The 288,358-nt window shown below is 43.3% G+C and overlaps 15 protein-coding genes and 1 long non-coding RNA gene across 16 annotated transcripts; 9 read left to right on the top strand and 7 right to left on the bottom strand.

Annotated features, from left to right (window-relative positions):
• Positions 1-41,663: 41,663 nt before the first annotated feature.
• Positions 41,664-50,446, bottom strand: bcat1 (branched chain amino-acid transaminase 1, cytosolic; the record flags this gene model as incomplete). Its single annotated transcript, XM_079235912.1, has 10 exons — positions 41,664-41,702; positions 45,462-45,536; positions 46,250-46,390; positions 46,480-46,565; positions 46,811-46,953; positions 47,121-47,281; positions 47,394-47,513; positions 47,595-47,705; positions 48,504-48,698; positions 50,417-50,446. The coding sequence occupies 10 exons, from the start codon at positions 50,444-50,446 to the stop codon at positions 41,664-41,666; spliced, it is 1,101 nt and encodes a 366-aa protein (XP_079092038.1).
• Positions 50,447-53,373: 2,927 nt separating this feature from the next.
• On the top strand, positions 53,374-82,124 carry lrmp (lymphoid-restricted membrane protein; the record flags this gene model as incomplete). Its single annotated transcript, XM_079236065.1, has 39 exons — positions 53,374-54,031; positions 54,863-54,973; positions 55,984-56,164; positions 57,541-57,599; positions 57,703-57,778; positions 58,575-58,733; positions 58,824-58,941; positions 59,327-59,377; positions 59,558-59,635; positions 60,237-60,293; positions 60,520-60,579; positions 60,973-61,037; positions 61,681-61,774; positions 62,205-62,351; positions 62,779-62,880; positions 63,475-63,626; positions 65,144-65,255; positions 66,038-66,272; positions 67,628-67,680; positions 70,365-70,464; positions 70,987-71,146; positions 71,740-71,824; positions 73,984-74,030; positions 74,261-74,349; positions 74,470-74,645; positions 75,495-75,570; positions 75,688-75,742; positions 75,855-75,882; positions 76,252-76,392; positions 76,722-76,856; positions 76,947-77,094; positions 77,326-77,366; positions 77,455-77,523; positions 77,979-78,037; positions 78,309-78,407; positions 79,346-79,474; positions 80,308-80,334; positions 80,836-80,984; positions 81,284-82,124. The coding sequence occupies 39 exons, from the start codon at positions 53,374-53,376 to the stop codon at positions 81,424-81,426; spliced, it is 4,524 nt and encodes a 1,507-aa protein (XP_079092191.1). The 3' UTR covers positions 81,427-82,124.
• A 197-nt stretch (positions 82,125-82,321) lies between these two features.
• On the bottom strand, positions 82,322-89,744 carry dnai7 (dynein axonemal intermediate chain 7; the record flags this gene model as incomplete). The annotated part of the gene is made up of 16 exons (XM_079236062.1): positions 82,322-82,597; positions 82,691-82,804; positions 83,260-83,418; positions 83,514-83,728; positions 83,815-83,974; positions 84,062-84,231; positions 84,445-84,529; positions 84,606-84,745; positions 86,821-86,990; positions 87,140-87,243; positions 87,360-87,494; positions 87,594-87,731; positions 87,945-88,049; positions 88,140-88,228; positions 88,729-88,807; positions 89,727-89,744. 16 exons carry the CDS (start codon positions 89,742-89,744, stop codon positions 82,322-82,324), a joined length of 2,157 nt encoding a protein of 718 aa, XP_079092188.1.
• Positions 89,363-91,335, top strand: lyrm5a (LYR motif containing 5a). Its single transcript, XM_079236477.1, has 3 exons — positions 89,363-89,486; positions 89,758-89,830; positions 90,339-91,335. The coding sequence occupies exons 2-3, from the start codon at positions 89,786-89,788 to the stop codon at positions 90,549-90,551; spliced, it is 258 nt and encodes an 85-aa protein (XP_079092603.1). The 5' UTR covers positions 89,363-89,486; positions 89,758-89,785; the 3' UTR covers positions 90,552-91,335.
• Positions 91,336-93,190: 1,855 nt separating this feature from the next.
• slc5a8 (solute carrier family 5 member 8) lies at positions 93,191-97,937 on the bottom strand (the record flags this gene model as incomplete). The annotated part of the gene is made up of 17 exons (XM_079236061.1): positions 93,191-93,310; positions 93,401-93,489; positions 93,574-93,677; positions 93,823-94,046; positions 94,473-94,559; positions 94,656-94,723; positions 94,817-94,926; positions 95,123-95,211; positions 95,445-95,574; positions 95,709-95,849; positions 96,012-96,127; positions 96,436-96,474; positions 96,593-96,660; positions 96,775-96,826; positions 96,921-96,986; positions 97,324-97,443; positions 97,704-97,937. The coding sequence occupies 17 exons, from the start codon at positions 97,935-97,937 to the stop codon at positions 93,191-93,193; spliced, it is 1,857 nt and encodes a 618-aa protein (XP_079092187.1).
• A 1,473-nt stretch (positions 97,938-99,410) lies between these two features.
• On the top strand, positions 99,411-118,749 carry utp20 (UTP20 small subunit processome component; the record flags this gene model as incomplete). Its single annotated transcript, XM_079235837.1, has 61 exons — positions 99,411-99,461; positions 99,758-99,838; positions 99,947-100,013; positions 100,098-100,230; positions 100,322-100,510; positions 100,622-100,703; positions 100,787-100,924; positions 101,058-101,213; positions 101,326-101,478; positions 101,594-101,728; positions 101,851-101,928; positions 102,028-102,206; positions 102,284-102,451; positions 102,652-102,740; positions 103,032-103,137; positions 103,324-103,474; positions 103,592-103,654; positions 103,745-103,912; positions 104,025-104,101; positions 104,328-104,407; positions 104,561-104,831; positions 104,945-105,139; positions 105,331-105,421; positions 105,587-105,672; positions 106,390-106,512; positions 107,262-107,428; positions 108,034-108,242; positions 108,429-108,572; positions 108,661-108,740; positions 108,860-109,095; positions 109,209-109,353; positions 109,472-109,559; positions 109,877-110,020; positions 110,114-110,167; positions 110,242-110,394; positions 110,484-110,639; positions 110,729-110,869; positions 110,959-111,096; positions 111,182-111,321; positions 111,462-111,544; positions 111,640-111,998; positions 112,090-112,229; positions 112,325-112,481; positions 112,573-112,671; positions 112,858-113,025; positions 113,148-113,314; positions 113,417-113,564; positions 113,661-113,777; positions 113,917-114,087; positions 114,283-114,414; positions 114,539-114,649; positions 114,756-114,905; positions 115,454-115,636; positions 115,783-115,914; positions 116,005-116,137; positions 116,373-116,554; positions 116,639-116,710; positions 116,807-117,112; positions 117,768-117,894; positions 118,014-118,159; positions 118,255-118,749. The coding sequence occupies 61 exons, from the start codon at positions 99,411-99,413 to the stop codon at positions 118,408-118,410; spliced, it is 8,544 nt and encodes a 2,847-aa protein (XP_079091963.1). The 3' UTR covers positions 118,411-118,749.
• A 1,174-nt stretch (positions 118,750-119,923) lies between these two features.
• On the bottom strand, positions 119,924-124,686 carry arl1 (ADP-ribosylation factor-like 1). The gene is made up of 6 exons (XM_079236475.1): positions 124,634-124,686; positions 123,763-123,900; positions 122,983-123,064; positions 122,631-122,742; positions 121,824-122,002; positions 119,924-121,082 (listed from the first exon to the last, which is right to left on the bottom strand). The coding sequence occupies exons 1-6, from the start codon at positions 124,635-124,637 to the stop codon at positions 121,052-121,054; spliced, it is 546 nt and encodes a 181-aa protein (XP_079092601.1). The 5' UTR covers positions 124,638-124,686; the 3' UTR covers positions 119,924-121,051.
• Positions 124,687-125,295: 609 nt separating this feature from the next.
• On the top strand, positions 125,296-132,621 carry LOC306752191 (DENN domain-containing protein 11-like; the record flags this gene model as incomplete). Its single annotated transcript, XM_079235918.1, has 9 exons — positions 125,296-125,668; positions 127,616-127,715; positions 127,970-128,128; positions 130,061-130,217; positions 130,311-130,449; positions 131,118-131,249; positions 131,335-131,485; positions 131,895-131,963; positions 132,426-132,621. The coding sequence occupies 9 exons, from the start codon at positions 125,296-125,298 to the stop codon at positions 132,619-132,621; spliced, it is 1,476 nt and encodes a 491-aa protein (XP_079092044.1).
• Positions 132,622-135,177: 2,556 nt separating this feature from the next.
• Positions 135,178-143,517, bottom strand: LOC306752311 (FYVE, RhoGEF and PH domain-containing protein 4-like; the record flags this gene model as incomplete). Its single annotated transcript, XM_079236060.1, has 16 exons — positions 135,178-135,525; positions 136,639-136,773; positions 136,852-136,995; positions 137,084-137,209; positions 137,291-137,374; positions 137,477-137,507; positions 137,755-137,927; positions 138,137-138,280; positions 138,570-138,628; positions 138,795-138,933; positions 139,012-139,168; positions 139,585-139,730; positions 139,997-140,468; positions 140,597-141,131; positions 141,223-141,363; positions 143,391-143,517. The coding sequence occupies 16 exons, from the start codon at positions 143,515-143,517 to the stop codon at positions 135,226-135,228; spliced, it is 2,913 nt and encodes a 970-aa protein (XP_079092186.1). The 3' UTR covers positions 135,178-135,225.
• A 17,351-nt stretch (positions 143,518-160,868) lies between these two features.
• Positions 160,869-172,970, top strand: mapk11 (mitogen-activated protein kinase 11; the record flags this gene model as incomplete). The annotated part of the gene is made up of 12 exons (XM_079236342.1): positions 160,869-160,981; positions 165,854-165,983; positions 166,079-166,137; positions 166,344-166,455; positions 167,393-167,422; positions 168,100-168,147; positions 168,230-168,344; positions 168,438-168,509; positions 168,910-168,989; positions 169,195-169,273; positions 169,432-169,605; positions 170,364-172,970. 12 exons carry the CDS (start codon positions 160,869-160,871, stop codon positions 170,435-170,437), a joined length of 1,086 nt encoding a protein of 361 aa, XP_079092468.1. The 3' UTR covers positions 170,438-172,970.
• A 1,905-nt stretch (positions 172,971-174,875) lies between these two features.
• On the top strand, positions 174,876-179,420 carry mapk12b (mitogen-activated protein kinase 12b; the record flags this gene model as incomplete). Its single annotated transcript, XM_079236478.1, has 12 exons — positions 174,876-174,994; positions 175,840-175,969; positions 176,070-176,128; positions 176,211-176,322; positions 176,434-176,463; positions 176,848-176,895; positions 176,993-177,107; positions 177,205-177,276; positions 177,430-177,509; positions 177,732-177,810; positions 177,903-178,076; positions 179,314-179,420. The coding sequence occupies 12 exons, from the start codon at positions 174,876-174,878 to the stop codon at positions 179,376-179,378; spliced, it is 1,083 nt and encodes a 360-aa protein (XP_079092604.1). The 3' UTR covers positions 179,379-179,420.
• A 3,295-nt stretch (positions 179,421-182,715) lies between these two features.
• LOC306752258 lies at positions 182,716-183,367 on the top strand. The gene is made up of 3 exons (XR_013771218.1): positions 182,716-182,839; positions 182,918-183,009; positions 183,200-183,367. It is a non-coding gene; the product is annotated as an uncharacterized lncRNA (long non-coding RNA).
• Positions 183,368-191,603: 8,236 nt separating this feature from the next.
• Positions 191,604-196,269, bottom strand: rpap3 (RNA polymerase II associated protein 3). Its single transcript, XM_079236464.1, has 17 exons — positions 196,164-196,269; positions 195,805-195,964; positions 195,544-195,717; positions 195,356-195,466; positions 195,144-195,271; positions 194,873-194,994; positions 194,718-194,788; positions 194,495-194,629; positions 194,139-194,266; positions 193,909-194,030; positions 193,636-193,706; positions 193,398-193,496; positions 192,921-193,120; positions 192,610-192,799; positions 192,090-192,187; positions 191,903-192,003; positions 191,604-191,802 (listed from the first exon to the last, which is right to left on the bottom strand). Exons 2-17 carry the CDS (start codon positions 195,955-195,957, stop codon positions 191,717-191,719), a joined length of 1,989 nt encoding a protein of 662 aa, XP_079092590.1. The 5' UTR covers positions 195,958-195,964; positions 196,164-196,269; the 3' UTR covers positions 191,604-191,716.
• Positions 196,270-196,880: 611 nt separating this feature from the next.
• Positions 196,881-200,729, top strand: atp23 (ATP23 metallopeptidase and ATP synthase assembly factor homolog; the record flags this gene model as incomplete). The annotated part of the gene is made up of 6 exons (XM_079235782.1): positions 196,881-197,028; positions 197,255-197,300; positions 198,973-199,054; positions 199,156-199,293; positions 199,820-199,903; positions 199,997-200,729. 6 exons carry the CDS (start codon positions 196,881-196,883, stop codon positions 200,198-200,200), a joined length of 702 nt encoding a protein of 233 aa, XP_079091908.1. The 3' UTR covers positions 200,201-200,729.
• Positions 200,730-225,618: 24,889 nt separating this feature from the next.
• lrig3 (leucine-rich repeats and immunoglobulin-like domains 3) lies at positions 225,619-234,455 on the bottom strand. Its single transcript, XM_079236165.1, has 15 exons — positions 234,360-234,455; positions 233,733-233,876; positions 233,462-233,605; positions 232,528-232,671; positions 230,369-230,449; positions 230,173-230,244; positions 229,596-229,667; positions 229,065-229,228; positions 228,382-228,717; positions 227,980-228,261; positions 227,403-227,879; positions 227,132-227,290; positions 226,895-227,035; positions 226,467-226,721; positions 225,619-226,375 (listed from the first exon to the last, which is right to left on the bottom strand). Exons 1-15 carry the CDS (start codon positions 234,386-234,388, stop codon positions 226,155-226,157), a joined length of 2,721 nt encoding a protein of 906 aa, XP_079092291.1. The 5' UTR covers positions 234,389-234,455; the 3' UTR covers positions 225,619-226,154.
• Positions 234,456-268,493: 34,038 nt separating this feature from the next.
• Positions 268,494-277,877, top strand: LOC306752529 (monocarboxylate transporter 2; the record flags this gene model as incomplete). Its single annotated transcript, XM_079236295.1, has 4 exons — positions 268,494-268,713; positions 275,353-275,496; positions 276,525-277,328; positions 277,597-277,877. Exons 1-4 carry the CDS (start codon positions 268,497-268,499, stop codon positions 277,875-277,877), a joined length of 1,446 nt encoding a protein of 481 aa, XP_079092421.1. The 5' UTR covers positions 268,494-268,496.
• Positions 277,878-288,358: the final 10,481 nt, after the last annotated feature.

Raw genomic sequence — 288,358 nt, 5'->3', positions numbered from 1 at the left:
CGGCAACAAAGACACATGTTTGGCACGTTGTCGGCCCGAGGTCTTGCCGCCTCTCCAGGTTCCGACGCAGCGACCCGGCGTCTGGAGACGCTCTGCGAGGGACCGCATGCGCTCCTTTAATGTTTTAACGGGATTAAATGTTCCGAGTAAAACGAGCGACATTCGGGGGAGGAGTATAATAACGTGTGGGTCGGCGCCCCGGCCTGCCCTCTGAAGACAGACGGGCACTGTCCCGTGGTTCTGCCGGCTCCCCCCGCAAGTCAGCTCAGCTGGTTCAGCTGCTGAACATATCGCTGTGGACAATCCGAACAGAACTCACCTGACTGTCTGCCAACAAATTAGCCCAAAATGGCAACAACAACTTTGTTTTCCATGCCAAATAGAATGAAGGCCTTTAATTGTGTCATTAGTCGGGTGGGACATTCTGGAAACTGCGTGAAATTATTCGTACATGCTGGTTGTGCTACAAAGTACGGTGCAAGTGAAATGTTCACTTTGTCAACATGCCATCATGTCAGCGTTGAGTTATTAGCCATGCTAGCGGCTCTATGGACTGTAATGTGGCAGAGCAGCGCATTGAGCTAACCGCTAACATCAGCATGAAAACGTGCTCACAGTCATCTTTGTTAGCATTCTTTGTTAATTAGCGCTACTTAAAGATGGGGCTGATGGGAACGTTGTTAGTTTTGCAGTAGTTTGGTCATAAGTGTGTTATAAGTGTGCCCTAATATAACATATATTTAGTATGCTCTAATATATAGATGTAATATGCCCTAATACAGTGGTTCTCAACTTTTTTTTCAGTAATGTCTGTTTGGGGAAAAAAAGATCTTTAAAACACTTATTATTAACATTATTATTTACAATATTATTGTACCTTAATTTGATGGTTTTGGCGGAGCACTCATGTGGTATCACTGTTTTAGTAAAAAATAGGAGTTAGTCTCCAGTGAGGACCATGACAGGCGTGTTGACACAAATGGAGGACTAAGTAGTACCCCCTAACCAGCACAAAGCTTTCTTAGTTGAAAAAAAGATGTAATACACAGCGCTGGGCCATCAGTGTCTGATTTAATATAAAATAGATACAATTCAATTTATGAACTTACACTTATATTTGATTGAATATGTATTAAATAATTATTTTTAAAGGATTTTTGAATGGATTTTACTTTTACATATATATTTTTTTTAAACTTCACGTACCCCCATTTGAGAACCACTGCCCTAATAAATAGTACGTCAAATGCAGTGTGCCAAAAATACCAGGATGTCCTACTCACTGCATCCGGTCGCGTTTTGCCGTCTGCAAGCCAGCATGCTTTTCTGGCTATTCTGACCCACAATCCTCTGTGCAGTGGATATATGAGCAAGAGGGTCAAAGTTCAAGATGCAATGTTATGAGGAAGTAGTATGCCCCATTCGAGTGCATACTACATGTGACAGTATGTACTTTGTATGGTATGCTGTATGTACTTAAAAGAAAAAGAAAAAAGTAGACTGGATCACAGCTTTTGGCCTGATAATGGTGGGGATGAAGAGCTGAAATAAGTGCATCCAGTATGTTGCACTATTTCACATCAACAGCATATTTCATAATTCAAACAATTAGACATCTCACATTTCAGCTGTTTTTTCTTTTCATCAAGCTGCAGTTTGTCAGTCAGTACAGATATGCTTCAATTTGAATCAAGCCTGCAGTCGACACCGGTCAGGTTGTGCGTGGAACTGTGACCCAGAAGGTTATATTTTCTTCACTTATACAAAATGAGTCTGGAGCTGTGACAGCCTGGACCGACCCAGCAGCTGCTGAGCTGCCTTCAATACTCAGCCAAAGCAGACAATTGGTTATATTCAAAAGGGGCTTCTTCAAGGTGTAATTCATGATGCTTCACTCTAGTTTCTAAATATTTAAAAAAGGCCACGAGTGTATCACACACACTGATGTAGAAAACAGCAAATGAAGTGAATAAAGTCAAACCAAATCTGTATAAAGCCAAAAGTAATTGAGAAGAAAAAAAACAGAGCAATCTGGGCCAATCAGGTTCAGACTGAGAATCAATGCTATATGGGACAAAATGACGGATCGACATAGTTAAAATGAAACGCATCTAATTGATTCAAACATTAACAGATGTCTACAGTTTAACAGGAGAGTTATTCCTAAAGGAAACGGGCCATTCTGTTTTAATCACATGGGGAAATGTCACACAAAAATAGAATGTACTTAATTTCTAAAAGGGTAGAAATTCTTCAACGGAATATATATATATATATATATATATATATATATATATATATATATATATATATATATATATTCCGTTGAATGTGTGTGTATGTGTGTGTGTCTCTGACGCTCTCTTATACACTCATACATTTACATTACACCCAGATGTGGAACAAGAGCTTTAATTCTATCCCAGCGTGGTAACAAACACTATTCAAAAGAGATTAATTCCACAAGAGGATTATTCTCCACATAAGATATAATGGGGAAGTAGGAAGGGGGATGGTGGACAACATTTGATCTCACAAACATCTATCTAATCCCAGGTGTAACATATGTTGGTGTCAGTCTTATGCAAGTATGTGTGCATGCTTCACCGATGAGTTTATGCCTTTGTGTTCTGTGTGTGTTTCCCTACCTGCTCTACTTTAAGTGTGTGTTTACTGTGGGTGTGCGGATGCTGATACATTCCCGTAGGCCAAAACAGCAGCTGTGCCCTCTGGCCCCTTCCTTACAGTGATAACATTGATGTCAGTTTTGCTACCGTTCATCGTTGACTGACATATCCAGTTCATGAAAGAGCTTAAAGTGTGCCGTTCTGAACGTGCACTGTCAGGCTGGAGAGTCCTTATCGCTGAGACTAACACACACACACACACACACACACACACAAATAGAAACATATAAGACTTCTCATCACTTGAACAGCATTGTCGTCTCTTCAGAAGTAATCAAATCAAGGATGTCTCTCTTTTTTTTAGCACTGTGGCTCTCTCTTTGTTTCTGTTTCTATCTTTTCTTCTCCACCTCTAATGAGAAGCTAGTTGCCACACATTTTCAAAAGGTTCCCCACTCTAATGAGGGTCGGACCGCTCGAGTTTCTCCAGGTTTATGTTAACCTGCAGCAATACAACTTCCCTTTACACCCACAATAAACTGTTATGATTTGTAACTGATTTAAAACAAATGCAAAAGAGAATAATCACCATATAGACACATTACAATGGAGTGGTATTTAACCACAAATTAATCATTACAGCACAAACTGTGGAGCTTCCTGTTGCACGCATGATGTTGCTGTGTCATCGCCTTTATTTCTTCCCCCTTTGGTTGCACTGAAGAGGAGAAACTTCTTCACCCTCATTCACACCACCATCGGTGAGAAAAGCATCAGCCCATTTTGCTTTTTGTTCTTTCTTCTGCAAACTTCCACCAAAGCTACAAAAATATAATTACATCTAGAACTTACATTGCAAGCGTCACATGAGCGAAACATACTAGGAAGCCTAATATCTCACAGGCCAACTTCTGTCTTTGCACCTTCTTTCAGATCAATGAGCAATTTTTTCTCGGTATGCTAAAAAGTAAGGGAGCTCGACCTTTATCAGCCAATGTTGCTTATTAGTTTGCTAGGTGGTCTTTTTTTTCATCTCTTAACTTAAATATTTTACTTTATTATTGAAATCTACAGCTACATTTTCCTTCATTGTTGATGGGAGACCAGGAGCTAAATGTGGTGGACAGAGTTAGATATTTGGGTCACATCATCAGGAGTGGCCTAAGTGATGATGACGATGTGCAGCGGCAGTGTTGCAAACTTTATGCACAAGCTAATATGCTGGCACGTAGGTTTCATATGTGTACAGAAGATGTTCAAACTGCTCTCTTAAGAGGTACTGTACTCCTCTCTATATACAGCTCACCTGTAAGCAAAGATGAAAAAGATTCAGGTGGCATTTTGTGACGCTTTTAGGATCTTGCTCAAGCTGCAAGTGCAGTTCATGTGTTTGTGACTCGTAATGTTCCCACTTTGTTGAGGAATTTTATATACAAATTTAAATGTCGATCAAATATAATTATAAAAGCCAACACAGAGTGATACGAGGAATTCTTCTTGTTTCTGGAGCGTCTGTGTGTTTTTAACCACGAGTGACTTTTTAACTGCAATGATTATACCTGTGTCCTCGTATTGTATTGTATTGTAATTATTGTTGTTGTATTTCTGTTTGTTGCTATATGGACCCATGAGTCTGAAATAAAATAAATATATATAGTGGTCGTGTGCATAAAGACACACAATTTAAATGGTATGGACAGAATCTTTTCTTTCTTCAAATATTTGCTTTGATTCAAAAAAAACATTTGTATTACAATCTGCTTTGTACTAGCAAGTTAAACAGGTAATCATTCTCCCTCTAATATCTATTTCATATCACTGTGAAAACATCTTCTTTCCACAACTGGATTTATTCAAGTTTCTCGCCCAAAACTACATTTTACAAGATTACATTTGAACACATGATAACGGTATAACTCACGTTCGCCGAATACAAACCTTTAACCGAATAGATCTTGAAGGTGATCTGCGACTAGAAAGCATTCATGCCGATCTCCCATCGATCGGGGGAAAGCAATGAATAAATAATGCCTCACGATTAAGAGAAGGCTTCAAATAGAAGCTTACAATAAATGTAATGTAACAGGTGAACGATGAGCGGCCCCTAAAATCATGAGCCCCCTTACCAAAAAAGCATTTATTTTCTCGCATCGTTCCGTCTCCATTTTCATGTGCACACAGTAAACGCATGCGTTATTAAAGTATCATTACTTAATTATGTTTGAGTGTTAATTTGGACTCATAGGACCGATGTGGTTGTCTGTATTTAACAGTTGACTAAGTATCAACACATGTCTGAGGGATACTTTTAGTTTTAAAACGCTTGTCTTCTATTGCACAAAATAAAATATATCCAGTAGTTGCAGAAAACCAGTAAAGCAGGAACCACTTCACCTTAAAGCACAAAACAATTTTCCCACATCCACTGTTTCAGAAGGTGGTGGTTAGTACCTGAAGGCACCTTAGCTCAAACAGAGGGAAGGCATGAGGCAGATGTAAAAAAGTAATTTTAGAAGATGACATGCGAACCCGGCAGCGGGAAAAACACACACATCTTGGCGTAAACACGAGGTGGCGAGATGTTTGGACGGACCGACTGCGCCCTCCTCCCTACGCCTGCACAGAACTCGCAGCGCTGCCTAATCATCGTCATTACAGCTGTTTGAAAAACTGTTTCCAAACAGGCAATCAAAGCCTGTCTCGATAATTAGCCGAGGGAAGACGTCTTTGTGAGCGAGCGGCTCGTCTCCCTCCTCCCATTGCCACCAATCTGAGAACACAAAATCAGATCTGTCTCCTATGAGAACACAAAAAAAAACCTGCACATGTGTTTTTGCACGTGTGATTCTTACTGTGTGTGTGCGTGTGTGTGCGTGCGCGCTCACCGGTTGCACTTATTGTGCTGCCGAGACAGCTTGACTGAAAACAAACTGACAAAAAACATTTGAAGTAGAAAAAAAGAAGAAAAAAAAAGGAAACGCGCGCACACACAACAACCTGTCAAGAGCGAAATGCCTCTAATTTTTCTGTCATCTGCCAGCCGTTTAACAAGACGAGAGCGCTCTGCCCCCACACTCCTTCTTCGAGCCACGAGAGGCAGAGATGGAGGGAGAAAGAGGAAGGGAGAAGGAGAGGGGGAAAGACGAGGGAGGGAAAAGAGACAGACGGAGCATCAGATACGTCTTTTTCCTGTCTTAAAATCAGTCGACTCACTTAACCTTTTACGTTCTCTCCAGGTTGTGGTCCTTTTTCTCTTTCTCTTAATCGCCCCCCCCCCCTCTTCTCTACCTCAGACGGCGGAAGAACAAAGTGTATATTTGTAACTATCAGGGGAGGCAGGGTAATAAGCACTTAGCCATTGGCCCTGTCTCTCTCAGACCAAACCTCCAGCTCTCTGCCTAAAGCGCTCTCTCTAAGGAGGGGATGGTGTGTATAGTTAAGGTCCTGTTCACTTTAATATGGCACATTATGCTGATGCTGCTGTCAGCTTAGATGAGGGTGCAGGCGGTGTGTGTGTGTGTGTGTGTCTCTCAGCATGTCTATTTGTGTGCATGCTGTCTTGTAAATTAATTTGTGTACATGTGTGTGTGTATGCGCGTGTGTGTGTGCCAGCTTGTCTCCTCTTGCTCCTCCAGCGGAGCCGAGGATCGGTGGAGACAGGCGGATAGATGAAATATTTAACTGTCGTGTGCTTAAAAGAACAACAGATGCTTTGTTCTGCTAATTAGCACTTAGCACGGAGAGCAGCTACGGGTACAGGTGTACCCGCGGATGGGATTGTTATCCCGAACTCGGCTGGGGCTTTAGTCAGCAATCACTTGACGTGCCAAGTCCAATCCTGTTCGCTCTCCGCCAAACCCGGTGTAACGAGCAGGTATCTAGGTGGTGGAGAGCTGCAGCCAAAGACCTGCACGACTTAAACAACTGCAAACAGAAACCAAGTCCATTTGGATTCTATAAACACTAAAAGGTGGAGATTTTATGTGGTTTTAGTTTGTCAGTCAGTGATTCTTTCACTCTGCCCGGCAAGATTGCATTAGCTCATCAGTGGAGCTCACAAAACAGGAAGTCACATGCACTCACCGGCTAAGTTTAGCATTCACGGTGATATCACCGAAGCTGCATTGCAACATCAGTTTGAGTCAACCTGAAATCATCAGGTTGCAGGGAAGAGACACACAAAACTATGACCAAGCTAAAGGTGTCGGACGATTGTCCTCTGGAATGCAGTTTGGCTTGAAGTAAAGTGGTCAGGCAGTTGTGGAAAAGACCTGCAATCCATTAGCCTTGCACAGCTCAGCCCAGTACGATGGTTGTGCCCCTATATAGGGCAGGCTAGCGGACGGTCGTATAACACCCGAGTCAGACGGAGACACAGCAAAACATAAATTAAGACGGAGACAGCGGGGGCTGGTCCGAGAAAACACAGGACTACGACCGTCTGCTCTGATTCTGTCACACAAAACAAAAGGAGAGAAAGAGAGCATGCAGGGGGCAATGTCATACTGTACACAATGTGGGTCATTACTACAAACACACTTTCATATCCTTTTGTTGGTGCCTTTTTCAGGAGCCCAGACGTCGCCCCCTGTAACAGTGACAGGACAGGGGGTGGCTTTGCTTGCTTGTGTGTGTGTGTGTGTGTGTGTGTGTGTGTGTGACAGGTTGTTGTAGTGCCGTGCCCCCTTCTGTCCCTCTTCTGCCCAGAGATGCTCCTCTCCTCTCCTCTCATCTGACACTTAATCAATGCAGTGGAAGTAGCCTTTCACACACAATCTAATTATATGGAAATGAAGGGAAACCAGGGGGCTCGATGCTAAGTGCGCTAACGCACACACACGCACACACACACACACACTGGCACAACGGCAAGTACTCACTGTGACACGGAGAGACGGAGAGCTGTAGGAAAGGAAAGAGAGGGAAGGTTACAGGCAATTGGGGTCTACGTTAAGTGCTACTCATATCAACAATACGACCGGAACTGTAGTAGGCAAAGAGACAGCGCAGCTAACTCGCACACACACACACACACACACACACAAAGATATGTCTCTAACGTAAGCCTACATATAATCTGTATTGTCGTGTTATTGGTCCCTATTGGGCTTTGTTTCTGTCCATTTATAAGGCTATGACACGTGCGTGGCGTTATAATCTTGTGCATGAACGCGTGTGTGTGTGTGTGTGTGTGTGTGTGTGTGTGTGTGTGGTGATGAAGGTGATACTGTGAGGTAGAGTAGGGTCAGGGTTAACTCGTACAATAAATCAGGCCTGTGCAGCCATTAAAGCCGGGATAACTGCTCAGGCGATCGCCCAGGGAGTCGTCCATAAAGCGCGACTGCTCAGCTCTGACCGCCGACTCACTCGCACTGCACCGTCACCACTCCTCTGCTTCTAGCTGCTGGCTTTGGGAGTCACCACACACACGGGACGCATGCTGTGATGTCACAGTGTGAAGCTCGGTAGTAACGTTAACATCCTTACAGGCTAAAATGGGCAAACATGCTGTACGTTGTTCTCAAGCAACAAACAATTGATTGATAACAATGCACTTATTGTAGTTTAATCTTAATTTAAAGCCACAAGGTGCAAATATTTATTAGTCATTTTTTTCATATCGATGGCATAAAGTTATTTTTTGTTGTTGAAAAAAAAAAACATAACTAAATAACCTGCAGCAGAGTTGGTATCACAGTGAACCCAGTTCACAACAAGCAATGATGTATAATGAACTTCTTTGTTGTTTGAGGCATATTATAATATTCCTTCTTAATCCATTATATAATGTATAATGTATGTATAATGTAATGAATGTTTTGCTAAAAGGTCTTCACATAATTGGTCACATACTGATGCTGTATCTTGGTCATTTTCGTGTGTGTGTGTGTGTGTGTGTGTGTGTGTGTCAGAATATGTAAAAGAAAGCGAGACGGAGAAGATCATGATTGAGTCAAGCAACCTGACAGCTGTCAGTTGAACCTATTTCAGCTCTCTCACACACACACACACACACACACACACAATTAGGAGCCATGTTGAGCTGAGCGGTAGTGAGCTGATTGGGTCACATGTTTACTCCCTGCAGTCACTGTCAGCAACAGACCAACAATACAGAGGACATCACCTGACACACAGACAAAGAAACACACACACATACACACAAACAGAGAAATATACACATACACAAACAATACATGCAGCATACAGTCAGGAGTGTGAGAGCATCTGGCAAAATAAACAAGGCATATATAACTACAGGTGCAAAGCCTACAAACACACACAGACAGACGGATCCAAACACGCTTGCACTCAGACATCCACCCCGTCACCCTGCAGCTCCAGCTGTGTGCCAGGCAATTGAGTGTCGGTAGCAGAAGGCAAGACAGAATTAAAAATGTAAAAAAAATGCAGGATGAAGTTTGCAAGACTTTTGAAAAGAGCATTGCTTCGATCATTAGGAGTATTTTAGGCTGCCTTTCATGTGAAATAGGAGGTGGCATTTAGGAAAAGAATATTCACGTTAACACATGATCCTCACTCGAAATGCACGTATCTTTTGACCGGCAGACCATACGGACATGGGTTAACGGTTGCTTTTTTAGCACAGGTGATATGAAGCGTCATCAAACAAACTGATTTTAAAAGTAGTGCAGCCGAAGAGGAAGACAAGAGGACACCGGTTGTGGTCCAGCAGGGAGCCATGCTGGGTTCGCGTCATTAAAACCACACAGATCAGAGACGGAGAGGACAAAAGAGAAGAAAGGAGCGACACAGGAAGAATTAAGAGGATGTGGGCGAGAGAAAGGAGAGGCCAGGCGAACAATACAAAAACAAAACAAAAAAGACCAAAAGATTTTTAAGAGAGACCAAGCGATGGACGGAGACAAAGTGATGAAGTGTGTGCGTGTATTCATTATAAAAGTGCTCTGATTGTCTTGGCGTCCTATCAGGTGGCATCAAACCCGTGTGCGATCTGGAGGGGGAACTACAAAGTGGATCCTGGGGCCCGCAGAAAGAAGTCTTTTTGATCGCGCTAATTAAAAGCCATTTTGTTTAAAACAAACAGACACAAGTCTAATTGGCTCTTTTCCATAAGAAAGGGGTGGATGTTGAAAGTGGAAGAAAACGTGTGTGTGTGTTTGTATGTGTGTACGTGAGTGTGTGTGTGAGGTGGTGTTGGATCAGACGGAAGCTGTTCTCAGACTGGCACATGCACCGCATCAGACACACACATGTAAACACACACCCATTGTATTACTGACCCACAGTGAAGGGTACCCATTAACAACGTGAGCATATAGTAAAAGAAGTCTGTTCAACTATGAGAGGAGATAACAGGTGGAAAAGACAAACGAGAAAACAACAAACACAAAAATTACAAAGAAAACTGCTGTGGTGAAGTTAAACGAACCCTATAACAGTATGTCTTTTCTTTTTTTCGACTAGACTCCGCTTGTGTTGTCTCCAGAATCTCCAGATCAAGCTGTGTGTCTTCGCGGAAATCTTTTGTTCTGCACGACCGAGCGGCAACCTCAAGTCTTTCGGCCGCTGCCGTCAAGCCATCCACTTTGCACTTCACACGTCACGGACACACACTTCGTCCGTGTCTTCACACATATTTCACAAGACTATATATTTTTGACCCCCCAAAACATTGGAAGAAATTCGAAATGAACGGTGGAAAACACATAAACCTCATTGGATACCGTTCACAAAGTCAATAAATACACAAAATAAATCAGAGCGTTTGTTAAGATTTTGCTGCGTTTATCACAGTGCATCAAATCCTTGATGAGCATTTGCACTAATACCCCCCCACCCACACACACACACACACACACACACACACACACACACACACACACGCACATGCACACCTGGGGCTGAACAGGAAACAGATTGTCTCCTTCCATCTCTGAGTCATCACATCACGGCTTGAAGCTCCTCCGGCTGAATTCACACAGTTCTGCTAAAACTGACTGAAGTAAACTGAGCCGAGCTGGACTGGACTGGGATTAACTAGCCCAGCAAAGAGATATAATCCAATCTAACCAGGGCAATTATGTTCAGAGGGCTGGCTGTGTATTTCAGTGGTGCTACAGTCAATATTAGACTTTCGGGTGTGTATGTGTGTGTGTGTGTATAAGTGGGAGCCCCGGAGGAGAGAGGATTTAAGAGTTAAGTGGTGGATTCCTGTTTCTCTCTCGCTCTCTTTCACGCACACGCATGTGCGCACCCACACACACACTACAAGTGGCACCCAAAGGCTATCTGAGCCATGAGCACAGTAAGGGATTTTCCTGCTGCCTAATCTTGCTCCATCATCGTCAAAGAAATTCTCCCGTAGACAAACACACTTTGTGCACCGAGCTCACGATGACACACGGCGCGTAAATGCGCGACTCTCGCAGAAAACGTGGAGCATGTCGTATGTCCTGTGCTACGTAAACTGCCGTCGAATGCGCTTTCCTTCGTCTCGACCTCAGAAGGCCCACTTCCCCATCACCAAACCAAGTCACAGAGAAAACAGCACAAACGCTCACTCGCCATCTTTCCCGCCCACACACACTGGATCCCAAACACACAAAAAAAAGACTCACAATGTTCAGCGGCTGCGTTTGCCTTCAATGGCGGAGGCGACAGGGGGCAATTTTCCCAACATACACAACAATACACTGCATTAGAGCCGCGCTTGCCTGTCTCGCCGCAGCTAAACATTCACTTATCTATATGATAATAAGGAGGCCGCAGAACTCAACGTGTCAACAAGAGAGCGCGCGATGAGGAGGCGCGACACAATGCCGAGTGGCGCCCGCAGACGGAGTGATCCGAGATGTAATCTCCTCCGGAGAGAACGAGAGGAAGCGGGGAAAGGAAGAGGGGCGATGCGCGTCTTTATGTGCGACACAATTTGTTTTGGAGTTGGGCGAATTGACAATGAAGCTGTCAACAACAAAACATATCTTTTAAAGGAGATATTGAATGCAGAAAAGGGCATGGCGTATGGGAAACAGTGTGATACAGGAAGTACTGAAAGACATTACAATCGCAGCTGGTGAGTGTAAGTGGAGTGTGATTATAGACTCGCCGCACTTTGGATGAATCACAGTGATTCTCTCTAATGTATAATGTATGTTTGAACAAACATGACCTACTCTATGTGGAGCAAATGCAGCAAAATGGTGTAAAAGTGGATGTTTGCACCTGCTGTTGTTGGGTTTCCGTTGGGTGCGTGAAAGCTCGGATGTGTGGGCACGACGAGCCTATTGAACTGGAAAAGGAACGCTTTGGGAAATGTGCTCATTTGCTTTCTTTTTGAGAGCGAGATGGAAAGATCAATATCAATCTTGCGTGATGAGAGACTGCCAGATTGGAACTATTTTGTGCCGAACAACAGCCAGTGACTGTAGACTGTTGGCTGGGAGACATGGCAGACAGAACGCCGGTTCCCGACCTTCTGGGGTGATGATCGGTAAGGAGTTGCAAGGGATCTGCTTTAGAGTTCCAGCTTAACTGCCCCAACAACAAATGTTTACTTGTGTCATCACTTAAGATGCTCCGATTGCAATTTCCCCGGCCTTCGCTCGGTGTCCCTGCTAGTTCCCCGCAATAGCCAGCTAGCGTTGCTGCTAGTTCTCCGCTAATTTTCGCTAGCTCTCGCTAGTTCCCCGACAACCACCGAAGGTAGCGGGACCAGCCCCGGCTCGACGGCCGACTCGGGCAGAGGGGACGCGGGCAGTAGCAGCAGCAGCGGGGAGCTAGCAGCGGCGCTAGCTTGCTACAGCGGGGACAACCACAGAAGGTAGCAGCGGCTTGTAACCCGGCTTTTACGATAATGCTGCTGACAAAAAAAACTTCTTTTCTCTTTCACTTCTGGTTTATAAAATGTCAAATTCAGGTGGCTATAAACTGCTTCTACAGTCGTAAACCCCACCGCTCGTATTTGCCATCTTCCTCGGGCACAGCTGCTCATTCCTCCAGTAGAGATTGACCTCTGATGGCGCGTGCTGGACACTGCAATACATTCATGGCGGTATTGAAATCATGCCGTCGGGATTTCTAAATATCCTGGTATACCGTAATACCGCCCCAGGCCTCATCATCCGTATTCCCCAAAATATTGACCTCTTCCTTTAACGCTAACATGCCGCCACAGAACAATAAGACAGAACAATCAGCGAAAACAAAGACAGAGAAAGAGTGAGCGAAGTGGAGGAGAAATCACAAAGGAATTGCACTTTCTCTCTCTCATATGATCTATTATTAATCCAATTTTGCACGGACCCTTACATTTTTTTTAGGGTGGGGGGGAAATCACATTGAGCAAATTAATGAGGTAAACGTAATGATCTGAGATGATCAAAGGATATCAGTGTTGGGCAAAGTATAGCCACCAATTAGTAAAACAAGCGCAGGAAAGGGACTAAAATATGCACCGATGAACCTGATGAAAAGACAGGGTCAGAGAGAATGGACTAATTTCACAAATGAAACAACGTGCACCAAGACAGGCCCACGTGTGTGTGTGTGTGTGTGTGTGTGTGTGTGTGTGTGTGCGCGCGTGTTCCAGGAACAGGGGAGGGTGTATGCGGGTCATGTTTAGATTCCCCCTGGGCCTATGAGCAGAGAGAGTCAGGGAGGTCCCATAAGAGCAGCAGGAGAGGAGCTGGCTTTACTTTGATAACAATAATAAGGTATTTCTCTCTCTCTCTCTCTCTCTCTCTCTCTTTCTCTCTCTCTCTCTCTCTCTCTCTCTCTCTGTCTCCTTTTTTTTCATCCCGCTTTGGCACAATGAGCACCGCCGCTCTCGTTTGATCCATGAAAGGAGCTTGTTATGTGTTTTTTTTTTTAAGAGTTTTTGATGCACAAAGGAACAGGAGAGAGAAAAAAAGAAGTTTGGAAATAGGCTGCATCTGTCCAACTTGGACTTTGGTTCATTAGGAAGGCCTCAAGGGGTATACTACTTTTTGTCGGTTCTTGTTTTGTTATTTTTTTTTTTTATTTTGTTTTAAGGGGTGGGCACTGCTTGACCCAATGATCAAGAACAACGTCCTAACATGTGTGAAGTTGTGGACGCGAAAAACGATCAGATTTTGGTCACATTTCCACTGGAATGTTCATTCATTGAACTTTTTAATATCCTGACTCTCGTTTCTCGTTTAGAAAGTTTCATTGGGACAAAAGCAGGTGAAAATAATGAGATCTCTGAAATGATGAGGCAGCAGTTAAACCAAAAAACTGTGACGTGTGAGATTGTGTGAAGCCAGGGTCGGTCTGAACACATCCACAGCTCCTCTAGTGTTCTGCTTTGGATTGCTACATCTGTCTGACTTTTTGCAGAAAATTGTGTTTCCACGTCCGGCTAAATGCAAACCGTGTTTATGTGAGATCAAAATATTTATTTTGTTAGTCACCTGTGAAGGAAACTTGGTAAAAAGTAATCTTAAAGGGTCTTTAAATGTGTTTAGTCTGAAACAAGATTAAATCAAAATCTCTACTTCTGTAACTGTGGGACACCACACAATAAAACACACACACACACACACACACACACACACTGTGATCTCATCCCTCCTCGTCATCGAGGCAGAAGCCCCTGGAGTCATTACAGGATATTTTGCGTGAAATCTTGACGCAAGGAGCTCCAAGCGTGGTTAACGTTGCGAAGAAGTATCAGATAGGTTTAGGATACAAAACTGTTTGGGTTATGGTTAGAAACGACATCATGGTTTGGCTTAAAAAGATATATGCTTGTAACGTAACTTGTGACTCAGTAAAGAATCAGACGACTGCTGGTCCCCTGTGTTTGTTCCACCGTCCATCATCACTTCCTACAGCCCTTAGCGGACTGTCTAGCTCCTAAAAGCACGCCTGTTGCTCTCAGCGTCTAATAATGACACGGACGGGTCTACATTGGAGTTTAGCTGATCGCCCGGAGCGTCAAGACACCGAGGGTCACTGCCCCAGCGTCGCCACTTAACGCCCCGGGAGGGAGGACCAGGCTGCACTCGTACCAGCTCGCAAAAAGCAAACCAGAGCAGAGCTCATGGTGACTTCAGCGTTATGTCACACATGACGCTGAAGTCTCCCGACTCCTCTCCCCATCGCTCCTTTCCCCGTTCAACTATTCGCCCCGATGATCAGCGTCTTCTCATCAACATGCGGCCGCGTTCTCATCCGTCTCCTGTTCCCTCTCTCTATCTTTAAGGACATTTGCCGTCTTTGAAAGTCAAATATTGTAACAGCTCACTTACTGAAAACCTCCACTGGGAATGAGGGAATGAAAGCGTGCAACACATCTATCAATTTAATAACAATGGATCACTTTGCGCTTACAAAACAGAGACGACACAGGAGGTGGTGTGGGAGAGGAGAAGAAGAGAGGGAGGGGGGAGTTAACGGTTCCTTCTGATGAATTTTAATCCTGACCTCAAAAAAAAAAAGAAGAAACAACTGAGTGGAGGGGGTTGGTATTTTGGTTTCATCCTATTTTTTTTGTTCTTGCTTTGTGTATTCTCCTAAGCCTCTGTGTCACTATGTGCTGAGGGAGACAATGTTAGGACAAGCCACTTAAGCCCATTAGTCTAATAATTCATACGTCTTGGCAGCGCACTCCTCAGCCTCGTCCAAAGTCTGCAGAGAGATGCAAGGAAGGAGAAAAAGATAGACAGATCATTAGATAGATGGATAGATGGGAAGAAAGAACAAAATGGGGGATACAGCCTACGAAGAAGGGAGCAAGACAAGGAGACTCACAAAGTGTGTGCTTAAGTAGAACAGCACGAAAGATGTGGTACAATGATGAGGTGAATCCAGGTAAAACTTTGAGTTTATGACTTAACAAATGAGAGCTGGATGAAATGAAAGGGCTGAAAGACCGAATACTCACTCTGCTCACAATGTGAAGTGTTCCCATCAAAGGGATTGTTATTCAATGTCTAAAATGTCTCGTTTAAAAAAAGTGGTGAAAAACATTCCAAACCTGCAGGTGATATTGTTAAAACTGGTATCACAAAATGTACCGATGTCACCGATAAGTATCATTAAGTGTGAAATGAGAGAATCACAGAAAAAAACATCTGGCTAATTTTGTGAGCCAAAAATGTCATTAAAAAAAATGTGTTTTGGATTTGTTGTCTATTGCATTTCTTGCACGAAAACAAACTTAATTTCAAGTGTACTAACATCTCTGAAGAACTCTTCCAATTTGCACTAATATACATTTCAATCAAGCCATAAGTCCCACAAACTACGATAGATATACTGTGATAGAAAGAGAAGAGAGGGATGTGCTCCAGCAAGCCGCCACATTTTGGGGGATTTGTTGACTTCTTCCTGTCTTGTACGAGATCAACACCCCATTAAAGCACTGACACTCCATCACACACACACACACACACACACATACGCAGCTTTCTCACCTGAGACCTCTTCTTGTGTTTGTGTGTGTGTGTGTAGGTGTGTGTGTGTGTAGGTGTGTGTGTGAGAAGAGAAAGCGAGAGGGTATCTCATCAGTCGCATTGGGAGAATTCCACTCAGAGACTGACAGATGTCTGTCTCTGTCTGACTCTTACCGGCATCTAACAATGTGCCTCGCTCTGTGGGCCTCAGGACGTGTGCGCGCACACACACACACACACACACACACACTGCAGCATCCATGACACGATAAGAGGGAAGGGAGAGAGTGTCTATGTGTGTATTTCGGTGTACAGTACATGTTTTCATCTGTCCAAAACGGAGCGGAAACCAACCCTGATGGTGCAGCCCGATAACAATATCCACCGCTGCTTGGCAACTGATACTGTAGGACTGTAAATCATTCACACACTTCACATTTAATGCAGTTACAGTGTGACTCAGCAATGGCTACAATTGGCTCTTCAAATGAATTGAGCGCGGCAATTCTAAGAAACTGAATATAGAATAGCCCGGCGATGAATGGGCCTAATGATAAAATCCATAGCCATGAGAGCAATATGTCAGAAATCAAAGTGGAGTAGCTTGATCTTTCCCCGTTTGTCATGCACTGTATAAATCAAAGTTAGATCTCTCTAATGGGCAAATCACTTCACCTCATTAATGTCCTGTAGGTCAGTTCAGCGCTGGCTAATGGTTTAAGACAACACTGCTCAATAACACAACTGGTTCAGTAGTTTGTTTCTTTAGGGAATAAAGTAGATCACACAGGAGCAGAGTTTCTGCACCAACAGAACATAGTTTTACGGTGAAGTCTCTTCAGACTCACCCTAACAGCTTTAATTTTTAGCAGCGGCGAGCCTATGAAATTCATCAAATTGTCAATGGACAGGGGAGAGCAAAGTATGTCTCTAAACTCTTAAACAAGGCACGCGGATGCTTCCGCGGCCACAAAGGCGTACATTTGCACACACGGCGCTCGAACCATCAAGGCGGAGGCGTTGGCTGGCGGGGACGCCGGGACATGTAAGGCTCTTTAGAAAGGAAACGACAGGAGAGTTTGACGCGTACACAAAGGGTGTGAACTGGATGATTGGCTCATTATGAGGTCATGTACTATTACACAGCGTTTTAGGAGGCCAGCGTGAGTCTGGCATGACTACTTGATAGCGCTTCAGTGCCTTTGGTTGTTCAATAGAAAAACAATGTTGACCATTTACCCACACTGGCTCCGCCACCTACAACAAAGCATCAGAGATCACACTAAATAACAGGCACAATTGGCACAGCGCAATTGTGAAAAAAACTGGCCTCAAAGCACAATCTCACAGCCCCGACACCAGTCATTCTGTCAGATCTGTGGATTCTGTGTATCCTATTTTGTTGCGGCTACTAACTACTGGAATCACTGATCTCCACGGTGTAGAAGAATGGAAACCCCGTGGCTCGCTAGAAGATGAGACACCTCCAACAGTAAAAGACCCACGTGCCGTTCAGTCGTTACAGATGCAAGCTGCGTGTGTGAATGAAATCGTCTTCCAATTTTAGAACTTCCTTTTAAGACACCAACGTCTCAAAAGATTAAAAATATGATAAAGTGTTGGGACCGGTAGATACAGATGTACGGCGTATGTGACACAGTCAAACACAGTTTAAACGCTACTTAATGATCTAACATCTGCAAGAAACAATATTATAATCCATAAAGTTTCTTACAAACTCGCTAGTGGATGCAAAAGAGACACAGCAAAAAACACATAGGGATGCTGCAGCAACATTAATGAATCCAAGAGATAGACCCAAAGTTCCCACACAACTATTAAAGCAACATTCATGTCATGTCTCACAGAGGAGAACTAACCATCTATCTGTCCCCTCTCTCTCTCTCTCTCCTCTACTCATCCACCAGCTCTCTCTTGCTTTTTCGAGATGCAGGGCAGTGATTGGTGGAAAAAAGCCTTCCTCAATCCAATCCCTAATCCTCAGCAGGCTTTAAAACATATGAATGAAGGAGGACCGGCGGCGGCGGCTCTCTCGCTGCGCTGTTCCGAGCGTAATTTTCTCTTTCCTGCAGCAGCGGCTGTGCCAGAGGCAGCGAAGAGAGAGAAAAAGCAGGAAAAAGGCGCAGGAAAAAGGCACTCAGCCACGACTGTCTGCCCTGCCCTGTGCGCTCTGCGCCTTTGGAGAGCCGAGTCACACTGCCAACGCGCTCCTGCTGCCATCGCTTATACAAAACTTGTGTACAGTACGGTTTGTCTCTTTTTTTTCCCTCCGACTTACCGGATGCTGCGTTGCTGAGGAGGAAACGTCTTTCCTGTGCCTCTGTCTGTAGCCGTCTCACTCTGGGAAAGGCGAAGAGGTGATGGGGGTCGGGGAAGCTGCTGCTGCTGCTGCTGCTGCTGCTGCTGCTGAGGCTGCTGGAGGTGATGGTGGTGGTTCGGGTGCTCACATTGATTTGTGTCACTTCTCCGTCTCTCTCTCTCGCCACTCCACCTCTTTTCCTGCTCTCTCTCTTCACTTCACTTCACATTACACACACATGCACACACACACACACCAAGGTTTGGGAAAATTACACAAGGGCTGTGGCACCAAGGGGAGGAGACGTCAATTTGGTTCCTCTCCAGAACAGGCGCAGCCAGAGCAGCCACCAACAACAGTGCAGCAGGCCAGCCAGCACCTCTAAACTCCCCGAAACAGCTGTCACCTTCTACCACATAACTAATAATCTAAAGGCGACACCAACATGCAGTATTTACATGCTCTAACTTGCTTTCTTTATGATACACTGAGAATTCATTAGCATCCCCAAAATTGATGATTACAGTCTTAAGTGGTCCCACGAGCTTCGTGGCTATTAGGATTACAGTTCTGCATGCAGCCATATTGGTCAGAGCTCATTTAGCCAACGGGCTTGAAAGCGTAGTGGGCGAATGTGCCCTGAAGCGAGATGCAGCAGTAGCCTGTCAAGACGAATAACTTTCTAAATTGTCGGTATCAGGAGCTGCTATATGCATGTCAGCTCCACACAAAGCTAACGGAAATTGACAACCCCGACAAAGAAATATCATTTCTGCAGGAGACCTTAACTTTCAGGAGTTGGTAGAGAAAAAAATAAAAGAGAGTAAATATTGCACTTACATATTCACCTGGAGGCCAGAAACACGACTTCAAGTTCATGCTAACGTTGCTCACACCTGCTAGTAAAAAAAAAAAAGAAGTCAGAGGTTTGCTAACCCATTTAACTTAACCTCCATAATATGTATGGGCCTATTAATGGTGTGTTTACAGCTTGTTATACTATGTGACCAAAAAAAGTAAACACTATGTCGTAATATTGCCATCTTTCATTCGACATAGCTAGCATAAATGTGTGTGCTAATTCTTTCCATGACACACACAAAAAAAATGTAAACTTCTTCTAGCTATTAGTGGCTGATGCCAATAGTCAACTTGCTTTGAAAAAGTATTATTAGTGTGAGTATTAGAACTGCACATCTATTTGATACTAAATGACTGGTGGAAAAAAACAAATCAATAGCCTGCTAAATGTGCACCGTATGTCCACTTTTCACGTTAGCTAGCCATTTTTATTTTGGGGAAGGGAGTCTATATGGTGTTTGGTATAAATGCTTCTACATCGAGTAGAATTAACTAAAAAGCCACTTTGTGGTGGACTAGTTTTCACACACACCGACCGCTATGTTAAAAGGTTTATTTTAGCTTGATGGTAGGAAACACTCACCCCTCGGTGGGCATGACTGTGAACATTTTGTCGCGCTGACATTACTCCCTTTCTCCTCCGGTCAAGCTCGCGAAGACTGACGTTTTTTCATTGGTCTGTACCGCTCTCCTCTAGCTCACTCATTGGCTAGCGTTGAGTCAAACAAATCAACAGCAAAACGGCACATGCCTGCCTTTATAGACATTTGATATGAAATTGAATACAATCTATTTAGAGAAGATAAAAGACCAGGTGGGTATAAATGGCTGAGTCTGGTATTATGTTTGTACAGGAATAAACTTGCTTTGGTCATGTGCTTGAAAATCATTCTGTAAACAGTCCTTCTTATATACAGTCTGATTGTTCCCTACAGCTGTTCCCACAACTCTTATCTTCAACATATACAAATAACTGACAAATTTAACGACTGAATAAACAAAATATACCAGACACAGCAGTTCACTCATGGGCTGAAATCTAATCCTGCAGCTTTCTCAATGAACTAGATCACATCAATTTGTTCCTCAATTGCCTCCGACATGAGTACATGAATTTGGCCTTCACAGTCACCAGATCTCAACCAGACTGAACAGCCATGGGAGATATTCTTTCAGCAAGAATGATGTCTGCATGATACAGCAGGAAACAAGCTCTACTCATTGCTCTCTCTATGAAGTCTCTTGAAGTCTTTAAGGGTACTACCAGCCAGCAGCAAAGATCCTTTCACAAAGTACTCCTTTCATTTTTGTTAAATCAATACCAACAGTCCACTGGAAAAAATAAATAAAAAACAGGGATGTATTTGGACTGCCCTCCACAGGGTGTGTTCACACACCCGAGACAGCAGTGAAGCTGTTGCAGATGCCACGACGGCCAACACCGTACACTTTTAATCATCTGCCATAATCTTATAGAGGAATAGACAGTCAACAGCATACATATATATATATATAAATAAATAAATACATCTTTAGTAGTGATTGATTAGTTGTGTTTGGTGGTGTTTGCTCACCAGCTACAGATCATTGTTTACCGAGCTCATTATTTACTGCCCCAGTCACAGTGCCTCACTCTTTCTCTCTCTCTGCTTGTATGCTTACTTGCTTCTAATGTGCGTTTTGCTGCCCACTGTACCTTGTAAATGCCACAGTATGGCTGTGCAGAGGAGAAAAGGGGCTCTGGGGCAATCAGCAAAAGCGTGGGGGCAGAGCGGATGCGCTTCAAAGGCTGTCAAAACTATATTATATGGTTGATCCCTGTCCAATTCACTTTCACAGTTCAATAGCTACTGTATGTTAAAGCTGGAGAAAACAAAGGCACGCACTGGCGTCTCCTCACTCTGAAGTTAACTCACACAAGAGGCATTGTAGTGTGTGTGTGTGTGTGTGTGTGTGTGTGTGTGTGTGTGTGTGTGTGTGTGTGTGTGTGTGCGCGCGCATGTGCGGAGGGGAGGTTGGTGGTCGAACAAGGGGACGTCTAAGTAGAGTGACCGCATAGGTCAGGTTTGACACACTTTATTATTCATTCGCTGTCTGTCCTCAGCTGGGCTCGTCCACACACACACAGACACAGACACACACAGACACACACACACACACACACAGACACACGCACAACCTCCCTAGGTGCGGCTTTAACTGCGCATATGCGCCTGGACGATGCACAAATGTCATGAGCAATAACTGGGACGTCACTCCAAATTGTCTCTCCTCTCTTCAGCGTTTAGCAGCTATGCAGCTCAGGGAACCGGCTCCCTCTTTTCATTCTCTCTCTCCCTCTTTTCATTCTCTCTCTCCCTCTTTTCATTCTCTCTCTCCTTCTACTGGTGCGTGAGTGTGTTTGTGTATGTGCCCTAAGTTCATTACAATTCAGCCACAAGAACCCAGACAATCATTTCCAAAGGTGCTCTGGAAGGAGAAAGCGGGTAAAATTGGTACAAACTGGTTGATTTAGCCCTGAACTATATAATTTCCCCCTGTAATTGTATTGTATTAGGGTGCAGTGGGATGTCAAGGGCCTCTGACATTTCAGTCAACTTGTATATTTTAATGGTTCATCAGGAAATGCTGAATTTCTATCGACCTATTTTCATCCATCTTGTGTGTTTTTTGTCATGTCATCCTTACCTTGAGGTGTGCATTCATTCATTTTGAATGCCTGAGAATTGATATCCAAGCAAAGTAAAAAAAAATCCCTTACCATTTCGATGAACCAGTTCTCAGAAGAAGAGCTGAGTAATCGGTCTCTTTGCAGGTCAACAGCTCCCTCTGACGACACTGAGGTCATGTCTGACTATTGTCTGAGTATTTTTTCGGCAATCAAACAGCACTTAAAGTATCAAGTTTGGAAATGGTGGAACAGTAAATTAAGCATTATGTCACGGGTCTGTAATTTCTTAATAAACTCCTATGTAATCTGATGCTAATCATAGGGATAATAGAGACAGTTGTCTTAGAGTGTAGTTAGCTGTGTTGAGTTTGAACGAACTTAACTCAATAAAATAAAAAAATGTATATCTGTATAGCTACATAAATTAATAAAATCTTCATGGCCTCAGTGTTTCTCTCTCTTTGTCTAATTGTACAACAAAGACCTACATTTTTTCACGCTATGACATACTAATCCTCTTTTTTTTCACCAAGCAATTTAGTTGTAAGAGGCTCTGTGTTTGGGGTTGTTTGGGAATGCTTCCAAAATCAGTGTTGGTCTTTTTACTTCAAAACTGGGCACCAGAAATGCCCTAATTTGTTTAAAGCTGCTCCAAATCAAGATCATGTGCAGCCCTCTCTCCGTCTCTCCCTTCCCTCTTATAGTGTCATGGATGTTGCAGTGTGTGCGTGTGTGCGTGTGTGTGTGTGTGTGTGTGTGTGTGTGTGTGTGTGAGAGTTGGGATGGGAATCAGGAAGCCTCAGCCATAATATGAACGTAACTTTTAGTGCTCGATCTGAGAAAAGTCTCAATTCCCCGTCTATTCCTGTCAAATCCGTCTCTGACCTCTCAGCCATTTTCACTGATTCTTTTTCTTTAATGAGGTTTTTATGATGCCACACAACTTTTACACTCCGTTCAGAAGTTCCAATCGGGGATGATATGTTTGATCACATTACAGACATCCTCTAATCATGCTCCCACGCAAAAATCTCTGAATGTTGTGGGGCTGTTTCACGATTTTTTTTCTGAGAAATATCTGGGCTCTGCAGTCTTTGATTTAATTGACAAGAACAAACGGCAACACAAGCACACGCTGAGCATCATGCATTACTTTTCGGTACTTCGTAGTACAGCTACTTTCCCAGGATTTGGCAGTCTGCGCCAGACCCACAGGGCACGGAGCTTAAGAGCCTGGCCAAAAGACACCCTGCTGGGCCGACAAGGCCGACAACCCACCTGGAGCAGAAGCCCCAATAAACCAGCACATTTTTCTTTTTTAAGACGGGGCAGCCAGGATCAAACTGACGACACTAGGTGGCACAAATCAGCCCGGTGTGTTGGCTCAAAGCTGCAGCTCCTGAAGCCAAGCAAAGTCCCATACGCCTATTAAATTTCTCCTTCAAGATTAAAATACTTTTATCAATGCTGACGTTCCACTTGTGCTGCAAATTTCTTTGTCGGTATATCAAGACATCATTAAGCAGCTCTGGTTTCAATGATGACGACAATGCAGGCAGAGATGGGCAGTATTTCTATTACTTGTATTTGAAATACGTGTTTCTATTACTTTTGTATTGAGTAACTGGGTCATGAGTATTTTGTCATTTGTATTTCATAGGGCTGATAAAGAATCTATCATAATTTGTATCAAAATACTTTAGAGTGGAGTAATTTTGTATTTAAAATACTCAAAATACTTTCTCCACGAATCAAAAAACAGTTCACTTATCAAGCTCCTGTTTGTTTGATTTAACACAACCCTCCCCTCTTCAGCTCCGGTTGAGAGACTGTTCTCGTTTGCAGGGATAATATTCCATCCGCACAGGAGGCGGTTAACACCAGAAATATTTGAAAAGTTAGTTGTTCTTAAAGTCAACTAAACTGGCTACTCAGTGGTTGGGTCTCAAGAACCAAAATGGAAGGATCATTATGCCAAAAAGATGTCAGCGTGAACCTGTATGAGACACTTAACAATGTAATATAGAACTATGTGGCCTACCATGCCACTGGCCAATGTGAGAGAAAAATAAGTAGGTCCGAAAAAAACAAACCCTCCAGGATGTATTTTCTCTTTTTAATTATGCAAATCATTGCTTTCTTTTCTACTATAAAATAGCACTAAATGTTAACAGTATATCTGCAAAGTTTGACTTTGATTAAGTGAAGTTCAATAAGTTTAGTAATTCATTTAATTAATTTAGTGCACATTTCGTGTACCGTAGGTTTAGGTCCCTGAAACTAAAAATGGCCTAACTTTCTTCCTGGACCTTGGACGCCTCTGGTTCCACAACAGCGGTGCTCTGCTCAAGCAGATGCACCAAAACATACCAAGCCAGGCCGTGTGGAATATTGTTTCATCCATAAGTAAGTCATATTTCAGTTTTTTGGCTGGAATGTGGTTGATATTGGCGGATTCCGTAGGTCGTAAGCTTCAATCATGTGTGGCATCAAACTAGGGATATAAAAATAGATATTTTCATAACTTGGGGAGCTCTCTCGAGTCACTTTCGAGTCCTCTCGAGTCATATTTATGGTTTATGACAATATTTATGGTTGAATTGTGTTATAAACATGTAAAATGGACTTGTATGCTCTTGTAAAGCCAGGCTTTGCTTTTTGTTTTTGCTTTCTCACATCTGACCCCATTTTTTAAGTTGTAAGTCCCATTAATAAAAATATATATATACATAATCAATCAAGTTGTTGTCTTTTAATAGCTTTGCTTAGTTACACTGACATTCTGTGACTGTTCTTCCTTTTTGTGGGGTTCACCAGAGCTTTGTGTACATTATAAAGCCCACACCTGAACGCTCTGCTCTACCAAATTGTGAGAAAACAGAAAATCTAGAAAAAAGTACTTCCTATATTTTATATACAAAATACATGTATTGTATTTTGTTACATTTTCTGACACCATTATTTTGTATTTTATTTTAATACACTTATTTGAGGGGTACTTTGTATCCAAATACATTTTGATGTGTTTTTGCCCATCTCTGAATGCAGGATGTCTATTAATGAACTTATTGAGATGGTTATTATTGTACGCTGTGCTTCATTTCTGCTGTTAGAGGAAGGCAGGGTTTTAAGAAGCGAGGTGGCACATGTACACACACATGAACGCAAATCACATTCATATTGTGGGATGGTTAATTGATAGTCTACAGTTTCTGGTGATTAGACTTTTAAACTTGAGTAGCATTGGAGAGAATATTGCAAACAATATAACATTGAAAATGCTGTTAAAGTGCATTTCACACAGAGGAGAGATCATTTAGTGAAAGATGTCAGTAGTCTTACCTCCTGTCATGTCCTGTATCTCCACCGACGCTGCGCGCTCACATAGCTCAGGCTTAACCACCCTCTAGTGACCGGAAACTAACATTACAATCACACCACAGCAATCTCCAGTTATTAGGAAGCAGCTTTGGCTTCAGCTCACGCTGCTATTTCTACACGTATGCGCTCTGCTAGACAAATATATCATGATATATCCATCCGCCGGGCCCGGGCTATTCCAAGCCTGAGAAATGACAGAGAAATGCAGGAAGTCGTTGGAACATAAACAAGGCGCAATGGAGGAAGCAAGGGTCAAGGCGGTGCTTCCTGTTCCAAAAACCACCTCTGTGAGCCTGAAAGCAGACAGCAGACAGTGGAACTCAACTATTCTCATTATTATCAAGCTTTTTGTTCATCCTGTTTCCATTTACACTTTCAATGTTCACTTTCTATTTCAACACTCTCAAATAAAGCTCAAGTACACAGTTGAACTACTGTTTTTGAATGAGCACATATAAGTAGTATACATAACTTTTATCCTTATTTGGATGTGTTGCTTCTATCCTGTTTTATGTTTTATATCAGATGCACAATTAATCATTGTTTTGATTACATTTAGTCTATAATATGTCACAAAATAGTGAGAAACTGCCTTCACCGGTCATGTGTCCAAAATGATGATAATGATCTAAAACAAGTAAATATTTGAAGCTGTAACTTCTGCGTTATTCACATCCTACTGTGTACTGTACTTTACTTTTAAGAGATGCATTCTCCTCTAGTGGAATAACAGTGAATGTGTGAGATGTGAAAATAAAAGCATATGAATAACCAGACTTTTGGTGGGATTTGTGTCCACCTGTAATCATTATGCTGCAGCCAGCTTTGATTTCCTGTTTATTTTAATTCTCCCAGTGTTTAATTTGTATTTTTTTGCAAATGAATGCAACCTCTAAACCTGCTCAAAGTCATTTGAGGGTTATGAAAACCTCCATTGTCAGATGTCCAGTATGGATTAGATTCATTTTTCCGGCCACACAAAACGGCAGCATCTGGACAACATTATTGCAGCATATCATAATGAATTCATAATCTGGTATTATTGAAGCATTTGGTATTATTCTCAAACCCAATCCCAGTAATAGGGGTATAATGATTTTAAAAGGTTTACATTCACAGGATGTAACCTACCTCGTTCCCGTTCTCACACACTGACAGATTACCTCCAAAGCAAGCACAAAAACAAATAAATAAATCAACTCTGTTTCTTTTGGGATTGTAACGTGCTACTCTGAATAACCTATTTCAAAATGTGCTCACTCAGTTTGTCTCTTTCACTCTGCTTTTTCTTTGCAGGCGGTCCAGCGCTGCAGCCCACACGGCGCTTTGGACCACAATGCTCGCTCGATTCCACTCAAATGTCTTATCGGCACTTCAGAGAAGACGCAGCGTATCGTGATTTAAAGGTAGACATATAGTATCCGTGAGAATTATCTCAACCAGCTGAGTGTGTACAGCAAGAGCATCTGTATCTTAATAGTCTATGAGCAGTGGTGAAGGGAGAATGTGAAAGCTCTGAGGGATTTGGGAGAAAGGATACGATTGCATTTATGTCCCATCAAGCAGCTTGCTGGATCCAGGGGAATGCCTAATATATATCTGTATTTGGTCGCCAGCTTACATCTGTCTGCTTATGGATTTATGACTTCAAAACTATTTGGAGGAAGAAAAAAAAGGCGCCTCTCGACAGAGCCAGTGACTAATAACTAAAGCCGACAGGGATGGCAGGCAAACACACACACACACACACACACACACACACGGACAGACGTAACGACAAGGCTCGGCGACAAGGAACAAAGGAGTCGAAATCTGACACATTCTCTCTGACAGTAGGATAAAACTCACTCACCCCTCGAGCCATACTCACACACACACACACACACACACACACACACACACACACACACACACACACACACACACACACACACACACACACATCACACACAAGATTTACTTCTTTATTTTTTTTTGTCACGCAGAGTTTCCCTCACAAACATCATGTTTTCACACGTGAAAAAAACAAGTCATGTCCACACACTAAAGCTTTCAAATCTTCACATTAAGTGTGTTTATTCTCGTTTTATTTAATCGCTCGGATGCGAGGAGGTTCGGATGACAAACATTTGTGGAGCCGCTGCTGGATCCAGAGACTGTGATGGATATTTGAAAGGGTGAAGACAGCGAGAGCAGTTTGGCTGTAGTTACTGAGCCCATACAAATGTAGCACTTGTTATATTTCTGTTGGGTTCTTGTTGCCGTCTACAAGTTTGTAAAATCAATTTTTTTTGGAAAGAGCTACGTAGCTAAATAACAAACATGCAATGCAGTATACAGTATTTAAAAACAACTGAATATTACTATGTATTGAGTACATAACTTTGTATTGTTGAGTTTAAGTTGCCAAATACGTATGTTGCATTTTGTTGTACTCAATACATAGTAAGCAAAAGAAGACATGGGAGGTTTCAACTATAAAGCAGCGTTAATCTTTTTTTGGCCACCTGGGGGCAGCAGAGACAGCTGCTATCTCAACATTGACATATCGCCGTATTAAGCCAACATCAAGTGGACATGGAGAATTATACAAGCATTCATTTTGAGTCCACCCGACAATGTAAACCACAATACTCAACAATACCAACTCCCGTGGGACGTATCCCTCTCTTTAGCAGCTAAATGCTAGCTAGCCGCTAACTTCACCTGTCTGCCATTTGGTGCGAGGCACGTAGTGTACAGCGGGTTTGTCAGAGCAAAGATACATCTTTCACTTGACACGTCAGTCATTTAACCCATTGTTGATAAGGACATATGGATTAGTTTTCAGTCAGCGTCACAGTCCACATGGTCCACAGTGACCCGCGTAGCAGAGTCCAGCTGGTCGGACTCGGTCTACATTCAAACGCATACCTTGTGGCCCGCATGCAGGCAGCATGGATTCCAACGTCGAGCAAATGTGGCGCTGCGCAACAATTGTGGATTCGCGACTTTGTAATGATGTAAAGATGGCGAGAGATGAGAGAGCCGGTACGATGAAATAATGAGCGACAGACAGAGAATGAGAGGGAGAAATGGAAGGAGGCGTTAAGGTGAAGAAGATGTAGATGGGTGGTGGTGGTGGGGGAGGGGGGGGCAGATTGTGTGAGAGAGAGGCGTTTAATCCCCAGAAGCATCCTGACGGCATCTGCTCTGTACAGATGGGGACGGAGGGATGCTGAAACACACACACACACACACACACACACACACACACACACGCCCACTGTGTGTCACAGTGAAAAAAAAGCACTGTCGAATGTTGGAACCCTTTTCCAACACCCTCGAGGATCATGCTAAACATAAGGTAAGGGAGCTTGGTTGAGTTCCATTATTTCCCACTTCAAGGCCACTGGAGCTGTGTCATCAGCTGATTAATGAACACAATGCGCTTTCTTTCTCTCCGTCTCTCTCTCAATATGTTATCGAGATTAAAAAAAAATATATATATATACGGTTGCTATCGATTTCATGTTGTTTGAATCCCTGGATTGTCTGGAGGAGTGTATGTGTTACGCCTGGTTCCTTCCTCCTGTGCGGCTACACGTATGCAAGCTCCATGTGAACTCACTCCATCGCGATCATATTACCTATAACTGCGGTTTCTTTCTGGGAAACACCAGCTGGTTTCAGCAACGTTCCAGTTCTTCATTGAGACACGGGCATGACTCCAAAATTTGACCCATGACCCCCATTGTTTGGCCCACGAGGCCATTTTGACTACTTTTGCTTTTTACGACACGTAACATTCTCACCTCCTTCTGTGCAGCTTGGGCTGAAATGCTGACTGAGCAAGGCATTGCACCTGCTGAGATCTTCACACAACTCACTCCCCAGCTGTGAGAGTCTTCACTCTGGAAAAACAAGCTCCATGTGCATGCTGGAGTTCCTCAACAAACAAACTTTATCCAAAACGCACACAGGAAGTCTCCCTGTGATCTATTGTCAGTGGCATAATCCAAACCAGATAACAATGTCAAAGGGACCCCAAAATCAAAAGCACATACTTTTCCTTTTACCTATGGAGCTTTTTATCGGTCAAGATTGTTCTGGTGTGAGTTGCATAGTTTTGGAGATGCCGGCAGAAGAGATGACGTCTCTCCAGTATATCGGGACTTCGTGCAAAAAAACGTCTCTTTCCAAAAATCATGACCCAGTTACTCAAGATGGTCCACAGCCCTCCCTGTGAGCACTTTCATGTTGGAGCTATTTTATGTCAACCACAACATTTGGAAATGCAAAGTGTGTGTGTTAAGATGCTCCACAAAGAATAGCCAGTGCCTCACGATCACAGCCCATTGTCACGTCAACCAGCGCCATCATGTCTGCCGGCTCAAAGTCTGTTTAAATGAATTGGTTAAGTGCACACAGTGAGAAAGACTGCGTGGGACTTTCCCCTCGTGGAGGCAGCTGGAGAAGATACCGCTAGAAGCTCCTGCTCGACACGCCAGTAGTTTGAAACATCTCAGCTCAGTGCTTGAGGGCTCCAGTGACTGCATTGTCTGTCGGCCTTGTCTGTGCAGGAGTTCGGCGCCGGGGCGTTTGAGGCTAAATTGGAAACACCTGTTTTCAAAACAAACAATTGTAACATTTTAGAAAGACAAAAAAACGTCGCAAAAATAGAATATGAGAACAACCGACCGTACAATTCATCCTGTTTGCAGCTTTGGCCTCGATCTTACGCATTTGACCATTTTTAACCCCGCTGCTGTTTTCTTTGCGCTTTTTGGCGCCGTCACCTTGTTAATCTATCATCGCTTGTTCCGTTTAAAGGTGGAGGATTTATTGTCAGCCGAGGCGCGGAGGTGAGGTCACGCCGTATCAGAGTGGAGCGGACTGCGACAATGCCCATTGTTCCTGCGACCAACAGGAAGTGTCTGCATGGGACTTCCTGCTGCCGATAATGTACCTCTGGCGGGCAGAGAGGTGTGTGTTTGTGCGTGGGCTCATGCGTGTGTCATCTGTTTCTTTGGTTGATGTCATCTCGCTTGTTTCGACTCTGACATGTCTCCTTCTGAGGCCCTTCTCTGTGAGATGGTGCATCTTCAGGTCAAAAGGTGCAGGTATGAAAACTTCCCCTTGCTTTGCACAAGAACAGCTCACATGCAGGGAAAAGGAGACGTATGACGACCGAAAAAAGTATGGACTTGTAGGTCAAAAGGTACGTTTTTAAATATGACCATGGTCTGAACAGCATTGCAAAGACTTTGTTTCAATATGAAGGAGGTCAATATGCATGTATGTAAACTCGTCTTCTGACCGAAGTGCAACATACATACACAAAAGAGGGGTTATGTGATCGTAATCAGGTCCATGAGTCTCCTTCGCCGGCTACAATTACACACACAAAAAGCGCAGAATGGCATCGCTCCGCAGTCAAAAAAAAAGAAAAGAAGAAAAAAGCCACTTAACTGCAACAATATCACAGTGTTTGATATGTGTTCCTATTTATTTTCCCAGTATCCACCCCCGTTAAATTATAGTCACGATCAATTTTGATAATGCAAGGGAGCAGCGGCATCTGGCAGAAAAATCATCCTGATTATTCCTTCTCGTTCTCCTATTCTGTACTTTCTTTGCCTTTCCAAGGTAATGGTAACAATTTTCTCCTTTCAGTCTCACTCGAGACTCTTTCTCTCACATGCCGGTGAAATGTGGCGCCGTTGTTTTCCTTTTTTTCCGCCCGTCTTTTTCTGCGACGCTGAAAGCCTTTTGACCTACAAAGTAGGGTTTTGTTGATAGATTGATGCTTTCACACAGTGACATTAGCTGAATCGCCGGTGTTCGGAGGCCCGCGGTGCCACTCTGGAACAAATGCCCTGGAATTTTCCCAAATAATCCCCCTGTGTGCCTGCCTGTGTGTGGTACAGTGTTGATCTCCGGGGGGAAATGGAAAGCATCTATCTATATATTTGTCTGTTTGTCAGTCTGTCTGCCTTTTCACTAATCGTTGTCTCTCTCAAAAGGGGAGGGATGGAGGTGCAGTAACCTTTGATGTGAAAGGAGATATAGATGAATAAAGGGTGCGGAGAGCGGCCGGGGCAGGAGACGTGGGATTTTGTGATGACAGCTATGGTATTAACACTTGGTGACACTGGTGCAACGTGGCATTATACCTTGACAGCGAAGGTGAGGGAGGCGGAGAGAGAGAGAAATGATGAAAGAAGAGAGGAGGGAACGAACATTTCCCTCTGTCTCATGAGAAGGAGATGTCGTCCATGCAATGTTTAAGCCTGCATTAGTCGAGATTGTAATGCAGAAATATAACCGTAATTGCCATGGTGGTGTCTCAGCGAAGAGGAAGGAGGGGAACATCTCACACAAACGAGATAACAGACTTAAGCACAAAGCACGGTCCCAGTGAGGAAGAGCACCACTATTGATTTAGGAGTTTGATTTCTGACACCTGGTGAACAGGGCGGTCACTTTTACACGGTAGTGGTCAGGGTCATCCTGAAGGGGATTACACTGTGTAAACCTCTGAAGGACAATAGGGAGTTAAATAGGTTTCAAAATCCAACCTACACACAAATACAAAGCGATTCAAACACATGTAAAACCGTTTAACAAATGAACACAGCAGGTTACATTTGTGTGTGGAGTTGTGTGACTTTTTCCACGGTCTCCAGCGCCACACAGATCCACGAATGCACGCTGGGACGTTTGGGCTTTCGATGAAATCATGTGCGGTTTCAAAGTGGGAAAACGTTTTTTTGACTTACATTTACCAACTATATATAGTCTATACAGTCGCCTTATATGGTAAACATGTTATGGCATGCGAGTCATGTTCTGCCTTCCTTTAAAGGGATATAACATCATTTTTATTGGCTTCTCAAGCCACGGGGAAAAACTCACAGCTGAAATTCAACAAGTCCTGAACTTTTTTTGTTCTTTTTTTTTAAAAGGGGATTCTGTGAAATGGAGGAAGAAGCAGACTGAGAGAATGTGCACGACAGCGGGGTCGACTGGAACGCACCAAAAAACTGTGAATGGACTCAAAACAGCACAGACGCACCGGACTCGCAGACGGCATCATCGATGTGTTAAAAGATGCACGGCAGTGTGAGAATAGAGATGTGTCTTTACCAGTAATGTTGTCTTTGCACACACATACAAGTCATTGTCAAGCCTCGCTTAGCAGTGGGTCACAGCTGAGGGGAGTTCAGAGGGTCCAAGACCAGGACCGCCAAGAACCCCCCTCTTTGCTCGAACACACACACACACACACACACACACACACACACACACACACACACTGCTTTGTCAAAGGACCCTTTGTGCGCCGTTGTTTTTTCAGGGGAAATACTCTCTTTATTCCTCTGTGGGGAATATAAAGCAGCGATCACCTAATCACACACACTGAGAAACACAGTCAGACCCACCATACACACACACACACACACACACACACACACACACACACACACACACATGCACGCTTTATAAAAATACATGCTCAAACACATGCAGAAACACATACACTCCGCACACACACGTTTGTATTGACACATGTAAATGACCACACGTTAACAGGCTAAAACACACACACACACACACACACACACACACACACACACACACACACACACACACACACAATGGGTCATTTATGTCCCTCTCTGCACCCCACATTCATGCTTGGCAGGCGGGTGAAGGCTATGTTGTTTCAGTGACCTGGAGGAGAAGTTATGTGCTCTTAATTTATACATCAGGAAACACACCTCTCTCTCTCTCTCTTTCTCTCTCTCTTTCATATACACACACACACACACACATAGGAATGTTCTAAGTCAGAGCTTTCTTTAATATGCAGCAAAAGTCAACAAACAGGCTTGATATTAAAATAGAAGACAAACTGATTTGTGGATAAGACGAAGGAGAATGAACCTCCCCCTCATTTGGAGGAGAGAGAGGGAGGGAGAAAAGAGAGCGAGGAGTAAAGCAAACCAGAAACCTTCAGCTGCCCCGGGGCAGAGTGTAATATTGATGATGGCTGAGAGACCTCAACTGTGGACAGCAGCATATATACGTTCAGGACAAGCCCTTCCAGAGCCAGGACAGAAGACGGGCTGCTGGAAATGAAATGCTCTCATATAAGAGCGAGTGTGTGTGTGTGTGTGTGTGTGTGTGTGTGTGTGGTACCCACCGAGCGCTGTGCTCTCCCATGGGAACGCGAGCCCAGCTGAGAGTAAATGGCAATTACTGTGTTTAACTGTTTTATCTGCGCTCAGAGGCCACCATACATCGCCGATTCCACAGAACATCATTAAAGGACCCTTAAACACACACACACACACACACACACACACACACACACACACACACACACACACACACACACACACACACACAGAGCCACGTCTGGTTGGTTATCCATGCCTGTCACATCGTCGTTTACTCAACCGCGATGGAGTGATACAAATACCGGCAGACATATTTTAATAATCTGCTGGAGCAAATTATGATATCTGATTAGCAAATGATGGAAAAGGGTGTCACACACACACAGCAGTCTCTCCAACACACACACACACACACACACACACACACACACACACACAGACAGCACAGTTCTTTGTTAATGCAAGACTTGCAGTTGACAGACAGACCCGTCAGGTAGGCGTGATGATGATGGTGATTTGTGAGGCCTGTGCAGTCAAAGAGGAAGTTTTTCGATTTTAACCAACTTCCTAAAGGACATTTGGACTCCACCCAGACATCAGGTCATGTTAAATGTCAACAAAAATCTACACTGCACAGACAAAAAGCATTTCATGAAATATGAAAATATATAGTCATGGGAGAAAACTAAACGATGGAGAGAGAAGGAGCAACAAGGGGAAATGATGTCGTCACCGATGTCAAGAGACACCTCCAGTAAAATGCATTTATAGATTTTGTAGTCAGGTCTCTCTCTATATTATGAATAACCCATATTCAGTGCATTGACAAAGCATTTTAAATAGTGCAATGCCCCTTTACAATGAGAAGAAGAATAACAGTAAACTGCTGAAAGGAATTGGACCCAAAATCAATTAAGAATCCTAAAAGCCACAACGAGGTATGTATGTTTTTAATGCATCAATACCTTGATTTAATGCCGTTTACGTTTTAAACTTGTTCAGTAGAGCAGCTTGAATTTGACTTTTGAGAAGAAACCACATATATAAAGACCGGTAGACGGAACAAACAGAGAGAAAGGTACCTTCTCTCCACCTTAATGTGAGTTGGCATTTGACAGGGATGTGTCAGACTTGTGTGAGTAATGAGAGAGAATGACTATGTGTGTGTGTGTGTGTGTGTGTGTGTGTGTGTGTGTGTTAGAGAGAGAGAGAAACAGAATGAGTGAGAGAGCCTCTCTGGCTGCTGTGGTGGTATGTGCTGTTGCTCTGCAGACAGACAGACAGTTGTTCATTGGCCAGTTGGCCGCTATGGTCGCTGGGCTGGCACATTGAGGTGGTCAGCATGAAACGAGTGGCACTGCTTGTGCGTGTTAGAGTGTGTGTGTGTGCGTGTGTGTGTGTGTGTGTGTGACTCACTCCCACCTGCAGGGAGACAGAGCATTGCCAGCCGCCAGGCCTGGAGAACATTACTCACCGTCAGGACCGACGTCTCCTTTTGATACACAAACACACACACACACACATGCACACACGCACACACACACACACTGGAATATTCAACACACCACTGAATAATAAGAAGGTGTCCTGCATTCCAAGACAAAATGTGCCCACCTGCGAATAAAGTACATGCTTCGCCCACAGGGACTGAACGCGAAAGCCCGGAGAGGTTTTTAATATTAACCGCGCTTTGTTTATCTAAAAATAAAATCATTTCCATTTCAATTTTCAGACATTGTTAGAATAATCATGAACAAACAGCTTTGGCACGAAGATTGGCAGCCTCCACTCCGCATCTTATGTTGTGAGTCATCTCGTCTAATTTTATTTGAAAAATCTGCTCGGTTGCTTTATGGCACGGAAAAACGAAGAAGGCATTAATCTTGAGCAGTAAGAGACTGTATGAAAAATGATAAGGGCTGAAAATGATGTTTCACTTTTTAAAGACCCTTTAATTTGGCTCCTTGACGAAGAGAAAGATTGCAATCGATCTCCCCACAAAGGTGCACAGAGAAAAATAGATGCTGTGCTTTAATTTAAACCTTAACATGTTAATGAGATATCATTTTCACATAGAGACCGAGAGGCACACTGAGGTGCAATTAGCAATTTCCCCAAATAATGTCAAGCATAACAAAAGAATGCCTCCTGTTTACTGAATATCTTATTCATTCTTTATTTTACTCCTCTTCCCTTCAGCAAAATTTTAATATCTCTCATTTCCTACAACCCTTTAATAATTTGCATACAGTCCCTAACATGAGCTCACTGACCTTCTAGTGTTGGAAGGGATGAAAGGTTCAGAAAATCATCCTTTAATCACAAAGGCAAAACACATCATCAATACATATATAATAAATATACATGTCACATCTCTAACTCGTTTGCTTTACTGCATTCAACCACAAAAACCTGACCATCAGAAAAATGGCGTCTAATAAAATCTGATGCAATTAGTACAGACCGAGGTGAATACCCGAGCAGCAAAATGGCAGATCTTTCTCGCCCTCGGTACAAAATGAGACTTCAAGTGCTGCGTGACAGCGGAGCGTCTCCATTACAACACTGACGAGAAATAAAACAGCTTTTACCACAAAGCAAATCAGGCTTTGGCTCTGAAGCTGTGTGAGTGACACTGATCTCTCTGTGCATGTGTGTACGCCTGATCTTCATCCATCCATCTATCCATCCATCCATCCATTTACTCTAAGCTCTTAAGCAGCGCTGCTGTTAAAAAGTCCCCTAAAACTCTAAGCCAAGAGCGATAACATGAGCGGCAGGGGGATAACGTTGATGTAGTGTCAGACGCACACAACTGACACCCAGTGTTACTCTCGTGTTAACAAAACCCATCACGGTCTGTCTGTCCGTCTGAAGGCGCGCTCGCTAATCTGCTCTTAATCACGAGCTCTTATTTGCAAAAGAAATAAATATATAAAATACATTTTTTATTAATGCAGCGGAGGGGGAGGGAGAGGATGAGGGTGATGATGGTGATGGTGGTGATGATGATTTTGTGATTAAATGATGCCACCGTTGTGTTGCTGGATTAGGACGGCCGTGGAAATAGATTAGTTCTGCAGTGGTTTTTCATCATGATTGGCAGGCCTCCAAAAACTCCCTCTCCCCTGTTTTCTCTCTTTCTATCTCCCTGCCCCCCCACCTCCACCTCCACCCTCTCCTTCCTAAAGCAGAGCTTTGTTGAGGCCTATGGTTTGTAGGCTGCTAGCACCACCTGCTGATGAAGAAAGACATAGCTCTGTGCAGTACAGGAGATGCTCAACCCCCCAAAAAAAGGGGTTCTTGTGGCAAAGTAAAGGAACGAGGAAGGAAGTGTGAGCACAGCGCGTGCAGGTGCGTCCACACAGCCTGCAGGGGAGTCCATGAATTGTGTGATGGGAATTAAAATGATGCCATCAGAACACTAAATGAGGGACTGGCTTTTGTAGGATTCCTCTAGTTGAGTTCCAGAGACTTGGAGCGGATCTGGCAAAGCTGTCTCCTGAACATTACATTAATTACAACTCATTTGCTCCCCCATTGCTCCAGTTGCTGCACGGATTACTGTATGTTCACCCGCAGATTCCTTTCCTGTTGTTGTGCCACACAGAAGTGGATGGCGGGTGTACTAAGTGCAGGACTGAGATGCTTAAGACCAGCGCGTTGTTAGATTTAGAGAACAAAAACACTTTGAGGGAAAGTGGTTTTGGTTCTTTAAAACTACAACACTATAGTGGGAATATTTGGCTTTTGTTTTGTTTTTAAGTATCATCTTAAAAATATGAATCAAGTTTGCTGCGAGTGGATATTATACTGCAACAGTGGATATGATATGGTCAATAAATGTTCAATCTTGTCAGTGAACATTTAGCAGACTATGCTTATTTAAAACCATGTCCTCGTTCATTTATAGGACACAGGGTTGGTTTTGGCGGCCCAACATGTTCCTGAGACACTTTTTCTTCTGACTCGTCACCCTCTTATGTACATGCACGCTACTGTGGTTTACTGGGTTTTCCCAGTCTTGCGGCTGCTTGTTTCTAACGAGGTCTTTCCAGACTCTGAATGACCCGCTGACTTACGCTTTCTGAGTGACAAACTTTCTGGACACGTGTTGATTTCTTGTGCATGAATGCAGGCCGCCTTTTTCCTCTGAGTGTATTCAGTAGAAGTGTGAAGTTCTGGAAAGAGAGACTGACCACTCCTCATGCCCTTCAGCATCAGCGGCCATCGCTCCCCTCTCACTTCGCTTCCTCATTAGGGATGCTGATAGAAACACGACACGTAGACACACACATATAAACGCACTCACAGAACACACAAACACAGTTTGATTCTAATTGGGTGACCCAGAGCCACTGATATCATCTGTTATGGTGTGAGACCACAATCTCACCCAGAGCGGCCTCTGCAGTCACACCGCCTCCGAAGAAGAAGAAGAAGAATCGAGGACCGAGGGAAGGGTAAAGAAAAGACAAATAGAAGACAAACTGGCCTGGGAAGGAAGGAGAAGAGGGGAGGAAGAGCACAACAACGACAAAAACACAAAGTGGCGCCGAGTTCATTAATTAGAATTTCAAATTGGACAAACTCAAGATGACAGCGTTGCGCTTGTCAAATCAGATCATGCCCCGGCGGGGTGAGAGAGAGGGAAGAGAGGGAAGGAGGCACACTGCTCTGAGCCAAACACCACTCTTAGTAGCTGAATGGGTGCCATCTCTCTCTCTCTCTCTCTCTCTTTCTCTCTCTCTCTCCATTTCCTCTGATTACAGCGACCGCCTCCCCTCTGTCCCCCGCGTGAATGTCAAGGCCGCCTTAACAAGAAGTGACAATTAAAACATCATCGGCGTCCTCCGGCTGAATGGGAGCGGCCTGCCGGGGTCCCTGCTCTCCGTGAGGGAGAGAAAGAATAAAAGAGGTGGAGGAGCTGGAGGGAAGAATACTACGAGCTGGGAGAAATGGAGGGAGAGATATACTTTGGCAATATATACTGGACTAATGGGCCAATAAAGATTAATGAATTGAACTGATATACATTTATGTATGTTTGGATGTGTGTGTATAAGAGATGGAACAAAGAAAACAATGCAGTGCACATCATGAAGGACTGTATTCTCTTGATCATTTTTTTGTTGAGTTTCCCATCCTGTAATCAGATGAAAAAGCAAGTTTTATGTTGGTACAAAGTTGGCAGTTCTCCATAGCTCTATTACAATGAGTACCAGTTTATTAGGTAAATCTGGTGAGTCGAATATAAGCCAATACCTTGTATTAAAGGGGGTGAACAACAGAGCACTTTTCTGTTACTAAGAAAAGTGACCTCCTTTTGTGGGCAGCGTGTTTCTGGAGGCAGAATAATTCCCTTAACACGTCAGCTAACGCTGGCTAGAAGGTTCTGTTGGCTTGTTGTCGAACAAAAGCTGAAGAAAATACGAGTTTCTCTGAATATGTACAGTTGCTCACGCTCTGAGTGTTACTTGAGAAAGTTAACTTTCACCAATGCAACCAAGTTTGCTGACTCAATGGCCCAGACATTTACACACCTGATAGAGAAACCAAAGAGAGAAACTGAGGGTGTTGAATCTTTGGATGCCCATAACTATAACTATAACTAAAAGTTGCTCTTCCAGCATTGGCAGCAGATACCTACACCGCAAAGTAACCCCAAAAATAAGTCAGCCCACTACTCTGAGGTGGTTTGTGTTTTCCTCCAGCCAACATTGTAATAGCCAAATCGTGATGTTGGCAGGAAAAAGGGTCTATAGCGAAGATTTCAGTACAATATGATATCACTACTGCGATGGCAAATGTGCCAAAGATAGATCAGAGTGTAACCTCTGACTGTGTTAAATCCACTCAATGCCAGAGTCTCCATTACTTCACACCATCAGAGTTACTTCAACACTTTCACATAGTTATGCATTATTGTCTCGGCACCCCATGAGCAATCAACATTTGTCCAACGTGCATATCAATAAAATAGCAACTCAAATTCGCTGTTTCGTGCTCCTGGGATGGTTTTCAGCACAACGTTCAACAAGCCCTTAAACAATCACCTCACCTGTCTCCATGTCATGTACATTAGCTGAGATGTAATTTGAACGATCCCTGTGGGCGAATGATGGAGTGAGGAGCTTGATTTATAGCTGATGATCATTAAACAAACTGATGTGGGCTTTTAATTGCAAGGAAAAGCCAAGAGTGGAAAGGAAAATAAAGGAATTTAGACACTGAGATACACGCTGTGGTAATTTCACCAGTGGCCTAGATTAAGCGGGCTAGATGGCGTTTGGCATTTTGAAGTAGGCCTATGTGTTTTTGTGTGTGTGTGTGTGTGTGTGTGTGTGTGTGTGCGTTCTACACCAGCTGTGCCACTGCACACAAGGAAAGAGCTCGTGCCAAAATGAGCTGTCTTCACAAAGAGCCAAAAATCATCCAGCACGCAACTGGGCACCCACTTGCGCGCGCGCGCGCGCGCACACACACACACACACACACACACACACACACACACACACACACACACATACACACACTCATCATACACACACACATATGGACATCCATTGCACGCATAGAGGCAGAAACACAGACAAGACCTCAGTTAATGAGGCATGAATTTCAGAGTGGACACAGCATCCTGAGTTTTCATTTTCAAACTAGTACAGTGTACCCTGAATATGTTGCATGTGTGTGTGTGTGTGTGTGTGTGTGTGTGTGTGTGTGTGTGTGTGTGTGTGTGTGTGTGTGTGTGTGTGTGTGTGTGTGTGTGTGTGCAGACCAAAACAGCCAAGGGCTCTCTGCTTTGATGGCTTTCTGTTATGACTCCATTATGCTGATGACTTTGGTTCTGTTCCAGGTTCTCCAGAGTGTGTGCATAGGGTGGCAGGAAAACACTCCTCAGCATCATTACGGATGGTGGAGGTGCTCTGCAGAGCCTGGCTCACTCCTAAAGGTCCCAAACCTTTGGAAAGTACGCCTCTCTGAGTGGGGACTTTTATTGCACCTGGAACTATCATGCAGGAACCAAACTTAGACTCTGGTTCCTCTGGTCCAAATGCCAGTTTAGTTCTTGAAACGGTGCTTGGTCCTCTGGGGAAGTTCCTGAGGTGGAAATGCCCTCTTTAACATTTTTGTTGTTGATGTCAACTGTTTTAATTTGAGAAAGTAGAACGATAGTCACCGCCATAACAAACACAAAGTTTTAGAGTGTGACAACCCCCACCAGTGCCCTGCCCTTCCTTCCCACAATACTCATACAGTGCATAGTACAAGCAGTCACAAGCTCTCTTTTTAACATAGTATTTGAACTAACAGGGAAAAATCCATTATATAATAATAATCACCATAAAGCCTTGCAGTATTCATATGGAACATCCCTTTAAAATGAGTTCACATGTGCGCTGGTCAGATCTTGTGTCATATTTACAGTAAGAGACACCACTGATCTGTAATCATCTGCATTCACACACACTTTGGGCCATTTTAAAAACTATTTCTAGAGTAGTGGTGTACTTCTGGGGTAGTGAAGAAACTACTGGATGCTACTTCCAGTTTTCTGTGACATTAGTTTGATGCTCTTGCCAAAAGGTGATGTTCGCAATGCCCCGTCTGCAGATTCTAAATATTTAAAATGTTTCTGTTTATAATACAACAGACTCAAATTCAGAAACATCAGCATGACTTCTGAAACAATATCATAGGAAACTGTCCTTTCTAAACTGAGGTTCATTGTAAAACTTTGAGGCAGCCCAATGCTTCCACTATACCCATCAGATTAGTTCATTAGTTAAACCAGTCCTTGTGTAGATGCTTTGTAACTTTGCACAAGTGATGTGAAATTCTCTGTAACTATAACATCTCACTTATGATTTCTCTTTTCATGTTTCATCCCAAACACAGCTGAATCCTGCATGCTGGTTGGAAAGCAGCGGAAAAAGCGACTGTAAGTTATTGTGCACTATTGCATGAGACATTAGCCTACTTTAGTTAATTATGTTGGACAGTTGTGTGCTTGTCATTAATTTAATCTTAAAAGGGGACAAATGTGTATGACACACTCACCGCAGAGCCAGCATGATCTATATGCAAATATTGCATAAAACCTTGTTACATATTGTTTTTTTTTATGAATGCAAAGTGTACGATAGCCTTTGGTCGTTGCATGATGGTATGACCTCCTCGTGCACACGCTGGTCCGTGTGCAGGTGGCGGTTTCAGGCCTCTTCTTCGCCGCTACACCAGGAAAGTCCAGTCGCTGGGCGTGCGTCCGTGCTGTAAGAGAACAAACAAAGGTCGTGGAAAGGTCACAAGAGATTTTCTCCGGGGGCCCCGACAGAAATCGCACGTCGCAAAGCACCAAACTTCTCTCGCCGCCTAATTGCGAGCAAAACACAAATCCAAAATGTGAAATCAAATATCCGTGAGCAAATCTGCAAACTCAGCCACCGACGGAACACAACACAACAGAGCAAAGGCACTAGAATAAAAATCAAAACAAAATGTTCCCCAATCCGTGACAGCCGCAGAGGCAAATCCAATTATTTGTGTCTCATGTTGCAAATTTGTTCTAATGGTCGAAGTGAGAAAGTAAATAAGCGCCTGCGAAGGGGAAACAAAAGAATGTGATTTCTAATTAACTTGAAAGAGGAACAGCAGGGCGACTTAGTAAACCCATCTTTCATCTGCTGCCTCAGACCACTCGTTTGTTTGTGGCACAATGTTGTCTTCGAGATGGGCGGGAGGAGGAGTGTGTGTGTCTGTGTGTGTGTGTGGGGGGGGGGATAACACTGCACCGCTTCCCTCCAAATGAAATGTCAACAGCTTTACCAGCGCTGCGGAAGGAGCGCAGCGTTTTCCAGCGTTTTGTCGATTTTATTGTTCATTAAGCTTCGCCGCCGCCGCCGCCCCCCTCCTCCTCCACAACTCTTCTTCCTCCTCCTCCTCCTCCTCTCCCACTTGTTCGAGGCTTCATTTGCAGCATCTTGGCTTTGAAGATCACAAAAGGCTGAGGCAATAATTGGGTTTGTGCAATTACAGCGAGCTTAATGAGAGAATTCAGGAGTTTGTCTTGCCCCTATCTCCAACTCTCCACACTCCACCATTAGGCCAGCAACCGTCGCTCTCTCTCTCCTCCGCTCTCCCCCTCTGTGAAGCACTGTCGACTTAGGAGAGATGTTATCGGATGTAAAGATGTGGTTAACACATTGAGAACACACATCACGAGGCCGAGGCTGATGGAGAGTGCCGATATGCTAATCTCCTGACCAGAAACACAGAACAACAAAAACACAGAAAGTAAACGGAGCAAGAGAAAGGGAGACAAAGCAAAAGTCACGAGTTGAAGAGATAAGCCACGCCAACGGATCACAGTGTTTAGAGGACATGCAGGAGATCAGGAAGATTCTCAAAATGAAACCCAGAGGACACTGTCGGCTCATGTCCTCTGGACGCCTGAGTCTGCAGGGAGACCATGCAGTCAAAGTTTATGATTCATAATCAGTTGGTCGATCGAAACAAGTAGGCAAGGGCACACTGACCTTTAGTTCTGAGATATTTAGGAAAACGTTGAGAAATCAGAAATTCCAAATCTCTTTACAGATTTAAAATCCGTTCAGTTCAGTCATGGATTCTAAGCGGCGGCTGAAGAAGCGTTCAGATCGGCAAAATACTCCATTAGAAGTAACTGTTATGCATTTAAAATCCCACTCAATTAAAAACACCAAATTATTTTCGGCTAAATGTACTTAAAGTGCTCATTCTGCAGGAAAATGACCCATGTGACTAATTATCAGTATGTGTTACATTATTATAGTTTAATAGTGATGCATCAATGTACAGGTGGCGCTTTACTGGTGAAGCTGGTCCAGGCGTAGCTAGTCTTTAGTATTTTATACAAGATATATATCAGGTGGCCATTAGATGATTAATGGAGTAGAAAAAAAGAAAAGTGTCCTGCTGCTCATATCTGTATTCATGCAAGACATTTGTCTTGTAATAAGTTCTCCTCATTGGGCCTTATTTACATGAAACCGTCTGAGAAGTTTAGAATGGAAATGTATTTCATAATGTATCATCATGCTTCTTATGTTAAAGTCTAATCTGAAAAGTAGCCACAGTTGTTAAATACATATAGTAGAGTAAAAACTACGTTATTTCCCTCTTAAATATAGGAGAGAAGAATAAAGTAGCATTATTAAAAACCTCAAGTCAAGTATAAGTACCTCAAAAGTTTATTTAAATATGCAGTAAAGGCAAGGCTTTTTGCAGTCTTTTAACCTGGAGGGAAGGTATTTAATATCACTGAACTGAGACAGTTATAGATTAGTTTAGTGGACTGGCCTTCAGGATTTTTGTGGCTTGGCCATAGTCACTATGACATCACCCTTTGGTTTGTGGAATACGGTTATGAAGCCTTGAATTCAGCATTTTGTCCGTCTCCATCTTGTTTTTTGTCCATATAATGTATATATATAATATAATCAGACATTTTTAGTCTACTAAAATGGTGAAATTAACTTTCATGAAATGGACACACTGTGAAAGGGCTTCAGTAAAATAAAAACAGGTACTGATGACCATTAGAAAGAATGCAAGTTTAAAGTACTTCAGCATTGACTTCACTTCCATGAAAGAGAATGGAAAAGGTTTTGTGTGTGGTCAGATAGGAATTTGGTTTATGTTGATATTTGTTGTGACCCCTCCCTGAAAAGGAGGAAATATTTGGTGTACGCTGTTCCGAGACCTTCTTAGTCTGATAGAGATCTCAACCATATGCGGGCCTTTCCAAGTACAAGTGAGAAAATGAGGATCACATTCAAGCTCATCACGCCCCTACTAATAATAGGCTCATTACACAGCACAATAACAGAAAGTCAGCGATACATAACACGCTCATTAACACAAATTGAGCCTTCAGCAAAGAACATTATGAATCTGTTTAAACCTGTGGCGCGCAAACCACTGTAGAGGTGCAGGGTTCTTAGGCTATGTACAATATTACTAAGTCATTACTCATTACCTAACATGATAATTCACTTATTATGTACTTGCAGGCAGTGGGTGTACAATGAGGACCAATGGGGGTTAAAAGAAATAACAACTAAATACTTTGATCTCATTGAGTTACATAATAACCACTGTGATAGCAGTCCAGTAATTAAATTATGAAGAGATAAGTTAATATTTGGAGTGAATATTTGATTTTGTTGGGTGTTGCCTTTCCTCGACCATATTTTTAATTTAATGGGGAAACGTTTCTATTTCTATGTGACAGTCATTTGCGACTAAAACTGCTGTCACTTGCGCTTCCATCTCCGAAAATCATATCACTGAACACTTCATTCAAGTTACCTATTACTGCATGGAAATAGAGTCCTGAGGGTGACAGGAGTGTACAGAACACAGATGTTCAACCAGCTGTTACTGAGAGAGGGAGAAACATCTGTGTGTGTGTGTGTGTGTGTGTGTGTGTGTGTGTGTGTGTGTGTGTGTGTGTGTGTGTGTGTGTGTCTAATAAACTCTAATGTTCAATTCATGGACAAAAGCGAAACAACATCGATGTAAAAAGTTTAAATAGTTTAATGCGATCAAAATTACATCTTGACGTTATACAAGAAGAAGCTTAGATGGATAATCATGCATGAGACTCATACAAGTCCTGTGAAAATATCAGTATAGTTTTATGTCCACAGAGATGATCCATATTATACATATATATGCATTAGTTAAAGGCAACATTTTGAATAAACATTGTGTAACAGATCATGCCACTTGTATATACTGTTTATACTTTTTGTTCACTTTTCTTTCAATATAGGTTCTTTTGCTTTGGAGAAAAATCTTTTCAGTTATATTATTGCGCATTAAGTCTGTTTGATGTCATCTTTTCTTTAGTTGTTCACCATCGTGTTCAGAAACAGATATATTGTTCAGCTGTACTGACGTCTGTCATGCAATAGTAACACATGTTTATTTAGTGTGTGTGTGTGTGTGTGTGTGTGTGTGTGTGTGTGTGTGTGTGTGCGCACCAACCTGTATATCCATGAGTTCCTTTGCTATCCGTGAAGCCAACTGTGAGTCATTGTCCTGACATGGGATGTGCAAGTTCTGAGACACACAAAAACAAAACATTTTGATCATTTAATCGGCGCTGATAATGCACTCGTTGCAAAATAAATCATGAGAACATAGAATATAAAGTAAACATATTATGGAACTAAGCAAGAAGCCACAGGGTTCTTCCAACCTTCTGAAGATGAAACTGCCCGTGTGTGCACAAGAGACTCACAGCCTCAGTCTTCAAAGCACTAAGCATCTAAAAAACTAGTCACATGCAGTAATACAGTAAAATCTATTTTTAATATGAAACATGTAATCCATAAAGATAGCATAACCTTTTTACAATTTAACTCAAATAAAAGGAGTCTGTGTACGGAAAGCAGAAGATGAGAAGGCAAAGTGGAAAGAGACTTAAAGTTTGAGACTGAGGCTTTAGCTAGCAGCAGTTTAGCTTAGCTTAGCATAAAAACTGGAAACAAGGGCAAACAGCTAGCCTGGTTCTATCCTAAGGTAATAAAGTCTGCCTACAGCACCTCTAAACTTCGCTGATTAAAACATCATATTTATTTATTCCAATTAAAAAGGAAGTGCATAAGTGTAAAGTTGCTGTTTTTAATGGTTTTATGCATTATTTTATTTATATTGAGATTAGACTACATGAAAAAGAATGAATTGCTTGAAGAAAATGTTTTACAATTCAATTAAATATGCAACGGTAAACTGGATTAAATACAAGCAATAAGTCTGCTGCGCTCTCTTACCTCTCCCTGGTAAACAATGTGTCCGATGGGACAGATCATGCAGGCAGTACCGGAGCCAAATAGGTCTTTGACCCGCAGCTGCTTCAGAGCAGAGCACAGCTGGCTCATGGTCAGGTAGCGTTCAGTCACCTTAAACTCCCCCTGGGCACAGAGGGACCGGAGGGAATGCGATGACTAATTTGTAATATTTATCCAAGCATGATGACCTTTATGGCTTTTGTCTTTCTCACCCATTTCCCAGTCAGTTCCAGGATGCTCTGTCGGGTCACACCTGGGAGTATGATGCCGTCCAGTGGTGGAGTTGCAAGTTCCTCCTCTGTAAAATAATAAAGTAATCAATAGAACAAAGAAAAACCTATACAAAACTAAAAACCTACTACTATTACTGAAGATCCAGTATGCAATTATGTTAGAGTGACATTGTTCTGTCAAGCGCATCTGTAAAACGTTTTTTTTTATGTGTATATGTTATATGTTTTGCATTTGTGGTGCATGTGGAAGTTAAACCTTTGACCCCTTCGCCTGCAGCAAAACACAACAGGTTCTGGTCAGGCAACTGACCTCCATCCTCATTGATCCAATGCAGGAAGATGTTCATGGTGCCTGCCTCGGTGATCTGGTGGTCCTCCCCGTAGAGCCACAACACCTGCTGGCACCCATGATCCTCTGCTTCATCCTGGGCGAACAAAGAACACCCGTAGTTTCTGCAGAACACCAAAACAACAGACAGTTGCAATGTTTGAATTCAGTGAAAGACTGTGCGAACACAAGAATATTTCATGTTTTTATTGGGGCAGAACTATCAAAAGCTTGGCAGTAATAGTGCAGTTCAATAAAAACTCAAACATGAATGCAGTATGCGCCTACACACCCGCCCATCTTGTAGTTTCCAGCCCCTCCTTTCCAGGCCTGTGTGTACTTTAGGTCGGCCCACAAGGACAGACCCTCGGTCTCACAGTTGAAGTAAGAGCCCACTGCACACAAGATCACATACAGCAAGGCATTGGCGGCCTTCTTTATACCCAGAGATTGCTGCGATGGACACGTAAACACACAGCAATGAAAATGAAATGTAATTTGGTTAAAAAAGAACATAACCGTCTGTGTCCACATATACATAGCAACCCGTCTCTGTCCTCCTTACCTCAGTGCCAAGGAACGTCGGTCTGATGTACAGACTGGCCGAATCCGAGTGAGGAACCCAGTCCTGGTCGATCTCTACCAGGCGCCTGATGCACTCCAGAAACTCTGACTGATCAAAGGCCTGGAGGAGGGAGGAGAAAGAGAGAGGTGAGCAGAAAGTAGGTGGATTGGGGGAGCCATTCACTCTGCACATCCATCTTACGGGGAGGCAAGCTCTCTTACCAGTGTTGGACATGCGGTTCATGTTGAGCATCGGTCTGAAGAGACGCAGTTGGTTGTCATCCCCACGAAACGCCTTCAACCCTTCAAACAGCTGGCGAGAAGAGAGGAGAAGAGAGGAGAAGAGGGTTGAGATCAGGGCCGCAGTCAAGATGTAAGATATACTGAGGTCATGAGGTCATACATCCACCCAAGGCACCAAAACGTTTTTTTTAAATCATTATGTTTTTTAGTATTTTATCTCTCAGTTACATGGCCAATTATATATGTTTTCTAATTACATGTGTGGAGAAGTTATTTTAAGGAAATTCTTCCAAAAATCTATGTTGTATGAAACTAATAAATGATTAGTAAGTTATAATAAAGCAAGGTCTGTTTCAAAACCCTATCCATGCTATCAGGAATACAATTCTGGTGTAAATACGAAATGATTTATACATTTAGTAAAAGTGTTTTTGCAAGTGTCATATAAGTAGTCAAATTCACACACTGAAAATATCCTGTATAACAATCACCATGCAACCAGGTTGCTAAAAGAGTAAAACTCCCAGATAAAATAGGACCTTGTGACCTCAGTGGCCTCAATGCTAGTTACTGCCCTGGTTGAGAATCTAACTGAGTTTGGTTTCTGTGTATTCAAACATCCGTTATGCATTTGGTGCAATGTGATGAAATGCTTTAAATACTTTAAAAAAAAATACAGATTCTGCCAGTTGTTCGTCTTCATATTTACTTCATGTGTGCTGTAACTAGTTTGATTTTTTTTATGCTTTGAAAATGCTGAAACCGTCATCCAGACTTTTCCTTTGCCTCCTGTCAGAATGCAGCAGGAGACGACATATAAAACCCTTTGGCGCTAAAAGGTATAAAGGTTAGTCTGAATGCCTCCTGTCTGTATGCCGTAGTGTAGTGACGAACAGGCCGGGTGGAGTGACAGGTTCCCAAAGGGCTTGATGAGCGGAGGCTGCCGGCCCTCACTCGCACTCCACTCTATGGTCAGCATGTGGTCAGTGAAGACGGTCCCGAAGGCTGCATCGTCCCGTTTGGTCTTTGGAGTGGAGGACAGCTCGATGACCAGGTCGGCTGCCTGGTCACAGGACAACAGCAGCAGAGGAAATAGTTAAAGGACAAGGTGGACATGCAACATTGAGGTCTCCATTCTGGAAAGACAGAAACACTACCTTTACTGTGGCAGCATCTCCACAGATGGCAAACAATACACATCTAAAATGTACCCTTTTTTTAATTACCTTTGTGTTCCTGCTATGCAAAGCATAAGGGAATTGTCATTCATCAGACTTATATACTTTTGTTGCAATCTGTGATACACCAGCAGGGGGCGCTGTGTGACTAATTAATTGACTGCCTCCAGCAACGGGAGCCACAGTCCACAGTGACCCGACTGCTGCAAAACCAGCCACCAGTCACATGAATGAGACAGAGCCAGACAGAAAGGAACTGGAATGAAAGAAGGGTGCTACATCACTTGAATCAGTAGTGAAGCTGTCATCTTTTCAACCAGCCCATTTATAGGTCAAAGGTCACGGTTAAAAACAGAAAGGAATCGCATCAAATTAGCATTGAGGGGGCTTAGATCTCAGTCCAGCCTCTGCGTCACTCACTTGTCCCCATGCTACCTTTGTGGCGCTGCAGTAGCAGCAGCAGGTTGAGAAATATTATGTGTCATATCTATCAGGAACAAGTGGTGTCCTCTCCTGCTGTTCGGCAACACCGAGTTAGCTGATCCTTCCTCTGAGGAGACACGTTTTCCTGTTCTGCCATTCAGATTTGTATCTGTTCCACTTGGCTGGGATTAGACTGGCTCTTTATCCCCTCTGTCCCGGTGCAGAATGTTGGTTGGCACCGTAATCCCAGATTACAGTAGTGGAAAGTGGAGGGCGACCACAGTACAACACAGAGGGAAAGTGGTCCGTAATGCACTTTTTTTTTCTGATGTACTTTATTTGTTCATGTTGTCTTTGATTATCTTTTCAGTGTCACATCGAACGCTCATATGCGTATCAATATACACATATGAATGTACATGTATATTAATATACTCGTTTCATTGTTCCTTTTTTTTTCATACAAGTGTGTCTTCTCTGCTAATGCTCGTCTCCATTCTCCAAACCAAAGCCAACACTCATCCCTGTGAATGTGCGTCTGAGTGTGTCTGCACACGTCCACCCTAATCTCCACCTGAGCCTGCTGTCTGCTGCATTCAGGGCCAGAAAACAAGCAAAGCTGCAGCTACTTAGCGTGAGCTGGGAAAGTGGATTCTGCTGAGCAGGCTGCTGCAGGAGGGAGAAGGAGTACAGGAGTGGACACTGGTTGTGTCCTTCCCCTTAAAAAAATGGCGACAATACAGACGGTATTCTGTTTAAAGAGGAAAGCTAAACTGACTTGCTTAGAAAAGGCTCACTCAGGGTGACAGCAAGTGGACTTCTTTTTTTTTCTTTTTCTCAAAGCGCTGGAATATCCATTGGATTAGTTTGTCATGTGTTTACTGTCACAATAAGAACACAGTTGGATGACCGTGGCTCTCGAGGCCTCGCAGTGCTGCTCCTGGCACCATGAGGGTAAGAAGCAGAGCTGGAGTATCTTCTATGTGGAGCAACCGGGAGTTTTTTTGAATGTCAGCAAGCCAAAGAATCATCAAGATGCTGCAGCTGGAGCAGCTACTGGGGGTATGTGCTCTGAACTCATGATGGCATTCAGATCTCAGGCTTAACTCCCACATATGGCAGTTTAACATACCATACATTGTGCAAACCAAACATCCATATGAATAACATATTTCAATACCTTGAAGCTTGGAACGCTGCCGTCCGCCATTGAGATGGTGGAAATGTAGCTGCTTTCCTGAAAACCAAACAAAAATGTATATAATAAACAAACAGACTCTTTTGTTGTCTTTTTTAAATTCAAACATGTACTAAGTATTTAACAAACAGAACACAACAAACAAGATTATATTGCATAAGGAAGGTGGGGACAAAAGTTGACGAACTGGGCTGTGAGTCAGTTTTTGAGCAATACACTTTAAATCCTTGTGTCACAACAACATATTGCAAACCCATTCCTTTTTTTTATATACTTTATTTTTTAAAGAGACACACATACAATAAGACAAACATACATACATGGAACAAAAAGTTGGTCCCCTATACATTTATGCTGATGGTACACTGATGGAAATACATGTCAATTCACCCAATAACAGATCAGTGATGATCCTGTGAGGTCACAAACACAATCCATTTTTCCCAAAACTTCAAAAATGTATCAAACCGTAGATTCAGCGAGAAAGTCATTGTCTCCATATTTTGAATATCAGTACTCTGTTGGAGGCTCGGCTTGCAGCCATTTTCGTGTTACAGCTTTTTTGCTGGCTGCTAGTCATATCTTTAGCAAATATGTGTCCTGCACCTTCAGGTGATCTGAATAAACTGGAAAAGGAACAGTCAAATCCAACTGCAAAAACAGTTTGTATTACTTGCATTACCACCTGCCAGTATGGCTGAATGGCTGGGCAGCTCCAGAATATATGTCAATAAATATATCAATGACATTGGCATCACATTTCTCCTTTGTTTTAATATCCTTATTAAAGTAGGTGCTGGTTTGTAAGTACCTAAAAAAATTCAGTTTTTCTAAACCATACATCTCTGAAATTTTCAGAAAACTATCCAGTTCTCCCTTGAACAAATTGAACAGTAAGAAGTGATGCCAATTCTGTGCCAATGTTCAAACCTCCCATCAATTGCAAACCCATTCCTATTAAAAACATATTTAGAACAGCTGTTGAGGCTCTGAACATTGTGCATGTTAGTATTTCTCTAAGGCGACACGACCAGCAAGTATGAACTCAAAGTAGATGTGTATTCATAATATCACTACAGCTTTGTTTCTATGATTGTGAGGGTTTTGTTTTGACAAATTTCCATCACTTTGTACAACAAGAAACACATTAAATTCTTCATCAAATATCTTTTTAAATGCAGGTGTAAAGAGAAATAGGCCTTGTGATGGAATTACTGTATATCATTGGTCTTCACAAACATATGGCAGCATTACATATGCAGTGGGAGACACTCCATGATAATCGTCCCACATTGGAAAACATCTATAACTTGGCTGTTGCAACATAAATATGAATATTATGTACCTGCAACATACCGCCAGTTTAAAGCACGACCCGCGTCACCAACATTCATCCCCAAGACTCACGCACACGCAATCTAGGAGTCAATATAGTTGCATGAATTACCTTCAGGTCGGGAGCGCCGTCGCACACGGAGGTTCCTGGTGATCGGTCCTTCACGTCCCCCGCTAAACCGCTTACAGCCTGCAGGTTGAAACCAGTCCCATTACTGTGTTGTCACGAACAACACACATGCAAATTACCCCAATTAATATTTCAACACCCCGCCTCAACTGCTACGAAGTACGTCAGAGGCTCAATATCCCTGTCTAATAGGAGTGTTTGTTGCTTTCTTTCTTTTTTCTTTTGGTCATGTTTTTATAGTTTATCACCGCAATATGGAACTTTTCTTTGTGAGTGTGGCAGGAAGTCGGCTAGTTGTTGGTTGAGACACTACACAAGCTACACTACAATGACTTATAACTAACTGGAGTATGTTATGAGAAGTTATAATATACCAAAACTGTGAAGTTGGCCCGCAGCCTGGTCCGTTGGGTGCTGTGTGCCCTTCAAGCCGCAGGGAGGAGGTGCTGCGTTATCTTTCCGTGTCGTGAACAACCTCCAGGGTTTTCTTTTTTTAACTCTTTCTGTCTCGAGCGCTGAGTTTCAAACTGCATGCGCGCGCCTTTACAGGTAGCCAAACATTTCGACGTGGATATTTGCTCCCACAAGCGTTTACTAAGGTAAAATAATAATTATATTATGCATGCTAAACGCCGTTTGGCAAAGTAACACGTCACTGTGTTTGTGTTCGACTCGCTGTTCAGGTGCATGCTGTTTGGGGATACAATTGCGCACGAGCCGCTGACCAATTAGATGAAAAATCCTTTAACGTTAGTTGTCGACGCTTTTATTGTTGACTTCTAAATCTTTTAATGTTTTTTTTTTTTATTTTGCTTATTTCCCCTTCAAAGTGTAGCTTAACGTAAAATAAATTACCATAATAAAATAAATTGTCGTTTTATTTCTAAAGCTGGGAGTTGTATTGGAAATGTAAATATGTTTTCTGAAACACGATCTGTGTTTAAAGGTTAAAAGCAAACGCTTTGAATTGATTACCTCGTTTGCGCACCTGGGGCTTGAGGCGATGTTTTGCATTTTACCACACTAATATAGTATCGACCGTTTTGCATGAACAGCAACTTCTTTGGACTCCTATCATTATTACTTTTTCTGGCTCCTTTTATTGAACGGTGTGCTGTTCAGGCGAGTTAAAATGTAATTCCCCTTTGCATTGTTCATATTGGGCTACTCCATATTGGTCTCAAGTATTTTCTGTATGCCTGACATTTATTGTGTTCCCACATTGCAGCTTTACCTGCTGATTTTATTGCCTCCAACCTTTTTTTCATTGCCTCCAACTGAATGAACGTGACAGTTAGCCAGTGCACCAGAGGTGTTGGTCACCTATCATTTTAAATGTTTGCATTTCTATATTCCTTTCTCTCAATTTAACCAACTTTGCATGCAATTTAACTAAATATGTTTCTGTTTTCTCCTCAGACTTCAGCCTCTCCTCTAGCCTGGAAGCCGGCGCTGCAGCCCTGCCGTCAGCAGCATGGACGACTGCTCGCCCCAGTCCAATCGACGCCACAACCCTGTGGACAGCATCTGCCGCAAGCTGCAGACCATTCAGTGGCGTGGTGACCGCAAGCCCAATTCCCCTTTTCAGATCCCAAAACTCTCGTCCAACAATTACGACAGCCCACAGAGTGGCCTCCGGCACAACCTGGAAACCATCCTGAAGAAGGGGACCCTCCACAGTTACGAGGGGGAGACTGGGAAGGGGAAAGGGAAGTACAGAGGGATGGGTTCTGCCGCTTCCCAGAGGAGCGGCCTGGGTCCCTCTGTCCCTCCGCTCACTCCCTCCACCCCAGCATACAACCCCTCCACGCCAACTAACATCACATACACCATCACTAGCACTCTAGGCGAGAGGAAAAGTGCTGATGGGAGTGATTTAAGACAAGTTAAGACATGGCATTGCTCGACGCCAACGGGCCCGTCCAAAGACAGCCCTTACTTTACATTCACACGAGGACCGCAGTCGGTGCAGCCTGAGAGCGAGAGGCCGGGCAGCACGACGCCTCTGAGTCGTACGATCACTCCAAACCACAGCACCTTCAACCTCTGCTCAGCGGACACGGGGAGCTCATCAGAGTGTGAGCTGTCCTACCCAGCTCTGGTGGTGAAGAGACTGTCTATGGGAGATGGAGGTAGGGAGCAGCGGCTGCAGGTTGTTGTAGCAGCGAGTAATGCAGCAGAAAACACAAAAAGATCAAATGTGAATTTCCAAGCTTTTTCTAGTAGGGCTGTATCACCAACTAGGCAACGCAAGCAACTTCCAAAGGCTCCAGGCTTTGTGCTCTTTTTATTTTTCATTCAGAGTTTAAATTTGTTTTTTTCTTTTCTTCAAGTCTTTCTGTCAATATCTAGATCAAAACCTACATTATTTCAGTTGTATGCCTACATGTTGCATAATCCTAAATGAAAACTTTTTTCTTTTTAAATGACCAATGCCAAATCTGGGATCAGATTAAGATCTTTTTAAAGTTGTTTTTTTAAATTGCTTTAAGTCATTATGTGTGAAAGAACAAGGGTTAATCAGAATCAGAAACCCTTTATTTGCCAGGAATGTTTACACAAACAAGGAATTTTTCTCGGCGGAAGGTGCATACATTAGACAAGACAAACAATCAACGACAACAACAGTGCAATGGGTATTAAATCAAGTATAAGATAAAGTGCTCAGACAAACGGATAACGTTAATGTAAGTGTATGTTAAGTGGCATCAGTGTTTAGATATGAAGTGTGCGGGGGAGTGGCCGGTAAGAAGAAAGAAAAATAAGGGGGTCCCCAGTGGCTAGCTTTCAGTTGTAGCCTTTAGCTAAGTTATTTGTGTAACATTGTAAAGGACAGTATGTGGTCATTGCACTCTTACAGTTGGTAATGAGTCTGCCTGAAAATGCATCATGTGCTTTTTTTTTTTGCTATGCAACTCAATACCCTCTTTGTTTGGTGTTCATGTTGCCATGTCCATACTCAGGATCCTCAATGGCCTCTGAAAACAGGAAGGAAAATATGGCAGAAGTCAGCCTGATATGTGAGGAGAATCTGCTCGACACCATCTTCCATGCCTGCGACACCCAGCGCCAAGGTAATCTCACACTAACGCACACGCTCACCTATGGTTGGGTCCAGCGTTTCAGTCTTCCAGCAAGCTGAACGCGGCATCCTGATTTACTCATAACAACTTGTCTTTGAGTGTACTATTGTGTGTTTTTCTGTGGAGAAGGCAGAAGTAATCCCCTCAGCTCCCAACAGTCGCACAGTATCAGCATTGTCTGCGTCTTCCTCTCGTGCCTCCTAGCATCTGCAACACAATCTCTTCCCTTTATAGGTTTTCTCATCAGTTCAGTGTTCTTTCAGTATTGTAATGCAGTGAGCCATCTTGTGCAGCAGAGGTATGGGATCGGTCAGAGGTATATCTTTATAGAAGTACCGAGGATGGGGGCATCGTTTTACAGGAAGATTACCATTGTTGAGAGTTGCAGACTCTTCTGACGTTTGTGCTGATCAGGTGATTTGTTTCTATCTACTTCAATGCAATAAAATGAGTAGTAGTAGGTTTTAAGTTAAAATGTGTTGCTGCCGTGATTAGAATGATTTAACTTTGTTAGATTTTGAATGTGTTTAATCTCTATTGCTGTGAAAGTATAGCACATTTCTGTCAAATTTAGCTTTGTGTTACAGTTTGTTGTTTATGAATTAGAACCAGTTTTGGGGAATAGTAGCATAATGTAAACCTGTGAAAAAAGTATAACATACAGTACATGGAGTATTGCCAGTGAAGGAGTTTTGGTGAGATGTCTGAGATTTCATAGATGCCAGGAGACAAAACTAGTCCGCAGTTTAGACTACTGTTTGAAAAAAGATAACGCCGTTGAAATGTGTGACACGGACTGAAATAAAAAAGTTAATCATAATTTTGACTGTCTCTATGGTTACTGGGTTTGCTGCCTTCACCTGTAGCTGAACGAAGCTAAAAAAAAAACCGGATGAGAAGTGCGTTTATAATAAATCAGCCATCACAGATCCAATGGGATGAAAGTGTGCGATGATGACAGGTGATGCTTTTCTTGAGTGTCTCCGTGTGTCATCCTTCAGGTAGAGTGTTCGTGTCCCACATTGTGGACTTCCTGCGGCACACCACCAGTCGCAGCTCAGAGGACAGCGGACTAGAGGACCTTTGCAACATGCTGGACCCAGAACACAAAGACGTCTCCATTGACCTGGACACGTACCACGCCGTCATGAAGGAGTGGATCGATGACTGCCGCAGCAACAGGTACTGAAAAGCTGACGTCAAATTAAGGGCTTTATTCCTGAGATATATGATCCTTTGTTTAGAAAGGGGAGTTTCAGTGTGGTTCATTTGGTGAGTGAACATCCGGGAACAAAGTCAAGCTTTGGTTAGAGTCCCTATTTTTAAACTGTAGGTGTGACAGTTGAAGATAACTTTATGAAAAAATGTACTTTAAAGTGTGAGAACTGGCAAAGTTTCTGCTATTTAGAGTTTATAGAAGGGGCAAAGATGAATAAACAGTTTGCACAGTTTTTGGTTTCATTTATTGTGAAAATGAATGAAGAACAAATGGTCAGATGTTGTTTTTTTTTTTGTTTTTTTTCAATAATGACCAGATTCCACTTTTATTTTTTGCATTTACATTTTTTTTTTTTTATTCTTACGATCTTTTTTGTGTTTGCGTATGTTCTAATCAAGATCTGCACTATGACTAAATTAGTCGTTTAATTTTCTCTTTTATTCTACGTATTATAGTTGCAGAGTTTCCAAACGCTTTCACATGGCCTGTAAAGGCAAAGACGCCTTGCACCATCTGTATCGGTCCTGTGATTTTCTTTTGAGCCTTTCAGGAAGGAGCGACTCATATATTCAGTTTGAGTTATGCAAGTAGATTTGTGTAGGCGGATTATGCATCATATGAGCGTTTACTGGTGAGAATGTTTCCAACATAGTTTCAGCTGTGTGCATCTCCATTTTTTTTTTCTTTTTCTCAGAGGAAATTCTGCGTCATACTCTCTGCGCTGTCAAGTGTATATCAAAAGTAGTTGCATGACTAGATTTAAAATTCAAAGTCAAAATATTTCTGTGTATATTTTTTGGTTTATCTCTCATGGAAGTGGTCACATTTTAACAAACCTGGTTGCGATGAAGCTTCTAAGCCATTGTGTTCTGGTGTTTAACAATTGGCCTGATGTGTGGGCTGAAGACTTCAGTCATTGTGGGGCTGCAGCGGCTACAATAGAAGTCACATTTTGGTGATGATTCATCTGATTACTGACAAGACCAAAGGGTCCCTGCATCAACTGTGGGTGAAGACGTGCTTAAAAATAGTAGTAGCTGACCACACACTAGTATAACTGTGAAATGAGCTCCAGCTGTGCTCCAACCATTAAGCGCTTTTTGCAGTACGCCCTGGGTCTGTTTGTCCATCACGTAGAGGAAGAGTTTCAGACGGAGCAGAGAGCTTTTTTCTTTGTCTGTTTTCTAGTTCTCAATGTGCCAGGAACCAAATCAGTTCAACAAATATTTCAAAATGTTTTTAGGAGTCTAAAATAAACAGCATAGTGCATGACTGCCAAATCCTGCAACATATTGTGTGATTCCTTGAATTTGATGTTGATGTCTTTCTTGCATCTCAGGGAAGAGATAACAGATGAAATCACTCAGGACTCGGTCAAACTCAGGGACAGCCTGTCTGGTGAGTGTGTTGTTAAACACAAATATCTTTGCTTTTCATTTCCTTGTATTGTATACACATCTGATTTAGATGAAGCCTAAAATATCCTGTGTGTGTATTTTAGCCAAGAGGTCCATGCTGCTCAATATGACCTCAGGAAGCTTGGAGGCCTTTGGAGGAGAGGCATCCAGAGCAGAATTGTAAGTGTGTGTGTGTGTGTGTGTGTGTGTCCATGTCTTTACATAAATAAGCAATACTATTCCTTTTTATTTGTATGACCCGCGCCTGCCCTTGCTCTATAAACCTTGTCCAGTTGGGTTGGCTGGGTTTTGAATGTCAGTGAATACAGGTGCCTGCCTCCCTTTTGTTCACAGCAAGAAAGAAAATATTTTTTGCAGAAGTGGAAAATTATTACTGTGAACATGGGACTGTCTCGCCGAAGGAATTTTCCCTGCGTACATACTGATGTCTCAACAGCAAGATGTGCTGTGTTGTTGTTGTTGTTTGTTGCAAATTACTTCATTTTTCCCAATTTTTAGTGCGACTATAAATACACTTTATTGTTAGGCTAGTTTTAAGTACATTGTCTTTTTAAATGACAAAGATGACCAATTTTAAAACAAATGAATTACTTGTTTGTTGTTAAATGCATTAAGGTGCAGTTTTTTCTTTTTTTTTCAGCTGAAACACTTTGGTTGCGTCTGGTATCTATGAAGCCAAATATCCCCAGACGTAACCAAAAAAAGTATTAGTTTATTTATTTCAACAGCCCTACGTGAACGTTATGAATGAAGCTTTGACCTATTCGGTGAATGAAGTTCCAGCTGCTGTGACGTGTAAACTGTGTGCCGTCACAGTTTGGAGACGCAGGCATCGATCTTGCTGCTGTATGATGCCCAGCTATTTCATAAAGTCATGTAACATTTTACATTTATTAGGAGACCGCTCTTGGTGGCCCAATCTAACCGCTGCCTGTGTGTTTCTATCTCCCCTCAGTGAGACATCAGACCTGGTGTATTGTGTTGCTGACCTTCAGATGAGCAACCAAAAGCTCCTGGAGGAGGTTCGGAAGCTGAAGCAGGCGGTGGAGGGCATGGAGGAAGGCAACCAGAAGCTTGCAGAGGAGAATGAGGCGCTACGCAGTCAGGCCAGGCTGTAAGCAGCGCTGGCATGCAAATACGCAGCACTGATTCAGTGCAGCGCTGTGTGGTGTGTTGACGTCCATCTGCTTGTCCTCGCTCACAGTAACCAGCAGCTGGCCCAGAAGGAGAAGATGCTGAAGGACGAGGTGGAGGAGATGAAGTCCACTCTGAGCTGTACGGAGGAAGACAGAGCTCGGGCCTCGGCACAGAGCAAACATGTGGTCAGTCAAACTCGGGCAGCACAAAGAAGATCTATGACATGCATTCTTCTAGCATGCTTCAGTGCATACAGAACACTTAAGTCTGTATTTGTTACAAGGGTTTCTTCTCTTTTTTTAGACGGTAAAGTAAAAGCAGCAACTGTTATTGACTACATTCGGATGAACATGCTTGTCATTCAACTTAGCCTTTCAAAGCAGGAAAATGGAGCCATGTCAGCCATGTGTATGACAGTTATTAAACCGTCTGTATACCATCCCATGGTGCAATGATGCACGCTTTGAACAAGGCCTGGAGTCGTAGGCACAGCAGAGGAATTTTGGTAGCAGAACATGTAGGATTGAGCATGCATTTCCGTAGTTGCTATTGATGACTTTTATTTTTCAGGAGAGGGAGAACCAGAGTCTTATTGCCAAGATTGCTTCTCTTCAGGAAGAGGTATTCCACTGTCCAAAGAAAACGTTTGTCAGAGGAGTTTACAGTAAAATCAATAAAGTGACTACGAAGGGCATCAGTAGTGCTACTCCATTCATAGATCGCTTGCAGAGAGTTTATTGTTACACGTTTGTACATAAAAGGATGTGACCAGTTGCCCTAACTCCTCTGATGACTCCCTAGAACTTCAAGGTCACCATGGAGACAGACGAGCTTCAGAGGAGGATAACTGAGCTGTGTGACCTTAACACTGACCTTCAGGTACTTTTACTATCTCTCCATTATAATGTTTATGCCGACAAAAGCAGAACAAGAACAACAAAGCTTAACAAAGTCAAATCAATTATCCTCGTATTCAAAATTCAAATTTTCTGTTCCTCTTGTTGTCCTCCACGCTGTATCAGTCATCTGTTCTCTATAAAGTGAGCACGTTCTCCAAGTGAACACTGCATGTTTCTCTCTGGTGTCATACATTTAGTGATAACGTCACCAAACAAGAAACTATCCTATCAAATTCTGTGAAAGTCTTCACTATATATATTTTTTTTTATTTTTTTATTTATTAATTTATTAGTAGACTCTGGACAGACATGGATGTAAACTGCAACTTGACTGGTTGGTGGAGACGTACAACCGCAAGGCCGTAATTGTAATTGGATTTTACTGTGCATTGTTACATCTCTACTCGGCCTCTTCATGCTCCTGTCGCACAGTTTCATTGTCTTATTCTTTCTTCCTCACCCGCCGGCATTTTTTTATAGTAAAAATCCTATTTCCTTGCTCCCATTGAGCTGTCTTGGCTACATTAGGATCACTGTGTTGACCACAGGGCTTTCTGTAACTTCCCTTTCCCTTCCCTCAGGAGCAAATTCACACTCTTGATGCCGTCGTTAGTCAAAAGGAAGCTGTGATACAAGAGGTCAGTGCCGTGTGTTTTAATTATGCATTTTACTGTTGCTTGTGGCAGTTTTGATCACTATAAATATATTCCTTGAATCCATTCAGCAAAACACCGGCTCAGTGTAAACGTCGGCCACCAATCATGTTGCAATTAGGTTTTTTTGTTTACTTAATTTCTGGATGACTGGAGCAGATTCTTATCCTCTTCTGTTTCTTTACAAAACTCAAACTGGTTTTGTTTACAGAAGATAAGACAAATAAAAGAGCTGAAGTCAACAGTGGAGGAATACTCCTCCATCACAGAGGTCAGTGGGTTGAACTTCACATCACATAATTATTTCAGTTTCAATGCATCAGCAGCCCCCGCTAATTCCTCGTAGATGCTCTCTACTTGTGGGTGGAACCATGGGCTCTAATTCAGCACATATCTGCTGAAATGAGTTTGCAGAAAATTGTGATTCTCTGGTTTGCTTTGTGCTGCAATGATTGAAACAATACTCACAGAACAAGGCATATAGATAGAAAAAAAATAACACTTAAATAGGATTAGAATATTGACCATGAACTTTAGGTGGGGATTTTATTTTCAATATGAATATTTGTGCAAAAATACCAGAAATGTGATATTCAAATTGAATCCAGGTACTTTTGTCATGTCATCACTTTTACCAAACGTACTTCTCTGTTGTTGATTCCAGCTTCTGAGAGCAGACAAGAGCAAGCTGGAGAACCAGATACAGATGATGCACCCATACCTGTCTGGGTGAGTGAACCAAGAATAACCTGGGAGTGAAGGGGTTGGCAATATTAAGGGCAAGTAGAGATTAGCCATCTTCAATTTTTCTATGAATTGAACTATGAATTCAGCTAGATAGTTACTTTATTTATCCCGCAAGGAGAAATTTGTTTCGCTATAGGCGCATTTATAGTTGCAGGTAAAGCAATATTAAAAAATGCACAATTTATACAAATAAAATAGAATAATATTAAATTAACGAACAAAAAAATAGTGCAACAATGTAGCCAAACAAACGGGTTGTTTATAGTTGTCTGGTTTATTGTAAAGTCTCATTGCAGTGGGCAGGAATGTTCTCCTGTATCGGTCCTTGTGACAGCAGAGCTGGAAAAAGTGCTCTGCTGTCCCTGCAGTCGGAGGTGGAGAGGGTGGTCCGGGTTATCCAATATGAACAATCATTTCTTCAGTGTCCTCCTCCACCACCGTTTAGACTGTCCAGTTATAGAAACAGAGAAACCTTCTAAGCCTCAAGCTGTATCTTTTATTTTTTTAAAGGTATTTGTTGGTTCTGGTCTGTAACGTTGTGAAACAATGGTGCATGACCACCCTTTCTAATGCATGTCTTTGTTTATAACTGTTCACACCTAACCTGTCCTCCTGTCTCTCACAGGGCTGGCCTGTCCCTGTCGGTGGCCTACAGGTTGAACCAGAGCAGCTCAGGATCCCTACAGACAGAATTGGCTCTGGCACAGTCGCCACTGGAGGTCAGCAGCACTCCCTTACTATCTTCACTTGCTCAACTTCTCATATCTCTTATAAAACAGTTCCATCTTCTTACATTTTCTCTTAATTCTGACATTTATTCTCATTCTTGACCGAGAATTCGCGGCTGCTGCTTCTGTCAACTTCCTTGTAGCAGCCAAAGTGATGCACTTTTACATTTTAATGGACCCTACATAGATGCGTTATCCACACTGACCATCCGCTTTAACAGACACAGCTTGTTTTGCAATGTTATGTAATCTCAGTATGTATTGCCTCCGCACTTCTGAGAAGTTCTTTGCCTACAGGCAAGATTTTTCGTTCACTAACTGTAGGGCTTCTCACATATTTCACACATTACAAAGCACTGTCCAAACACAAGTTGGGATGGCTTGTGTTTTAATTCCCTGTTTGTTTGTGTAAATCTTGCAGGCTTCCAATGTAGTTGATTATTTGTCTACCACTATGAGCTGTGTCTCCTCATTGGATGAGACGCTGGACAGGCAAGTGTTGCTGATGCTGCAGGGACCCAACCCTGAACGCTTGGCTCTGGAGTTCAAGAGCCTCATCAATACACTGGTTAGTGTGATTTAAGTTCGCAAGTCCTGACTTAGACTAAAATTGACCTTTGTGACTCTCAAGGACTGTTGGCATCTATAAAGAAATCCCTTTTGTTCTTGTACCATAATGTGGAACTTTTAGGACTTAACCGTAAGAATTTAATTTGAATCCCACCAAGTGAGTTGTGGGTCTTCATTTTCTAGATGAACCGTTGAAGTTCATTAAAAGGTGACGGCCATCGTGAAGTATTATTAGTATTAAATTTCTACCGGTTTAAGATTGCCTCAGCTCCCGTATGAGTTTAGAACAATTAGAAGAGTATGTCACAGGTTTATGAATGCGTGTAAACCTGTTGCCAATGTTGTGCATGAGACATTTCCGATTCTTGACTTTCCATCTTGAAGTATTTCTTTGACACAACACGATTCCTCTTTCTGTCTCTTAGAAAAAGGATTTCACAGAAGAAACAAACTCCGTCTTGTCTACAGCCAGAGGCTTGCTGGAAGACCGCGCACAGCCTGAAGGCAACACTGACAGCAGTCTCCAGGTCAGATACATGTTCACAGACTTGATGTAAGCTGCTTGCAGCTTCAGAGCACTGCAGTTGGTGCCTGTGAGCAATATTATACGTTTGCACATGCATATGGGCTGTTTTAGATATGAATCCTGAAATTATGTGATTTCTATCTCTCTACCTTTTACACTATTTTTCTTTTTCTCCATCTATCACTGCTCGTTCTCTCCTTCCCACCCACCATCTCTCTTCTCTAGAGATATCTCACTTATATAACTCTCCAACAGGCCCCGTCCAAGCAGTGTTGTTTAGTCAGTGTGTTGTACCATGAACACAACCCACTCCCCTCCTCCTCACTCACTCCAACTTTCTGTATCTCTCTTTCTCTCCCCCCTCCTCCCGCATTGTTGCCACTCTGCATTCATTAGCCACGTACTGCCATACAGCAGAAAATGAGACGGAAACCATTAGTGGAGCAAAGCTGTACCAGTCGTTCTTCTGTTTCTCGGGTGTGCCGGCTGACCTGGAAATATTTTGCTACGGTTTGGTGTCAGAACTTTTTGGAGGTGTGAAACGCACCTAGCTATTCAGGGCGTGCAGCTGACCCTCGGCCTTGTCGTCCCACAGACGGTGCAGGCCGAGCTGGACGCGAGAAGGGCCAACTGGGCCCTCAGCCTAGACCAGCTGGCCCAGTACACGGACTCACTGGAGAAGGAGCTGATCAAAATGGCCAGTAACATGAGGAGGTCCCGCACCGAGATCCTGCACCTTTCAGTCAGGTGAGAGAGGCTTTGTTGTCTGCTCTGTGTGGAAGGTAAAATGAGTGCACATTCGGAAATGTGAGCTGCTGAAGCGAGTGATTTAACAACCAAAAAAAATGTTGTTTGAACATTTAGTATGAGAGCAGAGGAATGTGAAAGGGAGCCGATCGGCAGAGACTTTTGTGTTGGCTAATTAAAGACAACTTGACTATAAGGTAGGAAACTTTCCTTGAGGAGGAGTTGTTCTTGAGCAGAAGTGATCTCATTGGTTGAATTAAACCCAAGTGGGCAGAGCTAAAGACTTTGTTTTCTGGCTAAGTAAGGCAATACTGACGCCACAAAAGAAGACTTAAGAATAAGTAAGAAAGCTGGAAGCTGATTAAATCTAGCAGTGTAATAGGTACTGAATAAAAATGCGGTCTAGGTGTAATGAGCTAATCAAGTTTAGCTGATTAGCCTAACTGATCTTCCTTGTTCAAACAAGCTAATAGCCATTTCTGTAAGCTTGTTGGTGTACTTGTAGAGCTTCGAGGATCTTAAATTGCCCTTGGTCCTGAATAAATGAATACAAACAATATTCTTGGCAGAACTAAAGAGATTTTTTTTTTTTGCAGTCGATGTTTTTTCTGCTATTAGAGTAGGTCTCCCTGTCAGAAGTCCATATATTTCAAAAATGTACTAAAACTCCACATAAATAACACACTAATTAATTTCAGACCCTTGCACATGTGGGTGTCTCTGCTCTCCGGAGCTCTGTCTCAGTTGGCCAGTCTGAGTGGGGGAAAGACCTGTCAATCATTCTGACCTCAATGACCTCAAAGGGCCGGCCTCACCAGGTCTGAGTCGGTGCCAAATCTGGACTTCACTCCGACTCTGTGATGGGTTTGCCTTGAGCCGTGTGTGTGTGTGTTTTGCATGTGTTTTCATGGAGACGGCCATCCCCTTCAGATATAAAACAGTTGGAGTTGTACAAGACGACATGAGAACTGCTCAGGCTGTCAATGTTGGATTTACAGGTGTTTAGTTACCAGGGTGAACTCGGGAACGTTCATATTGTTTGGTAAAAACAAGAGGGCTAATTGTAGGTAGAGTTCTACCTCCTGCTTTGGAGCGTTTGGGCTAATGCAGACCGTTCAGAGTAAGACTGGACTCCAAGACAGGGCTGGGATCAGGGGTTTGTTGTAGGACACATTTGAGATCAGGTGTAGTCTTGAGATTAGAGGGTCGGACTGGGACTGGATCTACAAAAGTGAAGAAAGTGAGGAAACTTGGCCAGTCGGAGAACTGGCGCTGGTCACCCTGGGCAACAGAATGGGACACTGCATGGGCCTGCGGATTGGGTACAGTATGTCCACTGTACCGTCTTCTCTAGGATCTCTGTGAATGTGCTTTTCTAGCTATCTGGAATGTGTTTTTATAGCTCTCTGGAATGTAAGGAGGGCTTTCTTCCACATTTCTCTTGAAAAAAAAAAAAAAAAAAAGATCAATCCCTCAGCTATTTTTAGTTAACATGAATTTTGTATTTGTGCACACAGGGTGCAGGAGCAGGAGAACCAGAAGCGGCAGCTGTGCGAGGAGCTGGAGCAGCTGAAGACCCCTCAGGACAGCAGAGAGGCCTCATGCCAGACACCTGCACCAGAGGAAGAGGTCAGAGCGGAGGATGGGTGGGCTATGGGGCAGAAATCTATCGACCTATATTTAATAAACTTGCTTTCACTATTCTCAGACGTAATATCTTAATCTGTTGTCGTATACATTGTACATACAGTCTGGGAGGCAAGCACGTTTACACTGTTTGAGTATTGACTGGCATGACGGGTCATATTGGGTTTGAAATTCATTCCTACCTAAACATTTACATGTGCGATTTTGTGTTTATTAACATTGGATATTGGAGTGTTTGCTTGGAGAGCAGTGACGGCTCGTACTGTATTCTAACAGATGGAGTATCTGGTAGAGGAGCGTTGAGTCCGAGTTGGCGGACATGTGTACCCACACAATCGGATGCGACCGCACGCCTACGCACTGCTCCTCGCACTAAATGCACCGACACGCTTGAACATTTCCATTACAGCACCGTTGTTTTAACTGCAAAACACAGTGTTTGGTGCTGGGGAAGAGGGATGTGCATGCAGTAACCAAGTTGGACTTTGTAAAAATAATGCAGCTCTTACTTTGAAGTAATTTACACAGTATAGCCCTGATTCAGGGAAGAACGGATTTGCTAAATAACAAAAAGATCAGTTTTAAGAAGAGAAGATAATATATGAGCTGTTTAACATTTCTTATGTTCCTTTTTTCTTAGTAGTTCTTTTCAACTGTCACTGCTGAACTTTAGCCTCATCACCTCCAGTGGAATTTGTTACAATCTGGTTTTGCCAGTTTCTTGTTGCACTTATTTATTTATTTTTTTTTCTTTTATTTATCAGCCTGGAGATGACCTGGACTGGGATGAGGAGTTTGCCCTTCAAGACTTCCTGAAAAACGAGTTAGCCGATAGGAACAGCAAAGAGCAGGGCGGGCGAACAGACAGAGGTGAAGACGAGGACGTGGAGGAGAAGTGGACGGTGGTGGACACGGCTGGAGTGAGGGGAACGTCCACTCCTCTGTCTGCCCTCTCTGTGGAGGCCCGGTCTGGACACGGTGCAACAGGAGGGTGTCGAGGTGAGTGGGAACTCGAAGGTGGACAATAATGACCACCTTCTCAACAGCTTTAACGGTTTAGCAACTATTCTCACGATTAATGAATAATATGAATTGTCTTCCAACGGATACAATCCTCAAAAAGCTGTCTCAGTCTTCATTGAGCCGTTTTTAAATCTGGTATGCACCAGAATTATCCCCGAGCTAACTGGAACCTCAGAAAGCACAAGCTAAATGAACTAAATATATTTAATGTTTTTGTAACCCCATTCTGACCCCTAAGCACCCGGTTTCTAGTTCTGGATCCAACTCGGTAGAATTAGGCCTTGAGCTATCTTAATGCAACAAGAATGTTAACTACTGCATCCTGCTTCTTCTCAGCATGATAATATTGAGACCATATTTATGTGCGAGTACTAGGTTGTATCCTCATTCCTATTGCTCTAGATTAGGTATGCCTAAATTGAACATAAACTCAAACCACAGCTAATGTTAGTCATAAATATACACATTATTGCTATTGATTACTGTAAGTGGCAATATTTTAGTAATTGAAGTCTTTCTTACTCTCTTATATCTCTATTGTGAAGCCCAAAAGCAGTTTTTAGTCTCGGACTAACTAGTTAAACATTAAGCTGTGACAAGTCCAGCTGGTGCATCAATTTTCTGGTTTCATTGTGTCTTACAAAGTGCTTCACAGGATAAACTCTACAGGTGGAAACGGCTCACAGACTCGGTTATTGTCTTTGGGTGTTGATTTGTGTGTATGTGTGAGAGAGAGTGTGTGGATTATCCCCCTGTAATCCGTGGGAGTCACAAGGCACTCAGCCACCCTTGAAGTACCAGGACAGCACACACACTGTAAGGATACACACACTCCGAGACCCTTGGCAGTAGACCCCTGCCTTCTATGGTTGTTGTGGCCCTGGTTTCATAAAGGTTGTGAGTGCGTGTGTCGACACAGTGTGTGAAATCCTCTCTTCCTCGAGGCCCTTGTATGGCCAGGTGTACGGCCGGTCTGAGGCCACGAAGTGAGCTCAGTAATCCCCCATCCCTCTGCCTGCATGAGCGGCTGGCAGGCAGAGGGAAAGAGAATGTGGATGTGGTCATTAATGCCACCGAAGCCATGCGTGATATTTTAACCTCTCTGCCGCTCCCTCAACTCAATGCCTTGCATAATAGACAGTCTGACCTTGTATGGTAGAAGGTGGGGTTGTTTTGGGTGGTTATAACCCCTGTAGATAATGTGGACAATTGTTTGGGTTTTTAATGAATAGCTTGTTTGTGTAGTTCTTTTTTTTCCAGCTCCTCTGTCGTTTTTATTTTCCTTAAATTGAATTAGTCTCTTTTTGCCTCTTTCTCTCTATCTGCTACAGACCATGCAGCCTGCACAGAGTCGGAGCCAGAGGTGAACTGTCAATATTTGCAGGTAAATTGAAATGTGACATTTTCCTGTTGGAGGATTATATGTATGTGTTGCCTAAGATGCTAATGTTTGAGATTGTGCCTAGATGTGATATGTTATTTATTTGTTTTAATTGAATTTGTATTATACTTCAACCCCTTAATAATATTAATATTTTACAAGATATTTTCTTGAAATGGCACACATTTAATGAAAATGTAAGTAGATCAGTGATTTAATTTCTGACATCTTTAACATGCATATTATTAAATGGAGTTTTCTATATCCTTTAAAACATTAACTAGAGCATGTATAGCATATCAGAGTAAATGTAAAGTCCATCAAAGGCTTTATTTCCAGTAAGATGTTGCTAACCGAAGTTATGTAACTGTTTTAAGGAAATAACTACTCGTCTTTAGCCTGGTCTCAAGATATATCACAAGATATCTTTCAATCTCTGTAAACCACATGCCCAAATTCATTTGTGATGGCTCGCATGTGATTATCAGAAGATGACACCGGTTTGACCTTGTGGAAACCCATCTGTCTGTGCCTTAGTGGAGTGACTAAGTGAATATGTAAACAATTCCCTTAAGGATTAGGATCCTTTTTTATTTCAACAAACAGTTTAGTATCACCTTGATATTATAAATGAAACCAAAGCATCAAAAGAAATTGCTGCATACATAGCAACATAATTTAGGGATTTCTAAGCTTTGTCCATTATCTTAAATGGGCGGACATATTGTCATTGACTTTGGGGAAAAACGTGGCTTGACAAGCTAATACAATACTCGGTTTGAAAAGACTGCGATTAATTATAGCTGGGCTGCGTCGTAAGAAGAGTAGAATTGCAGAGGACAAGAGACTTCTTCCAAACTGCAGCACATTTGAGGCCAAGTGATAGTTTTCTGGTTTGAACTCTCACCTGCTCATAAAATGTGGATCGTTTCTATCTCCACCCTGAAGAACTACCACCAAGTGCTCTTGAGCAAGACATTGTCTCTCAGCATGCTCACAGGCCAACAATAGATTACTGTTGTTGTAATTGGCAGCTGCCAGGTATGTAACTGTCAGCAGGAAGCAGATTTGGTACTCGGCTCACATTGGCCTAATGACTGGAAAAAGAAAAAGAGTTTCCATTGGCATGCAGAAGTTTGCCGTTTCTGGGAATATCGTGTAAATATACAGTACACTTCCTTAATACTGGTTTTGAAGGAAGTATGAAGTTTTTTAAAGTTATGATTATCAACCCCTTGCAGTAGATGGGTAATTCATCAGAGTGCACATCTAGTCTTTTCACATTTATCACACTTTTTGCCACATTGTAATGCAGTTGGGGCATTCTGTCAAATCAATCCCTTTTTGACCTCTCCTCTTTTAATTTAAACAATACACATGCTAATCTATGAGTGGTTTGATTGAGAATGACCAACCCTTGAGGAGATGGTAGTCCTCGAAGACTGATGTCGTCTTCAAAAATAGTCTTTTAATCTGAAGCGGCATCGGGTGGAAACAAAGACATCCTGATCAACTCGTGGTGGATTTGGTTGACACCGCAACATGCAGAAGAAGACGCTGTCCAAGTCCCAACGAGACGAGCAAAGCATCACCAGCTTTGACCAGTGGCTTCAAAGTAAAATGTAAAAATATCCAACCTTATACTCAGAAGTCTGCTGTTGCTCAACCGATAGCGGCCACAACTTCAGAAGTGTCTACTACGTCTATTTATTGAAATTGTGGATAACCTTGTTTGTTAGCTTTCTGATATCTGTGTCTTTCGGTAAAGTGCTGGTTCAAGTTGGGTCAACTTTAAGGGCCCCTCTCTCCTGAATGGTTGGTTCTGATTCTGGTGACTCAAACCACGTTCTACCACTTTCTCATATAGGTGACTATGTAGGGAAACAAAGTTCAAATTGAAAGAAAGTGAATGGGACTGTCCTTGAACGATCCATCAAAAAAGAGGTCACTGGCATGTGTTATAACATATAGCAACTTCAGATGTGTCTAAGAGCCGTTTTATCACATTATACATGTTATGTTCTCTTCCCCGCAATTATTTCACAATCTAATCTTCTGCACTCTCTCTTTTCCTTGTTCTGCCATTTGCCTACCAAATGGCTCTTCACGTGTCATACTTTACAGCCTCCGCTCACAGGCAGCAGTGTTCTTGCCTTTGCTGAAGCCGTCCCCTTCCTTATATAGAATGGCTGTGATGAAACGCTCGGGTCACACTGGGGTAAAAGGGAAATTACTTGCTGTTCACTAAACTGCACATTACGACGCTATGATCTCAATGTCTTTTCACACTTCATGATTTTGGATGTTATGCATTCTACTCGCTTCCGGTCTGCAATGGCAAATTAGTTTCATCCCTGCAAGGTTTTTAAAACTAATTTAAACACTCCATCGCTGCAGTCGGTAAAGTGACGTTTGCTTTTGAATTCTGATGAAGATGACGGTAATTGGGGGTCTTTCCAACAATCCACCACTGATGGAACGGATGCTTTGTGCTGTCTGTCAGCTGTTAGATTTTTTTTTCCACTCCTTATGCAGCGTCTTCTCATCTGACAAAGATTTGTTTCTATTGACTGTGTGCCGGCTGTTTGCTACATGGTTAATGTTTGTTGCTGATTTGATCTTTTCACCCCTTTCCCTCTTTGAATATTTATCTTTTTTTTTTATGTGTGTGTGCGCGTGTGTTTTAGCAGGAGGCAGCAGTGCCATTGAGCACCCACTCACAAGCTGTCAGCATTAGACACCCAGAGGCGGATGCTCTCCCTGATCTGCTCCACTCGGAGAACAACGGTAAGACCTCTGCTTCTCGCTCTCGCTCTCTCTCTCTCTCTATGCGGCTCATACATCATCTTTCGGTTTTAACTTTGTCCTCCCCCAACTGTCAGCTAGTCGCTCTGCTGCCAGTATTTACAACTTAACAAAAGAGTGAGTCATTTCCTGACTCACTTGGTACATTTGCTGTTTGTTTAGAGGAGAGAATGTATGAACATTGTTTTATTTGTTTAGTCATTTTGGTAAAATGTCTTGACTGCTTTTGTAAAGTCATGTACTTGGTGACTGCAACACACATTTTATTAACTGAATGTCAGTTTGTGATTGTTGATTTGTGTTTACTTATTACTGACTATTTTACTTTCCATATAAACTACATGGAGAAAAATGTTCTTGGATGTTTAAAAAAGGTTTTTAATTTTAATTTCCCACTACATTTAAATACAATACATCTGTCCATGCAGGTCACACTGAGCTGTAATACTGTAGTTCTTTGATCACTGTATTAATAATGCTTTGCTATGTTTTTCTCTTGTCTAGCTCTAGGGACTGCAGAGTCTCCCTCCTGTGGTCAAACCCAAAATTTGAGCAACTCGTCTGAACCGGAACAAACTGTCACACTTAGCACCACAGCAGCCCAGATGTTTCCTCCCAGCAGCACATCACCTGGACCAGATGAGACTATTACCCAGCCTGAGAGGTGAATGATTATTATGTATTTATTCAGTGTTGGATTGCCTTTCTTCCGATGAAAATCCAAATTACCATCTCTTCATCATACCTAAACAGGAACTTTATCCGCAGATGCACCTGTTCAGTTGGTGCTTTTTGGATTGGCTAATCCCACCTAAAAGGCAGAAAACTGAGGTTTCCATAGTCAGGAAATTGACATTACCACAGAGCCTCTACCCACATCCTGACTTATTTTCAAAGCTGTATGAACTATCCCTCCCTGCTAGGTTTGAAGTTGACAGGCGTTAGCCGCAATACTCACAGTTGCCTTCACCATTTTCGAGTTTCGTGCATTTCCATGCGACTTGGTCCACATTTGCTAGTCAAATGGGTATTTTCTTCGCTGTGGGAGGAGTGTGCACAGGCTAATTAGTATTTTTGCAGCGACGCTTTGCATAGACGCAGTCCTGCTACAAAGAGACGAAAGCTGTTCCTCATCTTTCTTACCGTTTCATACTTTAACAGTTGCTTCTCATTACGTAGATAGAACGTGTATCATTTATAAATCAAGAATAAGAAAATGGATGGTGCTTGACCTTTTGACCTTTCACCTGTGGGCAGCACCCAACCGACCAGTGAGCACCACACGGGAGAAGAGAAAGAAGGCCAGGCGGACTCGAGCACAGCAGCCATGATTCGTACTAAGGTTAGTAGCAGAGAAGTGTTTTAATGCATGAGGGAATACAACTTCCTCTGTCCCCTTCCTCATTTTCACCCTGCGTCTTTCTTTTCTCTCTGCCACTTTATCTGTGGTCTAGCTGAGTGACAGTAGGTGTGTTTTTTTAAGTGAGGGGGTGTTCATTAGGCAGGGCGAGGGCTGGCTTTCCCCACAGAAAGGCTGAGAGGGAGTCCTCGCTCTGGGCAAGGAAAATGTGTCAAATAAAGGGGAAAATTCAAGGTAAATCAATCACTGCTCAAGCCTATGACTCATAGATGGACCATCTGCTTCCCTGAACTCTGTTGCCAAGGTAGGCGAATACTACATGCTTACCAAGGTCTCAATGTTGAAGGGCCTTGATGAATCCTTTTTTTTAAGTTTTATTTTTTAATGAAGTTTTGTTGAATTTTTTTTTTTAATCTCTCTGTAAAAAATGTAAAGACGCTATCTGAATTTGCCAGCATGCAAATTTTAAATTTTCATTGAGTTTGATTTACACAATCATTCTGACCTGAATCCCTTTTGGTTTTTAAACAGTTCACATTTGAGAAGCTGAAACGACAAATGTTTGGCATTTTTGCTCGATAAATTACTTGCGTGACTCATTTATTATTAAAATTGCTGGCAGGTAGTTTTTGTGTCCCATCGACGAACCAAATATGATTACAACCAGTACAAAAGCAGACTAATTCGTCAAAAAAGACAACTGTGATGTTCCAAAGCTCATTAGCAAAGCGTGGACACAGTAGATCAGCCCTGTATCCTCTGTATATCTGGACCAATTAGTGTTTACAATGGGGTGCTTTGATGTGTGAGCTATACAATGCGATTGCTTCACGGTAATTATGTCCAACCTCAGACGGGCTTGCAGTGTTTTCATGTCCGAGGCTGTGTTGTGATGCCGTTTCACCAGTCTGGTTTGCATCCTGCTGAGAGATTGATCAGCTCGGTTTATTTAGTCCCCTATCTGCTGGACTGCCTCCCTGCTGAGAGAATAGTCTGAGGCAGCCAAGAAAGGCTGTGTGTGTTTGATAAGTCAATAAAATGCAGTTTCACCCTCATTGAAGCAGGGTCAAGAAAGGTTTTCTGCCAAATCAAGGTTTCTTTTTATTTAAGAATCTGGTTTTAATCCACTAAGAGACAGAGTTGAGTTTCTTAACACAATCATTTGGATATATTTAAATATTCATTACACCATTTTACTTGTAAATGGAAGATATGTTCATAGGACTCCCCATGTTTATGTTGGTGGTAGGAAGTATAAACATGGTATCATCTCTCTATTAATATTTTGAAATGATTCAACATAAGATGGCATAATTGAATAAAATTGAAAAACATGTTATGTTGTGCTGTTACTCAACAAATGTGACATTTACCATTTCTAAAATTAATTAACATTAATGTGCAAGAATGGAAATTCCCTATCACTGTATTATCTAGGAAAGAAGAACAACATTTTATGGGATTGGATGATTTCAACGTTTGGAATATAGCTATAGGAAGGACATTCAATCACATTAATAAACAATGTTTGATTTGAATCTGATACCAGTTGTGATGCTGCAAAGAGGTAACAGAGGAGCCGCCAGTGTTTTGCGTGAGTTTCTTTGGCTGTAAAATGACATTGAAGTCTACTTGGATTAGACTATTTTGAGCTGTGTCAAGCGGATATTATGCATTCTCATTACACAATATCCCATTGCATTGCTCCGAGTGCTCTCCTTGCTCCATTTTGTGTGTGTGTGTGTGTGTGTGTGTGTGTGTGTGTGTGTGTGTGTGTGTGTGTGTGTGTGTGTGTGTGTGTGTGTGTGTGTGTGTGTGTGTGTGTTCACACATTGTGTATGCCCGAGTCCACCTCTAGCCTGCACCACTTGTTGTGTGAGGACCTCTCTCACACACTCACAGAGCTGCAGGGCTCTCCATGAAGCAACACATTATATAAGCAATCGGTCCACTATTTCTGTTCGACACACTGTAGAGCTTAGATAGCATTTCACTGCCATGGGACAGGTACACTACATGGATGTATGTGAGTCTTTTAATCATTGACCATTTCTTGTTATGTGGGGCAGAAAAAATGCACTGCAAGGCCACCTGTCTTTTTCTCACCCCCTCCCTCCTTCTCTCCCTGTTGTCCATCTCAGAGCCTGAGCCGGGACCAGTCGGCGGACCGATCAGCAGCGGAGGACGGGTGAGCGACTCACTCAACTGTTGGCTCAGGAAACCTTTTGAACTCTCAGGGTTTTCACACTGTCACTCTCCAACAACGGCAATGACTCTTTAGATTTGGTTGATTTCTGCTAAGGGAGATTGGAGAACTGTTTTTTCTTTTTTTTTAGACACATTAAGGTTTAGATTAGTAGTTTTTTATTTATTTTTAGACAGTATTGTGTTTAAAGATGCATTGTATGCGTGTTCCAGCACGTGTCTGCTACCTGTGTTGGTGGAAGAGGAGGAGAGCGTGCAGGACGGTACAGCCGAGGTGCCAACAGTAGCCGCCAGCATGGAAGGTAGGAAGAAAAGCTTGAATGTGTGTGTGAAGGAGATGAGGAGAGAGCTTGACATTTCTAAGCCGCCTTCTTGCATCCACGTGTAACTTTGACCACCCACACGCTAACTCTTCCTTCCAGGGACAGACCGGCTGACCAGCAGCGCAGCGACCACCTTCTCTGACAGCAGCCCGACTCAGTCAGGACCGCCCGTCACACATGCCAACCAATCGGAGAGCGGCTTGGGCAGCGTGACCTCTGACCCCAGCCAATCGGAGGATAGTGCAGCCAAAAAGGCCAAAAATAAGAGGGAACTGGTAAGACCTGCTCTTCTCCCACTTTCTTCTCAACTGACTGACTGGATTAATACTTTCACATTAAAGTCATTTGCATGCCTGCTGTTGGAGTTGATTATTGCTCTTGCGTGAATCTGGGTCATTATACAGTAGTTTTTGCGATACAATAACTTTTTCTTTTTATATAAATAGCAGTCAAATTGTATAGCAATAATCATTCTATCTACCACCAAGGCCCTACATGGAGTTTAGAGTTTGTAGCAGGTGGTGTTTGTAATACAAACAATAAATTATAAAAGTAAAGAGCCATCCCATGTACAAGTCAGTTTTATATTTACTTCATAATGCACCATTATTATTTTTTTTATATATTTTCTTATTGTATTCTGAGTTTAGCGCAAAACAAGCTTAGAGTAGATTGAATGAAACTCCCTTGAATGAAAAAGCTTTTATTATCTAAAACTTTTATCTAAAACTTGTATTATTTATCTATGGTTTAGATTCTGTTTCCTTGTCAGTGATTAAGATTGGCAAATAGTCTCATTCAACGTGACATTTTGACCTGAAGAGAAATGCTGTCTTTCCAGCTGTGTGAGTGAGTAAGTTTATGAAAGGGAGGTAGAGAGAGGGAGGAGGGTAGAGTACATTCAATCGTTCACTTTGGCTCCTCTCGATCAGATCACTCGCAATCAATATCCAGCTACGATGCAAGCTGCTTTGAATCTTCACGTTCAGAGTAGGGCTGGAGCTAGTGAAGGGAGCAATATGGAAGTTGAGGGCAATGTGAGCATGGCGGGATTGGAGTTAAAAGGAGGTCAGAAGAGGGAGAACGAGCCGAGAAAGGAAGTAAAGTTTGTCTCGATCCTGCAGGAGCTGTCACGCAGCATCGAGGAGCCCAAGGCCCAGGAGGACCAAAGTGAGAGAAGCATGGCTACTGAGAAGGAATGTATGTGTAATATATATTTGTTTTACACAGTCATATAATATTTCATGGTATTTTATTGTGATTGCATCATTTGAGCGTCTGTTGTGCCAAACGCCTGCTTATCATTTCCATTTCTAGCTGAGACGTCAAAGATCTCGGACACCGATGACGCCTCTAAAGAGGACCGGAAGAGGTCCGAGCAAATTATCATTATAACACAACGTGACTCTTAAATCCATCACCATCCATGTGTTTATGTATTAAGACTTGTCACAGAGTCTCCATTGTCATCTCTTTATCTGCAGCCTGTTGCCTAATGACAAGGAGATCGAGGTATGTATGCCATTAGATCATGGAGCTGTGTCTATCATTAATGATGCAAGCAATTGCTGTGTAAAGGACAATTTCTTTTATCCTTTTGTACTATAAACTGGACATTTTTTGAGGGAGTATGTGTGTTTGAGATTAGATTCTAAAAGCCACATATTGAAACGTGAGGTTTTTCTAGAGGGAAGTGCAGGAGTTTCATGGTTTATCTGGTGCAACCTTTCCGCCAGAACAATGATGCTGTCTTTGATAGGGAAAAGCTCTTATCTTATTCAAACAAGGAAATGCTACTAGAAAAGTGTCTAGTACAGTATGTGTCCAGCAGTGAGTGCCAAAATTTAACCCCCCACCCCCTCCCAAAAAAAATAAATCCAGGCTGAGTTCCAGCGTCTGGCATTGGGCTTCAAGTGCGACATGTTCACCTTGGAGAAGAGACTCCGGCTGGAGGAGAGGTCACGTGACCTGGCTGAGGAAAATGTCCGCAGGGAGGTGTCCAGCTGTAAGGGCTTACTGCAGGTCAGTCTACATGTGTATCTAACTTTCAAGCTTTTTATGAATGAAGCACAATCATTTCATTTTGCCATGTGTAATTTTATTTACGTTCTCATTCTTTTCACTGATTTATATTCTGCATTTTTGGCTGTTTAGTCTTGCAGGCGTCAGCATATAGTAGAGGGAACGGATGTTATATCTTGTTCTGCATCTTTCCTGTTGTGTTGATTATACAATGTAGACAATTATCCTAAATCAATAAAAATCTTCTAAAGTTAATTCTCCTGACGGGTGCAATGGTTCTTCATTTGTGTCTCCTGGTCTTTTCTCTCTCTTCTGCTGTCTCATCCCAGGCTCTGACTCCTCTGTGTGAGGACGAAAACCAGTCCGTGGAGATCATCCAGCGGCTCCAGAAGAACCTGGACATCCTCATCCAGTCCATGGCCCGGGTGTCCAGTCGCTCCGAGATGCTCGGAGCAATTCACCAGGTGGGATAATGTGTGTTTGTGTTGTCGACAATTAGTTTGATAATGTTGGTTCTGATGCTTTTAATGGAGCCGTGTGTATGTGAATGTCAGGAGAGTCGTATTGGTAAGGCCGTGGAGGTGATGATCCAGCATGTGGAGAACCTGAGGAGGATGTACACTAAGGAGCACGCCGAGCTGCTGGAGCTGAGGGAGGCGCTCATGCAGAACGAGAGGTCGTTTGGATCCCAAACGGAAAGAGGTAGAGTGGTTACAGGTGCAGTAAATTTTAAGGCTGAAGTTTCCAGTTGCATCCCTTGTCACAAATTGAATATGCTGATTTGGATTTTTATTGTAGCTGTGAGTTTTGTTGCTCCATACAATGCTTGCTCTGTACTCTGTGTGTGTGTGTGTGTGTGTGTGTGTGTGTGTGTGTGTAATATATAATTGAGGCTTACTCGTTAATGATGACTAAACAGTTTCTTCTTTACAGATGACTTCCGTGGCAAGAAGCAGACAACGCAATACTATAAGGTCAGCTGCAGTTGGGTTACATATGATCTCAACAGTAATGTTCATGTGTGTTTATAAAGTCATTTATCTTTTTCCTTTCCTCCAACAGTCTTCGACCCGGCGCGTCAGCATAGCGGCAATCCCCCGCTCCGGTGGAGCCAACATGCACTTCGACATGGTGAGGACGGTGCTGCCATCGCTTGTCCAACGAGAGACCACACGTAGCATGACCTTCAGTTTAGCCAGCAAGTGTGCTTTTTGCACTAGTAATACAATACAGTTCATCCAAAATGCTTCACTACAAAGGAGGCATCCTGTTCGCTGGAGTGCAGATTGCTCCATAGGTTGATGAGTTAAAAAGAATTGATCCCAAAAGTGTCCAAAGAATGTTTGTATAAACGCATTGATTGCATCCTCCATAGTTAAGTTATCTTTGCGTTTTTAAGATACAATTCCCATTGCTTTTTAGAATTGCTTTCAATGTCACCCGTGTGGTGCATGAACATTGTCAGATTAGGTTTAAACATGAAATGTTAAGTGTATGGAACCAGGTTTAAATGAATGTTTTTTGTTTTGCAAAGGAGCATTTTTGTCTCGACTCCCGACTCTTACTGTTTGATCTTCCCACCACAGACCAAAACACAAGACGGCTCAGAGAATGAAACGGAGAGACTGACCAGGCGATCCCCATGGTAGGTTATTTGAAAGTGTTTTTATGTGTGGGTTAAATATGCCTGGATTCTGGATTGAGGTTAAAAACGATTTAGTCTGTATGTGAAGGGGAGTGTGCGTTTAAATAAAAAGTTTTAGGACTGTTTTAAATAACTCTACTTTTTTTAAAAAACACACCAGCATTGTTGATTTGCAGGAAGCTACTGGCGTTAGCTTTTTAAAGCCCACAAACGCTTGCTGTTCCATGACACAAGAGTTGTTGTGGCCTTATGTGATAACGATGGTTTCCAGGAATGTGGCGGGGAAGAGCGGCGCGCGCCCCCCACTAAAGCGCTTTGTTAGTTCTGCGGCCTGGCTTGACACTGAAGAGCCCTCTCTCATGATGAAGGGGTAAGACATGCCAAGAAGGAGGCCACCACCACGCTGGCTGCGGCGCACACATGTTTCACTGTGGCTCCAGATGCATAAAGATGGCCGCTTTCTAGTGGGACATCGTTAGTCAGGCCGACAGTAAAGGATTCTGAGATCTTTCAGGCGATTTTACTTTTGTTGTGGTCAAGTTTACATTTTTCCAAAACACTTTGGAGTGGATGTTGAATGGAAATAATTTTCAGAATTCTTAAAACGCTTCAGAAGGTGAAACGGGTTGTGATCAACTCTCGTCCTCCCTAGCTATCAAGGAAATGGGCACGCAACAGAGTTTCTTTTGGGAGTGTCAGACGATTGACCCGAACGCAGTGTAACGTAATGCAGACAAATGTAAGACAAACCTGAAACCTTTAGTTTGTGATGCTATCACACGGCAGCCATCTTTCATGCATCTGGTCCCTCGCATGGGAAAGTGTTTATCAGAAGCAAACAGTCTTTTTGATGTTTTCCAAATTGAGCAAATTTTTTCCTTTTATGTAAGGGAAAAACTGGAGTTTTTTGTTTTTTTGTTTTTTTCTTGGCATCATGTGGCTTTCAAATGTTTGGACGAGGTGAGAGGATTTTATTTGATATAGCTCAGTCCAAATTGATGCTTCGGAGATACAAAGCACTTTTAATGCTCGCCAAATATCTGAAAGGTTGTGAAATTGCTTTGTGGGTTTATGATATAATATTGGAGCATGTAAGTGGAATTGCTGGGCATGAGTTATTTTTATTGCAGGGATCTCTAAAGTACCCGTGTGTACAGCAAGAGTGTTAATCAGTGAACATGTTGTTGGCTGCCTGTGCATGAAGTGTGCATGTGCACATACAGAATGGGTGTGGTTATGCAGCCATGCTTGTATTGTAATGTGCAACTGAACAGTGTTTGTGAATGCCTGACGCGCGCATGCCCACAGGATGGCCTACGACAACGCCGACTGCCAGCCGGAGGACGAGCCGAAGGACGAGCCGGTGGCAGAGAAGAGGAGGTCCAGTCTCAGTGAGCTGGGCAGCAAACTCACCTCCTTCATTTTGCCCCTCAAGACGTTAGTCCGACCAAATGCCTACTGCAGCACCACTTTCTGCCAGAAAGGCTAAGAGGCTAGCTGCATAGTGGAAGAGTTCCCCATGTCGCTCTAGCGAGGTTCCAGTACCCGAGATCATCTGTGACCTATTAGATATTATTATTCTACGTGTAGCTGTATTGTTTTTCCCCTCTGACGTCACACGACACATCAACGTGTCCAGTAGTACGTCTCAGTCCCTGTAATGTTTTTTATTTTATTTTATTTACATAATCCCTGTTAGATCTGGCAGGGACTTCATCTTTAATGCATTTCGAGACACCATTATATTGAACAAATTATACATTAGTTCATATGAAATTATGATTTATTTGTTAAAAAAGAAACAAAATAAAAAAGATAAGTTGCGAGTGTATATGGAACCTCCTAAGTGATGAAACTCTTTCATTCTATGGGTCCGTGCTGGACTAGCTTCTTCTTTTCTCCAGGGGCTCAGCGGCTTTTAATCATGTTAACAGAGCGTTTTTACTTGGAGGGCCAGAAAACGACCAATTTCCTGCGGCCTTAAGATCAGTGTCTGGATTGTTGACGCTTCGTGGTTTGTGCTTCATGCATGGATCTCAAGTTCTGATTTTCAGTGTGCGGCTAACACGGCATTTAACTGACTAAGTCCTTTTCTCTGCTTCGTCTTCTGTCATTTACTAACATGACCGGCCACTAACACTTGTTTATGTGCAAACTACTACACTTGGACTGTTGCTCTATTTTTCTGGGGCAACTGAGTGTTTTGTGCAAATGAATCACGTTTTGTTCTGAACTGTCCTTTCCTCTTTTCCTCCCTCCACATTGCTCAGGAGTCAGGATGAGCTGTTTGTAATGCTGTAAGTGTGCAGGGAGGAGAGTCCAAAGTGGAAGTGCTTGTGGATTCTATCAGTCTAAAAATCCAATAAATGCATGCAATTTGTCAAATGAGTGCCAATCAAAGGCCGCTTGCAGTGACTCTCTTCATGGCTGTAAAGTGATTTGAAGCAGCACTCCTACTGTTGACAGAGCCCAGGCCAAAATTGCCAGCTGCCTTCGCCTTTACCATTCGATGCTCCAACCCACCTCCATGCCAACCGCCCTTAATTGTGCTGCTGACGGCTTTTCTAATTATGCTGATGTGGATGGTGTTGCATCTTTGACACTGTTTTGAGACCGGTGGTAAAAATGAATTTCATTAGCTTGCATTAAGCTGCAGCTAATTCACCGCCTGCCACCCATTGGCTACCACATGAGTTTTTTTGTGGCAACTTATTCTGTCTTTTGCTTTTATCTTGGACCAATTTTTTAAAGAATTCTCCCTGTCCTCACGTGCTAACATGTTATTCTTTCACCTGTAGTCCGAGCCCCTCCTCCAGCCCCACGTCCACAGATCCTGGCATGGCCCCGTCTCTGTCCCACAGCCTGACCTCTTCCCGGGCGGCTGCAGCAGTCGCCAGAGGTGGCCGGGGTGTCTGGCTTTGGTTGGCGATGGTGGTGGTGCTAGCAGGTAATCGGTTTGTTTTTAGTATTCATTTATTTATTTTATTGCTCTTTTTATATTCAACTAGAGAGGATTCCTCTATGTATGTGCATTGCTTACAATACAGGAGTTCACTATTTTTAAAGGTTTGAGTTTGCTCCTTGTTTTGGTAAACAGTTCTGTCCGTGCTCCAAACATAATGACACAGCTGGTCGTACTCGTTTTTAATGCGGGAGCAGCTGTCTGTAGACATTTTCCCAATACAGCACGAATGATGGTAGCGTCTCATTCCGTGTACGAGTAAATATTCCTGGTTCAACCTGCAGGTCTCCTGGCTCTGCTGGCCAGCCTGGTGATGCAGCCAGCGGTCGATGCGGCCCCCGTGGGGACCGGGGACTCCTGGATGACCATCCAGCAGCTGCTGTGGCCCTACACGGGGCTCCGGCACAACGGACAGCCTCCCGTCTAACCCCGAGACCCGGGGGTACATGGTGTTACTGCCCATCGGCCCTCTGCAGAAATGATCCGTGCACCGGGGTGGTGATGGTACAGCGGAGGCTGTTGGGATCTTTACCGGTGCCAGAAGATTTCCTAAAACAAGACTGGCATTGACCGCACAGGCCGGGCCTCGGGGGGGGCTAGTTAACCCTTTGGAGGATGTTATGCATCACATCACGTTTGCTAAATTAGTCTGTGTGTGTGTGTGTGTATATGAGTTTGTCTGTTTATAAGAGAAGAAGCAGTTCCGCGTGGTGGAAACCAATGTCCTTTTACAAGCTGCTCAACGTCCTCATCACATTATGACGCAGCCTTGATCATCAGAGCCGGTACAGCGCTGACCAATCATGTCACGACGTCATCAGAATGAAGGCCTCATGGACGATGGCTCTATTTGTGCCGCGTGGCTTTTTAGATGCATTTCATGCACTTGAGGAAACAGGAGGGGACTGTCAGCCTTTTTAATGGAATATTGCCGAGAATATTTTATAACTTTTAAGTCTATGAACACTGGTAATAAAACTTTCATTCTAAGTGTTTTAAAAATGTTAAAAATCTGTATTTATGAGTTTGTTAGATTTGAGTGGGGGTTTGTGAACATCTTTTTATTTTTGTTAAGTTATACTTCTGCATTGTTCCAGTCTTAACACCAAAGGTTTCTTTTTTTTTTTTTCCACTTTAAGTTCTTGCTGTGTTTGTCACCGTTTTCAACTTCATACTCTTTTGTATGTTCCAAAGAAGATGCGTGGAACTTTGCACAAATAAAGTAGCCTATTCTACAGTGTTGTGTGTGTGTGTGTTTTATGTGAATCATAATATACATTTTAAATGCAAGTGTTTACTGTAGCTTTAATTAGTCCCACCGGTTATGCATACATCAGAGGTCTGGTGGCAAAGAGCAGGCTCTGCACTGCATCCACAAACTGATAGTTGGATTCTCTGGTCCTGGCGATGCCCTCGGTGCTCATGGTGTCCTGGAGCATGTGGATGAAGGTGGAGTGAAACTCACTTCCCGGATAATGGTCTGCAGAGAAAGCCTCACTCTTCTCTGTGATCTCCAGCCTCTGACTCCTCTGAGCACCGAGCAGGTAGAGACTCCACGAGTCTTTAGGCACCGGTGCGGGGCTGTGGTGCTCACACACCTGGCAGAGGAGAGGGAAGCAATCGGGTTGTTACACGTAGGAGAGGGGTAGAAAGCTAAATGAAATGAGCTCGATTTGTGAGGGCGAGAATACCTGCATGACTAGATGCTCGGCTCCACATTTTCCATTCCACTTGCTCCATGAGAACGCGCAGGCAGAGGCGAAGAGAGCCATCTGTTCGTAGGCAGCGTGCTCTGTGAGTGGGTCCTGAGGAGAGAACCCACACAGCATATTTATAACAGTGGAAAACGGTGGACTGTAACCTCGTGATGCGCATCGAATCTTTTTAAATGTGTTCCCACCCACCACTGCTAAAGAATATAGTCTCAAAAATCTGATTTTTGGTGATATGGTGCAGACATTCACATCTTCCACAGAATTCATTAGTTTTCATTCAGTGCCTTGATCAGGCCAGAATTCTAATTTGTCCAATACTATTAACGTTCCCATCAACCTCAGTCTAGCAAATGTTGGCATGCTAACAAACTAAAATAGGATGGTAAACATTACACCCATTAGCACAGATGAGCTGTCATCGCTCACTTCCTATCCCTTTGACACCGACATGTGGAGACGTGCATGCCAGACACTGTGCTGCAACCTGGCTCAAATCCAGCCTCTTGTAGCTCTATTCTGAATGCGAACGAGTAAAACATGCTTACCTTGCCGCAGGTGCTGACGTATTTGTCGGTGTACTCGCTCACAAAGATGTTGATCCCCGCGTTGAGCATGGCGCTCTGCAGGACGGGGCCGCTCATCCACTTCCCTATGAGGTGAGAGAGACCTCCCTCTCGCTCTGACTGCAACATACACTGATTATCCTGTTATTAAAGAAAGACACGCATACATAACTGTCAAGCTACATCTCTTGATTTATTCCTCCGGCATGTACGTGCGGTGCTTTCCAGTCTCTTACCTGGATCGTGATGCTGAGGTCGATGAGGGCCCCGTTGATGGTGAAGAGAGCCGAGTCTTGGCCCAGTGGCCTGAGCTCCCAGCTCTGGAAGGGGAGGTTGGCGTAAGTGTCCTGCATCAGCACAAAGGCGTGGAAGGACTCCATACTGAAGGAGATTTTGGCCTCCGCCTCCTCGTAAGACACGTCGGTGATACCGTCCATCATCCACTGCTTCCCTGGATGGAAAGACCATTTTACGTTACTGTCTTTTGACACCGTTCTGTGCTGGAGAGAGTATCCCATGTGTCTCTGCATGTCCTACCTGCAGCATCCCAGCGAGCCACTTGGGGAGTTTCCAAGAAGATGACGGAGTCGGGCAGCGTCACAGACACACCAACAGGAGGGCAGGCGAGAGCTTCGCTTTCATCCAAGTTAGACCTCTCCGGGGGGTAAGGGAACACTTGGAGCCCTTTGTCCAACAGCTAGAAAATCACGGGTATGGAGAGTGTATTGTGAGGTCCCCATTAGCGGTCCCATTGGTATAAGAAGAACACACTGAAGCCCTTTACCTGTCTAATTTCCCAGCCATTGACCTGGTGGGCTTGTGGCGGGAGGTGAAAGGCGTCATAGTAGAAGACCCCACCTAGCGGTGTGTACTGCATTAAGTCCACCACCTGGACGCGCTCACTGCAGTCCATCGTTGTCGGCTGCAACACGGGGGAAGTCAAGTCCCTCTCGGCTGAAGAGAGGAGAGAAAAAAATAATCTATTTTTACAACAATTATTGATGGGGACGCATCTTAATCTAAATTAGAAAACATGAACAACTTAGATTTAGTTGTGTTTATGGCAGTGTATCAAAAGACCCGTCACTCAGCAGGTTTACATCCAGTGCCGCGATGCCGTCTTGTTTGCATTTGGAGTGTCATGAAGTGTGAGGCCGGGCATCTCACCGTCTAGCGCCTCCATCTGTGTCTGTATCTGGCTCCCTCGGCCTTCCGCAGCACCGTTTCTCATTGACTGTAGACTGGCTGCACTCTGTGAGAAACAAACAGAACTAGAACACAAAAAAACATCACATTGAATTTAGCAACCCAGGCCAGGAATCTCTTACCTTACTCCCATCCAACCCTTGGATGGACTGCACCTCCTCGTCCAGGTCCTGCACCTCCTCGTCCCGGTCCTGCTGCTGGGTCTCATGGTCTTCCTTCACCTCCCCTTCTGTCTCCCCCTGCTCAGGTACATCAATGTCTGCTGGAACCTCCTCGCCGCCTGCTAGAGACCTGGGAACAAACGGACGAGGAAAGACATGAACACAGAGCAAAGAGAGCATGTTAGTGTAATAACATTTCTAGTATCGTGCCACACTAATTGCAGTGTAGAGCTAAATCGTCCTCGTATTACAGGTATAAGAACAACAATATGATTAGACTCTGTATTTTCCAACAGTAAGTTTTAACTTTATTGACTAACCGAAGTGTCTCTGGGGTGGTGTTGTTTTGCTGGACTTTGTAAGTTAGCATGGCATGCTAACAGTTGAAGCCACTTCGGAGCAGAAGAAACACCATTACAGTAAATGACATTACACATTAACCCATTCCTTACACAAAGCGCAATTCCCCTGAACCCCAGCTCACACAAAGTGAAGTATTTGTTCCTGACTGGCTTAGGCAGTTTTGCCATTACTCATGACAGATAACGTGTTTACTGTTGCCTTGTGTGTTGTTGTTGCTGAGCTCACTTTAGACCACTGGTTCTCTACTGGTCTGGCTCCGGGACCCACCATCACCCTTGAATGACCCAAATCGAGGAATATTCTCAACTTCTCAAATGTACTAAATGAAAAGATGGTGCAGTTTGAACCTGAGATTGAACCAACACAAAAACAAGTTTAATGATAAACCAAAATGACCAGCTGGTGGCGATGCTAGAGAGAGAGCTATTCCCTTTTACACTCAATTAGCTGCATTTTAATTAAAAAACTAAAAGTGCATCTTCAGGACACGAGGTATTACAACATACACAACAATTCTGAATCTGAACCATTTTTAAACAGACTCAGCAGCGTTTATGCACAAACAAAAAAGTCCAACAACTAAGAAGTAGTTTCAAAAAGACTCAAATGACCTAACTTTAACTGAGAATACACTATAATATACACTACTATACTATATGACAAACACTTTACTATGGAACAAGTCACTCTCTTGAGGAGCAGCTTTTCCACAAATTCAAAATAAATTAAACAATTCAAAAGGATTCATATATACAACATGTGTGCGAGAATGTTCAGTTCACTTTGAGTATGTCCACTTGTGCTGTAAGCGTCTGGGCTAGTTCGTTCACCACAATTTTTTCCCTTTTTTTTTTTATCTATCTATTTTCATTTATGTATTTTCTTTTCTTTCAGATGTTTGGAGATTTTTTTTTCACAATGTGTTTGGAAAAGGACAATATTTCCCAGTTCGTCTCAATGATTGTCATAACAAGTGCAACATAATTCTCTTTTAACGTTTTTAAAATGTGTATTTTTTATTTAGATTAAAATTTACATTTTTCAAAAATAAATATTTAAGCGCCTAGATTACTTTAGATTTAGAGTCATAGCAGTTTGTCCTTTTAGTTTATTCTGTCTTCTTCCAATATCTATTCCAATAAAACTAAATATAAATATATACATATACATGTAAGAAGTGTAACTTCAAAACATGATAAATATATACATTTACATATACATTATGTCTATTTCGGTGGTGTGATAGATTAGGCAGGCGACTTTCACACAGTGGGCTCCTTAGGACTGAAGGAACACACCTCTGAGTATGATTCATTTCCACACAGGAACCTCCCTTCAAGGAGGAGTCTGTGTGTGACGTCCCTCTGAATAATCCAACCAACTACGTTAGATAGATTTTTAATTTTAGATCTAGATTTGAAAGCGCAGTTTGTCCTTTTAGTTTATTCCGTCTTCTTCCAATAACTATTCCAATAAAACTAAAGATAAATATACTCATGTAACAATTGCAACTTAATTCTCTATCTTTTTACGTTTTTTCAATGTTTTTTTAAAAGATAAATATATAGATAAATATTTAATTTATGTATTTTCTGCATACTTTCTGCGAGTAAACTGTGGTGGAAATGTATCAAAAGTGCTTCATTCTTAAATGTGTAGCTGAACTCTGAAAGGAGAGGGAAACAGCGACCTGTTGTTTGTTTCACTACTGTTTTCTACCTTAATCCTGCAACTTGTTTTCTTACTCCAACAGATGGAGAGCCGCATAACTACATTGTAGTAGTATTTGTGTTAGCAGTGGGAAGAGCACCACCAGAGAAGTACCTGTGTCTGGGTGTGTGTATTCTCAGGACAGCCATCCTGGCCAGCAGGGACAGGTGGTCATAGCGCGTGTGGAGGATCCGTATAGCGACATTGCTCACAGCCAGCTGTTTGGGAAGATTAAAGCTCAGGCCCGCCTCTTCAAAGTTTAAACCTTTAAACCTGAATGAACCAGTTGAAAAGAAAGAGAACGCTAGATACTTGCGCTTCATGATGAACACCAATGGCTCAAAAATAGTTTTGTGACAAACCTCACTCTTTCTGTTATAGTCACATTTAACCCAGACAGTGAATTAGTTTCCTCCACAAACCTTGGATTCTTCTTGAGGTTGGCCCAGAGACAGAGTGTAACGTTGTCATCTTTAACCACAGTTTGCATGTTGCCTGTCTCGGTGTCGATGTTCGCACTGGCCCTCTATGACCAGGGAGGCACAACACAGAAATAAAACAGGGGCTTATCCAAAAAGCCATTGCATAAAGTGTTTGCAGATCCCGACTTGGACCTCACGAAATACTGAAAAGCAATTTTACCTTGAGGATCTCCTCATTGGTGAGGAGGTGTTTGGAGTGGATCAGCTCCAGCAAATAAACGAGACCCTCCTGGTACTTCTGGCCCTCTTGTGGATCTGTAACATCTCTGAGCAGAACCTCCAGCTCCTCGATCAGCTGTAAGGAACAACATTAATGTATAATGTAACGGTAGTGGGGTTGATTGCGGTGGTCCTAGATACTGAGTGCGTGACATTTGCACAGCCACATACAGACCTGTAGAGCGAGGTTGCATTGCTTGAGCACGGGTGTGACGTTGACCTCTGGGTCATCTCTCCATAAGCTGACGTACGTGTTAATATCCTGCTGTACTGCTGGGTCTGGGATACCGCCGCAATTTGTGTATCTCTCCCACTGGACACAAACAACATCACGTGTGTTAATATCAGCCAGAATATAGTTTTCTTGAGAACATTTTTTCATTTTATTTGTGTTCAGTCTGAATAGGAACACAAATATATGTTTTTGTATCAACATTGTGTATGGATCACAACTGTATTGCTGCATTGTCTGCTCTGGAAAAAGCCCTGAGAAGCAAGAGGAAAGTGTTCATGTGGCAACACGAACCTGGGCTTTCTCCACAGCATCACTTTTCCATTTGCTTACTGCAGTATGATTATCCTCCAGCAGATGGCGCAGTTCGTTCAGCTCGTCTTCTCTGCGCTTCAGGTTCTGACAGCAAAAAACACCCATGTAAGCAAAGCATGCAGCAAAGCACGTACACACTCCTGCATTCCTATAGGCGGATAGAGGACATCTTACCTTTGACTCGAGCCTTTCTAGCTCCTCCTCTTTTCTCTCTCTCTCCAATCTATCCTGCTCATCTTTCTCAGCTTGCAGCTGTGCTTCCTCTGGAAAGCAGAAGCACCATGTGTACACATCAGAATCATTTATTGGCCAAGTACGTTGCACATAGAAGGAATTTGACACGATGAAAGATGCATAACAATAGACAGAAATATAATAAAAACAATAATGGATAAATATGGTAAACAACAAACAGATAACAGTACTTTAGAACAAGTATATATCCCCAAACGGTGCTGGCAGAAGATGGATGGATGGATGGATGTATACTTTATTGATCCCCGAGGGGAAATTCGTGTGTCACAGTAGCAAGCAACTTACATATGAGACACTAAAAATAATAAAAAATTTCACTAAAAATATAAGAAAATAAATAATGTAGTATAGTGACTAACTAGACAACAAAAGCGGTGCAAGGGCTATTGTTGATGGGACGGACGGTCTGGCCAAAACAGATGACTTTTCATTATTTTCCTGCAGAGTTAACCACCTTTTGTCCAGGTTTATATGACAAGAAAAGAAACCATAAATGAATCCGGATTACCTTCCTCTCGCAGCCTCCTCTCCGCCTCCTCCTGCTGCTGCTTCAACCTCTGAGCCTTGGTCAGTTTACGACCCTTTGACTTGAAACCAGCAACAAACCAAACACGATTACAAAACAGTGTTTAACAAGGATATGCCATTACTCTACGTGTTGGGAAAGGGTCAGTTACTGAGGAGAAAGGTGGTGTAAACACAGTGACCCAACAAGTGCTGCTGGTTATTGTAGAATAAAGCTGTACTCCGCCTGGCGGCTCTCTTCCCCTAAACTAGCTCGAGCTGGTAATCAGGATGTAATGTTATAGGATCCTAAATGTGCTGACTGACATTTGCTCATACCTTTCTTTTCTTGGTCGGCTATCGTTCACAGGAGGAAACAGAGAGAGAAAGTTACTGTACTTGAAAAGTCAAAAGGCTGTCTTCAGTCTTACTTTCGAGGTTTTGTAACAACACAATATTGTAGTTAAACCCTTCGGTTTAACCCGTTTTAATATGAGAACGTTTAATGACAAAGAGGGGTCATTTATTCGAAAAACACATAGTGAAAACTCACCATTGTGAAAATAAAAAAGCTCGAAAGCGTCCGGGTAACCATAGAAACGCCTACGCATGCGCTGTTATCTGTTTGTATTTGCGACAAGACGAAACGACTTACGACGGTACGGCCGAGCCGTCCACGATAGTCACGGGAAGGACAAAGACCTGAAGACGTCTCTTCACTGCCGCACCGGCTGAGTAAATCCGCCCAACAGAGGAACGCGGGTAAATATGAAAGCACTGTTTGATGTGGTTATTCGTACAGTAGCCTTTGATGAATGTGCCATGTGTTAAATACTAACTAACAAGCTAGTTAGTTAGTTAGCTGTTGGACTGTACGTGAGCTAGCTAGCTCCTTCCAGGGTGACGTGATTTGGTTTCGCAGCTCTTCCCTTTAGGATTCAGGAAGAGTCTGGGTCATTTTATAGTTAGTTATATGTTTCTGTCTCTGTCGTCTCAGTTCACGAACAGTTTCTCCTTCATACTGTCGTTGCAGACTTGAGGAGGGTCAACTGGTTGCTGGCATGGCCGACCCTCTCAGGGGTCAGGTTATGAGGCTTTACAAAACGGTGAGTGGTTTAGTCAGAGAGACACTCTGGCAGGGATCTTACCGTCATGGAAAACCTGGAAAAGTCATGGAATATGGTTATTTACAGTCCTGGAAAAGTCCTTGGAAAAAAAAATGAAACCCCAAAAGTTTGGGAAAAGTCATGGAAATGTGTTATATTCATGTGTTCATGTCTTTCATTCACGCTGAGTTTGGAATAATTCATATGCTTTTAAAAGAAAGATGCTCAAAATATAAGCAGGCATACATACAGGCATCTATATTAATGTGTATTCTTTTAATCAAACTATTGTCTCTCCATTCATTTGTGTCATTTAAGGTTTACTCTATACTTTGGAATCCTCATTGTTAGTTTAAAAACTACATTTCTCACTTGTTCATGTTTTTCACAAAATCTTTGGTCATGGAAATTTTGGTAAAAGACATGGGAATCCATTTATGAACCCTGCTCTGGGTGGTTGCTCCGTCCTGTTCTACGCCTGTAATCCTCTTCTCTTCCCCCATAAAAGCTGCTGTATCTCGGCCGCGAGTACCCCAAGGGAGCCGCTTATTTCAGAGAGCGGCTGAAGTCCGCCTTCATGAAGAATAAAGACGTCACCGACCCCGACAAGATCCAGAAGCTGGTGGATCGCGGAGACTTCGTCATCAAGGAGCTGGAGGCTCTGTATTTCCTCAGGAAATATCGAGCCATGAAGAAGAGGTACTACGAGCCAGAAAAATAACGGCACCACATGGAGGAAAACGTACGAGGGAAGCACAGGCAAATCAGGCAGCAGTTCAATGAAAGCAGAAACCGTTGCCCTTAAGAAGTAAACTAGGCCTGCCTCACAAAAAGGGACGATAATGTGATGATGAAGCTGTTACAGAGTGTGCTTTGTATTTTTTATACCAAACTTGTAACTTAAAGGGCAGTGTTTTAATTACTGTATATATTTATATGTTAATATCACAGCTACCCCTCCAAAACATTTCTAAATGTTGGACGCCTACGTGTCTGACGGATTGAACCTTATTGTACAATGTCTTTTCCGTGTATATATTTGTAATTATGTGTTCAGCAGTCTTGAGTGAATGTACATGACTGTCAATGCACTATTGGATGGAACACGAGCAGTATTTTAAAACAGTGATGCCTTGTCTCAAAATACAAAATACTATACCAGTTTTCTTTTGCTGTCATGTGATAGCTTTTATGAGATCAAAAAAATTGAACAATAACTAGTCACACAAATAACTTTGAACTGTTTTCAAAGGCGTAAAGGGAGGTCTGAACAGATAATGCAGAATATTCATTCATTCAATTTAATATGCAAGACATTGATTTGAACATGTTAGAAAAATGGTGATTTCTTATTTATTGCAAATGTCAAAAAGGAACAACAATCAAGACATCCGATACTAATATAACTAAATTACAGACTGCCTGGAATACTTTAATTACAGTTGAGATGAGGTACCAGCTAATCTTGAAGTACATATGAAATGTAATATTAAACTCTGGATAGAAATGACCACAATACTGGCGTTGTGTCGCAGTAATCAGCTGTTTTGCATCTTAGTTTGTATCCTTCCAAACATTGAGTCAATCATTCATCACAGACTAACACTCTCTGTGGCTGTGGCTCGGTTGAGGCGTCCTATAGTGGTTTAGTGACAGCCCTCAGTGGTCAGGCACAACAGAATGTGGACATGACAACAACATTTGTCGTATTTTTGTTTCCTAAGGAGCATTGCTCGATCCCATACTTTTTCTGGAAGTTAAAACAGTTTAGACTAGTTTTACTGTCCTTCATCCATCATTGCTCATGTCTGAGTTGTCTGATGACGTCTGCTGCTGGGTCACCTATAGACCACCTGCCAAATAACAACGATGTATTATATACATTGAAAAATAGTATAGTATTACACAGTTAATATCAATTCAGCCAAATCACACACAGTCCTAGTGAAAACAGAACTAATAGTCATAACCTGCCTCTTAGTTAGGGAAACCAAATGTAAGAAAACATACATGTTTGTGAATAAAACAGAACAAATAATCATGCTGGATGACACCCTAGAATCACACACACTGCATTTTAAGGACACACAACTGAGAACAAAACCACGCTCAGCTCTAGGAGCTGGTGACGTCCAGCCAGGAGACAACTGGGATAAAGACCTCAGACCGTTGGGTGGAAGAGACCAAACAATATGAAGTCTTACCTACACCTATAGACCGACTGTACAGACTCTATACTGCTGAACACATCCCTATACTATAGAGAGATGTGTTCAGTTCACAAATCATGAATAGTACTAAACGATTGTGGCTCAAATTTGTATTGTAACACTACTTTATGACAGAAATCCTTCAGCTTCCATTCAGACGCAGCCAAACAGCCAGTCTGGTGAAACCCTTCTCAGTGCAGGTGAAAGAAAAACATCTCACCCCACTGCTAAAGATTCTTGTTTCAAAGAGACTCGTCATTCAGCAGACGGGATCAGAGACTAAATGACTCGTCAGGAAGAGATTATGTTTGCATTTGGGCTCCTGCATAACGCCCATGTGCTGTAACTTTAGCTCGGTTGGGTTTGCCAGCGCTACAGTGTGCTGACAAGTATCCGGCTGCAAGAGACAGGGGGACGGGCGGAGCCGTCAACACTGTGGCCCCCTTCAGGAAGTAGAGCCTCCCTGGCCCCCGCCCAGCCAGGCGTAGTAGACCCCAATGCCAGCAGTCAGAACAAAACCTGAAGCAAACAAGTGCCTCCACGTCATTCTCTACTCGACAACGAAAACAGCAATAAAAATGCCTCGACACCTTTCGTTTTGTGTGTCCTTGTTTTGCGTCCACACACACACACACACACACACACACACACACACACACACAGTAGGTACTAATTATCTACAACATAACAGTATGTTAAGTCATGAGTCAAGAAATAAATAAAAATAACGCACACACTGGCAATAGAAATATTTTTTTTACATAATATCTTTAGTTTTTACTTCAAATAGACTTCAGTTTTAAATGCCAGAATGATGATTTTCATCAGGTGAGTCCATGTAGTGCTCATTTTATAACAGTGGATGACTGTTATACAATACAGTCAAAGTAGTGTATTTCAGCATTAATAAGCACAGGTTGTTGTGTATATTTGACACGAGCAGGTGGACTGGCTGTCAGCTCATCAGAGGTCCGGCACACAGACTCAGACAGACAAAGATTCACACATACAAACAATGTAGATGAACCGGATCTGCATGTCTTTGCACTGTGGGAAGACACGCAAACGTCACACGCCTTTTTCCCCTCTGTATGTCTGCTTCTTCGTTGAGAATTTCTTGTATAAGACCAGTGATCATGTCACAAACATTTCAAGTGGGAACGCTGCCTTTTGTCAAGTCCAGCTCGACATCACAGAAAGCCGGGTTCGTGCTGCCAGTTTTCTCCTCTCTGTCCCTCGTCAGGTCGAACTCTCCTGTCCGTCTCGTGGCCTCGATAAAGGGAAGAGCGCAAAGCAGAAAGTCAGCAGATAGTTCTGGTGAAGAGTGGATAGCATTGTATATTGCTTCGCTGCCACTCACTCTGTCTTTAAAATACTTGAATAGGTGATAAAGAGTTGTGTCTTCTTTCATTAACGTAAGCCTCGGCTCCACCTTCAGCTTCCAGCCTCCTGAAACGCACATAAGAACACATAAGAGCAACAGTCCTTTATTCAGAAGAATGTGAATCACGCAACAAAATATATGTTGTGTACCTGTAAGCAGGCTGACTAACAGTCCCACACTGACAGCGATGATGGTTCCAATAGGGCTGAAGTAGAGGTAGGACAGAGAGTACCAGCTGTCTGCCAGCAGAGGCCTGCAGGTGGGAGGAAGTGGCATGATTAGAAAATCAGAATTTCCTCTTACTAACTTGGTATCTAAATGTTCTTTAGCTGCCATTTTGCATCCCTATAGGCGGGAACGCCAACCTAATAATCAATCACAGCCAGTTACACACGTACCTGCCGTCCATGTGCTGTGCTGGGGTTGTGCTGATGGTGATGGAGGCCGGCTGTGTTGGCAGAGCAGTGGAGGTCCAGTTGAGGCTGTCCGTGGCGGTGAAGTTACAGCCCTCAGTGGTCAGTGGCAGAGGTCGGCTCATCTCCGGGGGGGGAGGGTATATCTGGGCCCCGATGCCCACCCACAGAGACACCACCAACCCGGACACAAGACCTGACAAAGCGCCCTGGAAGACAATTCAGTCATTGGAGATGGTCCAAAACAACAACAACAAAACGCTAAAAAAGAAAATGATATACAGAAGTTTTAAAGGGGTGGATGTGAGAAAGTGCCTTGTTGTATAATTCATGGAGCTGTGCTGCTCATCTATACAAATTAATTGAAGATATTTCAGGGAAAAACAATAGTCAAATGTTTTTGACATTTTATTAATAATGTACCCTAATTTACAGGGTATATTAATATTCCAGGAGGGAAATAAATTGATTATTTTGCATATACCATGTCTTGAATAGATGACTGAAAGTTACTACAATCCATTTTAAAATTTAACACATTCATACCCACCATAATGCCCCTATTTTATATTCGCATAGGTTACCGGAATCACAAAGTCAACAAAAATAATGCAGGGAGAGAAGAACAGGCTTACTTTGGAGTTGGCAAAGGGACAGAGGACACCCAGTGTAAACACGCCAAGTAGAGGACCTCCAATGATCCCAAATATACTGATGGCTGCCTGTATAAAAAGGCAAATATTCAGTTTGTTCCTATGAGAAATCATAAACCCCAGACGGAGTCTCCTGCTGAAGCATACAACACAGATCCACTCTACCTGCAAGATCCCTCCCATGAGTGAAGCCAGTGCAGCCATCCCAATGCACAGAACCCCGTACAGGAGACCTGCAACACGGACGACACCAGGGAAGGACTTGAGATTTCAATCCTTATTTACCGCCTAACAGACTCACATACACCTGAGAACGATCCACTCACTCAGTCCTTTTGAGATCCAGGACAGGCGTCTCTCAGACATGTTAGTGTACGGTTTGATGAGGTCCTCCACGGTCACCGCAGCCAGTGCATTGATGCTGGAAGACACTGTGCTGCAGTTGATCCAACACCAAAATCACAGAGCGGAGCCGTCATACAAATACCTCGCACATACGTGTGCCAAAATACAACTAGTTTCCCAAGTCAATGCCACTTTGTACTGAACATGAGATGATGTGCTGATCAAAGACAAACAGACACATTCTCAATGTTGGTTGAAATAACTTCAAAGTGAAGTAGTGTATTAACCTGAGAGATCCACTATATGCAGCTGCAACAAACAGTCCAGGGAGGCCAGGATAGTCTCCCAGGATGTCCATCACCAAATATGGCATCAACTGCAGAGGACAGAGGATGGAAGGAGTCTCACAATGCATAAATGCATTCATACACACATACCAACTATACTGCACATATACACTGTATATAAACTGGGCTTAAGTGTTAAAAACTAGTGAGGAACAACAAAAATGTAATCTCATCTCAGTTGGAACTTCTTGGAATCTCACACACGAACACACGGACAAGAACAAAATCCCACAATGTTTCTATTTGTCAACCTCCGTCGTACCTGGTCAGGAGCAGAGACCAGCCCGGCGGTCCACGGGTCACACTTCTTATAGACCGAGAAGAGGCACATGCCTGCAAACACCGAGCACAGCAAGATGGCACACAGGCCGAGCAGGTTGATGTACAGAGATCTGGAAAATAGGAAGAATCACACATAGAGAAGCAGCATGCACACGGACAGAAAAGACCCCAACAGACCATCAAATGAGCCAATACTGCCAAGATGTATACCCCATCATGTCTCTCCCGGTAAATCAGGACTCACAGTCTGGCGTGAGTGATGCTCTTGCAGGAGATGTATCTCTGAACCTGGGCCTGGTTGATCCCGTAGATACTGACCCAGACGAATGTCCCTCCAATGGTTATGGTCCAAAATGTGTGTCTCCTCAGAGGGTTTGTGTCAAAGCTATCGTGAAGCAGAAACAGAAAGCAGTTTGGAGTCAACCTTTCAAGCAACAAAGGCGTTGAATATTTCAGCACATTGTCTCTATAACAGCTGGAGCGATAGTACTGCGCTTCCCACCGTTCAATAGAGCCGTTAGAAGATCATATTCTGACACATACTCACTCCCAGAAGTTGAGTCTGCCTCCTTGTTGTGAATCTGAAATGACGGGGAGGACTCCGCCTTGGACGATTACGGACCTGATGATGACCGACAGGAAGCCTGCAAGCATGACACCGAGCTGGAAGGGGGACATTTGGATCCTTTAGTATTGGTCCTAATTTCACCAGTTTATTGCACTTAAGATATTGTACACGGTTAATATATTAAGTATGATGCATTCATCCAAAAACATGGGCGACAGTGTTGGTGTTTTGGATGAAATCTGGTTTGTAATTTGTCATGCTTTTTGCATTTTTCTGTATGAGTGGAGATCAGTTGCTTGCAGTGGCGGCCTACAGCCACGAGCACAACAGGTATGACACATGCACAGTAATGACGGATGACCATACCAACCACTTGTTGGTGTTTTTCCAACCAGAGGCCTACCTGAAACACGTCGGTCCACACCACCGCCCTCAGACCACCCTGTGACAACGCAGACCACAAACAGGTGTCAGACACATAAACGAATCCTTGAATGCGAAGAACAGACAAAGAACCCTCGGTGATGTCAGCGCTCGGTCGAGCAGATCGAGTCGCGTACCATCGTGCAGTAAAAGGTACAGACCACGCCTGTGGAAATAACGGCCCCCCACAGATCCATCCCAGTTACTGCAGAGAGAGGGAGGGTTTCAGACAAACTCAACTGAGCAAAACCAAGCAGCTTGAAGTGCCCTCGTGCAGGAGTGTTGAACCAAGCTGCCGGTGGAACGAAACCCAACGTACCTTGGTTTAAAGCAAGAGCTGGGGCGTAAATAACTATTCCGGTGTAGAGGATCTGTGAGAGAAAAGATACGTCCCAGGTGTCATATGTTCTGTTTTGCAATCAGAGGTCAAAGCCCACGCTTGTGATGTGTTGACTTCTTACTCACCGTCTGAACAATGAAGAGCATGGTTCCCAGCAGACGGGTGGCTCTGCTGAAGCGCAGCTCAAGATACTCGGTTGAGACATGACGCAGAAAGAAAAGAACGGCCTTTTTATATAAGGTCAGTATCGGGGAAAGACAAGCTGTACATGTTTGACATGAGATGTTATACGAGCTTATTATCACAAATTGACCAGTGAACAGGCTTTGCACACAAGAGATGATTCATATGACAGTTCATGTCTTCCCCTAGGGCCCTTCTGCATTCACTGTAACTTCCTGGCCAGAAAATTCCAATAATGTGTTAAAGAAATCAGAAAATGGACAAAGAATAAGGACATTAAACATATTTCATGACTTTGTGAAGAGAAGAGAGAACATGTTAATCTAAAAATCAAAGCACACTCACCTCATACGTGCTGGTGATAGCCAGCCTGTAAAAGACTGGGAGAAAGATCTCAGATGTGATCACCATCGTCATCACGTAGGAGAGACCATAAAATCCAATACTGGCTCCGTAGCGGTATACCTATCGGGATAACGTGCAGGAATATGTTTTCTATGATTATTGAAGGAAACTGAGAGTTTATGTCCCATTCATGTCTCGTTGTCTCTGCATTATGTCTCTTATTCACTGGAAATGACAGGGAAACTGCACTGGGAAAAAGAGATGGATCTCATCCCACTTTAAAAACTTTACTTACATAAAAAAAAAAGACATCCTGTAGACTGAACCAGACAATAAATATCTTCTCAGGAGAGATGGTTTATGAATTTGTCTCTATTTACCTCGGCCGGGTTGGACAGCACTGTGATGGCTGACATGAAGCTGGCGGTCAGGGACAGGGAGACGGGCAGGGCCGTCAGTTTTCGGCCCCCCATCAGGAAGTCCCCCAAGCTGGCCTGTCCCCGGTCCACCCAGACGTAGTAGACCCCGACGGCAGCAGACACCAGGAGCATGAGAGCGAACACGGCATAGTCTGCTGCCACGAAGGAGCCAGTGACCAGAGAGTTCTCTGACATTTTGGTGGAAGTCAGACAATAAACAATACAAAAAATAACTTTTAAGAAAGTTGTTCCAACTGTTCCATGTGTTCATGCAGTGGAAAAACAGCTCCTCATACGAATGAATGGAAGTCCTGACGCATCACCTTCTCACCCAACACTGAGCCGAGAGCAGGACCACAGACCTGAGCCTTTTGTGTGTGTGAGTGTGTGTGTGTGTGTGTGTGTGTGTGTGTGAGAGAGAGAGAGAGAGAGAGAGAGAGAGAGAGGTACATGTGGAGTCAACAGGCAAAGAGAAAGGTTCACTAGACTCAGACTCTAGACCTGCACAGACTAAATACTATCTTGTGTAAATACTGCCACTATGTTGTGTATCTACTTTACTATTTAATATGAATATTCTTTGATGTACTTCTTCATCAAGAGTCTGTAACTTTGTGTTTTCAAGTGGAGTGATTTCCAGACGATACGAGTAAAGATATTGAAAAAATATATAAATAATTAAACCAGAAACAAGTCAAAGTCAAAGTCAGTTTTATTATCAATTTTGTGCAATCTGCAAACATGCAGAAGATCAAAAGTATGTTTCTCTTCTGTCCAACATATTGTGAATTGTGCAATAGTAATAATAATAATGATAAAGTGTAAAACACTGTTTAAAGGTAAAAAAAACAACAACAACATATAACATATAGACAACATACAACATATAAACAACAAGCAAGATTCTCAATTGCCTGCACGTGTTTCTGCTAACTGACCACATTTTTGTTTATTTGCTGTTACTCTCTCTGTGAAAACTGATTGCCGTATTATAATTTTTTACTATCTTGCACAATACTCTCCTGTACATGGTCATATTCACTGCTTCTGAAATGTGAGTATGGATATTGATAAGGAACATACTTCTGAAAGAAAAACAATTGTAATGCCAAAAAACTAAATATTGTTGTTTTAGCTTGAGTTTTTTAAACTTAACTAAGAACAACTGAATGACATTAGTGGACAGAAGCTCACTTGGAGACTTCAGCTCTTTACTGGAGGCCATAACTAACCTTGACTGTATTACAAGAGTCATATTTAATGCTATTCGTAGCCAGTGAAATGCAGAAATAAAGCCTTTTTTAATAAAAAAAAAAGTAATATTATTGTTTTTCTCGCTTGTCTCCAGGCTTTTACATGGTCCGTGCTTCTTTCCAGGTAACGTTAGCAAACGTAAACGAATCCGTGTGTAGGTGGGCGCGAGCCTCAAACGAAGGCGGAAGTGACTGCGGGATTTCGCTCTCGCTTCTCCGCTTTTCTTCAGTCACCACGCGGAGTAAAGATTTCCCACAATGCCTTGTTCATCATGGCGGCGCCCTGTTGTCGGCGTGTGTGTAAACAGTTGTAGCCAAGAGTATACAGACAAGTTGTAGTTTTCATGAATCGGTTCAATCTCGCGACAACTTCTGGAATAGAAATAATCACAAATCAAGCAACGACAAGGCCAAGATGAAGATTAAATCCAAGTCTTCGTACCACAAATCTGAGAACACCTACAGGGTGAGTCCAGAAACGTAATGTAGCATGATGCTAATAGAGAAGCAGGAGAATAGTGACGATTTAAAACACTGAGTTTTAACAGTTTATTTAACTGATGTGTTGTATGCAAGTTGTAACCGAGCACGTGCAGGGATTCGTAGTTAATTTTCTCAGACAGCACAGTCAATTGTGTTATGGAAAAGATGGAATTGAACCTGAAACCCTTAACACTCTTCAACCCATTATTGAAGAGTGGTTGTATCCCATCTCCAGCAGACATTTAACCCTCCTGATGTGTTTTTCTTTTTTTTCTTCAGTTTCTTACTTTTGCTGAAAGACTTGCCAATGTCAACATTAATGTCATCCATCGTATTGACAGGACTGGAGCGTATGAAGAGGTTGGTGCAGTCAGTTTGGCAACACAATGGTTCCTCTCACTTCCAGAGGGCGCTTCTCTGTGTTTATACTATATTCTAACGATGATGACTTGTTTGCTCCTTACACAGGAAGTAGAAACATACTTCTCTGAAGGACTGACAAAATGGAGAGACCTCAACTTGACAGAGCATTTCAGTATGTATACACTATAGTACAAAACGCATTGTTTGGCATATTGTCACCTGTAGTTTTTTTTATTAATGCCTTTCCTTTTCACAGCTACTTTTTTGAAAGAGGTTTCCAACCCGAGCCAGTCGTTCAACATGCTGGTTTTCAATCAGAAGTCGATAGTGGCGAGTCTGAAAACGCACCTGGCCGTCAAGGACAGTTTGGCCTTCCAGCCGCTGTTGGAGTGAGTGGGCGTGCGTTTCCCAGAGGAAGGGGTGTTGTTGTTGTTGTTGAACTACAAGGTGACTTACTTAGCCGTGTCTCTCCTCCTCCAGCCTGGTGGTGCAGCTGGCCAGAGACCTGCAGACGGACTTCTACCCCCACTTCCCTGACTTCTTCATTCTGATCACGTCACTGCTGGAAACCAAGGACACAGAGGTCCTGGAGTGGGCCTTCACCTGTCTCTCCTACCTCTACAAGTACCTGTGGAGGGTCATGGTGAAGGACATGACCAACATCTACAGGTGGGGAAAATAAGATGAAGTCAGACTGCGTGGATGCTGTGTAGGTGGAGATGGTGGATCTCCTCCCTCCCTTTTGTAGCGCTCACCTGTTATTACCTTTCGACCCCACAGTTTAAACAGCACGTTGTTGGAGCACAAGAAAGAGCACATCCGCAATTTTGCAGCAGAGAGCTTCTCTTTTTTGATGAGAAAGGTGAGCAGATGGAAAACATGAGCTTGTACATTCCTTTCTTGTGCCATTTTGGTTTTTCACTGATGTCTCGTTGTGTCGAACAGGTTCCGGATCTCGATGCCCTGCTGAACCACGTGTTCTCAGACCTGCAGCAGCACCCCGTCAAGGCGGAGGGAGCCGGTCAGCTGCTGTTCGAAATGTGCAAGGGAGTCCGAAAAATGTTCCACTCCTGCGCTGCAAAAGTGAGTTTAATTTCCAAGAAGTGGGCGTCGTCTGGGTGGAGGCACTTAAAAGTTGTTTTCTGACTGAACAAATCTGTTTAACAATAGACGCTGAAATCCTGAGTGTTCTGTTCCTCTCCACCTATCTCGCCAGGCTCTCCCTGTAGCTTTAAGTAAGCTCGGACCCACAACCAACACAGGGGTGTCTCTGCCGTGGGACACCGTTAAGGAGGCTCTGGATCACATGGCCCAGGCTGCGGCCAATCACGTTGACCGAGAACACTTCCTGGTTCTGTGGGAGTCCTTACAGGTGGGCGAAATGTCCGATCATCGGCTGTAATCGCTCCTCTGTCCACGCTTCATGGGTTTCTTTGTTGTGTTTACCGCCTTGTGTCTGATGTTGGTGTTGTCCTTGTGTACAGGTCAGTGTGGCGGAGGTCTTGGCGGTTGTGGAGGCGAAAGGAGAAGAGGCGGAGCCGGCGACAGAGCAGCTGGAGAGGCTGCTGTTCATTCTCCACACCCTGGTGTCCCACAAGGACGGAGCCAAGGTCACCAAGTCGGAGGCTGTCTGCCAGGTAACAGGGGATTCATTTGTGAGATTTTAGTTTGAAACAAAAACTCATCAACTAGAACGAGTCATTTGTTCCCCTCAGTAATTGTCTTTTTGCTGAAATATCATCTTTCCCGCAGACGGTGTTGAGACTGATTCAGAGCTCGTCTCTGTCGGCTTCTTGTTACCGTCTAGTCCTCCAGATCACCTCCTCCCTGCTCCTCGGCGAGAACATCCACCTGTCAAAAGCACTCACCCAGGAGACGGTTCAGAAGGTGTGTGTTTGGGCTAAACGGGGGGGGAAAGATAGCATCTGTATGTCGAGGAGGAAATTAATGTACGACAGATGGAAATATGTTGGTGTGATGTGCTTCTCTGACTCTTTCTTCTTCACAAGGTGTTTGGCAGCACAATGGGGCACGATCTGATACTGGAGTTCAGCAAGGAGATGTTCACCATGAAGCAATTTGAACAGGTGAGTCGTCACTGGAGTGATGTATATCCACTATTTCCCTCTGTTTTGGGTTATTTTTTTCTCCACGACTCCCTGACACTTACCTTTCTCTCCCTCCAGCTCTTCCTCCCAAGCCTGTTGCGTTTCACAGTGGGGTTGTTTGGCAGCGGCGACCCCCTGTCTCGCCACTGTGGCCTGGACGCGCTGGTCAGTCTGATCCTCGCCAAAGCCCCGCCCCCCACAGACGGCTCCATGGCCTTTGAAATCTACCCACTGCTGTTCACCGGACAGACTACAGGGTCAGATGCTGCACTATACAGCAAAAATGTTATTTTCATTCTGTATCATTTTTCATAACCATGTTTTTCTCGTCCAGCAGAGTGTTCGGCACTAAAGACGACGGTCAGGCCAGCAGTCCAGCTTCAGAGCAGCCGGCGGTGCCAGAGCTGGTGCTGTCGCTGATCCAATTTCCTGGGGCGCAGAACCAGTCCATCACCGACCTGTCCCTGCCCTGGGCTGCCCTGATGCTCCTGCCGCACCTCAGGTAACACACACACAGACACACACACACTTTTTGATATGGAAAGCCAGAGTGAAACAAATGAATATCACAGCGTTACTGTGAGGTTACACCTGCTTCCTCACTTCCATCCTCACTCTCTTGCATGCTTGCTTTGCAGAAAGGTCTGACCGACGTATTCTATTTTCAATTCTGATATTGTATTTATGTTTTTTATTTTTCAGGCCCATCGCTCCAGCTAGTGTTGTTCCAGCTGTGACCGCTTTCTTAAACCACATCCTGTGTGAGATAGAGGCAGAGAAACTTGGAAAAGGTTTGTTTTTCTTGTTTTTCTTTTTAATTGAAAAGAGAAAATATGTCACCCTAAAACGAATCATTTGCCAATTGATTGATCTTAGTAGTATGTTGAAAGTAAGTTATTAAGTAAGAATACCGCTGGTTCCAGCTTTTCAAACTATTTGAAGGCATTTTTCAGGCATTGTTTCTCGTTGGCGTTTACCCAAACCCAAAGTGTAAATCACAGAACAAAAATGTGAATCCTGCGTAAAGTTTTGCTGTTCCTGAGACTGACTTGAAGCCTTCTGTCCCGTCACCACTTCTCCAGCTGGTCTGTTTGTAGCCGGACAGGCTCTGAGCTGCCTCCTCACGCTGGACGGCTCTGCCCAGCTTCTCTCCCTGGTCACTGTGGACAAGATCAACTCAATCCTGCAGTAAGTACCGCATGTGTGTGTGCATTAATAATGAATGTGTCAGTTCATCAACAGATTGGTAACAACGGGATGAAAAGGGTGTTTTTGTAGCTGAATGGGAAGAAGAGTCTCCGTTTATCGCATCATATAGGAAACGTCTTTCTCACTTCCACTAAAGGGTTTAACTCACAACCATTGCGGTTACAGGAAGTTCCCCACAGACCTGTCTGCCCTGCTGCTCGGAGACCTGTACTACTCTCGCCTGTCACTCAGCGGCGTTTCAGAGCACCTGTCCCACAATGCACTGCTGGAGCTCCACGAGATGCTGCACGCCAACCTCTCCTCCAACATCTCCAAGGTACGTCTGCAGTCCCAGCAGCGAGCGCTCCAAGAACTCATTTGTCGTTTAAAGCTGCATTTGTACCTGTAAACTGTCAGAGAATATCCAAAGACTAACTGAATTATTGTCTCCCAGATTCGCCTGCTGACTCTGAGGATTCTCTCTCAGTTTGAGGCGGAGCTCCCTCCACAGACCGAGGTAGGACCGTCAGTCCAGATGCGCCGTGAGATTTAGAAAACGATAAGCTCACGTACTTACCTGTGTGAGTGTCTGCCCCCTTCCGTCCAGGGCGAGGAGAACGTGGAGGTGCAGCCGGTGTTCGCGGTGTGCCTGCAGGCCGAGCTGGTGCCGGCCTCGGTGCAGGACTACAGGGACAAGCTGCTTCACCTCCGGAAGCTGAGACACGACCTGGTGCAGCGCAGTCTGCCTCAGGGGCCACCCGGCACCGTCCAGCAGGTACGGATGGCCCACTCCCGTTGGATAATAGCAACAGCGTGGTATTGGATCATTGATTCCTGTGACCGGACTTCTATATGGAAATGTGAAAAAGATGTTCTTCCTCCTTCAGGTGCCTCTGCGATACCTCATCGCAATGCTGTTCGTCAACTTCAGCCCACTGTGGGACACCGTCATTGAACTTCTCCTGTGAGTATGATAGAATCTGAAATGACACACGTATGGTGTTTAGATTAATTTAGTCAGAACTGGTCTAAACATGGATTCTCAGCGTTTTACTGCCCCCTTTGAAGACATTGATTTTTAACTGATGATTATTCTAACCTGGTACTGGTAGAACTTCTCTCATTATCATGAATATATGTGTAAATATTATAATTTATTGAGCATAAATAAGTCCCATTCCTCCTCACAGGACCCATGCCAGAGGGATGGACAACAAGGACTTCTGGAAGGTCTACCATGAACATCTGGAAATGGTGGCAGGGAAAGCTGGTAAGGCTGCCTGCCGGTTTCCTCCGTACGCTCACGAGTATAATCTTTGTTCAACGTCAGCTGTTGCATGCTGGGACACCACGGCGTCGCTGTACTGAACGGCAAGGGGAAATGAGACCAAAAAAAGTAAATCTTACACTCTGCATGTCACAGAGAAAGAATTGCGGGAGAGCGAGGAGGATGACGACGACGATGACGATGAAGAAGAGGAGTCGCGTCTCGAGGGCGAGCCGGGCTGTGATGTCATTGAAAGCGGGGACATGGGGGTGCTGTTCCTGGAGCAGCTGAAGTTGACCTCCAACCCCAACGAGAGGACGGACTTCCCCAACTTCCGCGGCCTGCTGTGGCGCTGCATGACCCAGTTCCCCGACAGAGTGGAACCGCGCAGCCGGGAACTGAGCCCGCTGCTGCTCCGCTTCATCAGGTGAGTGTTCACGCCGTTTAATAATGTGTGTTTTAGGAAAATAATTTCCCAATATTTGGTAACGGGCACATCTGTGCCTTCAGTGACCCCTGATGTTTTTGTCATGTTGTCAGGAATGAGTTTTACCGCACCGACCTGCTGGTGGCCCCCACGCAGGACTTGAGGAAGGCGAGGGACGCTGCCCTAGAGGAGTCTGGGATGACGGTGGAGGAAGACGAGGAGAGAGGGGACGACGAGGAGGAGGAGGAAGAGGCAGAGGACGGAGGCAGACGACAGAAGAAGGCTCCTCCCAAAAGAGCTGCTGCCAAGTAAGACTTCACGATCACGCTGAATGTTGACGCCAGGTTTCCTGTTTTTATTAAGATTATATTATAAGTATGTCAACAAAAAGTGAACATCATCAGGGCTTCGTTGGTAGTTTCTTCATGACCTGTACACCTGTACTGGTGTTATGTATTGTATGTTTAACTGAACCGTGTGTGGTTCTTATTTCTCCCAGACAGCTGATTGCCCATCTGAAGGTATTCGCCAAATTCACCAACCCTCGCTCTCTGTACATGGAGAGCAGCCTCAGTGAGCTGTACAACCAGGTAACCCTAGCGCTTCACACTTCTTTAAACTATCCCAGCATTAGAGCTGCTTGATACCGGGATCCTCCAGCTATGAATATGTCGTTTGGGACGTTTGACCTTTTCTGTTGTGTATTCAGGGTGAGTCTAAAGGGCATCACATATATGATATGTTTCTGTGTTCAGTTGCTCTGCCATCAGGACCAGCAGATCCAGCGAGTGGCGCTGGAATGTGTTCTCACGTACAAAGACTCCAACATAGTACCATACAGGTATGAACACTACCGCATCACCGCCTGGAGAGACGGACAGGAGAGCAAACATACAGTAATGCGGCTCTCGGAGCAACAAGCTCCCTTTCTTTCTGCCCCTCAATGAGGTCATTGTGAGCGTCTTCGATAGGAATCAGAGCCCTCGTCCTGCGCCTCCTGTGGTTACAGACGGAGGAATGTTAACTTCCAGCTCATTGCTGACTGCCGAACATCATGCTGATGTTGTCTGTTATCACGCTATCCGTTTACTGAACCTCCAGGCAGCCGACCTGCAGACGGATGTGTGTTTCTGAGGAAGTTTAGCGTTACAGAAGATTGTGTGTGGCTCGTTGTTCATGATGACAGCAGTGAACAGACCCTGTGATTCCCTTGCTATTAGTAGTCCATATCTTATTAAGTGGTTATGAAATACACATAGTATTATTATGAGGCTAAATTATGGGCTATTAGGAGTTTTTTTAATCCCAAGATCCGAGTGTCTACCTTGCAAACAAGTCTTTGTTCAAGACATTGAACCCCTACAAGCTGCAGGGGTGATGCGCTCTGACCGTGTGTGTGTGTGTGTGTGTGTGTGTGTGTGTGTGTGTGTGTGTGTGTGTGTGTGTGTGTGTGTGTGTGTGTGTGTGTGTGTGTGTGTGTGTGTGTGTGTGTGTGTGTGTGTGTGTGTGTGTGTGTGTGTGTGTGTGTGTGTGTGTGTGTGTGTGTGTGTGTGTGCAGGGAGAATCTTGAGAGGCTACTCGACGACAAACACTTCAAAGACGAGATTATCCATTTCAACATTTCTGAGACGGGAGTGATTGATGCGTCACACAGAACTAGACTCATCCCTTTGCTCATGAGGTACGTGTGTGTGTGTGTGTGTGTGTGTGTGTGTGTGTGTGTGTGTGTGTGTGTGTGTGTGTGTGTGTGTGTGTGTGTGTGTGTGTCTGTGGGGTCCTGTGTGTCCTTTTTTTTTTAAATGATCTTTCATAAATAGGAATTATTTGACATTGGGAAGATGAGAGGAATGGTGACTCATGTCTGTACATCTTATTTTATCGTAAGGACAGGAAACAGCAAGCCTGGTCCAATAGTAATAATATGAACCACTCACTGCTCAACATGGGAGTATTTTTTTATTGAACTATAAAACCACACTGCCGGGTTACATATTAATCAATAAGACAGGTCATAGTTGAGCTGCTTTTCATCTGCCAGAAAGCAAGCAGCTTTTTAAACAAGAGGAATGTGCTTTTACAGATTCTGTCCCCAGCCGGTCTGTCTCCTACATTTCCAGTGTTGACTTTTTTTAATGATATTTGTTCTGTGGTTCATTCATCCGGTAGTTTGCATGCAATCGGCTCAATCATTTCTGAAGCTTCAGGCATGGCCCGAGATGCACTATGGCAACAGCAGACATGTTCAGACATCAGTAATTGAAACGATGAACTTCTGTTTTTTTAATTTCCTTTACCCACAAAAACTATACAAGGCCATTTTCATTATTGTTGTATTTTCCTGGTAAATAACGCACCATAGCTTTGTTCAAAGTCACCAACACTGATTTGATGTCTCGGTCACCGGCCTTGTGCTTGCTGTTTATCACACAGGATCCTGTTCGGCCGTCTGCGCAGTAAAGCAGGAAGTAAGTTTCAGGGGAAGGCGAGCGCCTCCACCCGGTCCTCCATCATCCTGCGCTTTCTGGCAGGATGCCAATCTGAGGAGCTGGGAATATTCATCGACCTGCTGCTGGAGCCCGTCTGCCATCACAGTGAAGGTAGGACACGTCAATGGTGGAAAATGAAAGATTTTCTCATTCATATATATTTTTTACCACAGACAAAAACATAAAATATATAGTTTAAGTGTGCAGTCAGTGCCGTACATTTTGGGATGTGGGGGTCATTGTAACGAGCAGCAACTCCTTAAAAAATATATTGACATGGACCTGAATCATACAGTCTGCATACAAATTATTGGGCCATTTTTGCAAAACTTTGTAGAAACATGTTTTCACTTAGTTATTATGGGTTATGAGGTGTAGATTGATCCATTTTAAACACAAAGTGTACAAAAAGGGAAGTGGTCTGAATACTCTCTGAAGTACTGTATACGTCGACATGGCAGACTCGTATATATTTTACCCGAGTTGAGTTTCAACCCTAATCAACATACATTTTTGTTTTTATCGAACGAGTAAGAGCCACTTGGGGGCCTTGCTTTTAATTAGTGCTTTAATGTGTAGTTGATCCGCATAAGAAGTGAATTAGCAACAATGTTTTTCATATTTAATCATTACGGTAAGTTTTAAAGGTGTGAGATTTTGCGTGGTTATTGCGTTATCATTTTTCCGGAGTCCCTGTTCAACGTGTCTGCCCTCAGGTTCCTGCCTGGCAGCGGTGGAGAACGCGATCGCTGAGACCGACGTGGGGGCCGTCCTGCCGCTGGGCCGGCAGCACAGCCTGCTGAACATCATCAATGTGGTGCTCCAGAAGCTGGGCCACCTCATCCACAGCTACCTGCCCAAGGTGCTGCAGATCCTGCTGTGTGTCACCGCCTCCGTGTCCATCGTGCTGAACAAGAGGGAGCAGGTAACGGGAGAGGGACTGATGAGATTACTTGTTAATATCTTAAAATTCCTGAATGATTTCTTATTAAGACAACTTGCGATTATCTCAAGACTAGCAAAGTAAATGCAACACTTTTAACAGCAGTATTAAAATCCCCCGCGTTTAGAGACTCGAGTCCTTGTTTGATCTTCCCCCTTTTCTCCGCAGCTGCGTCCCGGTTGCATCGGCCCTCTGAAGAACCTGAGGCGACTCGGCATCCTGAGGATCCAAGACTTTTTTGACGGTTTCGACTCCTACAGCTTCAGTCCAGACGAGCTGGATGCCGTCTTTCAGGCTGTGGTCTGGCCTCAGGTACATTTAGCGAACAAGTTGAGTGTTTTTATGTTTTTAGTTGTTTTTTTTTGTCCATACAAACTGGTTTACATTTCTGTTTGTGCAGGTGTGTCGTCTCCCTACAGAGAGCCCTTACTCCCCAACCCCTCTGCTGAAGCTCATCCATGTTTGGTGCAAAAATGCCAGGTTAGAGTTTTCCTCTCTTCTGTGTCATCTATCGAGCACAACATCGTCTTCACTTCATACCGGTTATCATCCAGAGGGAGTTTAAGGAAGTGCACATATTTTTATTTTGTCTGTCTCAGGTACTTCCCCCTCTTGGCCAAGCAGAGGCCCAACCAGCCGGAGTGTGACGTCCTCCTTAACGTCTTCGCCCTCCTTTCAGCCAAGAAAGCTTCCCCCGTGACCATCGGAGTGGTAATGGACATCGCCGAGTCCTTAGCGACTGCTGAAGACTTTGTTGCCTCAGAGGCTGAGACGGCGCTGAGCGTCAACGGCTGCGTGTTCCCGCAGCCTAAAGAGGGCTCTCTCATCACTGCCGGTGAGCAGATTTTGCCGTATTTGGTCCCTAACATATATCTTCTAATTCCAATGTCTGGCTACTCGTCCACCGCTGGATAAAGTTAACCGTGCCTGTGTTTGTGTGTCCTCCAGACTCTCTACGTCAGGGCTCCAGTGTGCTGCTGCCTCACATATCCACCATGCTGCACTACCTCAGCGGGGTCGTGCGCAACACAGACCGACTCAAGAAGAAGAAGTACAGGAAACAGGTGGCAAAAGAGCTCAACATCCTCTCCAAGTAAGTGTTTCGTTTGGATGCGAACGTACAGTGTAGTTTTACTGCATGCAAGATGCATCTCTTTAAAATATTCTACATGCAGTCGTCTGATCAGACTCGTTATTTTTTTCTCCGTCAGGGTCAGTCGATTTGTGAGCGACAAGGAGCAGAGCTCGGTGCTCATCAGCTTGCTGCTGCCCTACCTCCAGAAAAGCTTCAACCCTCAAGTAAGACTTATTAAATAAACAGTTATTGAACAGAATGCGTAAATGAGATTGATTTAGTAAAAATCGAGAGCTTTCTGCCTCGAACGGAGCCTCTAGGTCTGCGTGTACCACCTCCAACCATCTCTACCTATTCATTGATTTAAGTTGTGAAGCGTTGAGCTCAGGCTCAGGACCACGGTCATAGATTTTGGTCTTAAATAAGTGATGGATGTGGGATGTTTTTTACGCTCCACTATGGACAAATAAATGTTGAGTGCTTTGTAATAGGTTCTACGTCTTCATGCTGCACATGAATTACCTTTTGCTGTTTGTTTCAGGAGACAGAAATCGACATCCTGGCCACGGTGCAGAACCTGCTGCGACAGTGCGTGCAGCCGGCGGCTTTCCTGCGGCCGCTCGGCAAACTCTTCGCCGTCATTCACCACAAGCTGCCCAGGCAGGCGCTCACCAATGTCTTCCAGGTACACAGCGTTCGCATTGGACGCCGCTCTTGGTCACGCGTGTTCATGAATGGTCCTCCCTCTTAATCTGCCTTTTGCTGCTCTGCTTTTCAGACTCTGTCAGATCTGGAGCCTTCCCTCGCGTACATCACCGATTTAGCATCAAAGGTAAGCTCGTTTATTACTTTCACACATTGCGACCAGTAGGAAAACACTCATCGTTTCCTCCTCGTCGTCTTCAGCTCAACGCATTCGACAGTCGCCACTTGGACGAGGTCCACTTTGACGTGCGCCTGGCGGCTTTCCAAGACGCCTCCAGGCGGGTCAAAGACATGACGACTCTGGACATGGACTACATCTACACCATCATTCACAACTGCTTTCACACCTTCGAGGTAAGCAGATGTATGGCACACAGATACTCGTCGGAATGAATCCCACTTCAATGGCGTTGATCATTTTCTCCCCTGCTTTCGTCCTCCAGATCGGTGACATGTCGCTGGGAGACAACGCCACCTTGTGTCTGTCTGCAGTGATCACCCAGCTGGCGTCGGTCGGTCCCGGAGAGCAGCTCTACAAGGACGTCGTACAACACACCATCCTGGACGCTGTACACAAGGGGCTGCGCAGCAAGACAGATGTAGGAACTCGCACCTCTCCTCACAGCTGTATCGAGAGCTGCGCTCTAAATATTAAAAATGTGGTCTCTCCTCCCCATCACTCTCCTAGAGTGTGCAGCATGAATACACCACAGTGCTGGCCTGCCTGGTGAAGACCTTTCCCACCAAGAGAGAGTTTAGAGACCTGGTACAGCTCACCAACTACAACGACCTGGAGTCTGACTTCTTTGAGCACATGAAGCACATCCAGGTAAGAGAAACCATCAATACTCCTCCCTTTCATTTTGATCTGACTGGTACGCGCAAACTGAATTGTGTGTTTTACTCGTCCTGGTTTAGATCCACCGTCGTGGGCGTGCCCTGAGGAAGCTGGCCAAGCAGCTGACCGAGGGCCAGGTGGCGTTGACGCCTCGTTCTCTCCAGAATTACATCATGCCATACGCCATGACCGCCCTGCTAGATGAGAAGATGCTGAAGGTGATTCAGGCGTACATTCGAGTGAAAAAAGGACCCATTCTGTTTTATTTGTTCGTGTGTCTGACTCTCCTCCCGCTCACTGCAGCACGAGGGCATGATCTCAGCGTCGGTGGAGATTGTGGGCGCTGTGTGCCGCAAGCTGACCTGGTCCAAGTACCTCTCCTACCTCAAACACTTCGTCCACATCCTGCAGACGGGGCAGGCCGAGCAGAAACTGGCTGTTAGGTAGATTTGTCTCCTTTTTTACTGTTCTTAAACTATAGAATTGCTTTTCAATGACCTTTTGCATTTAACATGATTTGTTGAAGCGTTTTGTTAACTGTGTACTAAGAGGCTCCTGCCTTCTTTTTCTGTTCAAACTCCAGTTTGCTGGTCACAGTCCTGGAGGCTTTCCATTTTGACCATCAGACCCTCAGCAGAGAAATGGAAGCAGCCAAGGCCAGAGAGGGTGAGAGACTATTCCCATATATAATTCTTTAAAAGAAATACACATTGTGATGTGTCCTATTGCTTAAACAAAACGTCCTGAATCAATATGCATAGCTGGGAGAGTTGCAGTCGACGCTGAGGATGAGGAGCAAGCTGCAGCTGAGGAGCAAGCTGCAGCCGAAGAATTGGCCGCGGGCGATGATGATGATGATGATGAGGAGGCAATGGAGGTAGACGGCAAGACCGCTCCAACTGACATCCCCATGGAAGCCGACACCACCGGCGGAGAAAAGCATGTTGCCGCTAAAGAAGGAGCCACCTCTGAAGCCAAGAGGCCAGCGGATCCGAAGCCCTTCGTGGTCGCCAGCGGGCTGCCGCAGAGCACAGAGGAGCTGGAGACGCTGATCCGCGGCATCCACCAGACCGTCACCAACAGCGTGCTGCCTCGCCTGCACAAGTGTCTCACTGCAAAGGTGGGATGCGCCCACACAAATGCAATCTTAGTCCGTCGTGAAAGCTCTAAACAGCAGGATAATAGTGGAAGTGTGTTCGTTTCCTTTTTAGATAAAGCGTGACGATGAGCACAAGGCAGTGAAGTCGAAGGATGTGAAGGAGGAGGAGGTGGCGAGGATACCGATCGGCTTCGCCATGGTCAAACTGATGCAGACGCTGCCGCCTCACATCATGGAGGTCAACCTGCCTGGGTATGCAGCTGTGTGTACCGCGAACTGTGTAGTGTGTGTTTTAGTGATATGCGGAATTTGACTTTTTTTGTTAAATATTTGTGTGTGCTGTCCAGGATCCTGATGAAGGTGTGTGTGGTGCTGAGGAACCGCTTCCAGGAGGTCCGCGACGTGGCGAGGGGCACTCTGGTGAAGATCATCGAGACTTTAGGCTACAAGTACCTGCAGTACCTGCTCAAGGAGATGCAGGGGCTCCTGGTCAAGGGCTACCAGGTAGGAGCGCACACGGGGACACGGCCATTAAAGCATGTCAGACGTGTCTTTGCAAGTCCTAATACATCTGTTTATGGTCCCTTCTACCCAGGTCCACGTGCTAACATTCACAGTATACCAGCTGCTGTCAGTCCTCACGCCGACCCTGAAGAGTGGTGACCTGGACCCATGCATGAACATGCTGATCGATGTAAGAACGCTTCACGCCACAAAGAATTCATTATGTCAAATAATGGAGATGGCGTCGCAGTTATTCGGTCCAAATCTTTGGTCAAAGTGATCCAGATATATTTTTTGATGTTTACTCCGCATTTGTGTTTCTGGACATGCAGTCACTGTTTACGTATCTTTCTCTGCCTTCTTCCCTGTTGGTCAGATCTTCAACAACGAGCTGTTCGGGCCCGTTGCCGAGGAGAAGGAGGTGAAGGGGATCGTCTCCAAGCTGATGGAGGCTCGGCACAGCAAGAGCATGGACTCCTACGAGCTGCTGGCCCACTTTTGCAGCAAGGAGAGCGTCACCAAGTTCCTATTGCCACTGAAGGAGGTGAGGGGGGAGGATGAATAATTTAAAAAAGACTGAATAATCAATATGTGTTTAAACTCACATGATCGAGTCTTTCTTAAAACCAAAGCGACTTGACGTAAAGCATTGCGTTTGACTTTCAGCTCCTGGAGAATTCCTCCAGTCTGAAGGTGTGTAACCGGGTGGGTGCTGTGCTGAGGCGGCTGGTCCTGGGTCTGCTCGTCAATGACGGCATGACTTCTCAAGATATCTTACTGCTGTGCCACAGCCTGGTCAGCCAAAGTCTGCCGCTGCTTACCAAGAGAGACCGGTACACACGCACACACAAGCTCACTTCAATATACAGGAAATCAGTTTAATGCTTCTGTCCACCTGCCATGTTGACACTGTATATGTATGTGTATGTGTGTAGAGAGAGAGCCTCAGTCAAGCCTCCCCCAGACCCCAGACTGCCGCCTCCCAGCTGCCTGCTCCTGCCTCCAACTCCCAAGAGAGGCGGTCAGAAAGCTCCGGTCAGCAGCCGCACCAACATGCACATCCTCGTGGACGCTGGCCTCAAGGTGCACATTGGAAAAACTCCCCAAGCGACGATAATGTAATGGATTAGTTTTGCTTCTGAATAGTTGTTCATCACGTGTGTCCGCCTGTCTTCTCAGCTGCTCCACCTGAGTCTAAAGAAATCCAAAGTGACGTCGTCCGACGCCACGGCTCTGGAGATGCTGGATCCTTTCGTACTGCTGCTGCTCGACTGCCTCAACTCCATGCACGTCAAGGTACTCGCGTTTTATGGTTACGTGGTTGCTTTTATCCCCCCTAACTTTGAGCATTGGTTCAATCGGACCCATTCCCATGTAGATTGTAACTCGTCTCCACTGTCCTCCGCCCTCTTCCTCCGCCTCTCCTCCCTCCCAGGTGATCACAGAGGCCCTGCTTGCGTTCACTTGGCTGTTGAAGTTCCCTCTGCCAGCAGTGGAGCAGAACGCCAACCAGCTGACCATGCATCTCTTTGTCCTGCTGAAGGATTACTCCAAGGCCGGAGCCGCCCGCGGGGAGAACTTCCTCCTCGTCCAGAACTGCTTCAAGGTACCAGAAATGCTAAATGCACATGCATGCACACACCTGAAGAGAGACGGGTGAGACGCCCATCAGTTTGAGGAACACTACCTTTTTAGTTTTGAAGCTGACGGCATTAAGTATTTTGGTTCCTTTTGGTGTGTGTAAATTATGAAAAGTCAAGAAGAAACTGCTTCATGTTGATTCTGTCTGTTTGTCCCTCAGGCCATCACCATACTGGTGAAGAATGTCAAACACACCCAGATTTCAGAGACACAACTACAAGTGCTGCTGGGATACGCAGAGGAAGACATCTACGACCAGTCTCGCCAGGCCACGGCCTTCGGCCTGCTGAAGGTAGCCAGTCAGATGTTGACCTGAGTGCTTGTGCAAAAAGCTTCATGCCAAATCCTTCCAGGATGAACTGCCCCAGAGCTACGGATTTATATGTATTATCTAATTTTGTCTCTGTCTCCTTCAGGCAATTCTGTCCAGGAAGCTCATCGTTCCAGAGATGGAGCAGGTGATGACTAAAGTTGCCTCGCTTTCCGTAAACGGCAGCAACGGCATGATCAGAATCCACTGCCGACAGGTACGTAAAAAAAAAAGGCCACGTTACTTTTTCTGTTTGCTGCAAACCGAATGACGAAGCGATGTTTCAAAAGATCTTTTGTTCAGCCAGTGTCTATGTTTTGCAGATCTATCTGAAATACCTGCTGGACTACCCGCTGGGGAAGAAGATGCGAGGACACCTGGACTTTGTGGTGGCCCAGCTGGACTACGAGCACGACACGGGCAGGGAGTCTGTGCTGGAGATGCTGGCCTTCATCTTCCAGACGTTCCCTAAGGTACATCATGTGGTTAATGCATTTGTATGACGGCAACATTACCCACATGTAATGACAGGGTTCTTACGGTCATGGAAAACCTGAAAACGTGGTTATTTCCAGGCCTGGAAAAGTCCTTGGAAAACAAAGAAAATCCCAAATGTTTTAAAAAGTCATGTAAATGTGTTATATTCATGTGTTCATGACGTTCATTTACGCTGAGTTTGAAATAATTAATATGCTTTTAAAAGAAAGACGCTCAAAATATAAGCAGGCATACATACAGACATCTATATAAATGTTTATTCTTTTAATCAAACTATTGTCTCATTCATTTGTCATTTAAGGTTTACTGTGTGCTTTGTATTCTCATTGTTAGTTTAAATACTACATTTTCTCACTTTTTCATGTTTACACTGATTTCACAAAATGTTTGGTCATGGAAATTTGGTTTAAAGTCATGGAAAAGTCATGGAAATCCATTAGTCAAGTTGTGTATGAACCCTGTAAGGAATAATCATCCGTCCAATCACAGTGTTGCTAACCCTAAATACTTCTTTTCCGATCAGAACATGCTGGCGAAGCGCAGCGGCTTGTTCTTCGCGCCGCTGGCCCTGGTCGTGGTCAACGATGACTCGGCCCGCTGTAAGAGAATGGCCACCATGGCCATCAAGGCCCTGCTGGCCAAGCTGGACTTGAACCACCAGAACAACCTGTTCGCCCTCGTCACCACCTGGCTGAACGCAGAAAAGGTACACGTCCACTCACAACAAGTTCACACAGAGGGAATTCAAATGTCTGCTTTCCAGTCCTCGTGGTAGTTTTGGTATGTTGGTCTTACATTACTTTGAATAAGATGTGTTTTTAAAGCGCTAACCGCCCCACCTTGCCCTCCCAGGCCAGCCTGCGGCGTCTCGGGGCTCAGATGTGTGGTCTGTTCGTGGAGCTGGAGGAGGAGAACTTTGCCCGTCGCATGGGCGACCTGCTGCCCCTGCTGGAGAAGGAGATAAACCCCGACAAATACGAAGATGTGAGGCGACGCATTTGCACAATCTTTGGCCACGGGTTTTAAAGCCCGAGGGGGAAAAGGAAGCATCTTATCCCCTTCTGTGTCTTTCAGATCGAGAAGGAGGAGGACGAGAGAGGAGCAGACAGGCTGCTGTTCAGTTTTCTGACTCTCTTCACCAAACTGAGCAAACACTGCGGCCTGCTGGAGCTCAGCAAGCCTCACGACACCCTCTGTAGTATCTGGGGTAAAGGAACGACACACACAACCACTTACACCTACATAGTCCACACACACACACACACACACTCTCTTGGTTCATTTCTTTATGCCTTTGCGTCGGCGATAACTGTTTTTGAGTTGTCCGTCCTTACGTCTCTCTGTACAACCGTCCCTCCGTACACACACGTCTAACAGACGTGGGCCGTTTGTTCGGCAGAGGCGTGCGACCACGAGTCTGTAATGGTATTGTTCTCCTGCAGGTCACATCGAAGCCCACCTGCGGTACCCTCACTGCTGGGTGTGGCTGACCGCCTCGCAGCTTTTCGGTCAGCTGTTCGCAGCCCATCCGGCCGAGCAGCTGGTCGCTGCATGGAGAGGAGAGGGAGGCGCTTCACCGGAGTCTCCAGCCACAGCCTTCATCACCAGCAACCTGGACAAGAAGGTCAGGACTCTGTTTTCTTTCTTTTTTTTTTAACTGTGATCTGATTTTTGTTCTCATTATTTAAACTCTTTTTTTTGACAACAGATAAGAGAGTTGGCGTTATCTTTCTGCCATCAACTACAGTCCAAGTTCCTAGACGTAGCGTCAGGAGAGCAGGTACCCAGACGCCACCAAAACACACCTGAAATGTGTCAAAGATAAATTTGAATCGCACGAGAGTTGTTTGACGGAAATGTTCTGCTCCGCCCACAGGTGATCAAGAACCTGCTGTTCGTCGGCAAGGTGATCGACCTCATTTCTCCTGAGTCTGACGTCACCCCCCCTCAGGAAGAACCGAAAAAGGAGGAGGAGGAGCAGATCGCCGAGGGGGAGGAAGAGGAAGAAGCAGAGGGGGAAGATGAAGATGACAAGGAGAGAGAAAAGGACGACGAGGAGGAGGAGGAAGAGGAGAAGGAAGATGACAAGGATGATCGGCTTCCTTCCCTGCTGTGGTTGATAAAGAAATTGTCGCTGATGGCCAAGAGAGAGGCAGCATTCACTCCCAAAGTTCCCCTGAGGGTACGTACTTTTACTTATGCTATATTATCTTTGCTTCCTCACTCGTGTCTCTTCCTCACCCCTTAACTCCTCCCAGCGAGGATGTAAGGGACGGATGCCAGGAAGTGACACGAGCTCGGAGGAGCCAACAAATGCCAAATGATAAATCCTTGGTTCCATTGTGTGTGTCTTAAACAACGTCAGTTTCATGGAATTGCAGCATTTATACATCGCACCGCTTGTTAAAGCCCTGCCGCTTAGGATACACCTGTGTTTCCTCACTCTAAGCTCCTCTAGAAGCCTCTTCTCTCCTCGCTCCTTGTCTCCTCAAGGTGCATTTAAGAGATTGGGAAATATGATGCTAGAGGGAAGGGAAAATGTCCGGGTCATGGGAGGAGAGAGGACGCCTAATGATGGGCACTCATAGCAGCTAATAGTTTCTCTGGTTACCTTCAGTCTCTTCCCTCTAAACGCTATAAACCAAAGAGCCGTGTTCTCCTTTAAGTCCAATATCATTGCAGGGTACCAAAATGTATATCTCAAGTCCACAATTACTGTTTTACGAAGATAAACCAGGACCGGCACTTCAATTTATTCAAATTCTAACATCGAAAACTATCTGTCCATTGACTCGGTTGTAAAATAATAAAATGTTCTTTCCCTCCTCTCTCCACAGAGAACGTGTGTGTTCAAGTTCATTGGAGCGATAGCCATGGACCTGGGGAAGGAGCGACTGGGCCCCTATCTGACCACGCTCATCACTCCTCTCTACAGGGAGCTGGACAGCACCTATGCAGACCAAGGTACCTGCTCCGCACCCTGTAGATCAAACAAAAGCCGAGAAATGTCATGCAAGTGTCATGAAAAAGGCAGAACGGTGAAATAAACCTCAGACTTCCTACAAAAATGTCTCTATGTCCAGACCCCACCCTGAAGAACCTGGCACAGGAGCTGATCGAGCTGATGAAGAGAAGCGTGGGGCTGGAGAAGTTCTCTCTGGCTTTCTCTGCGGTCCAGAAGGAGTTTTCACAGAGGAGAGCGGCACGCAAACGACACAGGGCCATGCAGGTATGACGAGCAAAAGTAAAACGCACACATACGCAAAAAGGTCCAATTCACTCCTACCAATACATTTCGTTGTCTTCTCTTTTTTTTTTCTCCAGGCGGTGGCGAACCCAGAAATCGCAGCCAAGAAGAAACTCAAGAAGCACAAGAACAAGATAGAAGCCAAGAAGAGGAAGATCGAGTTCCTCCGGCCCGGATATAAAGCCAAGAGGCAACGGGGCCACGCGCTCAAAGACCTGGCCATGGTGCAGTGAGCCAAGATGGCGGCCACTTTGGGTTTATCAAAGACGCTCGGTGGGACCGAAAGCTGGCCGGTTGACCCAGGAAAGAGACTCCTGTGGTCTCGGGGCCGTGTTGTTGTTGTTGTTGGGTTAACTGGCTGCCGACTCAGAGACAAGTCTCACTTCATGTTCTCATAAGAACTCAAAATGAGATGTCATGTGACCGCTGTTACGCGGCAGGATGTCTCTGTATTGCTAACGACATCAGAACTCAATGTTTTTTCTTTTTCTCTGCGGCGAACAAAGTTTAGAGATGTCTTCAGATTTATATCCTGTGCAGTTAAAACGTACTTTTTGTAATTAAAAGGAGACATTTTTACTGATCATTCGTGTTCTGGTTTTAAAGTTCTCAAAATCAAACCATCTTTAACACAGACTGGTACAATCTTTACTGAGCCTCATCCTGACTACATGGTACAAACAGCACAGTAAAATCGGCAACATTCAACACATCTGTTAACGGGTGTTGAGGATTTCCTAAACTTATAAACGTGTCGATACGAGCAGCTCTCTGAAACCAGACCGGTCACAAGACTTGGTACTGTTTTCTTTTAATACACTACTCTTCGACACACTGAGCTTTCTCGACATGCATTACTATGTTTTAAAAATGTTTGACATGCATCACATTCCTTTAACGACTTCGTACTAGACTATGGCATCTTATATTTTTCGGCATACTATATTATGACTTTTGGACGTACTGTATATACAATGTACTTTTTGCTATGACTTTTTTTACATGCTATGAATTGTTACAAACAATACTATGACTTTGTGGCATTTTTATGTATTATACTATGACATCCTTATAAGATAACTATTATGTGTATGACAATACTGAGTTTCTTATAATGGCCTATACTATGACTTTTTAATTTGTATGCAATTTAATGTTTTACACTTTTTGGGGGGCATTTCATGACATACTTTACTGTGACATTGTTTCGGATGTCTTCATGCATCCAGTTTGACTCTAGGATTGAACAACTTATATTTGGTGCACCAAAATCAACTTTTAAGGTCACTGACCTCACAAAACATGCTTTTGGCAATTACATGTACGTGGTAATTATGACTTTCGCACTAGTGTCTAATAGGATAAATGATTTTGGACAGACATGACTGAAAGAGGCATACATGCTAGTTTCTCCTGCAGGTCACATTGAAGCCCACCTGCAGTACTCCCATTGCTGGGTGTGGCTGACCACCTTGCAGGATTTTGGTCAGCTGTTTGCATCCGGCAGAGCAGCTGGTCGCTGACAGGTGATCAAACAACGAGGAAGTGCCAACGACGCAGTTTTTCAAATGGCCACTTGAGGCTGGCTCCAAAAGCAACAAGGCAGGATGACTCGCTAATCAGCTGAACGCTACGTTTTAGTTCCCTGCTGTAAACAAAATGTAGAATTGTCCTCAGATGTAGATGCCGTGCAGTTGAATGTACAACATTTTGTTCTCAAAAAGATGTCAGATCAACACAGAATGGTACAATCACTGGTAGCAATCTTTACTGAGAATCATTTGCACTGTACAAGCAGATATAAATATGCAACCATAAAACTTTGAGCATACAATTAGTGTTCAGTAACTAAATGACTAATATGCCAAAGATGCATTCAAGAAGTTTAATGGAAAAAGGCTTTAACTACTAAATTATTATTTAAAAAAAAAGAACACAAAGAACAGGAGGAAGAAAAAAACCATAGAAATCCATGACATTGTATCTGCCTGACCATATAGTACAAAAACAGCCCAGGCTGCAGTAACACTTGGCCAGAGGACATTTAGTGGATGCGTAGCACTTTTTAGTTTTTCACTGATGGAGGCCAAATTTCCCAAAAAATAATTCGGAACACTTTCTACAAGCCGGCCGATTGTTCACACAGAGGTATGGCTAGTCCAGCATATGATACAAAACTGCCTATTGAGTTGGCAATCAAGCAGCGGCTCTTCTTAGTGAAGATGCCTCCTCATCTCTGGACGCTCACTGGAACCTCCATGACGAATGTGCCTTTATGGGAAAGCGCTGCCTCCCGGTGGATCATCCCTGCACCTCGCCCTCATGGTGCCCATCGACTACAGACCATCTTCTGGCTGCACTACATGAGAACTACTCAGAAGATGAAGCTAACTGATGCATTGTCCAGCAAAGACACCCGATCTCAAGAACGCTACGGAGGATTAGAGTGGACGGGCTTTTTAAGGAGCCTTATTTATAGATTCCTCGTAATCCATGATGACATATTTCAGTGTTGACACTTCAAATTGTAAAATTAGCAACATTTAACACGTCTTTTCACAGGCGTTGAGGATCTTTTGCATTTCCAAAACACAACAATGTAGATACTAACTTGTCCATCACTGACATCTTACAGCTCTCTAAAAGCCTCACTCGTGCCACCAGCATTGGGAGTGTGTGCCCGGTCCAGACGTTACTGCAGCCTTCACAAGTCGCAGGCTTGAAAGGCGTTAGGAATTGGGAGGGCTTGGCCAAGGCTTCAGGTGGGGAGGAGTGCAATCAGGGGTCCAGTGGGATGAAGGGAAAGGTCAGTCACGAGGCTTCATACCGAAGGGTCAAAGGTCAGGAGTATATACAGAGAAGGGGTGGGAGTCTTTACTGCCGACTCCTCAGGGATTCCACCAGCCTGCGAGGACAGAGAGCAAATATAATTCAGTACTGAAGAGCGTGCGTAATGTAATTAACTTCTTGATGAACCGCTCCACATTGTCTTGTGGCTTTAAAATGTCTGGTATGCAGGGCTGTAGTTCAGACAGACTTAATCCAGGCCAAGTCAAGACATATTGAGTCGAGACCAATAGCAAAAAGGCAGTTGAGATGTTAAGTCAAGGCTGAGTCCTCAAGATCAAAGGCAATAGTGTCTTTCCTATGCTAATATAGTGATTCAAAGGATTGTTCGTATGTGGTACTTATCCATATTCAGTGTATTGTTTCCTACAGATGACGATCGACACGCTCCCGGTTTAGAGAAGCAGAGAGGAGTTACCGCACAGGAGCAATGCGGGTGGTTGGGACGTCAGTATAACGTATTTAAGGCCACACCCAAAAATAAAACCAGTATCAGTTTAATTACTCTATATTTAAAATGTGTTGGCCAATTTACTTTGTCATTTCTTTTTAGCTGGCGGCACAATTTGCGCTCTGGGATATCTTTACCAGCAGAACCGCTAAGACCGGACTCGAGTCCCACAGCCCTGATGACTGAGCTTTTGAATGGAGGAAAATAAACGCAACTCATTTCTCTCACCACAGCAGACATCCAATAAGATGTTGAGTTATTCCTACTTTACACCTTTTTAAAAACAATTTACTGCCATTTCTATTACTTCTCTAGTATAGTGAAACTTCTAAGTTTAGTGCAGCCTACCACTCCATTGCCTCATCAAGGCCGGTGCCCTTTGTGGCCGAGGTCTTGAAGATCTGCCATTTTCTGTCTTTGAGGGCGGGGAGCCCCAAAGAGTTGGCCACCTCAGCAGGCGTCATGGCCTGGTCCATGTCCTGTTTATTTGCAAACACCACCAGGATAGCTTTCTTCAGCTCTTCCTCCTAAAAACACAAGGTAACACAATGATGTAGAGAGAGACAGATTTGACAAACATCAGCTAAAAGTATCTGTGTAATGGAAGCAAAAAAAACAAATATGTTGTGAAAGTTAACCACCTTAAGTGACTGTATGAATGTAACTACTACTCATTGTATAGCTGATTTTACGGAGTTTTAGTTTTGCTCTTTAAAAGTGTCAAGGATGTTCAAAAAACCCGAGCAACACAAACAAAATGTTATTATATTTTTGGACTATTGGAAAATGTTATTTTGTGAATATATTCAATATTCACATTAAAATATGTTTACTTGCTTACAGTTGGAGATGAAATTACAATACACACCAATTTTTATGGACATCTAACAATTACTTTAACAATATTTTGTTTTGGTCTATTCACAAATAGTCAAATAGACAATGTGACCTCATGGTGTGAGGGTATTCTCATAATGAATATAATTGATCTTTTGTGGACATTCAATGTCATTGAAATGTATCTAATAATTGTTGAATCATTTCCATCGGGGCAAATTGTTTGACCCTACAGCTCAGTCGTCAGCATGGTGGTTGGAGCTTGTAATGAAATATTCTCAATGTGTTTAGCTTATAGTTGAGAATAAGCCCACTTACCTCCAACATGGCCACCAACTCAGACTTTGAGATGCCCATCCTGTCGCGGTCGCTGCTGTCAACGACGTAGATGACGGCATCTGTGTTTGAGTAATAACATCGCCAGTAGGGCCTGGGAAGGAGAGAGGAACAAGAAGGTTGTAGGAAGAGACAGAGCAGAATGGAGAGGAAGAAGAGAAGGTCCATCAAAGAGCGAGGGAGCGAGATGCAAGAATGAGGAAAGAAGGCAAAATGTAAAAAGTCAGGTTAAGAGGTTACAAAATCCAGATGCTATGTCCGTGGTCGACATACATAGATGTTCACACAATCACTCCTGAGAACTCCACAGCAGAACCAACATCTTACAACCTACCTGATACTTGTCTGTCCACCCAGATCCCACACCTGGAACTTCAGATTTTTGTATGTGACCGTCTCGACATTGAAGCCGATCGCTGTGCGGAGAGAAATCCAAATGGATGCAGTCAGAGCAGAGAATATGAGCCTGGTTATTACCAGCATCCTGTCTGGACTACTGCGACTATGATGCGCACTTAAACACAGTGACGTGAGCAGGACAGCAGGAGAAGAAAATATGCTGTTTTTATAGAAAGAATTGGTACGTATAGTGAATAAACCTTTAAAAGCCTTCATGATTTTGATCTGGAAAAATTAACTACTGTAAAGTAGAACAAATATGTCTGTATACTTCCATTTCCATTTTTATAAAACACAAACTGACGTTACATTGTGCAAATATTCTTTCATTATGATGGCCTTTTATTCAAACTATTTGTTTTGGTTTTGGTATTTTGTTTGGTATCCTCCCTACTGCACATAATCTATCAGGTATAATCAATTCAATTCAGTCCTGTGAAGCGTGATTGTATTATTAATTTATCTCCAGTCAAAGCTTGTGTGTCAAAGAGAAGAATGTTGACTACACTGGTTGCCTGATGTTTGCCGAGCCTCTCTATGTACACACGTTCGCCGTTCACGATCTAATTACTGTTGAAAAACAGGTTGCTCTCATAACACTACTTTAAAAAAAATCAGCCCACAAAACTGAGTGTTAAGCTGATATGAATCCAAGGAAGATGTGTAAGGAGACCACCGACTAAGCATGAAAATAAAGAAACAAACCAGTACATACTGGGGATCGTGGTGACCACTTCTCCAACCTGCAGCCGGTACAAAATAGTCGTTTTTCCCGCGCCGTCCAAACCCAGGATCAGGATCCTCATCTCTCTGGTGCCAAACAGGCCCGAGAAGAGATTGGAGAAGAAACCACCTGCATAATAGTCAACCAGAAGAAGAAATTAGTGCTGAGAAAAGCAGCTTTTGATTAGCAGAGAGATAGAAAATGTATAAATAAAACAGCAAACATTGCTTCATATTCATTAAGAAATTAATTTGGTGTATCACATCACTTTGGGCTCCATGTATTCAATCTTTTTGACTTTGCATTAACTTAATAACTAAAATAATGAACATACAATAGTTAACTGATGGTAAATCACCTGCTAAATAGTGGTTACTTTATATTCAATATTAAAAACAGAGAGAAATGCGAGTCCCAAAAGATATGAAGGTGAATGATGTAGCTTTTCTATGCAGTCATTAGCATGCACATGTCAGTGGGCTGATCACTGTCAGTACTACTTGGGTGGTTAAACAAGTTAGCTATGGCTAGCTTAGCTTCAGGAACTGACGTGAAGGCATTATATAATTAACTGAGGACTGCAAGTTGACCTGCTTTTCTCGTATGTCCTTGTATAAATGATAAAACAGCTCGGCTGAATAGCTCGCAGACTATTCAGGAGCTGTCCTCCCTTAAACACACACCTTAAACACAGAAAGCTATCTGACGTGAGCGAGCTAGCAGGCAGCAGTCGCGCTGCTCGTTAAAGGAAGCAGGCAGACACAAAACAGATAAACAGGGATGTAATTGTTACTACGCTTGTAGACTACAGGTACTCAAAGGTCAATTATATATTGTGTTGGCCAGTAGTTAAAATACTGACCCATTTCGATAAGACTACGGCCCTTCAATCAGCGATTCTGTGGCAGGCTGGATGGGCACCTTCTTCCGTGTGGTTGACGTGTCGCTGAACTATGTCACCGACTCTCGCCTCGACTTCGTTTTGCTTCGCAACATTCGACCCATTTTAAAACGGGATGGTTAACTGTAAAATGTAGCAGGGAAAATTATAGGACATGTTTAAAAATAAATGTCACGATGTAGTTTAACACACGAACCGTGTTTTAAATTTAAACACTATAAAAACATTAATATTTTCATCGAAAGTGCTGCTTGTGACAAAAGCTTCATCGCGACGTTGTGGTAAACGGTGCGTTCAAGAAGCCAAAACGGTATCGCGTTCCCTAATGTTACTCAGCTATTCTCGGTAAAGGGAACGTGACGGTAACGGGTGAATTATTTTGAATGCAACTCGCATCAGACGAAGGAGTTGCCCTCTCCCAGCAGCATCACATTTATGATCACCTCAGACAAGAAAGATTATAAAGATATATGTGAACGCTTTCTACGCGCAACATTAATTTAATGCAAAAATGCAGTGAAGAATATACTTCACAATGCGGGAATCGCTTTAAGCTACAATTATCAGCGTATGGACCTGGTGGCCTGTCGGCTGAGATCATCATTTACAATCCGTGAGACAGGATGGTGGAGCGGTCGGACCGAGCCCCGCTGCTGGATTGGGAGGAGGTTCCGTCCGCGGAGAAGCCCGGTGGACCGGCACCGGCGGGCGCGCACGCGAAGGACCGACTGGCGAGCCCCTCCAACAGCCGCTCCTCCCCGCCGGGGCTCGGGTGGAGCAGCGGTCCAGGGGGTCCCGCTCCCAGCAGGGCTGCGGACGGCCGCGGCGCCGCACCCGCGACCTCCAGCACCCAGGATGAAGCCCTGCAGTCCGACGACGAGGACCACCTCTCGGATTCAGGGTCGATGGAGCTGTCGCTGGAAGACAGGATGGTGAAATGGGAGGAAAAGGACCAGATCGTGTCGGTCTTTGTGGTCGCGTTCAATACCAGATCAGGTGGGACATCAAACATGGAGTTATCATTGCTTTATTAAACACAGTGAAGGGAAAAGCGCGTGTTTTTTAGCCAGGGAGAGATAAAACAACAGATACAGCCTGACTCGTCTAAAGCACGCAACATTGTGTCTGACGCCCAAAATGAAGAGCGCGTGTTTGTAGCAGATCTGCAGAACCTTCGCCTACAGGTGTGGCCTTTTCTGACCTGGCAACACGTTTAGAGACGTTATGTGAGGCCATCTCGAGCCTAAGCAGACAATCCAGATGTCAGGATGAGTTCTGGGATGGAGATCAATCAGCCGGCTGTTTCTGCAGAGCTCTATACATTTTTAATGAGGGGGGGTATGTTGAAGACGAGCTGAACCCTGTGAAAGAAACAGACAATCGGGTTACTTGCTTGCAGTGCTAATCAATTTAAGAATACTGAGATTAAACGGTTCGACACGATGGGGAAACGTGACGTGATTGCGACAGAGGAGAGTCCCTGCAGGGTGGAGCTGCAGGTGCTTTTGCAGCACATTGACATGAGACCAGGAGAAGAGTTACATACTGGCTTAGTGGAAGGGTCACTGATGTTAGTACTCGACAACCAGCAGGTGACACGATCCAATAGTGCTTTGACAAATATGAAGGTAGATTTACTGGTTCAATTCCTGGTCCTTAAAGTTAAACATGTTCGTGGACTAATGAGTTTAGTTGATGCCACATCTTTCTTTAAAACCAGAGCCAGGATTCACAGGGTAACACATGATGAGGTAAAAGAGGACATGTTGTTGGTCACAAATACATCGGATATTTACAGAATATACAGAAGAAAGAAATATATATAATAGGAATATATATTGATATATTGAGAGAGTTGGCTGTGGTGCATAATTAGATGTGTGCCTGTGGAGAAAAACATTATTTTATTCAGTATATTATTCAATTCTACAAGATGAAACAGTGTGTGAAAAATAGCACAGATGGTATTTCCAGTGTTTACAGCAAAATATCTAGTTTGTGTAAACTAGTAGGACAGTTGTGTCTGAGTCTTGGCAAGATAAAACCCCCAAATTGCACCATTTCTACTAACAGATAGAACGCTCCACTTCTGCTTACTTGAACAGGTGCGATCCACCCAAAACACTGACAAGTCAGGTGTGGATTTGGTGCCTACTTACCTGGTGCAGGTGGGTTTTTAAGGGTTTTATTCTGGCAGAAAAAGTGTGATTCAAATGTCATATTTCTATTAGATAATGCAGCAGAGAAGTGACAGGAAATGAGGCAAGAAAAGAGGGTTAAACGTGCAACAATGTCTTGAAGACACCCCGACGTTTAAGTGAACAAATGAGCCCTCGAGATTTCCTCGACCATTTCTGGATTAGGATTAGGATTAACTTCTAGTACTTCACCTATAATAATGTGGCATGAAGCCGGAGGATTTTCTTACACTTACAGACTTCAGTGAAGCATCGAAGCCACGCGATATATCTCACAAAGCAAAGCATTCTGATGTGCTTCTAATGGGATGTAAAAATACATGATAACAAGATGGGATGTCTCCAGGGGGCTTTTAATACTGGTCTGTCCGCACAGGAAATAGCTTTGATGGAGCACTTTGCACTGCATGACACTTAAAGCTAAAGACTTTAAGTCAATAACCGCAGTCAAAGTGGTTCCAGAGCATCGTTGGTGTTCAGCTGCAGGTGGAGGAAACAGACCTGTAGGCTCGCTCTGATGAATCAACCCACGTTTTTGGCAGAACTTCCACTGACTGTTAAGTGTAGCTGATGTTTACATTTTTAAAAACAGCTCTTGAGCGCCACATAGTGAACCACAAGGAGTCCAGTGGCTCTGTGTCACCGTGGTTTCATGAGAGGAAATGGGTGAGAGTATATTTACCGTCTGGTCTGATACCAGTGCTTTGTGTTCTCATGCTATCGCTCTGTTGTGTGGGTGTGATAGGAAACATGCTGGAGTGGTGCCTGCCCAAAGACATGGACCTGGACGGAGTGGAGTTCAAAGCCATCGCCAGCGGCTCCCACCGGGTCACCACAGACTTCATGTAAGCGCCATCGGTCTGAGCATGAGTGGAGGAAGCTGTTCACCTTCTTGTTTGTACATCTTGAAGGACAAGACAAGACAAGACAAGGAAGCTCATTTCCAGTATTAGGATGCGGCCCCATGTCTTCCTCCTGGCAGGACAGAGCGACACCAAGTGTTGCCTGGCAAAAAGAAGGAAAAAAAGCCCAGCCTTCTGGCAGTGGCTTTGCTTTTCATGACTCATGGCTTCGCCTCTCTCCCTCTCTCCATCCACAGCTACTTCCGGAAGGGCAGCTACTTCGGCCTCGCCTGCTTTGCCAACATGGCGGTGGAGAGCGCAGTGGAGAGGGGGGCGAGGATGAAGTCGGTGGGGATCCTGTCTCCATCCTACACCCTGCTCTACCGCTACATGAGCTTCCTGGAGCACCAGGTTAGGTAAGGGGAGTCGGCTTGTTTCGTTCACTGAACTAAGGACTTCAGTGTCACAAAATAGTGAAACATGCACACAGTCCCAATTTCCAACAAAGTGACAACTTCAAACAACTTGGTTTGTTCAACTAACGTTTCAAATCCCAAAGATATTCAGTCAACATGAACAACCTCAACACAATTTCCAATTCCGGGGTTTTATCATACAACACAATCTTCCTCGGCAGGGAATGGAGTTGTAGATGTTTTCCATGTTTTCAGCACACGTTTAAGGGTTCCCATGTTGGGTTAGAAGTTGAGCTCTAAAGTGAAATACATTTAGTTAATAGAACAGAAGCAAAACCGGATTTTGAGAAGCTGGAACCAGTATTTCTTTATTTGATTTCTTTTGCATAATAAATTACTTTAAATGATTAATTGATTAACAAAGTCTCGTACAAGTTATAAATTTTTTTTACTCGAAGAGTACACTACTCTTCAAGTACTACTTTAAGTACTACTACTCCAAGACACTACTAACAGTACTATTACTAGTATTACCTGTAAAAGGTTTCACATTTGGTAATATGAGTCCACTGGTGAGTTCACATATGTCCACTAGGGGCCGCTGGTGGGTCTTTTTGACCCTCCTCCTCCTCGTTCCTCTTCCTCTCTCGTCTCAAATAGACCACTCTCACACTTTCCCTGACTACTGTTTCCTCTTCGATGGCGCTACACTTCCATTATCCTGAAACCCCATTCATAATTTTGCTGGTGCGGACGGGGCCGTGAACCTCTGTGTTTCCTCCCGAGATTTGTCACCCCGCTCGTCACCCTGTTGTCTTTGAACACAGCCCTCCCTGTATCCAGGCCCCCTTTTCTCTGGGCCCTCTGTCCTCTCCGGTTCCCACAGTCCCAGCCTGGCCCCCAGTCAGGCTGCGGTCACGCTCCTTACTCATCATTCCCCACGTCGCTCGCTCCAGATTCCCCATCTGCTGACTGCCGTTATATAAAGGGCTCACTGTTGGTCATGAGGTGGTTAAGATATACAAGAATTTGTGGATACTCACCCTCCCTTTTTTTTTCTTCTCCTCCCCTCTATTTCTGATCTGTTTTGTGTCCTCTCTTGGCTCTCACAGCTAAATGAGCTCATTAGCTTTGCAGGGACATGCTACGGATGCTAACAAGGACAGGAATGATACGATGGAGATGTTTCTGGGGAGAAAATAATTGCAGCCTAAGATGTGTGTGTACCCGTTGGTTTAGTAGCTGACACTTTCTTTTTTTTTAACTGCTGACATGCAGACCGAAAGCTTGTTTACATTACTTTTGATAAGCAATTAATTTAAGTAATTTATCAAGCAAACAAATCAAACTTTAGCTGGTTCTATTTTCTCAAATGTGAGGATTTTTATATTATTGTAAATTAGTTTTTTATCTGAAATCAAAGCAATGAGATGAACAGAATCATTTATAATTTGATAATGTATTGTATCATAACAGACTGCTGCAAGAATGGTCTTTTCTAATCTTTTTCTTTTTAGCTCCTTCTTTTTGTGTATTTTATATCACTTTCCTTCTTTTTTTAGGTGAGGAAATAGATGGGTATCAGGATGTAGGGTTTTGTTTTTATGATTGTCTTGGTTTATGACAAGATGGGGAAACTATAATTACAAAATGATTAAAAAGTGATTTCTTAAATTGATTGCATTTAGGATTAACAACTAATTAATTACATAATAATGATGGATTAATCACAGATGAATATAATAGAGGAATCCACGAGCAGATCCTATTTTACTTTAAGAGAAGTTGAGTCTTTAAAAAGTTGACCAGATTCAGGTGCCAATAAACCCACATACTCTTCTTGACTATTTATGATGAGTCTATAAAATCAAACTGCTGAACAAGGAAAAGATCACAGAATGTCTTTTATTTATTTTTCGTCCCTGGCTGCAGGCTCCAGCTTCAGTCCCCCGGCCACTACTCTCCCCTGGAGGCCTTCTATGAGGACAAGAGAGCACTTCTGCCCCCTAGTGGTGATGGGGTTGTTACTGTATGTCCAGCCAATGCCTGGGGAGCTGCAATCAACCACTGCATGCACCCTGAGATGAAGGTAGGGAGGACGTTCACACTTCTAGAGCTGCGTCAGCTGCTGTCTGTCCCACTGTATCACTCGGTAACCTTGGGCTGCTGTGTGTTTGAACAGATCACCCACCCTGCAGGCTGTATGTCCCAGTTCATCCGCTTCTTTGGGGAGCAGATCATGGTGCTGTGGAAACTGGCTCTGCTCCGCAGACGCATCCTCATCTTCTCCCCTCCACCTGTGGGCGTGGTCTGCTACAGAGGTGAGTGGATTTATTTCAGTAGAAGTTTCAATGAATAGTTAAGGCATTTTGGGAGTTCTTGCCTGGAGTCAGATGAGAGGAGTGATGCCACTCTTGTGTTCGTCTGGTCAATAGGAAGCTGGAGCCAGCAGCTGTGTAGTAGGTTTATGGCCTCACCTTATTGCCTCTGCCGACTGCGTTCACGTTTCAAAGATCATAAAAGTGGTCTTCATTTATGAAGATTATCTTGGTGAACAAAACATGTAAGACTCATGAACTTGTGTTTTGCCACAGACACAGCCTATTTTCTACAATAATCCAAAATCCAATGGAAAAGTCCCATTGGCTTTTTGCTGGGGGAGCCAGTGCGATGCTAGCTTCTGGGATTGGCTTACAAAAATACAGGACTATTATCATCCATCTCCTGCCAAGAAAGCAAAATAGTGTATTTCACAACATTTCTAAATATTCCCCCATTTAAAAAAATCAGTATTTTCATGTTTTTACTTTTCGAAAAGTTCACACAATCTGCGGAAACTGTCTTTAATTATTTGTATTGTGTTGAGTCTGGGGATTTTACATCAGCGCGCATGCAGTTTCTCTCCAGCCGCATCGGTGTCGAACTGTGTTCTCCATCTCTCCCACACTCGTGCATCATTTTGCTAATCTGACCCCCTCTTCCCTCTCAGTGTACTGCTGCTGCTGCCTGGCAAACATCTCCCTCCCCGGCATCGGCGAGGCCGTGCCCGAGTTCCGCCCCTTCTTCTACGTTAACGTGGCCGACATCAGCGCCCTGGAGAACGAGCTCTCCTACGTGGCGTGTGAGTGGAGTTGGTCTAATACGCATCTGTAGCAGGTACGAGTGGTATCTCAAATCTTAGAGATCCTGTGTGTTTGTGTGCTTAGGTACAACTGAGAAGATCTTTGAGGAGAAGAAGGACCTGTATGATGTGTATGTGGACAATCAGAATGTAAAGACCTACAGGGACGGCCTGAAGCCTCTGCTCCGCCTCAGCACCGCCGACAGGGAGAAGTATCGCAAACTCACTGAACAGAGGTAGCTGGTTTTGCTTCATTAACAGGGTGGGAATTGAAGGCTGGTGTTGTGTATCTATATATATTATTTATTGTCAAGAAAGCCTATAAAAGGCCAGCGCAATAGATTCATTTAATCTATTAGAATGCATTGATGCATCCTGATGACTTGTTCCCTCATTCCGATGAACAGTCATTTATTTTGAGTCAATCCCACTGTACCCCGTCTCGTCATGTTACGTAAGATTTGATTATAACTACAGTGCACAGCTGTTTTAGTCCATTATTTAAGACTTAAAGAAGACAAATCATACATTTGTGAGCTGCTTGCACAACGTGTAACAAAAGCATGCATGTGCTGGTTTAGACCACAGATTGTGCACAGTCTCTAAAGTGTGTGTGTGTGTGTGTGTCTGTGTCTGTGTGTGCAGGCAGATGTTGCTGTACTCCCAGGAGGAGAATGGTGACTGTGTGTCCAGTGAAGAGGATCTCTTTATCCTGTAAGTCCAACATGATTCACTTAACCAGCCAGTGGCGTGAAAACTCTGATTAACCACAGTAAGCAGAGCCGATCTCTTCGTGATAACAGTCAGCACAGGGGCAGCTTAGAGAAATTGAATCAAAAAGGTAATGAGCCCGACAGAATCTCCCGACCTTTCTCCCTCTCTTGCAGCAACTGTAGTTATTAAATCTCACAAAGGGCAGATTTGTGTAGTTTTTTTGTGTGTGTTTTTTTTCTTCTCCATCTAATCGCTGCTACTGTTCAGTATAAAGACATGGAAGGAAAACTAGAGGGACGTGGGAGGAAAGCATACAGGACAAGGGGGACAAAACAAAGGGAACAGTGAGCTGTGTAGATGTTTTCTAAACTGCAAAAAAAAAAGAGTATATTTTAGTTGTGCAGCTGGGTGAAGAGCCATGTAAAACTGCTCACCCTTCTCTCTAAATGTTGACTCTTCCAGGTTTTTCCTGGAGCAGAACAACAGGATTTTCCAGACCCTCGGCGAGGTGGCAGGGAGCCCCGACCCCACGCTGACCCAGGAGAGCGTGAGGGCCATGGGTCTGGACCCTCATGGAGACCGGCTCTTCCTGCTCCACCTGCTGGAGATCTATGGCTACGACACCCTGCTGGTGTCGGAGCAGCTGTGCTGCAGTTGAGAGATCCCGGACAGCTGGCTTTTCCAGCGTTCATCAGTGCTGGTTTTAAAAGGGGGTCGATTTGCCTCGAGCTAACGTCAAGTGCTGCACTACTGGCTTCTTGGAGTCTTCAGGACTGCTTGGAATTTCTCTGGAATAACTTTTTTGTTGTTGTGTATATACCCCTGTGCTCCCTCACAACCTGCTGGAAAGAGCAACAATCATCTTTGTGTGTTATCACCGAGAGTGATGTTGTCAATTCTACTTGGCGCAGCCTCACGGAGGCTTAGGATGGATTACTTACCCGTGGCTGATTAAAAGTGACTCTCTGGATCGAATACAGCAGCAGGATTTTAGCACTGAGCCATGGATGGCAGGTCCATGATGATTAATGAATACTAAAGTGGCCTGAACTGTTCTCGGACATCAAATTGAATTTGAGAGCAAGAGACTTCTTCCAAGATGGAGCCAGCGACTAATGGATTTTCAGTGTACAAAACTGATATATGAAAGAAAAAAGAGAGGTAGCCGTTCTGTAAATAATGACCCTCCCCCTTTATGTGTAGTGTGTCAGTGTATGTGTGATATGGGGTCCTTTGCCAGTGTTGCTTTCCAAGTGCTGGATTTAAACATCTCATTTTAAAGCCTCTATGTCTGAATCAGGGCCTCCTTTCTTGAACTAACTGCTACGAGCACATCAGACCACCTTTGTCTTCAAGATGCCCGTAAGCTTTGTTGTTTAACTGGCACTTGGTGCGACAAATTGAGGAGTTTGTTGTTTAATGTTGAGATAAATTACTTTTTGACCTAAACCAAGACCAAATCAGATTTTTTTTAAATGATGTCGAACAGGAAAAGAGTGACGTCCTAGTGGACACGGAGGCTACGTAAAATGGCTCATTTGCCCCGGCGCTGTCCGCTGCTGCTGTAGTTCAGAGGAAGTCACGGTTACACAAAGAGCAGTTTGGTCTCCAATGCTGCTCTCAAATGTCCCGTTGTGTTTGCAGCTCCAGCATCAAGACAAAGACGGGCCTTCAGTGGGCGAGTTCACAACTTCAGATGATTCTCTCAGTTCAGACACTGAGTTGGTTATTTAACAGCTATCAGCTGCAGCGTAGATAATCGGTTAAGACACAACACTATAGCTATTTAGGCTCTGTACATTTTGAAGCACAGCACAGCAGCGTATGCTTTCAGCTTCGTCAATAGAGAAGTAATATTATGTAGTGCATAAGTGACATAAAAGAAACAAGGTTCTCAGTTTTTCCGACAAAGTGAGAACATCAGAGCTGCATTAATCAGATTTAGGATCGTTACAATTTTAATGGCTAATGAATTAGCAAACAATGGCCTAATTGAAAAAAAGAAAAAGGCACATCAGTGTTCAAATGGAGTCATGTTTTTTTGCTTTGTTTCTTTTAGCTCTTTGACCTTCACCACACGCTTAAAAAAAGAAGAAGCTTTAAGCTGCTATCTGCGCGACTTTTTCACCAGATAGCGGCTAACGTTGCAAGTGGCTAACCGTTTAGCGCTGAATAGGTAGCACACAGTCTATGGTCTATCAAAATGTTTGCCGCAAAAAATAAACCCCAATCTGCTGGAAACATGATTGGTTGGAGTAGTGAGTTTGAACCGTACAGTTAAATGTTCCATAAAACCGTAACTAGCTAAGAAGCTTGAAAAGCTCCACAGAGATTAGCGATAATTCTCTGAAAGTTAGTCAGCGACCTCCTTCACATGCCACGACTACTGATGAATGCAGCTTCTAGTTATTATTCCCTTTGGTGGAACATTTATAATTTCAGCCTGCATACCTCAATCGATCAGGTATAGTTTAACAACGTGGGTAGAACAGCGAGGTCACGGTTTTGGGGATATTTATTTTGGACTGACCATCATTTCATTACTGCAGAAATACATGTGCTGAAAAGACACATTTTATTAAAATAACATGAAGTCAATTATTTAGTTAATTTGCATCTGAATGCCTTTTCTTTCCCATTGAAACATATCACAGAAGCTAACCCGGTGCTTCGGTTGCTGCACACTTACAAGAGACAATGTTATGCTGTCATTTTATGTTTTACAATGATCATTTTGATCGCTTTTATTTTTTAAATGTGTTCTGGTCATTTAGATTTCCTTTAGCTGTTTATAGTCTTGAGTGTAAATATTCAATTGCTGTATCTGTGAAGAAATGGGGTCAGCTGAATGTGTTTTATAAGACAAATATGATCCCACAGAGCCTCTGTGGGTCACTGAATCCCTCATGAAAGTATGTGTCGGCTGTGCAAAAACAACCTCAAGCTTTTTTTCCACGCCACATCGCACCTTAGACTACTACGTGTACAAAGCTGAAGCAGCCATCTTTGTAGGTGAAGGGATAACCCGACTCGTGTTAAAACACCTTCACTTTATTTATTTTACCGTAAAACCATTTCACAAATAAAGTGCATCACCGCTGTTAAGTGAAACACCGTTTTCAGTCAGAACATTGTTAATAACAACCTTTACATTCCTGAATTGCACTTTTGTTTTATTTATTCATTTTATTAAATGTTTATTTCAACGCTAAGGACTTTGGTCTGTTGTCGTGTACTTTCTATCGTGCCCGATCTCGAACGTTCACGAGTCATTTTCCTCGTTGCCGATGATGATAAATTCCTCACCAGTGCACACGTTTCCGTCACTGAAACTACCAATCATGCTCCATCTGGAGCCATTGGTGTTGATGTCACACTTCCTGCCCGCCGCAGCGGCTTTCAGGACAGTCAGCCAGCTTTGTTTGAGGTCCAGGCCATCGCAGGAGAAAGTGTGGGTGGTTTTGGATTGCCTTAAACAGAAACAAGGCTGCCCCCGGAGCTCCTGAGGGGAATCCTCCACACTGCAGCCCAGGAGTGGGATACTGGAGAGGGGCTTCACATCCTGGACGAAAGGGACAGAAAAGCAGGTGGTGGATACAAAAGGCTTAAACTGTGCGTGGCACAATTTGGTTTAAAAACAGCATTATGTTTTTTTGTCATTAATAATAATCCCATGGCTCAGAATAATATTTATCAGAGTGTTTGTGAGGTCAAAGTTTCCACATGACTCTGAACGAGCCAGTCAGGGCTTTATTGATGCTTAGCCTTGTGCCCCACTTTAAATAATATGCTCTGATGTCCTTAGCGGACAAAAAAGTACAGAATGTAACCCTTTGTCAGTTTACACAATGCCACCGTTTTGTTTTATGAAGAAAATAAACATTTAATTTGTTTCTGTGTCCCACCTACTTGGGGGATTTGTTTTCACATTCTGGGATATGTCAATGATTTGCAACAACATTGATTTTGATGCATTTAAATTTTTTTGCACAGGAAACCAGGAACACAGCATGTACTTGCTCCATAGAGCAAACATGAGTCAGAGCTCTAGATTGAAAACCTGATATAATCGAATGCATGATCCTATGCTGTAATGGGTTGGGGATAAAAATAATAATAATTGTGGTTTCAATCGGGACATTTGTGTATTTTGGTTATACAGTTTATTATAGTCGTATTATAGGAGCTGAGGTTGAACTTCCAAGAACCCAACTCTTGCCAAAATGTATGCCATATACATTAACATTAGTTTGTCACCTACAGTATCTGTACATGTAGCAATACATTTGGGAAAGTAATCCAACACTAAACAAACAGAGTAAAATTTAGTTTTATTAAGTTTCATTCATAAAAGCAGCATGAGTGGCATAACTAACATAAAAAAATAAAAATCAGAATCCGTTTCTGCAGTCGATTGCACAACAGCTCTTTCCAATTTTAGCAGTATTTTCCTTTTTCCACCATGTGAGCGCATGGCTGCAGATGGTGACTGCAGTGTTGTGTGTTTGAGGCGGAGTGACTGTGGACAACACTGCATGCATGTTGTATAGAGACCGTCTCTTCCTAATAACAGTGGCATACAAACAGAAACGAGTATATGTCATAATAACGACCAAGTTTGGAAATAAAATGCAATAGTCACATTGACATTAGTCTTCGTCACAGAGATCCCTACCTGTGGATCTGTGTACAGGAGGAGGGCCGCGGGTTCAGACCGGGTCACGACAGACCACGTCCGTTGCCAGGTCTTTGGGAGGTCCACATACAGCAGGAACCCACTCATTACATAGTCACTGGAGACTGGAGATGACTGGGAGAAAATACATTGCTTAAAGACTTAGATCCATGTTAAGTTGTAGCTGATGCTCCTAAAAAGAGAAAAACTCACCTCCAGTATCCTTCTCTTCTTTCCCTCCACCCTCTCCTCTCTCTGGCCCGTCAGGATGGAGAAGCAGGCTTTGCACACTTTGTTCAGCTTGTTGCCGTCATACTCTAAAGCCACTTTGTTGTCTGAACACTTCCAGCAAACCACCTGGGGGAGAAGAGAAACCATCACTGCTATCGTGTCCTAAAAAGAGCGTTTGGCCTGTGCAGTGAGTTCGGTACAAGGCGTCACTCACGCAGCCGCAGGCTCTGCAGTGATGCCTTCTCCTGGTGAGCGCGTTGAAAGCTTCCTGGCATTTCATGCACACGGTCACCTCGTTGTCCCGGATCCAGCGAGGGGCACGTCGGCCGAGTTCCTCCATCTGTAAAACACATCAGCTGGATGAGTTTCTGAATACAGCATTGTTACTATTATGATAATATTTCTGAAATATCAAACTTACAGATTCTTCTACATGTAGCTCCTTACAAGCCAATTTGAAGGTTTCATGTTTCTTCAGGAACACGTCAATGGCTTCCTGAATTACCTGGAAATAAAACTTGTGTTAAAAAAAAAAAAAAAAGTTCTATTCCAGTTCAAGATATGTTTATTGTGTTGCACCAAACCCTACATGAAAATACCCCAGTACCTGTATCCACTCATCTCGGTCTTGTTCAGAGCTTGAACAAACAACAAAAAAACATAAACATTTTAATAACACAGTAGTATTTTCACAGACTACAATATGTAGGTAAATTAACATTCAATCCAATGCATCAACTTTCCGACTATGATACTTTCTACCAATGCTGCACAATCAAATACAAATTTGTTGTTGGACAATAAATTTACATGCAGATGAGTTTACGGTCAACAAAAAAACAAAAGCAGCTCAACTGGTATGAAACACTTTTACCGCACACACACCTGGCCTGCAGCTCGAGGGTCTTCTCCTTTCCAGAGACCTGGAAGGTGTGTGGGTGGTCTTCATTGGTGGTCAGCTGCACCTGCATGCCATCCACTCCGATCCTGCAGCGGACAGTGAAGCGCTGCCCGACGAGGCTGAACTTAGGAGTGCAGCACAGCAGAAAGTTGTTGAACTGTGGAGGAAAGTTAGACGGCATGATCTACAATGCTCCTTTTGTGAACCGTGATCCAAATGACAATTCAGAAAAGTGAAGTCTCAAAATAAAACTCTATAAAAACAGAAGTTTGAGGGGTAGATACAAACAGTCAAAAGGTTCTCTGCAGATTTTGGAACGTTGTCGGTACAAAAAAAGCCCGGAGATGTAGTTTGACTGTTTCTAACCAGGAATAGGTGCCTGTCCATGGCAGATGTGTTCCTGGCAGCGAGCTTGAGCAGACGTCCTTCCCTGAGGAACTCGTTAGTCGGGTTGACCACCTCCTCCTCGCCAACCATCTCATAGATCTCCAGCAGCCGCTTCCGGCTCTCCTACGGGGAAACAAAGAGAAACCCTGAAACACATCTGTCAGCCATAGTGATTATACCTAATTTCATTTATTTCTGTCTAACTATAAATTACACATGACAGCAATATAAATCTTAGCGATACAGCTGTGGCATTCCAAATTATATAATCCATAGATTCAAATACACAATAATAGATGGATATACAAATCACGATATCAGGATCACTTTTTGCCAATATTATGTGTTGTCTGACCGTGATGATATCTAATTTAGCACAACGCTACATGATGTGTGTGTAATTGTAACATACAGCTTTGTGGATGGCGCTGTTTGAGTGGGTGGCTGCCATGGAAATCATCTGCAAGGATTCTGCAGGAGGAGACAAAAGGAATTCTGCTCATTACAGACATAACGACCCATCAGAGACAGACTGCACCTTTATGAGGGAAAAGATGAACCATTAGAAAAAAGAAATCTAACACAAGCACTCTCAGAGCAGGGATAGTGGATGGTAATAATGCTCCAGCATACGTACTGTGAGCCAGATCATAGTCTGGGTTATCCCTGGGCAGTTTCTTCAGGTAATCCCTGAGCAGCATCTCGTAACGTGGAACCCGCTGGACCGGTTCCAACATGTGGTGCTGCAGGGTCAGGCTGCCACACACCTCCCGACTCTAAACACAGGACCGCACATGCTCAGACCGCCGTACTTTCAGATGCTTTGGGATGAACTTATACCGAGTCGGCTTTACCTGGATGTCCTGGACGATGGTCCTGAAGACAGAGGAGCGTTCACTCCAGGTCCTCACCAGCTCCATGGCCTGGTCAAAGTTCCTGACGTAGTCCGCATACATCCTCAGGAAGGGTGCGTGTTGAAGCAGAACACTTCCCAGGCCGGGGCTCTCACACCTAGAAGTGGTGGAAATGGGAAGGTTCACATTTTATTCTTTAATAAGCAATGACTTAGAGGGTAGAAATGTAAACCTTCATATTTTATGCTTTGGCAGAAAGTCCCGATGTCTACTACGAGCCTTGCTTGTTGCCTTCAGTATGGTAAATTGAGGTCAGGTGATTGTTCTCAGTCAGTAAGAACAGTCTTAATCTTTATCTTGACAGCTGTGGTATTATCAGTAAATCCCAGCCGCCACATTTAAACAACGAGACCGTGTACCTTGGAGGAGTTGACATTCATGACGTAGTTTGTAGAAGTGTACCAAATAACTTCAGTTGTCACGTAGCCAGTTGACTTTCAATAGCAACGTTTACTCTATTGTAATGGGTATAATGGGCCTTAATCTTGCAGTGTCTACGAGGTGAACACCCACCAGTGGCCGATGCACTTTTCCAGGTCGGGTAGCAGGAACTGGCTGTGGAAGGAGTAGATCAAGGAAATGTTGGAGAAGATATTTCTTATCACGTCGAGGGGAAACGAGCCGCGACCTGCCTCCTCCGTTAGGCTTGAGCAGAACACCTGTGGAGGGAGTTAGAGACGCATGACATACTCAAATAAAAAGGTGACACTTCAGCCTAAAAGGGATGTACATTAAAAAGACACTGGTTTGTTGAGAACTTGGCGATTAAAGGATGTCAATGAAATCTTTCTTTATATCAACAAGAACTATGCAAACCTAAAAAAAGGAGCACGTTGTAGCCAACAATACAATGAAGTCTGCATCCAAGAAAGTGTCTCGGGTTCATTTTTGTGGAAAAAGCCACAAAGAAATGTAGCACACTGACCTGGTCGAGCAGGTGGAGACGAGCTACGTAGGCTCTCTCCGTCTGCAGGAGTTCATTGGCTAGCTGGTACAACTTGTGCTCTTTGTTCTCTTCCTCTTTTGGCTCGTTTCCTCCTCCCTCTTTGCTCGTTTCCTCGTCATTTTGTTCCCCTTGAGGCTCCTTCGGAGTCATGCAATCTTCTGTAGTTCTCGTCGTAGCCTCATTCCACTGGCAGAAAGACTTGGAGCCATACCCGACTGGTATCTTGCCTTCTTCCATGTTATCATTGAGTCCCTTTCCATTTACTGCTGTGCAAACTCTGCCAGTCACTTGCCCTGGGGAATGCTCTTTGCCGTTGCTTGATAGCTGGGCTTCGCTTTTGGCATGACTGAGTCTATGGTGAACTGGTACTTCGATGGTGAGGGCTGACCCGGTGCAGTTGGGGGATTGCAGCGGTTTCAGTGGAGAGCGTTCGACTTTTTCAGTGGGAATCCTGCAGAAATAAAATACATCTGTAATTGGAAGTAATTGGAAGTGTTTAAGTCATATTCATATCTGATTGGATTATATATACACTGCAATTCATGCTACAGGAAGTTATTCGGGTATAAAATATAAAACCTGCTCTCAGCCAAGTAAACGATCAAGTCAGGCACGCTCAAAGATTTTCCCGCTCTCTTCTCTTTTCCTTCCATCTTGCTGCTTGGGATTCTGTGTAGTCCAAGCCAGGATTTAGACTTACTGCGGGGGCTGCAGCGCTCGCTCTTCACATGCAAAGGGCTGGGGGTACGCAGCAATCTACTAAGAGGGCTGCGCTTCCTCTGGGACAAGTTAGGACTGTGCCCTTCTCCTCTCGATGGGGTACAGCTCTGAACGCCTATGTTGCCCGGACTTGGAGATCCTAAAAGTGGACTGCTTGTCATATGTGGAGTCCCCTGAGTGTGTCCGGCAGGGTTGATATGTGCTACGTTCAACAAAGAGTCAGAGCCTCCTCTGAGTGGACTTGTGGAGCGGAGACAATCCGGTTCTGGGCTGACACAGGAAACAGAAACTCCAGGACCTCTTTTCGGACTGAGGTGTTGCTCGATGGCGTCAACGTGTTGACTGTGGGCGTGAGCGCGTCCTGGCCTGCTTTGGTGAGCTGGTTTAGGAGACACTGCAAAGAGATACACAGCACCGTTGGCAATTTAGGATTTGAGAACAATGGCATGCAGTGTATGCATTTAGGATACAGGACTCCAGCCTACCTTGTAGTTTGGAAGGCGACCCTTTAGCCGGGCTTCTATCGTCGTCTTCCTCTGCGCAAGGTCTAATGTTTGGTTCTGATCCACAGACTCTGTCACAAGCGCTGCCACAGCTGTACGAGCCGCACACTCCACCGCTCCCCGCTAGAAGAAACGCACACTTACTATTTTAACCAGTTAGACTTAAGCCTTTTTGAGCGTATGATTCAGAGGTCTTGTTCCTCCTGAGCCGTCAACTACGAACAAACATCATACATGCTCATGGAAAAAGGGCCTCACTCTCGCCTTACTGTTGCTAATCTCTTGGGAGCATTGCTCAAGCGTTTCCTCGGCTCTCGTACAAACATTATTATCTTGTATTCTATCAACACTGTGTTACTGTACAGCATTATGCCCTGTATATTCCTGCAATGTTTTTTTTCTGCCTGTATAGTTTGAAATCATGTATGCTGTATATTAAATCTGTTTTTAATGTGAGTGTTTTATTTAGAACAATCGTTCAATCCTGGACTGAAGACTAAATTTAGTTTAAATACATATTCGTCCAAAAGTACAGAATGTTCCAAGGTAAGGATGACTTTTTGTCCAGAATCAAAAATAAAAATTACACTTCATTTACACTGTTTTTTTTATTTGATCCAACACATTTTCTTAAGAAAAAATAAATAGTATGCATGTTTCATTGCTCTTTACATCTGTGCACTGACTGTTTGACTGGCCTCCTTACTTCACAACAACTTAGTACTGGTTAATAGTGTAACTCTTTGTGTTCTTACCTGCAGTGCACGACCAGACTTATGCAGGAGTATCCATAACTTGTATGACAAAGTAAAGCTGTGCTGTTCACTCCTGGCTTCTCTGAAGTGGAACAGATTTGTCGATCATGTGTTGAGGGCAAGAAGCCGACTTTCTCAACACTGCATCACTTCTGCTTTCTCACTTCTCTCTTTCCCCCTAACTTTAAGTCATTACAGGGTCTCAGAGACACTGGGCACTTTTTAAATTCTTAATAAATAGAGAACTTTCACTCCCAGATAATCTGGAAGTTGTTAGACAGCACCGATGTCGAGGTGGAGCGCAAAACTTGGAGAGAACCCTACAAAGAGAAAGATGCATATTGAAAGCTATAGGTGATGGCTTTGAAAAATATTCAAAAGTCTCTAACATTTGATTAAGATCGAGGGAAGAGATATTGTTAAATAAAGCCGTTGTGTGCATTGATTAAGTTTCCATGGTAGCCAGATGATTAAAAAAGCATAATTCTTTCAGGAATAGTTCAACAACACACCTTTTTGTTTTTTGCATCTAGTATTTGTGCTAAGCTAAGCTAACCAGCTGCTGGCTGGAGCTTTAGATATAAACAGACAAAAGTAAGAGTGGTGCCAATCGTCTAATTTGTCTCTCAGTTAAATATTGATCTTGGTCTTTCCCAAAATATGGAACTATTCCTTCAATGGTTTTAACTATCTTTGAACTGAACGCAAAAGGCACAACTAGGTGCATTTGCAGCCTCTCAGTTATTTATAAAAAGCCAATGTTATGTTCATCTTAAAAATGCATTAATGGCCATTTGTCCATTTCGTATGGGCGCTTGTTTGAAGCCTCACACCGAGCCAAAGAATAGATTGCATTAAAAAAGGTCAGAGGATGGCACTGTTGAATCCCGCATCTGACAGTACCATTGGTGCAAACATACTTTTCTAATCCAAACAGTTAGCTTGGCTTCAATGGGGGAACAGAGTGGCTTTGTGTGTGTGTGTGCGTGTGCGTGTGTGTGTGTTGCAAAGTCCAGATTGAATCAGGGGAAAGAGATTTCATTGCAGTAATCCAACAAGTAAGAGGCTAATGGACCAACTGTGCCGATCAAACAAAAAAGCATGCATACACACAAGTACTTAACTTAATTAAAATAGCATATACTGATGTAAGACAGTATTTAGTTAGAACCTTAATAATCTGCTTCATCTGGCTGGTGTGAACACAGGCAATTTCCTGATATATTATGAATTCATTTCTTTTTTTTGCCACAAACTCCACTAAATCTAACAAGCCCATCTATGGTAATAGCAATTTGGACTGCAGCTCAGAATGTATAACTATTTCTGGTCACTTTTGGTGATGATACATTGAATGGAGACAATATTAGAGCCAGTGTCTGAAAGGTACTTCACCTGTGTGTGCAGTGGGGCAGTCCACCGCAGCACCTCTGACCTTCCGCCTGACCGCCACTCGTCTGAACTCCTCCGTCTCCGCGCTGCAGTTCAGGGTCAAACTGTTCCTCTTCTTCAGGTCAAACATTGTGACAAAGAGGCCTCTGGTCCACCTTGAGCCCGCTGTTTGCTCAAAATACGCTCACTTGTACTGGAAGGAGAGAGAGAGAGAGAAGGGGAGCGACACGCCACTGTGTTCAATACTTCACGTGCTCAATCATCGCATATCTCTCCAGCTGTTTGACAAGCCCCGCCCCTCCCCGACGAGCCCACCGAGACTCTGACCAATCAGCGGGCGCACAGTTAGCGTTCCCACTGTGACGTCATCTATGAAATCACTCTGACGAGTTCAGAGCAGTTTACGCTTTAGCAGGTCACTTTGACCTGTTTGAGAACAAACACTGACAACTTTACATGAGCATGCTCAATGTTTATGTTCATATTACCGTTTACTTTAATTTGACATTTAGACTATTTTAGGGTCAAGTAAAAGTCTAAAAATGTCTCTATGAAAAATGTCTCGGTAGATTTTGAATCAGCTTCTTACTTTACCTTTAAAGTTGTTGTTTTATCAGAGATTGAACTACTCGCAGATAACAATTAGAGTAGAGGGTTATGGAAAGGGAAACACGATTAATTCCTGAATGAATAAATGAATAAAAGATTAAAAACTCTCAAATACTAGCTACATTATAGTTTAGGTGTCGTGAATTCATACTATTCGTGTTGTGGCGTCATAATTAAAACACAGGTCCCACCGAGATTTGAACTCGGATCGCTGGATTCAGAGTCCAGAGTGCTAACCATTACACCATGGCACCTAATGTACACAATTATCAATAAAAATGAAATCGGATATCATCTTTGACAAACTAGACACCTTATAGTTAAAGCAAATGTTTTATTGAGTGTGCCTGTCAGGGACATCTTGGGACATCTTGCATAAACAATACCAGAGCGGAGGCTCGAGCCGCCGCCTGAGCTTCTCTCTCTCTCTCTCTCTCTCTCTCTCTCTCTCTCCATGTGGCTGAAGTAAAACACATAGATAACAAAATATGATATATATATATATATATATATATATATATATATATATATATATATATATATATATATATATATATATATATATATATATATACATATATATATATATATATACATGCATTAAAGCTGAAGACTACATTACAGTGCATTATGTAACATGAATGAGTTGTTGAAATTATATTCTATATACAACAACAACAACAACAACAACAAAAACAACCAGTGAGCAAACAATGTCATCTGGTGGTAAACATCTGCTAGTGCGAGAGGTGTCAAGAGCAGCACCAATATAAAGTACTCAACTCAGCCGGCTACGGAAAAGAAAGGAGTAGCCCGAGCAGGAAGAGGAAGAATGAAAATGAAGGCGAGGGAGATAACGGTAGATGGGACCGGAGGCTCAGGCCAACATATTATCAAGCGTTAAAGCTTAATGCTAAATTACAGAGCATTATATAACATGAATGAGTTGTTGAAATTCTATTCTGGAAATACACAACAACAAGACACAAAACTAATCACAGCAAAGAAACATAAATACTTTCTTAAGTTCGGAACCGGTGAGCAAACGATGTCATCTAGTGGTAAACATCTGCTGGTGCGAGAGTCGTCCAGACTTAGGACCTGTGTTGTCACCTGGATCGGGCAAGGTCAGCAAAAATCAAACATTCAAATATGTAAAGGTATTAATGAATAAAATAATAAGTAAATGCTGAAAGACATAAATGAGTCCACAAATAAATAAAAGTTGATTATTAAACAGGACATAAATAAATATGACGCCTCACAGCAAGAGGGGCCGGGTCTTGGATCTCGGTCTGGGTAGGCCTGATGTGTATTTAATGACATTGTAATTGTTGTTGCATCAGTGATGGAGATGAAGAGAGTGATGCTGAGTATCTCTCCTTGCAGGCAGCATGTGCAGAACCGTGAGTAAACATGTGTTGTCTTTTATTTCTCTGTTTCTAGCTGAAGATTCTAAATCATTTACAGTTCAACCCGTTTGCTATTGATCGTGTGTTCTATTCAGCATATGATGTTGTTTTGTGTGTGTTTAACAGGTGTTTTGCATCATCGTCATCGTCTGCCAGACAACAGCGGCCCGAAGAGGTTTTTAACCCAAAACTGGACCATGAGCTCTTCTCCCACACGAAGCATGACTTCATCGTCCCGTCTCATGTTGACATGTTCTGGTCATGTGTGTGTTCTGGTGCTCTACCTCTCGTCCTCGTGACTATGACTTGATCCCAGCCGTGATGAGGGTACGTATCAGTCTGTGTTTTCCTTATGTAATAACAAATATACATGTGAAACTACTGTGTTACTAACACCTGATGGTATGTCTTTAAGTGTGTTCATAAGTAGGAAAACTAAAATAAATTAGTCCACAAATAAAAGTGGAAAATCAAACCCATAAATATATTTTGCAATTATTTTTCTACATTTTCATTCATTTTTATTAATTTCTGAATTGTAATGAGGTAGCTTATTTACTTTAACATTTATTATTTCATCTTGTCTTTATACTTTATTAGTACATGACACATTCTCCGCGGAAATAACAGACTGCTTTATTTGTGTCTTCACCTGTGAAAAATGTTACTTGTCAGAAGTGGGATTCGAACCCACGCCTCCAGGGGAGACTGCGACCTGAACGCAGCGCCTTAGACCGCTCGGCCATCCTGACTGTTTGTGGACTATTACGTCATCTAAAAACAATCAAAACAGACGTCTACAATACCTTAATACCAAAGCAGCGACCTTCTTCATATAGACCAATTAGTTTGCAATGCGTTGAAAACAAAATATTGGCCAAGCTTTTAGCTAAAAGACTCAACACTATCCTCCCCACCATCACTGGGCTTGATCAGACAAGATTTATGCAAGGTCGTCATTCTTATACTAATGTGAGGCGCTTATTGGGGGTCATTCAATATGCCAAAAGCAATTCTATATCTATGGTGGTCTCCTTAGATGCTGAGAAAGTGTTCGATCGAATCGAATGGAAATATATGTTTAACGTTTTGGAAAATGATTCCCTGGGCATTACATTCTAGCAGAACCAAACTTTCAATATTATTTCTGGTCCATATAACTGAAACATGTATCAGAATGGGTGGCACAAAACCCTAAATCAATATGGTTAGACTTTGAAATGCAAGGGTTTAACTCATTATCAAATGCACCTTTCTTAAATAATGGTAAACAAGCACCAGGCACTAGGAACAACTTTATTGTGAGTAAAATTCTGAACACATGGATTAGTGTAAAGAACGTGTTCTCTATCAATAGAAAATACTCTTTTTATGCACCGATTGTTAATAACCCCAATTGTATTTCTTCCTGTGTTGACCTTGGTTTTAAAGAGTGGAACACATATGTTCACAGCTGTGAAATTATGTATTTGTCAGAAGTGGGATTCGAACAAAAGCCTCCAGGGGAGACGGCACCTGGATCAGGCGAGGCCAGCAAAAATCCATTGTCAGCGGCCAATCGCTGTGCTCGCTCAACAATGATTTGGGCCAATGGGGCTTGGCGTCACATTGAATATTATTTTGCTCACATTCATAACAGCAAAACAGTCCACCTGAAAGACCTTGCTGGTCTTTCAGGTGGACTGGATAACATCATGACCAAGTGGCCGCAGGTGAGCACAAGAAACATGGCTTACAAACAGAAGAGATTCAGTATAAAGCCAAATACTTCTCGAAAAAAAATAAAAGAACGAATTAATTGTGAAATAAATACATAAATACATGAAGGTATTGATGAAAATAATTATAAATAAATGCTGAAATACATAAATTAGTCCACAAATAAAAGTGGAAAATCAAACCCATAAATATATTTTGCAATTATTTTTCTACATTTTCATTCATTTTTATTAATTTCTGAATTGTAATGAGGTAACTTATTTACTTTAACATTTATTATTTCATTCTGTCTTTATACTTTATTAGTACATGACACATTCTCCGCGTAAATAAGAGACTGCTTTATTTGTGTCTTCAGCTGTGAAAAATATTGCTTGTCAGAAGTGGGATTCGAACCCACGCCTCCAGGGGAGACTGCGACCTGAACGCAGCGCCTTAGACCGCTCGGCCATCCTGACTGTTTGTGGACTATTACGTCATCTAAAAACAATCAAAACAGACGTCTACAATACCTTAATACCAAAGCAGCGACCTTCTTCATATAGACCAATTAGTTTGCAATGCGTTGAAAACAAAATATTGGCCAAGCTTTTAGCTAAAAGACTCAACACTATCCTCCCCACCATCACTGGGCTTGATCAGACAGGATTTATGCAAGGTCGTCATTCTTATACTAATGTGAGGCGCTTATTGGGGGTCATTCAATATGCCAAAAGCAATTCTATATCTATGGTGGTCTCCTTAGATGCTGAGAAAGTGTTCGATCGAGTCGAATGGAAATATATGTTTAACGTTTTGGAAAATGATTCCCTGGGCATTAGATTCTAGCAGAACCAAACTTTCAATATTATTTCTGGTCCATATAACTGAAACATGTATCAGAATGGGTGGCACAAAACCCTAAATCAATATGGTTAGACTTTGAAATGCAAGGGTTTAACTCATTATCAAATGCACCTTTCTTAAATAATGGTAAACAAGCACCAGGCACTAGGAACAACTTTATTGTGAGTAAAATTCTGAACACATGGATTAGTGTAAAGAACGTGTTCTCTATCAATAGAAAATACTCTTTTTATGCACCGATTGTTAATAACCCCAATTGTATTTCTTCCTGTGTTGACCTTGGTTTTAAAGAGTGGAACACATATGTTCACAGCTGTGAAATTATGTATTTGTCAGAAGTGGGATTCGAACAAAAGCCTCCAGGGGAGACGGCACCTGGATCAGGCGAGGCCAGCAAAAATCCATTGTCAGCGGCCAATCGCTGTGCTCGCTCAACAATGATTTGGGCCAATGGGGCTTGGCGTCACATTGAATATTATTTTGCTCACATTCATAACAGCAAAACAGTCCACCTGAAAGACCTTGCTGGTCTTTCAGGTGGACTGGATAACATCATGACCAAGTGGCCGCAGGTGAGCACAAGAAACATGGCTTACAAACAGAAGAGATTCAGTATAAAGCCAAATACTTCTTGAAAAAAAATAAAAGAACGAATTAATTGTGAAATAAATACATAAATACATGAAGGTATTGATGAAAATAATTATAAATAAATGCTGAAATACATAAATTAGTCCACAAATAAAAGTGGAAAATCAAACCCATAAATATATTTTGCAATTATTTTTCTACATTTTCATTCATTTCTGAATTGTAATGAGGTAACTTATTTACTTTAACATTTATTATTTCATTCTGTCTTTATACTTTATTAGTACATGACACATTCTCCGCGGAAATAAGAGACTGCTTTATTTGTGTATCCAGCTGTGAAAAATGTTGCTTGTCAGAAGTGGGATTCGAACCCACGCCTCCAGGGGAGACTGCGACCTGAACGCAGCGCCTTAGACCGCTCGGCCATCCTGACTGTTTGTGGACTATTACGTCATCTAAAAACAATCAAAACAGACGTCTACAATACCTTAATACCAAAGCAGCGACCTTCTTCATATAGACCAATTAGTTTGCAATGCGTTTGCAAAACACTGCAGCAGACTGATTATCATACACGACTGCACATATTTTGCATTGGTGAATTGGAAGATCTGAAAAGAGTCTGACTGGGCCATCTTTGCAAGCCGCCTGCTTATAATAGCAAACAGCTCTCTTTATCCAAGTCACCAAAGTTCACTGGAGGATCAATGTGTTTTCTCCTACTTGACTAAGTGAGATAACTAGACTGTGTTCAGGTTATATTCTCTGTGTGTTTTCTCTAAGTTTACTCTTTAATTACCCGCCGGCTTAGGCAGCGAAACGTCCCCGAGCCCGTGGCTGATCAATAGTGCCGGGGCGCGATGTTAAAAGCTGGATAGCGACTGATCCTGCCTCGGCCCGCCGCCGTCTAATGAGTGTGATGCGCAACGAAGATACGGGGTCAGAGCCGTCCTCACCCTCCTGAATAATGAACCCCAGGCTGAGCTCGCGCTGACGCAGGTTAACTCGGGGGAGAAGATAATTAGACAGATTGCTGCAAGAGTTCAAGATGCATTCTCGTTTAGATTTTTAAAGTCCTGCTCTGATGATCAATGGCAACACTGGGACATTAGTTTGTGAACGTTCTTGCTTCTCCCAGCACCCGAACACTAGCTTGGTACCGTGAATCAAATGTGGCTTGATCAACGCCGCAAAGCTGTCCAATCAACCATCTGCTTGTGCGTCATGTGACCTTTTGTTTATAACTTGGTTCTGGACGGGACCGAAAATGCACTCAACTAAAAATGTCACCAGAAAATGGAACGTGGGTTTAATTGTGGCCAAGTCTTCACATCTGTGTTGTTAAAGGATACCCTGGCAGTTTAAGGGACCAAACCCTTGACCTTTCAGTTACAGGACAGTTGGGCTATTTCTACTCTACTGTCCCAGTTCCTTTCAAATGTCAGCAGAATATGGCATCAATCCTCCCCTCGCACAGGTCCTCAGTGAAGACGCGGTAATCCCTCCGGTTGTGGGCGTTCAGGTTCAGCCGCTCTGCCGCTGACGGAACTCAAGCGTGACAAAGCCGCCAGATTGGAGGACCGTTATCTGGACTCGCGGCGCAGGAGACGGGACGAGAGGTCAAAGCAAATTGGCTCACCAGAGAGGGGAGTCGACCCTTCAGGCAATCTGCCGCTCCTCCCTTCAATGAATTGGAAGTCCCACCGGCCGCCCCGCTCAGCTCGGAGAAAAGGCCGGACGCATCTCGCAAATGGGGCGGAGAGGAGGATGAGGTGATCCTCTGATGTCCTTGGAGTTTTGAATGATAAGGAATTGAAAGGCAGGAGAGATTTCGGTCTTCACAGGGCTGCAGTCCGATATTCTCGCCACTTCTCTGACCTCTTGGACTATTAAAAACTGGTTCATTCTTGGTAGTGTGGGGGTAATCTAACTGTTTATGATTCTTACGATAGAGGATACAGTTCTGGATCAGATCCATCTCGATCTATGTTAGAGCCCTTTTCTCAAAGCTGCACCAGGGCTCTCAAGTGTCACGCATTGAGCGTGACTGTCACGCATTTCGGTCTTAAGTCACGCCCTCCCGCCACACATCGTATTTCTCACGCTGAAAAAAAACTCTAGGCTATTTAATGTGCCGCAGCGCACAAACATGACCTGGTCGCGCTGCCCTCACCATGGAGGAATCAAGCACGTCTCCCCCGAATCCCCTGCCAATCAATAAAAAGAAATGGCCAAAAATCTGCCAAACTCGGCAGATTCCCCTCCCCTCTACGGAACTTTTTTAGCGTCTTTCATCTCATTGTTTCGGTGTTACGGCCCACAACTTTACTGTTTCGGTTCAGTCTGACAGTTCTCATCGACCTTATTTCCTGCCGCAGCAAACAAACAGACCAGTTAGCAAGTTGCCGGTGAATGGGTCAAACAAGTAGCAGCTTAAAAGACAAACGTTTTCTTCAGGAGTTGGTGGACAAAACCAAGCTAAAGGGAGCAAGAATGCATTTATCAAGCGGCAGCATTAATGCTAATGTTGCTCCATGGCTGCTGGATGAGTAAACACAGGCAATTGTTAGCTAACGCGTGTGCCATCAACGCAGTGTTACATTTGTTGTGCGCCTCCCAAGTGGCTAAGAGTTCAGTTAATTCAGGTTTAAGCGCTCCAGATCTGTTGCGTGAACCGGGGGCATTTTGTATAAGCAGTAGCACAAAATGCTAATCACTTGAGGGAGAAACCAACGTTAGTCAAGGTTTATTAGCCACAGATTCACTCCTAAACACAGGTTAACACTGGATTGGTGATTTCTCAAACCCATTAACTCTATGTTGTGCTCTGCTCTCTATTTTTCCTCGTGTCCAGGTGTGTGTTATGGTCTGTTGTGTTCTGCAATCTCCCAAAGCTCGCTGCACTTTATTCTTTTCTTCCCCGTTGTGTTGCTTCATTTATTTTTAGCCTCTGTTCATTTCTATTCCATCTCTTCTCCTTGCTTCACAGTTTACTTGTGTTTGTGTCCTTACCGTCTTGACATGTCCCTCAGCTTTCAATTCAGTCTGCAGAGTTTTATTAAATTGTACTTCTAAATGACTTGTCAAGGTTAGCAGAGCTGGCTGTTACAATTTATTAATGAGGCCGCACCTTCAGGGAGAGTTAATAAAAGGAAAATCAGCGCTGCTCTTACCCCAGGACATTGTCCAGCGGTTGTTATGTTAATCACTTAGGCCTAATTAATACCATGCATATCATTAGCAAAATGGAGATTCAAATGCCAGCATGCGTTAATTACTGTTGTAGAAGTCATCTACATATCTGCAGTGAAAGGTAACCGTCTGCCAGTGCAATTTAACTTGAACCCTTCTCATCGGTGCTGGAAAATGAGAAAATGACATGTAGAAGTTTCCAGAAATAGAGGAGAAACCAACATATTACAGCAAATATAGCAGCTTTGTAGTGTAATCTTATTAAACAACACCTGATTGTCATCCGTGTGTTTCAGAGATTTTATGAACATTTCTCTGTTTTCTGCTGTTTGACTGACGAGCAAAACCTGCTCTTACACAGGATGTTTAGCAGTATCAAGATGATCCACTGTCTGTGTCTGTGTGTGTGTGTGTGTGTGTGTCCTTTCATTCCTAATAAACGTAATTCAGTGTGCCACCAGCAAATCCCCGGACTTACTGTTGTTATTGAGACAACGTGGGAAAAGGGCACACAACTAACTCACTCACCTTTTTCTGTTTGACTTTAACCTTTTTAGCACCATGCTGTTTCTGCTCGAAAATGTCATACCCAAACTAAAAAGGGTGTATCTCTGCAACCACTAGGACTATTTGAATAATCTTGGTGTTATAATAAAAATGTATAATTTGAGATTTTGTTCAGATGTGTAATTATCAGTCTATATGTTACTGGATAAGAGTAAATGAAGATGGCACACAGCAAAACATTGAGGTCCGCCTAGAAAAAAAGCACTTTCAGGATGATTATTTCTTTGAAATGAGGCATTCCTAAGGTCTGAACTTCTCCCAAATAATAACACAATATGTGAACATTCTCTCTGCAAAGGTTGACTTTGAAAAAGTGAAGCAGAACAAAGTTAGAGAGGGTTTAGAACAGTGAAAATTCAGGCGAGGATTCAAATGAGCATTTGGGCACATTTTGGCACCATCTGTGCCATTTGAATTTTATCATGTACCAAACCATATATTGCACTTGTATATTACTAATGGTGATCAATACATCCAAATGCAGCATTTTCTTATGATTTTTTTTTATTTTTTATTGATTATGATTCTTTTATATTCATAAAACAACCTATATTTTCCCATTAAAATAAAACAAGCACACAAATTAACTGAATTAACAGATTTTATTTTTATCAAAAAAATAATCGCAAGTATCTCGTCGTTGGTCAGGTACCGTCTGTATCTGGCCGCCATTGTGATCAAATAATTGCAAAAAGCAAAAAAACAAAGCTCCTGCTGTAATCTACTGTACTGCTGCGCGCTGTGGTCCTCGTGCGTAATGGCCAGGGTCTTCTAGCCAGTGTTGCCAACTCCTCAGCAAGAAAAATAGCTATTGGCTGTCTTAAAAGTAGCTAGAAGTCGCTAAATGACGTCATCGCATAATTCGCATGATTGTAATGGACGCTGTAGGAGACAGGAATATAGTGATATAGCAATTGTTTTACTCATTAATGACAGCTTGCTTTGGGTGCAACTGTTATAAGGTTGCTTTGCCTTTTGAGTGTTTTTTAGTTGTCATGTGTTTATTTATAACACAAAGTTTGACATAAATCTGCTTCACAATACAGGCAGTATGGCCATGTAGCATCTCCAATAAACGGCTATATATAACCAGCCTTTGAATTCAGGGTTTGATTCCCATTCCTTCTGTATTTTTGAGCGTACACTGATACTACTACCGTAGACTGAGACATGATGACTATATGTTTAGCTGATGTCACAGAGAGGCACACAAAGTGGACGAGGTGACTGAGGTCATTTATTTTAGTGTAATAGTGAGGAAACATTTACATCCAGCCAGGGCGGGATCAGCGGCGGCTTTGCGCGATTCATTTTGAGTCTGAACGCGGAGACGTGTGCGTCTCTCCTCTCTGCCGCTACCGCTGCGCGACTCGCTCGGCTCCTGTGAGGCTTTGAGTGCTTTGGGACGGCGCAGGGGGCGGGGCTCATTGCGGAGGGGCGGGGCTTATGGAGGAGGGGGCGGGGCTCACGGCAGCACCCGCTGTTCGCTGAGGACAGTAACTGCAGAACGATACGTGCGGCACTTTCTCGTCAGTCTCCAAGACACCAGGAAGTCTCCAATTAATCACAAAAAAAGTCTCCAAGAGGGTTTAGAAAGTCCCCAGATATGGCGAGAAAGTCTCCAAGTTGGCAACACTGCTTCTAGCAGGCTGCTCCTGCCGGGACCTGACGGGTGCGCGCGGCTCTAGCTCAGTAGGGGATGGGCCGATTTCAGAAAACGACACCTCTTTGGAAAGGTCAGAGCCAGTAGAATTGAGGGCTGCTACCGAAAACAAGATTGACAGCACTGGCAGCCAATAGAATCCAGAAAGGCGTCGTCATTTGTGAAAAGTGAAATCGGAGAAGTTGAACGTAGCTTCCCTGGACCTGGTCACATGTTGCCTCTCCATGTCCAGGAGGGTTTTTTATGAGACCCAGGGTAGAGGAGGAGCATATATCAGTGTGGATTTACCAGGGAAAATGCGTTTTCATCTCCTAAATCAACAAAGGTAAGCAGCATTTGCTAATTGTAAAGCGATAAAGCGATTCATGATGCTGTGTTATTTTGCTCATATCTCCCTGATGCTTTGGTGTAGAGGGATTTGGAAGGTATGTCTGGAATCTGTGTGGAATTGTCTGCTTTTAGCCATCAGGCTTTTTCTGATAGCACCTAGCTAAGGGTCGCTGGGTCCTGAAACGTGCTGAGTGGTCTGACTTCTGACATTTTTTTTGTATATACTTTTATGATTATCTTTCTTTCTGTTTGAGTTTTTTGTTAAATGGCTTACTGATTCTTGTAGCAAAGGCTTTGGGGTTTAATTTGATGTGCAACATCAATATATTTTCTTGTGATTTATATGTTTTTTTTGCAATCCAAAATCAAAAGAACCTTTATCAGGGCTACGGATTAAATGACTGAAAACACGACGACCCCGAATGACAATACATTAACCTTGAACCTGAGAAATGAAGAAGTTCCAATAAGTGGCCGAGACAGTATTATAGATTATGTCAAACAGGGAGTCACAGCTGATGTGAATATACAAATGAATATATCATTATAATCGCTGTTTGGTTATTAAGAATTCAATTTAAGTTAAAATAGTTAAATCTGGGGAATGCTGGTGCTTTTTGACTCATTTGAGATGGAAATTGCAGATGTTTCGACCAGTGGTGTATGTCCTAAATGTGTGTTTAAGTTAATTCATATGTTGTTATTCCAATGTTTGAGAACATTGATTACCTGTACACATACTGACTGAAGGAAAGACAGCATTGTATTGACCCTGTAAAGAGAGCGCTGTCTCTTTAAGAGAGGAGCTGGAAGACGTGCAGTATGCAGGCTGGAGACAAAACGTGTGGGACGTGTTTAACCTGGGACTTGTTTTAATAAAAGTTCAAACCGAAGAAGGACGTGTTTGTGGACAGTTCGTTTTAAGGGTGCAACACTGACATAAGGTCAGATTCATGCTAATGCGTGGTAATTCTTAACAAAACGCCATGAAGACCTCACCTGAAGCCTGATGGTCCAGCTGCTGCTTCCTCGTCCTGCGCTGCAGCTTCGACCAAACGAAATACTAATATGAGGCTTTGTTATTTCCTGGCGTATTTACTTAAGGTGTCAGACTACTGCCGGCTCTCTTTCTGCAAGTCAAGATGCACGTAGAGTTTCTGCCTCGCTTCTTCAGCCGATTACATGACAGCATCTTGTCTCGCAGGCTCGGAGGCGCATTGGGAAACGTGGAAATGTATTTTTCACTCTTCTGGGCGACGAACATATAGTATATAGATAATAATACGAATGAGTTCTCAAATATATTGTGCAAAATATGTTTTTAATATTTAACATTTATTCCAACACTTTGACATAATAAGGACATCTTATTAAGTCAAGTCAACTTTATTTATCGTATGACCCACGACATCAAAGATAAATATATCCGTTGACCTATACATTACATACTAAGGTGGTGGTGCGGTGCTCTAGGCAGGTGACTTTCACACCGGAGTTCCGGGTTCGAAACTGGTCGGCTTCGCAAACCACAGGAATCTCCTCACGGTCCTCCTTGGGTGAAATGAGGCGCCCTCGGCAGGAGTAAGGCCCCTTGTAACTGCAATTGCGGGTATGCTCTCCTGTGCTGGGAGCACCTGGGCTAGTTCACTCTCCACAATTTTTGTCCTGTTTGGGTTTTTTTCTTTTTCTTTTTTTAAATCCTTTAATTTAGCCTTTCTTTTATTATTTATTTATGTATCCTTTATCCTTTTTTTGTATCTATTTTTAATTATATTTATCTATCTATATATATATATATTTTTTTTTAAATCTATTTTATTTATTTATCTATTTTGTTTTCTTTCAAAACCGATATCCGGATGCTCAGTTGAGGAGAATTTCTCAATAATTGATATATACATACACATGTAACAATTGCAACTTCAAAATTAAAGATAAATATATACACTTATACACATGTAACAATTGCAACTTCAAAACTAAAGATAAATATAAATATCCATCTCTTTAGCTGCTAAACGCTCAACTATACTCACCAGCTAGTCACCGGCTGCTGGCCAGATACACACACATATATATATATATATATATATATATATATATATATATATATATATATATGCAGTGGGTCTATACAAATGATGATGTGTCCGAAAAAAGCCCTTTAACTTTACCCCTTTAACATTGTATATGGTATTTTCATCTACTGTTAGGATACAAATATAGAGTAGAGCAGATTGCATTTCATCAATTTTTTTACTGGATCTACTGGCTCAATTTATTATAATACATAAGAGTAATTTTGGTCCAAATAAAATATAATTTGTTAAATATTATATGAGAGAAAAGCTCTTTTTTCCCCAATCCACCAGTACCGGGCGGAATGAGCACACTTATAAACGTTACAACTCCTTCATAGTGTTATATTGCTTTTTAGAGAATTATGATGATAAGTTGCTCCTGGATGGATCACAGCCAACCCAATTATTTTCAACACAACTCCTTGTCCTTGGTCATGGTGGCCACAGCACTTAAAAGAATAAACTTCATAATTCTCAAAATTCTGCTTTTTTATTAACAGCATTTACTTGTACTTTTACTTTCAATACTTAAGTACATTTAGTATCCGAAAATTACTTTTGATACTTAAACTTTTACACCCCAGAGCTGTGCTTTCTGGGGTTCCCTGTACACATTCAAGTAGTCGTATGAACCCCCTACACTGTAAATGCAAACATGGTATTTAATTAAAAATAGTAAATCGACTTAAATCAGTTTCATCAAATTACTATTAACACTCGATTTTAGTAAGTTACTTGTAATTAGTGGTTGGAAAATCTCACCAGCTCAGTCTGCTTGAGCTGGATTCATTTAGAAAAAGTAAGTTTTTGATAATTGTGCTTTTTTTTCTGTGTTGGAATGTAGCTAAATACATTTACTCAATACTGCACTCAAGTACAAAGTACAAAGTACTTTTCATATTACTTTCTACTTTTACTCCACTACATTTCAGAGGGAAGCATTATATGTTTTACATCACTGCATATGTAATAATATATGTGATATATAATAATAACCACAAGCCATTTACCTCTATTGAGTATGCTACTTTTTACTTTCAATACTTATTTTTTTTACTTAATTGAAATGTTCACTCCATGACATGTACTTGTATTGTAACAGAGTAATTTCACGGAGTGGTATCAGTACTTTTGCTTCGCCCGCTTTTTTTTTTTTTTTTTTCCGACCTATCTGCATCGTCCGCTCTACCGTTGACTGTACATGCTGCACTGTATGGAGCTGCACCGCATTGAGCTGCACCGCATTGAGCTGCACCTAATCGCTGCAACTGCTCTCGTGTTCATCAGCATTCTTGTGCTTGGCACACTCATTTGGTGAGTAATATTTTACCCTTGTTTTGCTTGCTAGTAGCCTAATGATGATGTGTGTAGTAATCAGTGTTGGGGTAGCGAGTTACAAAGTAACGGATTACAGTAACGATATTACTATTATAGGTAGCAAAGTAAAGTAACGCACTACACTCAAAATATTGGTAACTACACTACTTTACTAGACCTCAGTAACGCGCGTTCCTACGTTACTCAAGACATTTGTACCAGTCCGAAAAGTTCTCTTTTAGCGGCGCGCGAGTCACACGACACTTCCTGCATGAACAACCTATCACAGAACTCCATCTGAGTGATTTGAGTGACGTAGCTGCTGCTGCGTAGAAGGGAAGCGGGGAATGGATGAGACGGAGACGGAGAGCCCGGATCCAACTGGGAGGTTCTCTCCAGGTTCCCTAGGATTAAGGATATTGCAAAGCAATACAACACTCAATACCATCAAGTGCACCTGTCTGTAATGACGTGGAGCTTCTAATGAGGACAAGACACGTCTGTATGAACGGAATCCCTCTACTGGTGAACTGCAGTATTACAACTGTTAAAGCATTGAGAACGCGCTCTTGCACCAGACATGTTTATATTTTCCACACGTAACATCAACATTAGTTAGCGTCAACAAGCACGTATCACTGTACTTTATGCCTTCAAAGTAAAATCACTTCCTGTTTATATGCTCTTCACAATAAGAGTAAATCATGTAATAAAACAAGTTACAACACTGTGGAAAGGCTTTTCAGCCTGGGCAGTATTGTTCTGACCCCAAGGAGGAACAGGCTGTCGGATAAAAGATTCAAGAGACTTTTACTCATGCGATACAATCGCTATTTTGAAGAATATAGAAAAATTATGAACTTCATAGGATATAGTGCACTTTCTGTTTATTTAGGCAATGATGAAGTGGATTTTCTGTTTATTTAATTGCATTTTCTGTTTCTATTTTTTAGGTTAAGTGCATTTCTATTTCTATTTTATGGGAAAAAGTGCCATTAATTTTTCTATTTTTCTTAAACCACTACAATGATTCCTATAACAAGCTGGTTTTGTTCTTAGGAGTCGGCCCCATTTGGTTTAGTGGGGTCTCATGTTTCCAAACGCCTGTTTTCAATGTGTGATGCTGTTTGACCTGAATGTCCCCACCATACACAGCCTCTTGGATCCTGTTGTTTGTGGATTTTAAAGTGAGGCATATTTCTTTGGTCAGACAGTGTGAACAGGGTTAATGTTCGTTCAAGTTAATGGCTGAGTTTTATATGCCATTTTGTTTTACATGTTTACAATTACAATACATGTGGAAAGGCTAAGAGTTGCCCTTTATTGAAAATAAAGTGATGAAAGGGCCATGATGTTTGTCCATGTATCTTTGTGGTTAATTTGGACATTTGCTTAAAAAAATGGAAAGTAAAGTAAGTAGTAGTGAAGTTACTTTTCAAATGCAGTAACTAGTAAAGTAATCTAGTTACAATTTTCAGAAGTAACTTGTAACTAGTTAATTTTTCTAAGTAACTACCCCAACACTAGTAGTAATGTCGGCTAACGCTAGCTGAACTATATTAAACATAACGTGGGTCGTAACATTGGATGAAGCTTGGTCAATGCTTTAATCTGGTTTCTATATTTCTTCATCAGTGTTGTGAGTAGGGAATGCACGTAATGCAGGTAAACGTAAGATACCGTTTCCAAAACTTGTAAGGGCGTAATAACTGTCAATGATGCAATTATTAATTTATTTGAATAAATGTTGTAATGCAGCTGAATCAACCCAATGAGTGTTCTTTTAAAGTATATCTTTGTGGTGTTTTTGAGAGAGAGAGAGAGAGAGAGAGAGAGAGAGAGAGAGAGAGAGAGAGAGAGAGAGAGAGAGAGAGAGAGAGGACGGACCTATTCAAGGAAATTAGTTTGTTTAATTTAAGTGGACTCGAAAAATTAGTGAGTAGTAAGTTGTAGTTATTTAGTTCCGATAAAACTCTTCCCACAAGGCTTTACTGTATTTCAGCCATTTAAGTTAAGTTAATCAACGTTGTGGTTCCGGAGATACTTTAAGAAACGTCACTTGCCTTTTTTTTCTTCTCCTGTCTGCTAATGGGCGCCGCGGGGGTCTGGGGTGTAAGAGGTTTTAAGTACAGTAAATATCAGATACTGTGTGTGTGTGTGTGTGTGTGTGTGTGTGTGTGTGTGTGTGTGTGTGTGTGTGTGTGTGTGTGTGTGTGTGTTTGTGTGTGTGTGTTTTTGTGTCAAACATCTTTTCCCGGAAGCTCATACTGTACGATACTTCTCGAAAATAAATAAAAGAACAAATTAATTGTGAAATAAATACATGAAGGTATTGATCAAATGAATAATACGTATATGCTGAAATACATAAGTTAGTCCACAAATAAAAGTGGAAAATCAAACCCATAAATATATTTTGCAATTATTTTTCTACATTTTCATTCATTTCAATGAGGTAACTTATTTACTTGAACATTTATTATTTCATCTTGTATTTATACTTTATTAGTACATGACACATTCTCAGCGGAGAATACAGACTGCTTTATTTGTGGCTTCAGCTGTGAAAAATGTTGCTTGTCAGAAGTGGGATTCGAACCCACGCCTCCAGGGGAGACTGCGACCTGAACGCAGCGCCTTAGACCGCTCGGCCATCCTGACTGTGCTGTTAATATCCTGGATACCTTTTGGAGTAGCAGACGTTTACCACTAGATGATGTGGTTTGCTTACCGGTTCCGAACTTAAGAAAGTATTTATATTTATTCTGCTGTGATTAGTTTCGTGTCTTGTTGTTATGTATTAAATACAATAATTTCAACAACTTATTCATGTGACATAATGCACTGTAATTTAGCCTTAAGCTTTAATATAATGTGTTGTTATCTCTGTTACTTACTTCCGCCACATGGAGAGAGAGAGAGAACGGAAGAGAGCGAGAGAGAGAGAGAGAGAGAGAGAGAGAGAGAGAGAGAGAGAGAGAGAGAGAGAGAGAGAGAGAGAGAGCTCGGCTGTGTGAGCTGCAGCAGCTCGGCTCAGGCAGCAGACGGCGGCCCGAGCCTCCGGTCCCATCTACCGTTATCTCTCCGCCGCCTTCATTTCCATTCTTCCTCTTCCTGCTCTCTCCTTTCTTTCCGCTCCGCAGCCGGAGAAATGTCCGCCAGACCGGGATTCTACCGGCAGGAGCTGAACAAGACTGTGTGGGAGGTTCCGGAGCGGTACCAGAACCTGACGCCGGTGGGCTCCGGAGCCTACGGCTCGGTGTGGTGAGTGTGTGTGTGTGTGTGTGTGTGTGTGTGTGTGTGTGTGTGTGTGTGTGTGTGTGTGTGTGTGTGTGTGTGTGTGTGTGTGCGTGCAGGGCGGGCGGAGGGGCGAGGCTGCTCAGCCACAACATTGTGACCGTCCATCGGGCATGATGCATCAGCATAGCGATGCGTACGTGTATATGTATGTATATATATATATATATATATATATATATATATATATATATATATATATATATATATATATATATATATATATATATATATATATATATATAGGAAGAGATGAAGCACCTTATGGAAACGAATTGTTTGGGTGGTTTGTTGTTAATTGTTGTTATTACCGGTATTATTATTATTATTATTATAATTATTGTTAATATCCCATTTCCTTTGTTGCTCCGGGATCAACATTATAGAAAAATACAGAATAATATTATTATTTCTGTGTTTCAGTATGCAAATGAACATGACTTATTTATGTGTTGCCTTCTGCTGTCAGACATATATTAAGACACACACACACACACACGCCTCTAAATATGAGCCTGCAGAGGCTGCTGTCCTGGGACTCTAAAGATGATATGCCACATCTGGAAAGAGAGGACCTGGGCCCAGCTGCTGCCAGTGCATATAGCAGGATGCCAGTCTGACACCTTGACGCGTCCTGCTGGTTTCACACATATCAAACACATGTCTCCTCTCTGCATGACACTGTGTCGTGGTGGGCATGCAGACATTTCCACTCTTGCAACCATTGCAATGGCTTCAATTTTTGAGCTTCAATTCCGTATCAGCCGGTGGGATTGCGTTGCCATGGCGATGTGTCATGGTGATAACCTCCTCCTTGACTGTCAATACTAATTAAGCTGTAATAGCTGGCAGATGGGTTATATACCTATGAGGAAATGTGGAGAGAACGGTTCGGGTGGCTGATCCGAGTGGGATAATCACATTTTTCCAAACGTGAATTGAGATGTTTGGATGTTGGCAGCTCCCTGAAGGACGGCAGTAAGCGGTAACTGAAGTGGTCTGACAATCTTTGCGGGAGAAGAAGTGATCGAGACGCAGCCAAACAATTTATAAGACGCTTCGTATCGATGTAAAACGAAGAATCCTTGAAATGGCCCCGAATGTGAAAACTGCTTAAAAGCTTTGTCCTGTCAGTAAATTCAGTCTTTTGACGACACCCCTGACTCAATGTGCCCAATTGAGCCTTTCCAGTCGATGAGAGAGGGAAAAAGAAATGTGGGCCAGCTCTGCTACGCTTGTGTGAAGTCCAAATCCTGTGATGCTTTGTACCAGGAGGATGAGAGAGGAGATTTCTCCATATGGAGCACTCTGTTTAGGAGGCACTCATAGGTTGTAAAGTTTAGATTTCATTCTCACTTTGGACAAGACGTGCTCAGCCCCAACCTCTCGCTGCCATTGGCTGTATCCTCAGAAAGGAGCTTTTATCTTCGCAGCTGACTTCCTGTCAAGTCAGATGTCAATTAAGACTTTCTGAATGCGCCTGCCTGCTGGGGCCCCACTTTAGCATTCAGGCTCCCACAGGGGGTTTTGTGGGTAAACATCTTGCCGATATTGCAGCTCCGAAACTCAAAATAGCGCAGATTAAAATAGAAAATAGAAAAGGTAGGTAGCCAGATGACGACTTTGCCTGGTGGTGATTATGTGAGCTGTGTCCTGCCACACAGGAAGTGATGTTTTCTCTGTGTCTGGTGTCTTTGGAATCGCCAGAAGATCAGGTGTTTCTCTCCTCCCGTTTTGAGCCGCCACACGGCGATCCCTGGCGAAATGCGTCAACCTTACCAAAACTCTTTCTTAAATGATATACACAGACACACACACACACACACACACACACACACAAAGGGCATTCCTCCACACCCACACACAGCACCATTGCCCTGCATTGTTAATGTCGATCTCAGCCATTGTCAGGAACTTTTCTCAAGCGGCCGGGGGATGGGGGTTCAGAACGCTGCATATGTATGCGTGTGGCGTTATGGGGGGTTAGGATCGTCCCCCTCGAGACGCACAGTAAAACGGCTCCCATCATTTATCTCCCCGCAAACCCTCTTGAGGCCTGAGGTCAAGGATCCGGCAAGCTCATATAATCCATTAGAGCCGAAGAGATGAAGAGTTTACACCCAAAGACGTAGAGTTTAGAAAGAGGACAGCGCAGCAGGTGCAAGGGAGTATATTAGGGAGTAAGGCGCAGACACAAGGGAGAGACGAGTCGGAAACACAAAGCCTGTTTAATAATTTAACACGCAGTGCCTCTGGAATTTTGATAAATTATGAGTCAAAAAGTTTGGAGGACTGAGCTGTGATATCCCCAGCCTAACCCAGACTCATTGTCTTCTCAGCTCTCCGCCGTCAAATCCTAATCCCTTCCCAAATATTCTCTTTTCCGCTTCTGGAGACAGAGAAAGTGGGCCAATTTTGGACCGGTCGAGATCATGGCTGCTTTCATCTCATGTCACCATATGTAACATCTGTTCAGCAAACCCAAACTCTGGCATGCTGCTTCTCATTTGGACAGCTGTGAATAAAACATGACTGCTTCATTTTGTCCAGACAAAACTGCTATGTCTGTGCTGATTGTCGCAGATCGGGGTTGCGATTAAATACACAGATGTATGCTGGCTTTAATGATGAGTTTCATGTATGTGATATTAAATGTCTGTGTATACTTGGCAGCATAGGGCGTAAAGACATTGTTACACATTTTGGGAAATACGATCATTTGTTTTCTTGCAGATCGATTAAAAGATTGATGCCACGCTCAAGTCACTGCATGTGGCCAAGAAATAGTATCCCCCGTAAACCCACACCGTGTCAATCTTTAAATATCTTTTTTTGTATGAATCAAACGCACAATATATAATTTGTGAGCTTTAGAGGTGCTGAAAGGTGGATTTAGCCCTTATTTCCAGTCTTTATGCTAAGCTAAGCTAACCGGCTGCTGGCCCATAGCTTTATAGTCAGCATAGATATATATGATATATATATAAATGGTAATGCATACAATTGGATGCAAGAAACCAACCCTGTGGACAATAATTTATAGAATAAGTGATGATTTCCTCTCTGTACTTGCAAGAGTCAACATCCTCCCCCGTTTAAATAGATGCAACCGTGTAGGTTGTTACTCTTGATTTAATCAGAACAAATCACATTAACTGATAAGACCAGAACATGTACATGAAAAGCATTTTCCCCTCAGGGTAAACAATGTACTTGAATGATCTCACATTGGATATTAGCTGCCCCTCCCCCTCTTCCTTTCCAAAACTGTCAGTGCGTTAAGAGCTCGGATGTAAAAAAACAAAAAAAAACAAGACAAAAGAAGATGAGTGAAATCGATGCCGTGGCTGGGGCGCCTGCGCTGACAGCAGTGCAGTCAGGCCCATGTACGGGAGATGGCGGGGAGGAAGGTATGCGAGGCAGAGAGGCCTGGTTCATGTCAGAGACGGAGGAAAACTGGCTGCCGTCCTGGTTTCAGCCCGGCGGTGACATCCGGACTGGCAGCAGGCGAGCAAGACACATGGATGCACATGGACGCAAGAGTGTTGTTTACTCGTGCGCGTAGGCATCACAGGTCACCGTGATATGATACCGTGGTATTTACAGGGAGTGCAGGAGACACGCATCATTAGGTGGGCTGTGTCTAACCAAGGGCACATCCTGGTCCTGCTGTGAACTGAGCTTCTTTCCAGGTTTTTTAGGAATAAAATAAATTGAAGGTGAGTCAGAAATGGCCCCACAGTAGAGTAAATGTCCTGTGTAGCAAGACGAGGTGGGTTTTGAGGAAGCAGTTGGGGCTTACAGATTGTTTTTTTCCACACAAAGAAAAGTGTCACTGTCTGCCCTCAACTAAAACTGACAACTGAATACAACATGTCAAGTATTTTGCTGCAGATTGTTGTGCAAAAATGCTGTCAAACAAGTTAGTCCAGGGATAAGGGAAACTTAAGTTTAAGATGATCAGGTGGGTAAGCTCAACGTATTGCTGAGAAATACCTGAAGCCCATTCAGAGGAACTTCAAGCGAAAGAAGGAGGTTGTTTTCCTTTGTGATCAAAGAGTTTAAACCCACGCATCAAGTCAGTTCTACATAAATGGACAGTATACATCTTCATTCCTCAGTGTTTCACTTCTTGCTCTATTTCTGCAGAGCTGCGCAGTATTTCACAATTCTCGCCCATGTTTCCTTCCTGTTTGTCTGTCTGCCTGTCTCTCTGCCGGCTGTGTTATTATACTACTGAAGGTGTTGAAAAGCCGGGCAGGACTGACAAGGCGTTGGCACCACAAAGGCAGCGGCATCAGAAGCAGCGGCATGGAAAGACATTTACATTTCAAAAGAGCCAGATGAAATAAAACCACCGCACTTTTACAATATCTGACATCCGCATCTCTCTTGTTCCACCACATCCTCTTTCACCATATCCCTCTCTTTCTGCATTCGGCGGTCGGTCTGTCTCTTTCCCTCAATCTTTTATCACTAATATACGCTCTCAGTTTCATCAGCTGATACCAGGGTTGAAGAACAGTCTGCTGTTTTGGGAATGATAGGGAATAAATACTGGAGACACGGGGAAACAACGGGCCTGGCCATGTCCAAAAGAAGCAAAATCACTTATAATTAACACATTATATCATATGTTTTTTGTTTCTGTGGGAAAACGACAATTTGACAATGTGCATAACTTAGCTTGTGACAGGAAACGGCGAAACAGCTAGCCTAGCTCTTTTCCGAAAGTAACCAAATTTAAGGATCCCTTAGCTTCATTTTCGCCATACCGTTGTGAGAGCGGTGTCAAACTGAATATCTAACTCTTCCTTTCTCCCTGTTTCCTCTCGCCAGCTCGGCGTATGACGTCGTCTCGCGGCAGAAGGTGGCGGTGAAGAAGCTGTCCAGGCCTTTTCAGTCCCTGATCCACAGCCGGCGCTCGTACCGGGAACTCAGGCTGCTCAAGCACATGAAACACGAGAACGTCAGTCGGCGCTCCTCATGAAAATACCCGGAGACGGGCAGACTCTTTGCATGCTTCCGCTCTGTTATTGATCAGCTCTGTCTCTGTCTCCGCAGGTAATAGGACTGCTGGACGTCTTCACGCCTGCCGCCGCATTAGAGGACTTCAATGAACTGTAAATCATGTTTACTGCAAGGCATACGCAGCTGTCCACCTTTCACCAACAAACATGCAATGATTCTGTTATTAGAGGGCAGGCTGGCGATGGTGCAGACGATCCCGGGGGGATTATGGGCTTGTCTTACGGTTGCCATGGGTACTAGTATTACTGTGCTCTCCTCCCATGCCCCCATTCACTCATGCTCTCTTACCGTTTTCCAGCTACCTGGTGACTAACCTGATGGGCGCAGACCTCAACAACATCGTTAAATTTCAGAGGCTGTCAGACGAGCATGTGCAGTTCCTAATTTACCAGCTTCTACGCGGCCTGAAGGTAATTTGCAGCATCACGATGCACCTGCTGTGTGCCAGACGTGCATGGTACGTGAGTTAGCATGCAGATATAGTGCACCGGGGACTCCTGACCTTTTGTCTGGTGTACCACACGGCTCTGGCAGAACAGGCTTTACTTGACATGTTCCAATTAACTGATTTTAAACGGGATGTTTTTTCAACGAGCATTTACCTTTTCATTGGTTCAAAATTAGCTGTAAACTGGCTACATATGATTCAGTCTGGTCTCTCAAGTTGCTAATCGAACTGTAAACGATAGCTGGCGCACGTAAGAGGAATTCCTGGTCCCGTCCCCAGAGGCTAAATCCTCGTCAGACCGATAGCCGATGGGTTGCGAGATGTTGCTATAGTCAAGTTTGCCATCTGCCTACTAATTTGGAAGCCATGTATCCAATACTTTGAGCTAACTGTTTGAACAATGATCCATTACTTTGAGCAAACCGTCTAGACGTCTCTGCTCCCTTGCTTACTAGTTTTCACACACTCTCAATCACAACAATGCCCATGTGTTACAGCAGACTCTATATCAAATAGTTTTTTAATATTTGTTGCTCCAATTTTTCCATATATCACATGGCATTTCTGTGGTACATCATGCTTAAAGTGAATGCAGCCTGTCAGCAGCCTTTCTGCCACATCTATGTTGCACCAACACTTGCTATATTTATATTGAGTTTGACATTCTGTTATTCTTTGTGGATTCTGTCCAAAGCTTGCATGTTCACACTGAATCAATCCAGCAGCCGGTAGGGCCGGCTGTTCGGCCTTCACGGTTACCATGGAAGAGACAAAAGCAGTCTCCCTTTAGGCCGGGGCTAATATGGTGAACTGCACTGCTGACCCCTGTCTCCCTTTATGCCCTCTCTCTCCTCTCTCCTCCCCCATGCTCCTGCTCCACCCCTCCGCCTGTCGAACAGTACATCCATTCAGCGGGATTGATTCACAGAGTGAGTGCCTTCTCTTTGCCCTTCTTGTCGTTTTTGGCCAGCAAGTTTAAAAAAGAAGGAACATACAGCGTTCCCCTTGTATGCCCCCTAACGTAGTTATGAGGTTGGAAAAGTCTTGTTCCAACTCTTACTTGAGTTTACGCTGGAGCTCAGTACTGCAGGTTTTAGACGGCTGAAACATTGGAAATATTCTAGAGGCCGTATGGATATTTTCATACACATTTCTACACAGTTCAGCCATCTTTGCTGTTCTTTGGGAAACCTTTTTTGGGGAAACTCTGAGATCTGCCCTAGATATTAAGTGACACGTTTGACAACGTTTGGCAGCACAGCATGCTTGTGAATGGGTTGAATGCATTTTAGTTGATAAAGAATAGTGTAGCCTTCAATAAGATATTAATGACGAACAGCTGTGTCTGAATTGTAAATCCAAAAGTGAGGTTGTAGAAGATAATTAGACATTGAAACTTTAAAAAGTGTGTCTTTCATGGTTCTTAGTTGGTCCAGTTGGATGGAATCCAGTTGCCTGGACAGAGGGAGTCAATGTTTACTATTTGGACACAAATAGAAAAGTGCAGCGATATCAGAAAAGTACAGCAATGACTATTTTCATTTAATTAATAATTAATATAATGATTCATGTGTCCTTCTTTTGTCTGCTCTACTATCTTTCTTAGGACCTCAAGCCAAGTAATGTGGCAGTAAACGAGGACTGTGAGCTGAGGGTAAGACTGATCTTCAGTTTAAACCTGCGAATCCTTCACCCCAACCTGTGAACGCCTAAAAAACTGCCTTCATGTCCTGCAGATCCTTGACTTTGGATTGGCCAGACAGACAGACGACGAGATGACAGGGTACGTGGCGACTCGCTGGTATCGAGCGCCGGAGATCATGCTGAACTGGATGCACTACAATCAGAATGGTAAAATGCCACCAAACTATAGACATGTAATACGCTTTTATTTTTAAACGCAAACTCAATTAAAGGATTAAACATCTGGTGTTTCTGTTCCAGTGGATATTTGGTCAGTGGGATGCATCATGGGAGAGCTGCTGAAGGGAAAAGTTCTTTTTCCTGGCACCGACTGTATCCTTTATCAGCATGGCGAAAGACCCACGGCAATTTGCAGCTTGTTTTCCCCTCTTAGCATCAACCTTCCATTACCTCTTTAATGTGCCCTGTGGGCGTGGACCTCTTGTAGATTTGCATCACAATCCAGAGCCTTTCTGCAGGGGAGGTGTGTCAACAGAGAGAAGTGGAGAATGAATGGGAGCGATCACAAAAGGCTGAATTATCTTGATTCTTGTATTCGGTGTCTGAGAGTAGAGCTAAAACACATTTGATTTACTGATCTTTGTGGGTTGTGGGACGCTGACTAGAAAAGAATCTCAGCGGCGCTCAGCAAGTAGAGTTTCTGCATTTTCCTCCGAGACGAGATAATACGACGGGTCAAGTCCTGACAGCCCTTAACTCCTCCTGCACTAAGATATTGACCAGCTGAAGAGAATCATGGAGGTGGTTGGGACTCCGACACCCGACCTGTTGAAGAAGATCTGCTCTGAACATGTGAGAGAGGGAAGAAGGAATAGATGGTTGGGGGAAAATAAATCTGTTGTGATATTGCTTCCACTGACAACCTGTTCTGATTGATTAGTCACTCCATTGACAAGCCGGTTGATTGACTACTCAATACGTGTGAGTGTTGGGGTGATAGATCAATAGCAAATCACCCACATTGTCACAAGAGTTGAACGCCGGTCTCTATTTGCAGGCACAGAAGTACATCCAATCTCTGCCCTTCATGCCCCAGCAGGACCTGGAGAAGATCTTCAGAGGAGCAAATCCACTGGGTGGGTGATGCACCGCAGATTGGGTTATCAACTTCTGAAATTCAATTGAAAGGCTTCGAGAGGCTCAAGTGGTTCTCTGCATATTGCAAATGAGTAATTCAGTTATACGGGTTTGGCCCTTTGGGTCACACCTCTCTGTCTGTTTCTGTCTCTGCTAGCTGTCGATCTACTGAAGCGTATGCTGGTTCTGGACTGTGATGGGAGGATCTCGGCCAGCGAGGCCTTGTCCCACCCTTACTTCTCACAGTACCACGACCCGGACGACGAGCCAGAGGCCCCGCCTTACGACCAAACGCTGGAGAGTAAAGACCGAACTCTCGAAGAATGGAAAGGTGATATATGATTTGAAACATGCATGTAACGAGTGGAAACGTACACGCCATCCCTGCTAGAGTGGCACATAAAGCGCCATAGTTGGAAGCCTAGGGTCACTGCATCACGAGCATCGGTATTTGACGAGTTGGGAGTGATAGTGTGTTGTACAGATATGATCTGCTTCTCTATTTATTTAAAAGTAATGCACTCACTTCGTTTGATTAAAATTTTTAGAAGGGCAGTTTTTGATTTGCAGAAAAAGGAAGTTGCACAACTGGATGCCACAGATCCAAAGTGAGCTTCGAGCCGCAGAGCTTTTGAGGATTTTAGGCTTGCATGGCTGTTGCAAGAATGTGTACTACACCACCAAAGTAATATTTGAGATATTTAAAGATGACATTTCCAACATCATGAATATGATTACGTTTCATTTACACAGGGAGTTTTTACGGTTTGTGAAATGGCTCAGAGCTGTGTGAGTCATGGTGGATATTTTCCACATGCTTTGCATCCTTATTTTGAGTTTCTTTGATAGACCAGTGTACCAAGCTGAACAAGCACGACTTTAAGGCATCGAATCAAAGCTCGCGCCAGAGGACTCTTGGTTTATATTTGAAAGTATCCTGTGTTGTGACAATGAAACTTGAAGGAAGTGTCTCATTCTACCTTCAGCGGGTTTAAAATATCCATCCAGTGCGACCTCGCTTAAACAAATCGTAAACAGGACCCTAACATGTTTTCTTTCGCTTTATTTCTCTCTCATGTGTGTACTTAGAGTTGGTATTTGAAGAGGTGAACTGCGTGAAAGCATCCGGCAGCAAGACCGATAGCCTTCAGGTGGAGCAGTAAGCCTCTTTCTGCTCTGCCTCAACCCTCACCCTGCAAAAGGACCAACTACTCAATGATTGGGAGAAGGAAGAAAACTCTGCATTCCCTCTGCTCAGCGTGACTGTGTTTGCTTGCCTGTCATGGGTGCATTTGAGCAGCGGGGCTGGACGATCTCCCCGGGATCAGATGCACACATTGCAACGTACAGGGAGAAATTTAAAATCCGATAGAAGAAGCTTTCCAGTTCGGAAAGTTGCTTCCTCTTTATGTTTCCGCTCTGTGAGGATAAAATGAGGAACCATTCAGCGTCAGGGATCGCAGAGGGCGTGATGATTCATACGGGGAAGCAACTTCACGGAACTGAACTGTGTTTACAGACTGATAGAAAGGTATCGAAGGAAGAAAAAAAAAAAAAAACGCACACTAGAATTTCCAAAGCAACGACATCTGGTCCCTCGACATGACAAATGCCATAAGCAGTCAGTGCTTCATATATGGAATTCATGTCTAAAAGCTTGCGGCGATGCCTCGTCATGTCACAAGAGCAGCTTAGCATTTAGCTTGCATACTACTGCATGATTTTTGAGCATTTTTATTATTACAAAATATTACTGGTATTGCATTATATAACCATCAAGACTGCTTATTGCATATGCCACACTGCTATAAAAGCAGCCAGAGGGTCAGAGAGAGGCATTACCAAGAAATGTGACCAACGTTTATTCTGTTCTATCTTTATAATTAAAGTGGAGTTAAAAAACAATTAGCAATTGTTCTTCCTCAGATGAGTCATCCTCTGCTGCTAACAGAGTAGTAAACACCAACTGTGCTATTAATTATCACGGTGATTAATACATGCAAAAACTGGAGCAGCATGACTGTGTTTCAGGTCTGTGTTTACAGTGCGACCTCGCTTGTCATATACAGTTTCGTCCGATGGCTGATATCTGGTCACCTGTTTGGCTTTGGCAGCGCCCATCAGGTTTCCATAGCTCTCTGTTGTGTCTTTTAAAGCCCCGGTTTGTGTTTACAATTATACAAGTTTATAAGCATTTTGTAAGCTGTTGGATGATATCACACCACCCAGCTCCCATAAAAGCTAATTTCCTCTTCTTCTTTTTTGTTTTCATGATGCTTGAGTGTTGTTAATAATTAAACCGGTGTGTGTACATTCATTAGTGACCGTAGTAAAAAAGCACTGGGGATGTTCTTTACCTCACTTGTGGGTATTTCAGTAACACTGAACTTCATAGCTTATTGCAACATTTGGACGCCCTTGCAGGTAACATTTGTATAAGCAGCATGAGCTCAATGCATATTCAAATTATCACAACGAATGGCTGGCTTTCTCACCGACATTGTGTTACTCATCTTGCAGCAGACTGGAGTTTAATTCCACACGTTCTGCTGAGGGAGGAATACTCTGCTTGTGTTAACCCACAGTGTGCAGAGCCAACAGGTTTTACAGCTTAACACTGAAGGTCAGGGAAAATGTCGAGAGAACAAAGAGGTTAACGCTGAGTTATACTATCTAGAACTGAATACAAACATATGAAAAAAAATACAGTGCATTAATGCATTTAGTGTTATCAGATAGCTATCTGAGCATTTGAACTTTGAGTTAAGTGAAGGTTCATTCATTCTTCGTTCATTCACTGATGCCGGTTGACATTTTTGGGAGATAAACATGGACTGTATGTATTAGGAGCTGAAGGGTTCATAATTCAGGAGCACATAAAGGTGTTAAGCAGGTAAAGGTTTTCTAGAAACTGGCCTTCGAATGCCAAAAAAGCAGCACAAGTATCTCTTTAGGTTAGCTAAAGAGCTACAAGCTAGCTTTGATTGTAACCTAGGATGGCTAAAGTACTAACTATACGGTGTATAAGCTACACATGGTTGGCAATCAAGCCCATCTGAGGTTTTGTTTCACTGCAGATATGAGATGAACAACGGAATAAGAAGAAACCCTAGCTCACTAGTCGAGCTAGCTTTGTTAGCCATTTAGGTTATGAGATCAATTGTATTTTATACGTTTTGTGTGTTCCTTCATGCAAGTTAAACTGTGGTTCTATGGTTTGTCCCACTCAAGTCTAACCAAACCAATGAGATTATGTCTGCCTAAAAGAAACATTAGTACAAATAGAATATCATTTTTGAAGAACACAAGAAGGGAAACCCACTTTGAGATATTTTTCCCCTGGAATGGTTCTCACTGGAGTCGTTGATTACACTGGATGCAAAATGTTGGAAATCAAACCTGTCTGTCTCAGTCATGTCAGTGTGTTGGAGCTCTGGATGTTAAAGTGTCATGTGCTTATGTGGATGTTGTATATGGGGTGGATTTGAATAGCAAACTGCAAATCGAATGTATATGTATATGTGTGTTTGTTACAAGTTAGGTGTGTCTTTTGAATACATGGCATGTGATTCAACGGTAGCCATGAGTTTCAAACCACTAAACTGAATGTCAACTGTCAGTTTTCAAATGATTTAGATGATTTTCTCATTCATCATCAACAGGTAACATGTTTTCAACAGAATAAACACCATCAGTTCCGATAACTCTGTTTGTCAGTACGTTTCTTATCGGATACTTTCTCTGCAACATTCAGTCTTTCTTATCTCCAACTAGGACAAAGGTTATGTGACACCCCCGTCCACATAGGCCTACTTTTAGGATGGAAATGATTATTTAGCCTATTTTCTGTTGTTCCAATTAAGGAAATTGTGTCAAGTGTGAATTGTGTGTTTCCACCTTTATGGCAACACTTTGGGAAAGGCACTTTCCTGTAGCTTGAAGCAAGTTTCATGAACAGTTATTCCAGTCTGGTGAGGATGAACATGACTGCCCTTCAAAGAGCCCTGACCTCAACCCCATCAAATATCTACGGGATCAATTGGAACGCCAACTGTGAACCAAGCCAACGGTCAGCCATGCTCGGAAAACTTGTAGATAAGCCTTCGTAGAAAAGGGGAGGCTGTTGTAGCAGCATATTGATAGCCATGGCTTTGGGGTGAGATGTTCAACAATTACATATGAGCACATACAGTGGCTTGTCCACATAATAGCATAGTATAGTGTAAATAGTATATAAAACAATCAAATACTATAGACTAGAACAGGATGGTATACAGTAGTATGGTAAAACACAGCATACTATACAAAGAAAGGAAGAATATAGTCTATACCAGTGGTTCTTAACCTGGGTTCTGGAGTCACTCTCAGGGGTTTGGCAGGGGTCAAGACACACACAGTATAGCCCGGTTTACACTAGCAATGTCGGGCCACAAGGCACTGTTTTTCTTCTTTTCGTCACATTGATTTTCAGTAAATATTCATTGAGTTATGTTTTTGTGTGAAATTCATGTTTTGTTGATTTTGTTCTTTCAACAACAGTGATTTTGTGTGCAACTGATGCATGGTTCATTTTGTGCACTAACAAAATATATACCTATGTTTTGAAGAAATCATGTTTTATTTTTCCAATTACAAAGGGTTCGGTGAATGCACTGATGAAGCTTGCAGGCTTCAGTACCTCCAATAAGGTTAAGAACCACTGGTCTATACAATAGTCCAGTCAGTATAGTACAGCATTATAGAATAGTATAGTACAGCATGGTATAATCTAGAATATAATCATATAGAATACTAATATAATAATATATATATATATGAATCATAGCATAGCATATAGTCTATGATAATATAGTAAAGTGCAATATAGAATAACATTGTGTGGAATGAGATAGAATAGTATAGCACAGAATAATGTAAAAAGATTAGTATGGAATAGAATAGTATATATACAATCCATAGTACCACATAGAAGAGAATAGTATTTTACAGTATAGCATGGCAAAATATAATACATAGTATAGTACCGTATAGTATAGTAACATTGTGATGACACCAAAGGAAATCAATCAATCAATTTAAACAGATTATTGAGCAACTTGGACACATTTTTACTGCCATTCTATGATGATCATTAATGCAAAGTTACAGGCTACTTTGCCAACTCAGCATGCATATAATTATAGGGATGTGACAGCAGTATTATAGGGTAGGCCTATAACGTGGACCTTGGGGTGGGCAGATGTTTTGTGGCTTTTTCCCCCCACATTGTAGACACACCCATATACTGCCCTGGCGACCAGGACCCATGACTAACAATGTGTGTGTGTGTGTGTGTGTGTGTGTGTGTGTGTGTGTGTGTGTGTGTGTGTGTGTGTGTGTGTGTGTGTGTGTGTGTGTGTGTGTGTGTTGGGGGTGGTCAAACCCCGCAAAGCGCTCAAGTGGTCCGCTGGTTCATCTGGAGGAATTTGCACCAAGACTCTCCTCTGCCGGACGGACAGCGCGTCTTGGGCGCTTTGAAATAAAATAAAACAAAGTAAAACGTGAGTTTGTTTACATGCGCGGATCCACATCCGGACCTCAGCCTCGTCTAGTCGGTACGGTATGTCTGTGCGGTCCAGGACGGGATACTACCGACAGGAGGTAAACAGAACCGCGTGGGAGGTTCCGGAGAGGTACCGGGACCTGAAGCAGGTCGGGACAGGAGCCTACGGGACGGTGTGGTAAGTGGAACATCGGCTTTTAAAAGTCTTGCTTGAATTTCGATGGCAGCTGATTGACCACAGGGTTTGTGCCATGTCGGACTATCCAATGAATTTACCCAAAACAGCTCATTTAGTATTTTCAACTTTTTAATCTGCATTTAGCACTGATGTATACTGCAGTGGCTCTGTCGAAGTATTATCTAGTAGTATTTTAAGTATTGCACATAAATAAACCACAAGAAACTGACCCTCTGCCCAATGCATGAGAAACAAACAATGCACATAAAGTAATAATAATAATACAAGTGCCATGTTAGATCATTTAATGAGCTATACCCTTCCCTCATTTTATTCAACAGACTTTTACCTCAATACTTTTACTTCTACTCGAGTAATCTATTCCTATTCTTGCAGCAGCAGTACTGCTGGTGTGGGTTATTTCGGTCAGCAGTATCACCACACAGCGGGCTCTGCAGGGCCTGTGCATTGTGTGGTATGGATGAGGGTCAACAAAGAGAACCCCCTCTCCAGTCTCATTGTAGGAAGAAGTCAAAGAGCTTGAGTTAAGTGTATATAGAAAGCACCACTGCATTGTCTTCAGTCACAAACAGTCAGCAGATAGTGTCTTGTCATCGCACACACAAAAAAGCACAGGTGTAATTAATATCCTTAATGGGGTACTGTTCTATTTAGATGCTATTAATTACACTTGGTAGATTTCCTTATAGACATGAAAAAACGTCCTCGTCGATGGAATTTGGACACAACAGTTGAGTTTCTGGAGGTGAAATTGAATCTGTGCAGGCTGTCCTTTGAATGACATGAGGTACCTGTGTGTGTGTGTGTGTGTGTGTGTGTTTCAGCTCAGCATGGGACCGCCGGATGGGGACGCAGGTTGCCATCAAGAAACTCCAACGGCCCTTCCAGTCCAAACTTTTTGCCAAAAGGGCGTTCAGGGAGTTGCGACTTCTCAAACACATGAAGCACGAAAACGTAAGAGGGACACGTATTTGTGTTGATGTTTTTTTTTAAACAAGGAGAATAGGACTACAGCGTGAAGCTTATTTTTTTTGCTTTCATTTCTCCTGATCAGGTAATTGGGCTGATGGATGTTTTCACCGCTGAGATCGCGTTGGACCGCTTGCGTGACTTGTAAGTTGCCGAGTGCTGCCGAGTATAAAACGGGTCGCTCTTCCCCAGGAGTGATCCGACTCCTCCTCTCTCGTCCCTGCAGTTACCTGGTGATGCCGTTCATGGGCACTGACCTCGGCAAGCTGATGAAGCTGGAGAGATTATCAGAGGACCGGGTGCAGTTCCTCGTCTATCAGATGCTGAAGGGACTCAAGGTGAAAAGCACTACCTGACTGGTAGAGCAGCGTAAATATGTGACCACGTCTCGTACACTTGTTTCTGCGAGTTGAGCTCAAGTTGCTGATCTGTGTCTCCTCTCTCCTCAGTATATCCACTCGGCAGGGATCATCCACAGGGTGCGTGACCTTTGACCTTTCAGACTATGAGCTTTGGGGGTGGGGCTCTTGCTCTTTTTCACACTCGATCCCATTCATCCGGATTCCCACACAGGGAGCTTTGCTCTGTGCGCTTATTTCCATGTCTTTCTAAACCTAAGCCAGTGATACGCTGTCTGGTTTCAATTTATGATATATATATATGATATATATATATATATATATATATATATATATATATATATATATATATATATATATATATATATATATGATTTCATTATAAAACATTTATGGATTCATTTCCTGGCATATTTCGTGACGTTAAAGTCTCTAGGTGTTAACATATAACGGATTCTGCGTTCTGACTCACTGTCTATCTGTTCTCTTGATCTTCTTCTCCAGGACCTTAAACCTGGAAATCTAGCCATCAACCAGGACTGTGAACTCAAGGTACTCTCGCTTACCATCAAGCCGTTTTAATAGGAACATCCCATACACGTATACATTTCAAAGCAACAGCTCTGCTTTTTTGTCCTTCCTGCTTCAGATCCTTGATTTTGGCCTGGCGAGGCAGGCCGACGCAGAAATGACCGGCTATGTCGTGACGCGCTGGTACCGAGCGCCCGAGGTGATCCTCAACTGGATGCACTACACACAAACTGGTAAACCCTCGTCAGGTTTTGTGTCATCGGGGTGGAGGAAATAACTAAGAGAACCGTTTCACAGCGAGAAAGCTGACGTTTTCCTCTCTTGTTGCAGTGGATATTTGGTCGGCAGGTTGCATCATGGCAGAGATGGTGCTGGGGAAGCCGCTGTTCAAAGGGAGCGATCGTATCCTTGACTGTCATTAAGTCATTTAATTACCTATTTTCCTGTTTTCACTGCACATGTTTACGCCAAAGCATTATAAATGGAAAAGAAAGCTCATGTTTGAAAAAGCAAAACTGCATGCAACAGATGATTCTTGACCACAGCTACTGCCAGACCTGGACCAGCTCCGAGAAATCATGAAGATTACAGGAACCCCAGCGGCTGACTTTGTTTTGAAGCTTCAGAGCCAAGATGTAAGTCGTACTGGGGTTGGACTGACACGTTGAAGACACACTGGATGCACTCACTGGCTGTACAGTTGAAAGCTGGTTGTTCAGAGTTTGTTGAGTCAGAGAGAAGAGTCAGTTTGCTTTCATTGCTGTTACAATGCTTTCTGATTGTTCAATACCCGACTTCTAAAAGTCCCTTGGCCCACCAACCTTTGTCATCCTTCTCTCCACTTCCTCTCTCGACAGGCCAAAAACTACATCAGAAGTCTGGCAAAAGTGCCAAAAAAAGACTTGCACTCCCTTTTCTCCAAAGCTAGCTCAAATGGTACGTACAGCTCTCTGCTCTCCAGCTTAGCCAGGTGTCGGGTGGCACTAAACCCAGTTTAGCTGACCTTGACATTTATGTGTGCAACGCAGCGGTGTGCGTCCTGGAAAAGATGCTGCTCCTGGACCCGGAGCGGAGGGTCAGCGCCTCGGAGGCGCTCGACCTGGCGTTCTTCAGCGAGTACGTCGATGCTGAGGAGGAGAGCGAGGCGCTGCCTTATGATCAGACCATGGACAACACAGACCTGCCGCTGGACCAGTGGAAACGTAAGCGAGGGGCGGGGCAATGGGTCAAGAGACTCTGTTTAATGTGAAAAATTATTCTGCAGTTCCCCTCAGCTGTACGGAGCACTTTGCCTATTTTAGCGCATTGTTTTGTATTTTTTAAGGCATGCATTTTAAATGTTTTAGTTCATCATCACTGCTCTCACCAACCTTACTTTCAGCCACACCGGCTGATTTTCGTGAAAATGTTCTGATAAACTCATTGAACTTTACCTCCACCAAACAGCAGACAGACACAGTTAGCAGCTAGCTGGTGAACAGAGTGGACATGTCCAAGGGTGTAGGTTTGCATGGGGTCCAAAGGGATTAGTCACGACCAAAGTTTGGGAATGACACAATTGTCCCCACCAATACGAAAAAATATCTTGCACAATATATTTGAACATGTATTTGTATTATTATCTTTATACTATGTCCGTCGCCGTAAACTCCAGTACTGCTGCTGGTTGTGTGGCAGCTCATGAGACACTGAGGCGTCCGCTAGTAAAAACGGTGCTCTAAAAGTCCGGCGTAGTGTGGACGCTCAGTGTAAACGTAGCAAAAGATATGCGTTTAAAATGTAACCCTCACGTGGGGATCGAACCTGCCACCTAGCAGTCTAAGGACGAGCACCCTACCAGATTAGACACACATATTGATAAGACTTTGGGTCCACATAGTTTTGTCTAGTCTCATAGTCGACACATGACAGTATTTTTGTTCTCCTCTTTATAAGAGTTTGATAGTTATAACAGGTAAAATAGTAATGCAATGTCAATAATTGTCTTTATTCTTGTTCTATGATTTCATAAATACAACAAACTAGAGTTTTTGTATATATAATATGACTATATATACAATTTTATAAGCTGTGATATCAAATAGCTTTTGTGGCTCCGGACACATTTTTGGGGTGGAAAAAGGGGGGTATATACACCCTTGGATATGTCAGAATAAAGGAGAGAGGAGAGTGAATATTGGACAGGTTTAAAGCTTTCCTCTCCTTTAAGGGAAACTTAGTTTTGTGCGTTCAGTGTTGTTACAGTACCTTCTGTTTGCCAGTAGAGGTCACTGTAAATCTTTAATGGTACTGGATGCTTCTTTTAACTCTAACGATATATACAGTATATACAACAAAAAAAATGATTTTTTTTTCCATATGTGTTGAACTCTGATGTGAAAGTAGGACGAAGACGTGATTTAAACCTGATTTGCAATCCTCTCTTTTGTGTTTGTGCAGGTCACACTTTCACAGAGATACTGACCTTCAGGCCGCCCAGGGACTCCAGAGAGACGTCACTTTAAGAGCACACACACATACGCACACGTACACACACCTGCACCCCCAAAAATGTCTTGTTGACTTAATGGATATGATTAGTTTGTTAACGTTTCAATAAATGTGATATGCTCATTTGTTAAGAGTGTGTTTGTGCGTCAGATTATTTATCCATCAACCGTAGACAACATGCTCAAATTCATAACGCCACTGCTCCTTAAAGTCAGTCTACCCATTATGTGGCAGGGCTTTTTTGTTGTCTGTTTGCATTTTGATAACTTATTCTGATAATGGATGCATTTCGGGAACAAAGGGCGAGGCCACGCATTGTACAGGAACAAGGTAAAGGCTGGGAACACTGCAGCCAATAATGATGTCACACACATCATATTAACCAATGCAGGTAGCGTAACCAAGATCTCTTCATGTGAGGATGTTTAAAATAGTCAATGAAAATGACTAATTCCCACATTTGATTTTCGGTGTAGCTGAGTTCAGATGATTCTATGTTACATTTTGTTGTACATAATGTGTTTTCCAATATGAAATCACCTATTTGTCTGGGACATGCTCCCTTTTACAGAGATCAGACCTGTAACATTTCCTTATTTGGTCAGTCTCCTCACCATTAATCCATCCCACAATCTCCCAAGCACTCCCCTTAACTGACTCTGAGTCAGAAGCCCGAAGGCGGGAGGAGGGCAGCTCTGTATCCCCTGTCCTATCTGGAAAACTGACTCAAGATCCACCAGTAAATAGATCTAAATTGGTCATTTGTTGATGAGGAAAATCTGCTAAATAGCGCCGTATACAGAGTTTGTTCTGCCATAAATGAATGAGCCATGGGTTTCTCATTAGAATGACTAAGAAGGCAAACATGTTTTTTCTCGGCTCTCCCTGATAAGAGCTGTTTGCCTGCTGATGTTGACTGACTGTGCAGTGCTAGCTGTATATTTCCTGGATGCTGTACATTTTACATTTTTACAGGGGACAATGGATAATACCGGCATATCTAAACAATACGGAGGACACTCAATTCTCAAAAGACTTCTGTTGCTGCTGTTTCTGGCAGGTAATACAAGGATCTTTCTAACAAAAATACCAGTGGAAGAGTTGATTTCTAGTTGTGATAATTTAACCATTGAATCAGTGTAAGAGCTGAATTTAATGGCAGTTGGGAACACATTTGTTACTGTATTTTTATTGGGGAACACTCTTCACTTTGTGTATAGTACCTTTTATAAATGTAATGGATCATGAACTACAGTAAACCTTTCAGGCACTTTACTTAAGTTTTCCATTTCAAGTTGCTTTATGCTTCTGGTCCTCGACATTTCAGAAGTAAATATTATACTTTCTACTCCATTTCCTATATTCGAAAGCTATAGTTACTAGTTACTTACCTAGTTAGATGAAGATTTAAAAAAAAAGATCAGCTTTTAAAACATGATGTATTGCTGTATATTAAACTACACAACACTATTTAAAGTAGTCACAATAGCTCCACCTCAACCGGCTCGAGTAACAACCAACCAGCTCAACCAAGAGTAAAATGCTACTTATAACATAATAGTATAATACACACACGTTCTTTCGGTATAATAGGTGCCCATGTTTTACATGCTAGCTTCATGCTAGCACAAATATAGAAGAGTTGTACAGTTAGCAAACTATCAAAACCTGATTTATGTTAGTTTTTCAAGTAAGCAAACGTTAGCTAACATTAGCCATATTATGCTACTGCTCAGAACATGTAGAGGTGTAGCAGCAAAATGCTGGAGCGTATTAAACTGAGGATGCGTTTTATTGCTTGTAAATTTAACGTTTCATTTAAAACATATAATTTGAGTTTTCAATGATATCACACCATCTGCTGAGGAAGAATGTGTAAGATGGCCGCTGTCATCGGGATGAACGTGCAGCTAATAACTTCTTCCACAGCCCTTTAATGACTTTGTGTCCTCGTTAGGCTAAAATCAAGCTTCAAAGTTCATCCTTGACCTTCGCAAACAGCAGTTTGATAAATCAATCCCAAACTCAAGGTCCCTTTAGTGGCTTTTAGCCAACTATTTCTGCTAATGAAGACTATGTGATAAGATTGAAAGCTTTGGGGGGAAAAAAGCTGGAAGTGGACTTGAGTTTGGATTGTTTCGTCAAAGTAGAATTTCCAAAGCCAACATCGGACAATGATACTTAACACTAATGTTTTGGATAACAGTGAATATGTTTCCATTGGCCGTGTAGGCCTTCAGCCAGCACTGTCTACAGACGGAGAGGAACCAAAACTAGAGGACGACAATGAGAGTGAGTTACATTCAAACAGACAATACAACATACATCAATGATGCGATCTGTATCAATTCTAACCTCCAGATACAATACATAAATATCACTACAATATATGAATCCCCCATCATCGGGGTTATTGTGACTGTCGCCATTTTCAGAGGCAGAGAAAATCAACTGTACGATTGTCGGTCCGGCCTACGTGACTGTGGGTGTGCCGAGCAGCGTTGAATGTGCCACCGACTGCCAAGAATGCACCTTTTCTCTGTCTCTGGATGGACAGAGTGCCCAGGGCCAGGGGAACACGTTAGCCTTCACTTTGAACAGCTGGGTGGAGGCCCTCACAGTGACGTGCACAGTAAGGAGCGATACTGGGCCGACTGCCACGGCAACAAAGCGACTGCAAGTCTTAGGTAAGTGATACCTGACTTCTTTATTTTTTTGAATGAGCTATTGTTAGAGTTGGCGTATGTATAATTGTCCGACAGTATATTCACAGCTTCTGCGCTTTGTGAACACCTTTGCTGTTTCATGACTCATGTATTTGTCTTGGGCACCTCAGTCGGACCCGCCAATGTTTCCGTCGCAGGGCCCGATTTGATGAATCCGTCTGTGAGCCACACCTACAGCTGCCACTCCTACTGTCGGCCATCTTGCACCTACGGTTGGAAGATAGATGAAGGCCCATGGATAAGTGGTCAGGGGAATGTTATTTCCATCACTCCTCAGGAGACCGACAACTCCAAAATTCTCATCTGCAAAGCCACCAACAGCGTGTCGGGGCTGTTTGCCGCCGCCACTCAAAACATAGCTGTGATATGTAAGTCAACTAATAGGCGTGAAAGAGAGAACAGCTTTCCAGTAAAAGTATTTCATGAATAAACACAGAGTATATTACATTTGCAGTTTTTATTAGCTATTTTCTGATCTCTCCTCGCTATCTTACTTTCAGCTGGTCCATCACAGGTTCAGATCAAAGGGCCCGACGTGATCGAAATTGCGAAAACGTACAAGTTTGTGTGCACCGCCGAATGCCTGCCCTCGTGTCGCTACGTGTCGTCTGTAAACAGTCAGACCGTGAGGGGCAACGTGGTCGAGGTGACAGTGGATCATCCGCTGAAATCGGTCAGTCTCAAGTGCGAGGCTCAGAACACGGCTTCAAAGAGGACGGCCACAGCCTTAAAGACCGTGCAGATAACACGTGGGTTCAACAGGTTTTCCTCTTGCATCCTCTCAATGCCGTACACGCCGCCTTGACGGTTGTTCTTCTTGTGCTCAGGGTCAGATCGGAGCCCGTCCACTCGTCCTGAAGAGGCCTCAGCTGTGCTGCTGCTGGCCTTCATCTTTTCTGCTGCCTTCTCACTGTGACAGGTGAGGCTTACTGATGTAGCAATTATGATCCGAGCGACAGGTTTCTTTTTCTTGCTTTTAATTCAATAATAATAGTTTCATTTCATATTATTTGGTAGAATTATTTTATCTGCATTGGCATTTACAGACCCTTTGTTCCCACCATCATAAAAACATTTTCTCTCTCTCTCTCTTTGTCTCTGTCCGTCAGATCTTTCTCGCTGTGAATGAGTTTGTGATGAAGAAGGGCATTTGACCTGTGAGAGCTATTGACTCATGGACCGGTGGCTTTACGCTGCATTCGTCTCCATTGGTGTGGCAGGTTGACAGGAGGCCGAACCCTGTTTGCAATTTCTCGTAAGAGGCGTGGAAAAGCACTTCAATATCCAAGTGTGGACATGTGATGGATTAGTTGGCTTTGTAATATTCTTCCACCGATACATTTGAAATGTTGATGTCTATAAATTAATAAAATGACTTGAAACACAATATAGAGACCTTTTCTTCAGTAACCACATATGTACAATTTTGGGCAAGATTAACATAAACATCACAAAATCTGTTTTTATACTTCAGTATCTCCCACTTTATATCAGAGTAAATACTGTACATTGATGTAGAGATTGTGTCATGTCAATTATTTTCTTGAAAAAGAGCTTAATCTTGTCTTCTCCCCCAAAGTTTTAAGTGGCATTAATTCACATAAAAAGGCAGTATCCATAACGCCAATTAATTTAGAAAACATCACCAACACAGCCTCATCATCCCTTGATTGGTCTGAAATTGTCGTAAGAAAAAGGGGGAAACATTTTCATGAAGGAAAAAGGGCCTCATGCCTTAAATGATTAACTGATTATCCAAATAATTGTTGATTCCTTTTCTGGATCAACTTATCTAATCGGCATTCTGTTGTAAGTCACAACTCACTAAACAACCAGATTTAGGGATGGGTTCTAACTTTAGCTGGTATTAGCTAAATACCTCCACCTGCATCTTCCAAATAAAAGTGTGTAAAACTAATTGTATTACATTTTCAAACGTTTACGCTCTGATAACCACTTCAGCAACACACCTTCAAGCCAACATGTCCTCCTCCTGGTTCGCTCCAGTTGCTCAACGGCAACTTGAAACCAATACCATAGGGAGAGGGGTGTGTGACTTACTGAGGGTCAATGGCACAAATAACAGAATGTGTTAGAATCATACACATATTCATTAAAACGAAAGACTATCATGAAATAGAAATATGAAATAAAATAGGAATAGAACCCTCCACCAGCATGAATATGTCATGACCCTTTTAACATCAGGATCAGACTCTGGAGTTTTTGCTGGAAATGACCTGCACCTAATGACCTCATAACGACCATAAAGCTGTCATTAGTTTAAATCTAACAACATTAGGGTGAGGGAGGTCACAGTTTGCACGTCACCACAGACCCGAGAAGAGGTCTGATAACGCAATAAGTGAAAAAACAAACACCTGTGATGCTGTTGATTCAGCCTGGAGGCAGAATCACACCTGCAGGTTGGATGGTGATGAAATACTTCTGAGCTCCGTGGTGAGAAGTGCCGTAATCACACATGTCCAACCAGGTGAGGTGCATTTCATTTACATGGAAACGTGTGCGTGTCGAAATGTAATCTAAATGGAAGGTCAGTTCAAAACCGTCATGTTTTCCTGTAATCTCAAAGAAGGAGAACTAGCAGTGACAGTTTAAAGACACACCCAGGGTTCATATCGGTCCACTGACAAACACTGAGAAGTGATTTACAGTGTGTACTCTTTAAGTGCTTTGATAAAACAAAGATGATTTGTAAATCATCTGAGATTTCATTTCTAAAGTTAGATTTGCACTTGCATCACTGCTGTTAATGAGGTCATGGTAGTCAGAAAGGTAAAGGGACTCTTGGGGAACCTTTTCTCTAAGCTTGGGAGGTACAATTAAAAGTTGTGTTTCTAATAGATGAGAAAATTGTAATGCAACTATCACTGGCATGTATATATTTAGGTGCAACTCGTCATCTCCTGAATTAAACAATTTCAGTTAAAGGTTTTTAAAAAATGACGTAATGCCACGATTTCTTTTACACACATTAAGAGAACCCCAAAGAACAAAACTAAAACATATCAGATCTGGCAGGCAGCTGGAGTGCTATTCTATTGTATCCTATCACGGCGCTGTGATTAATTGAGTTTAGAGTCTTTACCTCCGCAACCACAGACCGATATGAAAAAGGGAACAAGCGGCATGGTCAAGCGTGCAACGTACAATAGAAACCGCCGCCCGCTGAAGCCAAAAGCAGACAACAGGTCGCCTGCTTGCATGCACGCCCTCAGCAGAGAATAGAGCCAGCTGATAACCAGTAACATTAAAGCCATGTGTGGTCTGTGTTTCGTAATTAGCGGTGAGATAACAGTGGGCAAGGCCTCCCCCTGCATGCGTTATAAGAGTGTGGATGGTTTTTAAGAGCGTGGATAGCTGTTTGGACTTTCTGCAGCAGCATGGATCCTCACTCCGCCGGTCTGCTGCTGCTGCTGCAGCTCACCTGTCTGGCAGGTAAGAGAGGGCGCCCGGCTCGCGTCGATCAGCATTTCAGCAGAGTTATCAGTTAAATACTGACATTGTCTTCTTTCTTTAGTGTTAATTATTAATGTCAATGCATTCTCTTCTCTCATAACCAAGGTGTTTCTACTACCAGTGAAACTTGGGAGGGTGGAGCCATGGGGGAAACCTCATGTAAGATCATTTAAATTCTGAATTCCATGATAAAATGTTTTTTTTAAATGCATCAAAGCAATCTTCACACAGAGGTGCCCTTGAATAGTTTTGAATCTGTCCTATTGCAGACGGGCCGTCCTTACTGAAGATCGATGGGGTCAGTGTGGTGACAGTGGGAATCCCATATTATTTCCAGTGCGAGGCCCTGTGCTTCCCGGCCTGCGAGTTCAGCTGGACGCGGGGCAACGTGACCACTAAGGGTCCCGTGCTGAGCCTGCAGCTCCTGCACACGAAGCCGACGGAGACGCTGACCTGCACGGTGAACAACCCGGCAACAGGGAAGTCAGCATCTGTGCAAAAGACGATGCAAGTGACGGGTAAGAGTGAAGACTGAAGGGATGTTAAATGCATGAGTTCCCTCAGCTTCGCACTTCCTTCAACCAAATCTATTTCCAAACTTTGCAGCTGGGCCATCGAACATACGGATCGTCGGTCCAACCTATCTGACTGCAGGAGTTGTATCCAACTTCAGCTGCTTGGCCAGCTGCTACCCGTCCTGCAGCTACACGTGGACGGTTACCTGGGATAGTCAGACGCTGCAGACTCACGAGGGCGACACCCTTTCCTTAAGTCCATACACCAGCACCGTGATCTCTGAAACTGTGACGTGTGTGGCCGAGGACACCATCTCGCATCTCTTCATCTCTACGACTCAGTCGCTGATGGTGGCAAGTATGTGAAAGAAGTTAAGGGAAATCAACCTCATTGCATGGTGGAAAAGAATGTATGCGCTTACTGTTAAAGGAGTTTGGTGAAACATGATGGAAGTCAGTCCAATTGTTTGATTCTGTTTACCATTTCTGGAACTATGTTACAATATTACACTGTGATTCGCGTCTGGTCGCCTCTGATTACAACGGACTGCATTTCTGTTTTACAACCCTTTTTGACTCGCTGATGCAGTCTCAAAACTTTTTAAAAACTAGCACACACACCTTGAGACAAGATAATTTTTGATGCTTTGATTTCAGGATCCAATGTAACTTTGTGAAATGAGCCCCATACATTCAAACTCCTTGTTCTTAAACTCTTTCTTTAGGCACGTCTAGCATCAGCATCCAAGGTCCCAGCACAGTGACGATGGGACAAAGGTATTCCTTCACCTGCTATACGGCGTGCGTCCCGACCTGCAGCTTTACGTGGAAGTACATGGGCAAGACTTTCCAGGGTGACCGGACCGAGATCCCCATCTTGCATAAGGGAGACAAGAAAACGTTTGCCAGTCACTTTAAGATCACGCTTAACGACTACTCGAAAATTGAGCCGCTGACCTGTGTGGCAACAAACTCTCTATCCTATGTTAGTATCAACGCCACGATGAACCTAACTGTCATTGGTGAGTCTGCGGCATTGCTCCCACTTTGATTTGTTTTAGGTAATCACATCATGTCTTAGGTACTCACATCGTCTTTCATGTTCATTGTCCTCGCGCAGACCCCATCTCGGTGCGTCCCACCTCCCAGGCCCTGCCAGTGGCGGACAAGGCGTTCTCCCTGCAGTGCGTTGGCTCCCAGAACCCAGCCTCCATCACATGGCTGAAGAACAAACAGCCAATGCCGGCCTCCAAAAGAGTGCATTTCACCCCCGACAACGTCACGATGACCTTCAGTCCTCTCCTGCCAGCAGATGAGGGTGTATACCAATGTGTGGTGGCAGAGGGGGGGCCCCCCATCCAGTCTATGGACTACGCGATACAAGTCAACTGTAAGTACGCGCGTATGCTTCAACATGGGCATTGTTAAGGATGGTCCATGAATACGTCCAACGCCAAGTCCAACTATTGACCTCCCACACTAGCTTGAGCTCCTATCCATCAAGAAAGGTCAATTCCACATCCACCTCTGGCAAAGAAATAATGAAACCGTTCCCTATTGCAATTCATCCACAGTCCATCTGAACTGTACTGTAACTGAAGTCTGTCTGTCCATCTGTCTTACCTCCAACCGCAGACGGGCCGTCCTCAGTGGTGATCAGCGGGGTGGACACAATGACTTTTGGAATGTCGTATGACTTCAATTGCTCGGCCAGCTGCTACCCAGCATGCAACTTCACCTGGACCTGGGACGATGACACCGCTCATGGCCCGGAGCTGAGCCTGCGGCTGGTGGAACCAGTGCGAACGCTCAACCTGACCTGCACGGCAGTCAATCCCACAACGGAGCTATCAGTCAGCGTTCGAAAGACGCTGAAAGTGAAAGGTAATTAAAAATGAATTCAAGCTCATATGTTTAGTTTTTTTTAAGAGGAATGCCTTAAACCAATTTCCATTGTTTCAGCCGGACCAACAAATGTACAGGTCAGCGGCCCGACCTTTCTGACTGCAGGAGTTGCATCCAACTTCACCTGCTCCGCTAACTGCCACCCCTCCTGCAACTTCTTCTGGACCGTCACCTGGGAGCGGGAAACGTTAATTTCCGCAGAAGGCAGCGCAATTTCTGTCAATCTGCCGGCGAGCACTAGCCTCTCAAATGTAGTTCTGATGTGCAAGGCCGAGGACGCAGTCTCGCATCTCTACATCGATAAGGCCCGGCAGCTGCAATTGGCGAGTATGTGAAAGAACTCGCCCACGTGTTGCTTTGTTAAGAAACATCAAGGATAATGTTTAAAGATCAAATTGAAACTAAAGAATGGGGAGGTTCAGAAGCCATTATGATACATTGCTTTACTCCTAAATTGCATTTTGACTGCTGGATCATTTGAATTAGATGACTGAGCATGATGCATTCAAATGTCTTTTGGTCATCTCCATCTGTAGAGGTATTCAACCTTACCATCACCGGAGACAGCGCGGTGGCGATAGGAGAACGCTACACATACAAATGCTCCGCCGAGTGCACTCCGTCCTGCGATTTCACTTGGATGTTCCTGGGGAAGCCTTTCAAGAGCGATTGGCTGGATATCACCGTTAGCGACGACTCGAAAATTGAGACCCTGACCTGTGAGGCGACAAACACTCTATCCAACGTCACAATCACCGGCACCATGAACCTCACCGTCACCGGTGAGTCTGCGATATTGCTCCCAGATTTATATTCCCCGGTAAAATATCATCACTTTCCTAAAGTAATGGTCTATGTCAAGAGTGTGACTTCAGCCATTTTATTTTTGCCTAAGTCAAAAGACAATGTGACTTAGGCAATTTTACATGTTTTTCAGCCATTTCAGCCAAAAAGCCATTTTGAAGCTAGCATTTAAGCTAGCAATTTACTTAGCATTTTCGTCAATGAAAATCTCACTCGAACATAATATTAGTAATCATAACATAATTTGACCAGTATTACAGGATGCCTGTTGTGCAGTGTCTAGAGTCAGCTTGTGCACCCCTATTACATTTGGTCAAGTTTTCTGTGTTTTCTGAAAAAATGACTTGGGCCATTATTTTAGGAAGGTGACGATATGATAAAGTGCCCCCCGGCATGTTGCTGGAGCCCTTTCTATTTCCCCCCTGGCCCTGAGATATACTGTGGGAACATTGTGGCCATAGTTATGTTCATCACTTTTTGCTGTCACTTGACATTTTGATATTCTCTCTTCGCAGATCCATTCTCAGTGCAGCCCTCCTCCCAGGCCCCGCCCGTTGATGGCAAGCCTTTCACTCTGCAGTGCGTTGGCCCCCAGGAACCAGCCTCCATCGTATGGCTCAAGAACAAATTGCAAATACAAAATGTAAACGAGAGGGTGCATTACTCCCCTGACAACGCCACAATCACCTTCAGTTTCCTCTTGCGGGAGGATGACGGGTTATACCAGTGTGTGGTAGTGGAGAGCAAGAACTGCACCATCCACGACAACACGCTGGTGGTAGCAGTCCAGGGAGGAATCCCCATCCTGTCTGTTGGCTACCTGATGAAAGTAAACTGTGAGTACACCGGGGTCAGGGATCTCAGTGTACTTGTAGCATTATTCACTGATGTTTCTTGGCTGGGAAGCAGTCGCTCGCCTGCTGCAGGCAAGCACGATAACACCGAGGCAAAAGCAGAGGGTACAGATTGCATGCATGACGTTTTAATGTGCAAGTTTCAGAGATACTGATGGGCAGATTTTTTTTTATGAGAAGCTAAGCTATTCTTTTCTATACGGCTGCGGGCCATAGCTTCATATACAGCATACAAACATGAAAGTGGTATGTCAAATGTCATATTTATTTAAAAGGAAGTGTCAATTGAATATGTTGACAACCCAATCAGTACCAAGTATTCAATAAGTTGTCTTGTATCATCCAGACGGGCCAAATGAGGTGCTGATTACAAAATCCGACGATGGGGTGGTGGGTGCGGTGATCCTGGCTGAGCCCGGATCCACAAAAGAGCTGCGCTGCTTAGCCGACTGCTTCCCCGTCTGCCTCATCACCTGGTTCTACGAAGGCAGCGTCCTGTCTACCAACGCCTCCATATCCTTCACACCTGTAATACCTCCGTACACGACCGCCCTCTCCTGCAAGGCATCCAACCCGGTGACGGGGAAAAACGGATCTGCCGTGACCACAGTGGTGGTGCCTGGTAGTAAGTAAAGAAATTATTCCACTTGGAAAGATTGATGGACTTCTTCTGCATACCTGTTCGAGGAGGTTTACGTGGCTCTTCTCTTACAGACGGACCAACGGACGTGGTCATCGCCGGACCAAAGGCTCTTGAAATCGGGGTCACGGCGCACTTCGTTTGCTCGGCCGAGTGCTCGCCTCCCTGCCGCTTCACGTGGACCTTGTACGGGCAGACGATGGCGGGGAGTGGGGTCGACATCACCGTGAACAGCCACGTGTCCAAAGAGTCCATCAGTTGCCAGGCCGAGAACCCATACACTGGGAAGACGGCCACGGTCAACGAGACGCTCAGTGTCTCAGGTATAGGCCGCCGCCGGAGGTTTGAGAGGATTTAGACCAAGTTTAAAAGCCGTCATCTCACTCTGATTTATGCTCTTTTCCCCTGTAGATCCTCAATGGTGTGGATGTTGAAACACTGGAAGAACTGCACTCATTCTTCAACTTTGTGCTAAATGCTCAGCACACTGCGGTGCACAAAGTTGTCGTTTGGTAATCTTCTTATGAATGACAATTACCGTACCCATACAGCTGTATTTGCTCAAGCATTGTGTACTCTGACTGTGATGGACAGGCGACCTTACTAGGGCGTTCCACCAACAGGCTCTAACCTCTTTGTGACCCTGAACAAGATTAAACACCTCTCGAGAAATGATGTTATGTGCTTGAGTAATAACGTTTTGGGGGTTTAATTACACAAAGCTAATCTTATATTCCTTCATGATATGACTTGCCAAACAATATACACTATTATGCTTAATAAAAAATGAACTTCTGCACTTTTTCTGATAACCCAGTGCTGATTCATCACCCATGTGACATATATGCGATTATGCATTACAAAATACACCTTTAATTGTTGTTCAGCTTCGGAAAAGAGACTTAGTAGTCGACAGTCAAGCTCAGCCGGACCGATCCAGACATTCAAAAAGTATCGGGAAGTTGGAAATTCCCACTTTGTGTTTAGGGACTATCCCTTCTGGTCGCCGTATGATCACATAGTTTTTTCAGGTTTGCATGCTAATACATTTATGAAAACAGTGAAGTAAATGGTTAAACATCTACAGAGTAACTTTACAGATGTTTTAATGACAGTACCCTTTGCATTAAAGAACAGGATTCTGCACCAGAGATCTCTGCCTTTATCAACTTTAACTCTAAAATGCACCACAGTCAGAACTAAGATCATCAATTTGTGAATTTCTGACTATAGATCAAATCCGTGTTATGAAGAGAGGAAGTCGATCACATTGTATTTCCACAAGGTGATAACACAGCAGTCCAACTGAATGAAAGTGAATTGAATTTATGTTTATTCAGGAGTAGAATATACCTACATTGTTCCTTTGGTTTTGAAAATAATGTAGTACTGCAGGTTTAAAATGTAAAGTCTCTAGATCCCGCAGTGTCACACACCGTACTTCTTCTGCAAGGCCGTGACTGATGAGTCCTCCGGCGCCGCTTGGTGAAGGAAGTCAAACAGTTCCTTAAGCACTGAGGGAGAGAAAAGTAATACGGCACATTATCAACATGGCTGAGTGTGTGGTGGGGAAAGTACGAGTCAACTGTAAGGGCACACCAAGGAGACTCCCACCTTTCTTCTCCGGAGACGACAGGAACATGACAGCCATGTCGAAGCGCCTCACACTCGCCAGGCTCCTGAGGATCTCCAGCGTGACGGCCGGTGCTTCGTTCCTGCAGGAGAGCGGTGTTAAAGCACAGGAACAACACCAGGCCGGGCCAGAAAGACAGTTCTTCCAGAAGCATCTTTTCAAACTCACTTTATATAGAAACCGTGCAGTGCCCTCAGGAGCTGATTGAGAATGTCCGGTTCAAGGGAGTTGCGGAAAATGTTTGTGAACGCCTCGGGTTTGATTTGCTGCAAGACGAGAAGAAAAACAAAAAGGTGACTTTTAACTTTGGCTCAAAGTAAATGATGAGGGATGATCTGGACATGCAGTCTGACTTGTTTGTTGAATTCATCATAGATATTGTATTTTGTAATAATCTGAAATCTCTCAGAATTTGAAGTTATTCAATAAAGCTTTTCCATCAAATTTAAGATTTCAGATTCAAAATGATATAAAAAGAGACATAGATCTGTGGAAATCATCATCATCAAAATCATAAAAGACTTATCAATAAACATCTATTCCACCGCACTCTCTTAGACAGGAAACTAATCTGCATATGTCAATACCGACGCTGTGCTGACGGCATATAATTAAACTGTCCGAACACACAAACATGAACTTGTCACCAGTAAAGCATTTCTTTTTGATTCTACAAACACAAACTCACCCTCAGATATCTGTAAATCACTTCGGGCTGGTTTCCGACCCGGCGGAGGTCGGCCTCCAGCTGAAAGCTGTTGGCGGGTGGAGGAGGCAGCTGACAGTCCCCTACTGTCGGCGAGGGACTCGCTGCCGGGTCAGCAGGGGGAGCGATTTCCCTCTGCGATGGCTGTTTGGTCGGCTTGCTCGCTGGGACTCTGGGGAACAGAGGCAAAACAACTGTTACAGGGCGGGAATAATCAATACCACAGTCCACAGATGACTGCAACATTTAGGGCTTTGTAGAAAGAAATTCAATATCAAAGCGGCGCCACTCACGGGTCAGATCTGTGCGAGGGGACTTCTGCCATCTCCTCAATCTTGAACATCTTGGCGCTGGGTGACGACGACAGCGAAGACGATTCATCCTCAGTCTCCCTCGAGGCTTCCTGGACGAAGAACGTGGACCCACCGGACTCCACCTCAGACAACGTCGCCTCGCCGCTCACTTCCTCGATATCAATCCTTCTCAGGGGTTTCTGAAGAACAGCGGATGTTCAGAATCAGTCAAAGATGCCAGATCAAGATGCCACAAAATTAACAGTAGGGAATCCAGATGTTCACTCAACATGCCACCTGCTGGACCAATAATGCTAACGCATGTGGTATACATGAGGAATAAAATACTGACAATGTGTATGTTACCGTCATAAATGCATTTGCTTTTCACAAGTACAAACTGTAAGAAGGTAAAACTATCAGGTTTTGTTCAATAACAATTAACAATCAACAAATTGATTTATCTATTACACTCACTGTTGACTGCAGATGTGTTGGTTTGTCTACCGGCTGGACGGTTCTCCTCTGTGTGCCGTCTGGTGTCTGGAGAAGGCCGCTGCTCGCCACGTTCTGACACTACAGAATGACATCAAGAAAACAGAAGTGAAGTCTCTGGAAGATCAAACCTAAAAAAGTCAGACTTTGCTATTTAAACATTTATTCTTCTGTTCTCATAACAGGAGGGACTTAAAACACAGAAGGGGAATAAACATACAGCATGCATTTTCTCCAGCTCATTTAGAGCCTGCTTGTTCCCCGGCTCCAGTTTCAAAAGCTCTTGAAAATCTGTAAGACACAGACACACACAAAGACAATATGTTTATATGCAACTAACCAGTCAACACCAGATAATAAATGATCTGTGTTCATATTATTTCAGTGCAATTTGCTGGCAAATCACTTTGGGGTTTTCCAGACGTTAAAGAAAACAGACTACATGTAGTTGCTGCCGTTTGCCTTTAGAGGACAGTGTTGTTCCACCCATCACCTTGTCTGGCCGCCTCCAGTTTCCCTAAAGCCACTCTGGCGGTGCCACGCCGGGCGAAAGCCTTGGAGTAAGTTCTGTCCAGACAAAGGGCTTCGGTACAGTCCCCCTCTGCTTCCATATACCTGCAGCAAACAGAGAGAAAATAAAACAATGGTAAGTTTGATCTCCTTTTTCCAGACGCATCACTCTGATAAACTAAAATGTGCAGGAGAAATAAAAGTTAGGCTTACCTCTCCAGCTTGAGGAAGGCCATGGCTCTGTTGGCGGGCAGCAGGGCGTTCATGCTGTCCACCTCCATGCCTCTGCTGTAGCACTCGACAGCCGCTTCATACTTCCCCTCTTTGAAATAGGCGTTCCCCTGGAAAGGCACATTTAGAAAACTAAAGAAAACTATTTCCAAACAATGAATATCAGAATCCAAACATTTCCTTTTGGGCTAAACAGTTTTGCAACTGTATCTTTAGTTCATATTATGAACAGCTCACTCTTTTGCATGTTCTCAAATATTGCCCATGTAGGCCACCATGCACGCTTCCTAACTAGAGCTAGAAAAGGAAAAAAAGGCAAACACAAGACCACAGCTTACTCTGTCCTTTTGTACAGCCGCCTCCTGTCGTCTCTGCTGCTCCTCTATCAGCCTCTGTTGCTCAGGGTCCACTGCGGGAGCCTCCTGTGGCTGTGGGGCCACACTCTGGGTGGCTGGTGCTCGATGACCGATAGTCTGAAACCAGCCAGAGAAAGAGAGGAAATAAAAGTGTAGACGACTTGGGAAAAGAGGCTAAACCCCAACCCAAACCGTTCCCACTCACCTCTGTGATTTTTCCCACTTCCTTCTGTGCCTCCACGTTCCCGGGGTCAAGCTTGAGAACCATCTCATAATCTATTCAGAAACAGATGTGTGTTGTTATCTCAGTGTGCTCAAGTTGAATCAACGAGCGAACCCGTTGGACAGTTAGTTTGTCACCTTCTAATGCAGATTCGTATTTCTTCAGCGCAAACCGTGCCGCTCCTCTCCGTGCATACGCTTTGAAGTAGTTGCTGTCCAGAGCGATCGCCAAGTTGCAGTCGGACTCTGCCACAGCATACCTGCAAAGGAAAAGGTTGTCAATCATTTACAGGCGAACAAACCCTTCTTTGAAAAAACACATATCCTCCTTCATGTTGTTAAATCTATTCAAAATCAAATACATCTTTTAAAGTGCAAGACAGTAGCCTTTTAACCCTATGCCGTTTACTTTTTGAGTCTGAAGAAGGAGGTGGCTCGGTTTGTGGGAAGCACAGGGTTGTGAGGATCTGCACCCATCCCTCTGGTGTAACACTCGACAGCATCGTCATACTTCCCATCTTTGAAAAACGCGTTGCCCTAAAAAAAAAGAAGAATAATCTGCTTTAGGAAAAGGTGACTTTTTCTTCCCTTTAGTTTGTTGTATTGCAGTACTGCTCATACCTTTTCTCTCTCAGACAGCGCTTTCTCGTGATCAGCTGTCGCTTCCTCAGAGTCTGACTCATTTGACTCAGCTGGACTTTCTCCCTTATCCATCTCTGACAGAGCTTTGTCCTGCGACCACAGGAGCAGACATCTTTAGTCAATGACTTCACAGATCATATTCAGTGTGTTCTTTTATTTAGACCTACCACGTCAAACTTGTCCCATGATCTATAGTCGTATGCTTTTATCCTTGATGGTTCTTTGGCCTCCTCCGTCTTGGCGTTGCCACTGCCAGTCGGCTCCTTCTTCTTCTTCTTCTTCTTCTTCCTTTCCCGCATCTTTGTTTTGTAGTCTTTGTTGCGAACAGGAGGGAGATTATTCTACAACAGAGAGACAACACGCTACTGCCACCGGAAGACAGTCTAGGACATCGCCTACTCCTGAGAGGTGTAATAACAGGGACAAACCTGGTTCTCCTGAGGTCCTCCCGTCCTCAGCGCCGCATCTTTCTTCTTTATGTCCGTCTCCCAGCTCTCCAGATCCGCCATGTAGCTGTGCAGATCCTCCGCATTGTGCCGCAGCTGAAGCTGTAACTCAATGGCTTTGTTTCCCCCGGACATGTTTGCCCTGTGAAACAGACATTTGTTGTGGAGAAATTCTTAACACGTTTTGCTGTAATTGTAGTATTGAAGTCGATGTTGCAGCCAAGAGGAAAGCACGAGCGTCACGCCGTCGTGCTTTTGCGCGGCTAGCTAGCTAGCTAGCAAAATACCAAACAATCACAAAAATGTAAGAGACTCGTAGCTACTTGAACGTTGTAGAATACCTGCCACTTGTTTTTCCTGCTGATAATTACAGTTAAAATGTAGCTGCAGTTATTTTTGGCTAAATACTACAATAAGTTAACATGTGTCGTTATTCATAGCTGTCTGTTTATGTTCGGAGCCATGACAGCCGAGTCCCAGCAGCCTTTGCGCTGCTCAGACTGGCTGGACGTAACCAAAGATCGTCTATGTTACAACGATACAACCGATAACTTACTACAATAAGATGTTACTCTTGTAAGTTTAAAAAAGTCCGCAAACAACCGACCGAAAGGAACACAATGGACGTTGACATTGTTTTAGTTTTATCATCTTATTAACTGTACATCCCTCGGTTTGGAATTACCCTCACATGACTGTCTACTGTTTTGTGGCTCGCTTTCGTTTTTAGTCCAAGCATTGCGCTAAGAGTTGACGACCTGTCTACAATTTCTGAATAGATGATCTATACCTCTTTCTATCGCTAAACAAAAATGCGTTGGATTTTTTAAATGTTTTATTTCAATGTCTTTTTATATTACATTGAAGTGAATTATATTTCTTGACTTTTTATGTATGAAATTTTTTTTCTTTTACAAATAAACATTACAATGAATGAATTACCTTTGACCTTTTGGGACCACGTGATCCACACAACAGCGATGACCTCTCTCGTTCAGCTAGCTACCGGTAGCTAAACATATGCTAACATCCCCAGGTTGTTGACAGCGTTTCGCACAATGGAGCAGCCGAATCAAGAGGAGGAATATGGATACGATTTATTCCCGGGGAGAAACACGGCCCAACCCAAGGGGAAGTCGTTCACGGATAGCCTGTTCACTTTCAACCACAAGTGTCAGGTCATGTTGCAGTTAGCGACGGAAACTAGTGAGTGTTCAAGCGAGCTTGTTAGCCCTCGAGAGGGAATGTGATGCCAGCGGTGAACAGCGGATCACTTGTCTGATTAAGAGGCTTCTGTCAAATGTGGTTTTAAATGCCCGTGAAATGTGAACGTTATAACCACGCTGACAGCGTAGCAGCATGGAGAGTGAAGCTAATTCAGGTTTCTGTCAATTGATGCTTGATACATTGTTGTTTTCTGTGCTTCTCTTAGGTCCGTACGCCAAACTCCTCCTCAGTGCCATGAAAAGTTCAGGATGGTGTGTATGATTTAATAATAAAATAAGTGTGTTTATCTTCCACTGTAATGCTTATTTATAGTCCTGTAAACATCCTGGGAATTATAGTTCAACATAGTTTTACAAATGTTATTACTGCTATTATTATCTACTTAATAATAATACTAATAATGATAATAATACAACATGTTTTTTTTAGGTCATATAAATCATTATCATAATGATAATAATGTACGGTTAATAATAATAAGGATGTATCTCAAATAAAATGTATCGTGCCCTTTAATCGTTGTTTAGAGCATCTACTACATGCATACATGCACACAGATGTAAATACTAGTTAATATTCACTATTTCTGGGTACTTTAAAACTGTAACTGTTGTTCAACAAATGAAAACCGATCAAATAATAATAATAATACATTTGATTTATAAAGCGCTTTTCTTAGTACTCAAAGTCACTTTACACAACATTTACAATGTCCTAGAACAGGGGTCGGCAACCCGCATGCGGCTCTTTAGCCCCTCTGGTGCGGCTCACTGAGGCTTTGACACAAAATAAATAAAGATATCTTTTTTTTTTTTTTTGCCCTGTGGACAATCTTCCAAAGACACCTCTTATCTTGGAGTTTGGGGTGATACTGTGACACTGAAAAAAAAGATTTCGATTTAGTTTTTAACTAGAAGTGCGTCACATCCTATCACGTCGCTGTCGAGCGTCTTTCCCTGCAGGTGGCTACTCATGATATGCAGAGCCCCACCCTAAGTAAACTGTCAACGGATAATAAAAGAAAAAGAAAAGTCACGGCTAAAAATACAGAGTTTAATTCTGCTCGGACGTATTCATTTGCTTTCACTGCCAACGATGCTGGCTGACCTGTCTGCTTGATATGTGGCGAGAAATTAGTAAACAACAAAATATTTTATGTCGAAAGAGTCTTGAACAAGCACACAGCATTTTCTGAAATGTATCAAAAGATATGCCTTTTTAAATGGAAACGCAGTAGTGTGGACATGGCCTATTTATTTTAGAGTTATTTCGTTTAAATAATAAGTTATCACATGAAAACCATACTTAGCATTCTAGGTGCAGTGGAGAGCCCGGGGAGAAGTGCAGGTTCAGTGTCTTGCTAAAGGACATTTCAACATGCACACTGTGAGGAGGACGGGTATCGAACCTGCTACCTTGTGGTTACAGGACGACCCCTCTATCCCACGAGCCATACATATGAGGAGGGATCAAGGCCGGCATAGATAGTGTGCTTAATTGACCTCAATGTAGCCGACACATGACTATTGTTTTCTCTCCTCTTGATAGTTATAACAGGTAAAATAGTAATACAATGTCAAGAATTGTCTTTATTCTTGTTCTATAATTTCATAAATACAACAAACAATAGTTTTTGTATATATATTATGACTATATATACAACTTTATAAGCTATGATATCAAATAGCTTTTGTGGATCCAGACGATTTTTATTTGGTGGAAAATAGGGCAAAATGGCTCTTTGGATAAGAAAGGTTTCTGACCCCTGTCCTAGAAGCTATGCAATAAAACAAATAGAATAATAAAGCAGATACAAATAAATAAAAAGAATAAGAGCACACAGTCATACATTAAAAGCAGTTCTAAAGAGGTGGGTTTGGATTTGGGATTTGAAGATGACTTTTCTTTCTCCTCTCAACGCAGCAAAGTGTTAAAAGAGCGGCATTTCTCCTGTGAAGATTGTGACGGGACGGTCAGCGGTGGCTTTGACGCAGATTCTTCTCAAGTAAGAAAGAGATCATCAGTGAAGATGCAGCCAGGTCTGATGGCGTTAAAAGGAATGTGACTGCTCATCAATAATGAGCTTTGCGTTTGTTTGTTTTGCAGATTGTTTTGTGCCAGAACAACATCCACCAGCAGTCCCACATGAACCGAGTGGTCACTCATGAGCTCATTCATGCCTTTGACCACTGTCGCGCCCACGTAGACTGGTTCAGCAACTTAAAACATCTGGCTTGTTCTGAGGTGAGCGCCAATAGGCTGCATTTATGTGCAGTGTACACTTTGGTTACTGTATGATTCAGTTTGATCTGTGTTTGTGTCTCAAAAATGTACCCGAAGCGTAGGGAAGAACTCAAAGCAGACACAATTTATTGTTTCAGTATGCAACTTATTATGACAAGAAATAGTGACAAGTACGTATGTAATGCACATTTTTACAAGTGGGTCTTAAAAAAATATTTGAAGTAGTTTCCTAAAACCGCTGGGCACTAGTTTTTACAACGGGAGTAAACGCTGCATTCGTTAGGAACTATTTCCAGCAGCGGATTGATACACATTTGGTGCTCTAGTAGTGTGTATTTACAGCAACACCAGACATAAACTTAAAAGGTCCTTTTTAAATCACTGAGGGTGGGGATGTTGTGATAATTATAATTCATTCAGATCTAATGTTCTCCTCCACCTGCATTGTTACACAGTTTTGTTGTCAGAAAATACATTTTCAGTAAAAAATAATTATTTCAAAGCCTTATTTGTGTCATTATTTCAGATTCGGGCAGCCAACCTAAGTGAAGACTGCTCCTTTCACAATGAATTTGCCAGGTTCAACTTTGGCTTGAAGCAGCATCATCAGGTACCGGCACTGGGATAAATGTGACTTTTACTGGCAGGTATCAGAGCTGTGTCTGTAATCTAACGCTGGGATCATGGTTTTTCCTTGGGACAGGCGTGCGTCAGAGGCCGAGCCCTTCGCTCCATCCTCGCTGTGAGGAAAATTAGTCGAGAGGAGGCGGCGAAAATAGTGGACGAGGTCTTCGACACGTGTTTCAACGACCATGCGCCGTTTGGACGAATCCCGCACGGCAAGAAGGACGCTGGGTTTGCCTACAGAGATTATGAGAACAGAGGTCGATATTATGCAAACCTTTAGTGTCGACGTCTTCTCATTTAACTCCCAAGGGTGCTGTGACTGGCGGTGACGCTGACAAACGCTCGGCATCGTCAGGGCCCTGATCAGTATAGAAGCCCCAACTTAATGACTGTCCAAAACGATCTAATCCCTTCAGAAGGGATATGCAGATAATGATTTGTCCTTGGAACAGAAAAGCAAAGGATGGAGTTACAGCATTTTTCATGTTCTACCTTAATTTTTTATACTAATTCTGTAAAAAGGGATTGTAAGGAGTGATTTTGCTGTGGAAGTGGATTAATAGTTGAGGTCCAAGTGACTTATTTGCCATTTGCTTTTATTTGACCAATGGGTGCTTTTAAAGAAATACAGGATTTGATTTTTGTCCATCGATATTTGGTGCAAAAGTCCTTTGCTGACAAATGAGGATGGATTTCTCTGCTTGCTCTTCATCTTGTTGCCACATTGACCTCCACTCATTTCTTGTAAATAGAGCTGACTGTGCTTAAATTAAACCGAATCAACTTGTGTTTGAATTAAAGTTTGATTCCTCTGGAAGAAGTTGTTTGTGAGGACGAGAGGGGATGTTACATTCGATGCTGGTGCCAAATGTTTGATTTTATGACTTGCCAAAGAAGCATAAGTATGCGCATTGCCGATTTATATCACCTTTCATGTCTAATCCCAAGAGAGAATTCTCCAAATTAACATGTGAGGCAAGTAATATAAGTAAAGAGAGAAAAGTTCTTCCACAACAACACGGTCAACTTTGTTCACATCTGAGCCGCAACTGTAAAATGTCAGCGCTGACATCTTTATTAGGCATTAGCATTTAAAGAATCTCGTATCCCTCCACAGAGATTAATGAGGGAAAAAGCTATAAGGGAATTAGCCTCACAATCCCCCTCCATTCCTCCGCCTCCTCCTCATCTCCCTATCTCAAAGACAACACCCTCTGCATCATAATCACAAAGACACTTGGTATGTCTGCTTTTGGAGTGTTATATGCCACTTATCTCAACATTCTCCTCTTAGAAAACGCGAGATGAGCGTGGGCTCGAAGGACAAGGCGAGTGGGTGGGATGACGAGCGAAGAAGATTAGGTTAATTTTAGAAGCTTAACAGAGAAAATGATGAAAACAGCCTCGAGGCAGTGGGATTAATGCGAGACAAACACAAGAAAACAAAAAGAGGGAATGATATTGGGATTTGTGCAGTCATACACTCAAGTAGGCTAAATAAAGAAATCATACAAAACAAAAGAATAACTGCTGGAATTGTCCACATATCAAATGCCAGCTACTAAACACATTTGATATAATTAGATTGTGGATGTTTTAATTGTCTTATTTCATGCTCTTGTACTAAGTTCGGCCAGGATTTGAAGAATGCCAAGGTCTGGAGTCCAAGCACTCGTAGCGAACTCACATTTAAATCTCACAAATATTTTCAACGCACAATTACTGGAAGCAAAGCACACCTAGGTCCAGTGTGTCGGATTTTGGCGACGTCTGGCAATGAGGTTGCAGATTGCGAGCAACTGAAACGTATGCCAAGCGTGTAGGAGAACTACATGTAGCCGACAAGAAAACGCAAGTGACCCTCTATAGAGCCAGTGATTGAAGACGTATAGAGTTTATGCTAAGATAACGTAAATACAGGGCTCTCAAGTGTCACGCATTGAGCATGACTGTCACTCATTTCGGTCTTAAGTCCCGCCCTCCCGCCGGGGGAGGAGGATATGTCACTCTTACCTGTCTTAAAAACTTGAGAGCCCTGTAAATATAACAATTCATAAGTGATACTCTCTTTGCTAAACAATATAGTAAAGTAGGCTTATATTTGGAAGACACATTTAAGTGTAACGAAGCGTAAACACAATGTATAAAGGTCTTAGAACATGTTAGCAAACAGTTGCTTATTAGCAAACACCAAAATTAGCGTTCATTTTAAGTCTTTCAGGTCATATAATAACTCTATTTTGGTCTCCACCAACTGCTGAGAGAATATCTGTCTTTAGCTGCTAGAGTCTTCATTGTGTTTAGTAGCTAACTTTGATTAGCTAGTAACTTACTTTGATTAGCTAGTAACTTACTTTGATTAGCTAGTAACTTACTTTGATCAGCTAGTAGCTAACTTTGATTAGCTAGTAGCTAACTTTGATTAGCCAATAGCTAACTTTGATTAGCTAGTAGCTAACTTTGATCCTTCTCTGAGTTTCACATTACAGAGTGATTTCGTCACCTAATAACATACCAATTAGTCCAGATTTAAAGTAAAATAAAATGTTTGTGTATGCAGCGACTGCTGCCAAAGAAACCGCATGTTGAAGCAAAGACATGAAGTTAGAAGGTAATTAAAGCAAAATTTCTCTGCTACATCCATTTGACATTAGCAAATTCCCAGCTGGTGTAGAGGAGCGTTTCCCTCCTTCATGACTGCAGTACCGTCCCAGTCCTATGGATGGCAGTTGGTGCCACTAATCCTCATCATTAGGCTCTCCAATCCAAACAAGAAAGAGCGGTGACTGTTTTATTGATACGTGTAATTGAATCCATTTCCAGGTGAATGTTTGGCCTTTTATGAGCGAAGCTCGGGCGCAGTAATGAAGTTGCCGCTGCGAAGAGTGACGACTTTCATTATTCCATCTATTCAAGCAGGCGGCACCCACTGTGATCTAATTAGGATGCTCCAGCAACACTGAATTCCCTTCACTAATCTGCTGTAGGACAACGCATTAACCCCGAGAGCACTAATGAACTCATCTCATTAATTAGAATAATGCCAGATTTAGTTGTAGCGCGGAGAGGCGATGGAGTGCGAGGACACCCACTTGCCTTTGTGAAGTTTTAAGGTGTCTGCTCTTCACGGGGGTGGAGTTGATAATGAGAGACTGCTGAATTATTTAGCTGAACAGAGAGATCGGTATTTCTGGCCCTACTTTTTTTTTTTATCAGGAAGGGTATGAATGTTCCTGCACAATGCATATTTTCCAAATGAAATGAAAAGTAAGCGATGAGCTTCGGGAAAAAGATGTTCCACACACACACACACACACACACACACACACACACACACACACACACACACACACACATACACTTGCTTCTCAATGTCTTGGATGACTTTGGAATGAACGCGAGCAGACCTGGGGACACGCTGCTCGACATGGCATCCTTTGGCCAAGGTGGTCATTTTTCTGTCCCAACTCCGGCACTCGGGGGAAACGCTTGAACAAAGAAAATATATTGAGTCCAGTCGCCTGTTCTTTAGCCCGAGGAGAACAATCTTATTCAGCTGATTGAGGACAAGAGTGCGTATCTGAAGATGGCCGCTGTCAACCTTGTTTTATCAGCCAACAGCAAGTCCCAAGACAAGTGCATGAGGATACATATTCAGAATGAGAAGAAGAAGGAAATTAAAAAAAACAAAATGAAGACAATACTTGTCATAGACATACAGTAATGTATACAAATATGCATCCAACTGTATGTACTTTATGTATTTACACGTTTTCTTGCACATTGGGTCAAAGTAGAGGGTACTTTATCATGTTTATCATGGCTACTGCACCAGGGAGGGGATTTCTGAGTAACACTTTATTTACACAGAAATATAAAATTAGCAATAGAGTGTAGGATTATGAAATATGAAACAATATCCTCATTTACATCATAAAAGAATGAATATTCCTAGTATTCAGTAGACTTTTTTTTTTTTACCATAGACAACCAGTGAGTCGGTCCATAACTGCCAACATCTATTGTACATAATACAGTGCATGTGATCCTTTGGGATGCGATATATAGTTAATTACGTAGTTAACAGGCGACACTGACTGCGGAAGAAAAAGTTGAAATCATTATAATTCACAGCACAAATCCTCTGGAGGCGAACCTTCCAACCTGACAATTAACTTCCCCAGCAGGGAAGCAGTGTTTGAGACTGCAGCAGGGGGGTGGGAGCGTGTATCAATTAATTATGTGTGCATGTTGAGGATTAATTAAGGAGCTGTTTAAAGTTGGAAGAGATCATCGTTGTATGAGTAGAGTTTTGTGTAATTTAAACACAACTTTTTGGCGCGGCTTTCTCAAGGCAAGGACATCTGTGACCTGTAGTTTGTGGTTGGTTGACCGCAAATCACAAAAGAAAAGAAAAGAAAGAAAAAAGTTTATTATTTTCATTGTCCTAAAGGTGGGAAAAACTATTTTGCAACCTACCAGTAAGCCTCAAGTTTAGGAAATGAAGTCCAGAGTCCTGACAAGTCCCACATCGTATTGTAATGACTTGAGACAAAAAGCAGAGTAGACGGGAAACGGGACCAGCAATGAGGGAATGAGATACAGGCTCAGGTGAGGCTCAGGTGAGGCATGCGGCGGGAATGGAGTTAGTGATATGACGGGAGGAAAAGAATGATGTAATATAAACACGACTAGGGGCTGGCTGGAGTCGAAACCAGTATAAAGTACCCAAAAGCTATACTTGAGTAAAAGTAAAGATACCTTACTGGAAAATGACTCACCTATTAGAATACTACTTGAGTAAAAGTCTTAAAGTATCTGATATTTACTGTACTTAAATCCTCTTACACCCCACACCCCCGCGGCGCCCATTAGCAGACAGGAGAAGAAAAAAAAGGCTAGTGACGTTTCTTAAAGTATCTCCGGAACCACAACGTTGATTAACTTAACTTAAATGGCTGAAATACAGTAAAGCCTTGTGGGAAGAGTTCTATCGGAACAGAAAAAATAAATTACATAATTAGTATATTCACTGTATAGTGTCATTACTCGATATTCAAACCCACTTAACAAATCCGCTGTGCCCTTCCCTTTTCTTTTGACATCTAACAGATACCAATCAACTTCAGGCCATACCAGTGTCCATGGAGCCACCACCGGGTAAACCACAGAGGGGCTTATACACAGACCAAACACCTTAAACTCCCTTGCAATGTCATTGCCTACCCGACCGAAGTTATCTTTCTGACTCCTCCCATTCTCCCAGACCTCCTGCAACACTCCTTTTGCAGGGTGAGAATCATCGTGTCCCTGCAAATTAGTAGTTTGCCCTTAGTTGTTTTCTCCTTAGATCTAGCGGCATTTCTCCCATTTCTACCTGCAGGGCATAGATAGGCGATGTTTTAAAAGCTCCACTACATACTCTTAATGCCTGCGCCTGGACCACATCTAATTTACCAATTAGAGATTTGGCTGCTGACCCTCATGCTATGCTTCCGTAATCCAACACCGATCTGATCAAGGCCACATACAAGGCCTCATCGATTGCCTCTTGGACATTTCTGATTGCATGTTCCATGTTCCTTCCTTTCTTCCACAATGCCCCATCATCAGCAAACAGAGACCTACCTATATATTTAACTCCATCTCTTGTCATTTTCAGTCTTTGAGCATTCACTAATTTTCCTCCTTTGAGATTCCTCTTTAGTTCCTCCATACCAACACTCACTGGTACCCCTGTGATAACTCCTTTACACCCACCATGTTGTGCTCCCACCCTCCCTGTGCTCAACACCTTAATTTTTCCTATTTCTTTTAGATTGAGTGCTTTCTCAAGTTGTTCTTCATTAGCACACCTCACCAGTAAGTTGCCATCATTTAGGACCTTCGCATAGATAATCTCCCCTATTTTATTTGCTAGAGCTGTTGTTAGCACAAACGGACTAATCTTCTTCATGTTCTCTTGCGCCTTCTCATGTAACCTTACTATGACAATACCTGTATCTGGTCTTTCTCTCTGCCCCCGCTCATCTCCTTCTCTCTCACTTTCCGAATTATCATTATTGTCAGTTTTTGTTTGTTTTCTGGAGGCTTCTGTGAAGGTGAGAGGTTTCTTAGACTGCACCACACGTCTTTGTCAGAGCTTTATGCAAATTTTAAATCCCAGCATGCACCAAACATATGGTGAGAAAGCAAAAAGCTTATAACTTTTACATTTTTGAACCGAACGACACAGTCTTTTGACTAAAGCTCCATGGTAACTCCCCAATGCTTCGTTTTATTGGCTTTTCGATTCTTTAGGTCAGTATCTTTACAAAGAGGGGTCTATAACTCTGCAAATTGTTGTTTAGGCCTTGAACCATGGAGTTGTTAAAACTCGGGCAGATGCTCCGATCATGCTGGATGTACATAATTATGATCAAAATATGGTATGAAAGTGAGTTATTTGAAAATATAACTTTTTTTCACAACTAAATTATGAAAAAAAATATATAAAATAACACAACTATTAGAACTCATGGGGTTCATACGACTACTTGAATGTGTACAGGGAACCCCAGAAAGCACAGCTCTGGGGTGTAAAAGTTTAAGTATCAAAAGTAATTTTCAGATACTAAATGTACTTAAGTATTGAAAGTAAAAGTACAAGTAAGATGCAGAAAATGCAGAATTTTGAGAATTATGAAGTTTATTCTTTTAAGTGCTGTGGCCACCATGACCAAGGACAAGGAGTTGTGTTGAAAATAATTGGGTTGGTGTGTTCATTATATAGCTCATTATATATATATATATATCTATATATCTATATATATATATATATATATATATATATATATATATATATATATATATATATATATATATATATATAGATATATAGATATATAGATATATATATAGATATATGTGTGTATCTGGCCAGCAGCCGGTGACTAGCTGGTGAGTATAGTTGAGCGTTTAGCAGCTAAAGAGATGGATATTTATATTTATCTTTAGTTTTGAAGTTGCAATTGTTACATGTGTATAAGTGTATATATTTATCTTTAATTTTGAAGTTGCAATTGTTACATGTGTATGTATATATCAATTATTGAGACAAATTGGGAATTTATAAAATATCGTCCTTTTCCAGTCACATTGTGAAAAGACATTCTCCTCAACTGAGCATCCGGATATCGGTTTTGAAAGAAAACAAAACAGATAAATAAATAAAATAGATTCAAAAAAAAAAAAATTATAGATAAATATAATTAAAAATAGATACAAAAAGGATAAAGGATACATAAATAAATAATAAAAGAAAGGCTAAATTAAAGGATTTAAAAAAAGAAGAAAAAAAAAACACAAACAGGACAAAAATTGTGGTGAGTGAACTAGCCCAGGTGCTCCCAGCACAGGAGAGCATACCCGCAATTGCAGTTACAAGGGGCCTTACTCCTGCCGAGGGCGCCTCATTTCACCCAAGGAGGACCATGAGGAGATTCCTGTGGTTTGCGAAGCCGACCAGTTTCGAACCCGGAACTCCGGTGTGAAAGTCACCTGCCTAGAGCACCGCACCACCACCTTAGTATGCAATGTATAGGTCAACGGATATATTTATCTTTGATGTCGTGGGTCATACGATAAATAAAGTTGACTTGACTTAATAAGATGTCCTTATTATGTCAAAGTGTTGGAATAAATGTTAAATATTAAAAACATATTTTGCACAATATATTTGAGAACTCATTCGTATTATTATCTATATACTATGTTCGTCGCCCAGAAGAGTGAAAAATACATTTCCACGTTTTCCAATGCGCCTCCGAGCCTGCGAGACAAGATGCTGTCATGTAATTGGCTGAAGTAGCGAGGCAGAAACTCTACGTGCATCTTGACTTGCAGAAAGAGAGCCGGCAGTAGTCTGACACCTTAAGTAAATACGCCAGGAAATAACAAAGCCTCATATTAGTATTTCGTTTGGTCGAAGCTGCAGCGCAGGACGAGGAAGCAGCAGCTGGACCATCAGGCTTCAGGTGAGGTCTTCATGGCGTTTTGTTAAGAATTACCACGCATTAGCATGAATCTGACCTTATGTCAGTGTTGCACCCTAAAAACGAACTGTCCACAAACACGTCCTTCTTCGGTTTGAACTTTTATTAAAACAAGTCCCAGGTTAAACACGTCCCACACGTTTTGTCTCCAGCCTGCATACTGCACGTCTTCCAGCTCCTCTCTTAAAGAGACAGCGCTCTCTTTACAGGGTCAATACAATGCTGTCTTTCCTTCAGTCAGTATGTGTACAGGTAATCAATGTTTTCAAACATTGGAATAACAACATATGAATTAACTTAAACACACATTTAGGACATACACCACTGGTCGAAACATCTGCAATTTCCATCCCAAATGAGTCAAAAAGCACCAGCATTCCCCAGATTTAACTATTTTAACTTAAATTGAATTCTTAATAACCAAACAGCGATTATGATGATATATTCATTTGTATATTCACATCAGCTGTGACTCCCTGTTTGACATAATCTATAATACTGTCTCGGCCACTGATTGGAACTTCTTCATTTCTCAGGTTCAAGGTTAATGTATTATCATTCGGGGTCGTCGTGTTTTCAGTCATTTAAAGTCAAACAGAAAAAGGTGAGTGAGTTAGTTGTGTGCCCTTTTCCCACGTTGTCTCAATAACAACAGTAAGTCCGGGGATTTGCTGGTGGCACACTGAATTACGTTTATTAGGAATGAAAGGACTGGAGATTATATCAGGAAATCCCCCTGATACACACACACACACACACACACACACACACACACACACACACACACACACACACACACACACACACAGACACAGACAGTGGATCATCTTGATACTGCTAAACATCCTGTGTAAGAGAAGGTTTTGCTCGTCAGTCAAACAGCAGAAAATAGAGAAATGTTCATAAAATCTCTGAAACACACGGATGACAATCAGGTGTTGTTTAATAAGATTACACTACAAAGCTGCTATATTTGCTGTAATATGTTGGTTTCTCCTCTATTTCTGGAAACTTCTACATGTCATTTTCTCATTTTCCAGCACCGATGAGAAGGGTTCAAGTTAAATTGCACTGGCAGACGGTTACCTTTCACTGCAGATATGTAGATGACTTCTACAACAGTAATTAACGCATGCTGGCATTTGAATCTCCATTTTGCTAATGATATGCATGGTATTAATTAGGCCTAAGTGATTAACATAACAACCGCTGGACAATGTCCTGGGGTAAGAGCAGCGCTGATTTTCCTTTTATTAACTCTCCCTGAAGGTGCGGCCTCATTAATAAATTGTAACAGCCAGCTCTGCTAACCTTGACAAGTCATTTAGAAGTACAATTTAATAAAACTCTGCAGACTGAATTGAAAGCTGAGGGACATGTCAAGACGGTAAGGACACAAACACAAGTAAACTGTGAAGCAAGGAGAAGAGATGGAATAGAAATGAACAGAGGCTAAAAATAAATGAAGCAACACAACGGAGAAGAAAAGAATAAAGTGCAGCGAGCTTTGGGAGATTGCAGAACACAACAGACCACAACACACACCTGGACACGAGGAAAAATAGAGAGCAGAGCACAACATAGAGTTAATGGGTTTGAGAAATCACCAATCCAGTGTTAACCTGTGTTTAGGAGTGAATCTGTGGCTAATAAACCTTGACTAACGTTGGTTTCTCCCTCAAGTGATTAGCATTTTGTGCTACTGCTTATATATACAAAATGCCCCCGGTTCACGCAACAGATCTGGAGCACTTAAACCTGAATTAACTGAACTCTTAGCCACTTGGGAGGCGCACAACAAATGTAACACTGCGTTGATGGCACACGCGTTAGCTAGCAATTGCCTGTGTTTACTCATCCAGCAGCCATAGAGCAACATTAGCATTAATGCTGCCGCTTGATAAATGCATTCTTGCTCCCTTTAGCTTGGTTTTGTCCACCAACTCCTGAAGAAAACATTTGTCTTTTAAGCTGCTACTTGTTTGACCCATTCACCGGCAACTTGCTAACTGGTCTGTTTGTTTGCTGCGGCAGGAAATAAGGTCGATGAGAACTGTCAGACTGAACCGAAACAGTAAAGTTGTGGGCCGTAACACCGAAACAATGAGATGAAAGATGCTAAAAAAGTTCCGTAGAGGGGAGGGGAATCTGCCGAGTTTGGGGAGGATTTTCTGTGGGTCGGTCACTGTCAAAATATTGATTAGTGCAGCTTTGAGAAAAGGGCTTTAACATAGATCGAGATGGATCTGATCCAGAACTGTATCCTCTATCGTAAGAATCATAAACAGTTAGGTTACCCCCACACTACCAAGAATGAACGAGTTTTTAATAGTCCAAGAGGTCAGAGAAGTGGCGAGAATATCGGACTGCAGCCCTGTGAAGACCGAAATCTCTCCTGCCTTTCAATTCCTTATCATTCAAAACTCCAAGGACATCAGAGGATCACCTCATCCTCCTCTCCGCCCCATTTGCGAGATGCGTCCGGCCTTTTCTCCGAGCTGAGCGGGGCGGCCGGTGGGACTTCCAATTCATTGAAGGGAGGAGCGGCAGATTGCCTGAAGGGTCGACTCCCCTCTCTGGTGAGCCAATTTGCTTTGACCTCTCGTCCCGTCTCCTGCGCCGCGAGTCCAGATAACGGTCCTCCAATCTGGCGGCTTTGTCACGCTTGAGTTCCGTCAGCGGCGGAGCGGCTGAACCTGAACGCCCACAACCGGAGGGATTACCGCGTCTTCACTGAGGACCTGTGCGAGGGGAGGATTGATGCCATATTCTGCTGACATTTGAAAGGAACTGGGACAGTAGAGTAGAAATAGCCCAACTGTCCTGTAACTGAAAGGTCAAGGGTTTGGTCCCTTAAACTGCCAGGGTATCCTTTAACAACACAGATGTGAAGACTTGGCCACAATTAAACCCACGTTCCATTTTCTGGTGACATTTTTAGTTGAGTGCATTTTCGGTCCCGTCCAGAACCAAGTTATAAACAAAAGGTCACATGACGCACAAGCAGATGGTTGATTGGACAGCTTTGCGGCGTTGATCAAGCCACATTTGATTCACGGTACCAAGCTAGTGTTCGGGTGCTGGGAGAAGCAAGAACGTTCACAAACTAATGTCCCAGTGTTGCCATTGATCATCAGAGCAGGACTTTAAAAATCTAAACGAGAATGCATCTTGAACTCTTGCAGCAATCTGTCTAATTATCTTCTCCCCCGAGTTAACCTGCGTCGGCGCGAGCTCAGCCTGGGGTTCATTATTCAGGAGGGTGAGGACGGCTCTGACCCCGTATCTTCGTTGCGCATCACACTCATTAGACGGCGGCGGGCCGAGGCAGGATCAGTCGCTATCCAGCTTTTAACATCGCGCCCCGGCACTATTGATCAGCCACGGGCTCGGGGACGTTTCGCTGCCTAAGGTTGACTTTGCCTAATTAAAGAGTAAACTTAGAGAAAACACACAGAGAATATAACCTGAACACAGTCTAGTTATCTCACTTAGTCAAGTAGGAGAAAACACATTGATCCTCCAGTGAACTTTGGTGACTTTAGCGACTTGGATAAAGAGAGCTGTTTGCTATTATAAGCAGGCGGCTTGCAAAGATGGCCCAGTCAGACTCTTTTCAGATCTTCCAATTCACCAATGCAAAATATGTGCAGTCGTGTATGATAATCAGTCTGCTGCAGATCAACACAAAGTGTTTCTGTTGTGCATTTTGTCAGGTTGTTGCAACGACACACACATTTAATATTCTATGAATAAGAACTGAACATGGCTAAATGCAAATCTCCATGTCTGTCACACCATATGTTTCCCATTTGTAAATTGTCCTGGGTTTAAATGCCACACTTTGGTGAAACTATCAGCTTCATCTGTGGATATGGAACCACTAGAGGTCGCTCTGATGCTGCTTCCTGTTTCACACAAGAAGCCCCATGGGCACAACCTTACATTACACTGGCCCCCTATTCAATTTATGAACCTAAAAAATAAACCTCAGGAATCGTGTCATAATGTGAACTCAAATGAAACCCTGTATTTACTCACTGGTGTGACAGAGTGAATACAGACACATGTCATATTGGAGGTGTGACAGTACAGTGGAATTAATGAGGTGTTTTCTTTTTAAAGCCGCCATTAAGTTAACAAACTGCAAACATTTAAGACTGAATTGAAGTCAGAACGAGACAAAACATTTCTCACGAAAACTATTTATTCTAAATGTGAGTTTAAGTGGCTCATCCCACAGTTCATTAGTTAAGAAAACACTCTGATTGGGTTTGCCCCACAGGCCATGGCGACCTTTTTTAAGTTGCCTCCACAGGCAGTACATCTTCTGTCTGCATGATTCAAGACTTTGTTGCTAATAAACGTGTGCATGGACCGTGCCGCTGAATGCAAAGCACATCTCACTTTTATCTGCAACCCTGCCTCCCAATCCCCCAGATCCTGTCACCCCCCTCAGGAAGGCAGGGGTAGAAGAAAACCCACACATCTCCAGAAACCACTTCTGATGGAAAACGCAGCTGTTTGCAAGTTTGCTCGCTGAGAGAGAGAGCATGGAAACGGCTTGTAAGGCATGCTCCGACAGTACTGTAGGCCTCCTGGCACACGTACACAAGGGCACAGAGTTGTGGTTTCACGTGGTTCAACATGCTGCATGAGTCACTGACCAGAAACATGTCCCATGCAGCATGGTGAGGCTCAGTGGTGGGTGAGGGCCCAAAGACAATAAGCCAGGGGCCTGCATAATAACATATGTGCACGATGCCCGGCATGTCAAATCCATGTGAATGCCAGGAGAAGCCGTCTAACAATGTCATAGGGGAGGAACACTCAGATAGCGAACGTTTAAGTGACAGCAAGGAGCTGATCCGGGTCGTTACCAAGCCCAGAAACAGAAATGGATTGGTGAAAAAGAGCTTTTCTCTTATACAATCTTTAAAAAAATATATTTTATTTGGACCAAAATTACTTGTATGTATTATAATAAATTGAGGCTGTAGATCCAATAAAAAAATGTATGAAATGAAAGCTGCTCTACTCTATATTTGTATTCTAACAGTAGATGAAAAGACCATATATAATTATATAATGTTAAAGGGGTAAAGTTAAAGGGCTTTTTTTGGACACATCATTTCTATAGACGCAGTGTACAATGTTTTTCAGTAACAATGCTCTACAAACCCACTGCATATATATATATATATATATATATATATATATATATATATATATATATATATATATATCTGGCCAGCAGCCGGTGACTAGCTGGTGAGTATAGTTGAGCGTTTAGCAGCTAAAGAGATGGATATTTATATTTATCTTTAATTTTGAAGTTGCAATTGTTGCATGTGTATGTATATGATTATCTTTAGTTTTATTGGAATAGATATTGGAAGAAGACAGAATGAACTAAAAGGACAAACTGCGTGGACTCTAAATCTAAAGTAATCTGGCGCCCTAGAGCTTTAAAAAAATTATTTATCTAAATTTAAAATTGAAAAACGTAATTAAGTTGCACTTGTTATGACAATTATTGAGACGAATTGGGAATTTATAAAGTATTTTCCTTTTCCAGTCACATTGTGAAAAGAAATTCTCCTCAACTGAGCATCCGGATATCGGTTTTGAAAGAAAACAAAACAGATACATAAATAAAATAGATAAAAAAAAAAGATAAATAATAGATAAATAAAATAAAAAATAGTCAATTATATAAAATAACACAACTATTAGAACTCATAGGGGGTTCAAATGAAAAAACAGTACCAAACAGTAGATGAAAATACCATATATAATGTTAAAGGGGTAAAGTTAAAGGGCTTTTTTCGGACACATCATTTCTATAGACCCACTGCATATATATATATATATATATATATATATATATATATATATATATATGTATATATATATATATATGTATATACGTGTATATATATATATATATATATATATATATACGTATATATTTTTTATCTTTAGTTTTGAAGTTGCAATTCAACCAAAAACAGAGCTAAAAGAAGATTGACTAGTGGATTTACATTCATAAAGTCACCAGAGACAAGACTTAAACAGGCAATTTCTAGTAATAGCAGTGCAGAAACAACACAATTTCAGCGGTTGAAAACTATTTTGTCGTCATCAAGTCTGAGAATGCAGAACTCCCCGAAAGGCTAAATTACATTTTTGTGCTTTTATTTGTGGTGTTGAAGAAAGACGTGTTTTCATGCAATGTCGGCGCCCATTATTCAGACTCGCTGCAGGGAAGAGAGTTATAACATTGTCCTCAGGAGAGGGTGTTTTGTCATTTCATTAAAAAACAACGAGAGCCGGTCGCCGCCGAGCCTTTTTCTCTCAAAATTAAGAGTTTTTAATATCCCACTCTTCCTCTTTTAGGCAGTTTTGTGGGTGTCAAGACGGTCGCTGCGGCCATGGCGAGGCGATTAAAATCAGGTGTTGCTGTATGATTGATGCAGTGTGCGCCACATGTGCTGCTTTCACACTGGTAATTACAACACTTTCAAAAGATGTGGAATTCGCCTTTTGATGTATGCTCGCCTGCGAGGACTTTTAAGAACTCAACGGAGGACCATCTGGGACCGAAAAGAAAGTCGCTGGGGGGAGAAAAAAACAAAAGAGTCACATGGTCTGTAAATGGCGGGCAGCAAGATCTTTGGAGACCGTGGATGAAACTGCATCACACCATTACCAGTTTGCACGGACCAACGCAATCATTGAAGATCAATTTGTACAACAGTAGCATACAATAGACCAAAATGCAATGCAAGCACAAGACCGGTGGAGTTCTGAGTGAGGAGGCGTGACAAGAACCTTTATTGGTTGCTTCAAAATCTTTCTCTACTGATGTGTGTAGTGCAGCTGTCATCATTTTCTCCTCCCACTTCTGAAAATGCTGAGAGCAATAAGTCCAGACATGTTCTCTGGAGGGGGGTAGTTGAAAGGCATTCTGGGAAATGTAGGAACTGTCTAAGCAAAGTGGAAGTAGACAATTCATGTTGAGGACAATAAAATGACACTTTATTAGAACAGTTATGGACATTTTCTTTTAAACTGTTCCAAAGTAATCTTCTTCTACAAGGAGCAGTTCTTTCTTTCCAATGCTTCACCAATGAGACCACTTTAATGAAACATAATGTGTGCATCGATTAAATAAATAAACACAGTACTTCCTACCTCACAACCTCTCATCAGCAAACTAATTTGCATCAATCCTGCGAGTCCTTGTCATGAAGCCGCAGAGCAATCTCAGACGTAAAGCAACATCTGGCTGGTTTTAAGAGTCATGGACAGTTTGCCGCAGGTGGTGGTGGGCGGGGGTTCATATGGGTTATATGGGCCGTGCAAGTTTAAAAGGGTCAATACATTCAGATACAACACAACTGTGGCTCATGTGGAGAGCAGGGGGAGGGGAATGGGAACGGCAGAATTTCAGGAAAAGTCTGCATTCTTTCCATGTTCAAAAAATATTTTATTGATGCTGTAATAGTACTGCAAGTACCACAAATACTACGGTACATTATCAGACTTGTACCTGTAGAAGGGAGGAGGTATACAACTGTTTCACAGGAGCGCAAAATCTGTCAGACCTCTTTGATTTCGTGCTTAAAAATGTGACTTTGTTGACCATAGTTTGGAGAGTGAAATAGCCGTGAATGCCCACAGTTCGATGGCGAGAGGGTAAAGTCCTGTTTGAGGCCTGCATGGTGGAAATGATTATGTCCCCCCTCGCTATGATGGAAAGTAATGCTCGGCAGCAATTTGTCCACCTGCACCTCTGAACAGCGGGCTTGGTAACAATTACTGGTCCAGGAAAGAAAACATTACAGAGTCATTACAATAATGATAGTAATTCAGGCCAGGATAGACGAAGCCTCTCCAGGCCTTCTCCCCTCTTTCTCTTTCTGGCCCTCTTTTCCTTTCCCACCCATACCTTGACTTTCAATCAGTCTTTTCATACAAATGTCTCATTTTGCCCTTCCTTTCAAATCATTATTCATTTCACTTCAGAGTGTCTCTTTTATACTTTGCAACCGTATCGGACGACCCTTTTTCATTGGTGCTTTGCTGTGATTGGAGTTTATAGCGCCATAAATCACAAATATTACCCTGGAGACACACTTTAACGTTGGAATATCATAAAGGCTCAAAAGCGTACAAACTTTAAATGGAGCCACGCAGTTAAAGCATCCGGCTATTTTCAAGAGCGACATGTGAATGTCCCCCTGTCCTGACCAAGGGTGGAGGGGTCATGGATGACGGGGGGAGTGCCCCCCTCCCGCCCCTCCCGCCCCTCCCGCCTGCCTGCCTGGCAGAGCGTATAACAGTCTTATTTATGTTTCACAAACTGAACTGACGGTGCCAAGGCATTATCCACGACGCCGATGCAGTCGTCACTGCTGCCACCCAGTCTGGAAAATATTTGAAAATCTTTGTTATGAAGAGAGCGTAAAGATGTCCGTCCTGGCGCTGGGGGAAAAGATGGCTCTCCGTTTTCCATCTGGCGCTCGCTGAGTCAATGTGGGAGGACGTGTGTACGTTTTCAGCACAACAGAGCCGATGATAAAATAGCTTATGAAAAAAGAGAAATGGCTGGAGTCACTCTTCTGGGTGGGCCCGCGAGCACATGACATGTTAAAGCCTGCGAAGGATTATTTTTGTATTTCTCAGCACTTTTTTGTTTAGCAGAGTGAGACTGATCTATAAAGCCGTTAACTATCAGTCATGATGTTCTGCTTTGATATGAAGTTGTATTATTTCATGCAGTTATTTAAACTGGTTTCAATCAAGGGAACTTAAAACAGTGTAACAAATCTCAGAGTTCAACAGCTGCACAATTGCCTCTGCGTTATTACTATTCTGTTGTTGTGTGTTGTTTTTAGAACGCTCGGCTTTTGAATTATATATATATATATATATATGTATATATATATATATATATACATATATATATATATATATATATATTATACAAAAGAAAAGCTATTGTTTGCTAACGTTGAAATATTTTCAACTCGTGTGTACGAGTCAAATTAGCATCTAAATGCGCCATTTCTTTGACTCTGTGTGCAATCGCGGTGTCTATAACGTTCAACTTGTGTTGTCACAGTCACACACAGTGACCCGTAACCAGCCAGCCTCTGATTGGCTGACACCAGCAGCCGGTCACACCAGAAGGTGGCACAGCTAACTAATCGCTAACCGCTAAAAGGCTAGCCAGATGGGTAGACGCAGGCGTTCTTCGAGCTAGCTAGCTTGTAAAGCTACGTCGCTAGCGGTACAATACGCACACAAAGTGCATTCCTTTCTTCAGAGGTATTTGAACCATCTACTCCTGTCTAATTGTCCACAAACCATGTGTCTTTCGTGGAGCAGTTTATTGTCTATCATACATTGACCATGATAGACAAAAGAATGTGTGATTTCAGAGGCTTTACCACTCTGACAAGAATAACACTCTGCCAATACAACTCTTGTAATGCACCAAATATCCTCCGTCAGCGACCTCAAACCAAAAATATCAGTACAGCTTTCAAAAGCAAATATTATTTGTATTATTTTATTTATGACTGCTATGAGTTTCAAAGCAAATCAGCCTTTCAGTGCGTTGATCAGGCTCAGACAGTGCTGGTCTGAGGGGAAAGTGGGAAATCCCCCCCTCGCCGAGCTGCTCCTATGCCGCCTACTGATGTCGTAATTTCTCACTGAAACCTTAACCAAACAATAAATATTCGACAGCTCAGTTGCTCTAAAAAGCAGCGCTTGTTTGCACAACACTGCCTGCCAGAACACGCTTGCAGGGTTCGCTGTGTGTGAGGGTGCTGGGTGGTTTGATTGTCAGACACCAGGTTGGAAATGCAGAAGCTCATGGACCTCTTTTTACTGACAGAGACGCAAAATCTGTCTTTCTGGTGGCTATTAAACCCACAAAAAGTATTTTTGTTTGTACATCCAGACAAATATTTTCATATTTGTCTGGATGTGTTGTTTGAGTTTAAATGCCCCAAATTCTGGATCCACATGAGGGGAAAAAAAGCCGAGACTGAATTCATCTCATGTGGACGGGCCATGTTGTACTCATTAATGACTGGCTCACATGAAGAAAGTATGAGTTAATTGCTACGAAATTCCAGCCAACATATAAACTCTGGCGGTCCAAACATTCATTCCCTGAGAAGCTATCGAAAAAATCCAATTGAGACGTCGGCTAATAATCAGTTCAAGGTGAAACTTTTGTTTGGAAGTGTTACTTCCCTTCGTGAGACTCGGCACAGCAGGATTCACAAACGCCATTTGACGGCTCTGGGTCTCAACAAATAGTGGCTTGGTTAACTTATGAAAACACTCACACCCTGTTGTCAGATTAGATCTACAAAGAGCTCTCAGCATCAACAAAAGGTGGGAGATATTTCTTCTTTTTAAAGAAAGAGGCTTGTTTAGCTCTGTGTCAGGTTAGTCTTTCTCCTCTCCGTCCCCCCACACCCCTCCTATCCGTCCTCATTCCTTCCTTTGCTTTCATTTGTTCGAGCTGTCGACAGCAGGCTTGGCCTGAAATTATAAACCTTTAGTGTTTGTTTGCTCGTTGTCAGCGCGAGGCTTTTCCCATCCCATCATTCCTATGGGGACTGCATCGCTCACGCCTTTTGGAAAGGTTTGGTGGGACGGGTGGTGGACTCCGAAAAAACACCACAATCCTATCCTCTTCATCCGCCATGAAGGATAAACTACATTTTCACATTAAGTGTTCAAATTAGGTGTCAGGTCTTAAGAATAACAATACATTACATGCACTTTAATTGTCCAGCAAAGACATCTGACGTTGCATCTGTTTTCAAATTTGAAAGCGAAACTAAATATTTGCTAATTGGGATTTCTAATTTACAAATTGTATTGGTGTTTTAAAAAAAGATGATTGGTTGAACAGAGATGTTAAACAGACAGGTTTGGGTGTATGTGTGTGTGTGGGGGGTCTCTTGGCTCATAGTCTGGGTCAAGCACACACACTCAGTGCCAGTGTGTTTGACCCAGGAGCGTCTGAAGTGTCGATTCTCCAGGAGGTCAAAGGTCATGTGTCCGACTGATGACTGATGTCTACTAGTTTTATTTAGACGGGTCTTTAAACTTGTGAAAGGCACATTTTGGAATTTGTATGTGCATCATAATGAACTAATTTTCATACCTTTTATTTTTATATACATATATTAATATATACTTTACTGTTGCAAATGTTGCCAGTGCCATTTATTGGTCACACAGTCTCTATATTTGCTATCACTGTTTGCTCTGCAGTTTTTCTCCACAAGGATCAATACAATCTTGTGCAATCATATCCAGCTTTCACCAGCTGCTGCCAAAAGTGTGTAATGCCTACTGATAGAGAGATGGAGCGCCACGCGTACTCTGAAAACCACCGGAGACTTCACGATATGCAACTAAGGGCTGAAACGCCAACAAGATGCCTGTTAAAACGTCAGATTTCAGCACGTCGCAGGATTATTTCAGCCTTTGTCCTCCAGAGGTGCAGCTGATGACTAAAAGGTCGATGGAACAAGTTAGCAAGCTAATGTTCGCGAGCTACTAGTTAGCCGGGGCAGTTTCGTTCACAAGCAATAAAACACACCCTTACATGGTTCAGTATGCACAGACGTTGTGCATCCCTACTTGGTTTGGTATGAGCAGTTGTAGTGTGTCTAATATTAACTAAAGTTAGCAGGATTTATACAAATGTTTTGGCGTGGGGAAGTTTCCTCTAGCCTGTAAGCAAAAAAGAAAAGAGTCCATGACAGCCAACAGCATGATCAGCATCTTAATGGATAGAGCAAGAGCCCACATGCAAATAGCATGATGTTGATTTCCCAGTGCAGGTTTTGGACTGCATTTAGGAATGCAATGAGTCAGGAGCAACAGATAGTGTTGACAGGATGAGCGGAAACCACCTGGAGTTTACACCAAACTCGCAAGGTCACCTTTCCTCATTTTTCTCCCCCTGTGGCTCGTAAAAAAAGATCCCTTGGGGTCAACCCTCCACCAGCCTGGACACATCCAGAGTGTTTGACTGAAGACAGACAACAATTTTCTCCTTATTGGCAATTTGTCTGGGTTTACTTCTGATGTGTTTAACACTGGAACCATTTGCGAAATGCACTGTAGCTAATGTGCTGCTAACAGTTCTGAGTTTGTGTGCATTCCTGAAAATACGTATTTAAGAGAAAATAAGCTGTAAACGTAAAAAAAAAAGAAAGAAAAATAATGGCTAAAGTGTCCCAGGTGCAAGGAAACAGCTTAGCCTCTGGCGGTATTGTTGTCAGTGTCTATGCTCATAAATCTCTAACTCTCATCACCACAAGGCCTCACACCTTACACCTACTCATCAGAATACACATTGCAAAATACCCCTCGCAAAAGCTGCCTGGAAATGCAGTATGAACCTGACTTTGTCAGACATAATGTACACCCAGGGAAAAGTCCAGTTGCCTAGACAACAACAAAACTATTAAAGCTGCACCAATATTTGTTTTATACTAACAATGGATCAAACGAGTGTCGCTCAGAGTGTTGAACCCACAGAGAGTAATCACCCAAATAAGCAGTTCCTTTCCGCTCGGCAGAGGATTTTATTGTCTTTCAGTTCATTGTTTTGGTTTTAAAACCCTCAAATTGACTGTTTTGGTTGAGTTTCCCTGCTTTTCTGCTGGTTCTTTCGGTGTTTTTTGTGGAAAAAACTGCCCAGCACCAAACAGGGGTGAGACTAAATTAGCTACTGTAGCTTGTTAATAACATGGTTCACATCATACCTTCCAATAGATACAGTGGTTTGATCTTCCCATCTTTTAAAAGAAAGTAAGCAAAACGTTTGTTTCACGAAATGTCACACCCTTTTCAAAGTGCCTGGACTTTACTTTTAATGTATGTTGGCCTTCAACGAGGCCAAACTGCCAGATCCTTTTCTATAGTTTTGTAATGTCATCACAGCATCCATCCCTCAAATCAGTCTCTACAGGCTGATATAACCTGCAGAAAAGAGAAAATTGGACTTCAACTGTCCAGTTCAACTATCCTTAATTGGCTTTCACTCCTCTCAGCATCAGTGTAAAACCTTTGAAAGTAGAAGGCTGAAGATTTGGGATTTGAAAGTGCCCACAGACAGCATCTTTCTCCAATGCCTCACAGACTGTGATTCACAGCCCGATCTCAGTCTCAGCCATTATGGTTGTGTCTTTTACAGGCTTGGGGGTGTCGGTTATTGCCGACCACAGACACACAAGCAGCCTGACTGATTTAGCTCTTTAGTTTTGTGTGGAATTAGTCACAGTGGAGGGCTGGCCGAGACAGCGGGGAGTTTAAGACATTGTTGGGAAAGAGAAAGCCTGGAGTGGGCGGGCCTTTTTTCTTTCTGTTTTTTACGACCCCTCAGGTTTCCACCTGTGCTGACATGGCTGAGACTTTACAATAGTCCTGAGAGAGTTACAAGCAGCCGGGTAGAAATTCCAGGCTTTTTCTTTTTTTTCTTTCTCTTTTACTCCTTTTCTTTTTTCCCCTCTCTTTTACTGGAAGGGTGGGGTGGGGGCCCCAGTTATTGTGGAACATTTGTCAGGAAGCCAGTGGCAGAGGCAGGGCCAACCGGTGATTTATGGCAACATCTGCAAGATGCAAAGCCATTGTATATGCTTTTAATCATACAAAGAGCCCTGGCTGGATTGGAGATTGAAAAGAGATGGTCTGATGGGGTCTGACGGGGTTTTATGGAGTCCGTGCTGGGATTCACACTGATGGCAACTTGTGTGAACATATTATATGACCGTGGGATTTCTGCAGCTCGGAGTTTCCAAGCCGAAGTGGCCTTCAGCTGGTGTTTGTGACCGGCGAATGCTGTTACTGTGATTCGATATGGCCAAAAGATTCTCACCCAGCTTGAACATAATCTGCGAATTATCTAAATGTTTTGTCACATAAGAGGCTAAACCTAAAAGGATCCACCAGGGAGAGAGGGAAAACCACCCGTGAAAGCAACACAACACAAATCTTGTTGGATTTGTCTGTCAACAGTTTCAATGTCGGACCCAAAGTAAGTGTGACCTCGCATACCACTACTCCTTTTTTAAATGTGTATATTGTAGCACTGACAAAGCAAATCTAATGTAGACACGAGCCCAGTGGTCGTAAAAGTCAGACACCCATCCTCCAGTTGATTTCCTGAGCTTCGTGACAAAGGAATAATAATTTCTGCAACCGCCTTTAGCTATTTAATTTAATAAACATCTGTCTGCATGTCACCACATCTGGCAATATTCATGGCAACTTAGCTACAAAATTCAGAGTGTCTGGCAATGAGATAATACCGTGGCATGCTAAATTAATTTTCTTGGCTCGGTCCCTGGGGTGCAGAGAGCAGAGAAGGCCTCAGGAGCTGACCCTGGATCAGTGTTTGACTGCTGACATGAACACTCCGGGGTCAGACGATGTAGATTGGAGGCTGATCTGAGACCAGGGGGTAGCGGCCTCCCTCAGCCGTCTGCCAGTCATTGGTGGTCTGGGAGGAATTCTCCACTTCCTGTCTCATTTCTCTGGATTCGGAATCAAAGAGGGGGAATTATTCTGCAATCTGGCCGGTGTTTTCTTTTTCCCCCTGACTGGAAATGTGAAGTTTGTCGCTTGTTGCAGACTCGGCAGGAGACTGCAGGATCCACAGCGCCTTTTAAAAAGTGGAAACGCCTCAGTCGCTTGTTAGGCCACAAATTGTTTTTTGGTTGCAGCAATTTCAGAGACTTTCCTGAAGGAGTAAATAAACCATTATGAGGGGAATTACATCCACCCGCCTAATTGTAACATGCAGAAGTTAGTTTAGTGTTAAACCTTGCCTACAAAAAAGGGAATCATGTATTGTTGGAAAGGGTGTTTGAATCCACCCCTCCAGCTGCTAAACTCTGAAGGGGGAAGAACCTTTCTTCCCACAGTTGCAATTAAGTGACCTTGAGCAAGCCAGTTCAAGGAAAAGTCCCCCTTAGATCCTCTTACATGGTTTAAAATGACCAACACAACACAATCCATGAATCATTTTGTAATAAAACATAGTACTTTATCTGTTTTCCCTCAACCTGCCTGGCCTACTTCTGCTTGAGCCAGAGATTTTCCTTGATGTCTATTGGCAACTCCTGTAAAGAGGCTATAGAGAGAGTAATACTGTGTAATAGGGAATGTTTTGTTGATGAAGATCTACGCCTACACTAAAAATAAACACCTGTCTGGTTCATATTTTTCTAGTTCTCTGGGGTTGTAGAAATGGATCTCACCGCCTCTTCTGACAATACCAACCAACCGCCATTCATTTCAGTTCTACGTGAATGTCGTTCAGCTCATTTATTTTGGTTTTATGGCATGCAACTTTACTTTGGTTTTGGTAAAAACCCAGAGTACAAAGTTAGCAACCAACTGGAGTATTTTGCTCCCAAAAAAGGTAAATGGGTCGAGCAAGTAGCAACGAAAGAGACAAATGCTTCCCTCAGGAGTTGGTGGAGACCAAAACAGAGCCAAAAGGAGAGTAAACTCACCAGGAGGTCTGAAACACAACTTCAAATGAATGCTACATTGCTCCATGTCTGCTTGATTAATAAATAAGCTACTGTTTGCTAACTTGTTAGCCATGTTACCGCGATAAAGTTATGTTATGTCAGTGTTGTGCCAAGTGTCTAGTGCTGGTTAAAACCTTCCCCGGACATATCCTGGCATCAGAGCCATTCTAACACCAACTTCAGCCCTGCTAGAAACACCTGATAAACATTCAAACTCATGGACTTTTTACCCAAACTGGACTTCCTGGATCCTATTTCATGTCAGACTGGCCCCTGAAGCAGTGTATCCACCAACAAAGCCCCTTACGTTGTTTTAGTGTTTTAATATGCTATCCTCCATGTTTAGCTCATTATCAACAGGAACAAGAAATGCAACGCGGATTGCTAACAATGTGTTTTTATAGCGGTGAAGTATTTTGTATGTTGACTTCTTGACACTTATCCATCCAGGAGAATCCGGTTTGTTAGACATGGTTTCTGCTCTAAACCAGACTCAACTTCACACTGAGATAACGTTATTATGCAGAAGTAGTCTAGTCCTTGAATGTTGCCTTAGCGTTAGCAGCAGCTGTTTCCCAGGTGTTTGGATATGTGTGTGGCTCCACCATCTTGTCTTAATCGCAGCCTCCTCAAATAACTGGCAAGACTTCCAACAAACCTCCTCATTCCTTTACAGTGGGGTAAAGGCGGAGAAACCGACGCAGCGTAGCCAACAACCAGGTGGACTTTCACATTAGTCAGCCTGAAGGATGGCAGAGAAAGAACACGTCCTGCGAAAGCAAATCTCATCATCAGCATTTCCAAACACAAACTGACAGCGACCTTTCGGTTGCATATGATAACAAAAAGTCAATTTGACTACTTTCTCACTCCAGTTCTCTACCCGCTGCCAGATGAAACGCAAGATCGAAACAACCGCCCTTGAATAGGGGATCTGACTAAATCCCCTCCTAAATGCTGGCACCACCATCGTGAATCTGCCATTTCGTAAATAAACTCCACCGTGGCAGGCAGGGAGCCGCAAGAAGCTTTCCAAGTGCAAGTTTCAACAGCGAGGCCCGGAGCACAAGCGCACCTTTTTCCCCCCGTGTTGGAGAGGAGAGGCCTGAAACAACAAACCGCCGGGCGAGGAGGGCTGGGCGGGATGAGTCATCTGGCAAACCGTTCGAGCTAAGCTACCTTGTGTCTGTTCTAACAACTAGCAATTTGTGGGTTTAACATGTATTACATGAATTCATTTCAATTTGTATTTGATTATGAGCATCATTATTAATGGAGTCATTATTATTGATCATGATTACATCCTTATTTACAGTGGCGGTGAATCTTAGCCGGCTGCAGGAGTAATAGTTTCAGCGCACGTTTGGGCATGGTATGAAAATCCTGAACACTTTAAAATATCAAATATTGCCAATTACTACTACTGCAATCAATGCTCCTATTGCTTCGAGGTACTCTTAACACTGATCTCTCAGCTACTACTACCATTACTACTTCTGGTAGAAGCATTGAAGCAGCAGTGGTCCTAGTTGTATCAACTACTTTGAATCATGCCAGAATCAACAGTGGAGACCAATTAGTTATGCACGTAATATTAACAATGAAAGTAGTAGAACTAGTAGTAATATGAACATGCATGTAAGCAGTATTTATATATTTTGTGGTATTTGTATTTTAGTGCAGAACTGCTTTCTTTCCTTAAAAATAGGAAATGCAATCAGTAGAGGTAAATGTTGTTGCAATAGCAGTAATTAGTCATTATAGTACAGTCATTAGTAAAAGCGGTATCAGTGGGGGGGCCATATGGTTGATATCATTGTGAGGATACCATTATGGATATTTTCCAGTATTTATTTAAGTCACAACATGGCAGACTCATGCAAAATCACGGTTTGCTCCGAATCATTAGTTCAGTAAGCCAACGGTAAATCTGCACCACATGATGAACTATCATTTCTAAGTATTTTTCCAGCCCTACATGGAACCAGATTTCGATACCAAACGGTTAAACATCCTCTCTGTCTGCGTCTCGCTTTTCTTGGTGGGGGGGCTGACTGATGACAGACCTGGGCCGTCCTTGGGCGGTCTGTGGTTCAGCTCTAGAAGGCCAGCGCTCAACACCCACCACCAGGGCTCTAAATCTCAAACACACCTCCTGCGCGATAAAGACAGTAACATCATTGAAGACTCGGGAGCACTGAGGTGAAGGCAGCATCACACATTAAGGTGTATTTTTTTTATTGTTTACACATGTGCAAAACATTGCTTCATTCAAAGCTGGAATAACTGAATTGGCAGGGCTGCAAAAATACTCGTACACAAAAGGTAAGCAAAAATAATGGAATCTGTTTATATACAATTTACAAAATATAATAAACTTTATATAAAAAAAAATGTATATATTCATCTATATTATTTAGCTGAAGCTGTGTCCTTGGCGAACAGCTGCTAAAATGCTCCTTTTGACTTTTCTCTCGGAACATCACATTGTCCGTTACATTCACTCGTTGCACATTTCAGGAGTCCTTTATTGCAAAAGTGTCCATTCAGTGAGGTAGAAGTTATCCTTTTTTTTGGGTCGTCCTCTTGATCAAAAACAAGTGTCACTCAGCTAAGTGCTCGTCCTGCTGCTGTCAAACGGCTGCTCGTAAACGCTGTCGCTCTGCTCCGATGCAGAGTCCTTGCTGAGACTGCTCTCCTCCAGGTCGGAATCGGCGTCCGGAGCCGTGTAGGGATTCTCGTGCAGAGTTATCCCCATATGCGTCACCAACGGTGGTGGGAAGCCTGGGTAAAGGTCCTTGTTAGGCCTCCCCTTAGTCTTCCCAAATGTTCCTGAGCAAAAAAACGGGGGAAGTAAGAAGTCAGACCGACGTACAGAGAACATCCGGAAAAGGTTTGTGCAAGCAATCGACTTCAGACATACCCATGAAGGTGTTGGAGGGGGAAAGGCACTCGTGAGGCTTGCCGTAGTCGTTGGCTTCCACCTCCTCCGCAGATGGCCGGCGGTCACTCTGCTGGGGATAAGGGCCGTGGTGGAGACCGGCGTTGGGGAGCTGCATCAGGACCGAGGACGAGCAGAGGTCAAAATGCTCAGACAGGAAGTAGTCCCTCATTTTAGAGTTGGTCAGGCTGCCGCTGTAGGAGTCAATGCAGACGGGCTTTTGGTCGATGGAACAGCCTAAAAGGTAGAAAATAAAGAAATGATTAGTTCCTTTAGAGAGTGAGAAAGATAATAATGACTGTATATATTATTATGTTGTTTAATGTTCGACATCAATAAGAGTCGAAGAGTATTGCTGTAGGATAAGGATCAAGAGAACATTTTCTATTTAACAGAAGTATTTCACAGACCTGTGAAGACTTCCGTCGGGTCGGTGGAGTACAAGTTCTCTCGGCGAAGCAGTGAGCCGATGGGACCTTGGTAATGGCAGAGCAGAGGATCGATGGCTCCTTCCATGTCCGTTTCACTTCCTGTATCAAGCTGACAGAAACCTGTACAGGCCGAATGGAAGAGAACCATGTCAGAAAAAAATGTGACTGCAGAGGGATTCCGTTTTAGGACAAATGAGAAAAGGGCAGGTGTTTTACCGTTCATGTCTTTCGGCTGCAGGTAGAAGCCGCTGATTGACGAGGCCATGTACTGATGGCTGCTGCCGCTCTCTGATGGGATGTAGCCGTCCTGTCGGTCGGCAAGCGTCCCCTGGGAGGACAGGTAGCTGGGGATGTCAGCCGGCAGGTTGGTCTCATCTGGGAGCGCGAAGACATCAAGTTATGTCATACACTCTCATTTTTGTGAACAGATTCCTTTTAAACGTGATTAAAAAAAAGGTTAAACCCCCAACAACCAGCATGCACCGACCTGTGTTGGTGACGCTGCAGTCCTCATTGCGGCGCCGCGTGTGGTAGATGATGACCACCCACACCAGCGACGTGCCCACCACGCAGCACACCACGGCTATGATGACGATTCCCACCGTGGTCCAGCCGTCGCCGTCCGATCCCGCCCCGGCCACCATGCCGACTCCCACGCCGCCCTGCACTCCGGAGTCGCAGTTGGGATTGGGGATGACCGCCAGCAGGACGTTGCCCCTCTCCGTGCCCAGCGCGTTGGACATCTCGCAGGTGTACTTCCCCGCGTCCGCCTCCGCAGCGTCAACGATGATGAGGAGCTGGTTGGCGGCGGCGAAGAAGTGGCGCTCGGTCACTACCAGAGGACTGTCGTCTTTGGTCCAGTTCAGCCTCGGGGGAGGGCTGCCGCCAGCTATGCACTGGAGGACGGCGGTTTCGCCCTTGGCCACGGTGCGATCCATGAGGGGCCGCAGGAAGGAAGGCGTTTCTGAAGCAATGGAATAGAATTTAAGTTAGTGAGACTGATTCACTGTCAACTTAAAATGGAAGCTCTAAACAAAGAGTTTTCCCTTTCTGCCGCTTCTCACCGAGCACAGTGAGCGTAGCGTTTGCAGAAATAGCTCCAGCGGTGTTCTGAGCCGTGCAGCTATAAACGCCGATGTCCTCGGTCTTGACGTCCACTATGAAAAACACGTCGTCCTCCGGCATGACGTGCATGCGGCGTTCGCGGGCGGCTGGGAAGTCGGTGCCTCCGTCTTTCTGCCAGGCGATCTGAGGGGACGGGTGACCAACGGCGGCACATTCCAGCCTGGCTGTCGCTCCGGCTCGGATACTCAGGTCCATTGGCATCTTGGTGAAGGAAGGCATCACTGGAAATTAGATTTAAAAAAAACGTGATTAGAATCTTTTCGGAATTTGACGGGTGTTTGATGATCCTTCTTTATAAGAGGCTCATTCCAAACGATCGTCTTCTCCAATCCCAAACTTACTGTTGACCGTGAGCCTGGCCTTGATGGAGTAGGACGATCCAAAGTGGTTGGAGATGACGCACTGGTACTTCCCCTCGCTGGAGAACTCCACATTACGTAGCTCCAGGGTGGTCGTGTACTCCGTCACCTCCGTCTCGCCTGCCGTGCCTCCCTGCACCCGCAAGTGGGCCTGGTTGTGGATCTCCACGTCGTTCAGGGCCTCATTGTCTTTCTTCCAGGCGAAGGTCATGGGCGAGTCGCTGGAGCTGGCCGCCGAGCAGACGAACGTCACGTTGGTACCCTTGAGCGCCGACTGGGTCTCCGGCTCTACGGTGATTTGAGGCTTTGGGAAGTCATCTGGGAGAACGACAAAGGGGAGAATTTGAAATGTCTGTGTAAAACGATATATGTGTCCAGGTCTGGAAAAGGCTATTTAGCAACGTCTGGTGCATTTTTTTTGGGGGGGGGGGTTTGTTGGCAGATCTGAAAGGGGAAAAACTGAACTGAAATATCTCCTCAGTAGATCTCTATGATGGTAACGAGGAAAGCTGAAAACCGAACCTAGTACATTTCCACGAGGCTCATTAGCTTGACCAGGAGTCAGGGAGAAAAATACTGAACAATCTGGGTCAGCTTGTAAATGGAAAACCTGTGTGAGTGTGTGTGTGTGTGAAGGTGTTACACCAAGTGAATGCATCACTTACCACACACAAACTCCTCTTGGCTGACGGCGAACATGCTCCTGCCCTTCAGCATCTGCGGGTGGGCGCAGCTGGCGTTGACGCAGGGCAAGAAGGTTTGCTCCGCCACCCAGACGGGAAGCCACTTCAGCTGGCAGTCGCACAAGAGGCTGGAGGTGTTCAGGCGGCTGCCAGGAGAGAAGATACCACAAAAGAAAACTTTGTTCACAAGGACAATAATATCACTTTAATTAAATAGTTCACTTTCAGTGATTTTGGTCGTGAGGCTAATCTCCAGAGGGAGAGTGTGGTCAGTGCTACATCAAGTCGCAATAATCTTGGGAAAATGAAAAAATTCCATTGCATAGCTTTATACCAGACACTATCCTTTAGCGGAGGGAGACAAAGGAACCTGTGAAGTTGTTAATAACACTGGAGCAAGCGCTGCTCGGTGCTGGCTTTCCCAGCAGACCATAATGACTTTCACCTGGTGCTCTGTCCCACATAAACACAGAGAGACTATCTAAAGCTGCCCTGAGACGCGGTCATACTTACAGCTCCCGCAGGTTCTTCATCTGAGAGAAGGCGTTCGCCTGGATGGACATGATGGCGTTGTTGCTCAAATCTCTGGAGAAAGAGACGGGAAAAGAGATTAGGACTAGTGAGATGGCGGCGTTTTCTGCCAACATCAGCCGTGTAGAGTGAAGGCTACAAAAACTTCAATCGAGAGGAAAAAAAGGTCTGGGCTCCAGAACAATAAAACTCTGGGCAGCCGTTTGCTGTGTTAATCAAGAGAGGCCCAACTCTGGGCTGCTTTGAGCTCTGGCAGCGGCTGGGAAAAAACTCTAATTAGAATCAAATGCAGCTGTTGTGTGTGTGACACACACACACAGAGAGAGAGAGTTCCCTCCACTTGCCTTGGTGATCGATATAGTCTGGCACACATGTAAAGATACTAATGGTGGAGCTTTTTTTTCTCTCTTCTTGATTCCACATCAAAGCGGTGGAATGGGAGAAGACCGTTTGGGTGTACGGCTCTAACAAACAGCCTCTGTGTCTCAGTGTGATTCACCCCGCTTAGTTTACGGCTCGGACTTATGGAAATAATCAGTGAAACACGAGGCCGACTCACAGGTGCTGCAGTGCGTCCAGGCCAGAGAAAGACTTCTTGGTCACCGAGCGGATCCGGTTCCCCTGCAGAAATCTGGGAAAATGACAAGATTCTCATCAATTTCAAATGTTTGCTCGCTGGCCTTGTTTTGGTGATGTTCCATAAAGTCGCCCAGTCCAGGTGTGAAACGGCACGTTAACGTTGACAGTGAACTCACAGTTTTTTCAGCTTGTCCAGGGCAGAGAAAGGGCCGTTCATGTCTTCAATGGTCCAGGAGATTTCATTATTTTGGAGATCCCTTTCCAAAGAAACAAAGACAGACCACCTCGTAAAAAATCCACGCCCAGAAAACAACTGCACTTGCGATGTTAATAAAACTTTATGCGGCTTTACATTTCGTTTGAGGGGGAAGACGTTCAAGGCTTTAAAATGATATTCAAAGCGGCTCCATGCCTTACAGGAAGTTCCTGCCTGGCCTTTGCGGCGCTTTTAAAAGTCTGCAATGGCTTTTCTGCGTTGTATAGAAAATGTTTACAAGGAAATGCTGCAATATAAGATGTGCGCTGCATTTTAAACTTCATTTGAGGGGATAAATATACTCTGCATGCAACTCAAATATGTACGAGAAGTGTTGCCACAGATCCTGCATCCAACATTAAATACATAATGAATCTGTGATGTTTTACATTTCTGGCAAAAAAGAGGGATTGTTTTTGTGAAACACCCCTTACTTTATATGAACTCTAATTAAATTACTAAGTTAAATTAGATATAAGTGTTAACTAACTGGAGATTTACACACCACAAAAATATGGTGAACAGTTATATTTTAAAACCAAACTATTTATTAAATAGGGACTAGCTATTACTAAATATTTACACAGACAAAGCTAACGTTAGCTCCGTTTAGAGTAAAGAGTAGACGTTTTTTAATATGATAAACCTAATCATGTTGTTATGTCAATCATGTTAGCTAGACTAATGGCCAACAAACATCTTACTATTAACTCTAAAAATATTGTTTTTCTCCATAAATTCATTGTAGGTTTTGGCTAGCTTCACCAGCATCTTGATGCGGTAAACAGCGAGCAAGCTAACGTAAGTTTTGCTCGTGGCTTCAGTTAGCTAACACTCACATCTGACAGATCTTAAATATGTAGTAAAAAATAATCTCTTCGTAAGAACCACTTTGTGTGGTGCTAACTGTTATAATTTAGTGAATCTCCACTTTTACTTTAATGGATTTCTTAGCGGCTCTCCAAGAAAAGCTCTTACTCTTTGATTTGGAGGGAATGAACCTGACGATTAGCGTTAATGTTGCCTGAAACATCTTCTGCTATCAAACTCAAAGTTGTGGCGGCTGAAAAAAAATGGACAGATTATATAACTGCTATAAAAAAGGTACACCAAACAACTTAATACACAGCACTTCAGTGCTAAATCACTAAAAGCCAAGAATTTCCCAGAGAAATTGCCTCCTTTGATCCCTCAGCTGCTCTAATGCTTTCAAACTGCTATTTTCCTCCTCGACAGGCCTGGTTGTGGCTGATTGAGATTGAGGAAGGGTGTGTGTGTGTGTGTGTGTGTGTGTGTGTGTGTGTGTGTGTGTGTGTGTGTGTGGGGGTGGGGGTGGTGGATTTGAAGCCCTGAAGCTATCCATGTCCACCTAGCTGCACACCTGCCCTACGGTGACCTCAGCAGTGAAGCTGACATTTGGTTCCAGTTAAAAAATCCCAACCAGGGGAAATGTTACGGAGCCGCTCTGTGGGAAAGGGGGGATGGGTGCATGTGGGTGTGGGAGAAGGGGGTCAGGCGGAAGAAGGGGAGATGTTGAGGTCGGGTTTTTTTTTTTTTTTTATGTGTGTGGAGACCTCAACACAGTAATCTATTTCACATCCCCAAAACACATCAGGCAGGATATTTCCACTCAGGCAGCGGATTGATGGTGGAGGGGTGTTTAAAGAGGGTGAAGGGGGCCTTGTACTTACATTTAATGTTATAGATAGCTGAAACACTGAATCACACAAAGTATCCACTTAAAGCAATAGTTGGACATTTTAAGATTAGCGTTAACTCCCTGTTTTGGAGCCAGACTTGAGACCGGATGAGCTGAGTTTAGCACAAAAACTGGCAAACAAACTGCTTGTCTCAATCCGTCAAATGCTAGAAAATGATATTCGTTCCAGGGTTCAGATTTTTTGGTTCGGTATCCGTTCCTTAGATCTTTATGTGTGAGTTTAAAACCGACTACATTCAGGATATTTGATTTCACATTGAAAAGACAAGTTGCATCAGATTCACACACGACGAGGACCGAAAACCCTGGGAAACCCTTTTGCGCCGTCTTTCGTTCTGAAACTTTGGAATTCAACTTACAGCATCTGCAGGTTGGAGAGGCCGCGAAAAGCCCCGTCCGCAATGAAGCTCACGCGGTTGTTTCCGATGTGGAGCTCGTCCAGCACGCTGAGGCCCACGAAGCTGGACTCCTCCAGTCTGGACAGATGGTTGAAGGAGAGGTCGCTGAAGGGCAGACGACAGGAAAAAAATAAAACAATCGTGAGGTCAACTTATTTTCCTACGAGTTTGAGGAGATCAACTTTTGCAACAAATCAGAACTCGTGAGTAAACTTAGATGAGACCAAATCAGATAGGCGGGCATGTCCCAGCCGACAGGCGGCTTGTTTACTCTCAGCTTTGTGTGATAAGAGTGAGAGAAACACGGAGAGGGGGGGCTGTGAAAAACACTCCAAACACTAAAATGACCGCTGCTGTAAACAAGAGCCACAACAAAGGAAATTCAATCTGCTTCCAGGAATGCGTGTTGATGAGGGGGTGAATCGCTGAAGTGTGTGGGTAACGTGGCGTTTGACGTGGAGAGAGACTGCGACTAATAATGGAGTTTTCCAATAAGAGGAAGAAGTGGGACTTCCGGAGGCCGATATGTTTGGTTTAAGTGACGGCAGAAAAGAGAAGAGGCAGAGGGGTGTGGGACATGTTGGCAGTGCTTTAATGTTGGCACTCTGGCAGAGCATAAGAGGCGCTGCTTTGTCTGTGTCTGTGTGTGTGTGTCTGTGTGTGTGTGTGTGTGTGTGTGTGTGTGGTAGGCGACAAGAGGAACTGGAGTGTGAGGAAGGGCAGGCCCGGAGTGCCAAAGGGGAGGAGAGGGCGACACAGAGAAGTGTTGGGAGTTCAGAGTGTGAATGGAAAGTGAGGAGGGAATAACGAGAGGGGGGGGGCGGGGTGGAGAGGGTGCAAAGAGAGAGAGAGAGAGAGAGAGAGAGAGAGAGAGAGAAAAGAAAGGTGGACTCACAGCTCGCTGAGTTTCTGGCAGAACTCCCAGGCGTCAGGTCGGATCCTGCTGATGGCGTTGTGGCCGAGGTGGAGCTGCTGCAGAGTCAGCAGGCCGTAGAGCCAGCCCTTACTCACCTCTGTCAGGTTGTTGTAGTCCAGCTGCCTGCAGGCCCACACACACACACACACACACACACACACACACACACACACACACACTCACACAATGAGACCTTACACTACATTTGGAGGAACAGAACTCGATGTGCATTGCGTGCAAAGTTGCTTACAGGACTTCCATGTTGCTGAGGCCCCAGAAGGCCCCGTCCATCAGGCGGTTGAGGCCGTTTCTCTGCATCTTCAAGGAGCGAAGGGCGTGCAGGCCGTGGAACGTCAGGCCCTCCACCCTGCGGACGCGGTTCCTGCTCAGCTCCCTGAAACGCACACGGGGAAAAGAGTAAACACACAAGCACGAGCGAGGAAAACGTGCAGATACTTCAGAATGTATTGTGTAATGTAACAGTACCCTAAAATGACTATGTGAGCAAATTAGATCTTCAAAATGATATCCTGGCATTCAGATATAGGGGTCAGTTGTCAGCCAATCAGAGAAAGCCTTGCCATGGAAGAGAGATAGCGAGGAAATTCTGCGATGTTTGTACATTGTTGAATATAAATGACTTTATGGACTGTAATTGTTTTGTTAACCATGTGTATGTCCTCAACTCAGCAAATGACAAGCTTGCTAACTAGTGTGGGGTCAGGTCAAAGGTCAGAAAAGGTTTGGGCAAGAGAGTAACTTTCTTCAGAATGTCTGGCAAGTCTTAAAAAGTCTCAAGGTGTCGATATCAGACGCGTCGCGAACCGACACGGCTCAAAGAAATCTCTCTAAAAGAACAGAAGACAGCGAAGCTTACAGGTGCTGGAGGTTGGGCAGCTGGAACATCTTCGCCGGGATGGCGGACAGGCGGTTGCGGTTGAGCCGGAGAACCTGCAGGCTGCTGGAGAGGTTGGTGAAGCAGCCCGTCTCCAGCGAGGAGATACGGTTGTTGTTGAGGAACCTGAGAGAGGACGATCCAGTCAGGAGACTAAAACATGCAGAGCATTGTGGGCCTTTTGGATCACGACTAAATGTTCATCGGGCACTCACAGGTTCTTGAGCGGCAGCGCGGGGAAGGAGCTGGCCTTTATCTCCACGATGTTGTTGTTGCTGAGGTCGAGCGTTTCCAGGGCGAGGAAGGGCCGGAGCTGCTCCACGGGGATCCTGGTGATCCTGTTGTTTGCTCTGAAAACACAGACACCGTCGCTCCAATAAAGGACAAAAATACTGTGTGTTTGACTAGCGGCGCGCACCAGTTTCATGTTTCCAGATATGCAAACAGTCAAGTCCCTCAATTAGCGTGTGGTATTCCCCCCCCAAAAAAAGAAAAGAAATAAAAAAAAGGCAAACTCTCACGCGCTTGTAAAGCGGTAACTTACCACCCAGGGTGAAGCGCTGTCGTACTTTTCTTTTGTTTTTTTTGCTGATGCTGCATGCATATTTCCAGGATGCCTACAAATTGCTCGGTGTGATCAATGTTGCAGCGCTTCAAGCCAAGTCCCAACAACCTTTGGGTTTAGTGATGTGTGATTTTGTTTATAAGGTAATTACCAACAAGGTATTTAAAAAAGTAACCTGCCAATTGCTTGGCTGATGAATACCATTCCCTCAGTGAAAGCATGCCTCGGCAGAGGCCAGCAATTTCCTGAGCTGCACGCCTCCTAAATTGCAGTGCAGGGACTGCTTAGTTATAAACAGAGCCTGTACAGTGCCCTCTTTGTGTATGGGACTCGGCAGTAGAGAGAGCGAGAGAGAGAGAGAGAGAGAGAGAGAGGGCAGGAATTCCCTCCAATGCCCCAGACTACAAGCCTCGTTTTCAGCATTCATTGCGATGGATACACCTCCTCCTCTCCAGCTACACCTTACTGACCAGAGAGCTGTTAGTTTCTCTGAGTCCGTTTTCCAGCAGCCCCTCGGAGAAAAAAAACACAGAGGACAGTTTCCTCCTAATGCAGGTTTAATTTGGGATGTGGCGTTAATATTTAATTATTGGGAGCCGTCAATCAACCGACCCACTGTACTGTGCTTCACGAGAACAGCTGTCATGAAATGTTTAGGTGATTTATCGAGAGAGTACTGGTCACCTATTTCAATAATTGATGAGTTGTTTCAGAATATTCCCATATATATATATATATATATACACACGCCAGTCAGGTATTATTACCCATCTATTCACACCCACGTCTTATACTCATCTCCTCCACCTCAGGCAGAGCGACAGCGGCACCGCGCTGCTGTGAAACGGAGACGTCTCACCTCTTCACCGCGTGGCAACGCCGCGGGAACTCGGTGACCCAATTCCCACACGCATGGGATGCTTTCGGGGGGCACGCGTCTCGTAAAACAGGGGGTTGCCCGTCTGGAAAGTGCGCCGCCTTTTTGGCGATCTTCTGAATTTCCGACGCAGGGAAAGGGAGGATTCGCGAGTCGACTAAGACACAAGATGGATGGCAGGTCGGGCAGAGCGAGTCAACCGTGGTGCTGTCGGCTATGGGGGGCTGACAGGGTGGGGGCAGACCTGACGAGGTTACACAAATAAAACTCTTGATGATGCCATGAAGAGCTTAAACATCAAATTGAGTTTGGTGTGTGCTGGACATTTAGCCCTTTTGGTTTCCCGGCCTTCCCCTGACATCTTCTCTTTAGCGCTCTGTTCCCCAAAACTAAATACTCAGGAATCTATACTGAGAGTTTTCGGTACAGATCATTGTCTACAATTTAAAATGAAAACGGCACAGGCAGCTCCTTTGTTTGGAGATTTGCGGCGGGCCTTCCACGCACCGCGGCCCCCAGGTCCCGGACAAAAGCGCCGCACACCACCTGTATCTCGGTTTTCATGTTCCACCGACTGGTCGCTGAGAGAGGGAAGGCCGCCTGGTGGGAAAGAACCGGTCTTTCCAGTTTCTCCCATGGGGGTGGGGGGGAGAGAGAGAGAGAGAGAGAGAGAGAGAGAGGGGGGCTGCGGCACACTTCCTGTCTACGAGGACGAGGAGATGGACAACCGGAGTTTGACACAGGTATCAGAAACATTTTATTATTCCATAATCCTATGGGCTCGTTATAGCTATTTGTGCAGTACCCTCCTGTAGTCGACCGTGAACTCTGTGGCTGAATGGCCAGACAATTGCAAACTCACACACACACACACACACACACACACACTTCCAATGTGTGTGCGTCCACTTTGCTATCAGATAACGTGATTATGGTGCCATTACAACTGGGGTTGTAGGGCTTTGCTGCAGTTAGTGGAAGTCAATAGAGGGCGGGCTATGTGTCAATAACAGCCCAGGGCATTTCAAGTATTGATAGAATACGTACTCATTATTAAACTGAGGCGGGCAAAATCAATGCTGTTGTGCTGCCGTGATTACAACCACACCAAGCGCTTCCTGTGCATGATACAAAGTCAGCGTAACACTCTTTTTGTGTGTGTGTGGATAACTAACTAAAAAAAAATCTTTATCTGCACACGTTTTCCAGACTTTCCAGACCTCGTTAGACCTTGAATTCCTTAAACGTGAGCGAGGTAAAACCTTTTTATTTATTTTTTTATGACCAGCTTACTGCACCAACACAATGTGGCTTTCACACAAGCGCATACCTGCCAGCGCTCTTGACGAAACTAGCGTTTCTGCCCGTCACAGTGACCACTTTCACACACTGAGAGGCGATGTTGTCGCGTATGAGTCAACAACCGTGATGGAGACAGCTTTTGTGTTGTTGTTGTTGATTTGTGTTTCACAGCAAAGCTCCGTCCAAGAAGCAGAAACTAATGCTTTTAATGGAAGGGGCTCTTTAAAGGGAAAGTCGCTTTTTCTAAAACCGTCTCGCTCGTAGTGTGTGTGTGTGTGTATATGTGGTGGTGTGTTCGTGTGCGTGTGGTATTTCCTATTGGAAAAAGAACAGAGTTTTGAGAAGCCATCTGATGACTCCCTCTCTCTGCAGTGGCGCCTGTAATGAAAGCCAGGGCTGCGATCGCTGCTGAGACGCCATATTAAACTCTGCACATGCATCTCGCTCAGATGGCCGACCGTCTTGCCGCGCCGGCTGCCAGTCGGAGCGGAGAGAGAAGCAGGCGTCGGGCAAACATGCAAACTCGAAGGGGGCCCTTCACACAAAGAGAGGGGGAGCTGTGAAATTCTTGATGTATCAAATGTCGTGCAAAAACTTTAAATTATGATCACGCTGTGCAAGGTCATGCATACAGTTTGCATTTCGCATGCTCAGCCCGCTTTACTGTTGTGCTTCTGCTCCGTCGATTAAATGTAACTTTCCGTCCCCGTCATCACCTGGGACTGGTGAAATGCATTATTTTTCAAAAGACTAAAACAATAAACTGATTTATCAAAAATAATACATTTATGAAAATATGAATCAGTTGCAGCCCTTGCTGAATCCCCATCGCACATATATCTATAATGAAATCGTCACGGATTATTACTATAATCGCTCCTGTTTTGGTTTGCAACTCTCGTCCTCAGCAAGGCTCCCATTTCCGTGGAGGTTCACCTAATCAGACCTGGAATCTCCAGGTCATTTGTTGAACCCCCCCGAACACAGGCCGAGGGATTTAGCGGCGGCGGGGTTTACCCCCGCCATAAATTCCTGGGAAATTGTTCAATTAATTAAGATGATCACGACTCAATTACTACCAGCTGCAGGGTTATTGCCGTTTGTTTTCACTCGGAGCTGCGAGGTCAAAGGAGCCGGCGAGAGCTGCCGCGATGTCTGACTGGCTGTTTGAATAAGTGCTATTCGATCCCCCGAGGTCTTTTTTCTTCTCCCCTCTTTACTAGCCTCCCAGCTCGGAGAAAATGAAGCAGGGAGAGAAATTCTGGGGGGGAAATAAGAAATAAAAATCACACTGCGCCACCTAATCTGAAAACGGAGGGCGGCGGCCAAACACACTCGGAGCAAGTGTGAATTTTAATTTCTTCTTGTGTGTGCTTCGTTTCCTCATATTGCTTGGACTGATATGAAACAAAGTATGCTCCTGACTCCCCTAACCGACCAAAGTTGAATGGATTCACAATGTGGTGCCTTTTCTAGGTTTTGTAAGAGAAACTGATGTTTGAAATCACAGCAGCTAAATAACCCTAGTTATGTGTATTTCATTGTGATCCTTTAACAAAAAGACAGCGTAAGCATAACTTACAATTTATAAGTACGACTATCAGTCAAAACCATGGAATTAGCTAATCTGGATGGGCATCATGATAAACAGTTGCTTACTAGCTTGTAGCTATTCGCTAGAATGGCTATTTAAAACTCAGGAAGGGGAATAAATTAGCATTAGCTTTGATGACGTAAACTATTAGCATTTCTAAATTGTATCTACTTCTTGTATTTCTGGTAAAAACACACTTATTTAGTTCAGTACACACGTGTTTTGCTCTGGTATGACCAGTAGCGAACGGTGGCTAATGTAAGCTAATGCTAGCAAAGTTGAGGTGGATTTTTGACATTACTGAGCCACTTTGGTGACTACTTGCTTCTGTTTACTAGATTTACCACAATCTCAGATTATTAATTGTGGTCACAGTGAGTGTGGTTTAACAAATGGTACAAGTTTAGTTCATCAGCTACAAGAAATGATTAATTTAACCGATAAATGTTTGTAAGATTTCCAGTCCCGAGGAAGAAGCAAAATCTTGAGACAAATAAGTGACTGTTTGATGTTATTCTGGACCTCAAAGTTCTCCGTTTACAAAAACAAACAGTGCAGTGTGTATCTGGAGCGTGTTACGGCAGAGTTAGCATGGATGACGCGACTTCGGCTGAACCAAACTGAACAACAAAATCAAATAAAGACATTATGGTTTGGACAAAGTCTGGATTTCTTTTAGAAGTGAATCTGTGCAGGAACTCAGCAAATGTAATCCAGAGTTGCTCAGGGGAACCTGGGCAGCATAACAAAGCAGCGGATGAACCGGTGACCTCTTTCTAACCAAGACGCTAGCAATGCGGCCATTCACGCCAGGTGATGTTTGTTCGTGAAACAAATAATGGAAACAAGTCTCTCTTTTTTCTTGGGCCAAGGTAACAAATCCATTTTGAAATCAAATAAAAATCAGAGTAAACGCACGCAGTAGGAAAAAACATACACAAAACACGTCAAATAATGTCAAATATGACATTTAAGGTGCATAGAGCTTGCCCCAAATAAGACCAACCACCCCGCTCTTTGTCCTGAGCTGAAACCTACAGCTGGAAGTGACGCTCCGGCTAAACGGGCAAACAAATGGTCTGACGGCCCGCGCGCCCTGTGGCTGCCGCAGAGCGCCGTGTCGGGGCTTGATGAGGAATACGCCTCATCAAGCCGGGAGACGGATGCATTCTTCCAAAATAACTTCGCGTCAGTCGGTTTTTTGGAGAGACGCGCCACAGAAAGCAAATAAAATTGTTGAGGTTTCACACACTAATATCTGCGGTTCTTGCGAAAGCACGTATTGCACAACAAAATACCAAGGCGTCCTCTGGTTAGAGTCTGAGCATGAAGAAATCTGACAAGTCAAACGTTTTTTTTTTACCATGAATAATCTCACAGCATCAGACACGGGTGGTCACCGTTTCTGCTGCATATTAACACAAAAAACTGGGATTCATTATTCTTCAAAGTGATGGACCAATATATTGTCACATTTTCAGGAACCTCATGGATGCCTCGTTTACAAAAAAGGGCCACACAGAAACCTGCGATCCATCCGCACGAAAACCACCAAATTTGGATTTTCACATGACGGGTTTGACTTCTCTCCAGCGTCACGTCACTGGCCTCAAGTTAAAAATACACCAACAGCAGCAGCAGCAGCAGCAGCCACCAAACAAAACATTTCCATTTCTGTTGATGGCATTTGTCTTCGCCCACGTGACCCGTCTGGGCTCTGGCTGCCATGTCTCAGACGGCCCCGTCTGGGAACCGGATCAGCCAAAAGGGTTTGCCCTCCAAAAGGGGGAAGAAGGAGGGGGACCACTTCCCAGCTCACTACTTTAACCAGCAATGACAACTCTGGCAGGGGATTATCCTTCAGGCCAGGCGGAGAAGTGAGAGGCGCTCATAGTCATTTAAAAAAAGGATTTACTTACAGAATGAGCGTCGTGATGTTGGCAGCAAAAGGGCCCAAATCAGGTATCGCGTCCAGTTCATTGTGGTTCAGCTTTCTGTACACATGGAGGGAAAAGAGACAGTTTGGCACATGCAGGACAGGGATGGAGGCTGTGTAGATTCTAGAGAGTGCCGATGAACACAAGGCATACTTACATTTCACTGAGATGTTGTAGTTTGGAAAACAGAGTGCCGTCAAGCACCTGCAATTTGTTATGGCTCAGGTCCCTGTGATGGAAAGAAAGAAAACGAGGCAAAAATGAAGGATAAAGTATACACCGGGGAGTGTGTTTCTCAGCTGCTGCTGTCTTCCATTTGGGCTGACATAGCAAACATAATTACATACAAATGACCTGTGCTATTGTGCATTGACACTGTGAGCAGAGGGCCCGCATCAAAGACAAGTCAGTGTAATTAAATGAAACAGAATGGTCAGGAAAAGTAAGCAAGGATGATATTTATTGCTGACATACTGTAAACAAACAGAAACAATAGTTTCAGATGTCACCATGAAGTCACTACGCCACTGTCAACCATCTTTGTTTTTTAACAGATTTCGAACAAAGCGGTTCAACTGGTTCATTAGTCTGTTTCTAAGACTGGCTGCCTCAGTCACCTCGGGATAAACTAGTGAACGAGCACCAGACTGATTAAAGTCACTTTCTTGCAAATGACAAAAGTCCAAAACAAACTTTTCATGCCGTCCTCCTAACACAGAAGAGAAGGTTCTGGGTGCCAAAACGAAAGCTCACTTCATATCCAGGCCTCTGCTGAGAAGCAGAGCCAAAACAGACACGCTGATAAGTTATTGCGCGGCGAGATTCTCTCCGTGCTGAAAGGAGGCCGAAACCTGGCGAGGGAAGTCGATGAAAATAAAATTACAAAAATGCTGGAGTCGAGGTTTCAGCACTGGCCGAGGGTTGGACCAGATCTCTTCTCTGGTGTCTGGACTTCAAACCAAATCTGAGAGATTTAAAACATGTGTTTCCATTGATGGATGGTTTAGTTTCTGTCTATTTCACACATTTTTTAGCACTTTGTCTGAAGAAGGGTTCAGGACCTCAAACGTCCAGCAACGTGTGCTTAGTCAGAGTTTATTTCAGAACTCCTCTTCATTAATATTTGAGCTCTGGTACGGCTCAGTTTTGTCTGAACCCCCTTTTGGATCAGAGCCTGGATCAAACTCGACGGAGCCCGGTCTTGGACTGAGGCAGTCTTGGCCCAGCTCACCGGGGGGAGGGGAGCAGGGGGGGCTCTTGTTTTTGGTTTTGCTGTCTGTTTTGAAAAGCAGCCTAAAAACCAGCTCAAGGAGTCTGGCAAGCGGAGCGCCGTGCGCCATAAAGTGGTGGAGCTATTGACGCTGCCGCGCACGATCAACGCTGCGGTGCCAGACACTTTTTTTTTTTTTACACCCCTTCAACCTCTACCCCTCCTCCTTACCTCCCTCATCTGGAATCCATCAAGGAGCTCTGGGAGGAGGGGAAGAACCTATCAACTGCTAATGTATTCACAATGCCGGGAAAAGCGAGAGGGACGCCTTTCATACGTCTGAAACACCCCTGTCGAATTTTCTGGGGCCTGTTTTTGTCCTTTGGTGGAAAGTTATATAAACCACTCAAACAGAGTTTTACTCCCTCCTGCTTTTCTTTCCAAGCATGGAGCTGCGTGTTGTTGTTTGTGTTGCTGTAGTTCCAGCGCTGGGGGCCATATGGGAGAGGTGTCCTATCAAACTCCTGAGATAAACCCTAAGGAGCTCTGACACTTCCACTTCCCTCACAAAGCAGGCTCTGAGCGGAGCAAGATAACACACCGTGCTGCGTACAGGCTTCAGTCTGTATCTGCCTACGCGTGAAAAGGCGCAGCTACACTTTCTTATCAAAGACTGAAAAGTGAATAAATGAGCCACTCTTTGGGGTCACTAGAGCTGTCAGTAACGGTTTAGATTACGATAGTGGGACATAAATGTCTCTCTCTGTGGGTGAAGCCAGAGACATAATGTTCACGTCAGCCCAAAATTTGAATGCCAAAGAGCAAACGTTTGCAAAAAATATAAAAGGAGGTGGTGTTCTCATGTTGGTCCCATTAACGACTATGACATTTGTGATTTTCAAAAAGGTCAGTATGATAAACTGTAGCGTGCTAGCTTATAGCTACACTAGCTAGTTCAAACGGGCAACAACCAAAATTAAGCATTTACAAACTACTGGGATTAAAAATGTTAGCTAATGTTGCGTAGCGTTAGCTAAAACACCTCCAGAGGTGTGATGTCTTTTATTCAAAAGTAAGAAGTGTCCTCTATTCATTACTAAATGAAATGGTGTATTGTTTTGCTTTCAGTACACGTATTGTTTAATGACACAGGATTGCTTGGTAGCTCCAACTGAGGAAGGTGAGCTAATGTGGCGCTAAATCCACCTCCTGACTTACTCCCTGTCTTTAATAATGAGCACTAGTGGTACCTGGCCAAATAAATGCACTTATTTTGCTCTAAAAAAAAAAAAAAGAGCATTCCTCTGATAAAGGCTTGCTTAAGTTTTGTTAAACGTCTCAAGGGAGTCTAGAAGTTACTCCTCCAGAGAGAACTGAGAGTTTGACTTAAATTAATGCGCATCATGTTTTTTAATTAAAACTGCCATTGTGCCCCGTTCTCAAACCTTAAAAAGTGAGGCGATATAAAAACGTGTACGCCTGTAGTCGATTTCCCCCCCAACAACCTCCCAGACACTCATGACTTCGACCCACTTCTTCTCGTCTTCTCCCCCCCCCCCCTTTTCTTTCTGCCAGTTTGTATCGCACTAATCCTACACGCTCCTCCTTAATCAGTACCATCGCTGGCTCTGGAGTTGCTAATTCAGCAGAAATAATGGGGTGCTGGAAAACAAAGGGTCGGGCGGTTTAAGGGGTTTAAGATGTGCTGGAGAGCCACTCGTAAATTAGCACGCCAGAGTGAAAAGAATTTTTCCCCCCATGTGGAACTTCTTTTTCTTTTTTCTTCTTCTTCTTCTTCTTCTTCTTCTTCTTCTTCTTCTTCTTCTTCTTCTTCATTTTCTTTGGAAGGCCGGCCTTGGTTATGAGGCTCAGGCTGGGTCTGTTTTCTCTGGCAATGTCAAGTTTCCAGAGCAGCACATTTGAGAAGGAGAAAAACTAAAGTCTGCAACAACGGCTTCGAAGAGGCACAGAATCAAGACAACACGGTACGATAAAAAATCAAGTACAGCAGCTTAACGTGGGCCAATAAAAATCCAGTGCGCATAATTATCCGTAAAGGGGAACACACTGAGGAACATGCCATTAAAAATGTGTTTGGTGTTTCTGCTTCAACAGGCCGAGCGCAGCCTCATCTCATCTCATGGAGCCAGAAGGCAAACAGGAGAGTAATGGAGACATTACTTTAGGAAGCAGTCCAAGGCTGCACACAGACTGCATCTGATTTATGGCTTCGAGGGCCTCGAGGTGTTTGGAGCTGGAACCTGAAGACTGAAACAACGCCAATCACTGCCAATGCAAATGTAACCACATTGTCAGACCATTATACACATTCTGGATGTCTTTTAGTCTCAATGGTATGTAGTACGTGGGAGACAGCTGACAAATGCCAGCCAAATAGTGTTGTAATTACTACAACATAACTACAACAACAAGACGAAGAAAAAGCTGCTAATAGTAGCAGCATTACTACTACCTCTACCCTGCAGTGATACATGAGCAGGCCCGACTTTCAAAGCACTACCTGCAGGCACTGAGGAGATTTATTCACACTTTAATGGGGAGCTTTGCAGCGCCTGACAAAAGCACATTGATGTGTAAAAACACACACTGAAAGGCTGCTTGGGCTTCCCTGTTGGCCTCGAGGACCCCAGCACGCTGCTGCAGGGACCACTGTGATAAATAAAGCCTATTGACACACACACACACACACACACACACACACACACACACACACACACACAGTAATGACTTAGTGTTAGGTTGGCTAACAGGCTAGATTTTCAGCCACTCTTGAGCAGATTCTTCTTTCTGTGATCTTCAGATGAGGAAAAGAGAAAAGCTGTGCAGAAAGTGAGCCACTGAATCAGATGTGCAGTCAAATCTGGGGGCCAATTTTCAGTGTGTCCCTCAACACTACATTCTGTTTACAGTCCATTCCTCTTTTTTTGTTATACAGGAATGCAGATCATCCCATCAGTGTGCAGAGGTGTGAAAATATCTCCCATGTCAATGGATAAATTAATAATAATAAACACACACATTATGCATCACAGTATTAAGGCGCACAACAGGCCCTTTAACTGGACTCACAGTTGAACGGTCCACTCCGGGATCGTGTCTGGAAGTTGGCCCCTTTTCAGCCGACTGCAGTCCAAAAGCTCCCCGATGCACACGCAGGGAGGCGGGCACGTCCTTGTGTCCGCAGCAGATCCACAGTGTAGCCTCAGAACCAGGAGGAAAACCACGACAAACCTCCCAAACCGGTGAGCCTGCGTTGGGGAACACATTTCTCTTTCTCCCCCTTCTCCTCCTCCTCCTCCTTCCACCTTGGCCACACAAGAGAACACCCCTCTTGAGTTTTCTCTTCAGATGAAGCGCGACCAATCCAACAACAAAAGTGAGAAAAACCACCAGGAACAAATCCCCCCAAAAAACAATGTGTTGCGGGAGAGCAGCACGGTCGGTCCTTATATCCAATCCCTCGTGGTTCGCAGGCTCGTGGGTGCGGAGCGTAAAAGAAAAGCGCTCTTCTGAAACTTGCCCATTCCGGTGGAGAAACTTTTTTGTGCGGTGCGCCTCGCTGCTGCTGTCCGGGCCACTTGTGCCGCGCAGGATCCCCACACCGCGCAGCGTGACACGCAGCAGAGGAATGCGGGGGGAGGGGCCACCGGGGCGTCTGGGAGATGTAGTCCCTGCACGCGGCCGCCTCTGACTCCTGCAGGTTTGCCAGGCAGGACAATATGTTTTATATAAGTAAAACAAAACAAAAAGTTGTATTCCAAAGGGAAATATCTGTTGTTGTTTTTTTTTTTTAAATTATTTTCTGGTTATCTTTGTTTTCTTCCTGCCAGTGTGAATTTACAGATAGGTCATTCAATCCAACACCAACACACTTGTATCGCCTAATATCAGTTAATATCAGTACACTATATTTCAATGGAAAATGCTGTACTTTTATTTACGTGGCATTTAGCCGACAGCTGAAGTTAAAATTAAAATGAGTAATTCCCACCAACGTTTTGTTAATTTTACACAAGTAAAGGATCTGACCTTTTCCAACACTGCTCTTTTTGTTTTTGCAAACAATCCACTGCCTGGTGCATGTTTTAATTAAACCCAACAGTAACATTGCTTTGTCTATTTCTGAAAAGAAAAGAAGCATTTCATAGAATAATATGGCAATGGTTTTTTTAAAGGCGTTTAAACAATCTTTTCCAAAGGAATCAGTGTGCACATAATTCATGAATAGTGCTAATTGGACGGAAGGCCAAATTCCTCCAAAAAAAAGATTCACTTTAAAGGCAAAGTCACTAACAGAGGCTTTAATTGATATTCCACACTTAAAAGCCAATTGATTTTTTCTCATTTGCAATTTAGAGTGCTCTTTTCCCATTTCCACATTAAAAGGCCCTTCGTGGATATTCATGCAGACAGATGTGCCAGCCCCCGCCTACACCCCCGCCCGCCCCAGGCAAAGTGTTCAACAATTTCCTGTTGACCTAGGTCAGACTTTCACTGTCCGCTGGCACTTCCTCTTCTCAGTGAAGATACAAGCTCATTAAACCGTTGACACACAGATGAAAGTCAGACTGAACTTGTTACTAACTGAATAAAGAAATATATGACATAGAGTCACTTTATATATGTATACTATATTCACAAAATACTTTGATAGGAAGTAGAGAAAAAACAAGTTGCTTATCTTCATTAAAATGTGGGTGTATCTCTCTCAGCATATATGTTGAGGTGTGCAGTCAACAACTGCATGAGATGACATTTTCAAACATTTAGGGAAACAGTAATCTACATTTTGGTTGCTCCAGGAATGTGTTAATCCACTAAGGTTGAAGTAAGTACCAGCTATAGCTAGTTTCTACTAAGCAGCCTGATGCAAAGTGGTTGCTACTATCTGCAGCATTGACAAAGAGGTCACTGACTGTAGCATCACAAGCTAGCGTAGCCATAAAAGTATCCGGTTCTGGTGGCTAAACTTTACTACCAATACTTGTTTTAATGCGGGTGACTTCGTCATGTAGCATAAGCAACATGAAGACAGTGTTAATATTCCTACAGTTGAGAGTGAGTGGAGTGAAAGAGTCTGATGTTGCTAACAGATGTTATCTGGTAATATAGGTTAACGTAATTAGCATGTTTGGAAATCGAGGTATATTGTGTCGTTTTTGTGAAATGTGAATTAAAAAACTCTCCAGTGAACATCCTTTTGAACAGCATTTAAACAAGTATCTTGTCAGAGGTGGAGACTTTTTAAAATTACCTTTCTATTAACTAAACTAAATGCTAGTGTTTTGTTTGCTAGTTCGGCTAGCTACGCTACAGTCACACATGGAGTGTAAACGTTTAGTAACAACTTATCTCTGAGTCAGAACTACTTTCTGTTGGGCAACTCTTTTTAATTTACTCATATGTACCTACATATTAAACTTATAATGAAACTAGACTGAGTTTGAATTTACGAAACATATTGTTCGTTTGTATTCTTTGAAAGTACCAGTGCTCCATTTTGTGAGACCTTTCCTTTACTCCACTACATCTAACTTCAGTAAAATAATATTTTTCACTATGTATTAAATAATAATAATAATAATAATAATAATGAAATAAAATCTCTGCGTGAGGCCTGTATTTTACTGTGAACACTTCTACACATGATGTGTTGTTTGCTGTATTTTCCAGTCACTCTGATCACCATGAACTAATTCATGTTATGGCTGGTTGTTGCGTTGGTAATAACATCTATTTAATGCCCCATCCATCAGTACCAGACATCACTTTGAGTAAATACACGTCAGTAGACTGAATTGATTTGGTGTGAGGCTGTCTTTTTGCTCTTACAGTGCAGCGGATTGGTGATAAGCTATTCTATTGTTTTTCTTTTTACTTTGTCTTGTTAATTGTTTATTGCCTCTGTAACAGATGCTCAATGGTGTGAGACTCATCCTTTGGTCAGTAGCAACTCATTTGTGTATTCAAAAATAGGGTAAATGGGGCAACTACAAAAAGAAAGACCCCCACATACTGCTGAGATATAAGATGTTGCATACACAAATTATTCCTGGTAAAACATGTTCTAACATTAAATAATAACAATTGTTTTACTTAACATTGTTTATGCCTGTTCCAGCAGCTATTAAGCCGTTTCTAACGGCAAAACACAGCATGCTGAATTTTCCTGCTGCTCCATTTGCTTCTCTCCTCAGTCATTGTTTAATTAAAAGTTGTCAATAAATTGGATTGTGCCAGAAAGGAGCTGGGCTGTTGAACAGAATATCGATTCTATACTTATGAGATGGAAAGTGCACGTCAGGATGATTTAACGTGATCCTCCGGAAAAATAATGAAAACTTCCACTTTCTGCCGTAATGGTCTGTTACTAGTTAATATGAACTTATTAGTGCGAGGAGCCGTTTAATTTAATTTTAACAAATGATTCAATTTAACATAAGAGCCACGTGGCGTGATACCAATTGGCTCATCTACAATAAACTGGCAGAAACATAATGAAATCAAATGAATAACGAACCATAGAGAAAAGGTCCCACTATACTCCAATACTACCCTGCTTTTCCTGAAGGAATGTTTTTTTTCTGCGCCACAGTGTGTGGACTTCTCAGCGGGGGAAAAACAAACAAAAACACAAACTTAGCAGGAATCTGGGGCAGGAATGGTATGTCGTAGTGATTGATTAGATCCCTGCGGACTCCTGCAGGACCTTGGGAGAGCAGAGGGGGATCACACCGTCCCAACAGGACCACTCATCGATGGGCTGATTGCTTCCTCATGGTCTCCTCTGCCGAGGCCTCACACTGGAAACCAACTCCAGACAGCAACAACGCTTCTCTCTAGCTTGACAAGTTGTTTAATGTAGAGGCCAAGAAGAAAAGCCCACTCCTTCTCAAAGTGAGTGGCAAGAAATCAGACAGTTTTAGATCATTCTGCTGTCTCGAATCAACTTGCTTTTCTTTTCCTCAGTTTTGAACAACCTGAAAAGTCTGCAGAGCACCTAAAGGGCCTTTCACATGGGCCCTCGCCAGCTGTGGGCTCCTAGAATCGTCCCCACCACCGAGGGCACTGATCCCATCATGCACTCTGTCTGCGCAGCGTATACATCGTACAGCCGCCGAGCCTCAGCTCTCACATTCCTCGCTCGGTGAAATCATATTTTCTAGCCGCCGCTGATTTGTTTGGTCACAGCGGCGCCTGCATGATAGATGTTTTTCTGGCTGTGAAGCACCTCCGTGCCCCTCACTGCCCCTCCTCCCCTCCACCTCCACCCTCAGACAGTACGGAGGATAGATTAGAGGTATGTGGAGCTGTGAGTTGTTCCGTCAGACGAGTAACAGCGCCAGAACCTCTGCAGCCTGTGTGAAGCGCGTACAGATGTTGGCAGCGAGCTCGCCAGGCCGCTAATGCTGCGCGTGGCTGGCCGCCAGACATTATACTTAGAATAGTAACGGTACTGAAAAAGGCCTACCCATCATGCCTCGCTCCAGGTATCGCTCTCTGCCAGTAACAACATACAGTAGAGGAGCAGAGTAGCATGGAAGGTATGTCTGTGTGTGCATATGTGTTTTCCATGGCTATTGCTTATATAACAAGGTGGAATAGCGGGGAATAGAAACTATTTCATGCAGCACATTTAAAACTATGACTGATTTTACATTTTAAGACAGTCGTTTTAAGACAGAATGGTAAAGGTGACATTACATTGTGACCTCTGCTCGATTCTCTGTTGATTAAACTGAGGTGACTCTTTTCTTTGTTGGTTGCTCCGATCAATATGTTCATATTAACAGTGGATGCAATTAATATGTACAACATGAAAGGGGCCGAATCTGCTGAATATTATTACCCAACTCTGCTGTCCCTCTCAGTTTTAAGGAGCGTCTTAGCGTCTTTAAAGCTAATTTTTTTGTTTTTTTACGGCCCACAACTTTACTGTTTTGGTTGAGTCTCACAGCTCTCATCAACCCCCTTTTTACAGCTCCCTGCCCAGCTCCAAACAACGGAGCGAAAAAGTGAGCAACTAGCTAGTGAACATAGTGGAACGTGTTGCAGCCAGATAGCCAGATGCTTCCCAAAACAGAGTTTTTCTAAGTGATTGGACTTACATGACCAGAAACACGACCCCAAAAGAATGCTAATAGTGCTCCGTCTCGGCTGAATCTATAAATAAGCAACTTTTTGCGAACGCAGTGTTGTGTTGTGATTAGTGGCCAAAAAGAATGTATTTGTGCAGGTAGCAGCTCAGTTCTTAGTCATTTGGTTAACGAGCCTGCTTTGGGATTTCTGAGGTGGCCATTTCCTTTGTCAGCAAGTGTGAGAGCAGCAACAGTCGCTCCTCTGGCTGGTTGTAAAAGAACTGTTGCATAATTTTCTATTATTGTAACAATCTGCTGTGTCTCTGCTTTTGTTGAACTTGAATTTCTCCCAAGCTCCGTGAGTTTAATGGGATGGAGGTCTGGCTATTAATTGAAAACAAACCAGAAACATAACACAGTTTGGGGTTATTACTTTAAGTACATCATGTCTGAGGAGGAGAGGATCTTTGGGCCGTGCAGAGTTTAAGGCTCATTCCAGGTGTCGAGCCACGTTGGTGTCCTCACCGCCCAACACAGGGGCCTTTAAACGTCAGAACAGTGTATGTGTTGTCGGGTCGAAGCCTGTGTGAGGTTGATTTTGACGGGTGTCTGAGAGGCTCCAAAGTGGCCCGTGTTAACGTCTGCGCTGTGTGGCCGCCGTCAATTACAAGTCCCAGAGCCCGAAACAAAATGCCTGCTGTGTGAACCGGTCAGTGGGGATAAATGAGGCAGTGTGTGGCGCTCGGTTAGGATGCCTGCCTCTCATAATTAATGGGACGACTGACTTTGGCATGGAGTGTGGTGGTCCAGACTGATGGCCATACGATTTGTCAACATGTGTCCCTTTCACCCCATAATCCCCCCTAAAAAACACACACACTGCCTGGAAACCAAACAAGAGAGACACACTTTTTTGGGTGATTTGGAGCAGGTTCCTAATCCTGAAATCTTGCGCTTGAGTGTAAAGTGCCATTTCACTCCTAATATCATTACTGATATCAATATCAGTTATCTAAATAAGGAAAAACAACAGCAAACCCAGCATATATGCAATAACCTCAGATTCAAGGTCAGCGTATAGGACAATTGGCCTGATGTTGGTATTGATTGTAATTATCCTCCACCCTGAGGTGAAATTGCACCTCATTTGTAACAGTTTTCCTGTATTTGGTACACTGGCGTGCTTTTTTTCCGATAACCAGCCGTCTGCACGAAGACTCGCTGACCGAAAGTCAGTTCAATATCCAATTTAACTTTCCCATCAGCCTTTTGCACTCCCCCCCCCACACTGACATTTACGTCTCGACATACTCTGGTGCTCGACTTAATTAGTGTGCGTTTCACATGTTGACACACATGAATAGAGATACTAATCAGGGCCTGCATGGTGCAGTAGACAACATGGTGCAAGCTTCTTTTGACTTGCAAATGCTGTACATATTATTCTGGCCGGAGTCCTTCACTGATCCACTTCAGCAGATCCTCCAGATGTAGAGGACACGCCTTTGTGTCCTTGGAATCTTCGTTACAGGTTTTTCCACTTTCGCCTATTATATCTCTGCTATATTTCTGCTCTATAAACGTCACAATTATCCAACTGCTGAGGACACGATCTCTGAGAGAGACTTTTTAATCAGACTCTTGTGTGCGTCTCCTCTCTCCGGACAAGGCAGTAGTGACACCAGACCTCCTTCCTGCTGAGAGCCTTCAACCTCACCCAGACCCCCCACCTTCACTTAAGCCACCTCCCATGACCCTCCTGCCGGGAAGAATCAGCGGGGGATCCACAGCAGTGATAAAGAAAGCCCAGCTGTTCAAACAGTGGGGGCGGTTGTAGGGTTGCATCAGCATATTTACCATATTTTGTTTGTAGAAATCACATTTTATGCATTCCTCAACAGACCACCAAAGAAGATTTCTCAAGGCCTTTAACATGCGTAAAACCCGGCACATAATATATTTGATCAATATTGATATGATCTTTAATTAAACAAGCTAATTGAAGCCTGACTGTAGTGAATAAGGAAGGTTGGATTAAAATAAGGTTTCATTTCATAGATATTGCACAAGAAAGACGCTGCAGTGCCCCTTATTCTGCTTCGGGCATCTCTACCGAGACAAAATGAAATTCATGAAGTGAAATAAGTCAAACATTAATGCAGGTTTGTCTGGAAGGAATCTCCATCGTATGAGTTATTCAAGCAGAGGCCAATGTTTGGTCCACGTGGTGAAACTGAGGGTCACACTTTTCATCCCCGTAACTTGTTCATCAACAGCCTCGGGGCAAAACAGTGAAACGAATCCTCCAAGCAAAAGTCAACACACCATCCAAAACGTCTGATCCTCCTCACCTGCTGGCCAGAGCTGGAAAAAAAACGGGGTAACAGAAGTCTGCTTTGGTGTGACAGCACTATGGTGCTCGTGCATACGAGGGGGTCGTTACATTAGCATTTCAAAGGACGCTTGCCAGATTAAACCGCATAGCCGTCAGGTCAGTGATGGGTTAAGAGGGGTCATTGCTGAAAACAATGTGCGGTTAATAGGTGACTCATTTTGAATAGACCAGAGGAAGTGAACATAAATGATGGGAGATAACGGGGAGAAAGCCCACAAGGGGCAAATGTGTTTTCAGTTAGAGGGTCACCAGACTGCTTGTTGTTTTAATTCAGGGAGGTAACTTACGTAACACCTACAGCAAACCACTTATATTCACTAAAATATGTCTCCTGAATAGATATGTAGGACTCTGAATGGATGAATAATTTAACTTTGAAACTTTACATAAACAAGTGGTTGAAATTATTAGTTGTGATTAAGTAACACCCCTCCAACTGCCAGGGCAGGCCCAATCAGCCTGATTATGGTGTGTGTGCTCAGCATTGAGGTAATAAGGAGCGGGGGGTTGCATCTCCGCAGCACTCCAGGGACTCTGATGACTCCACCTAGCTAGCCCCCCACACAACTTTTCTCCTCCACAAACCTCCCACTGCTTGTCTCCTGAAGGCCCTCCTCCTCCTCCTCCTCCTCCTCCTCCTCCTCCTCCTCCTCCTCCTCCTCACCTCCCCTGCTCCTCCATCCTGACCTATTGTTTGCCGATGGATGAAGCGCGACACTCAGCCCCCGGCTTGAGCTTTTTGTGTCCGGAGCTGCAGGAGATACCTGCTCGACCACCTGAAAGAAAATTCTTGTTTAGGGGAAGGCATGTATCTTTCTTTGACATTCTGTTTCATTCCCTGTAATGGCAAAAAAAAATAATAAATGAAAGCAGTGTGAAGGCAACAAGAGAATAGTTTTCTTTGTCTTTTAATTCAACCGTCCTTCGGCTTTGTCTTCCCCTGACAGGAGACTCAAGACCAGTCACTGACCTTCACACAGTCTTTGCATATTGCTGCTTTCTATACATCACTTCAAAATGACTGCATGTTTTTTCCAGAGTACCTTCCAACATTATTTTCTGCAGCAACGTATAGGAACACTTGGAAATCTGGCAGAACACACCCAAAAGAAAATCTAATTTCTGCTTGTTTCCAAGCCAAAATGGCGGGTGTGCTACCAACATTAAACAAAGTTATTCCCCAGACATGTTGACATTTTCACACGGTCTCACTGAGCCCCTCCCAGGTCAACTATGATCACATCAGTCAATGGTTGCGGCCTCTTTGTCTACACAGCCCTGTGTGTTTGGGGAAATGTCTTTATTTGTCTTGCCAAGCGTCATACAGACCGATATCACTCTTATATCTGTACGTAAACATGAGGATTCAACCAGCGACTGGCTAGCTTAGCTTAGCATAGCATAGCATGCAGACAGAAAACTAAGGGAAACAGCTAGCTAGGCTTCGTTCAACAGACTTTCTGGCGAGACTGTCAGCCAACGTCAACAATGAACCGCGAGTCTCAACTCCTTTGTCCTGCTCGGAGTAATTGACACCTTTATGAAAAGTGGAGTAAATAAAACAGAGGTTTGTGGCAGCGCATGGAAAGCAGCATGTGACAGGTGGAGGGTGTCTACGGATACAGCTGTTGGATGTCTCCTCTCCGCCTCACCCCCACACAAGAGGGAGGTGTGGAGGTGAGAATGAATCCCCCCACACACACCCCCGCTGGGCTGCAGCCCATCTGACCCAAACAGCCGGGGTCTTCGCCGGCTGGGTGGAAGCAAGCTGTCAGGAGAGGTAAACACAGAGGTGTGGAGAGAGCCTCTTCCTCCAGTGGTCTCATCAGTCACACAGGTTTAAATACAGCCTTAAATCAGGAACACAGGCTGTAAACTTAAACACCAGCCGGCACAGGGGAGGAGTGACGACGTGAGGGGTGATGTGATGATTTGAGAGCAAGGCCATGCTCTTCCCACCAGTGTGTGAGGTTTCTGGTGCATAGTGACCTCTAGAGGCATAGAGGCACTGGAGAGGGATGTTTCCCTATCTGCACTGACCCAGAGCTCCCTCTGTGCTTCATCTAAATCTCCTCATTTGATTTACCTGGATCCCTGTCATCATGGAGAGAGGGAGTGTCTCTAAGAAATCAATCAGTTGGTTTCATCATGACCTAGACTTAAAGTCGACAGATGTTTCTGATCAGAATCTAAATAAATAATATTCCCATTTGTCCCACGTTCTTATGGAAATGAAAAGGAGACAAATATAAATAAATAAAACAAATTTATGTTTTTAAAAATGTTCTCACTTCTCCCCCCCCCCTTTTCCCTTACTATGTTTTTCAGTTTTTTTAAATTTGTATTCTCTTTCTTTTATTTTCCTCCAGGATAAATTTGTCCTTGCTGAAGGCTTCGCATCAAAGTGTGTCAGCTGTTTTTGCCAATCAATAAGCTGTGAATACAAATCACAAAAAAATCACAAAAATAAAAATAAAAGCGTCCAGCTGAAATTCACTGCAGGAGAAGTGCACCTGTTTCTTCCAACGAAAGTGCTGTAGCTCTATAAGTTCATACATACAAGGACACATATATTATGATTCAAAGTTCATCAAATGTTTATTAAATACAGAAAAAAAGCCAATATAATCAATGTATCTTTCCAGACACTCATTATTTTAGTTTAGTATCACATATATCTGCCGTCCTTGAACAAGCTCATCCACACACCAAGAACGTGTAAAAATAGATCAGCCTAGGGTTCCGCAGGGTGCACTTACAGTAAATGTCCTGCATGAATATTAATGGCAGGCTGCTGTGGTGTTTCATTGGATTCAAACAAAGTGCTGCTGACTGCTGAACATTTGTATTTAGTCGTGTGACGTTCCCTGTCCAGTCTCTACAGTGGCTCTTACACAGTCACCGCATTACATTTGATTTGTTTCAGTCCATTTCAGTCTCTTTTGCACATGAAACTAGCAGATATTTTTCCTCAATCTCTTCTTGGATTTACCGAAAAACCTGTGGAACTTTGTTCGAGTTCAAATAGCCAGTACTGTGTAAAAACACAACACCACTTTACCAGTTTCTTATCAGATGAGACGGTATTTAGAAGTAGCTTTAATCTTTTAATGATGGCAAAGGTGTCGCTTTATGAGACTAAGTGGAAAAGCCCTCATAAAGGAATGAATTCAAGGACAACCTCTTTTGTGACCCTTTGGATTCATTCCCCACACCGCCCCCTGCTGGTGGGACACATCATGCCCACCAGTGGCTCCTCACCCTTGTGCTGTCCTTGTCTCATGACTTTGAGATGGAGTGGAGCTCGACAACTTTCCATGCATGAACAATATATTTGGGGGCTTTTTTCATGTATATCGGAATGTGCTGAGACTTGTACCCACTCTGCCTCCAACAGGTGTTCTCACTTAACGAGCACACTGGCTCGTTACTGTAAGTCACAACACCTGTGTGACAACTGTGTCTGCATGTAGCTGGCAGTAACCGCTCTGCACCATTTATGTGTATTTAAGTCAAATACATGAATATTATATATCGATAACACCACATCCTGAGGAGGCCGAGAGGACAAATTGTTTGGATATTTCATATAAACACAATAGATGTCCCATCAAAATCAGAGGAGCCATTGTCAAATTGTGTAGCAGCTGTATTGTTCACGCAAATGTTCATACAACTACAGCAGTGTTTGGATTCTGATTTGTTTTGTACATTTATCTCACGGATCATGTTCACCCCAGATCCCTTCGAGTGTCATCTATACTCTGTTGTGAGACAGAGAAAACATATTTCTCTTGCCGCCCCCTGCGAGCCGCTCCTCTCCCTCAACAGCGCAAGCTTGTCTGGAGTTTCTGTTTGGACTTCGGGAGCGCCATGCTTCCATAATCTGAGCTCCACTGTTTGTGTTTTTATCCACGACCCCGAGAGCTTTTTGTTGATGGTTTCAAACTGTGGGCGGTCGTGTGAATTCCCTCCGGCAGCAGTGCGTGGTTCTGTTGACATGAACGCGCTATGTGGCTGTGGTTGGTACTGCAGAGATTGGACATATATATCGAAATAAGTCAATATTAGACAGAGGTTTAATCTGAAAGTGAATAACCTGGTTTTACAAAATGTACAGTGAAGAGACACAGACTGATAAAACACCTTGTCACCGGCCTTACCTTTACCTCACTTATGTACTTTCATACAAAGCCCTGTTAGGTTATAAAAGAACAATATATACCGAGCCTCAAAACTGACTAAATAAATGTAGGGGCCTATCAAGTCAACAATATATCTGAATACGTAAATATTTTAAGTTATACAATCAAACAATTGTGGCTAAACACACTTACCACTACAGCATTTTAAGCTAGCTACCTAGCTGAAGCTAACTCCATAATGCTACACTGGTGCATGTGGTCTCATGTTAATCATACAAACTATAGACATGTGCCATTTGTTCTCTCTTTTCTCAATAATGTCAAACAAACTTGGACCAGTGTAAAGCGTTATCTTCCATATTAATCATTAATTATTGATGTAATCGGTTATTTTTTGGTCTGTTAACCTTTACATTCTGTCTGTTCCAGGAATTCATACAGGCTGGCTACCAAGGAGAGTTAAATATTACATATTTGAAAATAAAAACATGCTCTGATAATGACATTACCGGAGGTAAAGCACAGGTAAAAACACAGGTATCTGTTCAAAATGGAAGTGTACTGCAACCAACAGTGTCTTTCCTTCAGTCCAGTTATGTACAGGAGTAAGAATACAGCCTATATGTATAACTCAGAAAGTTATTCACAGTTACAACTACTGCAACAAAGGGGGGCTCATTGGGTTGGATGACATCGAACAGTGTGGAAACATCTCTGAGACAACATTTAGACCGGCATGAGACGCTCACTCTCTAGACTGGAACCAGCGTGATGAAAGGATTGTTGTGTAAAGAGCTGTGTTAGGGCAGAGTGCGCCTTGTGAGACAAATCAATGAGGAAAGAAATCAAGAAAAAAACAACCACTGAGACATTGAAAATGTAGAAAGAAATGAAAATGCCACTGGTTTTCAGCCTGTTTGGTCGCTCCATAATCAGAGATTAATACATGAACTCTTTTTTGTTAATGTAATATAGTAAAAACCCCATCAGGAAGATAGACTTCAGGATTGAGCAGATTGTTGGTAAAATGCTGCTGCAGCAACTGGCAACATTGGCAGATTTTAAATTACTATTGACTATATAGTGCTCTTATAGTCAAGATGAAATAAATAAATAAAAATGCATTTAAATAAAATCTCTTTTCGATCAGATCCCTGGTCATAATGTGCACATATTTAACAATATATGCAATAAAGTATTACATTTCTTGACACGTAACGTGACACCTTGAATTGGAGCAGGATGTATTTCCTGGTATGGTAATCCATTGTGTCATTTGGCCACACGCCATGATTCCCTGTGCATACAGTACTGTGTGTTCACGCATCAGGGAAGCCACATCAAAACGTAACGGCAAATATTCCTGACAGGATGGAAGAAGAGAGAGCATCCAACGCAAGTTATAATCAGCAACTTTGCCATACTGATGCGTTTTTTTTAGGAATGAAAGTTTAATGATCAACCTCTGGGGCCAGCTAACAGCCAGCATCGTCAGAGCTAATAAAAAACTTCAGTGTCCTCCTTTAGTTTGGTTCATCTGTCCGAATGAAAGGGATGCGGCTCGCAAGGTATTATGGGTAAAAGGGCGATACAAACAGAATGAAATGGTGTTGACATTGATGCTCAAATTCAGCATTCTGAACTTCCAGGAGAGAAAGAGTTCACGGAGGAAGAGTTCATACCAAAGTTACAGTTATTTTATCTGGCTGAACATCAACAAACCAGAGGTCACATCTAATGTCGGCTTCATCCTGCTGCCAGTGTGTTGGGTTGTCAGTTTTGACCATGTAACTTATTTGAGTATTTACAATAAAAACACCTCAAACCTCAGGGTTTGTCTCATATATTTTAATGGGGGTTTAAATAAATAAATACAAATATTAATAATTCATAATTTAATTTCTAGTTGTGTTCAGTTGTTCCCAAATGTCTTCTTCTTCCCATTTGCTCTCACCATATGCACAGGCTTCACTGTGACCTCTTCACATTAATCCAACGGGATTGAGCTCAAATGACCCAGATTGAGTTTTCCGCTGGGGATGCCAGCGGCTTTACGCACGCAAAGCACATCTGATGGTGAAAGAGTGAAAGTCAACGTACAGAAAATCAATACGAGACCCTTCTGAGCGACGTTTCAATCGCTTTCAGTGCCTGAGGTTTGTTTCTGCACGTTCACCCCAACTGACACCGACAAGTTCCCTCAGTGCTCACACTTCATTTCAACTTCCAGCTACCATTTAAACTGCCACTTCAGCTTTTTTCATTATTGTGGTTATCATTATTATTATTAGTAGTAGTAGTAGTAGTAGTGGGCCCTTGTAAAATAAGATAATCCTTTATTAGTCCCGCTGTGGGGAAATTGCAGGATTAGAGAAACATAGTAAAACAATCAAGTAATATAAATAAAATAACATAACATAACAATAAACAGTAGTAAGACAGTAGTGAAAAACAGTAGTAAAAACAGTAAGAGAAGAATACAGTAGCAATTTTAAATTAAATATACAGATGGAATAAGAGTACTAAATGTATTTATATTGCACCAGGTGAGTGCAATTAAAGTGTCCACAGTGAATAAAGTGTCCAAGTGTCCAAAAGTGATTAGTGTTAGTGGTTTATTGAGAGCTGAGAGCTCAGTGTGTTGTGCAGCCTGACAGCAGCGGGAAGAAAGGATGAAAGAAGAAAGGAATAATACAATCCTTTCATTTAATTTTAGACCTGTGATACTCTTTTTTCCTGCTTTGTGTTTGTGCGAGATAAACGTTTTGTATATTTTAACATATTTACATAATGGCGTTTTTACAATTAAATTGAATTGAACTGAAACTTCCACCACTTTCACCTCTCACCATTTAAATGAAAGTGCAGCTACATTTCAGCTCCTTCTGCTTATCATTATTACTATTAGGTAGTATTCAGAATGAAACAATTATAATAATACAGTCATGTCCTATCTGGAGACAGATATCTATCAGATATGCCCGTATTTTCATTGCCTTGCATGGGACACGCCACAGCTGAGGGGAAAACAGTACAGTTGAGGCCTGCACGGGAGGAGCCGTGCATGTAACGAGTAACGAGTAACGAGTAACGCGTAACGTGACATGTAACGCGTCCTGAACGCCGCTCCGGTCTGAAGGCGACGCGCAGGCAGCGCCGCCCTCCTCTGCCCGCGGGAGCGTCACGTCACACAGCGGCTCACTCAGGAAATTCAAAACACGAGAGCCTTTCACAACAGACACGCATCTCTCTGATCCAAGGTCACGACGAGCCGGCAGCCTGCACCAGGACGCACGCACGTACGCACGCACGCACGCGCCTCTTCATCCCACCAGCCCCTAAAAAAAGGTAAAGTAACATTTAATGTCTGTTTTATCGCTGATGACGCGGAAAGACGAGCCGCCGCCGCTGCCGGTGATCGGGAGGATTAACCGGGGCTTTCGGCGTTGTCGGGACGCCGAGGTATGCAGAGATGAGCTGCGATGAATGAGAAGAAAAAAAAGGAAAATTATATATATATATATATATATATATATATATATATATATATATATATATATATATATATATATATAAAGCGAAAGGGCTTAGCGTGCTGCGTGAGTGGATGTTTGAGTTCATTCTGTGACGCGTTCAGGAGCGTTTTGGAGAGAGGTGTAAATCCTCCTCCACGCTGCCATGCCGTCTGATACCGGAAGAAATCATTGGAATGAGATCTTTTTTTTTTTTTTTTATTTTATTGAAACGTAACTTAGTCTGTGAGCGCCCGGTTTGGTCCATGTAGGCCTTGGGCATTGAGACTGGCTTCATCCGGTCCTCTGTCCTTACATCAGCAGCATCATATGATTGGGCTGCAGTGCTGCTGAGGACTCACTCTGCTGTTGCATCAGTAGTAACCCTGATGGGAGTCCAACTTTTACAGGTTTCCTCCAACAGTGAGTTTATCTTAAAAAAAAGAAAGAAAAAAGAGGTGTTTTTATTTTTAGTTTTGGCACAACATGAGGACGTTTCAATCCAGGTCAGCTGGTGAGCTGTAAGAATGACTCCACGTCACTGTTTTCCACTGGAAAATGTATCACTGCTCTCTATTTATTTAGACTGAACAGTTCAACACCGGGAAGGTGAGTCAGATATTGAAATAAACCGTCAGTGTTTCATCAGCCTCTCCTGCTTCTAACCTAGTTGGCTGCAGAAGAGCATCTTAAAGCATCTTTAATTAAAGCCAAAGTCCTTTTTACTGAACAGCACCCACTGTGGCCAAAAGTAACAACTACAGGATGTGAGTTTGGGATAAATGTTAAAACAGAATGTAGAAAACAAATGAGTCTTTTAGTCAGAAGTTGACTCGTAATGTCAGCAAAACTGTGTCATCGACCAACATTTTGCTAGAATTGATACAAGTGACACAATTTACTTTTATAAAGTAGCCTAAACACTTTTAAAAATGTTTAATAAAAACGATGTAGCACTCATGTCTGTACGCAAATTATGAGGCTACAGCCAGCAGCTGGTTAGCCTAGCTTAGCACAAAGACTGGAAACGGGTAGCGTTACAAACGGACCAAAGCTAACATTGTCCAGGTGCAAGCACCAAACCTCCCAAACTACCATGTAGTATCTCCTTTGTTTAACCTGTACACAAACTGAACTGTAAAAGCGACCCTGCGTGTGGTTTCCTGGGTTCATGTGCAGGACTGCTTCCTGGCCAGGTGCAGTCACTTCCTCGAGCTAAGCTAACCTGCTCGGTGGCAGCTTCATGATAACCGCACACACGTGGGAGTGATACCGATCTTCTCATCTCAGGGAAAAGGCATGTTTTCTTACTCTTTAACGACAACACTGTAGCTCATAGGATCAACACATAGTTTGTGTCCGCTTCCTATCAGCTTTCACAAAGTGTTCTTGTTGTATTTGCAAAGGCTTCCTCCAGCTTCCTCAGACAGGTCTGCCTGGTGGCTGTTTGTATATCTTCATAAATGGGGTTGCTCCTGGTGGCCTCCAGGTTTTCCAGTACTTGGCTTTTGGCCCAAAGATGAGATGGTTTGCATTTTGTCCTGCTTGGTTTCAGCCTTGTTCTCCTTGTTGTTTAACGTTGTTTTTCATGTACTTTCAGTCTGCAGGTGAACGGCTTATTCTTTGGTTGTGTTGGTCCACACTGTACGTTTCCTTCAAAAGCAGCGGCCTCTCTGACTTTAGCGTCAAACCTTTTTTTCTTTTCTTTCCATGTTTCATTACTCGGGTGTTAAAGGTCCACATTTCTGCCATATTTTGCTGGTGAAGTTGTACACACGTATATATAATGAATGATACTGACAGGGTTGTGCTCCTGTGTACCTTGAGGATATAAATACATTTCTGTGGGTGGTCTTTTTAACGTTTGTATCAGGTTTCAAGTCCAGGACCTCCTTCCATGGTCTCTGGGGGACGTTTGTTGTGGACGCAAACATGCTGATGGTGCAAACTAAATCTGATCCAGAACAAGGCATTATATTCCACTTTAAGAACTAACTTAACCTGGAAAGTGTAAAATAACTAAACATCTGAATTAGGTTATAAAAGATGATCTTAATTAAATCATCGTACTGAATAAGTCCATGGGTGAGATGGGTTGCAACCTTTAGTGCACCCATAAAGGTTGTCCGACAATCTCCCAACTAACTAACCTTTCTAGCTTTGTTTTTTTATAACCCGTTTTTGTGGCATTCAGCATTTCAGTTTAATCTCCATAATCTGGAGGTGCTCTGTTAAATACAAGATATGACATTTGATTTCCTCCATAAGCACTCGTGCTGAAACAAAGATGTAACAGAGACCAGAGCCTCTGACCTCCATGACGCGTTCAGGGGCGCGGGGAGAAGCGGGAGCTTTGGATTGGATGTTGACTGTAGGTGTTGGCAGGTCCACATGGAAAAAGTGGTATGGATGGACTGAATCCCAGCATGCTATTGTGTCCACAGAGTAGTTGTGTGTATGTGACGTAAGGGTCCATGATCGTTTTTTTTCTTTTTTTTTAATGGCCAAGGAGCACCGTGCTCCATAAAAGGTAAAAGTGCTTTTTTTATGTCAGTAAATCACAAGTTGGGAGAATTATTCACTTTTTGCAGAGGCTTGCCATCCAGTTTTAATAGTCAGAGGCGTGTTTATGGAAATGTATAGCATTTGAAGGTTTTTTTTATCAAGGTTTCGTCTCCATCACGGTTTAGGGCCCGACAAAAAAGTTGAAATCACTAAAGTCTTCGTATATAACACGGGAAGACCCGCTGTGTGTGGCCTTTTGTTTTTCTTTCTGGGGGAGCCATCGTTTCGTTAGCATTTGCTGATGCTTAAGATCAAGGGCGAGTTTGTTCACGGGGGTCACGGTCCTGAGATTAGACGCTGATAAGAGGAATGAAGCGCGTGGTTCAGTCAACACCCAGAGTTCTCCTGGTTGGGTTAATGATGAACCATTTGTACAACAAAGTGAGTTGTGTTACTCCAAGGTTACCTTCGAGCTAATCCTGCGTTGCCATAACTTGAAGTCTCATGAGAGGAGGGTTGGGGCAGGTGTGGTGTGAGGGTAATGCTGGTGGCAGTCGCTGACAGTAGAGGTCATGTTTCCTTTTGTGGAGTTTGACGGGCTTTACAGCACATCTGAGCGACCTTTGACTGGAACCGTTGAATACTTTACTGACGCTCAAGGTCTCAAACAAACATTACGAGTCCGTCATTTCAAAGATGCATATCGTAAAACGAACGCAAGTTGAGAATACGTTCATCGCGTCATGTTCCCACCTCAGCACCCGTCAGTCAGCTAACCTTCGGTCGCCCTTCATGACGCTGCAAGTCCCACGGAGCTTCACAAAAGGCCACATTAGGACCCTATTACTGAGTAATTACTGGCCGACTATCAGTGAAAGTAGAAAAAAGTGAGTCCACTTAGCAGCTCAGAAGTCAAAGGAAAGCTTTAATCAGTGTGGAAGTTGGAGAGGAGGAGTTTTTCTTCCTCTGAATGGTACCTTTGCTGCTCTTTTCTTCCCATTTTAATCGCTGTCTCTAAAAAGTCTTAACTGTATTGAAAACTCTGTGTAAATGTCCCAATTTCTCTCAAAGTACAAAATGAGTTAATAATTTAGCACTTTCATCCCAACCGCTCATCCCATTTATTACTTACTTTAGTTTTTAGTTGTAATCTCATGTATTTTAACCCTTGGCAAAGGAAGCTTTTAAGCACATGCACGTCGGCGAAGCCAAAGGCAAATATCCACGGGGGTGGGTGGATATTTAAAGATGTCTAATCTCATCTAATCTTAAACTCAGGTAAGCCCAAGTATACACAACAGAAACAGACAAATTTAGGGACTACTTTTCGAACGTAGTGTAGCATTCAGTATCTGTGCAGTGTGCATCTTTGGGGGTTTACGCCCAGTGTGTGGACTTACAAGGAAACTATAGGCACGGAACACATTTAAAAAATTTCCTTATTGCTGATTGGCTCTGTGGTTTAAAAGTTGCCGGGCCCTCCTCAGCTCCACACAGGCTTCCAAATTTGACCAATTTTTTATGTATTTGTGGCTTTAGAAAGGGCCACGATAACACACATGAAACCTTAATGTATGTTTCATGACACCAATCAGTGCATCTCTTTCACACACACACACACACACACACACACACACACACACAGAGACAGATGCACACATGAGATGCACTCCTTTAATGTATTGCTGTGTAGCGCGGCCTGATTTGCTTTTTCCATTTGGGATGATTTGATTATGGAAACACTATTTTGGTCCCTGAACTGCTGCCGTCTCTTTGCCGCTCACTCGGCTCTGTTGTTTGAGTAGGCTCAACAATATGAAGTCCAGCAGTCATCTCAAGTACATGCAGGGGACACTGGACCAAAAAAACTAACTTGCGCTCGACCCAGCAACACACACGGATAAGCCTTTAATGTGTGTGTGTGTGTGTGTGTGTGTGTGTGTGTGTGTCTCCGTCTCCGTGGTTGACGTGTGTTTTTTGTACCTGACGATCCTCCACAGCCTCTGAGATAGAACAGCTCTTTAAAGGAAAAGTGTGTAACATTTAGGGGGATTAATTGGCAGAAATGGAATATAATATTCATAACTATATATGTTTTAAAGGGTGTATAATCACCTGAGACTCAAAGTAACACTGGCTCTAGTTAGAGCATTTATGCGTTTTTACGTCATCTGAAGGTAATAAACGGGCAAAATTATTAAAGACCAGAGACATTAATGGCTACTTTTGAATAGTTGGTTTGGTGTCATTTTTTTATCACTCTGTCGGGCAGAGCTACTTCAGCTACACACACACACACACACACACACACACACACACACACACACACAGCGACGGACACAGTTAAGTGAAGGATACTCAAGTTGAGGACAACTACGCTAGGCCAATACTTTATCAATACATCTGTTCAACAAGTGTGAACATGTAAACAAAAGTGAAACCTAATTCAGTCGGCTCCGTCCGCAGTCTCTCATCCACCGCCACTACGTTTTACACAAGCACGGCTCAAAGGATCGGCCAAAATCGGTGTAAGATAGGGGCCCGGAGTCTTGTTCAGCATAGATATTTTAAGTAACAGTGCGTCTACAAAGAGGCATTTGAGCTGCAGTGTTCCAGTCGTCCGTCTCATGAATAAAGCTGTCTGGACCTATCGTATCACTCGTCACAAGTTGTCACCTCAATACTATTTTCTAACGTTATATACGCACAAGTACAATGAGGGTGTGTTGGCTGCTGCCGAAACGCCAGGGACCTACACTCAGTACTGTGCCTGAAGGCATCCTGCGCAAACACTTTGGAGGACTGAAGTTGCGTTTGCATACACACTGATTCTATGTAAGATGGAAAAATAGAGTCAAGGCTTTAAATCATTAATCACATTCTATGACTACAGTTTGATGGCCCTTATTAATTACGGTCAGAACGGACACACTAAATATTCACCGCTGGTTGATGAGGTGAAATAAGCGTGAACTGGAAAACTGGTATGTCGTTGTTGACCTACAGCATTTTTATGTGGAAGGAAATTAATATAATTTCCCTGCGGGGATTGACAAAGTTTAATTATTACCAGACACCTCGACTAACAGGTGTTGCTGGTTGCAGATTTAGGACCGAACAAGTGGGCGTGGCTCCCAACAAACCTGGCTGCAGATGATGGTTATTTCCTGGCACCTTGGTGTCACCAGAGTTCACACTGTGTTTTAATACACCTGCAGCCTGTCAGTCACTCCTCAGTCAGTGGTGTCAGGTGAAGGACACGGAGGCCCATGATGAGGATCCGGGCTCCTAAAGTAAAGAGGAAGTGTTGACATTGAAGCAACTTGAAGGGCGGATTTGCTCCGTTTGACTTCTTACGTACTTAATGTGGTTGATCGTAAACCGAATTCGTCAAGCTTGTCTGAAAGTGCGCCTTGTCCCCTCTCCTTCGCTGCTACTTTATGGCCAATCTGTTTGGGAGCTTCATATTCGAGCCCATCAACTTAAGCTGCTTATGAGTCGTCTGTGCATTGTCGTCACGTTCAATCAATCAAAACGAGTATCTACACCGAGTGCTGCTGCGGACAGCCTGTAATCTGATTAGCGTGGATTAGGCCCACTGTATGGAAAGGCATAATCTCCAACTTTGATTAAAGGGGCAATACAACGCATGTACACACAGGGGATTATATTTCCTTTCACCAGGCCGGTTTTAGTTTCGTTTTGTTGGCGTTTAGTCATCCACCCAGATAAAACCAGGTGTAATAACTAATACCATTGTTCCAACGCAGCATTTACTATGTGGAGGCAAAACCAAAGAACCAGACTTTTTTGTTTGCAAAGCCTGTTCCACTTATTGATGGTTTGTAGGAATTCATTACAAAAATGAATAACCTTAATGAGTAGAATATTATTCATCATGTTAATTTCTTCTGTCCCATTTTTGTTCCCCGTTTGTTCATTCATTCATTCATAGATGTCGGGGTTACTCAATTATAAATAAACATCCCAAAAGCAGAGCAGAGAGATTTCTTTTGAAGCACAAAGTTTCAAAGATTAGCAGGAATAATGAATATTTGTATGTTTACACAGTGAATATAGTAGTAGTTAGGGTTAGGGTCAAGCTTATTTAGATGTTAAAGTGAATGATTCAAGCCCATGAACAAGTTTGAAATGATTTTGGTTTCACTTTCCAGCCTCCATACAGGAAGCAACTTTATTTCCTGTATTTCCTCAAGCCGTGTAAAACTCAAGTAACAAGTTTAGTTATATATTTTTTAAACTTGCCAAATGCGTGTGTCATCCTGTGATGGCTTCCTGTTAACACACAGTAGATCTCAGTATATTGTGAGTCACCACAACCTGATCTGGCCACAGCGGCAGCATCATTTATTGATGTTGGTGGCTGGTGTTCATGACTCATCTAAGTGTGCGTTTCCCGTCTAGGCTTTGATGTTCTTGAATGAAGCGTGCTGCTGTACGCTGTAGACTTCCACCAACATTATGTTAAGGTGTTGGTTCCCAATGGGAGCCCCAAAGCAGCTTAGTTTCACAGTCATTTACATCACATTCTTGTTTTATCAGTCTTACATGATAGCATAAGGATAAGTTTGGGAATTGGAATGTCGCCGCTATAAAACAAGCAATTTGAATACATCTCCTCGGGCTGTGGGACATTTTAACATAATCCAGGCCACCTTTAGCCAATACATCGCATCCCATAGTCATTTTATAAAATGATTTGTCATCGTCCACAGTGCAGCTCTATACTGACACTGTATCCACTGTGACTGGGAGCCCAGAGGAGAAGAAAAGATGCATTTTAAAATGTAGCCCTATTAGCATGGATAAGGAATTCTGATCTATATTGCTGAAAATGAAAAATAAACTATTTAAAGTGATTTGGTATTTTTACTAGAGCACTTTCATAAAGTTGGAAGACTCAAATTGTTTAATGGAAAAAAAAAAAGAATTGTCCAAATTGAAGCAGCAGAGGCTGAGATTTCCTGACAATAGGTTGAGGTTAAAAACGGCCAGGTCTTTAAATTCCCATAATGCAACCCTGAGGGGGTGTGTTTTCAACTTCCTCCACAGCAACGGAACACAAAACACTATACTTCATGTATTATAAAGCGAGGAGTACAACCATAGTGGGTTAACTGAGCTTGGTGTGTAAAACCAGTGAATTAACTTTACCGTCTCTGTTCGGCTTCAGGGCGCTATTGCAATCAGTGGTGGCAATTATTAGCAACCACATCTCACTCTGGTAATCGCAAACAATTGCTCACTTGTGATGCTGCAACACAAACATGAGGAAACCTGTTGGTTCTCCCACTGGCTGTTCATTTATGTGAAACGTACAAAACGCTCCTCTGACCACGAAATATGTCCCACGGCGCCTCGGATCACAAATGTAGCATTAAAGAGACAAGTGTAGCCACGGCCTCAGTGTGAAGCATGAGCTAATTATACAGCTGGAAGTTATTCCTGGCTGATTAGAAAGGTGAAGCTAATGAGGTTAGAAAGAGCTAAAACACAACCGCTACACATGTTGTACTATCATGTGTGTGTGGTGTGGAGTTAGCTTGGAAAAAAAAGTGTTGCTGTGGAAAATAGTTTGTCTGTGTGTAATTAGGGTGTGTTTGCATTGTACACAGCAGCACCTGGCCTGAGACGCTTCTAGCTGACAGCCTCTGCCTTGTTTCCATTACTTCAAGGTGAATGCTGGGTGGGGCTCTCAGTGCACGCCCTCTGAAACCAATAATTAAGCACTGTGCAGGATACGGACCTCTGTCCTTGTCCCTCTGGTGTCGTATTACTGCTGGCAGTTCCTTCTAAATGAAGGCGCATATTTATTTGCTACCTCCATACCAGCCTCCATGTGTACTGTCAATACGAGCCGCACCTGGTGATCTGGTATGCCGGTGGTAACGCTGGTTTCCTCTTTCCCTTTCCTGTCTGTCGTTGCAGTGACTCGTCAGCGCTGAGGTGGGCCAGTGATGCCGCCCCCGTCCACGAGTCCCCCCGCCGTGCCCCCACCGGACGGCGGCTGGGGGTGGGCTGTGGTGTTGGCATCTTTCATCTCCATCGGCTTCTCGTACGCCTTCCCCAAGGCCATCACCGTCTACTTCAAGGACATCCAGATCATCTTCGATGCCTCCTACAGCCAGATCGCGTGGATCTCCTCCATCATGCTCGCGGTCATGTATGCTGCAGGTGAGTCATTGGTTGGTTTTGAACTTTTAATGGTGTTTTAAAGCTACTGACATTTTCTTGTGTGTGTGTGTCTAATCTAAAATCACACTGCAGTTATTTGTTGAAGTTTCTAAGCCCCGCCCCCCGCTGCTACTCCGTCAAGCTGTCAGAGATGAACCACACTGTCACAAAAGCACTCGCTCATGAATATGATCCGATTTTTGCAAAAGCGAAAAAGTAATTTCAGAAAGAAGTAGACCGAATGATCTACAATAAGCGTTTGAAGGATAACTCCAGGATGTCAACGTGATCCAGCTGTGAAAACAGGTTAAAAAGCACCAAATCACCTGTTGATCAAGACCAAAGACGATGAAACTAAGGAACAATGCTGTTCTTGTTAATCATGGTCGGCCTTTATTCACTGTTACAATCATGAAAAAGCAAAACCCCCATGTCTACATTCAGTATAGCCTCAGCGCTTAATGGAATCAAGGCGGTACGTACGAAGTCACAGAGAAACCGATGGAGCATCCAAATGGGTTCATACTACTGGTGTGTCTGTTGGAATCTAACTACTATAATCAAATTTAAGTACTCATCCACACTGATAATGCAGCAATAAAATGACCCGGAGAACACTAAAGTAGAGGGCAGTGTTCTGGGAGAAAGACATTCTTAAATGGCCAACAAACGCCAATGATGCGTACTGATTTCTTAGCAAAGATTAACCTTCATTTCAGTTTGTAAAAAGGAAGCCCCAAAAAAATTGTCTCACGCGTCTTCATTTCTAATAATACATGCATTATTATGGTGCTGTTCACCACCAAAGAGCTTGGATCCAAGTGACTCGTTTTAAGGATGATCCTTCAAATCACAACGTTAATCTTTTTTTTTTAGAGGAATCTCTTGAAGATTTCATTTCGCTACACATGCCGGGGATGTACACACGTTGGGGATTATTTTTGTTGCAGGGAGGTGGTGCGTTGTTTCCCGAGCAGACGCTGTTGTGATTTACTCTCCAGTGTTTGGTCTCGTGGAGCTCTTGCTGCACTCTAACAACACACACACTGTGTGTGTGTGTGTGTGTGTGTGTTGTTAAAGGGAAAGAGACGGGAGTCGGTCGTGACCTGGATTCGTTCATCACGAGATGAGGACACCGTGTCATGACTGCTGGAGCATCAAAAACAACCTTTTGATGGGTTGGAGATAAAATTGGAAAATTACCATTTATTATAAATGCATGCGAAACAAAAAATATGCACTTTTGTATAAATTCAAAAGAGATTTTAAATGTTAGCGCTCCCGCTGATCTTGCGTTGTTGAATAAGAATCCTTTGCAGGCCCAGAGTGTGTTTTCCGTCGGTCACTTTCTCCACCATATTGCTCTGATCACCTTCTGTATTTCACACTTTGGCTTCAGCCCCGCAGCCGTCTGCTTGGCGCTGCCGCAGCCGCCATCTGTCCGCGCTGTAATCCTCCTGTCACTCGATCCACTGCTGTTGTCCCCATCTGTACCGGTCCACAGCAGTACTGGAAAGCTCATTTCCTGTGTTTTTATAGCGCAGCGAAAGCAATTAAGTAAATGCTTCACTCGTATCTCTCTTTCTATAACTGTCAGATGTACTTTGACTCCTATTTTTTAAATATTCTTCAGCATGTTTTGCATTGTGGACACTATCTGGGAAAAATAACAAGCAGCAAATCCAGGTGAACATCCTCTGTTGCACACTGTAACATCAACATCACCTGTCATGGAATATTTCTCTCTCATCATCTTGTTTTTTTTAGTTGGGGACCACCACCCTACTTCAGCAAGATGTTTTGTTGGCATGCCATGTTTATTTCTGACACAGCTCAGCTCTGCAAAGATACAGCATTGGCAGCTACTGTAATATTTGGGTCCCTGCCTTCGCTGTTATATATATATATATATATATATATATATATATATATATATATATATATATATATATATATATATATATATATATATATATATATATATATATTCATTTGCAGAGCAGGTGTCCTTGTGTAGCAATTGGGGGGGCGTTGATTATGCTCGGGATGAGAGCTCTCAGACTTGACAAAATAATAATAGTGTAACAAAAATATTCTGTTTTTGGAGACGGCAACAGCATCTTGTCGGAGAGATCAACTCTTGAAGTGTGTGTCGGCCGCGTCGCGGTTCTGTGCCGCTTCAGCTTTACAATGACCGCATGTCATTATAGTGTGGCGACGGCGTCAATACGTGCAGTTACTGAGCGAGCGGCTCTCGTTACTCATTCATTCATATTGATTGCACTCATCAGCTATTCATTAAAACATCTGCTCTCTTGTTCTGCCTCTTACGCTGATGAAGCAATCACTGTTTGAATGTTTACCACCTCTAATGCCCTGTGTGTGTGTGTGTGTGTGTGTGTGTGTGTGTGTGTGTGGCCTCAGACACGCAGTAATATTAATCCACTCTAAATTGCAGAAAGGAGTGTCCAGTTCAAACCTTGTGACTACACCTTTTCACAAACTCAAAATAAAAAAATTAAACAGGCCTGTTTTTAGATTGACGGACAGAGATTGATAAGATTAGTATATCAAATCCATGAAGGATTGTGTAATCCTTTAATTTTTCATGTTTATCAACCAACAATCAGGCAATTGGCTCAAAGTCGTCGTATAAGATCTTTCATACAAACTCAAGTGCGTGATCATCCATCAGTCAAACACTTTAGTAATAGTAGTAAATACCTGCACAACTAACGACATTCCCATTAGCCTCAGCTGTACTCGTGCTAGTTAGCCATTGTTAGCATGCTAACATGCTAAACTAAGACGTAAACATGGCCGACATACCTGCTCAACACGAGCATGTTGGCTTCCAGTACAGAGCTGCTGGCCTGGCTTCTGAAGCCTAGTTTATGGTTCTCCGTCAGGTCGACAGCGTAGGTACGCCGTCGACCTGACGGAGAACCATAAACTAGACTTCAGCCTTCACTTTGACTTGTGTGTGCATAGTTTTCTGTGTGAGTACATTATTAGTTCATCGTAAATTGATTGAATGAACGTGATCATTAGCCACAGCTTCATCTCCTGCAGATTTCAGAGGTTTAAGGACTGCTCAGTTGTGTAGTTTTAGCGTGTGTGTGACTGTGTGAATTTAGTTTTTATCAACCAACAATGTCAACAAACTGATCCCCCAGACTCTGAACGGTTGCTTTAGATCAATAAGATCAATAATGATAATAATCATTCATAGCTATATGACTTAATTACATATTATAATGTGCTCCTACTATCGTGAAAGAATGGGCACAGCAGGAGCCCTTTGTTCTGAGTTGAGTTTAAGCTTATAAGTGAAGCGAGAGCCGGCGGTCTCCAAGCTCTAAACTCCACATGACGCACTCATTTAGTATCAGTACCTGTCCTTTAGAAGAGCAGGCGTGGACATGTTTCACTTCGACTCTTCGTAGCGTCACGTCAGGCCGCTGTGAAGACAGCAGCCGTCACTCATTCCTTCAGGCGGCGCAGCGAGCGGCGCTCCGCGATGACGTGTTTTAAGCTGCAGGCTGCGTTGGATCAGTGCTGCTAATCCAGAGAGAGAGAGAAAGAGACACTTGACCTTGGTGGAGGCAGCGTGAAAAGAAGCCACACCTGCGATCCATTCACTGTCAGTCATAAACACAGGTAGATGCCATCGTGTCAAAAGAACAGTCGAGCAAACGTGTGCACCTGTCGAGTGTCGAGAGGCGATATTAAACTGCAGCTTTTGTTTCAGGGAAGCATTGCAGTAATTATTTTATATTTTTATATATTTTGTTGTCATGCTTGACTGTCGAGAACACCAGGTGCCATTAATTAGTTTTTATTTCCAACTGGATTTAGACCCAGTTGGTTGCTTTTAAGCCGTTATTCTCAGCTACACAAAGGTTTTTAACATTATTTTCTTGAACTTGAATTATCTTTTTTCAACCTCAAAAGCACTTTACTCCTCCAGTCTTTTACCAAGCTTGTTACCAAGCATTAAATAATCCATAAAGCATGCCGTTAACCGGTTTTATTGGGACAAAAGTCATCCAAACGTTGTCGGTGAGTTCTGTAAATTGTCCAAAGTAGCGCAGAGATTGTTGATTTACATAACATCAAGTGAAGGCGATCCCTAGGAGTGACAAACCCACAGTTAATTATCACGCAGCTGCGCAGTTCCCCTCGTTCATGCAGGGCGTTGAAGCGTCTATTAGTACAGCGTTAAAATAATGATGTTTTTGATTCACTCTCGCTGCTCTCATTTGCATCCTTTCTTTGCTGCAAGCGGGCAGTGCCCAGTACAAGCTGCTGGCCACTGAGCAGCTCCACTGGAAAGGACCGTGCTCAGTGGTGGTAAAACCTCCCATTCTAGATGTAACGGTCTGTGATGCCGAGCAGCCTCCCTGTCCCCAGCAGTCCACTTCTCTGACCTTCAGGCCACCGTGTTAACGGCATCCAGTGTGATCCTGCCTTCCTGTCAAACAGCTCTAAACTTCACCTCAAAGCCTCATGTCGACTTGAAAACGCGTATAAACTTTCACCACAATGGCCGCAAACGTCCGTGTAATGTTCTGGCTCGACAGCGTGTCCGCGTCGTCTTGCTGCAGAGCAGCTTTCAAAAGCAGTTTGCTTCCATTCCTGTCGACTTCATCCTATTTGAAGTGCGATGGATAGCCAGCGTCCTCGCATCATCCCGAGCTGCGGCGGCCTCGTCGCATTAAAGGGTCGAGGATAAAAACGGTTCGACACATTTCTATATATGTCGTTCCCTTTTGGGATCTAGGTGGTTATATTTAGTTTGGGGTTTTGTCCACTGTGAAATGAAGTCTGGCCAGGAGATGATAAGCCTTTTTCAAGGGAGGTAATGTGCAGGCTCAGGGGCTTCCTCATCTCGGGCCGATTCGGGTCCCGCCGAGCCCGCGAGAATACTGATCACTGCGCTGGATGCAAATGAGGGGAACTTTCCTCAAGGTCGAAAAAAAGATTCATGCGGAGCAAATTAAGTCAGATGACTCCTCGCCCGTTGTGGCTTTTTAAATTGCACTGGGCCCGGCAGAAATATGATACATCTTCTGGATGGTAATGAAAGTATTATTTCAGAAAAATACATCTTTCATTACTTTTCTCTCTCCCTATTCGATTCACACCTCCTGTGCTTAAAATTCAGCATTGGGTTAGGGGACAGTGTCAATTATAAGATGCAGATAAGTGCTCACAGCCACAGTATTCATGGGATGTAATGTACCGAGATGTATGAAACTGATCAAATGTTCTCATATACCGCAAATGGAGGGATTTAAACAACGGAACACAAAGTAACGCGGCACAAATATGATTTAAAACCCTTTTCTCTCAAAGAATTCAGTGAACCGAGTCAACCAGAACGGTATTGGCTTTTCTGAAGTTAGTCACGATTCACCTCACTGTGGACCGAATAACATTTACAGTGATAACTGACCATACAGATGCTGATTCATTGAGGAATGTGCCTCATCATTGCCATTTGAATGGGTTCGGTCTTTCTGCCCATCATGTATTCTGTGGCTGTAGTTCTCATCCCTACCCGACATGCTAACATTTTCCAGCTGCAAGCTCTTTTTTTTCCCAGCCTGCAATTAATTATCTTCAGTAACCGGATCCTGATTTCTGGAAAGATGTATGTTTTGGCACACCACAAGCAGAGCGCCATCTCATCTCATTATATTGGAGAGAAGGCAAACATCTCGACGGCTGAAATCAAAAGAAATTGGCAACTCGCAACATAACAATCTAGATTGATAAATAGCTTTCCAGGGAAGAGGAAAAAAGTATATTTTTGATTTTAGGGGGAAATGCCCCTTTTTACAAACGGATTCTAAAATGTGATAATTTAAATAGGTTGTTAAAAAACCTGATTTCTCCAGCTAAAAACCCCACCCCCAATGAATTGCAATTCATAGCATGCAGTCCAATAGTTACGATTCAACTTTTAGTAAAAGCTGTGCGTTAACATCTATGTTACTGGTCCAATCTATCCAGGTGGCTGTGCAAGACCCAACGGACATTTACTATGGGCACTTAGGCTAATAATATTACAGTTGACCTTTTTGTTTTCACTTCAAATTAAGTCATTTAGATAATATAGTTAAACCGGGGATTCGGTCACAATCTAATTAACCTCATTTAAGACATTTTCTGCCGGCTCTCTGTGACAAAGAGATCTCTGGCACAGCTCTGCAGTTGCCTGAATATAAACACAACGTACTCCAGAAATAAGAAAGTGCTTCGTCATATGCTCTTTTTTTTGGCTCGTATGTAAAATGTATTTGATGCAGGTTGCACTTTTACACACCATGCAGCTCAAAAAACAGACTAGATATTAGAACGTTACTTGACATTATCTTTCTAACATAGACAATGCATGTTAAAAATCACACAGCATAGAAACTGACAGCCTTATGTGAAAGTCTGTCCGTCACTTCCCTGAAATTAATTTGGCACGAGACGATGGGAGTGCCATGTTTAAAAATTGAAACCGCTTAGCTGCTGCTATTAATAGCTATAACCAGATTAAATCATTATGCACTCACTTTCAGTTATCCTGCCTACTGTAAACATCCGACATGCATGGGTTGATCTCATCTTTTCCCTTTGCTCCAGGTCCCATCAGCAGTATACTGGTCAACACATACGGCTGCAGGCCCATCGTCATGATGGGCGGCTGTCTCTCTGCCACTGGCATGATCCTAGCTTCCTTCTGTAACAGCGTGGTGCAGCTTTACCTCTGCATAGGAGTTATCGGTGGTAAGTCCATCCAAGTCCACATAAGTCCATTTTAAGTTAATTTGATGAGCCGCTACTTCTAAGTAGCAGGTTAAAAATACAAGTGTTGTTGCCGGGTCAACGTTTCACTCATTTACTCAATCTATTCTGGTTCTTGCCTTAATTGTATGATACTGTTTTTTAACATGATTATAAATGCTACTTAAAACTCCACCACAGGCTCCACCAAAAATGTTTTGTTAAAAAGCTGAAATGTTTTCTTTCCTTATCTTTTAGGCATATTTCAGATATTTAAATCCAAATGATATTACTTCAATCTACCATCTCATGATCAATACTCACATGTAGAGAGAAAACTGATAACTGTACAATGTTCTGTACCAAGGCTCTTAAATAGGGAAATGAATGCAATAATAACCCCTCAGATATTGCCTAAAGAAGCCTTTATGGCATTTCATTTGAAAGAGGCAACGTGTGCAAAAAACTAAAGCCTCTGGCTATTATGTTATTGGGAAATGTAAAACATCAATAGAAAAACTACTTTCAGATTTACTCCAATTTATTGTTCTTTGCATTTTAAATCTTATTCAGCCAACTTTGTTTAAGTGAGAGTGGCTCACTGGTTTAACATTCTGTGAGGCTGCATTGAGGAATAGTGGTGATTTGAGCTAAATGCTAACACTAGCATGCTCACAGGGACAATGCTAGCATGCAGATGTTTAGCAGGTATCTTGTTTACCTTTTTCAGTATCGTAATTTAGCGTTTAACATTTTCTAATTAGTGTATCTCAAAATACAACTGAAGGTGATGGGTACCTCATTAATTTTGCAGACACTTGATCATAAATCAAATTGTTGGACTATCTTTAGAGCTAGCATGGCTAATCACCCATGTTGCTAGCTAGTTCTTAAAGCAAGTACATCACAGGTACTCAGTTACTTGGTTTATTTTATAGGGGAGTAGGAAGTCAAATAGATCCTTTTTAGCATTGATACATTAACAGTTGCAGCATTAATTAAGTCTAATGCTCTGTCATCTTTGCTCATAGGACTTGGACTAGCCTTCAACCTGCAACCAGCACTGACTATGATTGGCAGATACTTCTGCAAGAAGCGCCCCATTGCTAACGGGCTGGCGATGGCAGGCAGTCCGGTGTTCCTCAGCACCCTGGCTCCTCTCAACCAGTACCTCTTCAACCAGTTCGGCTGGAGAGGCAGCTTCCTCATCCTGGGTGGTCTGCTATTGAACTGCTGTGTGGCTGGGGCCCTCATGAGGCCTCTGAAACCACCGGCCAGCATGCTTAAGAAGGATGAAGAGGTAGCTGCCATTACCACCACAACAAAAGAGAAGCACACTGCCTGGCAAACATTCAACAAGTACCTGGACTTGTCGCTCTTCAAGCATCGCGGCTTCCTCATTTACCTGTCAGGCAATGTCATCATGTTCCTGGGCTTCTTTGCACCTATTGTCTTCCTTGCTGCCTACGCTAAGGACATGGGCGTGGATGAGTACTCGGCTGCCTTCCTGCTCTCAATTCTGGCTTTTGTTGACATGTTTGCGAGGCCCTCCATGGGGCTACTGGCCAACTCGCGCTGGGTCCGACCCAGGATCCAGTACTTCTTCAGCTTTGCTGTGCTGTACAATGGAGTGTGCCACATCCTTTGCCCACTGGTGGAAAGCTACACCGGTCTGGTGGTGTATGCCATGTTCTTCGGCTTTGCTTTTGGAATGGTCAGCTCAGTGCTGTTTGAAACGCTGATGGACCTTGTTGGGCCTCAGAGGTTCTCCAGTGCTGTGGGACTCACCACCATTGTGGAGTGCTGCCCGGTCCTCCTTGGTCCACCCCTTGCAGGTACAATCAGTCTGCTTAAGAGCATATTTAATTCCATTACATGCACAGTTTTTATTGCCTGTACTTTCAAGTGTTCTTAGCTCTTCTGGTTGGGTCACAATATTAATCAATTATATTAACAGGGCTTTACTCAAAAATAGTATAAATAATAATAATTGACATTTAGCCATGTTTTTAATAAATTACATCTCAGTTTTATGCGGTAATACTTAAAATGTTATAACTGTGCAGATACTTCAACATCTTAAAACCTTGTGTTGTCTTGCAGGGAAACTGGTTGATATCACAAAAAACTACAAGTACATGTATTTTTGCTGTGGAGTCGTCGTGATTTTGGCCAGCATTTGGCTCTTCATTGGGAACTTCATCAACTACAGACTCTTGGACCGTGAGCGCAAGAGTGCAGAGATGTACAAACGGACTGAGACAGAAGATCCGGATAAAGTTCTGGATCCGAAGGAGGCTGACGGGGAAGCCCAGGCGTCGGAGGAGCTGGTCGGCAAAAGTGAGAAGGACGACAAAGCTGTGCAGCGGGAAACCAACATCTAGATCCCTCTGCTCTGCCAACAGCTCCCCCTCACCCCCGCGACAACCTCGCAACACCCTCCACTGCGATCAAACTGAGCTCCAAGCCAAGAGGAGCCTCTCGGTGTTCCACTAGGCTCTATCCGGGGCCCCCTGCCCTTCCTTTAAACTAACTGCCAAAGCAACAACTGGAGGAGGCTGGGAGGCTTAATATCTGTTTGTCATTGAGCATCAGCTGCGACTATAACAGAAAGGTTAACCACAGAGAAAAGTGTAAGATATTACATGCATATGAGGAGACAGAAAGTCAGGAAAACTGAATGGAAAACATTGTAGTACTAACTGTATTGTGTTTTTTTGCCACGTTCACCATATCGGATTTACTGTAAATACAAGACTGCAACAGGGGGGGGGGTACATTCACATCAGACATCGAGTGTCAGTAACAATCAGGCTGTGTGATTTTAGTTTCTGTAGAAACTAAACAAAATTGTGTCAACTGAGAGCTATCATAGCAGCGAATCCACGGATCTTGCAGATGCAGATAATTAGAAAATGAGTTAAATTCACAGTCAACAAATCAACTCTGCTAAAAAACAAACAAAAGCAACAACAGAGTTTAATCGGTTATAGTTTGTTTATGGCAGATGTGAGTTATTGCCATGTCCCAACAAATGTACTATTCCGAGCTGTAGCAACAAGCGTCATTCCTTTCTTCCTGCTGCGTCTTCCGATATGATGTGAATGCGGCATCAGCGTGTCGCCACTGCTCCAACATCACCAGCAAACTGTCTGAATAGTCTCTCTTCTTCACAATACACATCATTCTTGGTAATCAAGAAAAAGGTTAAATGAAAAAGAGGAAGCAGAGAACAGATTTCTCAGTGGTTAGAAGGACCTTATACTCTGAGTGAAAAGTCAACAGTTTGATGCTAACAGCAGCAGGTTCCTGTCCTCGCTGAAGTTTTGAGCCACACTGATCCCCATCTGTGCATTCACACCGCGGGTAACTTGGTTTATGAGCATTTTTGACAAATTGTGGACAGTTGGAGGATCTGACTGTCCCGGTGGTCTTTCACATCAAAGTTGCTGCTCTGAACGATGGGAATCAAACGTCACAAAAATCATATCTGCCTTGATGGTGTTAGATGTTGAGCCTAAAAAGTTTGGCTTATTTCCCTCGGTTGGTCAGCTCTGTGGGATGTGAAAAACTCCTGACGACTTGTTGATGGTGTTTGCCCGCAGTGTGAATGCAGCGTTGGCAATCCCAGTGCGCCCGGAAATGGTTGATCCATCTGGTGATATGTGTCAATCAAGAACTCAAACTCCTAATTGCACTGTGTTTTAAAATGGCATTTGGGTGCCATAAAATTCCCTACTTCCAAAAATAATGAACAGATGTGTTCACAGCTGGCGGCGCTGGTGCCCGTGTATTATGCTGCCCGCCTTCACGCTGTTACGTGGTGTAGTGAAACCTGCGCAAATGTCCAACTTTAATACTTTCGATCAAGTCATAAAATGCTTCCTGTACCTCGTTGAGTGTTCCGTATTGCACCGTGCACAGTATGCTGTGGAGAAATGGCCCCAAACAGCATTTTAGAAAAATGCTGCAATTAAACAAGTTTAATTATGGTTGAATGTAATTTCCTCTGTGGGCCTTAACAAGGTATTAACGACCAAAAACCATCTGCATAATAGTGGCATTTCTACACATATACATGAGCAATATCATTTATCATATTTGAATGCAGATATGCAGGGAAGCGTGTTTCTTGTGGACGTCACTCCATTCTACGATACATTGCCTTAAATGTGATGTAAAGAATGCGGGGGAGTTGTACGGTGAATTGTATTATACACAGCTGATGAACCTTTGTGTTAAATGTGACCCACTTTTCCCCCGATGACTAACTTTAAGACTCACAAGAAACCAGTGTCGTGTGCTCCATTTGTCTCCTAACATGTCTGTATAAATGTTAAAGCTATAAGATTTCCGTAATGTTGTTCTGTAACTAATTCACTAACACCCGTAATGTTAATGCATTTCAATGAATACTACTGATGCTACTAATGAAGTATACCAGTAGTTTTAATCGTTTCGTGTGCAAACTAGTGAACATATCACGAAAACAATTGAACTGTTGCTGTGACTGTTAATGTTGTCCAATATTCTATCCATTCCAGGTGTTTCGTAAATGTCACCCTGCCATGCCGTTGATGGGTTTTCATCAAAAGAAAACCTGCGGCTTTGGTCTCAAACGTTGACCTAATGGTGTCCGATCCCCGCTGTCCCGTAACAAAGCCAACGCATTTTAATAACAAATGTCATTTTCCAAAAGCGATCATGAACAACAACAAAAAAAACAATGCAATTATCCCTTTCCCTCCCGTGCTTTGAATATATGAATGTGAATTCTGAATAATGAAACTGGATGTCCAGCTGTGTGGAAGTAGCTCACCTGGTTCATTACAACCAAGCGCTTTGTGACTGTGGAATCCCGTCTGGTTAATGTTCATGTGGCCGGATGCATTCTGAGGGTGGAACATTGTCCAGAATATCTGACGTTTATTGTAATATAAGATAATTCCTCTTGTTCTCATGTTTCCGTCTGGGGACGAGCTAGTCTTGGTTCTGACTGCGTCTCCAGCTCGTCTGTCAGGCCAGCAACTCCGATTAATTCTCCCATAATGCACCAGTATCTCATGCAGATATTAGACAGTATTTTTATATTGCCGTGTCTGTACCTTTCTTCTAGCTTTAGTTAACGACTAACATGGGACCCTTATGAATGTTAACTTCTCCTGCTTGCACTTCATTAGTGGAGCGAGATGCTCCTGAAATCAGATGCCACTATATGCTCACTGTTCATGACGACTCCCACTGAGGGAGAAGGACTGCTGTACAATCACTTTCTACCTAATAACACTGCCCCCTGCTGGTTTCAAGCCACCTAGACCAAACAGTACAGAAAGCCGAGCTTCTCTTTCAACAGAACACACTCCTGTTCATAAATTAGTTTTTTTTTTGATGATGCCCGAACAAGGTTTCAGTTTTATGGGTGATGTATGTGCATCAGTAGTGTCTATGTGATCATACTTTCTTGGTATTTATTTGCTCAGTATACACATAGAACAAAAAACACAACCTTGCAATAGATTGATGAAAATAAGCGGAATACCTTTGAGTTTCAACATTGCATTTCGGGTTTTGGTTCATAACATTTATTCTAAGAACAAAAGGAAAAATGTAATAATTTAATCCAAAGGGAGATAATTGATTTGTTTGACATGCACCGAGAGCCTTATGAATTATTATTCCATAACAGCTTGTATATTTTATGTTTCATTGTGTGTGTACGTGTAGAAACAGAGGTTTATTTTAAGGTTCAATTGAAATTAATAGGACATACTTTCACCTCTCTTGGATTATTTCCGTACACTCGCATGTTTGTTTAAAGGAAATGTTTAAATGTTCACTTTAGGAAAAGCTCTGGCTAAAAACTGTTTTATTAACTGCAATATAGATCCGTTTTCTCCTGATGTGTGGGAGCAAAACGCATCGTGTAAAGGTTTCCTGTTAGATTCTATGCGGTTGTCAGGTATCACAGTGTTGATCTGATAGGAATGACCTCAGATTGGAGTTTCAAACATTCACATGTGGGCAGAAATGGCATCGTCACAGGGTGGAGTCGAGGAAGTGTGGCTGTAGCTGTGGAGCGAAGCTCCCTGGAATAAGTGTGACGTCTCGCCATGAGCGAAATTAGTTTGAATTATGTGCTCTGAATTTCTGTTTTGTTTTGACTGCATTGTGATGAAACTGGGTATTTTTTTTTAATTATTTTTATTTAGATCAAAACTTCATTTCTGATTTTGAAATCATTTGGAAAAAGCAGATTTTTCTCTCAATGAGCTAATCTCTGCACCCTGAGCCAATGGGATCATTTCTGCCTCCATCAACAATTTATTGCCGAACAGAAATTCCAATCTGCAGGAAATCTCGCAAAGACCAGCGTGTCATTAGCATGTGTTATTGGTGTTGATTGTATACATGGCGGTTTGCTACTGGGAGGCTGAAGGACTGTCGATAACATCTCTGTGCCTTATTGTGCTACACAGCTTTTTGTGAACACGGTAAAAAAAAAAATGGTCTCGTGTCACTCAAACTACGACTATTTAGGTGGAAGTCTTTCCTCTTACTGATTGTTTTACAGTCTTTCACTTTATGTACATAAACCTATGGAACTACTTCTCCAAAATTCACACATTTAGCACGTGTGAACACTAGACGTCGTCTAAATGTCTAAATAATTTGTATCCGCTACATATTGTGTTTATACGACGCAACTATTTCTTAAGACGTGTGAGGACGGCTGTGTTCAGGTGCTCTGGACCTTCGGTGCGGTAGTTTGTCTCAGCAGTGAAGTCAGTCCATCAGCGTCCTCCCAGTAGCTCTCACCACACCGTACGGCACCGTCTCTCCACTACCTCTGCGGCCGTCGTGTCAGAGTGAGGAAAAAGTACCACACGGGTATCGAAAACAGATTTATTTATTTAGAATATGAATTCTAAGAATGGTGTCACCTATCACTGTAGCTAAATCAAATAAAGTATATATCCAAATAAGCCTTTGCCTCGTGACTGTTTATTTCTGAATGCACGGTTTGACTGATGTTTTATCAAACAAGCTATGATGGGGGGGAGAGGGGGTAATCAATCTGCGCTCTTTGTCTGTCATGACAAAGCAAAAATCAGGATTTCAGATTTTCAAATTCATGAAAAGGGGAAAAAGAAGTGTAGGCGTCACATTGATGGAAGTCATCAGACCCTTTGCTGTGATACTTTTGAATTTCTTTCAGGGGCCTCCCATTTCTATTTGATCCTCTTTGAGATGTTCCTCCAGCACACCTGTGGTCAGTCCGATTGATTGGACGCGATGGGAAGCGACACACGCCCGTCTGTGTGTAGACTGCATGAGGTCTCAGCTGGCAGTGCAGCAAACCAAGCCAGTGAGGTTGGAGTGTGTCTGACCTTCCACATTATTCCAGACAGAGCGATAAGCTAATAAACCACCGTGCGAAAGCAGAACCGCCATATGGCCGAGGTATAATAATCCCTTTAGCATGTCGGCACAAGGAATAACAATATCTGTGTGTGTGCACCTCCATTAGCAGTCGGCACACGAGATCACCTGGAGGGGACCAGCGGCTCTCATTACACTCAAAGTGGAACTCCTCCCGCTCTCGTACGGCTTCAGACCCGCCGATAATGAATTCTGCCTGGTAACCAATCCCGACTCCCGGTCCACCCCCCCCCCCCCCCCCCCTCGCTCCATCATTAGCATGCGGTGCTTCGGGAGGCTGCGCGTGCCGATGATGGCTGGAGACCCTCAGGCAGAGTTTCAGGCTAGATTTTAATGGGGCGGTGAGGGTCAACAGGAGATGAGAGAACAATAAGCTCCAGTTCTCTGTGATAGACATGTCAGTGTGTGGCGGAGGAGAGCCTGTTGGGGTTTGAATGCAGAAGAAGTTGACCTTCAAATCGGCGTCAAACTGTATTCCCTGTCGCGCTGCGGAGTTTCAGGTCGGCTGCCTTTGAGTCGTGGCTGTTGGCCGTCACGCTGACATACAGGCCGGCCGCACCTCGCTAACAATGTTGTGCTAATAGGTTAAACGCTGAGGGGAAGCGGAGATGTTAGCTTGTGTTTGATGTGGCGTTGAGCTGCTGACGCCGTACATCCACCTTTAGCTCTCATTCCTCTGATCTCCTTTCTTTCACGTGCAGAAACACGAAACAGGACTGTGTTTATTGCGAGTCTCTTCTTCTGCCACACACAAATATACATGTACATGTGTGTCCGCTGACTGTCAACTCACTCACTTCCCGAGATGAAGATGAAATACACGGAGCAGAGCATTACTGCAGTCCTGCTTTCATTAGCTGATTGGCATCGGCTGTCTCGTTCATGCTTTACAATCAGTAGCTCATGCATAGCTGTGATGCTATCAGCTGACTTGTGACGTCCAATCAAGCTTCTGCAAGTCCCTCAAGCACCTCACTAAGTGCTATGTGTTTGGTATTCTTGATTTAGCTAAGGTCCAAGTATTTGTTTTATAGGGGTGGTTAGACCTCTTGGATTAATTTATCACTCCCTGAAAGAGGAGAGCCTCCAGTGCTACAGACAGCGTCTCAACATTCCTCTTCCCACATCTTTCCAACTTCGGGATTGGAGCGAGCTGCGTCCAAAAGTGTAAAATTTCTAAAAATCCAATCTGGCAAAATGGATGCCCGATTCACACGGGGAATTTGGCCAGGTGTGTGGAGGCGTGGAGGTCAGCAGGGTCAGGGCTTCTTTCAGGCTTTTCTCTTTCTCTCATCCTGCCCACAGCTACTTCCGTTTGCTTTTGGTGTGTGTACCAACGAGTGCAACATCACAACCTCAGAACCCAATCGGTATCGGGCCTGACTGCGTATAACCTCTGGGGTCTCTGCTGCTCATTGGTTACGGTCCGATTAGCAATTTGAGTTGCGAGACGGGAGTTGGACTAAACATTTGAAACCAATATAAAGCAAAATCCTTGTCAGGCGATCGCTGATTGGTTCTTTCCGCCATTGGCTTTTTTTTTTCTGTGGATCCCCTACTTTTGCGCTCCACACTGTTTACCTGCATTCAACCAAAGGCTGCTCCAACGTGATTGGTCAATACTACTCAAAGTAGTAATTAATTAATTAATAGAGATTAGCAACCGGATGAATGCCCTCGGGGAGACACTGTTCAAAAGTGTGTGCTGTTTTACTAATTTGTGAGATCTACCGTGTCTTGTCCTTCATAAGACCTTTTGCCCAATTTTGTCTCTAGATGTGTCAGACAACACTTCATACGACACTTCAAACACCCTTTGGCCTTTAATTTGGTTGCAAAGGGAAATGTTTATGGCAAAACACTTACTGTATGTTTCACCATTAGAAACAATTAAACATGTTAGAAATCAAGCTTTTCTGCAGCATTCCCAGCCTGTTTCTTTGTATCTGCATCCATCATATCAAAGGTGGACGATTCCGAGTGGCGGATAAAAGCCAATGTTGTCTGTTGGACCTGGAAGAAAATTGCTCACTAAGCATCAGTTCAAAACCCTCTCATCGCACTGCGCACATGGACTGTGTGAGTCAAACCAATAAGCGGGGGCCCCAAGGCGTTCTGACCCAAACTGGACCTCAAACCGTGATGCCCAAAAGCTACAAGCTGCTCCGGTGTCTCAACAAGACACGCATTAACCTTCCTTGCGTTATTTTCCACTGGAGATCTCCCACTTTGAAGTGCTTCCATTTAACCTTCATTTAACTTTTGTGTCATGCACTCCCAGGCGCCCCACTTTGACAGCGGAAGCCTTTAGAAGTCGGGAAAGGCCCGCGGCTATAGATGGCATATCAGCACATCTGTCTGCTCCAGCGCCAGGTTGTGGAGTGAAGAACTGGCTGCTCGTTCTCCTGCGAGTGTTTCTGCCACTTGCCGAATGGATCTCGCTGTAGCTCAGTGTCAGGAAGACGCTTTGAAAAGACATAATCCGGATCGTGACGGGGCGATTGTCTCATTTTGACGGTGTGTTATTCAGATTCTAACACCAGCCCGACAAGAATATGAGAGAGAGCAGAGATCTGAAATGTGACCGATTTTGCATTGAATATTAAAGTCGAAAAGAAAAAGAAATTCCAGATGATGCTATTTAAACCTGCGTTGATTGCTTTTTGGACGATATGTAAAAAAAATAGCGACAGTCGCCTATTTGAACACCCGGCAGACACAGAGCATTTGGAGCCCTGTTTCTGCCAATTTGGTGAATTTAAATCCAACATTCTCGTTTAAGACTGTTTTTGGTCTCCATCACCTACTCAGAAGAATCTATTTAGCAATTCTCTAGCTGCTAATGCTAAGCTATGTCCACCAGCTAGTTGCTAACAGTGTCTGTCTAGAGTAGACAGATAGAGTTCAGTGGGTCTGTCAGAGCTTTTTTAAAGAATACAGCAGCCTGCTGCAGCAAAATGATGCTGAACAATTTCATCATTTTTTGTTTGTGTACTTTTTGTTTGCGTGGGTGTGGCTTAGATGGATAAAAGGTAAAGTAGCCTCCTCCGTTACACTAATCAGGATTTAGCAACCCGTGAGTCAAGTCTGAATGTTTCTGAATGCCATTTTTATTTACACTGTGATTGTCGCCTGTTTAGTCATGAATGTTGAAAGATACTAAGTTTTGATTACAATGTGTTTTCTTGTTGTATCTAAGCTTTGCCAGATATGTCAGGTTGAGAAAATTCTGATAATTGACAATTTCATAAATGCCTTTATCGCTTGTATTCACATGGCTTTCCAAACATTTTGACAAGATCATTCCTGTTTCATGGCTTTGAAAGCATTTGGCCTTCCTCATGCTTCACTATGCGATTCTTTCATCGCGTGTGTGTGTGTGGTTGCTGCACTCTTACACCTCTTACTTTTTTATTAGACATTATTAAATTCCTTGTTGTAAAACTGTACCACAAAAGTACCGTAGAGAAATATGAAGTTGAACTGCATGTCGCTATGTAGCATGCTACTGCTAATTCCTTCAGCGTTTCGAGGCGTGAGTCTTCTGGACAATATCAGCTGGGATTTTTAAAACTGACTCCAGATTTTTCCATCTAATTGCAGCGTTTATAGCTCTGTAATAGACTTATTACCCAAACAAGTCTTCAAAAGGAGCCCTTTGATTTGGGTTACACAAGCGTGACTGCTGTGTGCAGCATCATCCGGCGCTGGCTGTGGGTGGGGGGGTAATGAGTCCGGAAGGAAAATCTTTTATTTTTTTGAGCACATCTGAGGTTGTGACAGGATTTTCTCTGGCTTTAGAGTCAGACAGTGAAGATCTGCTTTGCTGCTTTGATCTGGCCTGCCTTCCCACTTAACTTCTGATGACACTGCACTTAGAGAGGGCACCGGGTGCGTCGATCCTTCCCTCTGACTTTTTACCTCAGGCGCTCTTAATATTGAGCCAAAATGGGGAGGAAAATTAAGCTGCTTAAGAGGCAGGTAAAAGGGAAAATGTTTTACCGATCAACACATCCGGGAGTGCAGAAGCAGCTGCAGCTCAATATGCCAGATTCTGTATATTCAGTGCATGCCCTGAGAGGTTTTCCATGACTGTGCTGCACACTTTCAGTCACAGAGCTTCAGCCGGCACGTAGAGGGCACTCTTAGCTCGGTTTTCTCTGCAGCCCCGGCGCGTAAGAGCACTGGAGAGTTATTTATAGAGGCGGGCTTCAAAGGAGGAGAGAGCAAGTTGTGTTGAGGTGTTTCTTTTTTGCTTTTTGTGCGACAGAGAGGACAGACGGCTCGGTGTCTTTTTGTCTTCACCTTTACAGACGTCATTGTATTGCTAAATGCAAAATGTGATAACTCTATGAGGTCTGAAGTGTCTCACTGGTTTTCAAAGCCAAAGTCCAGCCAGAAGGAGTTTCATGCTGGACAGTCGGGATCAGATTTAGAAGAAGCTCCAGAATGAGACTCTGGCTTTCATGACGGTGAGCGGGAGGCCAAAGTTCTGGACTCTTGTCGGTGATGAAGGTGACATTTCTGGTTCACAGATTTTGTGCATGCACTATGAAATAATATGCATTGGGCGTAAAAGCAAAAAATGAAAAATGAAAAATAAAGTCTTTTATTTTTATGTTTGGACGTGTTTGGCCATCGTTCCTGATTAAGCTCGACCATGAATAAATAAAAATATAGACACCAGCACAACATGACAAACACACAAGGCCGTCGCCAAGAAGACTGGCAGCTCCTACCAGTGAAACTCCCAAAAACATGTCTTTCCTTGGCAGCGCGTCCTTGTTTTGTCCTCAGCGTGTGTTGTTCTTCTGCATTCACAAGGAAATTACAGCTTATTAACTAACAAGCAGACTACACGTTTCCCTTAAAGTCACTGGTTTCTTTCTTGTGAGAAAGGAAGATAACAAATTAGTTTGATCTCTTTAATCATGCAAACAACAAACAAATACTTTTCTTTGTAGTCAAATTAAATTATTTTTCTTCAAGAGCTTTGAGTTTTGCACCCATAATAATAATAATAATAGTTTTAGCCCGGGTGGAAAGTAACAACTGAAGTGCTGTAGTCACAGTAAGTGCATCTTTAATTAATAGTAGCAGATATAATAATGTCAAGAAAAAGATCAGTGAGTGATAATATTGAAGGAGACAGTGAAGTAGCACAGGCAGGCTGGCAGGACACTAAGCAGGAAGTGTAAGGAGCAAACAGCATAACAGATAACACCCGAAACAACAAGGACACACAAACACACCATTAAGCACAAGAGCTACAGTATCTGCTGACACCAGAGCATCAGGAAATGGAGCAATGGCAAATTCATTTTCAAACACACTGACACTGCATCACACTCACAGAGACTTACAAACAAAATAACTTGAATCAACCTTTATTTAGTCTGGTGTGGGAGCTGTAAAAACAATGAGT

The sequence above is a fragment of the Taurulus bubalis genome, assembly GCF_910589615.1.
Source record: "Taurulus bubalis genome assembly, chromosome: 20".
Classification (NCBI taxonomy): Eukaryota; Metazoa; Chordata; class Actinopteri; order Perciformes; family Cottidae; genus Taurulus; species Taurulus bubalis.
This window is presented reverse-complemented; position numbering and strand designations above follow the sequence as displayed.

Excerpts from the sequence above, each read along its gene's own strand:
- lrig3 (XM_079236165.1), bottom strand. The coding sequence starts at position 234,388 with ATGTTCCAGCTGCCCAACCTCCAGCACCT. Across the intron at positions 233,606-233,732 it reads CTCAGCAACATGGAAGTCCT|GCAGCTGGACTACAACAACC; the intron begins GTAAGCAACTTT and ends GTGGGCCTGCAG. Across the intron at positions 229,668-230,172 it reads CTGGACGCACTGCAGCACCT|AGATTTGAGCAACAACGCCA; the intron begins GTGAGTCGGCCT and ends CTCTTTCTCCAG.
- lyrm5a (XM_079236477.1), top strand. The coding sequence starts at position 89,786 with ATGGCCGACCCTCTCAGGGGTCAGGTTATGAGGCTTTACAAAACG. Across the intron at positions 89,831-90,338 it reads TTATGAGGCTTTACAAAACG|CTGCTGTATCTCGGCCGCGA; the intron begins GTGAGTGGTTTA and ends CCCCCATAAAAG.
- arl1 (XM_079236475.1), bottom strand. Across the intron at positions 123,065-123,762 it reads AGTGGTCACCACGATCCCCA|CGATCGGCTTCAATGTCGAG; the intron begins GTATGTACTGGT and ends CTCTCCGCACAG. Across the intron at positions 122,003-122,630 it reads AGTTGGTGGCCATGTTGGAG|GAGGAAGAGCTGAAGAAAGC; the intron begins GTAAGTGGGCTT and ends TTGTGTTTTTAG.
- rpap3 (XM_079236464.1), bottom strand. The coding sequence starts at position 195,957 with ATGTCCGGGGGAAACAAAGCCATTGAGTTACAGCTTCAGCTGCGGCAC. Across the intron at positions 194,267-194,494 it reads CGGCTGTACAAAAGGACAGA|GGGAACGCCTATTTCAAAGA; the intron begins GTAAGCTGTGGT and ends GTGCCTTTCCAG. Across the intron at positions 193,707-193,908 it reads ACTGGAGGCGGCCAGACAAG|ATTTTCAAGAGCTTTTGAAA; the intron begins GTGATGGGTGGA and ends TGTGTCTTACAG.